At 54.6% G+C, this 259203-nt stretch overlaps 2 protein-coding genes, 1 long non-coding RNA gene, 32 other non-coding genes and 3 pseudogenes across 39 annotated transcripts; 16 read left to right on the plus strand and 22 right to left on the minus strand.

Moving 5' to 3' along the window:
• Nucleotides 1-10472: 10472 nt before the first annotated feature.
• On the plus strand, nucleotides 10473-17240 carry LOC149521335 (uncharacterized). Its single transcript, XM_089773782.1, is given in 3 exon segments — nucleotides 10473-14439; nucleotides 14746-15708; nucleotides 15711-17240. Coding segments are annotated over 3 exon segments (1335 nt in total). The 5' UTR covers nucleotides 10473-14270; the 3' UTR covers nucleotides 15914-17240.
• Nucleotides 17241-37895: 20655 nt separating this feature from the next.
• Nucleotides 37896-37977, minus strand: TRNAS-UGA (transfer RNA serine (anticodon UGA)). Its single transcript has one exon. It is a non-coding gene; the product is annotated as a tRNA-Ser (tRNA).
• Nucleotides 37978-41213: 3236 nt separating this feature from the next.
• Nucleotides 41214-41285, minus strand: TRNAC-GCA (transfer RNA cysteine (anticodon GCA)). The gene has a single exon. It is a non-coding gene; the product is annotated as a tRNA-Cys (tRNA).
• Nucleotides 41286-44492: 3207 nt separating this feature from the next.
• Nucleotides 44493-44574, minus strand: TRNAS-CGA (transfer RNA serine (anticodon CGA)). The gene has a single exon. It is a non-coding gene; the product is annotated as a tRNA-Ser (tRNA).
• A 2236-nt stretch (nucleotides 44575-46810) lies between these two features.
• TRNAG-UCC (transfer RNA glycine (anticodon UCC)) lies at nucleotides 46811-46882 on the plus strand. Its single transcript has one exon. It is a non-coding gene; the product is annotated as a tRNA-Gly (tRNA).
• Nucleotides 46883-49389: 2507 nt separating this feature from the next.
• On the minus strand, nucleotides 49390-49462 carry TRNAR-CCU (transfer RNA arginine (anticodon CCU)). Its single transcript has one exon. It is a non-coding gene; the product is annotated as a tRNA-Arg (tRNA).
• A 2725-nt stretch (nucleotides 49463-52187) lies between these two features.
• Nucleotides 52188-52292, plus strand: TRNAR-UCU (transfer RNA arginine (anticodon UCU)). The gene is made up of 2 exons: nucleotides 52188-52224; nucleotides 52257-52292. It is a non-coding gene; the product is annotated as a tRNA-Arg (tRNA).
• Nucleotides 52293-61890: 9598 nt separating this feature from the next.
• Nucleotides 61891-61972, minus strand: TRNAN-GUU (transfer RNA asparagine (anticodon GUU)). The gene has a single exon. It is a non-coding gene; the product is annotated as a tRNA-Asn (tRNA).
• Nucleotides 61973-79879: 17907 nt separating this feature from the next.
• TRNAT-UGU (transfer RNA threonine (anticodon UGU)) lies at nucleotides 79880-79953 on the minus strand. The gene has a single exon. It is a non-coding gene; the product is annotated as a tRNA-Thr (tRNA).
• Nucleotides 79954-88683: 8730 nt separating this feature from the next.
• TRNAS-AGA (transfer RNA serine (anticodon AGA)) lies at nucleotides 88684-88765 on the plus strand. The gene has a single exon. It is a non-coding gene; the product is annotated as a tRNA-Ser (tRNA).
• Nucleotides 88766-89808: 1043 nt separating this feature from the next.
• TRNAF-GAA (transfer RNA phenylalanine (anticodon GAA)) lies at nucleotides 89809-89881 on the minus strand. Its single transcript has one exon. It is a non-coding gene; the product is annotated as a tRNA-Phe (tRNA).
• A 1331-nt stretch (nucleotides 89882-91212) lies between these two features.
• On the minus strand, nucleotides 91213-91286 carry TRNAM-CAU (transfer RNA methionine (anticodon CAU)). Its single transcript has one exon. It is a non-coding gene; the product is annotated as a tRNA-Met (tRNA).
• An 807-nt stretch (nucleotides 91287-92093) lies between these two features.
• TRNAK-CUU (transfer RNA lysine (anticodon CUU)) lies at nucleotides 92094-92166 on the plus strand. Its single transcript has one exon. It is a non-coding gene; the product is annotated as a tRNA-Lys (tRNA).
• Nucleotides 92167-92599: 433 nt separating this feature from the next.
• TRNAV-AAC (transfer RNA valine (anticodon AAC)) lies at nucleotides 92600-92672 on the plus strand. The gene has a single exon. It is a non-coding gene; the product is annotated as a tRNA-Val (tRNA).
• A 1788-nt stretch (nucleotides 92673-94460) lies between these two features.
• Nucleotides 94461-94533, minus strand: TRNAA-AGC (transfer RNA alanine (anticodon AGC)). Its single transcript has one exon. It is a non-coding gene; the product is annotated as a tRNA-Ala (tRNA).
• Nucleotides 94534-96905: 2372 nt separating this feature from the next.
• Nucleotides 96906-96987, minus strand: TRNAS-AGA (transfer RNA serine (anticodon AGA)). Its single transcript has one exon. It is a non-coding gene; the product is annotated as a tRNA-Ser (tRNA).
• Nucleotides 96988-101419: 4432 nt separating this feature from the next.
• TRNAE-CUC (transfer RNA glutamic acid (anticodon CUC)) lies at nucleotides 101420-101491 on the plus strand. The gene has a single exon. It is a non-coding gene; the product is annotated as a tRNA-Glu (tRNA).
• A 1314-nt stretch (nucleotides 101492-102805) lies between these two features.
• Nucleotides 102806-103019, minus strand: LOC142824079 (small nucleolar RNA U3). The gene has a single exon (XR_012899106.1). It is a non-coding gene; the product is annotated as a small nucleolar RNA U3 (small nucleolar RNA).
• Nucleotides 103020-106544: 3525 nt separating this feature from the next.
• On the minus strand, nucleotides 106545-106627 carry TRNAL-UAA (transfer RNA leucine (anticodon UAA)). Its single transcript has one exon. It is a non-coding gene; the product is annotated as a tRNA-Leu (tRNA).
• A 1110-nt stretch (nucleotides 106628-107737) lies between these two features.
• On the plus strand, nucleotides 107738-107811 carry TRNAT-CGU (transfer RNA threonine (anticodon CGU)). The gene has a single exon. It is a non-coding gene; the product is annotated as a tRNA-Thr (tRNA).
• Nucleotides 107812-112357: 4546 nt separating this feature from the next.
• On the plus strand, nucleotides 112358-112431 carry TRNAM-CAU (transfer RNA methionine (anticodon CAU)). Its single transcript has one exon. It is a non-coding gene; the product is annotated as a tRNA-Met (tRNA).
• Nucleotides 112432-113429: 998 nt separating this feature from the next.
• On the plus strand, nucleotides 113430-113502 carry TRNAV-AAC (transfer RNA valine (anticodon AAC)). Its single transcript has one exon. It is a non-coding gene; the product is annotated as a tRNA-Val (tRNA).
• A 7617-nt stretch (nucleotides 113503-121119) lies between these two features.
• On the plus strand, nucleotides 121120-121193 carry TRNAT-UGU (transfer RNA threonine (anticodon UGU)). Its single transcript has one exon. It is a non-coding gene; the product is annotated as a tRNA-Thr (tRNA).
• A 695-nt stretch (nucleotides 121194-121888) lies between these two features.
• On the minus strand, nucleotides 121889-121970 carry TRNAS-AGA (transfer RNA serine (anticodon AGA)). Its single transcript has one exon. It is a non-coding gene; the product is annotated as a tRNA-Ser (tRNA).
• A 3074-nt stretch (nucleotides 121971-125044) lies between these two features.
• TRNAI-AAU (transfer RNA isoleucine (anticodon AAU)) lies at nucleotides 125045-125118 on the plus strand. The gene has a single exon. It is a non-coding gene; the product is annotated as a tRNA-Ile (tRNA).
• A 910-nt stretch (nucleotides 125119-126028) lies between these two features.
• On the minus strand, nucleotides 126029-126100 carry TRNAE-CUC (transfer RNA glutamic acid (anticodon CUC)). Its single transcript has one exon. It is a non-coding gene; the product is annotated as a tRNA-Glu (tRNA).
• Nucleotides 126101-128692: 2592 nt separating this feature from the next.
• Nucleotides 128693-128764, minus strand: TRNAQ-UUG (transfer RNA glutamine (anticodon UUG)). The gene has a single exon. It is a non-coding gene; the product is annotated as a tRNA-Gln (tRNA).
• An 8784-nt stretch (nucleotides 128765-137548) lies between these two features.
• Nucleotides 137549-150870, minus strand: LOC149521345 (E3 ubiquitin-protein ligase TRIM39-like; annotated as a pseudogene). The gene is made up of 6 exons (XR_016348005.1): nucleotides 150359-150870; nucleotides 149052-149147; nucleotides 147816-148046; nucleotides 145885-145907; nucleotides 145683-145783; nucleotides 137549-138255 (listed from the first exon to the last, which is right to left on the minus strand). The product of XR_016348005.1 is annotated as an E3 ubiquitin-protein ligase TRIM39-like (transcript).
• A 2314-nt stretch (nucleotides 150871-153184) lies between these two features.
• On the plus strand, nucleotides 153185-180945 carry LOC149521346 (E3 ubiquitin-protein ligase TRIM39-like). The gene is given in 7 exon segments (XM_089773759.1): nucleotides 153185-153715; nucleotides 153717-153780; nucleotides 168210-168305; nucleotides 171573-171803; nucleotides 174182-174204; nucleotides 174304-174404; nucleotides 178918-180945. Coding segments are annotated over 7 exon segments (1452 nt in total). The 5' UTR covers nucleotides 153185-153365; the 3' UTR covers nucleotides 179505-180945.
• On the minus strand, nucleotides 174168-186036 carry LOC149521347 (uncharacterized). Of its 2 annotated transcripts, none has more exons than XR_016348000.1 (3): nucleotides 185890-186036; nucleotides 183152-183633; nucleotides 174168-174299 (listed from the first exon to the last, which is right to left on the minus strand). It is a non-coding gene; the product is annotated as an uncharacterized LOC149521347 (long non-coding RNA). The 2 variants fall into 2 exon arrangements; XR_016347998.1 differs by lacking the exon at nucleotides 185890-186036 and adding an exon at nucleotides 185146-185880.
• A 535-nt stretch (nucleotides 186037-186571) lies between these two features.
• LOC149521348 (zinc finger protein RFP-like) lies at nucleotides 186572-202357 on the plus strand (annotated as a pseudogene). Its single transcript, XR_016348006.1, has 8 exons — nucleotides 186572-188419; nucleotides 188704-188799; nucleotides 189837-190064; nucleotides 190414-190436; nucleotides 191145-191257; nucleotides 191964-191984; nucleotides 192264-192290; nucleotides 199342-202357. The product of XR_016348006.1 is annotated as a zinc finger protein RFP-like (transcript).
• Nucleotides 202358-210646: 8289 nt separating this feature from the next.
• On the minus strand, nucleotides 210647-210721 carry TRNAT-AGU (transfer RNA threonine (anticodon AGU)). The gene has a single exon. It is a non-coding gene; the product is annotated as a tRNA-Thr (tRNA).
• Nucleotides 210722-216025: 5304 nt separating this feature from the next.
• Nucleotides 216026-216107, minus strand: TRNAS-UGA (transfer RNA serine (anticodon UGA)). Its single transcript has one exon. It is a non-coding gene; the product is annotated as a tRNA-Ser (tRNA).
• Nucleotides 216108-219085: 2978 nt separating this feature from the next.
• Nucleotides 219086-219301, minus strand: LOC142820572 (small nucleolar RNA U3). Its single transcript, XR_016348025.1, has one exon. It is a non-coding gene; the product is annotated as a small nucleolar RNA U3 (small nucleolar RNA).
• Nucleotides 219302-225005: 5704 nt separating this feature from the next.
• On the plus strand, nucleotides 225006-225079 carry TRNAT-CGU (transfer RNA threonine (anticodon CGU)). Its single transcript has one exon. It is a non-coding gene; the product is annotated as a tRNA-Thr (tRNA).
• Nucleotides 225080-232493: 7414 nt separating this feature from the next.
• On the plus strand, nucleotides 232494-232575 carry TRNAS-CGA (transfer RNA serine (anticodon CGA)). The gene has a single exon. It is a non-coding gene; the product is annotated as a tRNA-Ser (tRNA).
• A 985-nt stretch (nucleotides 232576-233560) lies between these two features.
• TRNAF-AAA (transfer RNA phenylalanine (anticodon AAA)) lies at nucleotides 233561-233633 on the minus strand. The gene has a single exon. It is a non-coding gene; the product is annotated as a tRNA-Phe (tRNA).
• An 11914-nt stretch (nucleotides 233634-245547) lies between these two features.
• Nucleotides 245548-252219, minus strand: LOC142826091 (uncharacterized; annotated as a pseudogene). The gene is made up of 4 exons (XR_016348002.1): nucleotides 252130-252219; nucleotides 250007-250207; nucleotides 248657-248770; nucleotides 245548-246924 (listed from the first exon to the last, which is right to left on the minus strand). The product of XR_016348002.1 is annotated as an uncharacterized LOC142826091 (transcript).
• Nucleotides 252220-259203: the final 6984 nt, after the last annotated feature.

Raw genomic sequence — 259203 nt, forward strand, 5'->3', positions numbered from 1 at the left:
GAAGAGAAGAGTTTTCCCTGCTATTGGGAGAAGCTGGCCAGGACAAGGCCCTTTTAGACTCTGGGTCTGCGCAGGCTGGCGCCTCCTCCTACCAGTTCTCTGGCCTGAGTCCTGCAAACCCCTCAGCCTTTTGCTTGTTTCTGCTTCCCTGTCCATAGCAGGAGGCAAAATCAGGGCAAGTCAACAAAACAAACAACCCCATGGCAGTTATGGGGCTTGAACCCATGACCTTGGCATTATTAGCACCACACTCTAACCAACTGAGCTAGCCAGCCACATGTAAGTGAAAGGTCACAAGTGGCCCTTTCAAGGAAGGCACCTCAGACAGTTGCAGCGACATCTCTGCAGCTGCCAAGGGCTCTTCGCTGACAGGGCCACTGGCGACTCACTGTGACATGCGCTGGCTAGTCCAGCTGGGTTTGAGGGTTGGTCCAGGTGGCTGGCGGCCGGCAGACCCAGAGCAAAGAGGCAGACGGAATCTCTTGCTGCCAGCACCTTGCCTCCCAGCTTCTTCCCTGCCAGCAGCAGCCACAGCCCCTGTCGGCCCCTGGGTCAGCCTGAGAAGGGAGGCAGGAATGGGGCCTCAGATTGTAGGGTTCCGAGTCCTGAGCACTGCCCTTGACACCAACCACCCCTCACTCAACTGGGCCAAACTGGGGTGGGTATTGATTCCAATGCCTTTTGCATGCTAAGCAAGAACTCTACCATTTGAGCTATTTCCCCTACTGTAACAAGAAAGGCCCTCTTGGAGGCTCTGCCCTTCTCCACGGGGACGTCTGCTTTCTAGGTCAGCTAGTCAAGAGAAAGGAGAAGGCTCCAACGAGGCTCCTCCTCACACTTGTGCTTGTGACCCTCATTCTCTCTCTGGCCTCAAGGGCAGATCTCCAGAAAGAGACTCCCTGCAGCAAAGCCATGGGGGGCTCTGAGACTCCTTGCAGCAAAGTCTCTGAGGTTTCTGCTGCCCTGCAGCCTGTCCCACCTGGCCATTGTCATGGACTCTCTGTGAGGTCATCACCTCCCAGCCTCCTTTAGCCAATAAGCTGAGGGGCTGCAAAAGGCCCTTGTGATGTCACTGCCACACCCACCCGTGCCCTCCGGGGCTAATGTCCTGCCCCAGGCAGCCCCTTTGCATGGCTGAGCTGCTCCCAGGGGTGAAAGTGACACATTTCTTACAGGGACTGTTCTATTGGGCACCATCCCTTGGGCCAGGGGGGAAGTTCAAGGCAGGAAGTTGGGGGAGGGTTTGTGATAGGACAGTACCTGTAAGAAATTACAGTGTGGAGATTGGGAGGCTCAAGGCAGGGATTTGGGAAGCGTGTGAGTGGGGTGGGGGAATCAGTGCAGGGGTGAAGATGTGGGAGGATACAGAAGTCAGGACACAGGATTAGGGATGTGGGCGGGGTGCTTGGGGCTGGAATTGAGTGTTGAGGGGATCAATGGACTAGAATCCTTCTCTGGGCTTCCCGAGGCCCTTTAACACACAAGGGCTACGTCTAGACTGGCATGATTTTCGACAAATGCTTTTAACGGAAAAGTTTTCTGTTTAAAGCATTTTCAGAACAGAGCATCTAGATTGGCACGGAGGCTTTTCCGCAAAAGCACTTTTTGCAGAAAAGCTTCTGTGCCAATCTAAAAGCTCTTTTCTGCCAAAAAAGCCCCGATTGCCATTTTCGCAATCGGGGCTTTTTTGCGGAAAACAAATCTGAGCTGTCTACACTGGCCCTTTTGCGCAAAAGGACTTTTGCCTGAATGGGAGCAGCATAGTATTTCCGCAAGAACACAAGAACACTGACAATCTTACATGACATCGTCAGTGCTTTTGCGGAAATTCAAGCGGCCAGTGTAGACAGCTGGCAAGTTTTTCCAGAAAAGTGGCTGATTTTCAGGAAAAATTGGCCAGTCTAGACACAGCCAAGGGCTTTGTCTGCAGCACACTGAGGCGCGGAACCCCTGAGCAAGTGACATGAAATATCCGTAGTGTGGATGCTCCACTGCTGCTATTTCGAACACACTCCTCCCCAGAGCCACTGAAAATCATTACTGCCCTGTGCTTCCTGGGGCTCTAAATCAACACAGAGCACGTCCCCATTAGATCGCTGGCAGAGGGGCCACTGACAGGCAAGAGAACTGAGGGGTTTTCTGATGGCAGCAAACCTCTTTCTACAAGGAAGAAGCCTTTTCTCTAAAGAAGCGTTTTCAGGGAAAGGCGAGTGTGGACACGGAAGAGGGAGTTCTTTGCAAAGAAGAGGCCTTCAGGAAATAACACAGGTGCCCTGGTGGCCACTCCAGCCACAGTAATCACAACTGAAATTCAAGACAGCGCCCATCAACATTGACATTATCTTTCCAAAAAGCAGCTCAGTTTTTCAATGCACTTTTGCTGTGTAGACGTTCTCTTTCAAAATAAGCATTTCCAGAAGATCTCCTCCAGAGGCCGTATGTTTGCTCCGCCCCCATTTTCACTGGCTTACTTATCTGTGAGCACACAGCCCCCTCACACAGAGACTCATAGGCCCTGGTGACCAGCCCTGTGCATCTTTCCTTACTCCCAGACTCAAGGGGTTGCCTGTTCTGTAGGAGCAGATGCTAAAGTGACTTTCGTGCAATTTGAGCCTACAGCCTTTACCTGCCTGGCCTGGCACCCACTGAGCACTGCAGCTTAGAAATCCAACAGACTTTTCCTTCTGCCAAAGAACCCCATGTGCTAGGTGAGCCCACATCTCCTCTCTGTGTCTGACGGGGGAGGGGTCACGAGTCCGTTAGCCTCCTGGCTTGCTCTGCCTGTGAAAAAAGGAAGATGCCCTGGAGATTGAGGTTACCGATCCCACATGCAAAGTGAGCACTCCCCTGCGATTAGACATTTATTCTAGGCCACCCATCTCCCTCCAGAGTCCACAGTGTCCCTGCAGCTGCCTGTGGCTCTCCTCTGATAGGGCCACTAACGACTCCCTTTGCTGTGGGCTGGTCCATTCAGCCACTTAGCAGTTGGGGCTAATAGCATTAAGTTGTTGGGCTCAATCCCTTGGTGAGTGACGGGGCAGAGGGGGAGCAGCTCACACATGCCAAGGGGCTGGCCAGGGGCAGGACATGAGCCTGCAAGGCAGCAGTGACATCACAAGGAATTTTTGCAGCACCTCAGCTCATTGGTTGGGAGGCAGTGACCTCACAGAGGGACCATGGCAACAGCCAGGTGGGACAGGCTGCAGCAATCTCCAAGACCCCCATGGCCTGGCTGCCTGGAATCTCCTTTGTGAGGTTTCCCCTTGAGGGCAGAAGGGATTGAGGGTCCCAGCTGGGAGTGTCTCTGTGGAGATTTCCCCTTTCCCAGGCTGCAGTGGGAGGGGCTGGGGCAGGCAGGGGTACAGGAGAGGCTGGCACTGAACTTCTGGGAGAGGCAAGAGAGAAGGCTTCAAACACCCAATAAGAATGGGATTTGAACCCACGCGTACAGAGCACAATAGATTAGCAGTCCATCGCCTTAACCACTCGGCCACCTCATCTGAGTTATTCAAGGCTCTGTCAAACCACCTGAAGTCAGCTCTTCAGAGAACTTTTGTGACAATTGCTGGCTGGCCGGGGACACCCAGGGCTGGAAGGTTTTGCCTTTTCACAATGTTCCCTGCGCTGTTGTACAAAGCTCAGTGCTGGTAACAAACCCAATCACCCCCAGGCTACATCTATCCTGCAGACTTCTTGTGCAAGAACTGTTTTGTGCAAGAATTCTTGTGCAAAAGGTCTTGCGCAACAATGTGTCCATGCTGCCATGTGCTTTTGCACAAGAGAAATGCTTTTCTGCAAGAGCGTCCCTGGAAGCGTGGACTCTCTCCTGCCTAGAAAGCTCTGATGGCCATTTTAGCTTTAGGGCTTTCTTGAGAAAGAAACCCCTGTTCCCCGTCCACACTGCTTCCTTGTGGACGAGTTCTTGAACAAGAGGGCTTATTCCTCATGGGGAGAGCAATAACTGTTACTCAAGAAGCCCCATTTTCTGATGCAGTGTAGATGCTCTGGAACTTTTTGAACAGCTGCTCTTGCGCAAAAAGCCTGCAGTGTAGACGTAGCCCTGCAGTGTAGACACAGCCTGAGAGAGACAAGGAAAGGAAGTGGCCATGGCCTCCCTGCAGCAGCCTAGTCCTCTTAAAATAAGGGATAAGGGATCTTTCAGAAAGGGCTTTATTTTCCGAAAGATCCACGTCTAGACTGGTGCTTTTTTCCGGCAAAGCTCCGTGCCGAAAAAAAGTGGCAGCCATTTTTATGCTAATGAAGCGGGGGAGATTTAAATCCCCGCTTCATTAGCAATTGCAATACGTCTAATCTGCATCCCTTTTACGAAAAAGGGATGCAATCTAGACATAGCTGCTGAGTGTGGCTCTGGGCTAGGGAACAGGGCTGTGTCATTCCCTATGGGAGTGGGAGGCCCCCGGAGCCCAGAGCGAGTGGACTCCCCAAGGGGCGCCAAAGGGTTAGCAACTGAATATTTGCCCAAGCTTAAGTGCAGCAGCAGAAAACCCTTTCAAGTGTGTTTCTGTGGTGTAGTGGTTATCACATTTTCCTAACACACAAAAGGTCCGTGGTTCAAAGCCAGACAGAAACACAGTGTCTTCCCTTATTGCGGTGCCCACAAGGCAGTTCCAGGGCCTGCCCCCAGCTGCGGGGATGTGTGGCATGTGTGCTGGCTTTCAGGAGCATGTGGGAGACAACTTAGCAGGTTAGGCTGAGATAGGAGGAGGCAGGGCTGGGGCTGAGACTTCTTAGCAGTGCCTTGATTGGGAGCAGGTCATTGTGGCCACACAGTCCAGGGCCTACCCCGGAAGTGCCACTACTGTGGCTGTCGCCTTTGGTGCAAGTGGACACAAAGCCACATAATGTCCCGCCTCATGCCCAGAGCCCAGCCACCCCATTCCCTTCGCTTTCTTCCCACCCAGCACCCACAGCTTCCTTTGACACCCTCCCGTGTCCCTGCTCCCCCACCCTGCTCCTTCATCCACGTTCCTTCTGCACCCTTTCTCCTGGCCACACATGGCTCCTTGGCACTTCTGAAGCGAGGCCCTGCAAGGAGCCACCAGGCAGGAACCAGCCCTTGGAGCTCAGCTTGCACCGGATCTGGTAGTTTCCCAGCACATCTCACCTGGGAAGAGGTGACTTGTTCTCCTTCCTTCTTACCTTACGTCTCCGTTCCCTCCAAAGGTCTCCGCTGCCTCGGGACCCGCCTCCTCAGGGCGCTGCCCCTCTGCCACTGGGCTGGGAGTGGGAGACTCCACAGTCTCTGCACTTGGGCTGAGAAGTCTCACGGGGACTCGTCTGTTGATGGGTTAGTCAACCCGATGGCCAGCCGGATCCATTCCGTAGTGCTGCCCGAGAGGGAGCTTTACAAGTGCCCAGTGTCCATTGGTATTTTCTGGGGCTCTGTGTAGGGGATTGGGCTTGGCCATCTTTTCCACGGGAAATGCCTCTTCTTTGGAACAGCAGCTCCCAGGAGTTCATGGAACTTCTTCTTCTCAGCTTGGGAAAGGGACAACTCACGGGTGATGGGAAAGATATTTGTGCTGTGAAAACAGCAGGGTCCCCAGGAAAACTGGTAAATAATCCTAGTGCCCAGGCCTGATGTTACCTGCCCCCACACAATTCACACGGCAAACCTGGCTTCCAGAGCACAGGGGGAGTTTGGGGGCTTATTGCTGGGCTGTGGGGTGAAGCAGAAAACCAGCCTCCTCCTGTGGGGCCTGTGAGTGTTGCTGAACCTGGGCCCCTGTGTCTGGACAATGGCAAACAAAAGGTCTGGGGGCCACTCAGAGACCCCCGCTGGGCTGAGCAGGAAGTGGCTGGGACTTTGCTTTGTCTTTGCCTGTGGGCTTGTCTGTCTGCAGCCTGGAAACCTCCTGGCTCCTGAGACCACTGGTATGGATGGAGCGTTACAGAAGTCAGAAGAATAGAATTGCTGTGTAGACACTGACATTGTTATTTTAGAATAATGGCCATTATTCCCAAGTAACACTGCTGTGTAGATGCAGCCTAAGAGAAATGCTGAGCAAGGGCTCCTGCAATGTCAGGGGAGATGGGGAAAATGAGGTCACATCTCTAGATATAAAGCACATGATGTGTCAGGAGTGGGATTTGAACCCATACCTCCATTTGGAGACCAGAACACCCAGCTATGGGAAAAACACATCCTTGCGTCTGGTGCTTTAGACCACTCGGCCATCCTTACACAGCTGCAAACCTCTCTAATGGCAGTTTTCTTACATGTGTGAGTTGCTCAGGGAGGCAGCAGGAGCACCTCTCTTTCCCCACCTAATAGCCACTCTACAGCACAGCTGGGTTTATCCCCACTCACCCTCATCTACCGTTGTGGGGTGTTTTTCAAGGAGCTGACAAGAAGCAGAAGAGGGGAAAACCGCTGGCCGGCAGAACTGGGGCTTGGGATTCTCCTGTGCCAGGGAGTCTGTGTCACGGCCCTTGGGGATCCTAAGCTGGGTGGCTCCTGGGCTTGTTGGCTCCATACCAGGGGTGTCTCCTCTGCAGGGCGATGCTTGTTCCCGGGCTAACGCTTATCCCTGGGACACACTTTGTGCAGGGACCGTTGGTCTTTGTGCCACAGTACGTGTCTGGGACGTGGGAGTGAGGAACCTGCCTCAAATAGACACGTATCCGCCCCCCGCAGTGAGACCCTGGAGACCTGGCTTTGACTGGTGCCTGGCACGTGGGGAATTAGATCTAGGGGGAGATTTCTAGAGCCCCACAACAGCTGCTCCTCGCATGCAGATGTGCACATCTGTCTGGGGTTACTGGGCACCCGGCCTGCTTTCTGTCCCTGCCAACCTGGGCAAAGTGGCATCACTGGCTCAGGGGTGCCTCTCCTCAGTGCACTGCAGAGAAAGCCCTTGTGTGTTAAAGAGCCTCAGGGAGCCCAGAGCAGAGGGAGCTGGGATTCTAGTCCCATTGATCCCCTTAACACACACACAGTCCCAGGCTCAAGCCCCCCCACATCCCTAATCCTGTGCCCTGACTTCTCTACCCTTCCACATCCTCACCCCTGTCCTGAGCCCCACCCCCAACACACAATCCCCAGATCCCTGCCTTGAGCCTCTCACACTCCACTCCACACTGTAATTTTTTACAGGTACTGTCCTATCACAGCCCCTCCCCCAACTTCCTGCTTTAACCCTCATCCCCGCCCAAGGGGTAGTGCCCAATAGAACAGGCCCTGTAAGAAATGTGTCACTTTCACCCCTGGGAGCAGCTCAGCCATGCAAAGGGGCTGCCTAGGGCAGGACATTAGCCCTGGAGGGCAGGGGTGGGTGTGGCAGTGACATCACAAGGGCCTTTTGCAGCCCCTCAGCTTATTGGCTAAAGGAGGCTGGGAGGTGATGACCTCACAGAGAGTCCATGACAATGGCCAGGTGGGACAGGCTGCAGGGCAGCGGAAACCTCAGAGACTTTGCTGCAGGGAGTCTCAGAGCCCCCCATGGCTTTGCTGCAGGGAGTCTCCTTCTGGAGATCTGCCCTTGAGGCCAGAGATAGAATGAGGGTCACAAGCACGAGTGTGAGGAGGAGCCTCCTTGGAGCCTTCTCCTTTCCCTCGACTAGCTGACCTAGAAGACAGACATCCCTGTGGAGAAGGGAAGAGCCTCCAAGAGGGACTATATTGATACAGTAGGGGAATTAACTCAAGTGGTAGAGCGCTCGCTTAGCATGCGAGAAGCAGTGGGATCAATACCCACATTCTCCACTAATGGGAAAAACACCCATTTTTCTTCTCACAAAGGTAGAGCCAGCCAGGGGGCTAGGTGTCTCCAGTGGCCCCTCCCTCTTCCTACTTTGTCTCCCCAAAAGCCAGCCATTCCTGGGCAGCAAGCTGCTGGGACTCAGCCTCCCATTGCCTGGCAGTGACAGAAGCAGTGGAGACAGGCCCGAGGGAGCAGAGTTGCCCCACTGGGAAAGTGCCGGCTACACAGGAGAGAGGCAGCGGCTCCCTCCACATGGTCTCCAGCCGGCTCCCTGGGGGTGGGGCCTTGCCTGCCTCCTTGCTGGCCTAACAAGAGAGCTCTTTGCCCCGCCTCCATGCTCCTCCTCACACAGCTGATTGTCTGGCTGAGAATGCCACTCAAGGGCACAATGGCTCAGCTCCCTGGCATGCACTGAGTGATGGAGCAGACTGATGGGAGGTGTCGGTGGAGCAGGTCACCAGCCCAGCCTCGTCTCCTGTCACTGGAGAGATGGCCCTGTGCATCCCAGAGTATCCCAGTGATGCTCCTCACAGCCCAGAAAAGGAAGGGGGCTCTGGGTAGAAGGAAACCAAGTAAAGCAGGTCCCAGTGGGCATGAACTGGGGCCCCAGTTTGGCCCAGTTGATTGAGGGGTGGTTGGTGTCAAGGGCAGCGCTTAGGACTCAGAACCCTGCAAAATGAGGCCCCTTTCCTGCCTCCCTTTCCGGGCTGACCCAGTGGCCGAAAGGGGCTGTGGCTGCTGCTGGCAGGGAAGAAGCTGGGAGGCAAGGTGCTGGCAGCAAGAGATTCCTGCTGCCTCTTTGCCCTGGGTCTGCCGGCCGCCAGCCACCTTGACCAACCCTCAAACCAGCTGGACTAGCCAGTGGACATCACAGTGAGTCGCTAGTGGCCCTGTCAGAGAAGAGCCCTTGGCAGCTGTAGAGACGTCCCTGCAGCTCCCTGAGGTGCCTTTCTTGAAAGGGCCACTGGTGTGATGCTCTTTTGTAGGCCGGCTAGTTCAGTTGGCTGGAGCGTGATGCTAATAACATCAAGGTCAGGGGTTCATGCTGGCCACTGGAGGGTTTGGTTTGGTGACTTCCCTTCCTTTAGCTGCCTGCTATGGACAGGGAAGCAGAAACAAGCAAAAGGCTGAGAGCTTTGCAGGAAGCAGGGCAGAGATCTGGTAGTGGGAGGCTCCAGCCTGCACAGCCCCAGTGGCTGAAAGGGCCTTGGCCTGGCTTCCTGTCCCCAAAAGCAGGGGAACTGATGCCCAAATTCCTGCTGCTGCAGTGGCTACCTCAAGGCACCAGCTGGGGGGCAGGCTCTGGAGCCCAAGCCACACGGGGAGACTCAATATGACCAGGAGGCCTGGAGTGTGTGAGCCCTGCACAGAGGCTGCTGCTGGGGGCCTGCTTCAGTGGCCCAGCAGCTCAAGTTCCCCTGAACCAGCTTCTCCCCCTGGAGCCACCCCCCAGCGCTGCTGAGGCCCCTGACATGAGGCAGTGGGACCACCAGAGGAAGGTGCCAGCCTTAGCCCTTCCTCCCAGCCTCCTCCCCCTCCCAGGGTCTTTCCCCAGCCCCTCCCCAGTTCTACATTCACCACATAAATACCAGAGAAAGAACAGGGAAAAGTCCTGTTTGTGTTACCAGCAGGGGAAGGGGAGAGGAAAGTGGGAAGGGGTGTGTTGTGGGGGGATTGGTGTGTGCTGTGGGAGAAGGCACAGAGGGCAAAAAATGAGGAGTAACGTTGGTTAGAGCCAGGGCCGGCCCGAGGTATTCTGGTGCCCTGGGCACAGGCACGCGGCGCTGCCCCTGGGCACACAGCACATGCGCGGCCCGGACACGGCTGCTGGAGCGCAACCCGGAGTCTGCCTCTAGGGAGCACAGTGCAAGCTCAGCCCAGTCTGGCCCAGTTGTTGCTGCTGGTGTGCGCGCTGGGCCGTGTAAGGCCCCACGGCCATGGGGGGAAGGTTGCTACTGGCCGGCACCGCGGGGCCGGCGCTGCAGGAGCTGGGTGTGCGGTGCCTGATGCGCGCCCCTTACAGCTGCCATCAGGCCTCCTCCGTCGGTTGGTGCCTGGCTCAGCCATGCCTCTGTCTGGCCCTGGTTAGAACCAAGGGGATTGGTTTGAATGTGTCACTTTCACCCCGGGAGCAGCTCAGCCATGCAAAGGGGCTGCCTGGGGCAGGACATTAGCCCTGGAGGGCAGGGGTGGGTGTGGCAGTGACATCACAAGGGCCTTTTGCAGCCCCTCAGCTTATTGGCTAATGGAGATTGGGAGGTGATGACCTCACAGAGAGTCCATGACAATGGCCAGGTGGGACAGGCTGCAGGGCAGGGGCCATCTCAGAGCCCCCCATGGCTTTGCTGCAGGGAGTCTCCTTGAGAGTTGCCCTTGAGGCCTTTTCGGAGCCTTCTCCTTTCCCACGACTAACTGACCTAGAAGACCGACGTCCCTGTGGAGAAGGGAAGAGCCTCCAAGAAGGGTGGCTCTACCATAGCAGGGGAATTAGCTCAAGTGGTAGAGCGCTTGCTTTGCATGTGAGAGGTAGTGGGATCAATACCCACATTCTCCAGTGGTGGGGACAAGCCCCATTCTCCTTTTTACTGGCAGAGCCAGCCAGGGAGCTAAGTGGGTCCAGTAGCCCCACTTCCTACTTACTCTTCCCAAAAGCCAGCCACGCTGGGGCAGAGAGCTGCTGGACACCAGCCCTCCTGGGCCAGGCAGTGGCAGGAGCACTGGAGGCAGGTTGCAGATGGGGCATATCTTCTGATCCCATGAATCTTAAGATCTCATCCTGCAAACACTCAGCGCAAGTGTTTAATAATAAGCACACGTATTTAATAATAACACCACCATTCAGATGCTTACCTTCACTGATTCTCTGTTTTGGAAAGGGATTATAACATCTCTGTGAGATGAGAGCAATGTTTATGCTGCAAATCTGTGAATGAAGACTAAGGCTTTCAAATACAACAGCCTACATTTGGCCTATGTCCATGTTCAGGCAGGTGAATATGTGGCTTGTTATCAGAAACACTGGGTGCTGAGAACTATATCCCATTGTTGCAGATGCAGTAATCTTGTAACTCAAGCCAGGTGCAGAGAGAAATGAATATGGATTTGGGATCTAAATCCCGTGCGCTATTAATGGAATATCTAGACTAAAACTTTTGTCCACAGTGGTAGAATCTAACACGTGTGTCACGTCACTAGGGACAGAGTGTGGGGAGAATGGGGGTGTGGAAAGGATTAAAGCCCCTTCTGAAATGTCTCCAATTTGCCTTCTCCCCCTGCGAGGCTGCAGAACAGCCATGTCTGTCTCTAGCTCAGCCCCCGGTCTTCAGAGCCAGGGACAGGAAATGGCTGTGGCGGAGCTGGTTAGCTTCCAAGAGGTGGCTGTGTATTTCTCTGAGGAGGAATAGGCTTTGCTGGACCCAGGCCAGAGAGCCCTCTACAGGAATGTGATGCAGGAGAATTATGAGGCTGTGAACTGGCTGAGTAAGGATTCCTGTCCCCTCGGGTATCGGAAGCTGGGTGGGCTCTGGAGTAGCTGGGTTGGGTTTGGTTGAATATCATTCATTGTCTTTGCCCCCAATATCATGAGTATCTGCCCCAATAATCCTGGCTCTTCTGTGAAAGACTGTCCCCTCCATACTGCCTCCCAGGGAAAGCAGGTTGAGGGGCGTAACAGTGGAGCTGCTCTTCCCACAGCTAAGGTCTCAGTGCGCTTCCCCCCTATCTTGCCCATCTTATGCCTTGGCTGGAGGTGTGAGTAGAAGGGCTCAGGCAGGAACAGCAGGTACTAGAGGTCTGGGTCTGGCTCTTGGTCTGTCTGATCTTTGTGCCTGCAGGTTCCCCTTGTGGCAGTGGGCTGAGCCAGTGGAAGGTGGGTGCAGTTCCCTAAGTCCTTTCTGCCTGTAGCTAGTCTCTGTGACATGCTGTTCTTGCCAGTGACAGGGGCTGGATGCTGGGGCTGAGGGAGGGTGGATGAGGCAGTTCACGCTCTGTGAGTATTTTGTCCGAGGTAGCTCTGTAGTAGAGAAACGTGAGCAGAGCTCTCCTTGCATTTCAGGCACAGGTTGGGTTTCCTTTCAAGAGTTCAGCTTTATTCTCTCTGGGGTTCACTTGCTTCTGTGTGCAGTGGAGATAAATCACATCATCTGTGTTGTGTTTTTAGAGTGAAATATTTTCGAGTAGGGACTTTTTCTTCCTGTGTGAATGTCTGGCTTCATGCTCAGGAAACCTGTGTTGAGTTCTCTGGCCGTCACAGTCTTCCTGTGTGACCTTAATCAAGTCCCTTAAACTCTATGTCTGTTTCTAGGCTGGCAAGATTTTGCACAAAAGTGGCTGCTTTTGTGCAAAAACTTGCCAGCTGTCTACACTGGCCGTTTGAATTTGCGCAAGAACACTGACGATCTAATGTATGATTGTCAGCTTTCTTGCGCAAATACACTGATGCTCTCGCTCGGGAAAAAGCCCTCTTGCACAAATGCTTTTGCGCAAGAGGGCCAGTGTAGATAGGTAAAAATTGTTTTGCACAAAAAAGCTCCGATGGCGAAAATGGCCACCAGAGCTTTCTTGCGCCAAACCGTGTCTATATTGACACGGATGCTTTTGCGCAAAAGCATCTGTGCCAATCTAGACGCTCTTTTCCACAAATGCTTTTAACGGAAAAACTTTTCTGTTGAAAGCATTTGTGGAAAATCATTCCAATCTAGACGCAGCCTCTGTGTACAGTCACCTCTCTCTTTAATAGCTATTATAGTGTGTCCCTATTTCTCAGAGCTGGGAAAGATACCTACATTAAAGAGTGATAATGCTTAGCTTCATATGTGCACCCCAATAGCACAGTTGGGTCCTGATTTACACCAGAGTTCCACAGTGCTGCTGTGATCGATAATTTTTCTTCCCACAGCGACTGCAATGCCATTAGAATTTCTGCTAATGCCACAGAGCGTTATGGCTGTTCAGTGTGGCTCTTTCTGGAGCTCTGATGCCAGCAGCACTGTCAGAGCCTGTGGCTTATCCATGCAGCACAGTTCAGGGTTGCTGCTAAGAAAGATTCAGGCTCCATTTGGAGGCTAAGGCACTCAGCCAAGTTTATTGTGAAAAGGAGCAGGATGCTAGTGTCCCAGCTCCTTAGGCACAGTATAGTGAGACTTGTCCCAACCCAATAACAGTACCAATAAGTCAGCAGTGAGAATGCTGCCCCTCAGCCAGCATCAACATGCCCCTGTTGTGACTTCTCATACATTGACACAAACAAGATGTATGTTCCATGTGTTCTACCCCCTTAGCCTCCTGCCTGTTTATTTTGAACAAAACATCCGTATGCATTATCCCCTCATCCCGCTCTTGTGCACAAGGGTCAGTGTCTTTCTGAGCCATCTCTTAGGACTGTTTTTCCAGTTACTGTGGAGATGTGTGTTGATTGGCCTCTTCCTGCTCAGGAATGCGTTTTCCTAGTTAGTTGGTCCCCAGTGTTCCACCATTCTGCCAAAGCCCAGCCTGTTCTAGTTCAAAAAGAATGGACATACACAGCTGCAATAAACCTTTTGCGAAGTGTGCTGGGTGCCACGTCAATGGGAATGTTCTGATGTGATGACTATGATTATCTTATTTAACAGCAGTAGCACAATGATCTCCATGGTCATGTCCCAGGTGGATCTTCTGAACAGAAAATGAAGTTCCAAGAAGGGGTGGGCCAAAGCTGAGGGAAACACACTCACAAGGTATAAAGGTGATAGATTCTGTGCAACCCTGGAGGGGCACCAAATCAAAGGCCAGGCTGGCCACAAGAGCCAGACTGGGAAACCACACAAAGGCTGCTGCTGGCAGAGTAGAATGGAGGTTGCAGAGGGGGAGCTGAGCAACAGTCACAAGCACCAGGGAAGCAGCACGGCCCAGCTCCGCCCTGGCTTGCCCCAACAGAAGCCCAGCGCCACCCTGGGCAGCCATGGGAATGGCAACTGTTGTGGGCAGCTGGCAGGGCCCATCCAGACACAGGCAGTTGGGATCAGGAGTGACAACATAGGCAGGGCGTGAAGCAAGCAGCCAAGGATTCACTTAGATGCTCAGGCAACTTCCTCTGCCTCCTCCTGGCCCAATAGAACATCTGAGCCAAAGATCAGGGCAAGCCCAGCCTACCAGCCAGGGGTTTTGTGGACAGAGACTTGGGGAGTTAGACATCTGCTGGGTCCTTCATCTCCAAGTTCTAGTGACCTGCCATGTGGCAGCTGCTGTCTGAGCCCTACCTGGGGACCTTGGTGTCACACCTTCATGCCCTCACTAGAGCTCCCCTTCTGAGCAGTGTGTTCCTGTCCAACTGTGGGATTCCAGGCGGATGGACCGGGCTGTGAGGGGGTCGGAGTTGTACCCTAAAGAGTGCAGCAGAGCACTTAGCTGCCCTGGGGAATGAGCTGGGCCATTCCGAAGGTGCGGGAGTGATACATCTTTACTGCAGGTGAGTGTGTCCTGGGATCTTGTACCAGCCGGAGCCCAGTCTCTGCAAGGTGGGGAAAGGACTCTGGGTCGGTGACTCGGATCCTGGCTCTGAAAGCAGGAATGGCAAAGACCTTAATGAACAAGATCAGCACTTGGTTTTTTGCTCTTCAAACAGCATTTCCAGTCTCCAAAACTGATGTGATCTCCTGGGTGGAGCAAGAGGAGGAGCTACGGGTCCCAGATCCTCCGAGCTGTGAGGAAGGGGAGATCATCAGCAACACCCAGACAGGTGAGCAATCAGTTAAACTGACTCAGAAACCAATTTCTGTCTCCTTATAGCAGATGTAACTTGTGTGTTTTCATGAAGTCTGACTGACTGCTCAGCTTGTCTTCAACTTCACTAAGAGTGTGGTGGGCGAGGAAAGGCTGGGTTCTCTTCTCTGTGGAAGGGTTGTGAAGGAGGACAACCAACTCAGCTCATGATAATTTGACCATTATTTGAGCGTGTGTCCCCTTTTCTATTCCTCTTTTAGAGTTTCCTTGCAGTTCATCGTGGAGAATAACTCCTGTGTGGATCATTCCTCTATTCCAACAGGTGACGGGACACTGACTGAGAACCATGGAAAGAGTCTTCAGCAGGAAGGACTGGAGCAAGTGTCTCCATGTGGACTATTATTGAGACGATCTCATGGACATGTTTTCCAGATATGTGAGCAAGGAGAGAGCTGTGAGAGTCAGCATAGCCCAGAAAAGCAGCAGGGAAACCATCTAGGAGAGGGACAGGGTAGCTCCAGGAGCACACGGGAGAAAAGAAACACAGAAACTGTCCAACAGGAAATCCCCCATCAACAGTCACCCTGCACGTTTAGTGACTGTGAAACTCTTCCTGAACATCAAAGGGTCCATACGGGAGAGAAGCCCTTCAAGTGCTCTGACTCTGGGAAAAGCTTCAGTGAGCACTCACACTTTACAAACCATCAGAAAATACATACAAGAGACACACCCCATAACTGCTCTGACTGTGGGAAAAACTTCAGTACAAACTCACACTTGGTTATCCATAGGATGGCTCACACAGGAGAGAAGCCTTTCAATTGCTCTGACTGTGGGAAAAGCTTCAGTCAGAAGTCAAACCTTGTTACCCATAGGAAGAGCCACACAGGAGAGAAACCCTTCACTTGCTCTGACTGCGGGAAAAATTTCAGTAGTAGCTCAAGCCTTGTTGCCCATAGGAGGAGCCACACAGGGGAGAAACCTTTCAATTGCTCTGACTGTGAGAAAAGCTTCAGTCAGATTTCACACCTTGTTAGACATAGGAGGACCCACACCGGGGAAAAACCCTTCTACTGCTCTGACTGCGGAAAAAGCTTCAGCAGTAACGGAGAACTTATTGCCCATTGGAGGATCCACACAGGAGAGAAACCTTTCAGTTGCTCTGACTGCGGGAAAAGCTTCCGTAGAAGCTCAAACCTTGTTACCCATAGGAGGAGCCACACAGGAGAGAAACCTTTCCATTGCTCTGACTGTGGACAAAGCTTCAGTATCAGCACAAACCTTGTTGTCATAGGATGACCCACACAGGAGAGAAACCCTTCAGTTGCTCTGACTGTGGGAAAAGCTTCAAAAGAAACTCAGACCTTGTTATCCATAGCAGGATCCACACAGGAGAGAAACCTTACAATTGCTCTGACTGCGGGAAAAGCTTCAGTCAGTGCTCCTGCGTTACTAGCCATCAGGATACATACACGAGAGTCGCCTTATAAAAGCTCTGATTACAGAAAAGGCTTCAAACACAGGTCAGACTTTGTTAAAGATTTGACAGTCCACAGAGGGGAGAGAACCATTCATTTATTCTGACTGTGGGGAAAGCTTCAGTAAGAGCTCAAATCTCCTTAGCCTTTGGAGGACCCACAGAGGAGAGAAACATATACCTTGAATTCCCTTTAAGCTGCCTGGCTAGGTGGCTGTGGTCCCAGGAGACCCCTTGGGGAGGGCCTCCGAGGGTACTGATCTGGCCACTGCCACTCACCTTTCTGCTCTCTGGGGCTTCTCACCAGCCAGTCCTGCTGGGGCAACTCCTTAGTCTCTCCTGGCCAAGGCCCCAGTTGAGATTCCCGCCCCCACCCCCGCCTCTGAGTAGCGGTACTGATGCTGAACCTCTTCAGGTCTGAGGAGAGAGCAGTTTAGTGCCCAGCTTCCTGGGATTGCGCTCCCCAAATGGGATCAAACCCCAAAGAATGGGGTAAGCCCCATTTAGTAATGAAAGGGGGATGTGCCCACGGATTGCTCCCATAGGTAGTAATTGTTTACACTAGGCTTGATAGGAAGTAAAAGTGGTTTTATTAAGTACAAGCTGTAGGAGTTAAGTGGTGATAAGTGAGAACAGGCAGAGCAAACAGATTACAAACTCAAAGGTAACAAAAAATGCTTTGTTAATGCTCCACTGAAACTTCAGTACAAACTTTTACAAACTCCCCCTAAAACCTATTTTCCAGCTGCCCCTACAAACCAGGGCTCTTCCCCACCCTGGGGTCTTTGGCTCCTTCCTTCAGACGCAGCCCAGCCAAAAGATCAAGTCCTCCAGGTGGATGTTATTTCCAAATAACTGCTTGCTGTGTAGACATGCACTGTAATTCCGAAATAAGGCTGCTGTGTAGATGCACCCCAAGGGTCACTGACCAGTGGCCTGGGCTCCCCATACACAGGAATCCCAGTGTGGTTTCTTTGGTCCTAAGTCCGGCATCTGAGGACTGCAGGAAAAAGACCTGGTGTGGACAGGGAAATCCCGATGAACCTCCCGGCAGAGTGTGACTGGTCCCATCTCAGAGCCCTGGTTCCGTCTCTGGGTATAGTTCCTGCTGGGGTTTTCTGGACCACTCCAGATCATTTGTTCATGTGAACTTGTGTTTTTGTTTTAGTACAATGACATATAGAACTTTTTAACTAACACAGACGTAATGAGGCAAGAAATAAAGCAGGTTTAGCCACTGCAGAAGAAAAGGAGTCAGTTGATTTATTTCCTATATTCTGAGGCTTAACAGATTTCCTTATGTTTCACTCTTATAAATGTGAACATGTTGAATAACCTACCCTGTGTTGTGGGTTTTCTCTCTCTATGAAAGCCATCGGGTCATGCACTTTGATCTCTGGTTAGTTAGATGTGCAGACAGCACAACACAAATGAGAACTTACCAGTATAAAAGCGGCGAGGAGTCCTGTGGCACCTTATAGGCTAACTGAAGTGTTGGAGCATAAGCTTTTGTGGGAAAAGACCCACTTGGTCAGATGCATCTGAGGAAGTGGGTCTTTCCCCACAAAAGCTTATGCTCCAGCACTTCAGTTAGTCTATAAGGTGCCACAGGACTCCTTGCCGCTTTTGCAGATTCAGACTAACACGGCTACCCCTCTGATAACTTAGCAGAATGTTCATTGTATTTTAACCATATGCTAGCCTTTGCCACAAGCTCTGTGTGCAGTGTAAGCAATGACAATGGTCAGTATATCTCAGTGGTAGGGCTGGAGCAAAGGAAGATGGGGGGCATGACAGTTGCCCTGACATGGTGACATCCCCCCACCCCCCAGAGATGCCCCTGTCTGTAGGTTTCTAATCTCCCAACCAAAACCCTCCAGGCCAGGTACAGCTGAGCTGGGCCAGCTACAGCCTGGCCACCGGGCTGCTATCTCAGTGCAGACATACCCAGAACGATTCCTTTTGAGTTGGTGTCTCAGGGAGTCTCTCCACTTTCCAGCCCCCCATATGTGATTGCTGCTCTCTGGGGGTGCCTGGGAGAGTTGGGCTGGGGGCAGGGCCGGCCCAAGCCATTCTTGCACCCTGGGCAGCGGGCGCGTGCTGCATGCATGCCTCTGCCCCAGGGTGGCAATCTATGGGGGCACCTGATGCGGCGTCCCTTACCACTTCAATCAGGTGCCTTCATAGGTTGGCGCCCCTGCTAGCCCATGTGTTAATCCGGCCCTGGCTGGGGGTGCAAAGTGCCAGGCTGAGCAGGGTGGGGATGGGGACAAGAGTTTTTGTTTCTCCTTTGCAAATAAAGCAGATGGTTAGTTTCTCCCACTCCTGAGCTATGTCTACACTCGTGGCTTCTTGCACAAGAACGTCTTGTGCAAGGGTTCTTGTGCAAGAAAACATCCACACTGCCATCTGCGAGCTGTGCTTTTGCGCAAGAGCGCCCATGGCAGTGTAGGCGCTCTCTTGCGCAAGAAAGCTCTGATGGTCATTTTAGTCATAGGGCTTTCTTGCACAAGAAATCCCTGCCGAGCATCCACACTGCCCTCTTGAGTAGGGGCTCCTGCGCAAGAGGGCTTACACCAGTTAAAAAAGAGCGTCGCTCTTGTGCAAGAAGCTCTCTCTTACCACGCGGTACTGTAAATTTCCTTGAGCAAGAGCAGGCAGGCAGTGTGGGGACACTGCCGATTCTTGCCCAAGAACGGCTGTACTTGTGCAAGAAGCCACGAGTGTAGACTTAGCCCTGGTGTCCTTTGTTCTGCAGTAACTGGCTCCCACCATCCCATGGCTGCTACCGGAGATCCCCAGCTGGGAACCCTTCTTCTGGAGGCTGGTGCTTGTGCCATTCTATGCAGGAAATCCAGGGCCGGATTAAGGCATGGGCTAGCCGGGCAGCTGCCTGGGGCACCTGATATAAGGGGTGCTGTGCAACCCTTACAGCTGATAACTGCCATCAGGCACCACGCGCCCGTATTGCAAGCTGCAGCAGCTCCCACCAGTCACCCTACAGCGGCCACCAGAGACAGGGGCCGTGTTAACCCCCACAGCACTGGCCAGCAGCTACGGCTCTCTGCTCTCTGTGGCACCAGGCTGAGCACCAGCGGCGGCCGGGCAAGGCACATGCCTCCTGCCGCCGCCAGCTCCGTGCGCCCTCTCCCACATTCCGGGCAAGGGCTGGGCCATGCATGCGCCCTTCCCCAACGCAGGGCACAATTAACCTGACTACCCAGGGTGCCAGAATGGCTCTGTCTGGCCCTGAGGAAACCCCCTTCGAGGGGGAAGCAGGGATGTTGCTGTGGTGTCCCTGAGAACAGTCAACCCACTCATCTGTTGACCCAGGGGACAGCAGCCTGTGGCCAGCAGCACCCTTCCCCCCATGGCACAGCCAAGCTCGGCCTGCTCCCGGTGGCACCAGGCTGAGCACCAGCAGCGGTGGCTGGGCAAGGCACATATCTCATGCCACCGCCAGCTCTGTGCACCCTCCCCACGTTCCGGGGCGGGGCTGGGCTGGGCCATTCATGCGCCCTTCCCCTACCCAGGGTGCCAGAATGGCTCAGTCTGGCCCTGAGGAAACCCCCTCCGAGGGGGAAGTAGGGATGTTGCTGTGGTGTCCCTGAGAACAGTCAACCCACTCATCTGTTGACCCAGCGGGCAGCAGCCTGTGGCTCATTTCCCCTTCTTCACCTGGGTGGGGACATGGTTGGGAGTGAGGGTGTCCTGTTTCTCAGGGAGCTCTGACCAGTGGGCTGGGACCGGGCTTGGCAGAAATCTTTCCCAGAGACACACAGGCTGGAGAGATGTTTGTGGGGAAGCATTTTGTAAATGTCGATGGATGTAAACGGTTCCTGCAAGTGGGGGGTTTGAAGCTTTCATTGAAAAATTTCCTCTTCCTTTTGTTTCTGCTCCGTGGTATTATCCCATTTGTCTGCCATGCAAAGGGTCTGTGTCAAACCCAGGCGGAAAGAGCCCCCCTCTTTCTCCATTCAATTCCTTCTCTGCACCCTCAGGCCCACTCCTGTCTCTCACACAGCCCAGCTGCTTTGCCTTCTGCCCCGGTGTGTACCCTTCCCTGGCACTGTAATACCATGGGAAGGGATCCTTTGCCAGCTTCTTAACTAGTAGCTCATTTAGGGCATGTTTACACAGCAAGGCAAAAGTCAAACTAAGATACACAACCTCGGGTACTTGTTTGTGTAGCTGAAGTCAAAATAGCTTAACTTGGCTTTTGGCGCTATTGACAGGAAGAGACCTTTCCCTTTGACTTCCCTTACTCTTCATGATATGGGGGTTACTGGAGTCAGAGTAGGAAGTCTGCTAACTTCTACTTAATTAGAAATAACAGCTTGCTGTGTAGACAGGCACTTTATTTCCAAATAACACTCAAATGTAGACGTGCTCTTATTGTCCCATCACAGAGCTGATGCTGAAGGACAGGAAGCTACAGAGTGCTGAAAGGGAGCAATCAGATACTGAGAGGGGTTTTTTTCCCCCTTCTTTCTTGGTTGGGGGAATTTGTTTCTGCTCTCCTATGAGGCTGGAAATGTCAGTTAGTGTCCTTTCTCCTGGGTTCTATTAGAGAAATCAGAGACTTTTCCCTACCTGAGAGCTCAAGAAAACTAAGACTGAATTGCCTTGTATGCAAAGAATGTAACTGACAGGAGGGTATTGTTTAGCATGGGGCTTGAACATATCACTCTGAAATTAAGAGTCACATACTCTACCAACTGAGCTAGCCACTCTGTGTGCAGTGTCCCTCCCGCAATACCCTGTCACAGAATAGAGGATCAGCGTGTTCTCAAATGCTTGATTCAAGGCTCTGTCCTGTCCCCAGTGGGGTGCTCTGGTCTGTGTGGGGAGGCCTAGGCACACTGGCCTTTTTTACCACAAGAATGGCTCCATTTCAGTCTCTCAGGTAACAGGAGAAGAGTCCGTAGCAGCAAGGGAAGGTCCCCTGAGTGAAACCAGGCAGAAACGCCATGTCTCACGTTCTGCAGCAACCCTTTCTGCCCTGGCAGGCGTTGTCCCTTCTCCCACTGGCCTGGGCCTGGCATCCCTCTCCTCCCAGCACCACAGAAAGCCCCTTGGTGTGAGCCTGGGAAAGCTAGAGGCCTCAGGCCTGTTGCCCCCGAGACGCTTGTGCCTTGGCCTCCTCTGCCCATGGCGGCCGGCTCTCCTGGCTGCCCCGTGTGCGCTACTGGCCAAAGGAGGCAGCAAGGCAGGAGTGGGAAGAAGAAGCAAGTCCCACTGAGGCCGACAGCTCGGGCTTAAGCCTCCAGCCCCAGCACAAAACCTTCAGCCCGGCCTCTGTTGCTCCCTCCTCAGAAGGGAGGAGGAAGCCCTGTTGTCTCAGGCCGGGGGAGGTGACAGGAGGCCTCCTCTCACAGCCTTACGCTTTGCTTCCATGCTGGCTAGGGTTGCCAGGTGTCCAGTTCTGAACCGGACTGTCCAGAATTTGAGCTTTCTGTTCAGGAAACAAACTGAGAAAGTGTAAATGAGGAAATAGAAATGTCGGGTATTTTCTAAATAAGCTGTAATGTAGATTGTGAGGTGGTGTCAAGTGAGTCCAGTATTTCTGTGGAACCCTCTGGCAACCCTAATGCCGTCAATCGCAGGGGCCAGGGAGCTCCCAGGCTGGTCGCAGCCTCAGCCACTTCCTGCTTCTTGGCCCCCGCCCAGGCAGTCTAGGTGGGTCTCTATGGGGCCCCGAGACATTTGTTTTGCTGTTGTCCAGGTGCAGGGGGCCCAGATTCTGCAACACTCACAGGCCCCACAGGAGGGGTCTGGTTTGATGCTTCACCCCACAGCCTGGCAACAAGCCCCCAAACTTCCCCTGTGTTCTGAGAGCCCCGTTTGCTGTGTGAATTCTGTGGGGCAGGTTATGTCAGGCTTAGGCACAAGCAGAGTTCAGAACCAACCCACAAGTAAGTACCCGCTCAAGAGGATTGAGCAGTGTCCTTTGCCAGCAATGTAAATCCAGCCATATAAGTGTCCCACTCATGTGCCCAAACTTTCTCTGAACCTCACTCACAGTTGCTGCCCTTGCTCAGGGCAGATAAGATCTCAGGGGTGGTTTTCAGTCCCGGGAACTCCAACCCAAACCCTGAGACCCAGGAGTTTATAATCGAGAGGATCAATGTTTGCTTCACTTTTCCCTCCCCCCAGCAACACTAAATCTCAAGGTAAATTCTACAGTCCCAGCGGCTGGGGGAGATGTGCATGTTAGAGCCTCTGCCCATTGAGCTGTAGCCTTCTGTGCCCAGGGAGCCAGACACCGCCAGGGCTGGAGGGAAATGGGGAATGGCTGCTCTTTGGGAGTCAAAGGTGTTGTCTGGGACCATAGAGTAAAACAGTTTCACCTGCCTTCCACAGGAGGGCATCATGGCTTAGCTGGCTAAAGCACTTGCCTAGTAAACAGAAGATCTTGGGTTCAACTCCCCCTGGTACTTTGCTGTAGCCTTTGCTCACATTTTCTTATGTCTTCCTGGGACACAGAGGAGTCCTCCCCTGGCCACCCATGGGACTGCTGGTACAGGAAAAGGCTGATTGGGGAGGAACGTTGGGAAGAAGGAAAACCCAAGGCTGGAGCGGGTACCGAGGCTACTGTGACTGGTACTGGCAAGCTGGGACAGAAAAGGCAGCAGCACGTGTCCTTGTGATTCCCTCGGGTGCGTGGGGGTCAGCGCCCAGAGATCCTGCAAGTGCAAAGCTCCTACAGCAATAGCAAGTGCTCCAGTGGTGCAAAAGGCCAGTGCACAGTACTTATAAGGCAGTTCTTGTGGGAGACATGCTGGGGTTGTGAGTTCAAAACTCACCTGGAGGAGTGGCTTTTAATTCTTGCTGCTCTGGCCCCTTCCAGTGAACGCTGGGGGAGCTGAGATTCCAGCTCAGAGGAGGGTCTTTGTTGCCCATTTTCTCCCCTTAGTCCCATCAGCAGCCACCTTCCCTTTCAGCCACTGGAGAAGCTCATGAACAGAGACAAGCTACTTTGTTCCATTTCCCACTTCTTTTCCTGGGCTGACCCAGTGGCTGAAAGGGGCTGCGGCTGCTGAGGGGGGTGGGGAAGATGTGCAACAAAACCCTGGCCACCCAGCATTCACTCTGATGAGGCTATAATGTGTGAAGTGGGAATTTTCACTGATCCCTTCCTTTGGGGTGGAATCCCAGCTCTCCCAGAGTTCACTGCAAGGCATGGGGTCCCAAACTGGGGGGGAGGGATGACCCCCAGAGGGGGCATGAAGAAATTTCAGGGGGGCATGAGGTGACCCAGCCCTCCTCCCATCAAGTTGTTTTTTTTTTTTTTTTTTTGCTCAACAGTTTTACTGCTATTTTGGATAGTTGCTCAGAGCTCTTGAGACAGTTGCTAAAGTAGCTCAGTTGTGAGCACATTAGATTGAAAATCTAAAGGTCCCTGGTTCAATCCCTGGTGTTGGCAGAAGCCTTTGCCAATATAGCTTAGTATGTTTTGGCATCTCTGTTAAGCAAACATCTGCAATCAGAGTTCAAAGGCTGAACCAAGAGGCCCAGAATTACATCATAAAGATGATGATATTTCAGGGTTAGAAACTGGAGAGGGGATTTCATGACACCTCAGAGGTTGTTGACACAGGAGAACAGAGCTCTTGGCTTCAGCTGCTCCCAGCCTTGCATCTCTGTTTTTAATTCCATGCCCCCAGAAAGGAACAGTAACAGAGGCTTCCTCGGACTAATTCTGAGGCTTCCCCATACTGAGGACATGCTATTTCTATTTTCTTAGACTGAAAGTTAGTAAGTCGATTTAAGCAATTTCAAAATAGTTTCCGAGTATAGACATGCCCTTATAGTCCTGGTCTTCACAACATCCTCTGGCAAGGAGTTCCATAGGCTGACTGTGCATTGTGTGAAGAAATACTTCCTTTTGTTTGTTTTCAACCTGCTAATATCATGGTGCACCCTTAGTTCTTCTATTATGGGAACAAGAAAAATACCTTTGCTTATTTACAGTCTCAACAACTGCCATGATGTATAGACCTCTATCTTATCTCCACTTTGTCTCCACTTTTCTAAGGTGAAAAGTCCCAACCTTTCCTCATATGGCAGCTGATCCAAACTTTCATAATTTTTGTTGTGCTTTTCTGGACTGTTTCCAATGCCAATGGCAGCTGCCTGCCTGAAGCCCTCCCCCCTCCACTCAGGCTCTTATTCCTCCAGGCACCTGACACCTGCAGCCTGTGCAGGAAAGGAGCTACCTGGGAAATGTGCTGGGCTGCTGGCCTGGGCTCAGCCAGGTGAGTCTCCCAGTCAGAGCCTGCCTCTGGCACCCCAGCCCCTCCCTTCCCTCAGTCCGTTGCCCCTTCCCATGATGAAAGAGCAAAGACTTGGCAGAATTCATGAATATAGAGGAGGCTATTTTCCTTGACTGGGAGCCCAGCCCCGGCCGCAGCAGTGGAAGTGCTCAATCCTAGCCACTCGACAGACACAAACCTGCAGTGTTGGCTCAGCTACACTAGTCATTCCCAGGCCACTTTCTCTCCCTTTCAGGACGTGGGTCCATTCTCGGAGAAGGAGCGTGATGCCGGCGTATTTTGTAGCTCCAGGCTTTACCAGAAGATGCTCCCCAGCACTTCTCCCCTGGCTGCACCCTCAGGGCCGGAGACGTGGACATGCCCCTCTGCATCGTGGGGGATGCTGCCTGCCCTTTGCTCCTGGGCTGATAAAGCCCTAGACAAGACACATTGCCTAAAGTCAGGAACGTTCCCCAGGCAGGCTCAGCTGGGCCCGCATTGGTGTGGAGGTGCCTTCGGGCCCCTCAAAGGGAGATTCCGCTGTCTGCTCCCCTGGCTGGACCTTGGCAAGTCCAACGTCCCCCAAGTGGTGGTGGCCTGCGGTGCCTCCAGAATAGTTGTGAGCACAAGGGAGAGACGTTCCTGCCAGGGTGGGGGCCAGAGGCTGAGCAGCTCGCAAGAGCCCTTCAGCAGCAGCACACGGCTGCCATCCAGCAGGCCCATCCGGGGGCTTGTGCATCCGAGAGGCCCTGAGGGAGAGTTCCAGACAAGGACACCTGTGAGACTTTCCCCTGGGTGTCCCCACAAGGGGCCTCTGTATTGCCCCTCTGTGCCTCTCCCCCCCGCCCCACACACACACCCTTCCCCTGCCCGCCCTTTCCGCTCCCGCATCCTCTGCTGCTAAAACGAATAGGACTTTACCCTGCTGAAAGAACAAATTCTCTGGTTTTTATGTGGGGAATGTAGAACTGGGGAGGGGCTTTGGAAAGAACCTGGAAAAGAGGAGGAGGCTGGTGGAAAGGGGAAGGTGGGGCTCAGGGATGAGGCTGGGACTAGCACTGACTCGGGTGCTCCTACTGCCTCATACTCAGGGAGCTCAGCAGCCATGGGGTGGCTCCAGGGGGGGAAGCTGGAGGAGGAGGGGCAGGTGAGGGTTCAGGAGGGGACTTGAACAGGAGATAATTTGGGTTTGGGTTGGGGGAGCTGCGGGGCTATTGAAGCAGGTAACCAGGTGGTTGGCACCAGCGCTGTGGGCTGGGCACACGCTCTAACCCTCCTGGACATATTGAGCCTCCCTCTGTGCCTTGTGCTGGGGAGCCTGCCCCCCACAGGGAGCCTTGGGGCAGCCACTGCTACAGCAGGAATTTGGGCATCAGGTCACCCCACTGGGGACAATGGAGGGAAGAGAAGAGTTTTCCCTGCTATTGGGAGAAGCTGGCCAGGACAAGGCCCTTTTAGACTCTGGGTCTGCGCAGGCTGGCGCCTCCTCCTACCAGTTCTCTGGCCTGAGTCCTGCAAACCCCTCAGCCTTTTGCTTGTTTCTGCTTCCCTGTCCATAGCAGGAGGCAAAATCAGGGCAAGTCAACAAAACAAACAACCCCATGGCAGTTATGGGGCTTGAACCCATGACCTTGGCATTATTAGCACCACACTCTAACCAACTGAGCTAGCCAGCCACATGTAAGTGAAAGGTCACAAGTGGCCCTTTCAAGGAAGGCACCTCAGACAGTTGCAGCGACATCTCTGCAGCTGCCAAGGGCTCTTCGCTGACAGGGCCACTGGCGACTCACTGTGACATGCGCTGGCTAGTCCAGCTGGGTTTGAGGGTTGGTCCAGGTGGCTGGCGGCCGGCAGACCCAGAGCAAAGAGGCAGACGGAATCTCTTGCTGCCAGCACCTTGCCTCCCAGCTTCTTCCCTGCCAGCAGCAGCCACAGCCCCTGTCGGCCCCTGGGTCAGCCTGAGAAGGGAGGCAGGAATGGGGCCTCAGATTGTAGGGTTCCGAGTCCTGAGCACTGCCCTTGACACCAACCACCCCTCACTCAACTGGGCCAAACTGGGGTGGGTATTGATTCCAATGCCTTTTGCATGCTAAGCAAGAACTCTACCATTTGAGCTATTTCCCCTACTGTAACAAGAAAGGCCCTCTTGGAGGCTCTGCCCTTCTCCACGGGGACGTCTGCTTTCTAGGTCAGCTAGTCAAGAGAAAGGAGAAGGCTCCAACGAGGCTCCTCCTCACACTTGTGCTTGTGACCCTCATTCTCTCTCTGGCCTCAAGGGCAGATCTCCAGAAAGAGACTCCCTGCAGCAAAGCCATGGGGGGCTCTGAGACTCCTTGCAGCAAAGTCTCTGAGGTTTCTGCTGCCCTGCAGCCTGTCCCACCTGGCCATTGTCATGGACTCTCTGTGAGGTCATCACCTCCCAGCCTCCTTTAGCCAATAAGCTGAGGGGCTGCAAAAGGCCCTTGTGATGTCACTGCCACACCCACCCGTGCCCTCCGGGGCTAATGTCCTGCCCCAGGCAGCCCCTTTGCATGGCTGAGCTGCTCCCAGGGGTGAAAGTGACACATTTCTTACAGGGACTGTTCTATTGGGCACCATCCCTTGGGCCAGGGGGGAAGTTCAAGGCAGGAAGTTGGGGGAGGGTTTGTGATAGGACAGTACCTGTAAGAAATTACAGTGTGGAGATTGGGAGGCTCAAGGCAGGGATTTGGGAAGCGTGTGAGTGGGGTGGGGGAATCAGTGCAGGGGTGAAGATGTGGGAGGATACAGAAGTCAGGACACAGGATTAGGGATGTGGGCGGGGTGCTTGGGGCTGGAATTGAGTGTTGAGGGGATCAATGGACTAGAATCCTTCTCTGGGCTTCCCGAGGCCCTTTAACACACAAGGGCTACGTCTAGACTGGCATGATTTTCGACAAATGCTTTTAACGGAAAAGTTTTCTGTTTAAAGCATTTTCAGAACAGAGCATCTAGATTGGCACGGAGGCTTTTCCGCAAAAGCACTTTTTGCAGAAAAGCTTCTGTGCCAATCTAAAAGCTCTTTTCTGCCAAAAAAGCCCCGATTGCCATTTTCGCAATCGGGGCTTTTTTGCGGAAAACAAATCTGAGCTGTCTACACTGGCCCTTTTGCGCAAAAGGACTTTTGCCTGAATGGGAGCAGCATAGTATTTCCGCAAGAACACAAGAACACTGACAATCTTACATGACATCGTCAGTGCTTTTGCGGAAATTCAAGCGGCCAGTGTAGACAGCTGGCAAGTTTTTCCAGAAAAGTGGCTGATTTTCAGGAAAAATTGGCCAGTCTAGACACAGCCAAGGGCTTTGTCTGCAGCACACTGAGGCGCGGAACCCCTGAGCAAGTGACATGAAATATCCGTAGTGTGGATGCTCCACTGCTGCTATTTCGAACACACTCCTCCCCAGAGCCACTGAAAATCATTACTGCCCTGTGCTTCCTGGGGCTCTAAATCAACACAGAGCACGTCCCCATTAGATCGCTGGCAGAGGGGCCACTGACAGGCAAGAGAACTGAGGGGTTTTCTGATGGCAGCAAACCTCTTTCTACAAGGAAGAAGCCTTTTCTCTAAAGAAGCGTTTTCAGGGAAAGGCGAGTGTGGACACGGAAGAGGGAGTTCTTTGCAAAGAAGAGGCCTTCAGGAAATAGCACAGGTGCCCTGGTGGCCACTCCAGCCACAGTAATCACAACTGAAATTCAAGACAGCGCCCATCAACATTGACATTATCTTTCCAAAAAGCAGCTCAGTTTTTCAATGCACTTTTGCTGTGTAGACGTTCTCTTTCAAAATAAGCATTTCCAGAAGATCTCCTCCAGAGGCCGTATGTTTGCTCCACCCCCATTTTCACTGGCTTGCTTATCTGTGAGCACACAGCCCCCTCACAGAGACTCATAGGCCCTGGTGACCAGCCCTGTGCATCTTTCCTTACTCCCAGACTCAAGGGGTTGCCTGTTCTGTAGGAGCAGATGCTAAAGTGACTTTCGTGCAATTTGAGCCTACAGCCTTTACCTGCCTGGCCTGGCACCCACTGAGCACTGCAGCTTAGAAATCCAACAGACTTTTCCTTCTGCCAAAGAACCCCATGTGCTAGGTGAGCCCACATCTCCTCTCTGTGTCTGACGGGGGAGGGGTCACGAGTCCGTTAGCCTCCTGGCTTGCTCTGCCTGTGAAAAAAGGAAGATGCCCTGGAGATTGAGGTTACCGATCCCACATGCAAAGTGAGCACTCCCCTGCGATTAGACATTTATTCTAGGCCACCCATCTCCCTCCAGAGTCCACAGTGTCCCTGCAGCTGCCTGTGGCTCTCCTCTGATAGGGCCACTAACGACTCCCTTTGCTGTGGGCTGGTCCATTCAGCCACTTAGCAGTTGGGGCTAATAGCATTAAGTTGTTGGGCTCAATCCCTTGGTGAGTGACGGGGCAGAGGGGGAGCAGCTCACACATGCCAAGGGGCTGGCCAGGGGCAGGACATGAGCCTGCAAGGCAGCAGTGACATCACAAGGAATTTTTGCAGCACCTCAGCTCATTGGTTGGGAGGCAGTGACCTCACAGAGGGACCATGGCAACAGCCAGGTGGGACAGGCTGCAGCAATCTCCAAGACCCCCATGGCCTGGCTGCCTGGAATCTCCTTTGTGAGGTTTCCCCTTGAGGGCAGAAGGGATTGAGGGTCCCAGCTGGGAGTGTCTCTGTGGAGATTTCCCCTTTCCCAGGCTGCAGTGGGAGGGGCTGGGGCAGGCAGGGGTACAGGAGAGGCTGGCACTGAACTTCTGGGAGAGGCAAGAGAGAAGGCTTCAAACACCCAATAAGAATGGGATTTGAACCCACGCGTACAGAGCACAATAGATTAGCAGTCCATCGCCTTAACCACTCGGCCACCTCATCTGAGTTATTCAAGGCTCTGTCAAACCACCTGAAGTCAGCTCTTCAGAGAACTTTTGTGACAATTGCTGGCTGGCCGGGGACACCCAGGGCTGGAAGGTTTTGCCTTTTCACAATGTTCCCTGCGCTGTTGTACAAAGCTCAGTGCTGGTAACAAACCCAATCACCCCCAGGCTACATCTATCCTGCAGACTTCTTGTGCAAGAACTGTTTTGTGCAAGAATTCTTGTGCAAAAGGTCTTGCGCAACAATGTGTCCATGCTGCCATGTGCTTTTGCACAAGAGAAATGCTTTTCTGCAAGAGCGTCCCTGGAAGCGTGGACTCTCTCCTGCCTAGAAAGCTCTGATGGCCATTTTAGCTTTAGGGCTTTCTTGAGAAAGAAACCCCTGTTCCCCGTCCACACTGCTTCCTTGTGGACGAGTTCTTGAACAAGAGGGCTTATTCCTCATGGGGAGAGCAATAACTGTTACTCAAGAAGCCCCATTTTCTGATGCAGTGTAGATGCTCTGGAACTTTTTGAACAGCTGCTCTTGCGCAAAAAGCCTGCAGTGTAGACGTAGCCCTGCAGTGTAGACACAGCCTGAGAGAGACAAGGAAAGGAAGTGGCCATGGCCTCCCTGCAGCAGCCTAGTCCTCTTAAAATAAGGGATAAGGGATCTTTCAGAAAGGGCTTTATTTTCCGAAAGATCCACGTCTAGACTGGTGCTTTTTTCCGGCAAAGCTCCGTGCCGAAAAAAAGTGGCAGCCATTTTTATGCTAATGAAGCGGGGGAGATTTAAATCCCCGCTTCATTAGCAATTGCAATACGTCTAATCTGCATCCCTTTTACGAAAAAGGGATGCAATCTAGACATAGCTGCTGAGTGTGGCTCTGGGCTAGGGAACAGGGCTGTGTCATTCCCTATGGGAGTGGGAGGCCCCCGGAGCCCAGAGCGAGTGGACTCCCCAAGGGGCGCCAAAGGGTTAGCAACTGAATATTTGCCCAAGCTTAAGTGCAGCAGCAGAAAACCCTTTCAAGTGTGTTTCTGTGGTGTAGTGGTTATCACATTTTCCTAACACACAAAAGGTCCGTGGTTCAAAGCCAGACAGAAACACAGTGTCTTCCCTTATTGCGGTGCCCACAAGGCAGTTCCAGGGCCTGCCCCCAGCTGCGGGGATGTGTGGCATGTGTGCTGGCTTTCAGGAGCATGTGGGAGACAACTTAGCAGGTTAGGCTGAGATAGGAGGAGGCAGGGCTGGGGCTGAGACTTCTTAGCAGTGCCTTGATTGGGAGCAGGTCATTGTGGCCACACAGTCCAGGGCCTACCCCGGAAGTGCCACTACTGTGGCTGTCGCCTTTGGTGCAAGTGGACACAAAGCCACATAATGTCCCGCCTCATGCCCAGAGCCCAGCCACCCCATTCCCTTCGCTTTCTTCCCACCCAGCACCCACAGCTTCCTTTGACACCCTCCCGTGTCCCTGCTCCCCCACCCTGCTCCTTCATCCACGTTCCTTCTGCACCCTTTCTCCTGGCCACACATGGCTCCTTGGCACTTCTGAAGCGAGGCCCTGCAAGGAGCCACCAGGCAGGAACCAGCCCTTGGAGCTCAGCTTGCACCGGATCTGGTAGTTTCCCAGCACATCTCACCTGGGAAGAGGTGACTTGTTCTCCTTCCTTCTTACCTTACGTCTCCGTTCCCTCCAAAGGTCTCCGCTGCCTCGGGACCCGCCTCCTCAGGGCGCTGCCCCTCTGCCACTGGGCTGGGAGTGGGAGACTCCACAGTCTCTGCACTTGGGCTGAGAAGTCTCACGGGGACTCGTCTGTTGATGGGTTAGTCAACCCGATGGCCAGCCGGATCCATTCCGTAGTGCTGCCCGAGAGGGAGCTTTACAAGTGCCCAGTGTCCATTGGTATTTTCTGGGGCTCTGTGTAGGGGATTGGGCTTGGCCATCTTTTCCACGGGAAATGCCTCTTCTTTGGAACAGCAGCTCCCAGGAGTTCATGGAACTTCTTCTTCTCAGCTTGGGAAAGGGACAACTCACGGGTGATGGGAAAGATATTTGTGCTGTGAAAACAGCAGGGTCCCCAGGAAAACTGGTAAATAATCCTAGTGCCCAGGCCTGATGTTACCTGCCCCCACACAATTCACACGGCAAACCTGGCTTCCAGAGCACAGGGGGAGTTTGGGGGCTTATTGCTGGGCTGTGGGGTGAAGCAGAAAACCAGCCTCCTCCTGTGGGGCCTGTGAGTGTTGCTGAACCTGGGCCCCTGTGTCTGGACAATGGCAAACAAAAGGTCTGGGGGCCACTCAGAGACCCCCGCTGGGCTGAGCAGGAAGTGGCTGGGACTTTGCTTTGTCTTTGCCTGTGGGCTTGTCTGTCTGCAGCCTGGAAACCTCCTGGCTCCTGAGACCACTGGTCTGGATGGAGCGTTACAGAAGTCAGAAGAATAGAATTGCTGTGTAGACACTGACATTGTTATTTTAGAATAATGGCCATTATTCCCAAGTAACACTGCTGTGTAGATGCAGCCTAAGAGAAATGCTGAGCAAGGGCTCCTGCAATGTCAGGGGAGATGGGGAAAATGAGGTCACATCTCTAGATATAAAGCACATGATGTGTCAGGAGTGGGATTTGAACCCATACCTCCATTTGGAGACCAGAACACCCAGCTATGGGAAAAACACATCCTTGCGTCTGGTGCTTTAGACCACTCGGCCATCCTTACACAGCTGCAAACCTCTCTAATGGCAGTTTTCTTACATGTGTGAGTTGCTCAGGGAGGCAGCAGGAGCACCTCTCTTTCCCCACCTAATAGCCACTCTACAGCACAGCTGGGTTTATCCCCACTCACCCTCATCTACCGTTGTGGGGTGTTTTTCAAGGAGCTGACAAGAAGCAGAAGAGGGGAAAACCGCTGGCCGGCAGAACTGGGGCTTGGGATTCTCCTGTGCCAGGGAGTCTGTGTCACGGCCCTTGGGGATCCTAAGCTGGGTGGCTCCTGGGCTTGTTGGCTCCATACCAGGGGTGTCTCCTCTGCAGGGCGATGCTTGTTCCCGGGCTAACGCTTATCCCTGGGACACACTTTGTGCAGGGACCGTTGGTCTTTGTGCCACAGTACGTGTCTGGGACGTGGGAGTGAGGAACCTGCCTCAAATAGACACGTATCCGCCCCCCGCAGTGAGACCCTGGAGACCTGGCTTTGACTGGTGCCTGGCACGTGGGGAATTAGATCTAGGGGGAGATTTCTAGAGCCCCACAACAGCTGCTCCTCGCATGCAGATGTGCACATCTGTCTGGGGTTACTGGGCACCCGGCCTGCTTTCTGTCCCTGCCAACCTGGGCAAAGTGGCATCACTGGCTCAGGGGTGCCTCTCCTCAGTGCACTGCAGAGAAAGCCCTTGTGTGTTAAAGAGCCTCAGGGAGCCCAGAGCAGAGGGAGCTGGGATTCTAGTCCCATTGATCCCCTTAACACACACACAGTCCCAGGCTCAAGCCCCCCCACATCCCTAATCCTGTGCCCTGACTTCTCTACCCTTCCACATCCTCACCCCTGTCCTGAGCCCCACCCCCAACACACAATCCCCAGATCCCTGCCTTGAGCCTCTCACACTCCACTCCACACTGTAATTTTTTACAGGTACTGTCCTATCACAGCCCCTCCCCCAACTTCCTGCTTTAACCCTCATCCCCGCCCAAGGGGTAGTGCCCAATAGAACAGGCCCTGTAAGAAATGTGTCACTTTCACCCCTGGGAGCAGCTCAGCCATGCAAAGGGGCTGCCTAGGGCAGGACATTAGCCCTGGAGGGCAGGGGTGGGTGTGGCAGTGACATCACAAGGGCCTTTTGCAGCCCCTCAGCTTATTGGCTAAAGGAGGCTGGGAGGTGATGACCTCACAGAGAGTCCATGACAATGGCCAGGTGGGACAGGCTGCAGGGCAGCGGAAACCTCAGAGACTTTGCTGCAGGGAGTCTCAGAGCCCCCCATGGCTTTGCTGCAGGGAGTCTCCTTCTGGAGATCTGCCCTTGAGGCCAGAGATAGAATGAGGGTCACAAGCACGAGTGTGAGGAGGAGCCTCCTTGGAGCCTTCTCCTTTCCCTCGACTAGCTGACCTAGAAGACAGACATCCCTGTGGAGAAGGGAAGAGCCTCCAAGAGGGACTATATTGATACAGTAGGGGAATTAACTCAAGTGGTAGAGCGCTCGCTTAGCATGCGAGAAGCAGTGGGATCAATACCCACATTCTCCACTAATGGGAAAAACACCCATTTTTCTTCTCACAAAGGTAGAGCCAGCCAGGGGGCTAGGTGTCTCCAGTGGCCCCTCCCTCTTCCTACTTTGTCTCCCCAAAAGCCAGCCATTCCTGGGCAGCAAGCTGCTGGGACTCAGCCTCCCATTGCCTGGCAGTGACAGAAGCAGTGGAGACAGGCCCGAGGGAGCAGAGTTGCCCCACTGGGAAAGTGCCGGCTACACAGGAGAGAGGCAGCGGCTCCCTCCACATGGTCTCCAGCCGGCTCCCTGGGGGTGGGGCCTTGCCTGCCTCCTTGCTGGCCTAACAAGAGAGCTCTTTGCCCCGCCTCCATGCTCCTCCTCACACAGCTGATTGTCTGGCTGAGAATGCCACTCAAGGGCACAATGGCTCAGCTCCCTGGCATGCACTGAGTGATGGAGCAGACTGATGGGAGGTGTCGGTGGAGCAGGTCACCAGCCCAGCCTCGTCTCCTGTCACTGGAGAGATGGCCCTGTGCATCCCAGAGTATCCCAGTGATGCTCCTCACAGCCCAGAAAAGGAAGGGGGCTCTGGGTAGAAGGAAACCAAGTAAAGCAGGTCCCAGTGGGCATGAACTGGGGCCCCAGTTTGGCCCAGTTGATTGAGGGGTGGTTGGTGTCAAGGGCAGCGCTTAGGACTCAGAACCCTGCAAAATGAGGCCCCTTTCCTGCCTCCCTTTCCGGGCTGACCCAGTGGCCGAAAGGGGCTGTGGCTGCTGCTGGCAGGGAAGAAGCTGGGAGGCAAGGTGCTGGCAGCAAGAGATTCCTGCTGCCTCTTTGCCCTGGGTCTGCCGGCCGCCAGCCACCTTGACCAACCCTCAAACCAGCTGGACTAGCCAGTGGACATCACAGTGAGTCGCTAGTGGCCCTGTCAGAGAAGAGCCCTTGGCAGCTGTAGAGACGTCCCTGCAGCTCCCTGAGGTGCCTTTCTTGAAAGGGCCACTGGTGTGATGCTCTTTTGTAGGCCGGCTAGTTCAGTTGGCTGGAGCGTGATGCTAATAACATCAAGGTCAGGGGTTCATGCTGGCCACTGGAGGGTTTGGTTTGGTGACTTCCCTTCCTTTAGCTGCCTGCTATGGACAGGGAAGCAGAAACAAGCAAAAGGCTGAGAGCTTTGCAGGAAGCAGGGCAGAGATCTGGTAGTGGGAGGCTCCAGCCTGCACAGCCCCAGTGGCTGAAAGGGCCTTGGCCTGGCTTCCTGTCCCCAAAAGCAGGGGAACTGATGCCCAAATTCCTGCTGCTGCAGTGGCTACCTCAAGGCACCAGCTGGGGGGCAGGCTCTGGAGCCCAAGCCACACGGGGAGACTCAATATGACCAGGAGGCCTGGAGTGTGTGAGCCCTGCACAGAGGCTGCTGCTGGGGGCCTGCTTCAGTGGCCCAGCAGCTCAAGTTCCCCTGAACCAGCTTCTCCCCCTGGAGCCACCCCCCAGCGCTGCTGAGGCCCCTGACATGAGGCAGTGGGACCACCAGAGGAAGGTGCCAGCCTTAGCCCTTCCTCCCAGCCTCCTCCCCCTCCCAGGGTCTTTCCCCAGCCCCTCCCCAGTTCTACATTCACCACATAAATACCAGAGAAAGAACAGGGAAAAGTCCTGTTTGTGTTACCAGCAGGGGAAGGGGAGAGGAAAGTGGGAAGGGGTGTGTTGTGGGGGGATTGGTGTGTGCTGTGGGAGAAGGCACAGAGGGCAAAAAATGAGGAGTAACGTTGGTTAGAGCCAGGGCCGGCCCGAGGTATTCTGGTGCCCTGGGCACAGGCACGCGGCGCTGCCCCTGGGCACACAGCACATGCGCGGCCCGGACACGGCTGCTGGAGCGCAACCCGGAGTCTGCCTCTAGGGAGCACAGTGCAAGCTCAGCCCAGTCTGGCCCAGTTGTTGCTGCTGGTGTGCGCGCTGGGCCGTGTAAGGCCCCACGGCCATGGGGGGAAGGTTGCTACTGGCCGGCACCGCGGGGCCGGCGCTGCAGGAGCTGGGTGTGCGGTGCCTGATGCGCGCCCCTTACAGCTGCCATCAGGCCTCCTCCGTCGGTTGGTGCCTGGCTCAGCCATGCCTCTGTCTGGCCCTGGTTAGAACCAAGGGGATTGGTTTGAATGTGTCACTTTCACCCCGGGAGCAGCTCAGCCATGCAAAGGGGCTGCCTGGGGCAGGACATTAGCCCTGGAGGGCAGGGGTGGGTGTGGCAGTGACATCACAAGGGCCTTTTGCAGCCCCTCAGCTTATTGGCTAATGGAGATTGGGAGGTGATGACCTCACAGAGAGTCCATGACAATGGCCAGGTGGGACAGGCTGCAGGGCAGGGGCCATCTCAGAGCCCCCCATGGCTTTGCTGCAGGGAGTCTCCTTGAGAGTTGCCCTTGAGGCCTTTTCGGAGCCTTCTCCTTTCCCACGACTAACTGACCTAGAAGACCGACGTCCCTGTGGAGAAGGGAAGAGCCTCCAAGAAGGGTGGCTCTACCATAGCAGGGGAATTAGCTCAAGTGGTAGAGCGCTTGCTTTGCATGTGAGAGGTAGTGGGATCAATACCCACATTCTCCAGTGGTGGGGACAAGCCCCATTCTCCTTTTTACTGGCAGAGCCAGCCAGGGAGCTAAGTGGGTCCAGTAGCCCCACTTCCTACTTACTCTTCCCAAAAGCCAGCCACGCTGGGGCAGAGAGCTGCTGGACACCAGCCCTCCTGGGCCAGGCAGTGGCAGGAGCACTGGAGGCAGGTTGCAGATGGGGCAGAATTATCTCCACGGGAAAAGTGCTGCTCCTGCGCATGAGAGGAAGCAGGATTCACTCCCACCTGCTTGCGGGGCCGGCCCCTTTCCTGCTGCCCCAACTCTTATTCCCACCATGCATTTGTACAGGGGCCAAGGCACCTGGCTGGGAGCCAGGACTCAGGACCCTTTTCCAAAATATACGAATCCCCCCACCCCCAATCCTCTGTTCTGCTCACACAGGAGCCACAATGATTCCCACAGCACGTGCCAAGGGCCGCAACTTAACTGTGGTTGTGTTATGCTTAAAAAAAGCACCCGGGATTTTTTTCAGAGGGATAAGGCAACACGCCACATTTGTTGAACATACACACATTAATCAATGTTTATCATATGCATATGACACATCACACTCATGCACTCTCACACACACACAAGCACACTCCGTATAGTTCCGTGGTCACCAACAGGTCGATCGTGATCTAGTGGTCGATCGCGAGGCCTCGACCAGTCGCTCGTGAGGCATCCTGTCCGCCCCGCCCCCATTTCCCTCCCACCCCCGAGAAGCCCCACTACTTACCTCAAGTGAAAATGGAGGTAGTGTCGGCTTCCCAGGGATGGACAGAAGTCCCGCAGCTTAGCGCCACTTCAGACAATTCCAGAACTGCATTACAAGGGAATTAGCTCCAGTGCTAAAGTGCTCGTTAGCATGTGAGAGGCAGTGGGATTGATACCCACGTTCTTCAATGATGTGTGGTCCCTGTTTCTCTCACAGAGCCATCCAAAGGGCCAAGAGCCTCCAGTGGCCCCTCTCTCTTCCTACTCACTCACCCCAAAAGCCAGCCACAGCTTAGTTCCAAATCAGTAAATCTCATTGCACGAGGGATAACGCCCCTCCACTGCTGCTATTTCAAAATAGCTCCTGCCCATGGCCATTCAAAGTTAGTATTCCCCAGTGCCTCCTGAGGATCTAAGTGGAGGTAGAGCTTCCTGTGGCGGCTTCTTGTGCAACAACTCTTTTGTGGAATAGTTCTTTTGCAAAAGGTCTTGCACAAGAGAGGGTCCACAGTGCCATGTGCTTTTGTGCAAGAGCATCCATGGCAGTGTGGACGCTCTCTTGTGCAAGAAAGCACTGATGGCCATTTCAGATAGGGGCTTCTTACGCAAGAAATTAATTAATTAATGTTGCCTGTCAACACTGCCCTCTTGTGGAAGAGCTCTTGCAAAAGAGGGTTTATTCCTCATGGGGAGAGGAATAACTCTTCCGGAAGAAGCCCTGTTTTCTGATTCTGTACTGTAAATTTCCTTGCGCAAGAACATGTGTGCCGTATAGACGCTCTGCAAGTTTTTGTGCAAAAAGCCTGCAGTGTAGACGTAATCCCCGAGAGGGATTGCAGCAGAAATCTCCACCTGAGTGAAGACATGGCCTAATGGTGCAATTAGTTAGACGGTGACACTAAGGCTCTGTCTACACTCGTGGCTTCTTGCGCAAGTACAGCCGTTCTTGCGCAGTAATCTGCAGAGCATCCACACTGCCTGCCCGCTCTTGCACGAATAAATTTACAGTACAGCGTGGTAAGAGAGCGCTCCCTGCGCAAGAGCTACGCTCTGTTTTGACTGGTGTAAGCCCTCTTGCGCATGAGAGCAGTGTGGATGCTCAGCAGGGATTTCTTGTGCAAGAAAGTCCTATGGCTAAAATGGCCACCAGAGCTTTCTTGCGCAAGAGAGCGCCTACACTGCCATGGGCGCTCTTGCACAAAAGCACAGCTCGCACATGGCAGTGTGGACGTTTTCTTGTGCAAGAAGCCACAAGCGTACACGTTGCCTAACAGTCCCACAGCTGGTAACTCACAGAGGCCCTTGTTGCCCTAGGAAGGGGTGTGGCCAAAGTACAGGCCTCGCTGTGAGCAGGATTTAAACCTACACAGGGAAACCCTATTGGATTTCAAGTCCAACGCCTTAACCACTCAGCCATCACAGCTGCATATATTGGGGGACCAGGGAAATGGTAAATAATCCCAGTGCGCAGGCCTAACGATATCTGCCATAGAATTCACACAGCAAACTATTTTAACAGCTGTGCAGAGGAGTTCTGGCTGTTCTGGTGTTAGGCTGCCTTGGAGGTGAGTTCTGCTTCAAGGTCTTCTCTCCTCCTTCTTGGTCTTCCTTTCCCTTTTCCTTCCTCTTCTCTTCTCCCCTTTTCCTTCTTCTTGCTGGTCTCCTGGGATCACAGTTTATATAGAGAAACTCAATACCGCTTAGTTCTTCCTTAACCAATTATTTTAGTATAATTTCACTAACCAAACATAACATACTGTAACAGAATGACCTAACCAATCATACCCCACTGCCTTAGTTGATTTACACCCAGCAAAATCAATTATACAACAGACAGAAACAGATCCAAACCGGACTATCACACAGACAAACAATAGGAAAGTGAGGACAAGAATCATAGAACACCAATTGCACAACCACAACTATTGGTAAGCAGTCTTTTGCCAGACAACATGCTGGTAATTAAGTTTTCTCTACTCACCGTGAGATCTGTTTCCTGCCTGGTGACAGTGGGTGCCACTAGGATAAGACACTGCCCCCCCTTGTGTAACATTATTTAAATGTCATATAGCTGGAATGTGAGTATGTGACTCAAGGCTTTACAGCTAATTGCTGCTGCTCTTCCATCTGGCTGCAGAAGAAGGCTTCAGTTTAGACCTACTGAACACCTACAGGCCTTCCAATAGGGTTACAGAAAAACCACAGTGCTACATAGGACCTTTCCAGAGCAAAGATAGCAAGATCCACAATCACAGACAAATGGAGGTAAACACAACTGCACAGGGACTTGAACCCTTAATCTCTTGATAGAGAGTCAGATCCCTCATCCTTTAGGCCACACGCTCTTGTAGGAGCACAAAAAGGAGCTATGTAGACTTGGGCTCTCCCTGCTTCCCTTGCCTCCAGCCTGGGCTTGGCCTCTTTCCTCTCTGTCTCATGGGGTCAGGGGGAAGCAGGGGGCCATTCCAGAGTCTGATTGGGGGCGGCGACCTGTCCATGCCGTGATGGGGGAGGGGAGAGTGTCACAAGGCTTCTACTAGAGCTGGTACTTAACTAAAAACAAAAATAAACAAGCAGCTGGAATGGGGCAATTAGAGGGAGCCGGGAGAGCAGAGGCAGCCTGAGAGCTGAGAGTCACAGGTACCCAGCAAAAACATCAGCTGTTTGTCCCATGCTGCAAGGGGCAGCGCTCAGGGCTTTGAACTTTGCAGCCTGAGTTCAACTGTCAGTGGGATTTTCCTAGAATGGTTGTTGCAAAACCCTCCTGCTTTAGGTTTCTTGTCCTCAGGCTGGTGAGAAGAGATTTTTGTGCCTTCTGCTGGGTCCCAGCAGCTACCAGGCTCTGCCTATTGCCCCCGGGCCTCTGATAACCCATCCATTGGGTGTGGAGCTATTGCCTTGGGATCTGTCTGGGAGAGCGAGCAGCACAAGTGAGAGGCTAGAACAAGATTCACTCAACCGGTTTGTTTTTTTGGATCTGCCCCTTCTGCACCCCTAGAGACATTGAAACAAAAAAAGACCCATGAGAAGAACCCAGCTAGTTTTCTTTTGCTGTGATATAAATGGATCTAGCTCAGGGGTCTTTCTGCTTGTGATGCACTCCTGTGCTCCTGGGTTCTTCTGCCCTGACATTTGTAGATGGGCCAGTACAAATGAGCGTTACTCAGGCAGCCTTTTGTAGCTCAGCTGGTAGAGTTGCAGACTGTAGTGCTTGCTTCGCAAGTGATCCTTAGATTGCCCTGAAACTGACAAAAAGATTGTGGATACCAGCTGCCAATCACATTTCTTGGGCTGCACAGGCCTTGAGACCCCTCCAAAGCCATTTTAGCTTTCTTGTGCAAGAAATCCCTGCCAAGTGTTCACACTGCCCTCTTGCGCAAGAGCTCCTGCACAAGAGGGCTTACACCTGTTAAAAATAAGCATAGTTCTTACTCAAGAAGCCCTCCCTTACCACGCCGTACTGTAAATCTTCTTGTGCAAGAGCAGGCAGGCAGTATGGACGCTTTACAGAAGAACGGCCATTCTTGTACAATAATCTGTCGGTGTAGACATAGCCCAGGTGTCCCTGCAGATGGGACAGGAGGGTCTATTCTGTGCCAGGGGTTGGGTAACTTGTTGCCCTAACAACAGGAGTTGGCAAAAGTGAATTACTGCTGTGAACAGGATTTGAACCTGCAGATGGAAACCCCATTGGATTTCTAGTTCAATGCCTTAACCACTTGGCCATCACAGCTGTGAGCTCAGCAATGCCTCCTGGGCCAGGGAAACTGGTAAATAATCCCAGTGCCCAGGCCTGACGGCACCTGCCCCACAGAATTCACACAGCAAACCTGGCTCCCCGAGCACGGGGGAGTTTGGAGGCTTGTTGCTGGGCTGTGGGGTGAGGCACCAAACCAGGCCCCTCCTGCAGGGCCAGTGAGTGATCCAGAATCTGGGCCTCCTGCACCTGGGGAACAGCAAACAAAAGGTCGGGGGGGGGGACCCAGTCTCTCATTCCGGGGGGGGGGGGGGCTGTTAGTCTGTAGCTGTGACAGGTAAAAAAAACCAATGAATGGCCCTAGAATGAGAGAATCCTGCCTTGTGTCCATGTTTGCTGTCTCAGAGAGCGGCCCCATGGCTAAGCTGGCCCAGGCACCTGCCAGGTCTGGGGGAGGTGAGGGAGGCAGCCCCCAGTGGTGCCTGGCCAATGTGTCTGCTCTTCCCACCATCCCACCTTATGTAGCTGGAGTCGACTTCCTTCATTTGAGCTTGGCCATGTCCCCACAGCAAGACTAAAGGCAGCAAAGAGCAAACTTCTGGCCACTAGTCAGGTGCTCTCTGGTCTTACTTGGACTCACTAAATTGAACTCCAGAAGGTTGACGGCAGCCCGTCCTCCCCAGCTGAGTGTGGTTCTTGTTCTTCTGCACAGCCCAGCCCACGGAGACCAAGGACCTGCCAATGGGTATTCAGATCACACCCTTGTTGAATGGATGGAAACAGAAACCAGACACAGCGGATTTGAGGATCTTCTAGCTGAGAGATCAGTTTGCCTGGTTTATGTGTATTGGTGCCAGAAAACATTAAGGGTTTGTATTCATTTAAAGAGTCCACATACAATGGAAATCCAGGATGCAATAGAACTGGAGAGATAAATGTTTCTATTGAAGGAAAATTTCCTAAGGGGGCACTTGGATTTGAACCAAGGACCACTTGATCTGCAGTCAAACACTCTGCCACTGAGCTACACCCCCACACAAAACAGCTACCTGCAGCCCGTGTTGGGCACTGGACAGGGAACAAGAGGCTTTTGTGTGACACACATCTCAGGTGGGATGGACCCTCACTGACCCCAGGTTGTGATGGACCCTAACGAGGAATTTGTCCTGAACACATCAGAGCTGGGGCAGGACACAGGTTCTGTCCATACAGAAAAGTTATTTTGGAATAATGGCCGTTTAGAATAACAATGCCAAAGTCTGTGCAGCAATTCCGTTAATGTGAAGTAATCTGCAAACCTCACTCTACAAAGAATAACGCCTGTTCCCAATTAGCTATTTCAGAATAATGCGTGTGGAGATGCGCCACTTCCGCTATTTCAAAATGGCCCCTCCCTAGGCCCATTCTAAGTTATTTCTCCCAGGGCTTTAAATCGAGGTAGCTCATCTACATTAGGGGAGCCTGCCTCGGACTATTCTGAGGTTTCCCTGCAGTGTAGACGTGCTAGTTCAAAATAAGCTATTTTGGAATCACTATTCAAGACCAGCTTATTCCAAAATCAATGTGCCGTGTAGACATAGCCAGAGAGTCCTGAGAGATGAAGCTGTTGGTGGGAAGCCAGGAGAGCAGAGGCCAGTCTGAGACCTGAGTGTCCCAGGTCCCCACCAGAAACTGTAGCTGTAGGTCCCGTGGTGTAAGGGGCAGCACTCAGGACTTTGAATCGTGCAATCTGAGTTCAAATGTCAGTGGGACCTGCTGGGGAGGGGCTGGTTGCTGTGAGCTCCTTGTGCTCTGTGGGTTTTACATTCCTTGTCCTGAGGTTCCCCAGGGGCAGTTTTACTCCTGTGCTGGCTGTCTGAGGCCCAATGGAGCTTGGTCCCCAGACTGATCAGACTTGTGCTCAGGTGCCTGATGCTCTCCCAGCTGTAGGGCAGGTCACCTGCTCAGCCCATGCTGGAGGCAGCCAGACAGTGTGAGCTGAACAGAGGATTTGGGTGGGGAGGGGGTTGTATATTTGGGGAAGGGTCCTGAGTCCTGGCTCCTGGGCACGCGCCTTGGCACAAAGACCAATGGCCCCTGCACAAAGTGCATTGTGGGAATAAGAGTTGGGGCAGCAGGGAAGGGGCCGGCCTCTCAGTACCAGGGCACAGGCAGGAGAAGATGGGAGTGAATCCTGCTACCTCTCATGTGCAAAGGGAGCACTAGCCCCTCTCCCACCACTCCACCAGGCCCAGCAGCTCCGTGCCCCACTAGGTGGGTTTTTTCGGAGATCAGGGAGGAAGAGGGAGGGGGTCTCTGGATGCTCAGAGCCCCCGACTCTGCCTGTGAGAAGAAGTAATGAGAACAGCACAGACACTGAGGAATGTGGCTATTGATCCCACTGCCTTTCACGTGCTAAGTGAGGGCTCTGCCACCGGAGCTAATTCCCCCGACTGTGAGCAGTTTTCCTGCCCCACCCACCATGGGTTGGCTACAAGGGGCCAAATATTGGAAAAATCTCTTCCTCAAAAAGGATCAGCAGATTTGCATCTCTTCTCCGGGAAGGGATGCTGGGGGGAGCACATTCTAGATGTAGTCTAGACTCAGGGGCGATGGGACAGAGTTTCATGTAATAATGTCAGGGGTGCAGAAAGGAAGAAGAATTTTTTTTCTCCAACTCAAGATCCTGGGTGAGAGAATGAAACTGGTAAGTAACCAAATTAAAAATAAATTAAAAAGAAGCATTTTTGCACCCAGTGGAACTCCTTGCCACAGGATGTTGTGAAGGTGAAAGGCCAAAGTAGCTCAGTGGGGAGAGCGTTAGGGTACGTCTAGACTACCGCGTTTTGTCGACGGAAGTTTTGTCGACAGATACTGTCGACAAAACTTCCGTCGACAAAGAGCGTCCAGACACATTGAGTTCTGTCGACAAAGCAAGCTGCTTTGTCGACAGAACTCCATAGTCTGGACGCAACGTTACAGGCAATAACACCTTCTGTCGACAGAAGGTGTTTTGCCTCGTAAAATGAGGTTTACCAGCGTCGACAAAACTGCTGAGTTCTGTTGACGTTATGTCGACAGAACTCAGCAGTAGTGTAGATGCTGGTATAGTTTTGTCGACAAAAGTCCACTTTTGTCGACAAAACTAGGTAGTCTAGACACACCCTTAGACTGAAGATCTAAAGGTCCCTGGTTCAATCCCAGGCTTTGGCATGTGCTGATAGGGGCTAATTACTTCAAGTTGATGGGTTTGTTTAAAGCTGTCATCACAAGCTGCCCTGCAGGAGGAAAGTTGAGTTGCAGTGTCACTTGGGGGAAATCTGGTAAGGCCACAAGAAATACTCCCAGTTGGCCTGGCTGGAACATGGCACCACATGAGCATGTTGCTGGCACTAATGTGGTCCCCTGGGCCTGAGGAGTGTAAGAGTTGGGGGGCCCCTCTGAGTGTGGGGTGGGGCTGTCTGTTGGAGGGACACACACTGGCCTGGCCCCTCCCTTGCTTTGTAGGACAGGGCCTCCTGCTGTTCCTTGGCTACTCAGTTGTTGGGCTTATCCAAGCAGCAGGAGCTGTGTGTTTACCTGGGGAGCCACAATAAGATCAGAGCTCCCCCCATTTCTGCTTGGCTTTGAACTAGGAGCCTTTTGCATTGTGCATATTAAGCAAACAGCAAACCCCATAACCACCACACCACAGAAACATAAACATACTTGTCAGTTCTTGTCAGTTTTTTTCTGTACATAAACTTGGACAAATATTCTGTTACTAATTCTTTGGCCAAGGCCTTGGGGAAAGTTGCAGAGCTAGCGCAGGAAACAAGACCCGCGCCTCCCTCCTCCCCACCCCACACCCACACCCACACCCACACCCACACCCACACCCACACCCACACACTACTTCTCTAGACCTTTGCTCCCAACACAGGGCCGGGGGGGGGGGGGGGTGACCCACATCACATCCCCAACATTTCTGCCCTTAATAGATGGACCTTTGTGGGCAGCCCCAGACGCTCCATCCTCTGAACAACTATCACACACTGGAGCAGGGCAGCCCCCAGGGGTAGGGCTGAGCCATGGGGTGCTGGGCAGGGGGCAGAGGCTGCAGGAGCTGAGAGTTTCCCTAGAGCTCAGGGACCCATAATGAGGCACCATGTGCCATGTCTCTCTCGGAAGGCGCAGAAAGGGATTGACTGGGGATGGGGAGAGTGGCTCAGGGGTTGTGCAGCTTGTTGCCCTGGTTAGGGGAGTGGCCAAAACACAGGCCTCGCTGTGAGCAGGATTTGAACCTGCGCAGGGAAACCCTATTGGATTTCGAGTCCAACGCCTTAACCACTCAGCCATCACAGCTCTGAGTGTAGCAGTGCCCCGGGGCCAGGGAAACTGGTAACTAATCCCAGTGCCCAGGCCTGACATCACCTGCCCCACAGAATTCACATGGGAAACCTGGCTCCCCGAGCACAGGGGGAGCTTGGGGACTCCTCGCTGGGCCGTGGGGTGAAGCATCAAACCAGCCCCCTCCTGTGGGCCTGTGAGTGTTCCTGTCCCTGCTGTACAGACAGGGCCATAGAGCCAGGGAGAGATTCACTGAATGGGCCAAGGTCACTCAGCGAGTTTGAGCCCAGCTCTGCCCCCAGCTCCCTGCCCCACCCACCGACGTGCTGACTCCCTTGCTGCCAGGGGGCTGTTTGCATTGGCCTCTTTTGCTGTCTGTTCTGCTGTGAGACATTGGGACAGTTGGCCAGGGCGTCCCGCAGTTGCCATCTCCCTCTGTGCAGGTGCTGTCCAGAGCCCCGACTAGCAAACGCTGACACTGCTGTTAGGTCCAGACCAGAGGGGAGTGTTTAAGGGTTATTTCGGAAGAAGGGTTTTCTCCCCAAATAACTGCATCTAAACGGTGTTTTTTATTTCAAAATAAAGTATTTTGAAACAGCGCTCGGACGCGATTATGCAAATGTAGCGCAGGATATTTAAATCCCGGTTTCATTTACAATTTTGAATGTCTCCATTTGCATCCCTCTCCTGAAGGAGACTGCAAGTGTCGACATGTCCTGGGTGTTGCAACCTCCCAGCACTCACCTGATGTTCCCTCCCCGCTGCCTGAAGACGTTTGGGAGTCCTCCTGCGTCTCCTGGTGCTGCAGGTCATCAGCGTTGTCATCCTGAAGCTGCAGCCGCTGCTGCCCAGGTGTCTCCATCCCAGACTCCACAACTATCCCTGGAGACAGGGGCTCCCCACACCCCAGGATTCGGTCCAGTTCCTCACAGTATGCACAGTGCTGTGGTGCTTCCCCAGAGCGGGATCTGCCCTCACGGGCTCTCACATACCCCTCCCGCAATTCGTTGACCTTGGGTCTGACTTGGTCTAGGATGCAGGAGGGGGGAGGTGGCCTTTCTCTGCAAGGCCATCAGCCATTGGGCCATATGTTAGATAATTTCATGGAGGTTAGGTCCATAAAAGGCTAGTAGCCAGGGGATAAAATGGTGTCCCAGGCCTCTGTTTGTCAGAGGCTGGAGAGGGATGGCAGGAGACAAATCGCTTGATTATTGTCTTCGGTCCACCCCCTCCAGGGCACCTGGTGCTGGCCACTGTCGGCAGACAGGACACTGGGCTAGACGGACCTTTGGTCTGACCCAGTACGGCCGTTCTGATGTTCATATGTTCACAAATGTCCACATTCCTCCTCCTGGACTGCCGGGCCTGCAGAGACTCCCCCTCGGATCACAGCTCCAAGAGGGTCTTTATCTCTGGCCCAGACACTGACAGTGCCCAGCGTTTCCGCCCCTTGCTTGGTCCTGTGACCAGGGCTGGATTAAGGCCTGGGCTAGCCGGGCAGCCGCCCTTTATAGCTGCCATCAGGCACCGCGTGCCCGGCTCCCGGATTGCGGGCTGCAGTAGCTCCCAGCAGCCACCCTGCAGCGGCTGCCCGGGGGGAGGGGACATGCTAACCCCTGCAGCACCGGTCAGCAGCGCCTTTCTCCCCATGGCTGCGGGGCTCTGCATGGCCACTGGTGGTAGCCGGGCTGGGCCAGGCACGTGCATCCTGCCACTGCCAGCTCCGCGCATGCGCCCTCCCCCAACCCGGGGCGCAATTGAACTGTCAGCCCGGGGCACCGGAATGGCTCGGTCCAGCCCTGCCTGTGAAGTGTCCCTGGAGGAGTCTCTGGGGGTTGTGCCTGTGACATAGGTCTCCGGAAGGCAGAAGTGCTTCATCTTAGGCGAAGGACCCAGAAACAACACTTTACAGCAACAAACACAAGGGCGGCTCTTGGTCCTCATCCCTGAGCCACACAGAGTATCCAGAAGTCACTTCCCCACCTCTCCCTTGGCTGCTCTAGAGCTTAGCCCAAAGTCTGATAAACTCTACTCTCCCACCCAACAACCCCTGGGACTCCTCTTCCACCCGGCTCCTCACACCACGGAGAGTGCAGGGCAGCCACTACCCCAGCGTCACCACTTCTGGTCTTTGCCTAGTGGCCAAGAAGTTCTGCTTTACCCAAACCACACAGGCACCCTCTCACCTCTGGCTAGCCTCATGGCAGACGTGGGTTTCCCTAATTTATTTTCCCAGCAGCTTTACAGGCAGGCATTGGTGATATAGTGGTGAGCATAGCTGCCTTCCAAGCAGTTGACCTGGGTTCGATTCCCAGCCAATGCAGTGTAAAGAGAGAGCATCAAAGCTCCTTGCTGAGCCTTTTTACTTGAACCCTGAAAAAACAGGCACAAACAGGTCCTGCAGCTGTGGGCTGCCTCTCACAGCTCTTCATCCTCTCCGAGAGCATGCACAGTAATGCGGTTCCTCCCTCACATACCTCTGCTGCGACTCCTTGACCTTGGCTCTGACTTGGTCTAGGATGTGGGGATAGGAGGGAGGTGGCCTTTCTTTGCTAGACCATTGGCCATTTGGCCAAAAATGTCGGCATTCCTCCGCATGGACTGCAGAGACTCCTCCTGGGACTACAGCTCCAAGAGGGACTTTATCTGTGGCCCAGACAATGACAGTGCCTGGCGTTTGCTGCCCTTTGCTTGATTTGATTCCCAGCCAATGCAAGGTGGGAAGGGAACAGGCAACCTCCTGGGAGAGAACTTATTTAACCCTGAGCAACAGGCACAAGTGGGTCCCACAGCCAAGGGCTCCCTCTCACCGCTTTTCGTGAGGAGCAGCTCAAACAAAACTAATTTGGCTGTTGTGGGGTCTGCATGGGGCTTGTACCTGTGACCTGGGCATTATTAGCATCAAGCGCTAAACAGCTGAGCCAGCAGGCCCAGGAGTAGCCCCACAATAGAGGGAAGAGAAGAGTTTTCCCTGCTATTGGGGAAAGCAGGCCAGGCCAAGGCCCTTTTAGCCACTGGGTCTGTGCAGGCTGGAGCCTCCTCCTACCAGCTCTCTGGCCTGTTTCCTGAAACGCCTCAGCCTCTTGCCTGTTTCTGCTTCCCTGTCCATAGCAGGCAGCTAAAGGGAGGTAAAACAGTCACCACAGCAAACAACTCTGTGGCCAGCATGGGGCTTGAACACATGACTTTACCATTATCAACATTATCAGCTAGCTGAGCAGAATGCAATTCACAAATGGCCCTTTCAGAAAGGTACCGCTGGCAGCTGAAACCTGTCTCTACAGCTGCCAATGGCTCTTCTCTGACAGGGCCACTAGCGACTCACTGTGATGTGGGCTGGCTCATCCAGCTGGTTTGAGGTTTGGTCAAGGTGGCTGGCGGCCGGCATGGTGCACTGAGATCCAGGGCAAAGAGGCAGCCGGAATCTCTTGCTGCCAGCACCTTGCCTCCCAGCTTCTTTCCTGTCAGCAGCAGCCGCAGCCCCTTTCGGCCACTGGGTCAGCCCAGGAAGGGAGGTAGGAATGGGGCCAAGTAGGGAGTCAGGCTGAGGGGGGCAGGCAAAGCTCATCTTGCCTTGCAGGACCACTGGCAACAGCTTCTCTCTTGTGCGCTGCTGAGGAGAAAAACACCCTGAGCAGAACCATAAAGACCAATTTAAAAGAGAATTGAGACGGGGGCACAAAGGGGGCAAGAGTCAGAGCCTGGCAGCTTCTGGGACACAGGAGAGGCCTCCCCTGGCCACCCATGGAACTGCTGGTTCAGGAAAAGGCTGATTGGGGAGGAGTGTTGGGAAGAAGGAAACCACAAGCCTGGAGCAGGTGCAGAGGCTGCTGTGACTGGCACTGGCAAGGCAGGGCTCTGACTGCAATTGCTGGGACAGGAGAGCCAGCGCCACATGCCCTTGTGATTCCTTGGGGGTGTCAGCACCTAGAGAGCCTGAGGGTGCAACCTCTGCAGCTCCTGCAGCCATGGAGAGTCAGGGTATGTGGGCATCAGGTGCTCCTCCCCAATCAGCCTTTTCCTGAAGCAGCAGTTCCATGGGTGGCCAGGGGAGGCCAGGGGAGGCCTCTTCTGTGTCCCAGAAATACATAGGAAAATGTGAGTGAAGGCTGTAATAAGGCATCACTGGGAGTTGAACCCAGGATCTCCTGTTTACAAGGCAGGTGCTTTAGCCAGCTAAGGCATGGTGCTCTATGGGACCAGACAACACCTTTGACTCCCAAAGTGCAGCAATTTCCATCCAGCCCTGGCAGTGTCTGCGGGCTGAGCTGCACAAAGGAAGATACAAGATCCCTGGGGGAGGGGGGGCCTTTGCCAGATGAACATACCTGAGGAAAGATGCTGGAAGCGCAACAGACACAGAAAAGGAGACGTGGGACAGTTTGAGTCACACACACAGCGGGGGGTGCAGTTCAGCCAGGGACCTTATCCACTCACAGAGCTTCACAGCTTCTCCACCCCCCAAACCCACCAGGCAAACTGCCCCATGGGCCTCGCCCGCACCATGCTCAGGCCCTGGGGATTTTCTGTCAATTTGCCAGACCAAGTAATTAGCCCCCCCCCCCCGCTCTTGAGTCTGTGCCTCTCATTGGCCTTCTCATCCTCAGGCTCCACTTTGTCTCCAGACAGACCCTGCTTTGCTACAGCCACCTCCCTCTGTCTGTCACTGCTGGGCCTTCTAGAGCAAAATGTACCCCTTCATTTTGACTACCTGGGCTTTTAGCACTCAGAGCCACACCTGAATAGCTTCTGTAGAGGCCAAGAGCATCCTTACCAAATCTCTCAAAAAGGCAGAGAAAGCTAAGTTGCTTATCAGTGAAAGGAAACTGTCACCCCAGGTGGGACTTGAACCCACAATCCCTGGCTTAGGAGGCCAATACCTTGTCCATTAGGCCACTGGGGCACATAGAAAACACCCCCAGAGACAGAAATTCACCCTCCTAAATGGCCCCTTTTCAACTTTTCACTCCTGATAAAACCCCTTTAAAGAAGCCAGATACACAGCAAGGGCTGATCACATCCCTATGAAAATCAGCTTTCCATGGGTATCAGTAGCTGGCTCCGAGTCATTGGCCTTCACGTCCTGTCTCCCTCCCGAAACCAGGGAAGTGTCTCCCACCGCTGCAGCCTCCTGAGGCTCTATGGCCGTGTCTGTACAGCAGGGCCAGCAACACTCACAGCCCCACAGGAGGGTCCCTGGCCTAGCAATGTGGCCCCCTGAGCAGCCTCTGATGTTCCCTGTTTGTGCCCCAGAACCAGCCCTGAGTGAGAGGCACAGAGGGAGAGCAGCTTACACAGGCCAAGGGCAGGACATGAGCCTGCAAGGCAGCAGTGACATCACAAGGAACTTTTGCAGCACCTCAGCTCATTGGTTGGGAGGCAGTGACCTCACAGAGCAACCATGGCAACAGCCAGGTGGGACAGGCTGCAGGGCTGGGGCATCTCAGAGACCCCCATGGCCTGGCTGCCTGGAATCTCCTTTGTGAGGTTTCCCCTTGAGAGCAGAAGGGATTGAGGGTCCCAGCTGGGAGTGTCTCTGTGGAGATTTCCCCTTTCCCCAGGCTGCAGTGGGAGAGGCTGGAACTGAACCTCTGGGAGAGGCAAAAGCAAAGGTTGCTAATACCCAATGAGGATGGGATTTGAACCCCTGCATGCAGCGCACACTGGATTAGCAGTCTATTGCCTTAACCACTCGGCCACCTCATCTGAGCTTTTGGGGATAGTTTCAAATCACCTGAAGTCAGCACTTCAGGGAATCTTTCTGCCACTTGCTGACTGGCCAGGGACACCCAGGACGGGAAGGTTTTGGCTTTTCACAATGTTCCCTGGGCTGTTGTACAAAGCTCAGTGCTCGTAACAAACCCAAACACCCCCTGGCTACATCTACCCTGCAGACTTCTTGCTCAAGAACTTATTTGTGCAAGAGTTCTTGTGCAAAAGGTCTTGCACAACAGTGTCTCTGCACTGCCATGTGCTTTTGCACAAGAGAAGTGCTTTTCTGCAAGAGTGCCCATGGCAGTGTGCACGTTCTCCTGCGCAGGAAAGCTCTGATGGCCATTTTAGCCATAGGGTTTTCTTGAGCAAGAAACTGCTGTTGCCCATCCACACTGCCTCCTTGTGGACGAGTTCTTGCACAAGAGGGCTTATTCCTCGTGGGGAGAGGAATAACTTCTGTGCAAGAAGCCCTGTTGTCTGATGCTGAACTATAAATTTACTTACACAAGAACGTGCCTGCAATGTAGACGCTCTGCAAGTTTTTACACAAGAGCACTTGCTCTTGTTCTAAAAGATTGCAGTGTAGACACAGCCTGAGAGAGACAAGGAATGGAAGTGGCCAGTGCCTCCCCCCGGCAGGCTGGCCCTCAACAGGACGGGCACGTCTACACGGCACCCTCACCTCGAAGTGAGCTGTGCAGTGTGAGCGGCTGCCCGGGACCCCAGGGGAAGGTCTGTGGGGAGTTTCCAAGGCAACAACAACTACAAAGTTTCATAATCTACACTCATGTGACTGTGATTTAGTGATGAGAAATGCAGGGCCCAGGTGCAGGGAGCCGGGTCACATTCTGCTGCCTGAGCCTCAGTCCTGGCTGCAGCCTGGCGACAGAGAGAAGAGGCCAGTGCAAACAGCCCCCTGGCAGCGAGGGAGTCAGTACGTGGGTGGGTGAAGCAGGGAGCTGGGGGCAGAGTTCAGCTCTAACTCACTAGGGGTGCATCCCATAGCTCAAAATAATCAATGCGCCTATTTTGAAATAGCTTATTTTGCAATTTGGTGCTGGCTACACAGCACTTATTTCGAAATAAATCGCTATTCCCAAACCCCTCCCTCCTCCTGCCATGCAAGTGGCCAAACCAAGTGGGCCAAACCAAGTGTCTCTGAAGGGATGAGAAATGCAGGGCCCAGGTGCAGGGAGCCGGGTCACATTCTCCTGCCTGAGTCTCAGTCCTAGCTGCAGCCTGGCGACAGAGAGAAGAGGCCAATGCAAACAGCCCTATGGCAAGGAGAAGTCAGTAGGTGGGTGGGTGAAGCAGGGAGCTGGGGGCAGAGTTCAGCTCTAACTCACTAGGGGTGCGCCCCATAGTTCAAAATAATCAATGCGCCTATTTTGAAATAGCTTATTTTTTAATTTGGGGCTGGCTACACAGCACTTATTCCAAATAAATCGCTATTGCGAAACATCCCTCCCTCCTCCTGCCATGAAGGGATGTCGGAATAGCGAGCCTGTTATAGCTTGAAACAAGGGGCTTGCTCTTAAGACGCGTCTGTGTGATATGAGCACCACGTCCCCTAAACCTCCGAGCTAGCCGGCCCACGGGTGTCAGTCTCACAAGTGGCCCTTTCAGAAAGGAGCTTTGGGCAGCCGCAGGGATGTTGTGGGCTCTGGAACAAGGTGGGTGAGGCAGTAGGGCCTTTTGCAAGCAGGGGAATTAGCTCAAGTGGTAGAGTGCTCGCTTAGCATGAGAGAGGCAGTGGGATCAATGCCCCCATTCTCAAACCACAGCTCAGTTTTTATCCTTTAATTTCAGTGGCCCCCTCCCTCTTCTTACCTCCTCTCCCAAAAGAGACAGACCCCCAGCAATTGCCATGCTGCAAAGCAGAGAGTGGAGCTATCAACCCCGTCAGTCTGTCAGGCTCTGTGGTGCAATGGAAAGCACATTGGACTTCTAAGCTGTAATGGTTAATGTGAGCCCAGCTAGACATTCAAAGGTTGTGGGTTCAAGTCCCACCAGAGTCACTTTAGCTGCTTCCTCATTTCCAGGATGCAGCTATTACAGACCAGGCAAACCTTAGGCTGACACTGGGGTGGTCTGGCATCCAGGCAATTCCCAGCAGACCCCAGTGAGGGTGGAGGGAAGGGCTGGTTCTTGGTGTTGGGGATGGGGGTTGTTCTGAAAGCCTGCAGGTGCCTTTAGACTATTTTGTCCCTCCCTGTCTCCTACTAGTGCTGAGCAACACTCAGGCTGTGTCTGCCCTGCACTGCTCTTCTGGAAAAACCTACGCACATTTCGAAAACAAATTTGTGTAGCTTTTTCTTCTGCTTTTTTTGGAAGAGGCTTTTCCGACATTTGGCCTGTGGACACTGGGCAAGTCACACAAGGGAGGCAGCAGGCAGAGCCAGCCCAATGCACCAGCCTCCCAGGGCAGGGGAGGCCAAGCCACAAGCCTCCAACAGCTGCCTGGCCTGATTCATCTCCCTTCCCCAGGCTGGCACCAAGGGGCATTCTCAGCTGATGTCACCCCCTCTGTCACATGGGAGTTGGGCTCATCCCAGGCACAGGCTGGTCAGCAGCAGCTGCACTTACCTGGGCACTCAGGGGAGCAGCAATGAGAGACAACCTTGTGTTTCTGCCTGGCTTCAAAGCAGGGATCTTTTGCACATTAGACAAATGGTACAACCACTACACCAGAGAAGCAGATCTTGCTGCTAGAACTTGTCTGACTGTTCTGTTCCTGGCTCTTTCTAACACGCTGCTCTGCAGGGGAGGGGATGCACCTTGTGAACACTCCACCTCTTGTTCTCAGGGAAGCAACTCACCCAAGCTGCCAGCTCCTCATTTCCTCACCAGCCCCTTGAGATTTGGAGCTCAAAGCCCACCTGCCTTCCCCAGTGGGAGCAAAAAATGCTCATGGAAGGGCTCACACATTGTCCCCAATGCACTGGCCTGAGAGACTGAATTCTTGCTGCCTCTGGGTGCACCCAAATACCCCTTCTGCTCCCCAGCTCACACCCCTCATGCCACACTTGGTGCCATGAGAACAAAGCTTCCAAAGCGGTTTGATTTTCCTCCATCTCCCCTTGCTGCGGCGCTAAGAGAAATCTTGAACCCGACCCCTTCTCCTGTCCCTGGAGGGATGGAAATGGGGCCGTTCCTTGTGGGGAAAGAAGTGGGTGTGTCAGGAGGGGGATTTGAGCTTAAACCTCCTCACAGACCAGAACCCCCCATTTGGGGCAAGAAAGAGCCTTGTGTCGGGCAATGGAGAACACTTGGCTCCTGCTATGCTGTGATGGGGTGTCAGAAGCTTTGTTAACTGCATCCTTGTTAGCTCAGTTGGTTGAGCAGGAGACTTTTAACTTCCAGGTTGTGGGTTCAAGCTGCATGCTAGGTGATGCTCTTCTTTAACTCTCAGTCTACAAGAAAATAGATCTCAACTTTCGGCAGGGTTTTAGAAAGAAAAAGTCTAGTCCTGGAGTCCAGCTTTAGTAGAACCAGAGAGAGAACCAACTGCAATTTCCATCTTCTGAGGAGAAGGGAAGAGGATTTTCTTCTCCTTGGTTCTAGCCACATCAGCCCTGGGAGGAGAAAAAATAGCCCTCCGCCCACTGATTGTCCCCTGTCAGCTTCTGTAGCTTCACCTCCTGCCACAGCAGCTCCAGCTTTGAGCTACAAATATCAAGGTGTGGGGGCCTGAAAGTTTTATTCTTTTTATATTTGCATTTTAGGTTTAGTAATGTAGCCATTTAGGTATATATCGCCTCTATTTCCTTGTTTAAAAGTGTAGTGATGAAAATAGTAGAGTTTTGCTATTGTGTCTGTGTTAATGAGACTAGAGGAATAGCAGGTTATTTCGATATTTCGTGCTGTGTAGACACCAAAGCATTTTCAAAATAAGCTCAAAACGACAACTTCTGTAGCTCAAATTGCGTATCATATTGCAACCCTCTGTCTACGCTGCACCCTAAACTTGAAAACAGATGCTACATCAGAGCTCTGTCTACACTACAGAGACAACGCTTTAGTCCAGAAAACACAGCTTCTCTTCCGACGTGCTTTTTGGGCATCCTTTTGTAGCTCATTTTATGAGGAAGAAGGGATGTTCCAAAAAAGGGGTTTTTTTCCCCAACATTTGGCTCAGTGTAGACAGATCAAATGTTGGAAAAGCCTCTTCTGAAAAAAGAAGCAGAAAAAACCACGCAAATTGGGGTTCACAATTTGCGTAACTTTTTCCAGAAGAACAGTGCAGTGTAGATATAGCCTGAGTGTTGCACAATACTGGTACGAGACAGGAACAAAATGGTCCAATGGCACCTGCAGCATTTCAAAACAATCCCCACCTTCATCCCCATGTACCAGCCCCTGCCATCAATGGGGACTGCAGGGAACTGTCTGGACTCAAGCACACCCCCGTGTCAGCCTAAGGATTGCCTGTTCTCTAAAAGCTACCCTGGAAATCAGTGAGCAGCTAAAGTGACTGTAGTGGGATTTGAACCCACAACCTTTGAACAACTGGCCTGTGGGCATCCCAACTTAGATAACCAACACACTTGCTATTGCACCACAGAGCATGATGGGCTGCTAGATTTGCTCTCTCTCCTCTCTTTGCAGCATGGCAATTGCTGCAGGAAAAGAAAGGGGAGCCAGGTCTGTCTTTTTCAGAGGAGCAGGTAGGAAGAGGGAGGAGCCACTGAAAATGAGGGCTAAGGACTGATCTGTAGTTGGAGAATGTGGCCATTGATCCCACTGCCTCTCACATGCTAAGTGAGTGCTCTACCACTTCAGCTAATTCCCCTGCTGGTGAGCAGCTTCCCTGCCTCACCCCCCTCGTTCCAGAGCCCACAACATCCCTGCAGTTCCCCAAGCAAACGACCACTTGTGAGACTGACACCCGTGGGCCCCTTGTGTCAAACCATAACGGGCTCGCTAAGCCATGGTACCCTCCTCACCAGTGGGCTGTAAAACTGTTCTACTCTATGGTCCCAAACAAGACCTGTGACTCCCAAAGAGCGACCATTCCCCATTTCCCTCCTGCTTTCCCACCCTGGCAGTGTCTGGCTCCCTGGGCACAGAAGGCTACAGCTCAGTGGGCAGAGGCTCTGACATGCACATCTCCCCCAGCTGCTGGGGCTGTAGAGTTGGCCTTGAGGTTGGGCAGGGTTGAGGGAAGGAACAAGTGCAGCAAACATTGATCATCTGGATTGTCAACCCCCTTGGTCTCAGGGTTTAGGTTGGAGTCCCCGGGGGGGGCCTGGCCTCCTTTGATTTGGTCCCTTCCTGAGGGCACAGAATTAACAAGAGGGAATTCCTTAACCCCACAGCAATCGGAGTTGGCCAAGGTGTTAGTAACAGAATTTTTCACCACATTTACGTACAGGAAATAAACCTCTCAGCGCTGTGATGGCCGAGTGGTTGAGGCGTTGGAGTAGAAATTCACTGGGGTTTCCCTGTGCAGGTTCAAATCCTGCTCACAGCGAGGGTATGTGTTTTGGTCACACCCCTTCCTAGGGCAACAAGCTACCCAAGTCCTGAGACACCCTCCCCTTCTGCCCCTGTCAGAGAGATGCCTGGGATGGTGCCGTGTGCTGGGTTCCTGAGGTCTCAGGTAAACTCTCAGCTCCTGCCACCACTGCATGGCTCAGCCCTACCCCTGGGGACTGCTCTGCTCTGGAGTGTGAGAGGTCGGGGAGTCTGGGCCTGTCCCCAAAGGTCCATCCCTGCAGGGGGGCAACGCTGGGGATGGGATGTGACGTGGGTCACCCCTCCTGCATCACAAAGCCCCTGCCACCTTCCCAATGTTGGGAGCAAAGGTCTAGAGAAGTAGCGGGATGGAGGGCGGGTGTCTTATTCCCTGCTCTTGCTCGGCCTTTTCCCCCAAGCATTGGCCAAGAGTTAGTAGCAGAACATTTGTCCAAGTTTAAGTCCAGCAGAACTTAAGTCCTTCACAGGTGTTTCTGTGGTGTAGTGGTTAGCACATTTGTCTAACACACAAAAGGTCCCTGGTTTGAAGCACTGGCTCTCCGCTTATTGCACCTCCCCGTGGTGCCCAGGTAAGCGGAGCTCCTTCTGCCAGACCTGTGCCTGGGATGAGCCCAACTCCCACGTGACAGAGGGGGGTGACATCAGCTGAGAATGCCCCTGGGTGCCAGCCTGGGGAAGCAGATGAGTCAGACCAGGCAGCGGTTGGAGGCTTTGCAGGACTCAGGCCACAGATCTGGTAGGAGGAGTCTCCAGCCTGCACAGACCCAGTGGCTAAAAGGGTCTTGTCCTGGCCTTCCTCCCCTGGCCTGTTGGCAGCAGCTCAGTAGCAAGTGTCTTAGGGTAGACGTCTAGACTACCACGTTTTGTCGACGGAAGTTTTGTCGACAGATACTGTCGACAAAACTTCCGTCGACAAAGAGCGTCCAGACACATTGAGTTCTGTCGACAAAGCAAGCTGCTTTGTCGACAGAACTCCATAGTCTGGACGCAGTGTTACAGGCAATAACACCTTCTGTCGACAGAGTTCTGTCGACAGAAGGTGTTTTGCCTCGTAAAATGAGGTTTACCAGCGTCGACAAAACTGCTGAGTTCTGTCGACGTTATGTCGACAGAACTCAGCGGTAGTGTAGGCGCTGGTATAGTTTTGTCGACAAAAGTCCACTTTTGTCGACAAAACTAGGTAGTCTAGACACACCCTTAGATTAAACAGCTGAAAATCCCTGGTTCTATCCAGGCTGTGGCATGTCTGGAAGAGCAGCAGGGCCTCTCTCTACCTCTTGATGTGTTAGTGTCTGTGACGTCCCCTCGTCCATTTCTGCCCAGCCTTGGACACTCATGTTCCTCTGATTAGCCCCCAACCCTTCCTCAGAGTCACCGCTGCCTTGGCTAAAGGCCCCTGTGGCTGCTAGATGGATCTAGTCACATGTAGATTGACTGAACACACACACACCCTCTTGGTTGCTTGGAACCAGAACAGTCCATGTCACTGGCTCAGGGGTTTCTCTCCTCAGTGCAGTGCAGAGAAATCCCTTGTTTGATAACAGGCCTCAGGGAGCCCAGAGCAGAGGGAGCTGGGATTCTAGTCCCCTTGATCCCCTCAATCCTCAGCCTGAATCCTGACTTCTGTATTCTGAGCCCTACCTCACCCATATGCCCCCCAAATCCCTTCCCTGAGCCTCCCACTATCCTCTGTAATTTCTAACAGGTACTGTCCTATCACAACCCCTCCTGCCACTTCCTGCCTTGAGCCTCCCTATACCCAAGGGGTGGTGCCCAATAGAACTGTCCCTGTAAGAAATGTGTCACTTTCACCCCTGGGAGCAGCTCAGCCAGGCAAAGGGGCTGCCTGGGGCAGGACATTAGCCCTGGAGGGCAGGGGTGGGTGTGGCAGAGACATCACAAGTACCTCCTGCAGCCCCTCATATTATTGGCTAATGGAGGTTGGGAGGTGATGACCTCACAGAGAGTCCATGACAATGACCAGGTGGGACAGGCTGCAGGGCAGGGGCTATCTCAGAGCCCCCCCTCCCCTCCCCCCATGGCTTTGCTGCAGGGAGTCTCCTTGAGATCTGTCCTTGAGGCCAGAGAGAGAATGAGGGTCACAAGCACGACTGTGAGGAGTAGCCTTGTTGGAGCCTTCTCGTTTCCCATGACTAACTGACCTAGAAGGCAGACATCCCTGTGAAGAAGGGAAGAGTCACCAAAAGATTTAGTGCTGACAGAGTGGAAGAATTAGCTTGAGTGGTAGAGCGCTCACTTCACATGTGAGAGGCAGTGGGATCAATATCTGCATTCTCCATTGATGGGGGGGTCCCTGTTTTTCTTTTCCTAGGCAGAGCCACCCAGAGGGCCAAGTGACTCCAGTGGCCCCTCCCTCTTCCTACTTGCTCCCCTCAAAAGCCAGTCACGGCTTAGTTCCAAATCTGTAAACCTCATTGCATGAAGAATAACGCCTCTTCCGAAATAGCTATTTCAAAACACCCGGAGTGTGGATGCTCCACTGCTGCTATTTTGAAATAGCTCCTGCCCAGGGACATTCAAAGTAATTACTCCCTGGTGCTTCCTGGGGCTCTAAATCAAGGTAGCGCATCCACCTTAGGGGAACCTTCCTTGGACTAATTTTGAGGCTTCCCCCTAGAGTGGATATGATGTTTCGAAACAAGCTATTTAATTTTTTTCAATATAGCGGTTTGAAATAAGCGTTCTTTGCAGATGTACCCAGAGGCTACGTCTGGACTGCAGGCTTCTTTCGGAAGAAGCTTTTTTCAGAAGGGAGCTTCAAAAAAAAACTTCTTCCAGAAGAGAGCGTCCACACTGCAAAAGTTCATTAAAAAAGTGATCTGCTTTTCCGAAAGAGAGAGTCCAGACTGAATGGACGCTCTCTCGCATGTAAGCTGGGATTGCTATGGATGGAATGGCCACCAGGGCACCTCTGCTTTTCCCCCTTTCCTCTTCTTCCAAAAGAACTTTCTTCTCCAACCACACATGCGTTTTCCCAAAAGAGCTCTTCTGCAAAAAGGCTTCTTCCTTGTAGAATGAGGATCACCAATGCCAGAGAAACCCTCTGTTCTTTCCATTTTCTTGCAGAAGAAGGGAAAACTGTGTAATGTGGACATACCCTGAGAGCTTAGAGAAGGGGAGGGAGGCAGGAGCAGGGGGAGAAGGCTCCATGACTGTGTCAGAGGGAGACTCTGCCCTGGCCAGTGGGGAATCGTTGCCTCTGTCAGGGACTCTAGCCCAGACGGCTCAGTTCATTGTCTGTCTGCAAAGAGACAGGCAACACCAGCAAAGTCCAGTCACAAGCTCTTTACTGAAGAGTGCGCACAGCAATAGAGAGTGGCCCGTCTCCAAAGAGAACAGAGCTGCAGACAGGAGGAGAGTGTTTGTTAAAAGCTGAGGTGTGCACAGTGAGGTCAGATGCAGGCGCTGGCTTCTCTGTATGCACCTTGGCACCTGTTACCCATCAGTACCTGCCACCTCTCACTCCCCTGCCAGCACCCAGACAGAAGGCCAGTGCACATGGAGCCAGCGACCGTAGCGAGGGAGGTGGCTGCAGCACAATTCCAGGCTTGGGGCACATTGAACAACTTTTTGAAATATTTTTAAAACAAAAAATATGAAAAACTTTAGGCTCCATCTGCACTGCAGGCTTCTTGCCCAAGAACTGTTTTGGGCAAGAGTTCTTGTGCAAGAGCACATCCACACATCCATGTGTTTTGGCACAACAGGGAGGGAGAGCTGAGTGGTTTGAGTATTAACTTGCTAAACCCAGGATTCTGAATTCAATCCTTGAGGGGGCCATTTAGAGATCTGGGGCAAATCTGTCAGGGAGGGTTCCTGTGCTTGCTATGAGGGTAGGGGGCTGGACTATCTGACCTCTCAAAGTCCCTTCCAGCTCTATGAGGTGGTTTATCTCCTCCTAAGGAGCATCTACAGCAGCATAGATGCTCTCTTGTGCAAGAAAGCTCTAATGGCTATTTTAGCCATAGGGGTTTCTGGCACAAGAAATCCCTCTTGCCTGTGCACACTGCCTTCTTGTGCAAGAGGGCTTATTCGTTATGGGGAGAGGACTAACTCTTGCACAAGAAGCCCTCTTTTCCAATGGTTTACTGTTTTTGTTGCACATGAATGCACATGCAGGGTAGACACTGTGCTAGTTTTTGCACAAGAACTGCCATTCTTGTGCAAGAAGCCTGCAGCATAGCCAGGCAGTGTGGAAAACCTCACAACAATAAGCCCCAACCCAGGAGGTCCTACTAAGATTTGAACTCAGATTGCAAGATTCAAAGTCCTGCCCCTTACACCATGGGACCAAGACAGGTGACTGTGTGTAGCCATATGGAATACTGAGCTTTCAGCCTGGCCTCTGGACTCCGGGCTTTCCTCTGGCTACGACTACATGGCACATTTATTTTGGAATAAGCTGGTCTGGAATAGTGATTCCAAAATAGCTTATTTCGAACTAGCACGTCTACACTGCAGGGAAACCTCAGAATAGTCCGAGGCAGGCTCCCCAGTGTAGACGAGCTATCTCGATTTAGAGCCCCAGGAAGAATAACTTAGAATGGCCCTGGGGAGGGGCTAGTTCAAATTAGCAGCAGTGGCGCAGCTACAGACACCTTATTTTGAAATAGCTAATTTGGATTACGTGTTATTCTTCGTAGAATGAGGTTTGCAGAAGTCGGAATAAACCGTCTGTTACTTCAGAATTATTTCAAAATAACGGAATTGCTGTGTAGACTCTTGCATTGTTACTGTGGAATAACGGCCATTGTTCCAAAAGAACTTTTGTGTTTGTGGATATAACCTGCACAGCCCAAGAAATGTGATTGGCAGCTCCTCCCCACAATCTTTCTGTCAATTGCAGCGGAGGGCTCTGAAGACACGGACCCAAGGAAACCACCTTGGTTACCTTCTGCGAAGGCCAGGCCGGAGGGAAAACAATCACTCCTTCGAGCCGGAGTTGAACCCGCAACCTAAGGATCACTTGTCAAACACACACTACAGTCCTCTGCTCTGCCAGGTGAGCTATCAAAGGGTGCCTGATTGCTGCTGGCTTGTCTAGGTTCTCATTTCTACAAGTCTCGGGGCACGTGCTCCCCCAAGTAGGTGGCATTGCTGATGAGGGGCAGAGAAGCACAGGGGCTGTCACAGGTACTTCACATGCAGACGGACCCCTTGAGTGAAACCTGAGCTAGATCCATCCATGTCACAGCAAAAGGAAGAAAGTTGGGTTCTTCTCATGTGTCTTCTTTGTTCCAGAGTCTCTAGGGCTGCGGTCGGGGCAGGTCCACAAAAAAACAAACCACTTCTCACGTGTCTCCTCACGTGTCTTCAGCAGGGGAGGCGGGAGCAGAAAGTGGGAAGGGCGGGCAGGGGAAGGGTGTGTGTGGGTGGTGGGGGAGGCACAGAGGGGAAATACAGAAGGCCCTTGTGGGGGCACCCAGGGGAGAGTCTCACAGGTGTCCTTGTCTGGAACTCTCCCTCAGGGCCTCTCAGATGCACAAGCCCCCGGAAGGGCCTGCTGGATGGCAGCCGTGTGCTGCTGCTGAAGGGCCTTTTGCGGAAAAGGGATGCAGATTAGACACAGCGCAATTGCAAATGAAGCGGAGATTTAAATCTCCCCCACTTCCTTTGCATGAACATGGCTGCTACTTTTTTCCGGCTTGGGGCTTTGCCGGCAAAAAGCGCCAGTCTAGACGGGATCTTTTGGAAAATAAAACCTTGTCCAAAAGATCCCTTATTCCTAGCAATGTGGCCCCCTGAGCAGCCTCTGATGTTCCCTGCGTGAGCCCCAGAACCAGCCCTGAGTGACGGGGGCAGAGGGGGAGCAGCTTACACATGCCAAGGGGCTGCCAGGGGCAGGACATGAGCCTGCAAGGCAGCAGTGACATCACAAGGGCCTTGTGCAGCACCTCAGCTCATTGGTTAGGAATCAGTGACCTCACAGAGGGACCATGGCAACAGCCAGGTGGGACAGGCTGCAGGGCTGGGGCATCTCAAAGACCCTCCCCATGGCCTGGCTGGAATCTCCTTTGTGAGGTTTCCCCCTGAGGAGATTTCCCCTGGCTGTAGTGGGAGGGGGGTGGGGCTGCCACTAAACCTCTGGGAGAGGCAGGAGAGAAGACTGCTAACACCTGATGAGAATGGGATTTGAACCCCTGCGTGCAGAGCACAATGGATTAACAGTCCATCGCCTTAACCACTCAGCCACCACATCTGAGCTGTTACAATTTGCTTCAAATCACCTGAAGTCAGCACTTCAGGGAACCTTTCTGCCACTTGCTGACTGGCCAAGGACACCAAGGGCGGGAAGGTTTTGGCTTTTCACAATGTTCCCTGGGCTGTTGTACAAAGCTCAGTGCTGGTAACAAACCCAAACAGCCCCTGGCTACATCTACCCTGCAGGCTTCTTGCGCAAAATCTGTTTTGTGCAAAATGTCTTGCCCAACAGTGTGTCCACACTGCCATGGGCTGTTGCACAAGAGAAGTGCTTTTCTGCAAGAGTGCCCATGGCAGTGTGGACGCTCTCCTGCTCAGGAAAGCTCTGATGGGCATTTTAGATACATGGCTTTCTTGAGCAAGAAACCGCTGTTGCCCATCCACACTGCCACCTTGTTGACGAGTTCTTGCACAAGAGGGCTTATTCCTCGTGGGGAGAGCAATAACTTCTGTGCAAGAAGCCCTGTTGTCTGATGCTGCACTATAAATTTACTTACACAAGAACGTGCCTGCAGTGTAGACGCTCTACAAGTTTTTACACAAGAGCAGTTGCTCTTGTGCAAAAAGCCTGCAGTGTAGACGTAGCCCTGCAGTGTAGACACAGCCTGAGAGAGACAAGGAAAGGAAGTGGCCAGAGCCTCCCCCCAGCAAGCTGGCCCTCAACAGGACGGGCACGTCTACACAGCACCCTCACCTCGAAGTGAGCTGTGCAGTGTGAGCGGCTGCCCGGGACCCCAGGGGAAGGTCTGTGGGGAGTTTCCAAGGCAACAACAACTACAAAGTTTCATAATCTACACTCATGTGACTGTGATTTATTCCTCCACTAACAAGTGTCTCTGAAGGGATGAGAAATGCAGGGCCCAGGTGCAGGGAGCCGGGTCACATTCTCCTGCCTGAGTCTCAGTCCTAGCTGCAGCCTGGCGACAGAGAGAAGAGGCCAATGCAAACAGCCCTATGGCAAGGAGAAGTCAGTAGGTGGGTGGGTGAAGCAGGGAGCTGGGGGCAGAGTTCAGCTCTAACTCACTAGGGGTGCGCCCCATAGTTCAAAATAATCAATGCGCCTATTTTGAAATAGCTTATTTTTTAATTTGGGGCTGGCTACACAGCACTTATTCCAAATAAATCGCTATTGCGAAACATCCCTCCCTCCTCCTGCCATGAAGGGATGTCGGAATAGCGAGCCTGTTATAGCTTGAAACAAGGGGCTTGCTCTTAAGACGCGTCTGTGTGATATGAGCACCACGTCCCCTAAACCTCCGAGCTAGCCGGCCCACGGGTGTCAGTCTCACAAGTGGCCCTTTCAGAAAGGAGCTTTGGGCAGCCGCAGGGATGTTGTGGGCTCTGGAACAAGGTGGGTGAGGCAGCAGCTGTTTTTGCAGGCAGGGGAATTAGCTCAAGTGGTAGAGCGGTTGCTTAGCATGCGAGAGGCAGTGGGATCAATGTCTCCATCTGCAGCTCAGCTCTTATCCTTTAATTTCAGTGGCTGCCTCCCTCTTCCTACCTCCTCTCCCAAAAGCGACAGACCCCCAGCAATTGCCATGCTGCAGAGCAGGGAGTGGAGATATCAAACTCAGTAGTCCATCAGGCTCTGTCATCTAATGGAAAGCACGTTGGACTTCTAAGCTGTAGTGGTTAATGTGAGTCCAGCTAGACATTCAAAGGTTGTGGGTTCAAGTCCCACCAGAGTCACTTTAGCTGCTTCCTCATTTCCAGGATGCAGCTTTTACAGACCAGTCAATCCTTAGGCTGACACTGGGGTGGGCAGGCATCCAGGCAATTCCCAGCAGACCCCAGTGAGGGTGGAGGGAAGGGCTGGTCCTTGGGGTTGGGGCTGGCAGTTGTTCTGAAAGGCTGCAGGTGCTTTTAGACTGTTTTGTCCTTCCCTGTCTCCTACCAGTGATGAGCAACACTCAGGCTGTGTCTACACTGTACTGCTCTTCTGGAAAAACCTACGCAAATTTCAAAACCCAATGGCTGTGTCTACATTGGCACTCTTTTCCGGAAAAGGGATGCTAATGAGACAGTTCGGAATTGCAAATACCATGGGGATTTAAATTTTCCCTGCGGCATTTGCATGAATATGGCTGCCGCTTTTTTCCAGCTTGGGGCTTTGCCCGAAAAAAGCGCCAGTGTAGACAGGGATCTTTCAGAAAATAAACCTTTTCCGGAAGATCCCTTATTCCTTATTCCTCTTAACATCAGGACCTTATTGCTGCTCCCCTGGGTGCCCAGGTATGTGCAGGTGCTGCTGACCAGCCTGTACCTAGGATGAGCCCAACTCCCATGTGACAAAGGGGGTGTGACATCAGCTGATAATGCCCCTGGGTGCCAGCCTGGGGAAGCCATGACTTGGAGCCAGCTACAGATACCCATGGAAAGCTGATTTTCAGAGGGTTATGATCAGCCCTTCCTGTGTATCTGGCTTCTTCAAAGGGACTTCATTAGGAGCTAAAAGACAAGGAAGGGACATTTAGAAGGGTGAATTTCTTTCCCTGGCACTATTTTCTGTGTTCCCCGCTGGCCTAATGGACAAGGTACTGGCCTTATAAGCCAGGGATTGTGGGTTCAAGTCCCACCTAGGGTGACAGTTTCCTCTCATTAACAAATTATTTGCCGCCTTTGGCTCTCTGAGACAGTTGGCAAGAATGATCCATGGTGGCTGTCTCTCTCTCTATAAAAACTGTTCAGACCCCTCCCTAGCAAATAGAGGTGTATTTCCTAAAAGCCCATATATTCACAGGCAGAACAAAGGGGCATTTTTTGCACTTGAAGGCCCATGAGTGACAGCGAGAGAGAGGTGCCTGTAGCAGAGCAGGGTCTGTCTGGAGACAAAGTGGTGCCTGAGGATGAGAAGGCCAATGAGAGGCAGAGACTCCAGAGCAGTGGGGGTGGCTAGTGATCTGGTCTGGCTAACTGACAGAAAATCCCCAGGCCCTGAGCATGGTGCGGGCGAGGCCCATGGGGCAGTTTGCCTGGTGGGGTTTGGGGGGTGGAGAAGCTGGGAAGCTCTGTGAGTGGATAAGGTCCCTGGCTGAGCTGTGCCACCTGCCGTGTGTGCAACTCAAACTGTCCCTCGTCCCCTTTTGTGTGTCTGTTGCGCTTCCAGCTTCTTTCCTCAGGCACGTCCATCCGGCAAAGACCCCCCCAGGGATCTTGTATCTTCCTTTGTGCAGCTCAGCCGCAGACACAGCAGAAGGGTTTTCCTGCAGCCACCGGCCCCAGCCCCTCTCTCCAGGGAACTGCAGCCCCTCGGGCCAGGCAGCTGCTCCCAGCATTCAGAAGGCACCAGGCCAAGAAGAAACCGTCTGACACGGTGCTGCCAGGGAGGGGCCTCACTGCTAGTCACTGTTCCTGTTCCAGGAGCGGAACGAGTTTTTCCCTCGGCACCAATATTGAGGGCATGTGCACCTGTTTGTGTGTGAGCCCCCATGGCGCCCATTGGCTCCTGCTGGGGGGTGGAGGGTCCCCTGTCCCATAGCTCCTCCTGGAGACGGGTGGAGGGACCCCGTCCAGTATTTCCTGCTGTGGAGAAGTAGAGGTAGCCTATTCCCTATAGCTCCTGCTGGGGGGGACCCTGGCCCCTTATCTCCTGATACGGTTTCAGTTTTTCCCTGGCGGATGCTCCAGACATGAGGGATGCCAGCGCACTGGCTCAGCCCGGGCCGGCAGTGATGGTTTTTACACATGCAGGGAAATTCCCCGGCTTCTCCCCCTCACAGAGCTGCCTCCTCTCTGGGAGGCGGATGAACTTCAGGTGCGGGACAGCTCCCTGCCAGCAGGGACAGCAGCCAAGGCACCAAATATCGCTGGGTCTGCAGCCAGTGTTGGGAACTGGGCAGGGAACAGGAGGCTTTTGTGTCACACACGTCTCAGGTAGGACGGACCCTCACTGGCCCCAGACTGTGACTGGTCCTAGCCAGGAATGTGCCCGGGGCTGGTTTGTGACACTCTAAGGCCCTGTCTACACTGGGCGTAAGAGCAACGCTGCCGCGGTCAATGTTCCGGGCTCTAGGGAAGACCAGCTGATTGGAACTGAGCTGTGCAGAGTCTTGTAAAGGGAACAGCAACGTCTCTGGATATTTGCTGAGTTTTATATGAGGGTTTATCAGAAGGGACGTTGTGGGCTCTGGAACAAGGTAGGTGGGACAAGGAACCTGCTCAAAGGCAGGGGAATTAGCTCAAGTGGTAGAGCGTTCGCTTTGCATGTGATGCCCACATTCTCCAGTAGAAGAAGTTGTCTTTTTCCTTTGTTTTATAGGCAGAGACAACAAGGGGGCTAAATGCTTCTAGCGGCCTCTTTGCAAAAGGCAGTGGACTGGTTTCTGCAGTGCAGGGGGTGTCACTTTTGCCCGGCATAGAAAAATTTCCTTGCTAAAAGCCAGACATGCAAAGTCCTGCCTGTAACACCCAGAGGAGGGGATTCACCTGCCTGGGGAGGACAGGAACAGACCAGCACTTGGCTGCCAGCTGTTTGCACATCTGGACACGGAAGCATCCTGAGCCTTGGTTCTACCAGGCAGTTTCTTTTCAGCTCACAGCAAACTGCCTCCCAGCTGTGGGTGAGGCTGATTGTGTGTGAAACCAGCTGCGCTTTAGATGATTTTGTTAATTGTTTAAAAAGCCTCAGGCACCTCTTCTGCCTGGGGAGGTGACTGTAATAGATGCCTAGAGACATCACCCTGGGGTTTTACCCCTTTAACCTCACCCAGAGACTCCTGAAAAGTCTGCTCCTGTGTCCATCTCCGCCTCAGACCAAGTATTCGCATGTTTCATATCTAAGGAAACTCCTCCGTCCTTTTTCCTTCCAATGCTTCCCGAGCAAGCTCTACCCTTCTGTGCCAATATTCCAATAAAGTGTATTATCCCACCAAGTCCCTGTGATACCAACTTCTTCCTCCTTATCACCCATGGTCCCGTGTGTCTATACCAGCATCTAAGGCACAGATTAGATTTTGCTTCCCAGTGGTCCCTTGTCCCTCCTTTATCTCTGCGGTTACAGCCCCTGCTCTCTCCCATTTCTGGCCCATCTCCCAGGTGTCCATGTTGTTCACTTACCTGTGGGCTTTGGGCACCTGCCCCCATCAAACCTAGTTTAAAGCCTCCCCACTAGGTGAGCCAGTCTGCACCCAAATACTCTTCCCTTCCTCCACAGGTGAACCCCGTCCGTGCTGAGCAGCCCTTCCTGCAACAGCATCCCATGGGCAAGGAAGCCAAAGCCCCCTGCCCACAGAGCTGTAGCTTTCTGGGCCCAGGGGGCACGACACTGCCTGGGCTCGATGGCTGGAGGGAAGTGGGGAACGGCTGCACTTTGGGAGTCAAAAGTGTTGCCTGGAAACATAAGGAGCCATTTTAAAAAGTTGTTTGGGGGCAGGCACCATGGCTTAGCTGGCTAAAGCACCTGCCTTATGAACAGAAGTTCCTGGGTTCAAGTCCCAGTGGTGCTTTGCTGTAACCTTGCTCACATTTACTTATGCCCTTCTGGGACACAGGAGAGGCCGCCCCTGCCACCCATGGAACTGCTGGTTCAGGAAAAGGCTGATTGGGGAGGAGCATTGGGAAGAAGGAAACCACAAGCCTGGAGCGGGTGCAGAGGCTGCTGTGACTGGCACTGGCAAGGCAGGGCTCTGACTGCAATTGCTGGGACAGGAGAGCAAACACTACACTCCCTTGAGGGGGTCAGGGCCTAGAGAGCCTGAGAGTTGGGCAGAAGGAAGCTGCAAGCCCTGCAGGTGAGAAGCGCAGTAGAACAGTTTAGAGGTGGGTCTGAGGAGGGCACCGTGGCTTAACTGGTTAAAGCACTTGCCTAATAAAAGGCAGCTCCTGGGTTCAGTAACTGCTGGTGCCTTGTTGCAGCCTTTGCTCCCATTTACTTATGCTCCTTCTGGGACACAGAAGAGGCCTGTCCTGACCACCAATGGCACCTGCTCCAGGCTTGTGGTTTCCTCTTTCCCAAGGCCCCTCCCCAATCAGCCTTTTCCTGAACCAGCAGTTCCATGGGTGGCCAGGGGAGGCCTCTTCTGTGTCCCAGAAGGACCTGGGAAAATGTGAACAAAGGCTGCAATAAGGCACCACTGGGAGTTGAACCCAGGATCTCCTGTTTACGAAGCAGGGGCTTTAGCCAGCTAAGCCATGGCACTCTCCTCGCCTCAGGCTGGGACTGTGGAGTTGCCTTTGAGGTTCTGCAGGGTTGTGGGAGGGAGAAATGGAGCAAACTTTGATTATCTGGCTTGTAAACCCCTTGGTCTCAGGGTTTAGGTTGGAGTCTCCCGCTCCCAGGAAGTGTCTGGCACTTTGCTTTGTCTTTGCCTGTGGACTTGTCTGTCTGCAGCCTGGAAACCTCCTGGCTCCTCAGACCACTGGTCTGGATGGAGCGTTACAGACGTCGGAATAATGGAATTGCTGTGTAGACGCTCCCATTGTTATTGCAGTGTAATGGCCGTTATGCCCAAGTAACACTGCTGTGTAGATGCAGCCTAAGAGAAATGCTGAGGAAGGGCTCCTACAACGTTAGGGGAGATGGGGAAATGAGGTCACCTCTCTAAATACAAAACAGAGGATGTGCCAGGAGTGGGATTGGAACCCACACCTCCATTTGGAAACCAGAACACCCAACAAACAGAAAGACAGGCCCTGGAGTCTGCCATCTTAGACCACTCTGCAATCCTGACACCAATGCAAAGGCCTCAAATGCAGTTTTCTTAAATGTGTGAGTTGCTCGGGGAGGCGGCGGGAGCACCTCTCTTTCCCCACCTAACAGCCACTCTACAGCCCAGCTGGGTTTATCCACAGTCGCCCTTGTGAGGTGTTTTGCAGGGAGCTGACAAGAAGCGGAAGAGGGGAAACCACTGGCCGGCAGAACTGAGGCCTGGGATTCTCCTGTGCCAGGGAGTCTGTGTCAGTGCCCTTGGGGATCCTGAGCTGGGCGGCTCCTGGGCTTGTTGGCTCCATACCAGGGGTGTCTCTTCTGCAGGGCTGTGCTTGTTCCTGGGGCTAATGCTTATCCCTGGGACACACTTTGTGCAGGGACCATTGGTCTTTGTGCCACAGTACGTGTCTGCGACGTGGGAGTGAGGAACTTTCCTCAGATAGACACGTATCTGCCCCCCGCAGTGTTCTGCTTGAGACCCCAGAGCCCTGGCTTTGACTGGTGCCTGGCATGTGGGGAATTAGATCTAGGGGGAGATTTCTAGAGTCCCACAACAGCTGCTGCTCACATGCAGATGTGCACATCTGTCTGGGGTCACTGGGCACCCGGCCTGCCTTCTGTCCCTGCCAACCTGGGCAAAGCGGCATCACTGGCTCAGGGGTGCCTCTCCTCAGTGCACTGCAGAGAAAGCCCTCGTGTGTTAAAGGGCTTCAGGGAGCCCAGAGCAGAGGGAGCTAGGATTCTGGACCCATTGATCCCCTCAACACACACACACACACAATCCCAGCCCCAAACCCCCCACATCCCTAATCCTGTGCCCTGACTTCTCTACCCATCCACATCCTCACCCCTGTCCTGAGCCCCACCCCCAACACACAATCCCCAGATCCCTGCCTTGAGCTTCCCACTCTCCACTCCAAAATGTAATTTCTTACAGGTACTGTCCTATCACAACCCCTCCCCCAACTTCCTGCCTTGAGCCTCCCCCACCCCAAGGGGTGGTGCCCAATAGAACAGTCCCTGTAAGAAATGTGTCACTTTCACCCCTGGGAGCAGCTCAGCCAGGCAAAGGGGCTGCCTGGGGCAGGACATTAGCCCCGGAGGGCACGGGTGGGTGTGGCAGTGACATCACAACGGCCTTTTGCAGCCCCTCAGCTTATTGGCTAAAGGAGGTTGGGAGGTGATGACCTCACAGAGAGTCCATGACAATGGCCAGGTGGGACAGGCTGCAGGGCAGGGGCCATCTCAGAGGCCCCCCCCCCCCCCATGGCTTTGCTGCAGGGAGTCTCCTTCTGGAGATCTGCCCTTCAGGCCTTTTCGGAGCCTTCTCCTTTCCCACGACTCACTGACCTAGATGACAGACGTCGCTGTGGAGATGGGAAGTGCCTCCAAGAAGGCCTCTGTAAATGCAGCAGGGGAATTAGCTCAAGTGATAGAGCGCTTGTTTGGTATGCGAGAGCCAGTGGGATCAATACCCCCGTTATCCACTGATGGGAAAAATCCCTCTCACAAGGAACTTTTGCAGCACCTCAGCTCATTGTGGGTGGGCAGGAAGCTGGGGGCAGAGCTGGGCTCTAACTCACTAGGGTGCATCCCATAGCTCAGAATAAGCGATGCAATTGGGTAGCTTATTTCAAGTCAATTTTGAAATAGCTTATTTTGTAATTTGGCGCTGGCTACACAGGACTTAGTTCCAAATAAATCACAATTCTGATCCCTCACTCCTCACTCCTCGCGCCATGAGGTTTGCAGGGACGTCGGAATAGCGAGCCCGTTATGGTTTGAAATAAGGGTCTTGCTCTTAAGATGTGTCTGTGCGATATGAGCATCACGTCCTAAACCTCCGACCTTGCCGGCCCACAGGTGTCAGTCTCACAAGTGGCCCTTTCAGAAAGAAGCCTTAGGCAGCCGCAGGGACGTTATAGCGGCGAGGAGTCCTGTGGCACCTTATAGACTAACTGAAGTGTAGGAGCATAAGCTTTCGTGGGCAAAGACCCACTTCGTCAGATGCATGCAGTGGAAATATCCAGAGGCAGGTATAAATATGCAGGCCAGGATCAGGCTGGAGATGACGAGGTGGATCCAATCAAGGAGGATGCGGCCACTTCTAGTAGCTGATCTGGAGGTGTGAATTCCAAGAGAGGAGAAGCTGCTTTTGTAGTTAGCGAGCCATTCACAGTCTTTGTTTAATCCAGAGTTGATTGTGTCAAACTTGAAGATGAAGTGTAGCTCAGCAGTTTCTCTTTGAAGTCTGGTCCTGAAGTTTTTTTGCTGCAGGGACATTATGGGCTCTGGAACAAGGTAGGTGAGGTAGTAGAGCTTTTCATGGGCAGGGGAATTAGCTGAAGTGGTAGAGCGCTTGCTTAGCATGCGAGAGGCAGTGGGATCAATGCCCACGTTCTCCAACTGTAGCTTTGTTCTCATCTCTTATTTTCACTGTCAGGGGCTCAGTGGCCCCCTTCCTCTTCCTACCTGCTCTCCCAAAAGAGGCAGACCTGGCTCCCCTTTCTCTTCTCCCAGCAATTACCATGCTGCAAAGCAGAGAGTGGTGATACCTGGCTCTGTGGTGCAATGAAAAGCATGTTGGACTTGTAAGCTGCAGTGATTCAGATGAGCCCAGCTAACCATTCAAAGGTTGAGGGTTCAAGTCCCATGAGTGTCACTTTAGCTGCTTTCTCATTTCCAGGGCGCAGCTTTTACAGACCAGAGAATCCTTAGGGTGAAACCGGGGAAGGTTTGAGTCCAGACAGTTCCCAGCAGACCCCAGTGAGGGTGGAGGAAAGGGCTGGTTTTTGGGGTTGGGTTTGGAGGTTGTTCTGAAAGGCTGCAGGTGCCGTTAGATCATTTTGTCCCTCCCTGTCTCCTACTAGTGCTGAGCAACACTCAGGCTATGTCTACACTGCACTGCTCTTCTGCAAAAAGCTACGCAAATTTCAAAACTTTCTAGCACCCTGCTCTGCACCTTGTGAACACTCCACCTCTTGTTCTCATGGAAGCGACTTACCCGAGCTGCCAGCTCCTCATTTCCTCACCAGCCCCTTGAGATTTGTAGCTCAAAGCTGGAGCTGCTGTGGAAGGAGGTGAAGCTACAGAAGCTGACCGGGGACAATCAGCAGGCGGAGGGTTATTTTTTCTCCTCCCTGGCTGATGTGGCTAGAACGGAGGAGAAGAAAATCCTCTTCCCTTCTCCTCAGAAGATGGAAATTGCAGTTGGTTCTCTCTCTGGTTCTACTAAAGCTGGACCCCAGGACTAGACTTTTTCGTTCTAAAACCCTGATGAAAGCTGAAGGTGAATTGTTTGCAAACTGAGAATGTGAGTTAAAGAAGGGCTTCACCCAGCAAGGGGCTTGAACCCTTCCCACAGACACAGCAGGCCAGGGGGTTGTGCATCTGCAATGGCCCCTTCCTACTTGGCTTCCCACAAAGCTGGGGTGAAAAATTGCTAGACCCCAGCCCTCCCGGGCTAAGCCATGGCAGAGGTAGCTGAATTCACTCCCATCTTCTCCTGCCTGCGCCCTGGTGCTGAGGAGCCGGCCCCTTTCCTGTTGCCCCAACTCTTATTCCCACAACGCACTTTGTGCAGGGGCCGTTGGTCTTTGTGCCAAGGTGCATTGCTGGGAGCCAGGACTCAGGACCCTTCCCCCAATCTGACCCGCTCACACTGTCTGGCTGCCTCCAGCACAGGCTGAGCTCAGGGGCCAGGTGGGTGAGCTGCCCTGCAGCTGTGATGGCATCAGGCCCTTCCCGCCTGCCTGCTCAGTCTGGAGACGGAGCTCCAGTGGCCTCAGACACCCAGCAAGAGGAACAAAACTCTCTTTGTTGAACCTCAGTGCATGGAAGCTGAAGCACCAGGACCTTGTAACAACCAGCTGAGCCCCAGCAGGTCCCACTGAGATTTGAACTCAGCTTGCAGGATTCAGAGTGCTGAGTGCTGCCCCTTACACCATAGGACCTGTGGTGTGAAAGTGCAGTGGGCACCTCTGACTCTCAGCTCTCAGGCTGGCCTCTGCTCTCCTGGCTCCCGCCAGCTGCTTCATCTCCCAGGACTCTCTGTCCTGCCCCAGCTCTGCTGCTTTCAGGGCAAATCCCTTATTAGGACCAGTCACACTCTGGGGTCAGTGAGGGCCCCTCCCACCTGAGCTGTGAGTCACACAAAAGCCTCGTTTCCTGCTCCGTTCCCAACACTGGATGCAAACACATGGTTGCTCTGGGGGTGTAACAAGTGCCCCCTTAGAAAGCTCATCAATCGAAATGAAACTTTTACATCTCCAGCTGTGTCACACTTTGGATTTCTATTGAACAGGGATTCTTCAAATGACCACAAACCCCTCACGTGCTCTAGTGCCAACGCACATAAACCAGACAAACCCGCCCCTCAGCTGGAACCATTTCAAACTGGCTCTGTGTGTGTGTCTGGTTTCTGTTTCCATCCATTCAACAAGGGTGTGATCTGATCTGGATGCCCATTGGCTCGTCCTTACTCTCCTTTGGCCGTGTCCTGCAGAAGAACAAGGACCTGGGGATGAATAGCCACAATCCATCTTACAGCGTTTGATTTAGCAAGTCCAAGTAAGACTCACTAAATCAAACCCAGAGGCCACCCCCACCAGCTTCCAGCACTTCTGCTCTTTGCCCCCTTCGGCTTCCTGCTGTGGGGACATGGCCAACTCCAGCTATGTAGGGAGGGATGGCAGGGAGAGCAGACACATTGGCCAGGCACCACTGGGGGCTGCCTCCCTCACCTCCCCCACACCCAGCAGCTGCTTGGCCAGCTTAGTCATGGGGCTGTTCTCTGGGACTTCTCTCCGAGCTCCTCCACCTGTTGCCATTGCCCATCCCAAGGGAGGGGGGACGAGAGTCACTCTCCACGGTTGCAGGAGCTGCAGAGGTTGCACTTGCAGGGTCTCTGGGCACTGACACCCCCAGGGAATCACAAGGGCACTTGGCGCTGGCTCGCCTGTCCCAGCAATTGGAATCAGAGCCCTGCCTTGCCAGTGCCAGGCACAGCAGCCTCTGCACCTGCTCCAGGCTTGTGGTTTCCTTCTTTCCAATGTTCCTCCCCAATCAGCCTTTTCCTGAACCAGCAGTTCCATGGGTGGCCAGGGGAGGCCTCTTCTGTGTCCCAGAAGGAAATAGAAAAATGTGATCAAAATCTACAAGATGGTACCAGTGGGAGTTGAACCCAAGATTTCTTACTTGCAGCACAGGTGTTGTAGCCAGCTAAGCCAGGAGGACCTAGGGAAATGTGAGCTGCCACCGCACATGAAGCCCTCACAACTGCCGGAGCCACTCCCTGTGCTCAGCATCCAGCTGCTAACATGTGCAGGCTAGGATACTGTGTGCAGGCAGCCTGCACGTGCAGGATATGATGTAGTGCGCTGTGAGTGGAATGGCGTGGCCCCATTCCCTCCTCCCTTCCCGCACTGATCCAGTAGTTGAAAGGGGCTGTGGCTGCTGCTGACTGGGTAGGAGCTGGGAGGCAAGGTGCCGGCTGCCTCTTTGCCCTGGGTCTCAGTGCGCCATGTCAACCACCAGCCACCTTGACCAAACCTCAGACCAGCTGGACTAACCAGCCCACATCACAGCGAGTCGCTAGTGGACCTATCAGAGAAGAGCCATTGGCAGCTGCAGAGATGTTGCTGCAACTGTCTGAGGCGCCTTTCTTGAAAGGGCCACTTGTGACCCACATTTCCATAGGGCTGGCTAGCTCTGTTGGTTAGATCGTGGTGCTAATAACTCCAAAATTGTGGATTCAAGCCCCATGTTGGCCACAGGGGTGCTTGGTTTGGTAACTTCTTTCCCTTATGTCACACAGTCAGCTGTCCCTGTGGAGAAGGGTTGTTTGATTTATTGACTTGCTCTGATTCTTCCTCTTGCTATGGACAGGGAAGCAGAAACAGGGGAAAGGCTGAGAGCTTTGCAGGACTCAGGCCACAGAGCTGAGCTTATGCTCACAACTATTCTGGAGGCCACTGCAGGCCACCACCACTTGGGGGATGTTGGACTTGCCAAGGTCCAGCCAGAGGAGGGGCTGGGGTGCCAGAGGCAGGGTCTGGCTGGGAGACTCACCTGGCTGAGCCCTGGCCAACAGCCCAGCACATTTCCCAGGCAGCTCCTTCCCTGCACAGCCTGCAGATGTCAGGTGCCTGGGGGAATAAGAGCCTGAGTGGAGGGGGGGGGGGGGGAGGCTTCATGCAGGCAGCTCCCATTGGCATTGGAAACAAGCCAGAAAAGCATGACAAAAATGATGAAAGTTTGAATCAGCTGACATATAAAGAGAGATTGGGACTTTTCACCTTAGAAAAGTGGAGACAAGGGGAGATAAGATAGAGGTCTATACATCATGGCTGTTGCTGAGACTGTAAATAAGGAAAGGGATTGTTCTTGTTCCCATAATAGAAGAACTAAGGGTGCGCCATGATATTAGCAGGTTGAAAACAAACAAAAGGAAGAATTTCTTCACACAAGCGCAGTCAACCTGTGGAACTCCTTGCTAGAGGATGTTGTGATGACCAGGACTATAAGGGCATGTCTATACTTGGAAACTATTTTGAAATTGCTTAAATTGACTTAATAACTTCCAGTCTAAGAAAATAGAAACAGCATGGCCTCAGTATGGGGAAGCCTCACAATTAGTCCGAGGCAGGCTCTGTTAATGTTCCTTCCTGGGGGCATGGAATTAAAAACAGAGAAGCAAGGCTGGGAGCAGCTGAAGCCAAGAGCCCTGTTGTACTGTGGCAACAATCTCTGAGGTGGCATGAAATCCCCTCTCCAGGTTCTAACCCTGAAATACCATCAGCTTTATGACGTCATTCCTGGCCTCTTGGTTCAGCCTTTGAACTCTGACTGCAGATGTTTGCTTACCAGAGATGGAGAGATGCCAAAAGAGACTAAGCCATATTGGCAAAGGCTTCTGCCAAAGCCCAGGATTGAACCAGGGACCTTCAGATCTTCAGTCCAATGGTCTCCCAACTGAGCTACTTCAGTAATTGCTGTAAGCATTCTGATGCTGTCTCTTCTCTCAGGCATGTTTTTCTCCACAGCAGTATACAAGAGCGATGCTGCTGCCAGTGGCTCTGCAAGGCAAGATGAGCTTTGCCTGCCCCCCTCAGACTGACTTGCACTTGGCCCCACTCCTACCTCTCTTCCCGGGGTGTTCCAGTGGCTGAAAGGGACTGTAGCTGCCTATGGGGGGGGGGGGGGAGAAGATGGGCAGGGGGCTGTGTTCCCTGTGAGATTTTCCATCCATGGGTGGAGTGAGTTTCATAATGTGCACCACTAGTGAGGTCGTTTGCGCTTGTGCGGATGTGTGCTACTGTGGTACCCCCCAGTTACTCACAAACAGCTCAGCTAAATATAGTTTCATAATTTTATAGAAGAAAAAATACTGAACAAAGGGATAATTAACAAGGTACATGACTTCATGTATTTAGTATGAAATCAACTACAAAGAACATTAACACTGCAACACATTCCGTAGCCATTCGGTATCTTACACGGATCTGTTCCTTTGAGGCATAAAACAAAATTGTCCATTTTCTTGATTTAGCAAACAAGCTATGATGATTCATATCGCTACATGAAATGAAATAGTTGTTACACTTTATGATGGAACTGAAATATTCTGTTATTTAATGGGCTCAGTTTGGAGTGCTGTTTGTGTACGTCTACATTTGCTTCCTACTTCGGACTAGGGATGCAAATGTAGGCGACTGAAATTGCTAATGAGGCAGGGATTTTAATGTCCCATGCTTCATTAGCAAGATCTCGCCTGGCGCACTAGATCGAATCACACCTGATTCGAACCATGAAGTGCGCACCGGGAAGCGGTAGTTCGAACCAAAGCCCTTGGTTCAAACTAACGTTACGCCTAATTTTTGTATAAAAGGTGTTGTCCTGGACCATAAACCGAGTAGCCCTGTCCGGGGAGGGCACCATGGCTCAGCTGGCTAAAGCACCTGCTTTGTGAACAGGAGATCCTGGGGGCAACTCGCAGTGGTCCCTTGTTGTAACCTTTGCTCACATTTTCCTAGGTCCATCTGGGACAAAGAAGAGGCCTCCCCTGGCCATCCATGGAGCTGCTGGTTCAGGAAAAAGCTGATTGGGGAGGAGTCAACCGCAAGCCTGGAGTGGCAGCAGAGGCCACTGTGACTGGCAAGGCTGTGGGAGAGTTTGAACTCCCTGGATTTCCTACTGGAGCTCTGCTTAAAGCTGCAGGATCTGACTCCAGAGGCTGCTCTTAAATGCAACAGAGTTTGAGCTGCTTGCAGCTCTGCCTTTGGGAGAGGGAGTTTGTACTAGAAAGAGGCAGGCTGGGTGACTAAGAATAAGAGGCTGGGCATTCCCATCATTGAAGGGTTGTTAGATCATTGTGAGAACGTTGCCCGGTACGCCACTTAAAAGATGGGGTGGCAGGGAAGAGTAGGAATGAGACTGGCAGGGGGCTGAAGCAGCAGGGTGGTGTGACCAGGCCAGCTGTGCCGGGGGCAGGAATGTCTCCGCCTGGTTCTCACAACTATTCTGGAGGACACTTGGGGGACGTTCGACTCGCCAAGGTCTAGCCAAGGAAGCAGACAGCAGAACCGCCCTTTGAGGGGCCCGAAGGCATCTCCACACCAATGCGGGCCCAGCTGAGCCTGCCTGGGAAATGTTCCTGGCTATAGGGCTGCCCTGTGTAGGGCTTCATCAGCCCAGGTAGCAAAGGGAGGCGCACCACCCACGATGCTCAGGGGCAGGGCCACGTGTCTGGCCCTGAGAATTAGTGTAGCTGAGCATACACATCAGTTACTTATCTCCCTTGTGGTCTAGTGGCTGTGATTCAGCACTTCCAGTGCTCTGGCCTGGGTTCAATTGTGAGTGAGAAAAACCAACCTCATCTGTATTAATGAAATCTGCCAAGTCTTTGCCCTTTTCCATCACAGGGAGGGCCAGTGGGTTGAGGGAAGGGAGGGGCTGGGGTGCCAGAGGCAGGCTCTGACTGGCAGACACTGCCAAGCACATTTCTCAGGCAGCCCCTTCCCTGCGCAGGGGGTACAGGTCACAGGCCTGGGTGAATAAGAGCTTGTGGGGACTGGCCAGGGCTTCAAGCAGGCAGCTCCCATTGGCCACAAACAAGCCTGGAGCAGGGACCAGGCATGAAGCCTTTTCCTCTACAGCTGAGAGACACAAAGGGCCCAGCAGCCCCTTCTCTCAGCTGTGCGTGGGGGCAGGGCGAGCAGGGGATCTGCCTGAGGCTTCTTGCTACCATGTTGGGTGGCTTCATGGGCTGGATCCAGCCCCCTGGCCTGTATTGCCCAGGCCTGGCTTAGGGGGAACCTTGGCTCTGGCTGTGGGGGAGGGGCGCTGTGGAAAGGCCAGTCTGGCCTTCCTGGGCAGGGCATGACGACGTCCACTGTGTGCAGCCCGGCTGCCAAACATCCCAGACAGAGAATTCCAGGCCAGAGAGGTTTATGTCCAACATCCAAAGTAGCTCAGTGGGGAGAGCGTTAGACTGAAGATCTAAAGGTCCCTGGTTCCATGGCAGGTGACAGCATGTGGCAGGACCCTCCCTGGTGTTACTCCTGTGTTTGACCCTTTTTGGCCACAGCTTGGCATTGACAAATCAAGATCATCTCATTAGCCCCGCCCCCGACTTCTTCCTGTGAGTCGCTGCCTCCTTGACCACTGCCCACCCAGTGCTGGCCCTAGATATGGAACAGGGCTGTGGGCTGATGGGGATGTGTTTGGATAATCTCATGTGACCTTACCTGGGGCCAGCCAGCTAAGCAGGAGGGACAGGGCAACGTTTCTCCTTCCTCTGCCGGAGAGGGAGCCAGCTCATTCCCATGAGCCCACATACAGATGGGGCAGGGTCTGGAGAGGTGACGCAGCTGAATGGAAAAAGCAAGGAGAGAAGAGTTTCAGCTACCAGCTGAGAACCTCAAGCACAGAGCTGTGTGATGGTCCCATAGTGTAAGGGGAAGGGGTCAGGAGTTTGAATCTTACAAGCTGAGTTCAAATGTTGGTTTGTCCCTGCTGGGGACTTGTTGGTTTGTGTAAATCCTTGAGAATTGATCTTCTTACCCCTCTGACTCAATTCTACTTTGTGCTTCTTCACTGTCTCAATGTAAGGACTTCGGAGAAAACTCTTAAACGTCTGCTCCAGTGGTGCAATGGGTCAGTGCGCAGTATTTATGAAGCAGTGTGTATAGGAAACATGCTGAGGTTGTGAATTCAAACCACTGGAGCAGTGGTTTTCAGTCCCTACTGGGCTGCCCCTTTCCAGTGGTCACTGTAGGAGCTGGAATTCCAGCTCAGAGGAGGCTGTTAGTAAAAATTCCCCCTTCACATATTATGGTCTTGTCAGACTGAATGGTGGGTGGCCAGGGAAGGTCCTTCTTGCTTCCAGGGTCTTGTTGCCGGTCTTCTCCCAGCACCTCTTACCCATCAGCAGCTGCTGTCCCTTTCAGCCATTCGGTCAGCTCAGGGAGGGAGGCAGGAAATGGGGCAAAGTAGCCAGACAAGCTGAGGGAGGCGGGGAAATTCTGATCTTTGCATCTCCCCTATGTGAGGGTTTGTCTGCACGTCATTCCTCTTTCCAGAGAGCAATGCAAATTCAGCCGAGTGACATTGCAAATGAAGTGGAGATTTGCATAATCATGTCTGGCTGCTATTTCGAAATATGTTATTTTGAACTAACAGGCACTGTCTAGACACAGTTCTTCGAAAAGAAAACCCTTCTTTCAAAATCCCCCTTACTCCTTATGAAATGAGGTTTAAGGGTTAGTCCTGATGAAGGGTGATAGAGATGTAGCCGTGTTAGTCTGGGGTAGCTGAAGCAAAATGCAGGACAATGTAGCACTTTAAAGACTAACAAGATGGTTTTTCTCCCGCAATAAGCGAATCTCAACAGCGTTTTGTATTTCAAAATAAAGTATTTTCAAATAGCACCAGTCTGTGAATATGCAAATGAAGTGCAGGATATTTAAATCCCAGCTTCATTTCCAATGTTGAGTGTCTACATTTGCATCCCTTGCAGAGTCTCTGGGACCTAACACTCCCAGGGAATCACAAGGGCATGTGCTGCTGGCTCTCCTGTCCCAGCAATTGGAGTCAGAGCCCTGCCTTGCCAGTGCCAATAGCCTCTGCACCTGCTCCAGGCTTGTGATTTCTTTCTTCCCAACACTCCTCCCCAATCAGCCTTTTCCTGAACCAGCAGTTCCATAGGTGGCCTCTTCTGTGTCCCAGAAGCACACAGGAAAACATGCAAAGGCTACAACAAGGTACCACTAGGATTTGAACCCATGATCTCCTGCTTACAAGGCAGGCACTTTAGCCAGCTAAGCCATGGCACCCTGTTTGGCTACAAACCCACTATAAAGCTTTTCCAGGGTAGCTTTTGTATCTGTGAAAAACTCTGCTGTGTTTATGGAATGGGTCGACTCTTTTAGATCATTTCCAAAAATGTGGGCGTGTTCTTTTGGAAGGCCTGTATTCCTCATTGTATTAGGAATAAGGCTCTTCCCAAAGAGAAGGTTTTCCCCACATTTGCGCCCATGTAGATGGGCCAAATGTCAGAAAAGCCTCTTCTGAAAAAAGAAAAGTGTCTTAAAACTGTTCGAATTTCTGGTCCCAGACAACATCTTTGAATTCCAAGGTGCAGCCATTCCCCATTTCCCTCCAATGTTGGAGGGGTCTCAAGGCCTGTGCAGCAAAGAAATGTGATTGACAGCTCATACCCACAAACTTTTTGTCAATTGCAGAGCAACCTAAGGATTACTTGCCAAGCAAGCACTACAGGCCAAGGTCAGGCTGGAACCAGGGGAATCAGGAGGCAGGAAGAGCCCCAGTCTACACAGCTCCTCTGCGCAAAAGTCTCTTGTTCAAAAACGGACCCCAATTAATTATGCAAGGAAAATCCCTGGGCTGCAATGCTTAGTTACACACAATAAGAATAATCCACCAGCTCAGCTGTGATTTCTAAACCGCCAAACAAGGAAAATAATAAATTCTGATGGACTAGGTAGTCCCCATGGGCTTTGCCTGCATCATGCTCAGGGCCTGGGGATTTTCTGTCTGTTTGCCAGACGAAAAAACTAGCCCTCCCCTCCCCCCACTGCTCTGGAGTCTCTGCCTCTCATGGGCCTTCTCATCCTCAGGCTCCGCTTTGTCTCCAGACAGACCCTGCTCTGCCATAGCCACCTCCCTCTGTCACTTCTAGAGCAAAATGCATCCCTTCATTCTGACTTTGTACACCTGGGCTTTTAATACTCACACCTGCACCTAACACCAGCATTTTCTAGTGAGGGGTCTAATAACAGTTTCTCTAGAGCCGTGGTCACCAACAGGTCGATCGCGAGCTGCTGGTCTGCCGGCCGGGTGTACTGCGGGAGGGAGCATCGGCTCCCTGCACCTCACAGGAGGGGTGAGTCAGACCCGTGGGAGGCATGCAGGGGGTTTCCCGGCGTGGGGGGAGGTCAGCTCCCTAGGCAGGCGCGCGCACACGGGCCTTCCCTGCACGGAGTGGGGGGCCGGCCCCGGGGCAGGCATGCACGGGTTTCCCTGGGGGGGGGAGAATCTTGGGAGGAGGGAGATGCAGGGGACTCTCTGCCTCCACTGGCACCCCACTCCCCAGCCCCCACTCCCCAGACACAGAACGCTGTCCCCACTCCCCTGTCTCCAGCTACAGAACGCTGTCCCCACTCCCGTCCCCACTCTCCTGTCCTCAACTACAGAATGCTGTCCCCACTCCCCTGGCCCCAGCCCCAGAACTCGGTCCCCATTCCTGTCCCCAGTCCCCGAACTGTCCCCACTCTCCTGTCCCCAGCTACAGAACTCTGTCCCTATTCCCGTCCCCACGCCCCTGGCCCCAGTCCCAGAACTCGGTCCCCACTCCCCGAACTGTCCCCACTCTCCTGTCCCCAGCTACAGAACTCTATCCCCATTCCTGTCCCCACTCCCCGAACTCTGTCCCCACTGGCACCCTGTCCCCAGCTGCAGAAACCTGTCCTCTGCCCTCCCAGCACCCTGTTCCCTCTCCCCTGCCCCCAGCGGCAGAACTCTGTCCCCACAAAATGTATAATTATAAAAGCTTCATTTTAGATTTAAATAGCATGAATAAAAAACAGACCATTTATTTCATAGCTATAAACACCTGATTTTAATTGTATGTATCGCATAATTTAAAAATAAACTGTTTATCAGAGTGTGTAAGTAAGGGCTGGGGATAGCAAGTGATGGACAGGAGGAGAATAGAGAGGGCGGGGCTTCAAGGAAGGGGCGGGGCGGTAGATCTTCGCCTGTTCTGAGATTTAAAAAGTGATCTTGAGTGTAAAAGGGTGGGAGACCACTGTCGTAGAGAGAAAGACAGCCACAGTGGATAAACCTTACCAACTGACTCAGAGGGCAGAAGAAAGTAAGTTCATCACCAGTGAGAGGAAACTGTTGCCCCAGATGGGAATTAAACCCATAACCCCTAGCTGAAGAAATCAGTGCCTTGTCCATCGGGGTACAGGAGAACACGGAAAAGAGCCCCAGAGACATAAATTCACCCTTCTAAATGTCCCTTCTTCAACTTTTAGCAACTGATTAAGTTGGTTTGAAGAAGCCAGATACACAGGAAGGGCTGATCACACCCCTCTGAAAATCAGCTTTCCATGGGTATCTGTAGCTGGCTCCGAGTCATGGGCCTTGACATCTCGTCTCCCTCCCGAAACCAGGGAAGTGTCTCCCACCGCTGCAGCCTCCTGAGGCTCTATGGCCCTGTCTGTACAGCAGGGACAGCAACACTCACAGCCCCACAGGAGGGCCCCTGGCCTAGCAATGTGGCCCCCTGAGCAGCCTCTGATGTTCCCTGCGTGAGCCCCAGAACCAGCCCTGAGTGACGGGGGCAGAGGGGGAGCAGCTCACACATGCCAAGGGGCTGGCCAGGGGCAGGACATGAGCCTGCAAGGCAGCAGTGACATCACAAGGGCCTTGTGCAGCACCTCAGCTCATTGGTTGGGAGGCAGTGACCTCACAGAGGGACCATGGCAACAGCCAGGTGGGACAGGCTGCAGGGCTGGGGCATCTCAGAGACCCCCATGGCCTGGCTGCCTGGAATCTCCTTTGGGAGGTTTCCCCTTGAGGGCAGAAGGGATTGAGGGTCCCAGCTGGGAGTGTCTCTGTGGAGATTTCCCCTTTCCCCAGGCTGCAGTGGGAGGGGCTGGGGCAGGCAGGGGTACAGGAGGGGCTGGCACTGAACTGAAGAGAGATCTGGGAGAAGCAAGAGGAAGGGCTGCAAACACCAGATAAGGATAGGATTCAAACCCATGCATGTAGAGCACAATGGATTAGCAGTCCATCGCCTTAACCACTCGGCCACCTCATCTGAACTGTTGCCAATTACCCAAAGCCAGCACTGCCAGGAACCTTTGTGCCACTCGCAGCCTGGCCAGGGACACCCAGGGCTGGAAGGTTTTGGCTTTTCACAATGTTCCCTGGGCTGTTGTACAAAGCTCAGTGCTCGTAACAAACCCAAACACCCCCTGGCTAAATCTACCCTGCATACTTCTTACACAAGAACTGTTTTGTGAAAGTTCTTGCACAAAATGTCTTGTGCAAGAGCACGTCCACACTGCCATGTGCTTTTGCGCAAGAATGTCCGTGGCAGTGTTCACGCTCTCTTGTGCAAGAAATCTCTGCTGGCCATTTTAGCCATAGGGGTTTCTTGCACAAAAAAACCCTGTTGCCCATTCATACTACCTTCTTGTGCAAGAGCTCTTGCACAAGAGGGTTTATTCCTCATGGGGAGAGGAATAACTCTTGCCCAAGATGCCCTCTTGAGCTGTAAATTTAGTTGCTCAAGAACGCGCGTGCAGTGTAGATGCTTCTCAAGTTTTTCCGCAAGAACGGCCATTCTTGAGCAAGAAGCCTGCAGAGTAGATGTAGCCCCTGGGTGCCCAGAGATGGGCTGTCTAGTCAAAGTCTGGCTCGGCGCGGACTCGGCAATGGGAAGATGTCCACGGAGCAGGCAGATGGCAGCGGCACACGGCTCTGGTGGGCCCAGCATCCAGAGGAGCGTTTCCGATATGAGTGTTTACTGACAGTGTCCGTCTCTGGTCTGATTTCACAGTGTGGTGAGACACTGGCACCCACAGCAGCATGGATGGGGCGGCTGGCGGGCGGCGGGTAGGAGCAGTGGCAAGGGCAGTGGGTGAGCCTCATTTGTATAATAATGAGCCACCATTGTTGTGGAAGAGGCTCTTGCGCCAGATGGTGCAGGGGACAATCAGCAGGCGGAGGGTTATTTTTTCTCCTCCCTGGGCTGATGTGGCTAGAACTGAGGAGAAGAAAATCCTCTTCCCTTCTCCTCAGAAGATGGAAATTGCAGTTGGTTCTTTCTTTGGTTCTACTAAAGCTGGACCCCAGGACTAGACTTTTTCTTTCTAAAACCCTGGTGAAAACTGAGAGCCAATTGCTCACAGGCTGAGAATGTGGGTTAAAGAAGGGCACCGCCCAGCATGGGGCTTGAACCCATGACCCTAAGATCAAGAGTTTCACACTCTACCAACTGAGCTAGCCTGGGTGCATTCAAAAAGATTCCTAATATCCCATCTCAGGGTAACAGGAGCCAAGTGTTCTCCACTGCCTGACTCAAGGCTCTTTCTTGCCCCAATGTGGTGTTCTGGTCTGCGGAGAGGTTTGAACTCGAACCCCACTCCCGACACACCCACTTCTTTCCCCACAAGGAAGGGACCCATTTCCATCTCTCCAGGGGCAGGAGAAGGGCTCTGGCCCGTTTTCTGCAAAATGCTCAGCCTGTTTCATTTTCTGCAGGAACGAGTGGGATCCATGCGCCCTGTTCCCCAGTGAGAGGTATGTGTCCTCTTCCCCCTTTCCACAGACACAGCAGGCCAGGGGGCTATGAGCCTCCAGAGGCCCCTTCCTACTTGGCCTCCCACAAAGCTGGGGCGAAAAGCTGCTAGACCCCAGAGGTAGCAGGATTCACTCCCATCTTCTCCTGCCCGTGCCCTGGTACTGAGGGGCCAGCCCCTTTCCTGCTGCCCCAACTCTTATTCCCACAATGCACCTTGTGCAGGGGCCCTTGGTCTTTCTGCCAAGGTGCGTGGCTGGGAGCCAGGACTCAGGACACTTCCCCCAATCCTCCCTCTGACCTGCTCACACTGTCTGGCTGCCTCCAGCACAGGCTGAACAGGTGACCTGACCAACAGCTGGGAGAGCATCAGGCACCTGACAGCAGCTCTCATCAGTCTCTCATCAGTCTGGGGACCAAGCTCCATTGGGACTTAAACCCATAACCCCTAGCTGAAGAAATCAGTGCCTTGTCCATCGGGGTACAGGAGAACACGGAAAAGAGTCCCAGAGACATAAATTCACCCTTCTAAATGTCCCTTCTTCAACTTTTAGCAACTGATTAAGTTGGTTTGAAGAAGCCAGATACACAGGAAGGGCTGATCACACCCCTCTGAAAATCAGCTTTCCATGGGTATCAGCAGCTGGCTCCGAGTCATGGGCCTTGACGTCTCGTCTCCCTCCCGAAACCAGGGACGCGTCTCCCACCACTGCAGCCTCCTGAGGCTCTATGACCCTGTCTGTACAGCAGGGACAGCAACACTCACAGGGACATTTAGAAGGTGAATTTCTTGCACTGTGCTCTCTGTGTGCCCTAGTGGCCTAATGGACAAGGCCCTGATCTTCTAAGCCAGGGATTGTGGGTTCAAGTCCCACCTGAAATGACAGATTCCTCTCACTGACAAGGAGTTTATGTTCCTCTGCTCTCTGAAAAGATGCTCTGCTAGGCTGTCTTCCTCCCAGCAGAAGCTGTTCAGACCCCTCACTAGCAAATGCTGGTGTTAGGTGCAGGTCTGAGTGCTAAAAGCCCAGGTGTACAAAGTCAGAATAAAGGGATGCATCTTGCTCCAGAAGTGACAGCCAGAGGGAGGTAGCAGTAGAAGAGCAGGGTCTGTCTGGAGACAAAGCAGAACCTGAGGATGAGAAGGCTGGTGAGAAACTCCAGAGCAGTGGGAGGTTAGTTATTTGGTCTGGCAAAGTGACAGAAAATCCCCAGGCCCTGAGCATGGTGTAGGTGAGGCCCATGGGGCAGTTTGGCTGGAGGGGTTTGGGGGGTGGAGAAGCTGTGAAGCTCTGTGAGTGGATAAGGTCCCTGGCTGAGCTGTGCCACCTGCTGTGTGTGTGACTCAAACTGTCCCACATCCCCTTTTGTGTTTCCTCAGGCGCGTTCATCCAGCAAAGACCCACCAGGGATCTTGTATCTTCCTTTGTACCGCTCAGCCTCAGCCGCAGACACTGCCAGGGCTGGAAGGAAATTGCTGCACTTTGGGAGTCAAAGGTGTTGTCTGGGACCATAGAGTAGAGCAATTACACCTATCAGGCCAAGGAGGACCTGCCTTGTAAACAGACAAACCTGGGTTCAACTCCCAGTGGTGCCTTGTTGTAGCCTTTGCTCACATTTTCCTATGTGTTTCTGGGACACAGGAGAGGCCTCCTCTGGCCACCCATGGAACTGCTGGTTCAGGAAAAGGCTGATTGAGGAGGAGTGTTGGGAAGAAGGAAACCACAAGTGAGAAGCACCTGATGCCCACAGACCCTCACTCTCCATGGCTGCAGGAGCTGCAGAGGTTGCACCCTCAGGCTCTCTGAGCACGGACACCCCCAGGGAATCACAAGGGCACTTGGCGCTGGCTCTCCTGTCCCAGCAATTGCAGTCAGAGCCCTGCCTTGCCAGTGCCAGTCATGGCAGCCTCTGCACCCGCTCCAGGCTTGTGGTTTCCTTCTTCCCAACACTCCTCCCCAATCAGCCTTTTCCTGAACCAGCAGTTCCATGGGTGGCCAGGGGAGGCCTCTTCTGTGTCCCAGAAGCTGCCAGGCTCTGACTCTTGCCCGCTTGGTGCCCCCGTCTAAATTCTCTTTTAAATTGGTCTTTATGGTCCTGCTCAGGGCGTTTTTCTCCTCAGCAGCACACAAGAGAGAAGCTGTTGCCAGTGGCCCTGCAAGGCAAGATGAGCTTTGCCTGCCCCCCTCAGCCTGACTCCCTACTTGGCCCCATTCCTGCCTCCCTTCCTGGGCTGACCCAGTGGCCGAAAGGGGATGTGGCTGACAGGGAAGAAGCTGGGAGGCAAGGTGCTGGCAGCAAGAGATTCCGGCTGCCTCTTTGCCCTGGGTCTCAGTGCGCCATGCCGGCCGCCAGCCACCTTGACCAACCCTCAAACCAGCTGGACTAGCCAGCCCACATCACAGTGAGTCGCTAGTGGCCCTGTCAGAGAAGAGCCATTGGCAGCTGCAGAGACAGCCCTTCAGCTGCTTGATGCACCTTTCTGAAAGGGCCATTTGTGAGCCGTGCTCTGGTTGGCTTGCTAGCTCAGTTGGTTAGTGCAGGGAACTAATAATGCCAAGGTCATGGGTTCATGCCCTGTGGTAACTGTTCTACTGCTTCCTCCCCGCCCCCCCCCCCCCCTTTAGCTGCCTGCTATGCACAGGGAAGCAGAAACAGGCAAAAGGCTGAGAGCTTTGCAAGACTCAGGCCAGAAAACTGGTAGGAAGAGGCTCCAGCCTGCACAGACGCAGTGGCTAAAAGGCCCTTGGCCTGGCTGGCTTTCCCCAATAGCAGGGAAAACTCTTCTCTTCCCTCTATTGTGGGGCCACTCATGGGCCTGCTGGCTCAGCTGTTTAGAGCTTGATGCTAATAATGCCCAGGTCACGGGTACAAGCCCCATGCAGACCCCACAATGCTGAAATTAGCTTTGTTTGAGCTGCTCCCCACAAAAAGCAGTGAGAGGGAGCCCTTGGCTGTGGACCCACTTGTGCCTGTTGCTCAGGGTTAAATAAGATCTCCCCCTGGAGGCTGCCTGTTCCCTTCCCACCTTGCATTGGCTGGGAATCAAATCAAGCAAAAGGCAGCAAACACCAATCACTGAAATGGTCTGAGCCACAGATAAAGACCCTCTTGCAGCTGTGGTCTGAGGAGGAGTCTCTGCAGGCCCTGCAGTCCAGGCGGAGGAATGTGGACATTTATGGCCAATGGCCAATGGTCTTGCAAAGAAAGGTCACCTCCCTCCTACCCCCGCATCCTACCAAGTCAGAGCCAAGGTCAAGGAATTGCGGGAGGGGTACGTGAGGACCCGTGAGGGCAGGTCCCGCTCTGGGGAAGCACCACAGCACTGTGCATACTGTGAGGAACTGGACCGAATCCCGGGGTGTGGGGAGCCCCTGTCTCCAGGGATAGTTGTGGAGTCTGGGATGGAGACACCTGGGCAGCAGCGGCTGCAGCTTCAGGATGACAACGCGGATGACCTGCAGCTCCAGGGGAGGCAGGAGGACTCCCAAACGTCTTCAGGCAGCGGGGAGGGAACATCAGGTGAGTACTGGGAGGTTGCAACACCCAGGACATGTGGATACTTGCAGTCTCCTTCAGGAGAGGGATGCAAATTTATGAAACCGGGATTTAAATATCCTGCGCTCTATTTGCATAATCGTGTCCGGGTGCTGTTTCAAAATACTTTATTATGAAATAAAAAACACCGTTTAGATGCAGTTATTTGGGGAGAAAACCCTTCTTCCGAAATAACCCTTAAACACTCCCCTCTGGTCTGGACCTAACAGCAGTGTCAGCGTTTGCTAGTCGGGGCTCTGGACAGCACCTGCACAGACGGAGATGGCAACTGCGGGACGCCCTGGCCAACTGTCCCAATGTCTCCCAGCAGAAAAGAAAACAAAAGATGCTAATGAAAACAGCCCCCTGGCAGCCAGGGAGTCAGCACGTCGGTGGGTGGGGCAGGACGCTGGGGGCAGAGCTGGGCTCTAACTCGCTAGGCGACCTTGGCCCATTCAGTGAATCTCTCCCTGTCTCCATGGCCCTGTCTGTACAGCAGGGACAGCAACACTCACAGGCCCCGCAGGAGGGGGCTAGTTTAATGCTTCATCCCAGGGCCCAGCAATGAGCCCCCAAGTTTGCCCTGTTCTGGAGCCATTTTTGCTGTGTGAATTCTGTGGGGCGGGTGAGGTCAGGCCTGGGCACTGGGATTAGTTACCACTTTCCCTGATCCTGGGACACTATTGACTTCATAGCTGTGGTGGCCGAGTGGTTAAGGTGTTGGACTAGAAATCCAATAGGGTTTCCCTGCGCAGGTTCAAATCCTGCTCACAGCGAGGCCTGTGTTTTGACAACACCCCTAACCAGACAACAAGCTGCACAACCAGTGGGCCACTCTCCCTGTCCCCAGTCAATCCCTTTCTGCGCCTTCCGAGAGAGACATAGAGCATGGTGCCTCCTTATGGGTCCCTGGGCTCTAGGGAAATGCTCAGCTCCTGCAGCTTCTGCCCCTTGCCCAACACCCCATGGCTCAGCCCTACCCCTGGGGGCTGCCCTGCTCCAGTGTGTGATAGGAGTTGAGAGGATGGAGCGTCTGGGCCTGCCCCCAAAGGTCCATCCATGAAGGGCAGAAATGTTGGGGATATGATGTGGGTCACTCCTCCCGAGGCATACAGCCCCCCCCACCCACCCACCCCCCGTGTTGGGAGCAAAGGGTCTAGAGAAGTATTGGGGGGGGGGAGTCTTGTTCCCTGCTCTTGCTCTGCCTTGGGCAAAGAATTAGTAACAGAATATTTGTCCAAGTTTATGTACAGAAAAAAACTGACAAGCATGTTTCTGTGGGGTGGTGGTTATCGTGTTTGCTTAATGTGGAAAAGGCTCCTGGTTCAAAGCCCAGCAGAAAGTGGGAACAAGGGGTTCTGCTGCTATTTGTGGCTCCCCAGGTAAACACAGCCCCTGTTGTTTGGGATAAGCCCAACTCCCAGGCTGAGTAAAGGAAAGAACAACAGGAGCCATGTCCTAGAAAGGGAGGTGCCAGTGTGTGTGAGTGCATGGCCCAGACAGACAGCTCCAGGGTGCAAGGACAGAGCTGCTGGATGCCTCTAGTGGCCCTGAGGGGGGGAGACATGGGTGTTAGCAACATGCTCATGTGATGCCATGTTCCAGCACCACCAACAGGGAGTGTTTTTTGTGGTGTCACCTGATTCCCCCCAAATTTAGCCCTTGTACCTGCCCTGTGGCAGGATAGAAACCCAGGGCCAAGAGAAAGCAGGAAGAGCCCCAGGATGCAGCTCATCTCCCCTTTTCTCCTGCAGTGCAGGTTGTGAGAACAGCTCTAAGCAAAACCATCACATTGAAGTAATTAGCCCCCATTGGAGCATGCCAAAGCCTGGAATTGAAACATGGACCTTTAGATCTTCAGTCTAACGCTCTCCCCACTGAGCTACTTTGGCTGTGATAAGAGCCCTGTCTGGCCTGTAATTCTCTGTCCAGGATGTTTTGCAGCATGTCGTTATGCCCTGCCCAGGAAGGCCAGACTGGCCTGTCCACAGCGCCCCTCCCCCACAGCCCAGAGCCAAGGTTCCCCCTAAGCCAGGCCTGGGCAATACAGGCCAGGGGGCTGGATCCAGCCCATGAAGCCACCCAACATGGCAGCAAGAAGCCTCAGGCAGATTCCCTGCTCGCCCTGCCCCCACGCACGGCTGAGAGAAGGGGCTGCTGGGCCCTTTGTGTCTCTCAGCTGTAGAGGAAAAGGCTTCATGCCTGGTCCCTGCTCCAGGCTTGTTTGTGGCCAATGGGAGCTGCCTGCTTGAAGCCCTGGCCAGTCCCCACAAGCTCTTATTCACCCAGGCCTGTGACCTGTACCCCCTGCGCAGGGAAGGGGCTGCCTGAGAAATGTGCTTGGCAGTGTCTGCCAGTCAGAGCCTGCCTCTGGCACCCCAGCCCCTCCCTTCCCTCAGCCCACTGGCCCTCCCTGTGATGGAAAAGGGCAAAGACTTGGCAGATTTCATGAGTACAGATGAGGCTGGTTTCCCTGACTGGGAATTGAACCAAGGTCTCAGCAGTGAAAGTGCTGAAACCTAACCACTAGACCATCAGCGACACATGAACATGGCTCTCTCCTTAACTACCCTTGCCTTTCACAGGCCACTTTCTGTCCCCTTCAGGACGAGGCTCCATTCTCCCTTGCCCAGAGGGGACAAGAACAGAAACCAAACAGAACATCAGAACAGCCAGACAGGGCCATGCCAGTTGCCCAACTAGCCCAGGATCCTGTCTCACAACAGCAGCCAATTTCATTGTCCCGAGGGAATCCTCAGGACAGACAATGGTTAAGTGACCCCTCCTGTCGCCCATTCCCAGCTTCTAAAATACACCAGCTAGGGACACCTGCCCTGTCCATCCTGGATAAATGCCATTGATTGACCTTCCCTGCATTAAATGATCCAGTTCTGTTTTGGATCAAATGTCTTGGGCTGCGCAGGCCTTGAGTCATGGCAAGAGCTGGAGGGGAATGGGGAACGGCTGCACTTTGGAATGGGAAGGGGGTGTCTGGCACCCTAAATTAGAACAGTTTCAAGGCCCTTGTCATGGAGGGCACCATGGCTTAGCTGGCTGAAGCACCTGTCTTATAAACAGTGGATCTTGGGTTCAAGTCCGAGTGGTGTGTTGTTGTAACCTTTGCCCACATTTACTTATGCCCTTCTGGGACACAGAAGAGACCTCCCCTTGCCACCCATGGAACTGCTGGTTCAGGAAAAGGCTGATTGGGGAGGTTACAATAAGGCACCACTGGGACTTGAACCCAGGATCTCCTGTTTATGAGGCAGGTGCTTTAGCCAGCTAAGCCATGGTGCCCTCCTCCAAAGTATCTTTAAAATGGCTCTTTATGTTTCCAGACAACACTTTTGACTCCCAAAGTGCAGCCGTTCCCCACTTCCCTCCAGCCACCGAGCCCAGGTGGTGTCTGGTCCCCTGGGCACAGAAAACTACAGCTCCGTGGGCAGGGGGCTTTGGCTTCCTTGCCCATGGGATGCTGTTGCAGGAAGGGCTGCTCAGCAGCGCTGGGGTTCACCTGTCGAGGAAGGAAAGAGTATTTGGGTGCAGACTGGCTAACCTAGTGAGGAGGCTTTAAACTAGGTTTGAAGGGGCAGGTGCCCAAAGCCCACAGGTAAGTGAACAACATGGACACCTGAGGGATACCAGGGCACAGGCAGGAGAAGATGGGAGTGAATCCTGCTACCTCTGCCATGGCTTGGCCCAGGAGGGCTGGGGTCTAGCAGCTTTTCACCCCAGCTTTGTGGGAGGCCAAGTAGGAAGGGGCCTCTGGAGGCTCATAGCCCCCTGGCCTGCTGTGTCTGTGGAAAGGGGGGAAGAGGACACATACCTCTCACTGGGGAACAGGACGCATGGATCCCACTCGTTCCTGCAGAAAATGGAAGAGGTTGAGCATTTTGCAGAGAATGGACCAGTCCCTGGAGAGATGGAAATGGGGCCGTTCCTTGTGGGGAAAGAAGTGTGTGTGTCGGGAGTGGGGTTCGAGTTCAAACCTCTCCACAGACCAGAACCCCACATTAGGGGCAAGAAAGAGCCTTGAGTCAGGCAGTGGAGAACACTTGGCTCCTGTTACCCTGAGATGGGATATTAGGAACTTTTTTGCAGGCAGCCTGGCTAGCTCAGTTGGTAGAGCATGAGGCTCTTAATCTCAGGGTTATGGGTTCAAACCCCATGTTGGGTGGTGCCCTTCTTTAACTCTCATTCTCAGTCTGTGAGCAGTTGGCTCTCAGTTTTCGCCAGGGTTTTAGAAAGAAAAAGTCTAGTCCTGGGGTCCAGCTTTAGTAGAACCAGAGAGAGAACCAACTGCAATTTCCATCTTCTGAGGAGAAGGGAAGAGGATTTTCTTCTCCTCAGTTCTAGCCACATCAGCCCAGGGGGGAGAAAAAATAACCCTCCGCCCACTGATTGTCCCCTGTCAGCTTCTGTAGCTTCACCTCCTGCCACAGCAGCTCCAGCTTTGAGCTACAAATCTCAAGGGGCTGGTGAGGAAATTAGGTGCTTCCCTGAGAACAAGAGGTGGAGTGTTCACAAGGAGCATCCCCCTCCCCTGCAGAGCAGGGTGTTAGAAAGAGCTAGAAACAGAACAGTCAGACAAGTTCCATCTCTTGAAATGTGTTTCTGTGGTGTAGTGGTTATCATGTTTGCCTAACACACAAAAGGTCCCTGGTTCAAAGCCAGGCAGAAACACAGGGTCTTCTCTTATTGCGCTGCCCAGGTAACTGCAGCTGCTGCTGACCAGCCTGTTCATGAGCCCAACGCTCATGTGACAGAGGAGGGTGGGGGTAACGTCAGCTGATAATGCCCCTGGGTGCCAACCTGGGGAAGCCAGATAAATTAGGCCAGGCAGCTGCTTGTGCCTTGGCCTCCCCGCCCTGGCAGGCTGGTGCATTGGGCTGGCTCTGCCTGCTGCCTCCCTTGTGTGACTTGCCCAGTGTAACAGGCCAAATGTCGGAAAAGCCTCTTCCAAAAAAAAAAAAAAAAAAGCAGAAGAAAAAGCTGCACAAACTGGGTTTTGAAATTTGCGTAGCTTTTCCCAGAAGAGCAGTGTAGGGCAGACATAGCCTGAGTGTTGCTCAGCACTGGTAGGAGACAGGGAGGGATAAAACGATCTAATGGCACCTGAAGCCTTTCAGAACAACGCCAAGCCCCAGACACAAGAATCAGCCCTTCCCTCCATCCTCACTGGGGTCTGCTGGGAACTGTCTGGACTCAAGCCCACCCCAGTTTCACCCTAAGGATTGCCTGTTCTGTAAAAGCTGCGCCCTGGAAATGAGAAAGCAGCTAAAGTGACACTCATGGGACTTGAACCCACAAACTTTGAGGCTACGTCTACACTGGTCCCTTTTCCAGAAGGGGCATGTTAATTTCAACTATCGTAGTAGGGAAATCCACGGGAGATTTAAATATCCCCCGCGGCATTTAAATAAAAATGTCCGCCGCTTTTTTCCGGCTTTTAGAAAAGCCGGAAAAAAGCGTCTACACTGGCCCCGATCCTCCGGAAAAAGCGCCCTTTTCAAAGTAGGAATAAGAGCCTCCGGAAAAGGGTGCTTTTTCCGGAGGATCGGGGCCAGTGTAGACGCTCTTTTCCGGCTTTTCTAAAAGCCGGAAAAAAGCGGCGGACATTTTTATTTAAATGCCGCGGGGGATATTTAAATCCCCCGCGGATTTCCCTACTACGATAGTTGAAATTAACATGCCCCTTCCGGAAAAGAGGCCAGTGTAGACGAGCACTTAATGTCTAGCTGGGCTCACATGAATCACTGCAGCTTAAAAGAGTGATAGAAAAGTAGCCATGTTAGTCTAGGGTAGCTGAAACAAAATACAGAAAAAAACCAGTTTCTTGCCATTTTAACTCAGAAAGGACATTATCTCAATGACTTAATTGCCTGCCTCCTGCTTCAAAAGCCTTTTAAAACTGCACTTTAAAGGGAATCCTCTGAACTGTTATTCATGCTAAAATTCGACACTTTACGGCGGGGTCCTAACAAAGACTCTAGTTATCTTACCCATTACAAAGATAGCTTCCCCAGTTATCACCTCTGATATCATTAGCTCCCAGACATTTACCTTCCCCCCCGCATCCCCGTTCTGTTCTGAAATTTGATTTGTCCTTTTCATATGTGTTTGGTTTTTTTAATTGTATCCTTTGCTATATATGGTTGTAACAATTTTCTTCCACTATTTGATCTGAGGAAGTGGGTCTAGCCCACGAAAGCTCATCATCTAATAAACCATCTCGTTAGTCAGTCTTTAAAGTGCTACATAGTCCTGTATTTTGTTGCAGCTTAAAAGTCCAACATGCTTTCCATTGCACCACAGAGCCTGATATCTCCACTCTCTGCTTTGCAGCATGGCAATTGCTGGTGGCAAAGAAAGGGAAGCCAGGTCTGTCTCTTTTGGGAGAGCAGGTAGGAAGAGGGAGGGGGCCACTGAGCCCCTGACAGTGAAAATAAGGGTTAAGAGCTGAGCTGCAGTTGGAGAATGTGGGCATTGATCCCACTACCTCTTGCATGCTAAGCAAGCGCTCTACCACTTGAGCTAATTCCCCTGCTGCATTTACAGAGGCCTTCTTGGAGACTCTTCCCTTCTCTACAGGGACGTCTGGCATCTAGGTCCGTTAGTCGTGGGAAAGGAGAAGGCTCCAAAAAGGCCTCAAGGGCAACTCTCAAGGCGACTCCCTGCAGCAAAGCCATGGGGGGGGGGGTCTCTGAGATGGCCCCTGCCCTGCAGCCTGTCCCACCTGGCCACTGTCATGGACTCTCTGTGAGGTCATCACCTTCCAACCTCCTTTAGCCAATAAGCTGAGGGGCTGCAAAAGGCCCTTGTGATGTCACTGCCACACCCACCCCTGCCCTCCAGGGCTAATGTCCTGCCCCAGGCAGCCCCTTTGCCTGGCTGAGCTGCTCCCAGGGGTGAAAGTGACACATTTCTTACAGGGAGTCCTGGGAGATGAAGCAGCTGGAGGGAGCCAGGAGAGCAGAGGCCAGCCTGAGAGCTGAGAGTCAGAGGTGCCCACTGCACTTTCACACCACAGGTCCCATGGTGTAAGGGGCAGCACTCAGGACTCTGAATCCTGCAATCTGAGTTCAAATCTCATAGTGGGACCCACTGAGACTCAGCTGGTTGTTACAAGGTTCAAGTGCTTTGGCTTCCGTGCCCTGAGGTTCAATAAAGAGAGTTTTGTTCCGCTTGCTGGGTGTCTGAGGCCACTGGAGCTCCATCTCCAGACGGAGCAGGCTGGCGGGAAGGGCCTGATGCCATCACAGCTGCAGGGCAGGTCACCCACCTGACCTCTGAGCTCAGACAGTGCTGGAGGCAGCCAGACAGTGTGAGCAGGTCAGAGGGGGGATTGGGGGAAGGGCCCTGAGTCCTGGCTGCCAGCCACGCACCTTGGCACAAAGACCAATGGCCCCTGCACAAAGTGCATTGTGGGAATAAGAGTTGGGGCAGCAGGAAAGGGGCCAGCCCCTCAGTACCAGGGCACAGGCAGGAGAAGATGGGAGTGAATCCAGCTACCTCTGCCATGGCTTGGCCCAGGAGGGCTGGGGTCTAGCAGCTTTTCACCCCAGCTTTGTGGGAGGCCAAGTAGGAAGGGGCCTCTGGAGGCTCATAGCCCCCTGGCCTGCTGTGTCTGTGGAAAGGGGGGAAGAGGACACATACCTCTCACTGGGGAACAGGACGCATGGATCCCACTCGTTCCTGCAGAAAATGAAACAGGCTGAGCCCTTCTCCTGTCCCTGGAGAGATGGTGTGACGGCGCGTTGGGGGTCCCCCGTCTCCTGCACCCCGAAATGGCACAAACAGACTGCACCAGCCGGTGGAATAGAGGAAGTTTATTGCCTCTCCAGGGTACAGCACAGCCCAGATGTAATCTGGTCACAGAGCTGGGCTAGGATGCCTCAGGACCCCTTGAGATGGGGGAGACTGGGCCCCTAAACTCCAGCCCCTTTCCCTAGGCTGTCTCCTCCATGCTCCCAGCCAGCAACTAACTCCCACTCTTCCAGTCCTGCCCCCCAGCCAGCGCAGCATTCCACCTCCCTTTGTTTCTCCCCATGGGGGGTAGACTGGTTCAACGGGTATGGTACCTTTGCATAATAAGATTTTCCCTGCTGGGTCTTGCTCCAGACAGCAGAGGTCACCACAGCCCAGCAAGTACCCCCACTATGTCACAGATGGAAATGGGTCCGTTCCTTGTGGGGAAAGAAGTGGGTGTGTCGGGAGTGGGGTTCGAGTTTAAACCTCTCCACAGACCAGAACCCCAAATTGGGGGCAAGAAAGAGCCTTGAGTCAGGCAGTGGAGAACACTTGGCTCCTGTTACCCTGAGATGGGATATTAGGAAACTTTTCTCATACAGCCTGGCTAGCTCAGTTAGTAAAGCCTCAGACTCTTAATCTTAGGGTCATGGGTTCAAGCCTGATGCTGGTTGGTTCCCTTCCTTGACTCTGGTGCTGATCATGCAATGGAAACACATTATGTTTAAACAGCTGCCATGTGAATGTACCTGAAAGTCACAAGGATCAATGATCTGTGTGAAAGGCAGGTGGCCAGTAATTAGAGCCCCAGGTATGTTGTGTGCACAAAGGAAGGTAGGAATGTGCACTGGGTAGTCTGATAATGGTGTTTAGTGAAAATTAATAGGTGTAATCGCATTGCACAGGAGTCTTTTTCTTGTGCAAGAAGGGGCAGTGTAGACACTCCTTCTTGTGCAAGAGTCTCTTCTGAAAAAAGTGGTGGTGGCTTATTAGCTATGCAAATGAGGCTCAGCAATATTCCTCATTTGCATATTACTCATGCAAGAAGCTACAAGTGTAGACATAGCACAGGTGTCCCTTCTGATGGGACAGGCATGTTCTTCTCCTGGGTCTCAGAGTTTGGGTACCTTGTTGCCCTAGGAAGGGGTGTGACCAAAACACAGACCTCACTGTGAGCAGGATTTGAACCTGCACAGGGAAACCCTATTGGGTTTCTAGCCCAACACCTTAACCACTTGGCCATCACAGCTCTGATTCCTAGTAGCTCAGGGGAACTGGTAAATAATCCCACTGCCCAGGCCTGATGTCACCTGACAGAATTCACACAGCAAACCATTTCAACCGTCATGCAGAGGGGTCCTGGGCGCTCTGGTGTGAGGCTGCCTTGGAGGTGAGTTCTGCTTCCAGGTCTCCCTCCTCCTCCTTGGTCTTCTCCCTTCCTTTCCCTTTTCCTCCTTCTTCCTCTTCTCGTTTCCCCTTTTCCTTCTTCTCCCTGGTCTCCTTCTTGGACCCCTGTTTATATAGTGATAATTTAGTCCTGCTTAACCAATTATTTTAGTTTAATGTTACTAACCAAAGCTAACATACTATTATGATTTACCTAACCAATCATACTTCACCGCCTTTGTTGATTTTCCCCCAGCAACATTAATGATACAGCTGATCAATAGGATCAGACCCCCTGGTGACAGCCTAGTGTGACCCTATTGAAATGCCACTTAGATGGAATGTGAGCCCAGTCTCTACAGTTAATTGCTGCTGCTCTGCAGTCTGCTTTCGTTTAGATCTGCCAAATAGCTAGAGACCTTCCAATGGACACACATTGTTAAAGAACCTTTCCAAGCATAAGACACCCAGACCCACAAGCACAATCAACACAACTGCAAAGGGACTCAAACCCTCAGTCTTCTGACCCAAAGTCAGATGCCTTATCTTTTAGGCTACACAGTCCTGTTTAGGAGTGGACATTTTGAAGTGTGTAAGAAGGGAGCAGTCTAGCTAGCCCCCCCCCCCCCCCGCTTTGTTCTGCCAAAGCCGGTTGGGTGGGGTGGGGCTGGTTATGGGGAGGCAGAGCCCTGTGCCTGTCTCAGGGCATCCCAGGGAGGCTCCTTGCAGCCCAGGAGAAGAAGGGGGCTCTGGGTGGAAGGAAACAAGCAAAGCTGGTCCGAGTGGCCATGAGCCAGAACTCCAGTTCAGCCTAATTGAATCACTGCTGGCTCATGTAGGTCCCATGGGCTGTCTCTCGACGGGCCAGTTTTTCCGGAAAATCAGCTGCTTTACCAGAAAAATTTGCCAGCTGTCTACACTGGCCACTTGAATTTCTGCAAAAGCGCTGACTCCCTACTGTAAGAAATCAGTGCTTCTTGCGGAAATCCTGTGCTGCTCCTATTCGGGCAAAAGTCTTTTTCCAAAAGACTTTTGCGCAAAAGGGCCAGTGTAGACAGCAGAGATTTCTTTTTTGCAAAAAAAGCCCCGATCGAGAAAATGGCGATCGGGGCTTTTTTGCTGAAAAGCGCATCTAGATTGGCCACGGACGCTTTTCCACAAAAAGTGATTTTGCGCAAAAGTGTCCTGCCAATCTAGATGCTCTTTCTGAAAATACTTTTAACGGAAAACTTTTCCGTTAAAAGCAGTTCTGGAAAAACATGCCAGTCTAGATGTAGCCATGGTGTAAGAGGCAGCACTCAGAGCTCTGAATCATGTGATCCAAGTTCAAATCTCTGTGGGACTTGCTGGGGTTGGGCTGGTTGCTGCAAAACCCTCCAACTTTATGAGCTTTGGGCTCCTTATCTGCAGGCTCCCCAGAGAAAGAGTTCTGTGCCTCCTGCTGGGTGTCTGATGCCCCCTGGAGCTCAGTCTGATGCTATGGTCTGCCTGGCTGAGATGGGCTGGGCCCTAAAACTTAACCTGCCTGGAGCTTGCTGCTTACCCTTGTGGTCTCTTTTGTGGTCCCCAGGTGCTGTCAGTCTCTGACTCTTGCCCCCCTGGCGCTAGCAGGTGCCCCCCCCCCCAAACAATCTTTTAAATTGGTCTTTCTGGTCCCTCTCACGGTGTTTTTCTCCTCAGCAGCAGCGCACAAGAGAGAAGCTGTTGCCAGTGGCCCTGCAAGGCAAGATGAGCTTTGCCTGCCCCCTCAGCCTGACTTGTTACTTGGCCCCATTCCTGCCTCTCTTCCCGGTGGCTGAAAGGGGCTGCGGCTGCTGCCGACAGGGAAGAAGCTGGGAGGCAAGAAGCTGGGAGGCAAGGCAGCAAGAGATTCCGGCTGCCTCTTTGCCCTGGGTCTCAGTGCGCCATGTCGGCCACCAGCCAACTTGACCAAACCTCAAAGCATCTGGACTAGTGAGCCCACATCACAGTGAGTTGCTAGTGGCCCTGTCAGAGAAGAGGAGCCTTTCTGAAAGGACCATTTGTGAACTCGGGTTCTGAAGGCCGGCTAGCTCAGTTGGTTAGAGAGTGGTGCTAATAACGCCAAGGTCATGGGTTCAAGCCCCATGTTGGCTGCATGTTTGTTCACTGCAGTGACTACTCTCCTTTCTCCACCCCCAGACACACACTTTAGCTGCCTACTATGGACAGGGAAGCAGAAACAGGCAAAAGGCTGAGAGCTTTGCAGGACTGAGGCCAGAGAACTGGTAGGAGGAGGATCCAGTCTGCACAGACCCAGTGGCTAAAAGGGTCTGGCCAGCTTTCCCCTAATGGCAGGGAAAACTCTTCTCTTCCCTCCATTGTCCCCAGTGGGGTGACCTGATCCCAAATTCCTGCTGCTGCAGTGGCTGGCCCATGGCTCCTCCAGCCCAAGCCACAGAGGGAGGCTCCATATGTCCAGGAGACTGGGACCATGTGCCCAGCCCACAGAGCTGCTGCCAATCACTGGTCACCTGCTTCAGTGGCCCAGCAGCCCCTCCCCCGAACCTGCTCCTGCTCAAGGCCCCCCTGAACCCACCCAGGCTCCTGATCGTCTGACTTCTGCACTAGCCAGCCCACATCTCAGTGAGTCGCCCGTGGCCCCATCAGAGACGAGCTCTGGGCAGCGGCAGAGACGTCCCTGCAGCTGCCTGTGGGGTCTTTCCCAAAGGGCCCCTCGTGGGCTGCTGGCTCAGCTGTTTAGAGCTTGATGCTGATAACGCCCAGGTCGTGGGTGCAAGCCCCATGCTGGCCACAGGGGTGTCTGGTTTGGTGACTTGCCTTTGTGTAGCTGCCTGCTATGGACAGGGAAGGAGAAAGAAGCCCTGGGAGGTGAAGCAGCGGGAGGGAAGCAAGGAGCAGAGTGTCAGCTGCCAGCCGAGAGTCACTGGTGCCCTCTGCCCCCTGGGACTGCCCCTCCCTGAGCCGCCAGCCCCCTGTCTCTCACCGTGCGCCCCTTGGGGAGTCCACTCGCTCTGGGCTCCGGGGGCCTCCCGCTCCCACAGGGAATGACACAGCCCTGTGCCCTAGCCCAGAGCCACTCCCAGCCCGTGTGAAACAGGAGGGTTCATTGAGCGTCTGACACAGCACAGGGACCCAGGCAGGCAGCAGGGGCTGCGGGTGAGGAGTGAGGGCACCAGAGGGGGCAGGGAAACAAGTAGCACCAAGACTCTTGCCACCAGGGTCTGGCCACCTGACTCCCTGCCCAGGCTGCTGGGCCCCCGACCACTTCAGCTGCCGGGTCAACCCGGGAGCTAAGGCAGGAATGGGGGGAAGGAGCAAGTCAAACTGCAGGTGGCAGGAAACACCAGTCGCGCCTTCCTGGGCCGGGCACGACGGCATCATGTTAGTGACACGGCTGCCAGACATCCCGGACAGTTAATAACCAGCTAGAGGGGTTTATGGGGAGCTCAGTGTGGGGAGCCTAAGATGAAACATTTAAAGGTCCCTGGCTCAATCCCAGGCTTTGCCATGTCTCTCGGTGCAGCAGGGCCTCTCTGGTCCCCTTGCTGTGCTAGTGCCCTGTGACATCCCCTCATCCATCTTCGCCACAGCCCAGCATTGGAAACTCCCGTCCATCTGATTAACTCCCTTCACTTCCACCCCTCCCTCAGAGTCCTTGCTTCCTTGGCTAAAGTCCCCTCCCTTGTGCATGTGGCTGGCAGTGGTTACTAGATGGATCCATTTACATGTAGCTTCACTGAAACCCCCCTTGTTGGCCTGCGCCCAGGTCAGTCCGTGTCACTGGCTCAGGGGTTTCTCCCCCCAGCACGCTGCAGAGAAAGCCCTTGTGTGTGAAAGGGCCTCAGGGAGCCCAGAAACCAAGTTAAAAATAAACTAAAGGAAACATTTTTGCACCCAGTGGAACTCCTTGCCAGAGGATGTTGTGAAGGTGAAATCTACAAGAAGGTCCAAAACAGAACTGGATAATTTAATGCAGGAAAGGTCAATCAATGGCATTTCACCAGGATGGACAGGGCAGGTGTCCCTAGCTGGTGTATTCCAGTAGCTGGGAATGAGCGACTGCAGGGATCACTTAATAACTGTCTGTCCTGAGGATTCCCTCCGGACAATGAAATTGGCTGCTGTTGTGAGACAGGATCCTGGGCTAGTTGGACAAGTCACATGACTCAGTCTGGCTGCTTTGATGTTCTGTTTGGTTTCTGCTCTTGTCGCCTCTGAGCAAGGGAGAATGGACCTGCCACCCCATCCTGAAGTGGACAGAAAATGGCCTGTGAAAGGCTAGTGTAGGTGAGCAAAAAGGTAAGTTTCATGTGTCCCTGATGGTCTAGTGGTTAGGATCCAGCACTCTCACTGCTGTGGCCTGGGTTCAATTCCCAGTCAGGGAAACCAGCCTGCAGTTTCATGTGACAGCTGCCTAGTCTCTTTTTCTCACCTATGTGACAGCAGCTGTGACCCAAGAGATTACATCAGACTCCTTTCCACCTCCCTGGCACTGCTAAGACAACATTTGCCATTTTCATTTTCAGAAGGGGCAGAGCTGGGTGACTCAAACTGCCCCTCCCCTCTCCCGTGTGGGCAGCCCTGCAGGAAGCTCTGTGTCACACACAGCACTAGCCCAGCGCAGTGTCAGGTCAGCACAAGATCTATTGGTTCAGTTTGGTTGTTGAAGGAGACAACCCAGAACTGGCTCCAGCCCCCACTCAGTAACCTGGGGAAATGACCCACCAGGCCTGGGCCCCTTGGAGAGGCAACGATTCCCCACTGGCCAGGGCAGAGCCTCCCTCTGACACAGTCATGGAGCCTTCTCCCCCTGGCCCTGCCTCCCCCTTCACTCAGCTCTCACTGCTCGGTGCTGCCAGGGAGGGGCCTCACTGCTAGTCAGTGTTTCTTTTCCAGGAGCAGGTGAGTTTTGTCTTGTGCACCAATATTGAGGTCGTGTGCCTGTTCAGGTGTGAGCCCCCGCGGCGCCTGCCAGTTACTAACAAATATCTTAGCTACACGTTATGGGAGAAAGACACTAACCCAAGGGATAATTAACACTGGGCTGCAGCTAGTCTCTGCCTCCCGCAGGGCCACTAGGGAACAGATGGGAGACAAGGCATGAGGCAGATCCAAGGGGCTGGCTAAATCCAGTGTGAGAAGCACATGAAAAAGACCCAGCAGCAAGTAAGAGAAAAGCATGAAAACATCAGGATCAAGACCAGAGCAGTTCGGCTATGTCTACATTGGCAAGATTTTGCGCAAAATCTTGCCGCCCGTCTACACTGGCCACAAGTATTTGCGCAAGAACACTGAGTTTGTAACGTACAATATCAGTGGTTCTTGCGCAAACACTCTGATGCGCCCACTCACGGATAAGCCCTCTTGTCAAGTATTCTTGCGCAAGAGGGCCAGTGTAGACAGCAACGTTAATTTCTTGCACAACAAAGCCCAGTGGCTAAAATGGCCAGCGAACCATTGGAACTTTCTTAAACAAGAGAGCATCTACATTGGCACGAATGATTTTGCGCAAAAGCACAGGCCAGTGTAGGTGCACTGCAAAAATTCTTGCGTTAAAAGTATTTGCACAAAGTCATACCAGTGTAAATGTAGCCTACAAGTAAATCCAGGAATTAAACAAAAACCAAAACAAAACAATAAAGCGAAATCCCCATTCCTCTCTACTGCAAAACTAATTTTGAACTTTTTGACAGTAGTTAACCATTCAGCCTGTGCTCTCTTCCTCCAGCTTCCCAACAGGAAAGAAAGAACAATCATTAACAAGACAGCAATTACATGAAAGCAACACCATCTGCTTGCTTCATGCTCAAAAAACAACACTATCACTCATTCTCATAGATAGCGAGACCAACCACCTTCAGCTGCATTTCTCTAGTTACCAACTATAGAAATGATCCCTGAAAGTACAGTCTTATTAGCACCTGCTTCTCTACACACCCACACTTGTGTGCATTCACTTTCTCCTCATGAGGAATATTTTCACACAACACTTAGAAAACTAAAAAACAGAAATAATCTCAGCAAAGTGCTTGTCCCATTCAAACATGCTCCACCAGGTTTAGAAATCTGCATATTACAATATGCTCCATGTCCCTGTTTACAGAAACACGCCTTCTGATTAGCATGTGGAGCACCTGGCAGCCAATCAAAATCTCCTGGGCTACATCTACACTGGCACCCTTTTCCAGAAAAGGGATGCAGATGAGCCAAGTCAGAATTGCAAATGCAGCAGGGATTTAAATTTTCCCCGCTGCATGGCTGTGTCTACATTGGCCCCTATTCCGTAATAGGGATGCAAATGTAGCACTTTGGAATAGGAAAATCCATGGGGGATTTAAATATCCCCTGCGGCATTTTCATTAACATGGCTGCCGCTTTTTTCCGGCTTGTAGATAAGCCGGAGAAAAGTGCCAGTCTGGATGCGATCCTCCGGAAAATAAGCTCTTTTCCGGAGAATCTCTTATTCCTACTTATCTACAAGCCGGAAAAAAGCGGCAGCCATGTTAATGCAAATGCCACGGGGGATCTTTTGGAAAATAAAGCCTTTTCCAGAAGATCCTTTATTCCTCTTAAAATCAGGAAAATTTAAATCCCTGCTGCATTTGCAATTCTGACTTGGCTAATCTGCATCCCTTTTCCGGAAAAGGGTGCCAGAGTAGACACAGCCCTGCTGTTTCTTCCTGAAACTGCAGTTCCTGGGGCTCCTCTAAGTCAGTGGTAACAAACGGCCAGTCCGCAGACCAGCAAGGGGCCAAGAACCCCTGCCTGCCGGGCAGAGGTGGAAAGTAATAAAGTAGAAATACTTGCTCACACTACTCAAGACCTTTTTTGGGTATTTGTACTTTACTCAAGTAATTTATTTTTGTTGTACTTTCATTTTTATTCAAGTTATTTTATTTTTTATAGACAATATTGTACTTTTTACTCCACTCCCATGTCCAGAGGCACTGGGTTGCTCACGACTTGCATCGTTCTGATTTGCTAAAGCCCAGCTGCATGTGCAAGCACCAGCCATCCAAGAAACAGCCAATCCAAAAGCACAATGCCCCTGCCAAGGAAGAAGCCTTTTAATAGCTGCTCCAACACCTTGTCATTCAAACCCAGTATCCCTGCAGGCCCTGCCAGCCTGAGACCTGAGCGAGCAGGGCGGTTGCCCAGGGCTCCGTGCTGAGGGGGTGATATGAGCAGTCTCATGTGACCTTACCTGGGGCCAGGCAGCTAAACAGGAGGGAACCCAGCAGCCGGGGTCAGGGGGGACAGAGGCACTTACTTGTGTTGGGTGAATCCTCTGCTCTGGGGGGAGCAGCAGCAGGGTGGGTGGGTGCTGGGGGCAGGGGCTCCCCATTCCCCCTGGGACAGAGGCCCCTGTGGAAGCCCTGGGGGGGGGGCAGGCTGTGCTGGAAGAGGCTGGGGGTGGGCGGCTGAGGGGGGTGGGGATTGAAGAAGCATCTGTGTGGGCAGCTAGCTCGTCAGTGAGCAGCAGAGCACACGGGCCCGTCGCCCCCCAGCCGAGCCCCCCAGCTGCTCTCCCAGGGCTGTGGCCGACCAGCCTGCACTGCTGCCAGCCCGGGCTCAGCTCTGCCACGACCTGCCCAGCCGCCTCCCTGCCAGGGGCTGCAGACGTGTCTGCTGGGGTAGAGAGGAGGGACGTGTCTGCCCAGCCAATGTGAGGAGTGCGCCTTTGGGACAGAGAATTTCTGTCCCATCTCCTTGCTTTTTGTCTGGCCCCAGTGGCCTAATGGACAAGGCACTGGCCTCCGGAGTTGTAGGTTCAAGTCCCAGCTGGGGTATAGATGTGTGACCTTCTGAGGGTTGATTGGGAAGCCTTGGCTTGATTTTTCCCCATGGAACTGAGAGGTGGTTCCCCAAGAAATGCCACATCCCATAGGACAGCAGCTGTCTAGTCCCACCAGCTCCAGGAGTGACTCAGACAGAGGGAGGGGGCTGGAGCAGAGCAGGGTCTGTCTGGTGACAGGGCAGAGCCTGAGGAGGGGCAGCTCTGGCAGAGGCTCAGTAGGAGCAAGGGGGGAGCTACTTTGGCCTGGCCCTTTTACAAAGCCCTTGAGCATGGGGCTGGCATTGGGGGAAAGTTCCCTCAGCGATGGGATGGGGAGGAGGCTGGGCTAGGAAGGCGCCGTTCTCCCTCCTCTTGCTCCCAGACGACATGGCTGCCAGGCCTGGGTGCGGGCAGACTGGCAGTTGCTGCACCAACACGGGCAGGAGGCCCCACTGATGGTGGGGAGGCAGCCCCAGCAGCAGGCACAAGGCTGGGCCAGCATATGGGGGGAGGTGTTCGACTGCGTGTCCCTGCTGACATGGAGCTGGGTTGCCAGGTGTCCGGTTTTGGACCAGACAGTCCAGTATTTGAGCTTTCTGATCAGGAAACAAACTGAGAAAATAGAAATAGAAATGTCCGTTAGTTTCTAAATAACAATAATAACAATAATGTCGATTGTGGTGTCATGTCAAGTGTCTCCAGTATTTTTGTAGAAACCATCTGGCAACCTACATAGAGCCCAGGTGACAGGACACTTCCTAGTACTCACTGCTGCTAGCAACACCCTCACACCACTCCTCACAGCTCCCCCCACCATGGGGCAGGCAGGAGGGGCTTGTTCCCCCCAAGTGACAGAGGGAGGGACAAAGGCTGAGAAAGGCAAAGGGCCTTGTCTGACCTCACACAGCCAGTCTGGGGCAGTGCTGGGCACAGGACCCAGATGCTGAAACTCCCCCTCAGTCTGGAGTTTCACACCCTGACTGATAAGAATAACGTGACCTCCAGTGAAATATAGCCCCACAGCCCGGCCTAGGGATGGCTCAGCCAGTGGGTTAGAAGCACCGGGACACAGAGAGACTCAGGAGCTGGTCAGAGACAAGCACTGGCAAGAAACAGAACAATTCCCCGAGCAGATGAGAAGTTCTGGCTCATTTGCTGGGACTTAAGGAGAACAAGGAAGTCCTGAGTCTCCTCCCTGTGACTGGCCCCTGCTCAGCCAATCAGAACTGGGACTAGAACTGGAAGGATATGTCCACACTGATGGGCTGTGTCTACACTGGCGGGTTATTGTGCAAGAAGGGCCGTTCTTCCGCAGAGCATCCACACTGCCCACTCGCTCTTGTGCAAGAAGTTTTACAGTAAAGCATGGTAAGAAAGGGCTTCTTGCACAAGAGCTATGCTCTTTTCTAACAGGTGTAAGTCCTCTTGTGCAAGAGGGCAGTGTGGATGCAGGACAAGGGTTTCTTGCCCTATAGCTAAACTGCCATCAGAGCTTTCTTGCACAGGAGAGCATCCACACTGCCATGGATCCTCCTGCACAAATGCATATCTCGCACATGGCAAGATGCCACCAGACAGACCTTCAGAGATGAAGTCCAGTCCCCTGCCCTCATAGCAGGGCAAATCACCATTCAGATGGATGTCTGTCCAAAACAGGGAGCTACCAGGAGTGGGGTTTGAACCCACGCAGACAAACATCTATTGGATCTTAAGTCCAACACCTTAACCACTCAGCCATCCTGGTAATAGAGGAAGGCCTAGACGTGTGCAAGTTCTCTCCCCAAATAGCCCAGGGACTCGCTCTCAGAGCATCTTCCCGGCCCATCCCTGTGCCAGGGCTTCCCACTGTTGCCAGTCCCTAACAGATCAGTGTTTGCAGATATCTACACTTAAAAAAATTCACAGAAAAAATTCCCCTCAGGCTGCTGGAGGAGGCAGCTCCCCCCCCCCGGGGGACTGGTGCCTGCAGAGGGAGGGGCGCAGGGAGAGGCACCCACAGAGGCAGGGGGCATTTGGGACGCCCTGGTTATAAACTTTAGAAATTTTGTTGGGGCAGAGAAGTTGGTGCCCCCTAGTGCCACCACCAGTCACCTCTGCCCCCCCTCCTGCCCGATGGGGGTGGGGGAGCTGCCATTGTATCTCCCCCCTCTCCTGTACAAGCCCTGCCCTGTGTCTCCCCCTCCCCCAGCCAGGCTGCTCTTGCTCCCCCAGTCTCCTCCCAACCTCCCCTGCCCCCTGTGACACCTCCCCCAAGTTTCCCTCCATTGCACTCCTGCTCTCAGCCACCCCATGCCTGGCATGGCAGGGACTGGCCAGGCTGGGGGTGCTGCCGTGGGAAAGGTTCCCAGGGAGCAGCGTTCTACATCCCACTGGCCCTGCAGGAGATTCCCCCTCCTGGCTGCAGCCCGGGCTCCGAGGGCCCAAAGTGCTGCACCCAATGCTGGGGCTCAGGGGATCTGCTCGAAGCCAGCCCCCAAAGGCCACCTGGACAAAGCAGCCTGCCCCAGGCACCTTCCATAGCTCAGCTGGCAGAGCAGAGGCCTGTAGCGGGTGCTGGGCAAGTGCCCTTATGTTGCTGATTCAACTCCAGCTGAAAGGGGAGATTCTTCTCCCTCCCCCTGGCTGCAGGCCCGGCCTTAGGACCAGGCGGCTGCCTTGGGTCTGTCCCTTTGGGGCCTGGGGCTACAATTGACAAAAAGGTTTTGGGTTCCAGCTGCCAATCAAATGTCTTGGGCTGCGCAGGCCTTGAGTCATGGCAAGAGCTGGAGGGGAATGGGGAACGGCTGCACTTTGGAATGGGAAGGGGGTGTCTGGAACCATAAAGTAGAACAGTTTGAGAGTTGTTTTCAAGGAGGGCACCATGGCTTAGTTGGCTAAAGCGCCTGCCTCGTAAGCAGGAGATCCTGGGTTCTACTCCCAGTGGTGTCTTGTTGCCAGGTCAATGGGTCTTTTCTTTCCACCATCTTCAACATGTAGCTGGAGTTGGTTTTACCTTCAGTTGAGCTTGGTGGTGCCCTCTCAGTGGGAGTAGGATAGTAGCAAAGAGCAGGAGGTGTCCTAGGGGTTTGATTTAGTGAGGCTTAGCTAGACTTGCTAAATGAAGCTCTGGAAGATGGATTGCAGCAGTGATCTCCACCTGAGTGAAGACATGGCCTAATGATGCAATTAGTTAGATGCCGACACTAACAGCCCCACTGCTGGTAACTCACAGAGGCTACATCTACACTAAGGCTGTGTCTAGACTGCATCCCTTTTCCGTAAAAGGGATGCAAATTAGACACATCGCAATTGCTAATGATGTGGGGATTTAAATCCCCTCTGCTTCATTTGCATAAAAATGGCTTCGGCTTTTTTCCGGCTCGGAGCTTTGCCAGATCTTTCAGAAAATAAACCCTTAAAATAAGGATTAAGGGATCTTTTGGAAAAGGTTTTATTTTCCGAAAGATCTGCGTCTAGACTGGTGCTTTTTTCCAGAAAAGCTCTGAGCCTGCGTGTTGCACAGCACTGGTAGGAGACATGGAGGGTCAATTGACGCCTGCACCCTCTCAGAACAACCCGTCTCGACCCCCAAGTCTTAGACCTTCCCTCTACCCTTACTGGGGTCTGCTGGGAATTGCCTGGATGCCAGCCCTCCCCAGTGATCCTAAGGATTGTCTGGTCTGTAAAAGCTGCATCCTGGAAATGAGGAAGCAGCTAAAGTGACTGTGGTGGGACTTGAATCCACAACCTTTGAATATCTAGCTGGGCTCATATTATCCAGTGCAGCTTAGAAGTCCAACATGCTTTCCATTGCACCACAGAGCCTGACGGACTGCTAGGATTGCTATCTCCACTCTCTGCTTTGCAGCATGGCAATTGCTGGGGGAAAAGAAAGGGAAGCCAGGTCTGTCTCTTTTGGGAGAGGAGGTAGGAAGAGGGAGGGAGACCACTGAGCCCCCAACAGTGAAAAACTAGGAACCAGGACAAAGCTGTAGTTGAAGAACATGGGTATCAATCCCACTACTTTTTGCACACAAAGCAAAGGGTTTCCCATTTGAGCTAACTCCCCTGCATGTGAACACTTCCTCTTCCCACCCACCTTGTTCTAGACCCTACAAGGTCTCTGTGGCAGCCTGAGGCTCCTTTCTGAAAGGGCCACTTGTGGGACTGACACCCGTGGGCCGGCTAGCTCGGAGGTTTAGAACATGGTGCTCATATCACACAGATGCGTCTTAAGAGCAAGCCCCTTATTTCAAACCATAACAGGCTCGCTATTCCGACATCCCTGCAAACCTCATGGTGCGAGGAGTGAGGAATGTTTCAGAACAGCAATTTATTTGGAACTAAGTGCTGTGTAGCCAGTGCCAAATTACAAAATAAGCTATTTCAAAATTGACTTAAAATAAGCTACCCAATTGTATCAGTTATCTTGAGCTATGGGACACGCCCCAGTGAGTAAGAGCCCAGCTCTGCCCCCAGCTCCCTGCTCCACCCACTCACCTACTGACTTCCTCGCTGCCACCGGGCTGTTTGCATTGGCCTCTTCTCTCTGTAGCCAGGCTTCAGCCAGGACTGAGACTCAGGCAGGAGAATGTGACCCGGCTCCCTGCACCTGGGCCCTGCATTTCTCATCCCTTCAGAGACACTTGCTAGTGGAGGAATAAATCACAGTCACATGAGTGTAGATTATGAAACTTTGTAGTTGTTGTTGCCTTGGAAACTCCCCACAGACCTTCCCCTGGGGGCCCTGGGCAGCCGCTCACACTGCACAGCTCACTTCGAGGTGAGGGTGCTGTGTAGACGCACCCAGCCTACTGAGGACCAGCCTGCCGGGGGGAGGCACTGGCCACTTCCATTCCTTGTCTGTCTCAGACTGTGTCTACATTCCAGGGCTCCATCTACACTGCAGGCTTTTTGTGCAAGAGCAGATGTTCTTGCACAAAAACTTGCAGAGCGTCTACAGTGCAGGCACGTTCTTGCACATGTAAATGTATAGTACAGCATCAGAAAACAGGGCTTCTTGCACAAGAGTTATTCCTCTCCCCATGAGAAATAAGGCCCCTTGCCCAATAACTCATCCACTAGGAGGCAGTGTGGACAGGCAACAGGGGTTTCTTGCTCAAGAAAGCCCTATGGCTAAAATGGCCATCAGAGCTTTCCTGCTCAGGAGAACCTCCACACTGCCATGGGCGCTCTTACAGAAAAGCACTTCTCTTGTGCAAAAGCACATGGGAGTGTGGACACACTGTTGTGTAAGACCTTTTGCACAAAACAGTTCTTGAGCAAGAAGTCTGCAGGGTAGATGTAGCCAGCCCCTCTCCCCAGGGAACTGCAGCCCCTCGACCCAGGCAGCTCCTCCCAGCATTCAGGAGGCACCAGGCCGAGAAGAAACCATCTGACACGGTGCTGCCAGGCAGGGGCCTCACTGCTAGTCGCTGTTCCTGTTCCAGGAGCAGAGCGAGTTTTGCCCTGGGCACCATTATTGAGGGCATGTGCACCTGTTTGTGTGTGAGCCCCTATGGCGCCCGTTGGCTCCTGCAGGGTGGGTGGAGGGTCACCTGGTGCCATAGCTCCTCCTGGGGAGGGGTGGAGGGACCCCTGGTCCAGTATTTTCTGCTGGGGAGAAGTAGAGGTAGCCCCTTCCCTATAGCTCCTGCTGGGGGGGACCCTGACCCCTTATCTCCTGATGCGGTTTCAGGTTTCCCTGGCGGGTGCTCCTGACATGAGGTATGCCAGCGCACTGGCCCAGCCCGGGCCGGCAGTGATGGTTTTATACACAGCAGGGAAATTCCCCGGCTTCTCCCCCTCACAGAGCTGCTGCCTCTCCGGGAGGCAGATGAACTGCGGGTGCGGGACAGCTCCCTGCCAGCAGGGACAGCAGCCAAGGCACCAAATATCACTGGGTCTGCAGCCAGTGTTGGGAACTGGGCAGGGAACAGGAGGCTTTTGTGTCACACACGTCTCAGGTAGGACGGACCCTCACTGAGCCCAGACTGTGACTGGTCCTAGCCAGGAATGTGTCCGGGGCTGGTTTGTGACACTCTCAGGCCATGTCTACACTGGGCGTAAGAGCGACGCTGCCATGGTTGATGTTCCGGGCTCTAGGGAAGACCGGCTGATTGGAACTGAGCTGTGCAGAGTCTTGCAAAGGGAACCGCAACTTCTCTGGATATTTGCTGAGTTTTAGATGAGGGTTTATCAGAAGGGACGTTGTGAGCTCTGGAATAAGGTGGGTGGGGCAGGAAAAGCTACTTACAGGCAGGAGGATTAGCTCAAGTAGTAGAGCGCTCGCTTTGCATGCAAGAGGCAGTGGGATTGATACCCACATTCTCCAGTGATAGATGTTTGCTGCTTCCTCTTTTCCACAGGCAGAGCCTTCCAGGGGCTCCTTCCCTCTTCCATAAGGCAAGGGGCTGGTTTCCGCAGGGCAGGGGGTGTCATGTTTGCCTCACAGGGAGCAGTTCCCTGGCTAAAATCAGGCAGGCAAAGTCCAGCCTGTAACACCCAGCGGAGGGGATTCACCTGCCTGGGGAGGGTGGGAACAGACCAGCACTTGGGAGCTTGGCTGCCAGCTGCTTAGCACATCTGGACACAGAAGAATCCCAAGACTTGGTTCTGCCAGGCTCCAGTTTCCCCTCTTCTGTTTCTTTTCAGCTCACTGCAAACTGCCTCCCAGCTGTGGGTGAGGCTGAGTGTGAGAAACCAGCTGCACCTTGAATGATTTTGTTAATTGTTTAAAAAGCCTCAGGCACCTCTTCTGCCTGGGGAGGTGTCTGGAATATACACCTAGTGTGACATCACCCTGGGGTTTTACCCCTTTAACCTCACCCAGAGACTCCTGAGAAGTCTGTCTCCTGTGTCCAACTCTGCCTCAGGCCAAGTGTTCGCATGTTTCATATCGAAGGAAACTCCTCCTCCCTTTTTCCCTGCCAGTCCTTCCCGAGCAAGCTCTACCCTTCTGTGCCAAAATTCCAATAAAGTGTATTATCCCACCAAGTCCCTGTGATACCAACTTCTTCCTGCTCATTACCCATCATTTCCATGTGTCTATATGAGCATCTAAGACACAGATTAGATTTTGCTTCCCAGTGGTCCCTCGTCCCTCATTTATCTCTGCGGTTACAGCCCCTGCTCTCTCCCATTTCTGGCCCATCTCCCAGGTGTCCATGTTGTTCACTTACCTGTGGGCTTTGGGCACCTGCCCCCATCAAACCTAGTTTAAAGCCTCCTCACTAGGTGAGCCAGTCTGCACCCAAATACTCTTCCCTTCCTCCACAGGTGAACCCCAACCCTGTTGAGCAGCCCTTCCTGCAACAGCAGCCCATGGGCAAGGAGGCCAAAGCCCCCTGCCCACTGAGCTGTAGCTTTCTGTGCCCAGGAGGCCAGAAACCGCCTGGACTCCATGGCTGGAGGGAAGTGGGGAATGGCTGCACTTTGGGAGGCAAAAGTGTTATCTGGAAACATAAAGAGCCATTTTAAAGAGACTTTGGAGGAGGGCACCATGGCTTAGCTGGCTAAAGCACCTGCCTCATAAACAGGAGATCCTGGGTTCAATTCCCAGTGGTGCCTTGTTGTAACCTTTGCTCACATTTTCCTAGGTCCTTCTGGGACACAGAAGAGGCCTCCCCTGGAACTTCTGGTTCAGGAAAGGCTGACTGGGGAGGGATGTTGGGAAGAAGGAAACAACAAGCCTGGAGCCAGTGCAGGGGCTGCTGTGACTGGCAATAACAGGGCTCTCACTGCATTTACTGGGACAGGAGAGTGAGCACCACACACACTTGTGAATGTGTGAAGGAGTCAGGGCCTAGAGAGCCTGAGGGTGCAACCTCTGCAGCTCCTGCAGCCATGGAGAGTCAGGGTCTGTGGGCATCAGGAGCTTCTCACTTGAGGGGGAGAAACCTCTTGGGACTTGTGGTTTCCTTCTTCCCAACACATCTCCCCACTCAGCCTTTTCCTGAACCAGCAGTTCCATGGGTGGCCAGAGGAGACCTCTTCTGTGTCCCAGAAGGGCTTAAGTAAATGTGAGCAAAAGCTGCAACAAGGCACCAATGGTAACTGAACTCAGGTGCTGTTGTTTATTCGGCAAGTGCTTTAACCAGCTAAGCCACGGTGCCCTACTCAGACCCACCTCTAACCTGTTCTACTGTATGGTCCCAGACAACACCATTGTCTTGCAAAGTTCAGCCATTCCCCATTTCCCTCCTGCCTTCCCAACCTGGGGGTGTCTGGCTCCCTGGGCACAGAAGGCTACAGCTCAGTGGGCAGAGGCTGTAACATGCACATCTCCTCCGGCCGCTGGGACTGTGGAGTTGCCTTTGAGGTTCTGCAGGGTTGGGGGAGGGCAAAATGAAGCAAACTTTGATTCTCTGGCTTGTAAACCCCTCGGTCTCAGGGTCTAGGTTGGAGTCCCCAGGTGGGAGCCCGGCCTCCTTCAGTTTGGTCCCTTCCTGAGGGCACAAAATTGACATCAAAGAATTCATTTTCCCCGCAGCAATCTCTGCTGGCCAAAGGGTTAGCAACCGAATATTTGCCCAAGTTTAAGTGCAGCAGAAAATACTATTAGGTGTGTTTCTGTGGTGTAGTGGTTATCACATTTGCCTAACACGCAAAAAGTCCCTGGTTCAAAGCCAGGCAGAAGCACAGCATCTTTTTTATGGCACTTCCCCTGGGTGCCCACAAGGCAGTTCTAAGGCCTGCCTCCTGGTGCAGGGATGGGTGGCCTGTGTGCTGGCCTTCAGGAGCATGTGGGAGACTGCTGAGATAGGAGGATGCAGGGCTGGGGCTGAGACTTCTCAGCAGTGCTTTACCTGGGACCAGGTCATTGCAGCCACACAGTCCAGGACCCACCCTGGAAGTGCCAATGCTGTGCACCTTCAGGGCAGTGTGGCTGTGGCCTTTGGTGCAAGTGGACACAAAGCCACATAATGTCCTCCCTCATGCCCAGACCCCAGCCACCCTGTTCCCCTTGCTTTCTTCTCCCCAGCTCACCCAGCACCCTCAGCTTCCTTTGACACCCTCCCTTCTTCCTGCTCCCCCACCCTGATCCTTCATCCACGTTCCTTCTGCACCCTTTCTCCTGGCCCACACACGGCTCCTTGGCACTTCTCAAGCCAGGCCCTGCAAGGAGCCACCAGGGCAGGAACCAGCCCTTGGAGCTCGGCTTGCACCGGGTCTGGTAGTTTCCCACCACATCTCACCTGGGAAGAGGTGACTTGTTCTCTTTCCTTCTGATCTTACGTCTCCGTTCCCTTCAAAGGTCTCTGCTGCTCGGGACCTGCCTCCTCAGGGCGCTGCCCCTCTGCCCCTGGGCTGGGAGCGGGAGACTCCACAGTCTCTGCACTTGGGCTGAGAAGTCTCACGGGGACTCGTCTGTTGATGGGTTAGTCAGCCCGATGGCCAGCCGGATCCATTCCGTAGCGCTGCCCGAGAGGGAGCTTTACAAGTGCCCAGTGTCCATTGGTATTTTCTGGGGCTCTGTGTAGGGATTGGGTTTGGCCATCTTTTCCACGGGAAATGCCTCTTCTTTGGAACAGCAGCTCCCAGGAGTTCATGGAACTTCTTCTTCTCAGCTTGGGAAAGGGACGACTAAGGGGTGATGGGAAAGATATTTGTGCTGTGAAAACAGCAGGGCCCCCAGGGAAACTGGTAAATAATCCCAGTGCCCAGGCCTGTTGTTACCTGCCCCCACACAATTCACACGGCAAACCTGGCTTCCAGAGCACAGAGGGAGTCTGGGGGCTCATTGCTGCGCCGTGGGGTGAAGCAGGAAACCAGCCTCCTCCTGTGGGACCTGTGAGTGTTGCTGAATCTGGGCCCCTGCACCTGGGGAAAGGCAAACAAAAGGTCTGGGGGCCACACAGAGACACCGCTGGGCTGAGCAGGAAGTGGCTGGGACTTTGCTTTGTCTTTGCCTGTGGGCTTGTCTGTCTGCAGCCTGGAAACCTCCTGGCTCTTCAGACCACTAGTATGGATGGAGCGTTACAGACGTCGGAATAATGGAATTGCTGTGTAGACGCTCCCATTGTTATTGCAGTATAATGGCCGTTATTCCCAAGGAATGCTGCTGTGTAGATGCAGCCTAAGAGAAATGCTTTCATGAGCATGTGGGAGGAGCAAGGGCTCCTACAATGTCAGGAGAAATGGGGAAATGAGGTCACCTCTCTAGACATAAAGAGATGATATAAGAAAAGAGGATGTGTCAGGAGTGGGATTGGAACCCACGCCTCCATTTGGAGACCAGAACACCCAACTAAGGGAAAGACAGATCCTTGAGTCTGGCGCCTTAGACCCCACAGCCATCCTGACATCTCTGCAGCCACCTCCAATGGCAGTTTTCTTACATGTGAGAGTTGCTCGGGGAGGCGGCGGGAGCACCTCTCTTTCCTCATCTAACAGCCGCTCTACAGCCCAGCTGGGTTTATCCCCACTCACCCTCATCTAACGTTGTGAGGTGTTTTGCAGGGAGCTGACAAGAAAGAGAAGAGGAGAAAACTCTGGCCGGCAGAACTGAGGCCTGGGATTCTCCTGTGCCAGGGAGTCTGTGTCAGTGCCCTTAAGGATCCTGAGCTGGGTGTCTCCTGGGCTTGTTGGCTCCATACCAGGGGTGTTTCTTCTGCAGGGCGATGCTTGTTCCCAGGGCTAACACTTATCTCTGGGACACACTTTGTGCAGGGACCGTTGGTCTTTGTGCCACAGTACGTGTCTGGGACGTGGGAGTGAGGAACCTGCCTCAAATAGACATGTATCCGCCCCTAGCAGTGTTCTGCTTGAGACACCGGAGCCCTGGCTTTGACTGGTGCCTGGCACGTAGGGAATTAGATCTAGGGGGAGATTTCTAGAGCCCCACAACAGCTGCTGCTCACATGCAGATGTGCACATCTGTCTGGGATTACTGGGCACCTGGCCTGCTTCCTGTCCCCGCCAACCTGGGCAAAGAGGCATCACTGGCTCAGGGGTTCCTCTCCTCAGCGAACTGCAGAGAAAGCCCTTGTGTGTTAAAGGGCCTCAGGGAGCCCAGAGCAGAGGGAGCTGGGATTCTAGTCCCATTGATCCCCTTAACACACACACAGTCCCAGCCCCAAGCACCCCCACATCCCTAATCCTGTGCCCTGATTCCTACTTCGTCACCCCCGCCCTGAGCCCCACCCCCCCACTGACATGCTCCCCAAGTACCTACCTTGAGCCTCCCACACTCCACTCCACACTTTAATTTCTTACAGGTACTGTCCTATCACAACCCCTCCCCCAACTTCCTGCCTTGAGCCTCCCTCTGCCCAAGGGGTGGTGCCCAATAGAACAGGCCCTGTAAGAAATGTGTCACTTTCACCCCTGGGAGCAGCTCAGCCAGGCAAAGGGGCTGCCTGGGGCAGGACATTAGCCCTGGAGGGCAGGGGTGGGTGTGGCAGTGACATCACAAGGGCTTTTCGCAGCCCCTCAGCTTATTGGCTAACGGCGGTTGAGAGCCTGTGCGGGAGCAGGGAAGTAGCTGCCTGAGAAATGTGCTGGGCTGCTGGCCGGGAGTGAGCCAGGTAAGTCTCCCAGCCAGAGCCTGCCTCTGGCACCCCAGCCCCTCCCTTCCCTCAACCCACTGGTACCCCATGTAAACCAAACCCTGTGCCCCCCTCCTGAACCCTCACTCCTCCCAGATCCTGCACCCCAATCCTCTGCCCCTGGTCACAACCCAACCTCCTGCAACTGTTCCTGCACCCCAGTCCTCTGCCCCAAGCTCCTGTCTGCACCAACCTGCATCCCAGACCCCCTCCTCCTCCATTAATAGCATGGAAAAGTGCAGCCCTGGGAGTGGTTCCCCATCACAAGTCATTGCCCAGGCCAGCCCTAACCTGTGCAGCAACCCAGCCCCCCCCCCCCCCCGCCAACTGCTTAATGAGCCCTGCCCTGCCAGGGGCTCAGGACTCTGCCCATGGAGCTGCCATGTCTTCTCCAGAGCCCGGGGAGGACTGAGTCCAGACAGTGCCCAGCAGAGTCCAGCGAGGGCAGAGGGAAGAGCTGGGATGTGGTGGTGGGGCCAGGGGCTGTTCTGAAAGGCTGCAGGCGCCGTTAGACCCTTTTGTCCTTCCCTGTCTCACCCCAGCGCTGAGCAACACTCAGTGTCGGTCTGAGCATCCGTCCTGCTCTGGGACGTGTCTCTGTGGCAGGAACCTGCCCAGGCGGCTCTCGCAGTGAGGCCCCTCCCTGGCAGCACCGAGCAGTGAGAGCTGAGTGAAGGGGAGGCAGGACCAGGGGGAGAAGGCTCCATGCCTGTATGAGAGGGAGGCTTTGCCCTGGCCAGTGGGGAATCGTTGCCTCTCCGAGGGGCCCAGGCCTGGTGGGTCATTTCCCCAGGTTACTGAGTGGGGGCTGGAGCCAGTTCTGGGTTTTCTCCTTCAACAACCAAACTGAACCAATGGATCTTGTGCCCACCTGACACTGCGCTGGGCTAGTGCTGTGTGTGCCACAGAGCTTCCTGCAGGGCTGCCCACATGGGAGAGGGGAGGGGCAGTTTGAGTGACCCAGCTCTGCCCCTTCTGAAGGGCTTGTGAAAATGGCAGGTGCTGTCTTGGCAGTGAGGGAGAGGTGGGAAAGGGGCCCTGAGTGAACCTCTTGGGTCACAGCTGCTGTAACAATGAGGTAAGATGAATGACTGGGCAGATGTCAAGTGAAGCTAGTTTCTCTGACTGGGAATTGGACCCAGGCCTCAGCAGTGAAAGTGCTGAATCCTAGGCACTAGACCACCAGGGACACCTGCACATGGCGTCTTTCCTTACCTGCACTAGCCTTTCACAGGCCACTTTCTGTCCCCTTCAGGACACGGGTCCATTTTCCATTGTCCAGAGGGGACAAGAACAGAAACCAAACAGAACATCAGAACAGCCAGACTGGTCCATGCCAGTTGCCCAACTAGCCCAGGATCCTGTCTCACGACAGTAGCCAATTTCATTGCCCAGTGGGAATCCTCAGATCAGACAATTAAGTGATGCCTCCTGTCGCCCATTACTAGCTTCTAGAATACACCAGCTAGGGACACCTGCCCTGTCCATCCTGGTTAAATGCCATTGATTGACCTTTCCTGCATTAAATTATCCAGTTCTTTTTTGGACCTTCTTGTAGATTTCACCTTCACAACATCCTCTGGCAAGGAGTTCCACCGGGCGCAAAAATGCTCCCTTTTGATTCACTTTTAATTTGGTTACTTACCAGTTTCATTCTGTCACCCAGGATCTTGAGTAGGAGAATAAACATTCTTATTTGCTTTCTGCACCCCTGTCATCATTACATAAAACTGTGTCCCATCGCACCTTAGTCGTCCCTTTCCCAAGCTGAGAAGAAGAAGTTCCATGAACTTCTTCCTTCAAAGTAGGAATAAGAGATCCTCTGGAATAGGGCTTTATTCCAGAGGATCGGGCCAGTCTAGACGCTTTTTTCCGGCTTTTCCCCAAGCCGGAAAAAAAGCGGCGGACATGTTTATTTAAATCCCGCGGGGGATATTTAAATACCCCGTGGATTTCCCTATTCCCACTTTCAAAATTAGCATGCCCCTTCCGAAGAAGGGGTCAGTGTAGACGTAGCCCTAGTGTTTTCCCTGCCTTGCATTTGACCACCTCCCATGGATCAGGCCAGTGATTGCTAACCTTTTTGTAATACCATGGACAGCCAAACCCATTCACAAACTTTTGCCAGACTGGTAACATATTTACATATCTGCATATACATTATGCAAATAACAAATATGCAAATATGGAAATAAACCATTACCAGTCCCTAACAGATCAGTGTTTGCAGTTATCTACACGTAAAAATTCACAGAAGAAATTCCCCTCAGGCTCCTGGGGGGGGGGCAGCTCTTCCCCCGGGGGGACTGGAGCCTGCAGAGGGAGGGGCGCAGGGAGAGGCACCCACAGAGGCAGGGGGCATTTTCGACACCCTGGTTATAAACTTCAGAAATGTTGGGGCACAGAAGTGCCACCACCAGGCACCTCTGCCCCCACTTCTGCCCCACGGTGGTGGGGGAGTTGCCGTTGTATCTTTCCCCATCTCCTTCTGTACAAGCCCTGCCCTGTGTCTCCCCTTCCCCAGCCAGGCTGCTCTTGCTCCCCCTGTCTCCTCCCAACCTCCCCTGCCCCGTTTCCCTTCCTGTGACCCCCCCCCCAAGTTTCCCTCCATTGCACCCCTGCATGACTGGCATGATCCCCCCAACCTCCCTTCAGCGCCTCCTGCCTCCCCTTCCTGCCCCCATCTCACACGTCCCTGTTCCCCTTCACCTCTCTTATCTTCCCCCACCCCACTTGATCCCCCTCCCCACCCTCTCTGGGGTGGCTCCTCCTGCCCCGCACGAGCTGGTAGCAGCTTCCCTGGCCCCAGGCTGGGATCACAGCCCCCTCTGCCACCCTGGGGAGTCTACTCTTCTGGGAAGGGGAGGGGGGCCTCTCCTACCTGTCCCCACAAATGCTGCCCACCCTGGGGTGGGGGCCGGGCTGGGGGCCGGGCCAGGCAGGTACTGTCCAGACTGGGGGTGCTGCCATGGGAAAGGTTCCCAGGGAGCAGCTTTCTACATCCCACCGGCCCTGCAGGAGATTCCTGGGGGCCCAGCAGTGCTGCACCCAATGCTGAGGCTCAGGGATCCGCCCAGAGCCATTTCCAGGGGCCCTGCAAGCAGAGGGCAGGAAAGGAGCCAGGCTGAGGCTTTGCAGGGAGCAGGCCGGGCACCTGGCAGGAGGAGGCTCCAGCGAGCACAGAGCCTGCGCAGGGCCAGCCTGCTGGGAGGGGAGCAGGAGCATCCAGCACCATTCAGGCCAGCGGCAGCCGACACTGGGGAGCTCTGAGACTCCAGGGCAAAGGCCTCCAGCCCCCAGCCCCTGGGATTAGGTGGCCCTGGAACCAGGCCCCCTGGAGTGGCATTGTGGCCGGGGGGCTCTGACCCACAGGGGGGCTGGCCCCAGAGCCCAGGGCCTGGGAGTCTGGTCAGCAAGTGAGACTCGCCCGTCAGTCCAAGCTGCTTTCTCCCCGGCTGCCGTTCCTGCCTGTCCCGCGCCAGCGCCGCACGCAGGCCAGTGGGGCAGGACGGGGGGTGTCAGTGGGGCCCTGCTCTCAGTCCGTCCCTCACAGGCCCTGTGGGCTGCTCGAGGGCTGAGCCCGTCGCCCAGGCCTGGCGCGGGGATGGAACATGGGGCACGTTTCCCCCTGTGAGCGTGTGCGGGGGCAGGAGGGAGCCACACGGGCCCGGCTGAAGGTTTTGTGCTGGGGCTGGAGGCTTGAGCCCGAGCTGTCGGCCTCAGCGGGACTTGCTCCTCCCCCCTCTCCTGCCTGGCTGCCTCCTTTGGCCGCAGCGCTCAGGGGGCAGGGCAGCCAAGAGAGCCAGGACCAAGGCACAAGCCCCTCAGAGGGGACAGGCCTGAGGCCTCTGGCTTCTGCCAAGGGGCTTTCTGTGGTGCCGGGCGGGGGAGGGAGGCCAGGCCCAGGCAGGAGAAGGGGCAGCACGACACTGTGTTTCTGCCTGGTTTCACTCAAGGGTCCTTCTGCAGGTGAAGCGCCCATTAGAGCCCCCTGTGTTGCTGGGTTCTCCTGCCCCAACACTCACCCAAGGGCCACCTGGGCAAAGCAGCCTGCCCCAGCCCCTTCCAAAGCTCAGCTGGCAGAGCAGAGGCCTGTGGCTGGGGATCAGCAAAGGCCCCTTAGGTTGCTTTTTTTAAAAAAAAAAAATAATAATAATGGAGACTGCCTATCTCCTAGAACTGGAAGGGACCTTGAGAGGTCATCAAGTCCAGTCCCCTGACTTCTCAGCAGGACCAAGTACCATCCCTGATGAATTTTTGACCCAAATGGCCTCTGCAAGGATTGAACTCACAACCCTGGGTTTAACAAGCCAATGCTCAAAACACTGAGCTATCCCTCCCCAAACATCTCTGTAGTCAGCATGGGGCTTGAACCCAGGACCTTGGTATTATTAGCACCAGGCTCTAACCAACTGAGCTAGTGGGGCTGCTGATTCAACTCCACCTGAAAGGAGAGATTCTTCTCCCTCCCCCTGGCTGCAGGCCCGGCCTTAGGACCAGGCGGCTGCCTTGTGTCTGTCCCTTTGGGGCCTGGGGCTACAATTGCTAAAAAGGTTTTGGGTTCCAGCTGCCAATCTAACGTCTTAGGCTGCGCAGACCTCAAGACACGGCAGGAGCTAGAGGGGAACGGTAAACGGCTGCACTTTGGAATGGGAACATGTTCTCTGGAACCATAAAGTAGAACAGTTTGAGGGCCACTTTCAAGGAGGGCACCATGGCTTAGTTGGTTAAAGCAGCTGCCTTGTAAGCAGAAGATCCTGGGTTCAACTCCCAGTGGTGCCTTCTGGTGAGGCCAATGTGTCTCTTCTTTCCACCATATCCCAACACATATCTGGAGTTGGTTTTACTGTTTGCTGGTGTCCTAACAGTGGAAGTAGGATGGCAGCAAAGAGCTGGTGCAGGTGCCCTCTGGGTTTGATTTAGCGAGTCTTATCTAGACTTGCTAAATCAAACTCTGGGAGATGGATTGCAGCAGAAATCTCCACCTGAGTGAAGACATGGCCTAATGGTGCAATTAGTTAGATGCTGACCACAGACAGTCTGAGCCATTCTAGTGCTCTGGGCATGTGGCACTGCCCCCCCAGCTCATGGTGCATGTGCAGCTCCACCCTGGGTGCACAGTGCATATACAGCCCCTCCCCCTCCCTGCATGGAGCTTGTGGTGGCAGGATGCTCTTGTGCTGCCCAGCCTGGCCCTGCCACCACCACTGGCGTGCAACCCAGGGTCCCCTGGGGCAGGCCATGCAGAGCCCCACAGCTGCATGGGGAAGGGCACTGCTGACAGGTGCTGGGGAGGTTAATGCAGCCCCAGGGAACTGCTGCAGCCTGCCAGGAGCCAGGCAGGCAGTGCCTGATGGCAGCTGCCCCACTAGCTCAACCCTTAACCCAGTCCTGATGCCAACAGTAACAGCCCCACTGCTGGTAACTCACAGAGGCCCTTGTTGCCCAAGGTAGAGGTGTGGGCAAAACACAGTCCTCGCTGTGAGCAGGATTTGAACCTGCGCAGGGAAACCCTATTGGATTTCTAGTCCAACGCCTTAACCACTCGGCCATCACAGCTTTGGGCAAAATGGATCCAGGGAAACTGGTAAATAATCCCAGTGCACAGCCCTAATGTCACCTGCCACAGAGTTCACACAGCAAACCATTGCAACAGCTGTGCAGAGGAGTCCCGGCCGTTCTGCTCTTAGGCTGCCTTGGAAGTGAGTTCTGCTTCAAGGTCTTCCCTCCTCCTTCTTGGTCTTCCTTTCCCTTTTCCTTCCTCTTCTCTTCTCCCCTTTTCCTTCTTCTTGCTGGTGTCCTTCTTGGACCCCAGTTTATAAAGAGAAATTCAAGTACCGCTTAGTTCTACCTTAACCAATTATTTTAGTATAATTTCGCTATCCAGTCGGCTAAGATGGAGCGCTTCCAGCCTCTTGGAGAGCCATGTCACAGGCACAAGCCCCCAGAGACCCCTCTGGCCCTTCCGGGGATACATCGCAGGAGCAAGCAAGTGGCAGCAAGTGCTGGGCACTCTCATGGTAGGGGCCAGAGATAAAGCTGTGGTCCAAGGAGGAGTCTCTGCAGGCCCTGCAGTCCAGGCGGAGGAATGCAAATATTTATGGCTGAATGGTTGACGGCCTTGCAAAGAAAGGCCACCTCCCCCCACCCCAGACCAAGTCAGAGCCAAAGTCAAGGAATAGCGGCAGGGGTATGTGAGGACCTGTGAGCGCAGTTCCCGCACTGGAGAAGCATCGCAGCACTGTGCAGACTATGAGGAACTGGACCAAGTCCTGGGGGTTGGGGAACCCTGTCTCCAGGGACAGTTGTGGAGTCTGGGATGGAGACACCTGGGCAGCAGCGGCCGCAGCTTCAGGATGACCACCCAGATGACCAGCAGCTCCAGGATGAGGAGAAGGAGGATTCCAGGAACGTCGTGACCCTCACCCTGGAACCGGTCCCCCAGATGCAGGAGGCCTCCCAAATGTCCTCGGGCACCGGGGAGGGAACATCAGGCGAGTGCTGTGAGGTTGCAACACACACAGGGCAGGCGGGAGCACAGGGGGTGATGCGCTATCGTGACGTGTCATGCTGATTGTAGGTGGGGGGACACCACACATGTCTGACCCCATAGAGGGCCGTCCTCCCCCCGCCATGTGTGCAAGGCACCACCTGCTCCTGCAGACACTGCTGCCAGCGGCTAATTTCCTAACACTGGATGCAAAGAAGCAAGCGTAACGGGGGTGTAGCTCAGTGGTAAAGTGTTTGACTATAGGCAAAAGGGTCCCTGTTTCAACTCCAAGTGCCCCCTGAGAGGTTGATCAACTTCTTTGAAACCTTTGCATCTCCAGTTGCATCTCACTCTGCATTTCTGATGTGCAGAGATTACTACAAACCCCTGGGCTGTGTCTAAGCTGGGTCACTTATTCCAGAAAAGCAGCCGCTTTTCCAGAATAACTTGCCAGCTGTCTACATTGGCTGCTTGCTTTTCCAGAAAAGCAGTAACGGTCTACTGTAAAATTGTCAGTGTTTTTCCAGAAAAACTATGCTGCTCCTGTTCGGGCAAAAGTCGTTTTCCGGAAAAACTGTTCCGGAAAAGGGCCAGTGTAGACAGCTCAGTAGTCTTTTCCACAAAAAAGCCACGTTCGCAAAAATGACGTGTCTACATTGGCCACGGACGCTGTTCCGGAAAAAGTGCTTTTCTGGAAACGCATCCTGCCAATGTAGACGCGCTTTTTCCGGAAATACTTATAACGTAAAACGGTTCCATTTTAAGCATTTCTGGAAAAGGGTGCCAGTGTAGACGTAGCCCTAATGTGTTTCTGTGTCAATGCGCATAAACCAGGCAAACCCATCTCAACTGAAACAAGTTAAAATCTGCTGTGTCTGGTTTCTATTCCCATCAGTTCAGCAAGGGTGTGATTTGAAGGTCCTTGGTCTGCCTGGGCTGTGCTGTGCAGAAGAACAAGAATCACACCCAGTGGGGGAGGAATGGCCACTATCTTTCAATCTTCCGGAGTTTGATTTAGCAAGTCCAACTAAGACTCACTAAATCAAATTCAGAGGGCACCCCACCAGTTTCCAGTACTTCTGCTCTTTGCTCCCTTTGGGTCCCTGAAGTAGGGACACAGCCAGGCTCAACTGCTGGAGGCCAACTCTCGCTACTTAGGGTATGTTTACACTTGCACCCTCTTTCCAAAAAGGGATGCAAATGTAAAGACTGAAAACTATAAATGAAGCCACCAGGGACACATATAATGGGCCTGCAAAAAAATGAAACAGCTGAGCACTTTGCAGAGAACAGGCCATCGCCCTGCTGGGAGAGGCGCCATCATGCACAGACTCTGTGCAGGGCCAGACTGCTGGGAGGAGGCTCTGGCCATGGACTTTCCTCCCCTCTCTGTTACCTCCTGCACCTGGGGCTGAAAGGGACGTGGGCTGCAGGCTGGTCCTGCCCAGCTGCCTTCCCCAGTGGGAGCAGAAAATGCTCATGGAAGGGCTCACACATTGTCCCCAATGCACTCGCCTGAGGGACTGAATTCTTGCTGCCCCTGGGTGCACCCAAATGCCCCTTCTGGGGGGGGGGCAGGTTCCCCAGCTCACACCCCTCCTGTCACACAGAGCTTGCAAATGGGGTTGATTTTCCTGCATCTCCTCTTGCTTGCTGCTGCGCTAAAAGAAATCTTGAAACCAGCCCTGTCTCCTGTCACTGGAGAGATGGCCCTGTGCTGGGATATGAGACAGTATCCCAGTGATGCTCCTCGCAGCCCAGGAGAAGAAGGGGGCTCTGGGTGGAAGGAACCCAAGTAAAACAGGTCCCAGTGGGATGAACTGGGCACCAGCTTGGCCCAGTTGAGTGAGGGGAGGTTGGTCCCATGGTATCAAGGGCAGAGCTCAGGACTCTGCTGCTGCTGGCAGGGAAGAAGCTGGGAGGCAAGGTGCTGGCAGCAAGAGATTCCAACTTCTCTTTGCCCTGGGTCTGCCGGCCGCCAGCCACCTTGATCAACCCTCAAACCAGCTGGACTAGCCAGCCCACGTCACAGCGAGTCGCTAGTGGCCCTGTCAGAGAAGAGCCATTGGCAGCTGCAGAGACGTCCCTGCAGCTGCCTGAGGCGCCTTTCTTGAAAGGGCCACTGGTGAGCTGTACTTTTGTTGGCCGGCTAGCTCAGTTGGTTAGAGCGTGGTGCTAATAGTGCCAAGGTCATGGGTTCAAGCCCCATGCTGGCCACAAGGGTGTTTGGTTTGGTGACTTCCCTTCCTTTAGCTGCCTGCTATGGACAGGGAAGCAGAAACAAGCAAAAGGCTGAGAGCTTTGCAGGAAGCAGGGCAGAGATCTGGTAGGGGGAGGATCCAGCCTGCACAGCCCCAGTGGCTAAAAGGGCCTGGGCCTGGCTTCCTATCCCCAAAAGCAGGGGACCTGATGCCCAAATTCCTGCTGTAGCAGTGGCTACCTCAAGGCACCAGCTGGGGGGCAGGCTCTGGAGCCCAAGCCACACGGGGAGACTCAATATGACCAGGAGGCCTGGAGCGTGTGAGCCCTGCACAGAGGCTGCTGCTGGGGGCCTTCTTCAGTGGCCCAGAAGCTCAAGTTCCCCTGAACCAGCTTCTCCCCCTGGAGCCACCCCCCAGCGCTGCTGAGGCCCCTGACATGAGGCAGTGGGACCACCAGAGGAAGGTGCCAGCCTTAGCCCTTCCTCCCAGCCTCCTCCCCCTCCCAGGGTCTTTCCCCAGCCCCTCCCCAGTTCTACATTCCCCACATAAAAACCAGAGAGTTTGTTCTTTCAACAGGGAAAAGTCCTGTTTGTGTTACCAGCGGGGGGAGGGGGAGAGGGAGAGGGAAGGGGATGTGCTGGGGTATGTTGAGGTTGGGAGGGAGGCACAGAGGGCAAAACATGAGGAGTAATGTTAGTTAGTTGGAACCAAGGGGCTGGGTTTGAACTACTGCAGAAAAAAGGACTCTGCCCCTGGAGCTGCCCTGTCCTCTCCAGAGCCCTTAGGCTGGCACTGGGGAGGCTTGAATCCAGGCAGTGCCCAGCCAAGGGGGAGGGGTTAGGGTTAGCCCCATGCTAGGTCTCAGCTGCTGTAACATGTGGCAAGAAGATTGACTAGGGACATGTTTTGGGACAGTTGCAGCTGGTTTCCCTGACTGGGAATTGAACCCAGGCCACAGCAGTGAGAGGGCTGGGTCCTAACCACTAGACCATCAGGGACACATAAAACAAGTCTCTTTGCTCACCTACACTAGCCTTTCGCAGGCCATTTTCTGTCCACTTCAGGATGGGGGGGGTCCATTCTCTCTTGCTCAGAGGGGACAAGAACAGCCAAATAGAACATCAAAGCAGCCAGACTGGGCCATGCCAGTTGTCCAACTATCCAAGGATCCTGTCTCACAACAGCAGCCAATTTCATTGTCCGGAGGGAATCCTCAGCACAGACAGTTATTAAGTGATCCCTCCATTCCCAGCTTCTAGAATACACCAGCTAGGGACACCTGCCCTGTCCATCCTGTTAAATGCCATTGATTGACCTTTCCTGCATTAAATTATCCAGTTCTTTTTTTGGACCTTCTTGTAGATTTCATCTTCACAACATCCTCTGGCAAGGAGTTCCACTGGGTGCAAAAATGCTTCCTTTTTAACTCGGTTACTTACCAGTTTCATTCTGTCACCCTGGTTCTTAAGTAGGTGAAAAAATAATTTCTGATTTGCTTTCTTCACCCCTGTCATCATCACATAAACCCCTGTCCCGTCGCACCTTGCTTGTCCCTTTCCCAAGCTGAGAAGAAGAAGTTCCATGAACTCCTGGGAGCTGCTTTCCAGAGAAGAGGCATTTCCAGCAGAGAAGATGGCCAAGCCCAATCCCCCTACACAAAGCCCCAGGAAATACCAGTGGAGACTGGGAAAGCTCCCTCTCGGGCAGCGCTACGGAATGGATCCGGCTGGCCATCGGGCTGACTAACCCATCAACAGACGAGTCCCCGTGAGACTTCTCAGCCTAAGTGCAGAGACTGTGCGGTCTCCCACTCCCAGCCCAGTGGCAGAGGGGCAGCGCCCTGAGGAGGCAGGTCCTGAGGCAGAGGAGACCTTTGAAGGGAACAGAGACAAGGGAGACGTGAGGTGAGAAGAAGGGGAACAAGTCGCCTCTTCTCAAGCGAGACGTGGTGGGAAACTGCCGGTTCCAGTGCAAGCCGAGCTCCAAGGGCTGGTTCCTGCCCCGGTGGCTCCTTGCAGGGCCTGGCTTGAGACACACCAAGAAGTGCCGTGTGTGGCCAGGAGAGAGGGTGTTTACAATCCAGACAATCAATGTTTGCTGCACTTCTCCCTCCCCTCAGCGATGCTAAAGCTCAAGGCCAACTCCCCAGGCCAAGCAGCTGGTGGAGATGTGCATGTCAGAGCCTCTGCCCACTGAGCTGTAGCCTTCTGTGCCCAGGGAGCCAGACACTGCCAGGGCTGGAGGGAAATGGGGATTGGCTGCACTTTGGGAGGCAAAGGTGTTGTCTGGGACCATAGAGTAGAACAGTTTCACCAAACTTCCTGAGGAGGGCACCATGGCTAAGCTGGATAAAGCCCCTGTCTACTAAGCAAGAGATCCTGGGATCAACTCCCAGTGGTACCTTGTGGTGAGCTTTGTTTACTTTTTCTTATGTCTTTCTGGCCTCTGACACTCCAGCACTGGGGCACTTGAGCCCTTCAGCCAGATTCAGACCAGACCGGTCGGAGTGTCTCGTGCTCATCGAGGGGGATTCTGCACTTGCTGCTTTGGGAGCCAGGGTCACATTGCAGAGCTCCCCCGGGGCCGTCCCACGGTGCCACCAGCCCAGCACCAGCTGCTCTCTCTGCCCTCAGCAATGTGGCTGCGTTTTATCCTTCCCCTTCAGTGACAACTGCCCATTCCCCGCCAGCCCCAGCCCCTGTATCACCCATTCCTTTCCCCAGGAGCAGCGTGAGCACCAGTGCAGTGCCCTGCTGAGGCTGCGGCTGTGGGAGACAAGCCCCTGGCTTTGGGAGGGAGACATGATGTCAAGGTGTTAAGTTTCACCCATGTGTAGTGTGGGGTGACCCACACTTGGGGGGCAGCTGGAGGTGCCTCCTGAGAGCTGATTTTCAGCCCTTCCTGTGTTTCTGGTTCCTTCCAACAGCTCGACTCTGTTATCTAAAAGTTGAGGAATGTGTATTGGGAAGAGGGAATTTCTGTCTTCTCAGTGTCACTAGTGTGGCATAATGAACAAAGCATTGGTTTTGGAATTGTGGGTTCAAGTCCTGTCTGAGGTGATAGTTATGACATTTCCTAGTAAGTGCAATTCTCTTTGGCTTCCTTTTTGCCATATTATCTGTTAGATGTTTGAACACTGGAGAAGTGTCCCCTGGAACTGCCATTCCAGGGTTATGAGTTTAATTCTTGAAGGAGCCATTTAGAGACGTCTGAGGCAAATCTGTCAGGGATGGCTCTTGGCCCTGCCATGAGCATGGGGAGTGGACTAGATGACCTCTCAAAGTTCTCTCCAGCTCTGTGAAATGGTTTATCTCCTAATAAAGAGCATCTGTGGACACTCTCTTGTGCAAGAAAGTTCTAATGGCTGTTTTAGGCACAAGAAATCCCTCTTGCCTGTGCACACTGCCTTCTTGTGCAAGAAGCCCTCTTTTCCAATGGTTTACTGCACATTTTCTTGCGCAAGAATGCACATGCAGGGTAAACACTCCGCTAGTTTTTGCACAAGAATGGCCATCCTTGCGCAAAAGGCCTGCAGCACAGACATAGCTGTGCAGTGTGAGAAAACCTCACAATAACAAGCTCAAACCAGCAGGTCCCACTGAGACTTGAACTCAGATTGCAGGATTCAAAGTCCTGAGTGCTGCCCCTTACACCATGGGACCTACCCAGTAACCTGTGCATGGGCATTGGGGACACTCAGTTTTCTGGCTGGCCTCTGCACTCCTGGCTTTCCTCCTGCTGCTTCATCCCTCTGGCTACGACTACATGGCCCATTTATTTTGGAATAACCTGTCCTTGAATAGTGATTCCAAAATAGTTTATTTTGAACTAGCACATCTACACTGCAGGGAAACCTCAGAACAGTCCGAGGCAGGCTCCCCAGTGTAGACGACCTGTCTTAGTATGTCCACAAGAAGGGGCTAGTTCAAACTAGCAGCAGTGGCGCATCTACACAGGCCTTATTGTGAAATAGCTAATTTGGAATAGGCGTTAGTCTTTGTAGAATGAGGTTTGCAGAAGTCGGAATAAGCCGTCTGATACTTCAGAATTATTTCAAAATAACGGAATTGCTGTGTAGACTCTTGCAGTGTTATTGTGGAATAACGGCCATTGTTCCAAAAGAACTTTTGTGTGTGGACAGAACCTGCACAGCCCAAGAAACGTGATTGGCAGCTCCTCCCCACCATTGTTTTGTCAATTGCAGTGCAGGGTTCTGAAGACATGGACCCAAGGTAACCACCTTGGTTGTCTTCTGCTAAGGCCAGGCTGGAGGGAAAAGAATGGCTCCTTTGAGCCGGAGTTGAACCAGCAACCTAAGGATCACTTGCCAAGCACACGCTACAGACCTCTGCTCTGAGCTATCAAAGGGTGCCTGAGTAGTTCTTCTTTGTCCAGGTTGTCCTTTCTGCAAGTCTCAGAGCAAGAGCTCCCCCAAGTATATGGCATTGCTGATGAGGGGCAGAGGAGCACAGGGGCTGTCACAGGTACTTCACACGCAGACAGACCCCCTGAGTGAAACCTGAGCTAGATCCATCCATGTCACAGCAAAAGGAAGAAAGTTGGGTTCTTCTCATGTGTCTTCTTTGTTCCAGAGTCTCTAGGGGTGCGGAAGGGTCAGGTCTACAAAAAACAAACCAATTGAATGAACCTTGGTCTAGAAACACCCCTGAGGGTTTCCTTCTATCTTTGGCCTGGAAAGGTCATCTGTAACAATGTGGTTTTTCTGTAACCCTATTGGAAGGCCTGTAGCTATTCAGGAGGTCTAAACTAAAGCCTTCTTCTGCAGCCAGACTCAAGAGCAGCAGCAATTAGCTGTAAAGCCTGGAGTCACATACTCACATTCCAGCTAAATGACACTGAAATAGTGTCACACTAGGCTGTGAGAAGGGGATCCTGTCCTAATGGCACCCACTGTTACCAGATAAGAAACAGACCTCAAGATGGGTAGAGAAAACTTAGTTAAACACTGATTTGTCTGGCAAGAAACTGCTTATCAATAGTTGTGGTTGTGCAATGGGCATTCTATGATTCTTGTCCTCCCTTTCCCATTGTTTGTCTGTGTGGTCGCTGTCTGGTTTGGATCTGTTTCTGTCTGCTGTATCATTAATTTTGCTAGGTGTAAATCAACTAAGGTGGTGGAGTATGATTGGTTAGGTAAATCACAATAGTATCTTATGACTGGTTAGCAAAATTATACTAAAATAATTGGTTAAGATATTGCTAAGCAGGACTCAATTTTCACTATATAAACTGGGGTCCAAGAAGGAGACCAGCAAGAAGAACTTGCCTGTGAAAGAGCCTTTGACCAGAGCTTCCAGGACACCTCTGCACAACCCTGAGTAAGGCAACAAGGGACCCAAGCCCTGAGACCCCCAGCTCAGAGTAGAACATGCCTGGCACATCAGAGAGGACACTTCAAGAACCTGTGTTTCTATAGGGCTTTGAACTAAGGAGCTGCTGTATGTTAAACAAACACAGTGATCGCTACACCACAGAGGCTTTTCTTTCCTCAATTTAAACTTGGGGAAATATTCTGTTACTAACTCTTTAGCCAACTCAGATTGCTGCGGGGGAAGGAATTCTCTCTTGTTAATTCTGTGCCCTCAGGAAGGGACCAAACCCCCCTCCCCCATCCCAGGGACTCCAACCCAAACCCTGAGACCCAAACCCTGCCCTGGGGGAGCTCTGCAATGTGACCCTGGCTCCCAAGGCAGCAAGTGCAGAATCCCCCTCGGTGAGCGCAAGAGGCTCCGACCAGCCTGGTCTGAATCCAGCTGAAAGGCTGGACGGCCCCGCTGCTGGAGTGTCAGAGCCCCTGTCAACCGGCCTGTGTTTGTCCCGTCTCTTTCAAGGAAGGGCAGGGCAGGGCCCACACACCCACCAGGAGTCTCAGGCACGTCTCTCGCACCCAGCTGACCATGGAGCAGGTCTCCGTGGCCCGTGTGTGGTACCCAGGGGCTCTCTCCTGTGAGCCCCCCCGAGGGGAGTCTCACACAGAAGTCTTGGGATCACAAGCTTCCTGACACTCTTTTACTGTTCTGTAAAAGCTGCTCTGGAAATCAGAGAGCAGCTAAAGTGAATCCGGTGGGATTTGAACCCACAACCTCCAAATGACTAATCTAGCTCACACTAATGGCTACAGCTTAGAAGTCCAAGACCCTGACTATTGCACCACAGCTCACAGCAACCCTCATTTCTTCACTCTGCTTTGCAGCAGGGCAATTGCTGGGCTAGAATAAAGGGAAAAGCTGAACCAGAGGAACACACGCTCCCCCTCCCACACTCAGACCCCCCATACCTAGCCCCCTGCCCAGAGCCTCAGCTGTGGCTTAAACCTGGTTCCAGAGAGAAGAGGCCAATGCAAACAGCCCCCTGGCAGCGAGGGAGTCAGCACGTCGGTGGGTGGGGCAGGGAGCTGGGGGCAGATCTTGTCTCTAACTCGCTAGGCGACCTTGGCCTGTTCAGTGAATCTCTCCCTGTCTCCATGGCCCTGTCTGTACAGCAGGGACAGCAACACTCACAGCCCCACAGGAGGGGGCTGGTTTAATGCTTCACCCCATGGCCCAGCAATGAGCCCCCAACTCCCCCTGTGCTCTGGGAGCCAGGTTTGCTGTGTGAATTCTGTGGGGCAGGTGACGTCAGGCCTGGGAACTGGGGTTAGTTACCAGTTTCCCCGGCCCTCTGGCACTGCTCAGATCAGAGCTGAGGCAGCTGAGTGGTTCAGGTTTTCGAGTAGAAGCCAATGGACTAAGCAGGTCCACAAAATCCACTAGTTCTGCAGCCCTAGAAAAGTAAATGTGAACCACAGTCCTGCCTGTCCCTTCCCCTCATGCCATGGGGCTGGAACACCAGAGGAGGGAGGTGTCTGAGTTGGGGGCCACATCACAGAGGGCTGGGGGCCTTAGGAGGAGTTTTTTTGTGTCTCACTTTTGTGGTTCCCGATTTTTCTGTGGGTCAGTGGCCCCTGACCCAGAAAAGGTTCCCCGCCCCTGCCATAAATAAAGCAACATTGAAACCGTGTGTGCTGGCCGCAATGTTTTCCTTTATTTCAAATGAAGTTTGATCAACTAACATGAGACAGTTCAAATGCTTAATCTGTTTATTTAAATTAAACTGTTCTCCCCAGCTGCAGCCCTAGCAACATGGCTGGGGTGTGATTATGTCATTAGTGGCGAGTGTCCATTAGTAACCAAGAGTCCATGGAAAGGTTTGGGGAGGGCAGGGGCTCAGCAAAGGGGTGGGGTCTTGGGGAAGGGACGGGATAGATCCTGGCTTGCCCTGACATTTAAAAGGTGACCTTGGGGGCATGTGGCCCCCTGAGCAGCCTCTGATGTTCCCTGTGTGAGCCCCAGAACCAGCCCTGAGTGACGGGGGCAGAGGGGGAGCAGCTCACACATGCCAAGGGGCTGGCCAGGGGCAGGACATGAGCCCTGGGAGGTAGCAGTGACATCACAAGGGCCTTGTGCAGCACCTCAGCTCATTGGTTAGGAATCAGTGACCTCACAGAGGGACCATGGCAACAGCCAGGTGGGACAGGCTGCAGGGCTGGGGCATCTCAGAGACCCCCATGGCCTGGCTGCCTGGAATCTCCTTTGGGAGGTTTCCCCTTGAGGGCAGAAGGGATTGAGGGTCCCAGCTGGGAGTGTCTCTGTGGAGATTTCCCCTTTCCCCAGGCTGCAGTGGGAGGGGCTGGGGCAGGCAGGGATACAGGAGGGGCTGGCACTGAACTGAAGAGAGATCTGGGAGAAGCAAGAGGAAGGGCTGCAAACACTCGATGAAGATGGGATTTGAACCCATGTGTGCACAGCACAATAGATTAGCAGTCCATCGCCTTAACCACTCGGCCACCTCATGCGAGCTGCTAGGATTTGTTACCAATTACCCAAAGCCAGCATTGCCAGGAACCTTTGTGCCAGTCAGTGACTGGCCAGGGACACCCAGGGCAGGAAGGTTTTGGCTTTTCACAATGTTCCCTGGGCTGTTGTAAAAAGCTCAGTGCTAGTAACAAACCCAAATACCCCTTGGCTACATCTACCCTGCAGGCTATTACACAAGAACTATTTTGTGTAGGAGTTCTTGTGCAAAACGTCTTGCGCAAGAGCACATCCACATTGCCATGTGCTTTTGCACAAGAATGTCCGTGGCAGTGTGCACGCTCTCTTGTGCAAGGAAGCTCTGATGGCCATTTTAACCATAGGGGTTTTTTGCACAAAAAACCCCTGTTGCCCATTCATACTACCTTCTTGTGCAAGAGCTCTTGCACAAGAGATTATTCCTCATGGGGAGAGGAATAACTTTTGCACAAGAAGCCCTCTTTTCCTACGTTTTTCCGTAAATTTACTTGCACAAGAACGTGCATTCAGTGTAGATGCTCCTCAAGTTTTTGTGCAAGAACGGCCATTCTTGAGCAAGAAGCCTGCAGAGTAGATGTAGCCCCTGGGTGCCCAGAGAGGGGCTGTCTAGTCAAAGTCTGGCTTGGCGCAATCTCTGCAATGGGAAGATGTCCACGGAGCAGGCAGATGGCAGCGGCACACGGCTCTGGTGCTCCCAGCATCCAGAGGAGCGTTTCCGATATGAGTGTTTACTGACAGTGTCCGTCTCTGGTCTGATTTCACAGTGTGGTGAGACACTGGTACCCACAGCAGCATAGATGGGGTGGCTGGAGGGAGTGGCTGGCGGGCGGCCGGTAGGAACAGTGGCAAGTGGGCAACGGAACGGGTGAACCTCATTTGCATATCTAATGAGCCACCATTGTTGTGGAAGAGGCTCTTGTGCCAGGGTACGTCTAGACTACATGCCTCTGTCATCAGAGGCATGTAGGTTAGGCTACCCGACATAGGAAAATGAAGCGGCGATTTAAATAATACTTGCGCAAGAGGGCCAGTGTAGACAGGGAAGGAATTTTTTGCGTAAGAAAGCCCCAATTCGCAAAATGGTGATCGTGGATTTCTTGCGCAAAATCGCGTCTAGACTGGCCACAGGTGCCTTTGCGCAAAATCTAGACGCTCTTTTGCGGAAATACTTTTAAAGGAAAAACTTTTCCGTTAAAAGCATTTCCGCAAAATCATGCCAGTCTAGACGCAGCCACCGTGTTTAAAGGCAGAGCTGACTAGAATCAATTGAGAGTCCTTGTCTTGTCTCAGTGATTGCTTGAGCAAAAATCATTGATAAAATCTTGTGTAGACTGACCTTGGACTCTACATGCAGGCAATATGTGTTAAAGGGCAGTGCAAAGGAGGCAGTGGCGGTGAGGTACCATATTACCTAGTGAAATCATTGGTGCTGAAATCACTAAGGGCTGGAATTTGACCACAGAACTGACACTTTCTTAACAGACTCCATTTTTGCTATTTAAAAAGTAAATCAATGTAACAGAAAACTGCAACGCTCTCGGTAACTTTTTAAAAATCAAACTTTAAACTTTATGGAAAAGATTGGATAGTTTGCAATTGAAAATATTTGACCTACACTTAAGGCAACTGATTTAATTTTGTGTAAAATTTTGCATCATAAAGGATGGCATTTTTTTTTGAAAATGTTCAACTATATTGATATACATTTAGATCACATCTACTTCTGATGTGATATTTGGGTGTGGTTGTGTCCTTTTTTTTTGCTCTACAAAAAATTCTGGGTTGTGGGGCCCTGCCAAAACTATTCGAATTGGGCCCCGCACTTCCTAAAGCCGGCCCTGTGCCCCAAAACCTGTGGCCTCAGCACAGGCCTCCAGCCACTGGACCAGGGCCCTGGCTGCCAGAGTGGGCCCTGGCTCCCCCCCCCCTTCCCCTCACTATGTGGCCTCAGCAGGCTCTGGCTCCCCCGCCCCCCAGAGTAGCCCTCACCACACACCAGGCCCTGGCTCCCCACCTGAGTAGCTCCCCCGCCCTGTGGCAGACCCTGGTTTCCCCAGCCCCATCCCAGAGTAGCCCCCTCACCATGCAGCATGTCCTGGCTCCCTGCCTGAGAAACACCTCCCACCCCCACCATGTGGTATGCCCTGGGCCCCCATCAGAGCAGGCCCCAGCCCCCCGCCATGCGGCAGCCCTTGGCTCCTCACTGGAGCAGCACCCCCCCACACCTCCATGCAGCAGCCCCTGGCTCCCCACCAGAGCAAACCTCCCCACCACGCAGCAGGCACTAGCCCCCCAGCAAGCCCCAGCTGGGCCCTGGCCCCTCACCACATGGCCGGAGCAGGTTGCCACCATGTGACCTCAATGCAGACCTCAGTCTCTGGACCAGGCCCTCCATTTCCCCCTACCCCCCACCACGAGGGCCACAGCAGCCCCCGCCCGCGAGAGCATGCGCCACTCACCTCTGTGGAGGAGGGAAGGAGGTGGGTGGAGAATTTTTTGTGCGCGGCTGTGCAGGTGCACACCTTAGAGGGAACGCTGCCCGGCACTTTTCAGTGCTGTCCCTCAGCCAGGGTAGAGAATCCCTTCGAGTGCAGGATACGTGTTCCGAGGACACGTAAATCTCTTTGTGGCCTTCGCAATAACCAGCTCTGCCACATCTACCCTGGCCCATGATTGCACAGATTATAGGATCCCACCCCTTTAACGCCCGGGGTGTCCACACTGGCCTAGCAAACCACCGCCACAAGAGACACGGCCCCCCCGCTCGACATTACTTCGAAGTAACGGCTCGCTGTTGCAATGCGCATGTTGTTCTTTCGAAATAAAGTCAGTTATTCTGAAATAACGCTGCTGTGCAGACATCCCCTAAATGTATGACAAACAAAACTGTGATCTTTTCCATTGATTTGTGGCTGGGAAGAAAGCAAACTTCACCACACTCCATGTTAGGAGTCATTATGTGCCAGCATCTTTAATACAATTAAGCTAATTTGTTGTGACTCGGTAAAAGAATCCCTTCTCTATTTCTTTACCAAACTGCATTTGTTGTGTCTTTATAACCATGGACATGAAGAGCCCAACACTGCACTGAAATCAATGCACACTGGCTGCGAATATTTCTATAGAAAAATAAACTAAAGACGACGTTGCAGCAGAGATTTCTATGGAGAGGAAGGCAGGATGTCAGGTTGAGGACAGAGCGGTGTTAATTGATGCAAGAGCAGGCAGGGAGGGGCCATATCTTGATTACCAGAGATCTGTAGCTAGACAGTTGAAAATCGCAGGAGTTAATGCAGCCAGAAATTCAAAGAATATTATAAAATCACGTGAATCTAATGAGATTGGTTAATTCATTCTATGTTTTTTTTCACCTATGAATGTTCAAAGGTGCAGCGCAGTATGGGGTGTATGAGCCCTGCTTTCGAGAGAGAGCTGGTCAGGGCAAGAGAGTGAGGGAGCAGCTGCACATGTGTGTGGCTGCACTGGTTATGACACATGGACATTGTCACTGAACAGTCTGTGTGACGGGGTGAAGCAACCCCGCCACTCACCAGCGGCGCAAGGTACGGGCCAGGGCGAAGGGTCCGCGGGTGCTGGACGCCGGGGAAGAGGCGCGTCATCAGCGTGCGCCCGGGAGTGACGCTGATGTCACGGGCGCGCGCGGACAGTGCCGGGAGGAAAACCCGGAAGTGGGGGGAGCCTGGGAACGACAGGGGAGGGAGGACGGTATAAAGGGGGAGACGGGACATCAAGGAAGGGGGAAGACACGAACGAGGACTGCGGGAGGAGAGGGAGTACGGAGCATGGGACAGTAGGAGGGGAGGAGAAGAGAGACGCCGGGTCGTAACGCTGGCGGAGTGGAAGCGGCCCAGGGCGGGCCGTGAATCCCGGGAGCAGGTGTGTTTGGGGTACACTCACCCCTGCTACCGCCAAGAGCCACACTCTTGGTGTTAGGGCCCTGGGTCGGGGTCCGGAGAGAGGGTGGGCCTGGACCCCCCACTCCGCCCCACAAAGGGCTGTGAACTCGAGCCGGTCCGGCTCCCACCTCAAGGAGCCAGGGGTGTAGAGGGGAGACGGTGGGTCGATTCATGACAGTCTGACAATGCCATAACGAATTGTGTTCACAGAAATGTTTCGGATTGCTTGAAGTGCTGCAGCTGACATACACACAATGCCCTGTAAATAAGTCAAACATAGATATAGCTGTAAGGGAAGAAAAAGGTCAAAAATTCCATTTCTAAAAATAGATTTTTAATAAAAAGCTGGTGAACTGTAAAAGAAAAGGTTCTTGTGCTGACACCTTGTTACAATAACACGTTTCTAAATTAGAAAACGTTTTTTCTTTCATATTTGACACTGAGATTTCACAGCAGTAGAAAACTCTGACAGGAGTGAAAGTCCCCTCCCCCCTCATCTGGGGCAGGGGACGGGGCAAGGTTAGGGCAGCAAACCCCACCCGCTGTCTGGCCACGTTTCTTACCAGCCTCACCCTGTGCTGGGGTGGAGCAAACCTGGGTCAGGGGGGAAAAGCAGCCTGGGCTCCTTCCAACCAGGGGGTCCCATTCACCAGCCTGGGCTGGGCTGCCAGGTGTCCGGTTTTCCACTGGAGGCTCCAGTTGCAAAGGGAAAGGGGCAGTGACCGCTTGGCACAAAACATCCAGGGACCTGCAGTAACCGGCCCTGCCCTGGGGGAAGAGCCGCAGCGCTGGGAGGGGCCGGTCGGTGCTGCGGGGTCACTGTCAGGGGCAGGGATCCCCTCCCGCCTGGGCTGGCACCGGGCAGATGGTCAGGGGAGCCGCGTTGGTGCCCCCGGCGTTGGTACAGGGATTGAAATATGGGCAGAGCGTCCCGGAGAAGGTGCCGGTGAAGGTGAAGAGATGGGACCCGTCAGTCACATTGTAAAACGAGACCTCGCCCGCCTCGTAGTCCAGGAAAATCCCCACCCGGCTGGGCCTGGTGCTCATGGGGAGGGGGGTCGGGGGGGAGGTGGAGACTGTGTATTTATCCCCATTCCTCAGACTCATAGCCCAGTATCCTTGTTTGGTTGAGTGCGACTGTCCCCTTCCTGCTCACAGATTCCCTGCAGACCCCCAGGTCCCAGTCAGTCTTGTCTCCCACCCCCACCTCCCAGTAACGCCGCCCACCCGCGAACCCCTCGGCGCCCAGCACACAGATACAAGGGTCAAATCTCTCGGGTGTGTCGGGCAGATCCTGGCGCGTGTCTCCGAGTCTCACACGTTTCCGATCCTCAGACAGGACGAGGTTGGGATGAGCCGTGTCTGGATCCAGCGTCATGTCCACTGGGGAGAGAGTCACAGAGTCAGGGCCGGGGGCAGGGGCGGGTCCCTGGGTTCAGGGGGAAATTAACCTGCCCCCCCGTTAATCGCTGTGCGGGGGGGGGGCTTATTACCTGGGGGGAGTCAGGGCCCCTCTGCCACTGAGGAGACAAAGGGGGAAAAGGGCAGGAGGAGCGGGGGTTGGGCGGCAAGCTGGCAGTGGGGGGAGGGGCAGGGTATTGCTGGGAGAGGAAGGGGGAGGGGCAGATGATGGGGCAGAGGGGGAGGGATGGAGCAGAGGGAGCAACCGTAGGGCCAATGTGGGGCAAGAGGAACAGGCACAAGGGGACAGAGGGGTGAGGGAAGGGGCAGGCCCCAAGGAGACTGGGTGGAGGGGCAGATGCAAGGAGGGCAGAGAGGGAGGGGTGGACACCAGGGGGCAGAGGGGGAGGAAGGGAGCAGTGGGGCACAGGGGCAGACAGAGGGGTGTGGGGAAGGGCAGGCCCTAGGGAGGCAGAGGGGGGAGGAGATGTGGGCACCAGGGGGCAGAGATGGGGTGGGGCCTACACCACAGGACCCAAAGGGGGGCCCAGGGAGGAGACCCCAGGCAGGCCAAGGGGCAAAGGGAAGAGCAGGCCCCAGGGAGGCAGATTCCCAGGAGCGCTGTGAGCGAGACACGAGGAGTCGTCCTTCCACTCTGCCCTGCGCTGATCAGGCCTCAGCTGGAGTCTTGTGTCCAGTTCTGGGCCCCACATTTCAGGGGAGAGGCGGAGAAATTGGAGGGTCCAGAGAAGAGCAACAAGAACGATGAAAGGTCGAGAGAACATGAGCTAGGAGGGGAGGCTGGAGGAATTGGGCTTGTTTGGTTTGGAAAGGAGCAGACTGAGAGGGGACATGAGAGTGATTTTCAGGTACCTAAAAGGGTGTCACAAGGAGGAGGGAGACAAATTGTTCTCCTTGGCCTCTGAGGACAGGACAAGCAGCAAGGGGCTCAAACTGCAGCAAGGGAGGTTGAGGTTGGACATTAGGAAAAACTTTCTGCCTGTCAGGGGGGTGAGACACTGGAATAAATTGCCTGGGGAGGTGTGGAGTCTCCATCCCTGGAGATATTGAAGAGCGGGTTGGACACACACCTGTCAGGGATGGTCTGGATGGTGCTTGGTCCTGCCGTGAGGGCAGGGGACTGGACTCGATGACTCTCGAGGTCCCTGCCAGTTCTGTGATTTTGACGGAGGTGAAGGCAGAGAGGGGCCTCAGGGAGGCAGAGGAGCAGTGACCAGAGGGGCTGGGACCAGAGGCTGGAGGGGGATGAGGGATGCAGGGTCATGGGGGCAGAGGAAGAGGAGCAGGGAGAACTAAGGGGAAGGTGGAGGAAATGTGAGAGGAGGGGGAGGTAGCAGGGTGGGTTGGGGTGGGGGAGAGGAAAGGGGCTTGTGCTGAGGGGAGGGGGCAGGGCAGGAGGAGAAAGGGGAAGCAAGAAGGGCAGAGTGGGGGAGAGACAAATGCCAGGGGACAGGGATGGGGAAGGCACCAGGGCAGATGGGGGGAAAGAAGGTTTTATTCGCAGTGGGTGGGAAGGGTGGGTGCCAGGGGGCTAGAGAGGCACTTGGGGAGGGATTAAAGGCAGGGGGCAGAGGTAAGCAGGTGGGATGGCAGCAATGGGGCAGGGGAGGGGCAGGCCCTAGGGCTAACGGGGGTCAAGAGGGAGACAGTGAAGGGAACGGGAAGGAGGAGTGGGAGGGATGGGAATGTGTCAGTGGGGCGGGGCTGAGGTGAGGGGACAGGCTGATGCTGGGAGAGGGAAGGGGAGGGGCAGACGAGAGGAGCAGAAGGGGGTAATGGCGTCAAGAGAAACAGGTACCATGAGGACAGAGGGAGGGGGGTGAAGGGAGAGGGAGGTTCCAGCCGGGATTTCCCTAGGACCTCTGGGGGGGGGTGTACAGCAGTGCTCCCTCCAGTTGTTCCTAGCCGTGTGCAGAATACATTTTATGATGTGCACTGAGGCGCGCCCAGGAGACACACGGGCTGTGGCCATGTGAACGCTCTGCTGGTCCACTGGGCAGCTCCTGACTCTCCCCTGAGCGCGCAGGGCAAGTGTGACAGCAGGGCCCGGACAAGCTCTCCCGGCTGCTGTCTGTGCCGGTGTCAATGGGGCTGATGCGGCTGCCCTGGCTGAACCACTAGGCTACGTCTAGACTGGCCACAAATTCCAGAAAAGGGATGCAAATCAGGTAAGTCAGCATAGGGAAATCCGCGGGGGATTTAAATATTCCCCGCGGATTTAAATAAACATGATTACCGCTTTTTTTCCGGCTTGGGGAAAAGCCGGAAAAAAAGCATCTAGACTGGCGCAATCCTTCGTAATAAAGCCCTTTTCCGGAGGATCTCTTATACTCAGGTAGGAATAAGAGATCCTCCGGAAAAGGGCCTTATTCCGGAGGATAGTGCCAGTCTAGACGCTTTTTTTCTGGCTTTTCCCCAAGCTGGAAAAAAAAGCGGTGGACATGTTTATTTAAATCCACGGGGGATATTTAAATCCCTCGCGGATTCCCCTATGCTGACTTACCTGATTTGCATCCCTTTTCCGGAATTTGTGGCTAGTCTAGACGTAGCCTTAGTGTGTAATCAGGGTCTGAGGGAGCCCCTCCCCCGGGACAGCTCATGAGGAGCCAGATTGGGATGATGCCAGGTCCAACCTGTATTGCCAGGGGTACGCCTACCCTGTCTGGGGCCCGGCCCACAGAGCTGGGCTGCCCGGGATCCGTTCTGCCTGGGGCTGGGCACAAACCACTGAGGTGCCATGTGGAGTCAGGAAATGTTGGGACCCTTTGAGTGTCTGAGTGACGGGCAGCAGCAGAGCTGGGCTGGGCCTGCCTGGTGGAGGGACCCTCAGCACTGAATCTGTGCTGGGGTTTGCCAGGGCTGAGCCCCAGCCCCTCTGGGCTCATCAGTTCCCAGCCCCGGCACCTCTGGGCTTACAGTCCTGCAGCGCCCACAGACTGACAGAGAGACGACTGATAGAAATGTAGCCGTGTTAGTCTGGTGTAGCTGACACAAAATTAGTATCAGAGATCCTAATTCAAGCTACCTATTCCGTGCCACGTGTAGCCACGGGCCGGAATTCGCACCAAGGGGGGATTTAAACATGGCGGCGTCCGGGAAGATGCAAATGAAGCCCAGGATAGCCTAGGGGGCTAGTGTAGACATACGCAGAGAGATGACTAGATTTATTGTTGGTTTCTCAGGTGCTACAGGAGCATGCGTTGGTTTTTGAGGGTTTTTTAAGATACAGACTCAATTGGCCCCTCTGAGACCTCTGGGCCTGGCAGTTCCCGGCCCCGGCACCTCTGGGCTTGGCCCATCAGTTGGGAAAATAACAAACGTGCTGGAGCCCGGCCCCTCTCTGGTGACAGGTTAAGCCCTGGCCGCCCCCACACGCCCTGCGCTGGGGAGCAGGGTGTGGCTGCCGGGGGCTGGTGAGAAGAGGGTGGGTGGCCCAGGGGTTTGCCGGCCCCTCTCTCCCATGCAGACAGAGCTGCCTGGGCCAGACGGAGCCTTTGGCTTGGTTCAGTGACAGCTGGAGCTGCAGTCACAGAGCTCTCAGGGCCGAGCCCTGCTGGGGACAGTGTGCGGGTGAGGGGGAGCCCGGCCTGCACTAGCCATGAGGTTCTGCGCTCAGAGCTGCCATCGCCCAGAGCTGGTGGGACCTGGAGGGACTGGCTGAAGGCACGTGGAGGGGGGCAGCAGAAGGCGCCGGTGACAGGCCATTGGGGACGGAGCAGTAGAGGGAACAGTGGTGCAGCAAACAGCAGCAGCCAAAACATGGGTCTGTGGGACTGTTTCAGAGACGTCACTCCAGCGCCCTGCTTAGTGCCTGGGAACCGGATAGAAAAACACGTTTCCTAGGAGGCCAAGACTTTTCAAATCCATTCATTGCCAAGGTCGTTGTGTCACGACATCACTAACGCGACAGGCCAGTGTGTGGGGGAGTTTCTGTATTAATGGTGTTGTTATTATAATTAATATTTATGCAAAATCAGCCATATTGGGCCAGAGCCCTGGTCCCTCTGCCCAGTGTCCTGCCTCCTGCCATGGCAGCGCCTGGAGCAGCCAGAGGGAATGAGCAGAGGAGGGAATCGTCTCGTGATCCCTCCCCTGTCACCCACTCCCAGTGTCCAGCCCACAGAGACTAGGGACACTCAGAGCAGGCTGGCGCATCCCTGCCCACCCTGGCTCAGAGCCACTGGCGGAGCGACCCTCCGTGAACGGATCTTGCCCTTTCTGAGCCATGTTGTCACTTTGGCCTTCACCCCACCCCCGGCAGAGCCCCGCCGGCCGACTGCGCTGCCTGAGGAAACGCTGCCTTTGTGTGGGTCAGTCTCGCTGCCTGGTCACGTCACTGGGTGCCCCTGGCTCCTGTGTGCAGTGAAGAGGAAATGACACTTCCTGACTCACGTTCTCCACACTTGCCAGCATCCTCCAGGCCTCACGTGGCCCCAGGGGCAAGGAGGGGGTGGGAGACTGGCCGGCCAGGTGATGAGGGGAAATAGAGAAGTGGGACATGGGGGGCAGACCCCAGGGGGCAAAAGGGCAGCATGGGGAGGGTGGTTATCAAGGGGGAGGGGCATGCAGGGCTGGTGCCAGGAGAACAGAGATAGGCAAAGGAAGGAGCAGTACCAGGGGTGGGGGGGGCAGAGACAAGCAGGGCAGAGAGGAGCCGGGCAGGCACCAGGGGGCAGAGTGGGGACAAGGAAACAGGGGAGCAGAGGAGGGTGGAGAGTTGGGTGAGGAGAAGGGAGGGCACAAGGGGGCAGAGGAAAGCTGAGTGGAGGGGCAGGACCCAGAGGGGAGGGGAGGGCACCAATGGGCTAGAGGAGGAGGGAGGGGAAGGCGTAAACATCAGGGGGCCCAAAGGGGGCCAAAGGCAGGGACTTGTGCTGGGAAAGCAGCGAGGAGAGATGGGCCCAGGGGGCCGGGGGAGGGGAGCACAAAGGGGCTGGCACCAGTGGTTTGGGGAGTGGGAGGGTGCAGGTATCGGGAGGCAGAGGGGGTGAGGGAGGGGCTCATGCTGAGGCCTACGTGGGGCAGATGCCAGGGGCTAGAGGGCACAAAGTGTGGGAGGAGGGGCAGGTGCCAGGGGGTGGGAGGGCAAGGGAATGGGGGGGATGTCAGGGGCTACAAGGTACAAGCAGCAGGTGCTGGGGCACAGCGGTGCAGCCTGGAGTGGGACAGGCACCAGGGCCAAGAAGGGGCCAGGTGTGAAGCAGCTATTGGAGGCTGAAGGGGGCGAGGGAAGGGAGGGCACCAGAGGGCAGGGGGAGGGGCAGGTGCCAGGGGAGAGAAGGGGGAAGGGAGGGGCAGACAAAAGGAAGGGGGAGGGGAGGGAGCAGTGGGTGCCGGGGCAGAGGGGGTGAAAGGAGGGGGCATGAGGAAGATGGGGGATGGGGCAAGTCACATGTGAGGGTGCAGAGGGGCGTGAGGAGAACCGGGGGCTGAGGGCAGTGAGGGGCTGGGCACAGAGAAGAAGGAGGCAGGGGGCAGGTGTTGGGAGGGCAGTGAGGGAAGGAGGCGGAACCAGGAGGCTGTGGGGAGGGGAAGGGGAAGGGCAGGTGCCAGGGGAGAGAAGGGGGAAAGGAGGGGCAGACAAAAGGAAGGGGGAGGGGAGGGAGCAGTGGGTGCCGGGGCAGAGGGGGTGAAAGGAGGGGGCATGAGGAAGATGGGGGATGGGGCAAGTCACATGTGAGGGTGCAGAGGGGCGTGAGGAGAACCGGGGGCTGAGGGCAGTGAGGGGCTGGGCACAGAGAAGAAGGAGGCAGGGGGCAGGTGTTGGGAGGGCAGTGAGGGAAGGAGGCGGAACCAGGAGGCTGTGGGGAGGGGAAGGGGAAGGGCAGGTGCCAGGGGGATCGAGGGGTGGAGCGTAAGGACGGACATAGGAAGGGGAGGGGACAGGCCTCCACCACCCCAGCCCAGCCCCCCCCCCCAGGGCTCCTAGGAGGGGCAGGGCAGTGGAGGATGGGAGGGGGGTGCAACTGCAAACCAATGGGCTGTTGCTAATGAGGGCAGTGGGGAGGGGGAGGGGCAATTCCCCACTTCCTGCCCCTCCACCTGGGAGAAGCTGCACTGGGGCCAGTCCCAGTTCACACCCACGTGGCTGCACTGGGGGTTTGCACGGGGGCAGATGCATCAGTGCAAGGGAACCCGGCTCCCACGGCCTCAGACACTGCTGTGCCGGGGCTGCACCCCTCCCCTCACTGAGTTATGGGTCAGTAACTGCAGGTCACTGGGGCTGGGGGCTGGACTCTGGGTTCCCAGGTGGGGCTGCCCCACTGTGCTGCAGAGCCAGTCTCACCCCCACGCTCTGCCCAGGGCCGTGTTTAGACCCGGGGAGCATCTACAGCAGCAAAGACTGAGGGACCCTACGTCAGACCCCTGGACCCCAGTGGTTCCAGCCCCCACCTGAGGGGGGACCCACATTCCCATCCCTGCCCCGCCTCACACAGGGATGGGACCTGCAGCTCCCCACTGGGTCCTAGCCCCTGGGCTACAGGCTGGAAGGGAAGCGGCGGCACCTGGCTCTGTCCATGGACACTCGCCAGCAAACTCAGCCTGGGGCAGGGAACAGTTTCGCTGGACCCCAAATCGAATTGTTCTGCCAATAAACTATTAGCACCCGATTCCCCAGCCCCTCTGCAAACCTGCCTGAGCAGCTGAGGTGCCCAGGCCCCAGTGACTGGCAGGGATGGACTGTCCCCATCCCCAGCCCCGTGTGGTGACGGGCAGGCTGGGCTCAGGGCACCAGCTGGGACACTCCAGAGCGACTGTGAAATGTGCCCTGGCCAGGAAAATCCCCCCAGCCCTGATCTCAGCCCACAGATCCGGCTCCACCCTGAACTCTCTGCCCAGAGCGACGTGTCCCCTGGCTCCTGCGAGCGGCACAGACCCTCTGCCGCTGCCCCGGCGTCCCCCAGCGCCGGCACTGGCCACAGAGCCCCCCTCAGAGTCCCAGGGGCGCAGGTGACATCAGCTAGTGACTGCCCCAGCCACCCCCCGGCTCCCTTCACCCAGCCCTGGGGCAGCCACACTGGAGACTCTCACACCAGGCGCTGCAGACATGGCAGGTTCAGCTACACCCCCAGGCAGCACCTCCCATGTGCCTGGAGAGAGGCACAGACAAGCCCCAGGACCCGTCTGTGCAGCCCCCAGCACATGGGCCCAGGCCAGGCCTCCCAGCACCTGCTCAGTGGCCCCATTGACCCGGTCAGGGAGGCAGGGTGAGCAGCAGGCAAGTGCCAGCAGGTGGGTGTGAGCAGCAGGCAAACTCCCCAGCACTGAGCCCATCAGCCTCCAGCTACCACCCAGCTCCCAGCCGGGTCCACGTCTGTCCTGGGGCCCCAGGCTCTGCCCAGATACCCCGGCACCAAACAGCTTGATGTCCCAGGGGCTCCACTCACCTGCAAATCTGTTCAGAGCTTCCCTCAAATCAAGACAAATTTTATACCCGCGCTGCAGATCGGTGCAAACGGCTTCTGGTTCCTGGAGTTTCACGTTTTCACTGCAAGGAAGCAAACGTCCCAGCATCATCAGCTGCCCTGCACTGGCATTGCCGCAGGGCCCCCACCAGGAATATGAGGGAGGCAAAACTGGGACACGCACCTGCTCAACGTGCTTTTCATGTCCTGAAAGCAGAAAGAGAATCGATGCTCTGTGTGAACACCAGGGGCATAAATCAGAGCGATCCCCCACCCAGGCAGCAGCATTTCATACAGAGAACAGATGAACCCCCCACCCTGTCCCAGGTTTCACTGTTCTGTGGCAAAACCTCCTCCGTCGTTTTGCATTTACACTCGATTCATTGTCTGTAGGTCGGACGGGAATTTAGTTAAATGGTTCTTCAATAAGAACAACCCAGGAAATTATAGACCGGTCAGTTTAACGTCTGTCCCAGGGAAGATAATGGAGCAGGTAATTAAGGAAATAGTATGCAAACACTTGGAAAGTAATAAAGTGATAGGGAATAGCCAGCATGGGTTTGTGAAGAACAAGTCATGCCAAACTAATCTGATAGCTTTCTTTGAAAAGATAACGAGCCTTGTGGATAAGGGAGAAGCGGTGGATGTCATATACCTAGACTTTAGTAAGGCATTTGATACGGTCTCGCATGATATTCTTATTGATAAACTAGGCAAATATAACTTAGATAGGGCCACGATAAGGTGGGTGCATAATTGGCTGGATAACCGTAGTCAGAGAGTTGTTGTTAACGGTTCTAAATCCTGCTGGAAAGGGATAACAAGTGGAGTTCCTCAAGGGTCTGTTTTGGGACCCGTACTATTCAATATCTTCATCAATGATGTAGATATTGGGATAGAGAGTACTCTTATTAAGTTTGCAGATGATACCAAACTGGGTGGGGTTGCGACTTCTTTGGAGGATAGAGACATAATTCAAAATGACCTTAGCAAGTTAGAGAAATGGTCAGAGGTAAACAGGATGAGGTTTAATAAAGAGAAATGCAAAGTGCTCCACTTAGGAAGGAACAATCAGTTCCATACATACAAGATGGGAAGCGACTGTCTAGGAAGGAGCATGGCGGAAAGGGATCTAGGGGTCATAGTGGACCACAAGTTGAATATGAGTCAACAGTGTGATGCTGTTGCAAAAAAAGCAAATATGATTCTAGGTTGTATCAACAGGTGTGTTGTAAGCAAAACTCGTGAAGTCATTCTGCCGCTCTATTCTGCACTAGTTAGGCCTCAGCTGGAGTACTGTGTCCAGTTCTGGGCGCCACATTTCAAGAAAGATGTGGAGAAATTGGAAAGGGTGCAGAGAAGAGCGACAAGAATGATTAAAGGTTTAGAGAACATGACCTATGAAGCCAGGCTTCATGAACTGGGCTTGTTTAGTTTGGAAAAAAGAAGATTAAGGGGGGACATGATAGCGGTTTTCAAATATCTAAAAGGGTGTCACAAGGAGGAAGGCGAAAATTTGTTCCTCTTGGTTTCTGAGGACAGGACAAGGAGTAATGGGCTTAAAGTGCAGCAGGGGAAGTTTAGATTGGACATTAGGAAAAAATTCCTAACTGTCAGGGTGGTCAAATATTGGAATAAATTGCCAAGGGAGGTGGTGGAATCTCCCTGTCTGGAGATATTTAAGAACAGGTTAGATAGACATCTGTCAGGGATGGTGTAGACAGAGCTTGATCCTGCCTTGAGGGCGGGGGGCTGGACTCGATGACCTCTCGAGGTCCCTTCCAGTCCTATTATTCTATGATTCTATGATTCTTCCTAGGGACCCAGCCCCTGTATCCGTGTTTAGCGACTGGTTGAGTCCAATGCTCTGGAGTCACAGCTGGGATGGGCTTAGCTCAGTATCATTTTTACACCAAACATTTAATCTCCCAGGGCCTTCCTGGATCTCCATGATTCCCCTCCCACCCAAGCTGCACCGTTTGGAACCGAGGGAGCCCTTGGCTGGATATTGTCTGTGAGCACCACACGTAGCACATTTATTCCCATTCTTGGGATCCAGGCCCATGGATCCGAGCTGTGATTCTGGCTGGAGGCCGAGTTTCGATGCGATCTCACCTTCAGCAACTCGACAATCGGCTGCTGACACTTCCCCTCCATCTCTGTGATCAGCTGCTGCAGGGAGACACTTTGCTGGGAGAGTTTGGTGACATTTTCCTGTAGCCTCTGCAGAGTCTCCCGCTCCTCCTCCACCAGCCTCTGCAGAAGCAGCTGCTCCTCCTCCCTCAGCAGCGTGTGCAGCTTGTTAAATTCACCCTCAATCGTCTCCCGCTTCGCCTGCACTTTCCTCTGGAGAAAGGAAAATAAGAAAGACACAGAGAAAACACCAGTCAGATGTTGAGTTACAGGCTGGGCCTCTGTCTGTGAAGCAGGGAGAATCAGATCTGAGTGAGGTTGTAAGGACAGTGACTTCTTTGGTAAATGCACCAGAAAGTTTCAGCGAGGTAGCTGTGTCAATCTGCTTCAGCAAACATACCTAGGAGTCCAGACTCCTTGTTGTTTATACCATAAAGGGTTGGTTTTAGCTAAGAGTAAACAGGGCCAGTCCCATGGTGAGGTTGTCCAGGGTGCTACATAAAGCTGCAGTCTGCTATTGCAGGTGGCATGGGATGGATACGGGAGAGGGACAAAGTCGAGGGAACAGGAGAGATGTACGGTGACAGGGGGGAGCAGCACAAGGTGTCCGTGGGGAAGGAGAGTTGGGTGCGCAGGGCTGGGCACTCCCACACCAAAAGGACCCGTCAAAGCAGGGTGTGGGTTATGCTCATTCTTGACAAGAGGCTCCCAGCGCTGCATGTTCAGCATTGAGGGCTGGTGCCAATAGCCCTGTGGGTGTCGTCCTGGGGCTCATGTGGGTGTTGGGCCCTCAGGGCATTGCCAAGGCCGGCTTTGGCCTCACCCAGCCTGGCCATGTGCCCCATGCCCATGTGCCCAGAGAACAGCCAGTGTACTCATCACACCCCTTCACCCTCAGCTGTAACAGGCCGGGGAACCAGAACGGACGTTCATGCCCCAGCTATAGACAAGACCAGGGAAGGTCACAGGAGCAGCAGCAGGTGACTGGGATGAGGGGGCCACATGATGGCAGCACAGGCTGGGACCCGTCCTGGCTCTGGACGTTCAGGGGGTGTCCCTGCTGCAGTGGGGGTGCTGATGGCACCATGGGCAGACACATCCACAACTAGCCTTGATCTGCCAGAGCAGGTTCATAGTCTTGTCCTGGAGCTTTCTGACTCTTTCACCCTGGGAGCGCTGACGGGGGAAGGACTCGGGGAGAGAAATCAAGACACCCACCTGCCACTCTGTGGTTTTATTCTCCTCTTTAGACGTCAGTGCCTGGGCCTCCTCCAGCTGCTTCCTGAGTGGGCCCAGGGCCCCCTGGAGTTTCTCCTGCAGGGCATCGTGGGAGACAAACAGCCGTTATCTGCCTGTCCGAGGGGCGGCGAGCGCCGTACACACCGGCCTTCCACGCACGCAGGGACCTGGCCTGGAAGGAGGCAGCTGCTCGGCTCTGCCAGCCCCAAAGGCTCCATGGGAGCAGAGATGCCCAGCTCCGAGCAGGGGCTCTGCCTCCCTCAGCCACTCAGGGCAACTCCACCCTCGTGTGTTAGCTCAGGTGCCACGTCCCTCCAGCCGGTGGGTGCGAGGAGCTGGGGTGGGAACATCGCTGCTCTGCACCCCTGACCTGGACCTCAGCCAGGAACCAGATCCACACTCTGCTCTCCCCAGGCTCCCATGGGGCCCCCTCACAGCAAAGGTCTCTCACCAGTGCAGCCTCATTAACTGGGCAGGGCGGCTGTGACGTGGCTGGAGGCCGGCGAGGGACAAGGGAGCCCTGGGTCTGGGGGAGCAGACACCTGTAATTGTGATAGCTCGTGGCCTGTGGTAATCTGGCATTCTCAACCCCCTTTGCAGCCCGTGATTCATTCGCCCAGAGCAGCACCGTGCCGTGCGAGGGCTGCAAAATCCCCACTTGTCAAACGTCCAGGTAACCGAACGCGTTGCCAGATAGCCAGACTATGTGGGACCTCACTGCTGGCTCCCGGCCCCTGCGTTTCTGGGCCCACCCGGGACAGAGGCTGCTCCAGCCGGGATGCTGAGGACGTCCTTGCCTGCGGTAGCCCTGGTATCACAGTCCAAGCAGCCCTTGCCTGCAGGACGCCCTGCAAAGCTGGAGCAGCCTGCGCCGCTCCAAGGCACCATGGTCTTCCGGGTGGCTGTGCTGAGCTTCCCACGGCAGCAAGAAGCAGAGCGACCCAGGCCCAGCTGACTGGGAGAGGGCGGTGGGGCAGAGCAGGCTGCTGGGCCACTTCAGATAGGGGCCGACCTCTGCTGTTCCCCCCTCTTCAGGCCACGCAGTGATACCTGGTTCACATGAGGGGACAATGGGGCGGAGCAGGAGTTGGGACTGGGGAGAGGGGTGGAGCAGAGACAGGGTGGTTTGGGGGGAGGGGTTGCTCTAGGCCCCATGCTCACCTAGGGACGGCCCTCGCTGGAGAGTCAGCACCAATATAATTAGGTTGACGTGAGCTGCCCATGTCACCATAACACCACAGTGTGAGCCAAGCCCCAGAACCCGCCCTGCAGAGCCTGGTCCCTACCTTGTACTCCTGGGCAGCCTCCTCGATGGGCAGCACCTTGTGCGCTTGGTGCACCCGGGACTCTCTGCAGATCACACAGATGGGGGCTTGATCCTCCTCACAGAAGAGCTTCAGGGCCTCCTGGTGCCTCTCGCACCCTGGCTGCCCCTCAGGCGCTGGCCCCACCGGGAGCCGCAGGCGTTTCACCAGCTCCACCAGGTTCCCCAGCTGGTCGTTGGGCCGCAGGTGTCTCTGTGTGGGATGGTCTCTCTGCACTGGGGGCAGGAGAAGTTGGGGTCTGACTCCCCCCAGCACTGGCTGAGGCAGGCCCGGCAGAAGTTGTGCCCACACTCAATAGACACCGGGTCTGTGAAATACTCCAGGCAGATGGGACACATTGCCTCGTCCTGGAAGCTCCCGGTAAGATCCCCAGCAGCCATGGCTCCTCTGCACATAGGCACCAGCCCCGCAAGTTAGTTTCGTTTCCCGAGCAGAGGGAGCAGCACAGCCTGTTCAAGCTGCTTTTTTTTTTTTTTTTTTTTTTGTAAAGGAAATTGTACAACCCAGAGCCAATCACACTCAGCGGAGGGAAATTCAAATAAACAGCAACACAGGAGTCACAGCCCCGGGAAAGCCCCCAGACAAGCACCCAGCGACCTAATGAAAGGCCTTGGCACTTACAGACACCCAGAAGCCAGTGCTGCTCTCCTCTTTATTCACCTAGGCAGGATCTGAAGGACTTTGACCCTTCCAGTGAGCTAGGAGGGACCCTGGATCTGTCCATGGAAATAAATACAGTTTGCTCCTGCTTTGCTTGGTGTGTTACCTGTTCAGCTGATGTAGCGGGGCTTTGCTCATTGTCATCAACCTGCCTGATGTTAAATCACAAATCGTGTTAACACGAATTGCAATGTCGGTGATTATTGTGGGAATGCAGAAATGAAAGTCTGTGCTCAACCTGGCTGAAAAGATATCGCTGCACTGGGGGCAGGGCTGCCCTGGGCCCCGTGCACCCACCCTCTTTGAAGGGACAGCCCTGGCTGTAGGCTCAGCACTGACATAATTAGGGTGATGTGAGTTGTGGTATATCACACAAATTCAGCAGTGTGAACCAAGCCCCCAGAACCCACCCTACATAGCTCTGTTCCCTGCCCTGCCCCCCTTATGGTCAGAGGGTTACAGCCAGGGCTCCCTCTAATTGTTTCCAACTCTGCGTGGAATAAAAGTTATGTGCATTGAGGAATATACAAATGTGCATCACTAGTATAAAAATATGCTTCCCAGCGGTGGACAGCTGTGGGCACTCTGCTCATCAGCTGGGCAGCATTTGAATCTCTCCGGGGGGCTGCCCAAGCACACAGCTTACGCTGCCAGCCCCCCCACCCCCACCCCAGTAATGCAGTGTTGTCCTGGGCTCCCTGCTGCCCCCATTACTGACAGGACCGGGGACCCACCACACCCCATCTAGTGACTGGGGGTGGGTGAAAGATTCCCTTGGACTTTGCGCTTTTCTCTCTGATAACCCAATATGAACCAAACCCCACTGACTCCCCCCTTTCCCGCTGAATATCTAAATTAGATGTAAACCCCCTTCAGCTCCGTCCCTTCTCTCTGGGTGCTGGAGACTGATAGAAAATCTCCTTGGATTGTCAAACCGGAGACGTGACCTCACAGTCAACGGTGAAGAAGCGGTAAAGGGGGAACAGATCTGTTCCCAGCCGGGGGGGAGTTGGTCCTTTGGGGGTTTAGCTCCTCTCCCCCGCATTGGGCCATTACTCAGGGCAAGAGTTTCCCCCCAGAACAAGAGGTGGCTGCAGACAGGGACTGGGGAACCCACAGCCGGGGTGGATTTTCCACCAGTATCTGGGGATGAGACAGGAAGTGTCACAATCGAAGGAGATTTTCTATCAGTCCCCAGCATCCAGAGAGAAGGGACGCAGCTGAAGGGGGTTTTACATCCAATTTGGCCTTTCAGGGGGAAAGGGGGGAGTCAGTGGGGTTTGGTCCAAGGGAATTTTTCACCCACCCCCAGTCACTAGATGGGGTGTGGTGGGTCCCTGGCCCTGCTAGTAATGGGGGCAGCAGGGAGCCCAGGACAACGGTGAATTACAGTAATGGGGGCTGGCAGTGCAAGCTGTGTGCTTGGGCAGCCCCCCAGGAGAGATTCAAATGCTGCCCAGCTGATGAGCAGAGTGCCCACAGCTGTCCACCGCTGGGAAGCATATTTTTATACTAGTGGTGCGCATCTGTGTATTCCTCCATGCACATAACAAAATGTATTCCACGCAGAGATGGAAACAATTAGAGGGTGCACTGGCTGTAACCCCCTGACCATAAGGGGGGCAGCGCAGGGAACAGAGCTCTGCAGGGTGGGTTCTCGGGGCTTGGTTCACACTGCTGAATTTGGGTGACATAAGACAACTCACATCAACCTAATTATGTCAGTGCTGAGCCTACAGCCAGGGCTGTCCCCTGGAAGAGGGTGGGTGTACGGGGCCTAGGACAACCCTGCCCCCAGTGCAGCGATATCTTTTGAGCCAGGTTGAGCATGGATTTTCTTTTCTGTAGTCTCACAATAATTGCCGACACCTCAATTAGTGTTAACATGATTTGTGACCCAACACCAGGCAGGTTGATGACAGGGAGCAAAGCCCCCCTCCATCCGCTGATCAGGTAACATACCAAGCAAAGCAGGAGCAAACTGTATTTACATGGACACACCCAGGGTCTCTCCCAGCTGACTGGGAGGGTCAAAGTCCTTTAGCGACTGCCTCCGTATATAACGAGGGAAGCAGCGCTGGCTTCTGGGTGTCTGTAACAGACCAGGTCTTTCATTAGGTCTCTTGGTGCTTGTCTGGGGCTGTGATTTCCTTGTTATTGTTTATTTTAAATTCCCTCTGGTGAGTGTGGTTGGCTCCGGGTTGTGCAATTTCCTTTTCTAAAAAAGCAGCTTGAACCGGCTGTGCTGTTTCCTTTATTTGGGGAATGAAACTAACCTGCAGGGCCAGTGCCTGTGTGCAGAGGGGCCATGGCTGCTGGGGACCTGGCTGGGAGCTTCCAGGATGAGGTGACGTGTCCCATCTGCCTGGAGTATTTCACGGATCCAGTGATTACAGACTATGGGCACAACTTCTGCCGGGCCTGCCTCAGCTGGTGCTGGAGGGAGTTAGAGCCCAAGTTCTCCTGCCCCCAGTGCAGAGAGACCATCCTGCGGAGACATCTACGGCCCAACCGCCAGCTGGGGAACCTGGTGGAGCTGGTGAAACGCCTGCGGCTCCCAGCAGGGCCAGGGCCTGAGGGGCAGCCAGGGTGCGAGAGGCACCAGGAGGCCCTGAAGCTCTTCTGCCAGGAGAATCAAGCTCCCATCTGCGTGGTCTGCAGAGTCCCGGGAGCACCGCGCACACACAGCAGTGCCCATCGAGGAGGCTGCCCAGGAGTACAAGGTAGGGACCAGGCTCTGCAGGGCGGGTCCTGGGGCTTGGCTCACACTGTGGTGTTATGGTGACATGGGCAGCTCACGTCAACCTAATTATATCGGTGCTGACTCTACAGCCAGGGCTGTCCCCAAGGGGGCATGGGATCTAGGGCAACCCCCGCCCCCCAGCTGCACCCTGCCTCTGCTCCCCCCCTTCCCACTCCTGCTCCGCTCCATTGTCCCCTGACATGAACCAGGTCTCTCTGGGTGGTCTGATGTGGGACAACAGCAGGGGTCGGCCCCCATTCCTGCACTCACTGTGGTGGTGGGATCTTCAGTGACCCAGCAGTCTGCTCTGCCCTGCCACCCTCTCCCAGCCAGGTCTCCCCACCCCCCTTCCATGGTACGGGGAAGTGAAGTAACCTGGGCCCAGGTTGCTCTGCTGCTGCGGTGAAGCTGGTAACTGCCATCCAGAAATCCATGGCGCGGCAGAGTTGGAGCAGGGATTTCCTCAGCATCCCGGCTGGAGCAGCCTCTGTCCCTGGCGGGGCTGGGAGCGTAGGGGCTGGGAGCCAGCAGTGACGTCCCACGTAGTCCAGTTAACTGGCCAAGCGTTAGGTTAACTGGATGTTAGATGGGTTAGCCGGGATTTTGCAGCCCTCGCACAGCACGGTGCTGTGCTGGGTGAATGAATCACGGGCGCACAGGGGGACGAGAATGTCGGGTTATCACAGCCCAGGAGCAGTTACAGTTACAGGTGTCTGCTCCTCCACATGCAGGGCTCCCTTGTCCCTTGCTAGTCTCCAGCCTCTTTTAGGGTTACCAGGTGGCTTAAAAAAAATACCAGACACACTTGAACTCAGATGGGAGAGGGGGAACCGGCTGGGTGGGGAATGGGGCTGACTGGGAGAAATGGGGGGGGGACACCGGCCAGCAGGAAGCTGGGCTGGTGGGGGGGAGCATCAGGGGCAGTGGGGCTGGCCAGGGGGAACAGGACTGACCACAAGGGGAGTGGGGGGAACAGAGCTGGCCAGGGGAGATCAGGAGGAGGAGGGGAGGAGAACCAGCTGGCAGGAAGCAGGGCTGGCTGGAGGGGTGGGGGGGAGCGGGGCTGGCTGTCGGAAATGGGAGGGGGAACTGGCTGGCGGGGAGTGGGGCTGGCTGTCGGAGATGGGAGGGGGAACTGGCTGGCGGGGAGTGGGGCTGGCTGGCGGAGATGGGAGGGGGAACTGGCTGGCGGGGAGTGGGGCTGGCTGGCAGAGATGGGAGGGGGAACTGGCAGGCGGGGAGTGGGGCTGGCTGGCAGAGATGTGAGGGGGAACTGGCTGGCAGGGAGTGGGGCTGGCTGTCGGAGATGGGAGGGGGAACTGGCTGGCGGGGAGTGGGGCTGGCTGTCGGAGATGGGAGGGGGAACTGGCTGGCGGGGAGTGGGGCTGGCTGTCGGAGATGGGAGGGGGAACTGGCTGGCGGGGAGTGGGGCTGGCTGGCTGAGATAGGACGGGGAACTGGCTGGCGGGGAGTGGGGCTGGCTGTCGGAGATGGGAGGGGGAACTGGCTGGCGGGGAGTGGGGCTGGCTGGCGGAGATGGGAGGGGGAACTGGCTGGCGGGGAGTGGGGCTGGCTGGTGGAGATGGAGGGGGGGAACCTTCTGGCGGGGAGTGGGGCTGGCTGGTGGAGATGGGAGGGGGAACTGGCTGGCGGGGAGTGGGGCTGGCTGGTGGAGATGGAGGGGGGAACCTTCTGGCGGGGAGTGGGGCTGGCTGGTGGAGATGGGAGGGGGAACTGGCTGGCGGGGAGTGGGGCTGGCTGGCGGAGATGGGAGGGGGAACTGGCTGGCGGGGAGTGGGGCTGGCTGGCAGAGATGGGAGGGGGAACTGGCTGGCGGGGAGTGGGGCTGGCTGGCGGAGATGGGAGGGGGAACTGGCTGGCGGGGAGTGGGGCTGGCTGGCGGAGATGGAGGGGGGGAACTGGCTGGTGGGGAGTGGGGCTGGCTGGCGGAGATGGGAGGGGGAACTGGCTGTCGGGGAGTGGGGCTGGCTGGCGGAGATGGGAGGGGGAACTGGCTGGCGGGGAGTGGGGCTGGCTGGCGGAGATGGAGGGGGGGAACTGGCTGGCGGGGAGTGGGGCTGGCTGGTGGAGATGGAGGGGGGGGAACTGGCTGGCGGGGAGCGGGGCTGGCTGGCGGAGATGGGAGGGGGAACTGGCTGGCGGGGAGTGGGGCTGGCTGGCAGAGATGGGAGGGGGAACTGGCTGGCGGGGAGCGGGGCTGGCTGGCAGAGATGGGAGGGGGAACTGGCTGGCGGGGAGCGGGGCTGGCTGGCAGAGATGGGAGGGGGAACTGGCTGGCGGGGAGTGGGGCTGGCTGGCAGAGATGGGAGGGGGAACTGGCTGGCGGGGAGCGGGGCTGGCTGTCGGAGATGGGAGGGGGAACTGGCTGGCGGGGAGTGGGGCTGGCTGGCAGAGATGGGAGGGGGAACTGGCTGGCGGGGAGTGGGGCTGGCTGGCAGAGATGGGAGGGGGAACTGGCTGGCGGGGAGTGGGGCTGGCTGGCAGAGATGGGAGGGGGAACTGGCTGGCGGGGAGCGGGGCTGGCTGGCAGAGATGGGAGGGGGAACTGGCTGGCGGGGAGTGGGGCTGGCTGGCGGAGATGGGAGGGGGAACTGGCTGGCGGGGAGTGGGGCTGGCTGGCAGAGATGGGAGGGGGAACTGGCTGGCAGGGAGTGGGGCTGGCTGGCAGAGATGGGAGGGGGAACTGGCTGGCGGGGAGTGGGGCTGGCTGGCGGAGATGGGAGGGGGAACTGGCTGGCGGGGAGTGGGGCTGGCTGGCAGAGATGGGAGGGGGAACTGGCTGGCGGGGAGTGGGGCTGGCTGGCAGAGATGGGAGGGGGAACTGGCTGGCGGGGAGCGGGGCTGGCTGGCAGAGATGGGAGGGGGAACTGGCTGGCGGGGAGTGGGGCTGGCTGGCGGAGATGGAGGGGGGGGAACTGGCTGGCGGGGAGTGGGGCTGGCTGGCGGAGATGGAGGGGGGGAACTGGCTGGTGGGGAGCGGGTCTGGCTGGCGGAGATGGGAGGGGGAACTGGCTGGCGGGGAGTGGGGCTGGCTGGCAGAGATGGGAGAGGGAACTGGCTGGCGGGGAGTGGGGCTGGCTGGCAGAGATGGGAGGGGGAACTGGCTGGCGGGGAGCGGGGCTGGCTGGCAGAGATGGGAGGGGGAACTGGCTGGCGGGGAGTGGGGCTGGCTGGCGGAGATGGGAGGGGGAACTGGCTGGCGGGGAGCGGGGCTGGCTGGCGGAGATGGAGGAGGGGGAACTGGCTGGCGGGGAGTGGGGCTGGCTGGTGGAGACGGAGGGGGGTGAACCTTCTGGCGGGGAGTGGGGCTGGCTGGTGGAGATGGGAGGGGGAACTGGCTGGTGGGGAGTGGGGCTGGCTGGTGGAGATGGGAGGGGGAACTGGCTGGCGGGGAGTGGGGCTGCTGGCTGGTGGAGATGGGAGGGGGAACTGGCTGGCGGGGAGTGGGGCTGGCTGGCGGAGATGGAGGAGGGGGAACTGGCTGGCGGGGAGTGGGGCTGGCTGGTGGAGATGGGAGGGGGAACTGGCTGGCGGGGAGTGGGGCTGGCTGGCGGAGATGGGAGGGGGAACTGGCTGGCGGGGAGCGGGGCTGGCTGGCAGAGATGGGAGGGGGAACTGGCTGGCGGGGAGTGGGGCTGGCTGGCAGAGATGGGAGGGGGAACTGGCTGGCGGGGAGTGGGGCTGGCTGGCGGAGATGGGAGGGGGAACTGGCTGGCAGGGAGTGGGGCTGGCTGGCAGAGATGGGAGGGGGAACTGGCTGGCGGGGAGTGGGGCTGGCTGGCAGAGATGGGAGGGGGAACTGGCTGGCGGGGAGCGGGGCTGGCTGGCAGAGATGGGAGGGGGAACTGGCTGGCGGGGAGTGGGGCTGGCTGGCAGAGATGGGAGGGGGAACTGGCTGGCGGGGAGCGGGGCTGGCTGTCGGAGATGGGAGGGGGAACTGGCTGGCGGGGAGTGGGGCTGGCTGGCTGAGATGGGAGGGGGAACTGGCTGGCGGGGAGTGGGGCTGGCTGGCAGAGATGGGAGGGGGAACTGGCTGGCGGGGAGCGGGGCTGGCTGGCAGAGATGGGAGGGGGAACTGGCTGGCGGGGAGTGGGGCTGGCTGGCAGAGATGGGAGGGGGAACTGGCTGGCCGGGAGTGGGGCTGGCTGGCGGAGATGGGAGGGGGAACTGGCTGGCGGGGAGTGGGGCTGGCTGGCAGAGATGGGAGGGGGAACTGGCTGGCGGGGAGTGGGGCTGGCTGGCAGAGATGGGAGGGGGAACTGGCTGGCGGGGAGCGGGGCTGGCTGTCGGAGATGGGAGGGGGAACTGGCTGGCGGGGAGTGGGGCTGGCTGGCAGAGATGGGAGGGGGAACTGGCTGGCGGGGAGTGGGGCTGGCTGGCAGAGATGGGAGGGGGAACTGGCTGGCGGGGAGTGGGGCTGGCTGGCAGAGATGGGAGGGGGAACTGGCTGGCGGGGAGCGGGGCTGGCTGGCAGAGATGGGAGGGGGAACTGGCTGGCGGGGAGTGGGGCTGGCTGGCAGAGATGGGAGGGGGAACTGGCTGGCGGGGAGTGGGGCTGGCTGGCAGAGATGGGAGGGGGAACTGGCTGGCGGGGAGTGGGGCTGGCTGGCAGAGATGGGAGGGGGAACTGGCTGGCGGGGAGCGGGGCTGGCTGGCAGAGATGGGAGGGGGAACTGGCTGGCGGGGAGTGGGGCTGGCTGGCGGAGATGGAGGGGGGGAACTGGCTGGCGGGGAGTGGGGCTGGCTGGCGGAGATGGAGGGGGGGAACTGGCTGGTGGGGAGCGGGGCTGGCTGGCGGAGATGGGAGGGGGAACTGGCTGGCGGGGAGTGGGGCTGGCTGGCAGAGATGGGAGGGGGAACTGGCTGGCGGGGAGTGGGGCTGGCTGGCGGAGATGGAGGGGGGGACCTTCTGGCGGGGAGTGGGGCTGGCTGGCAGAGATGGGAGGGGGAACTGGCTGGCGGGGAGTGGGGCTGGCTGGCAGAGATGGGAGGGGGAACTGGCTGGCGGGGAGCGGGGCTGGCTGGCAGAGATGGGAGGGGGAACTGGCTGGCGGGGAGTGGGGCTGGCTGGCGGAGATGGAGGGGGGGAACTGGCTGGCGGGGAGTGGGGCTGGCTGGCGGAGATGGAGGGGGGGACCTGGCTGGTGGGGAGCGGGGCTGGCTGGCGGAGATGGGTGGGGGAACTGGCTGGCGGGGAGCGGGGCTGGCTGGCAGAGATGGGAGGGGGAACTGGCTGGCGGGGAGCGGGGCTGGCTGGCAGAGATGGGAGGGGGAACTGGCTGGCGGGGAGTGGGGCTGGCTGGCAGAGATGGGAGGGGGAACTGGCTGGCGGGGAGTGGGGCTGGCTGGCAGAGATGGGAGGGGGAACTGGCTGGCGGGGAGCGGGGCTGGCTGGCAGAGATGGGAGGGGGAACTGGCTGGCGGGGAGTGGGGCTGGCTGGCAGAGATGGGAGGGGGAACTGGCTGGCGGGGAGTGGGGCTGGCTGGCGGAGATGGGAGGGGGAACTGGCTGGCGGGGAGTGGGGCTGGCTGGCAGAGATGGGAGGGGGAACTGGCTGGCGGGGAGTGGGGCTGGCTGGTGGAGATGGGAGGGGGAACTGGCTGGCGGGGAGCGGGGCTGGCTGTCGGAGATGGGAGGGGGAACTGGCTGGCGGGGAGTGGGGCTGGCTGGCAGAGATGGGAGGGGGAACTGGCTGGCGGGGAGTGGGGCTGGCTGGCAGAGATGGGAGGGGGAACTGGCTGGCGGGGAGTGGGGCTGGCTGGCAGAGATGGGAGGGGGAACTGGCTGGCGGGGAGCGGGGCTGGCTGGCAGAGATGGGAGGGGGAACTGGCTGGCGGGGAGTGGGGCTGGCTGGCAGAGATGGGAGGGGGAACTGGCTGGCGGGGAGTGGGGCTGGCTGGCAGAGATGGGAGGGGGAACTGGCTGGCGGGGAGCGGGGCTGGCTGGCAGAGATGGGAGGGGGAACTGGCTGGCGGGGAGTGGGGCTGGCTGGCGGAGATGGAGGGGGGGAACTGGCTGGCGGGGAGTGGGGCTGGCTGGCGGAGATGGAGGGGGGGAACTGGCTGGTGGGGAGCGGGGCTGGCTGGCGGAGATGGGAGGGGGAACTGGCTGGCGGGGAGTGGGGCTGGCTGGCAGAGATGGGAGGGGGAACTGGCTGGCGGGGAGTGGGGCTGGCTGGCGGAGATGGAGGGGGGGGACCTTCTGGCGGGGAGTGGGGCTGGCTGGCAGAGATGGGAGGGGGAACTGGCTGGCGGGGAGTGGGGCTGGCTGGCAGAGATGGGAGGGGGAACTGGCTGGCGGGGAGCGGGGCTGGCTGGCAGAGATGGGAGGGGGAACTGGCTGGCGGGGAGTGGGGCTGGCTGGCGGAGATGGAGGGGGAGGAACTGGCTGGCGGGGAGTGGGGCTGGCTGGCGGAGATGGAGGGGGGGACCTGGCTGGTGGGGAGCGGGGCTGGCTGGCGGAGATGGGAGGGGGAACTGGCTGGTGGGGAGCGGGGCTGGCTGGCAGAGATGGGAGGGGGAACTGGCTGGCGGGGAGCGGGGCTGGCTGGCAGAGATGGGAGGGGGAACTGGCTGGCGGGGAGTGGGGCTGGCTGGCAGAGATGGGAGGGGGAACTGGCTGGCGGGGAGTGGGGCTGGCTGGCAGAGATGGGAGGGGGAACTGGCTGGCGGGGAGCGGGGCTGGCTGGCAGAGATGGGAGGGGGAACTGGCTGGCGGGGAGTGGGGCTGGCTGGCAGAGATGGGAGGGGGAACTGGCTGGCGGGGAGTGGGGCTGGCTGGCAGAGATGGGAGGGGGAACTGGCTGGCGGGGAGCGGGGCTGGCTGGCAGAGATGGGAGGGGGAACTGGCTGGCGGGGAGTGGGGCTGGCTGGCAGAGATGGGAGGGGGAACTGGCTGGCGGGGAGTGGGGCTGGCTGGCAGAGATGGGAGGGGGAACTGGCTGGCGGGGAGTGGGGCTGGCTGGCGGAGATGGGAGGGGGAACTGGCTGGCGGGGAGTGGGGCTGGCTGGTGGAGATGGAGGGGGGGAACCTTCTGGCGGGGAGTGGGGCTGGCTGGTGGAGATGGGAGGGGGAACTGGCTGGCGGGGAGTGGGGCTGGCTGGTGGAGATGGAGGGGGGAACCTTCTGGCGGGGAGTGGGGCTGGCTGGTGGAGATGGGAGGGGGAACTGGCTGGCGGGGAGTGGGGCTGGCTGGCGGAGATGGGAGGGGGAACTGGCTGGCGGGGAGTGGGGCTGGCTGGCAGAGATGGGAGGGGGAACTGGCTGGCGGGGAGTGGGGCTGGCTGGCGGAGATGGGAGGGGGAACTGGCTGGCGGGGAGTGGGGCTGGCTGGCGGAGATGGAGGGGGGGAACTGGCTGGTGGGGAGTGGGGCTGGCTGGCGGAGATGGGAGGGGGAACTGGCTGTCGGGGAGTGGGGCTGGCTGGCGGAGATGGGAGGGGGAACTGGCTGGCGGGGAGTGGGGCTGGCTGGCGGAGATGGAGGGGGGGAACTGGCTGGCGGGGAGTGGGGCTGGCTGGTGGAGATGGAGGGGGGGAACTGGCTGGCGGGGAGCGGGGCTGGCTGGCGGAGATGGGAGGGGGAACTGGCTGGCGGGGAGTGGGGCTGGCTGGCAGAGATGGGAGGGGGAACTGGCTGGCGGGGAGCGGGGCTGGCTGGCAGAGATGGGAGGGGGAACTGGCTGGCGGGGAGCGGGGCTGGCTGGCAGAGATGGGAGGGGGAACTGGCTGGCGGGGAGTGGGGCTGGCTGGCAGAGATGGGAGGGGGAACTGGCTGGCGGGGAGCGGGGCTGGCTGTCGGAGATGGGAGGGGGAACTGGCTGGCGGGGAGTGGGGCTGGCTGGCAGAGATGGGAGGGGGAACTGGCTGGCGGGGAGTGGGGCTGGCTGGCAGAGATGGGAGGGGGAACTGGCTGGCGGGGAGTGGGGCTGGCTGGCAGAGATGGGAGGGGGAACTGGCTGGCGGGGAGCGGGGCTGGCTGGCAGAGATGGGAGGGGGAACTGGCTGGCGGGGAGTGGGGCTGGCTGGCGGAGATGGGAGGGGGAACTGGCTGGCGGGGAGTGGGGCTGGCTGGCAGAGATGGGAGGGGGAACTGGCTGGCAGGGAGTGGGGCTGGCTGGCAGAGATGGGAGGGGGAACTGGCTGGCGGGGAGTGGGGCTGGCTGGCGGAGATGGGAGGGGGAACTGGCTGGCGGGGAGTGGGGCTGGCTGGCAGAGATGGGAGGGGGAACTGGCTGGCGGGGAGTGGGGCTGGCTGGCAGAGATGGGAGGGGGAACTGGCTGGCGGGGAGCGGGGCTGGCTGGCAGAGATGGGAGGGGGAACTGGCTGGCGGGGAGTGGGGCTGGCTGGCGGAGATGGAGGGGGGGAACTGGCTGGCGGGGAGTGGGGCTGGCTGGCGGAGATGGAGGGGGGGAACTGGCTGGTGGGGAGCGGGTCTGGCTGGCGGAGATGGGAGGGGGAACTGGCTGGCGGGGAGTGGGGCTGGCTGGCAGAGATGGGAGAGGGAACTGGCTGGCGGGGAGTGGGGCTGGCTGGCAGAGATGGGAGGGGGAACTGGCTGGCGGGGAGCGGGGCTGGCTGGCAGAGATGGGAGGGGGAACTGGCTGGCGGGGAGTGGGGCTGGCTGGCGGAGATGGGAGGGGGAACTGGCTGGCGGGGAGCGGGGCTGGCTGGCGGAGATGGAGGAGGGGGAACTGGCTGGCGGGGAGTGGGGCTGGCTGGTGGAGACGGAGGGGGGTGAACCTTCTGGCGGGGAGTGGGGCTGGCTGGTGGAGATGGGAGGGGGAACTGGCTGGTGGGGAGTGGGGCTGGCTGGTGGAGATGGGAGGGGGAACTGGCTGGCGGGGAGTGGGGCTGCTGGCTGGTGGAGATGGGAGGGGGAACTGGCTGGCGGGGAGTGGGGCTGGCTGGCGGAGATGGAGGAGGGGGAACTGGCTGGCGGGGAGTGGGGCTGGCTGGTGGAGATGGGAGGGGGAACTGGCTGGCGGGGAGTGGGGCTGGCTGGCGGAGATGGGAGGGGGAACTGGCTGGCGGGGAGCGGGGCTGGCTGGCAGAGATGGGAGGGGGAACTGGCTGGCGGGGAGTGGGGCTGGCTGGCAGAGATGGGAGGGGGAACTGGCTGGCGGGGAGTGGGGCTGGCTGGCGGAGATGGGAGGGGGAACTGGCTGGCAGGGAGTGGGGCTGGCTGGCAGAGATGGGAGGGGGAACTGGCTGGCGGGGAGTGGGGCTGGCTGGCAGAGATGGGAGGGGGAACTGGCTGGCGGGGAGCGGGGCTGGCTGGCAGAGATGGGAGGGGGAACTGGCTGGCGGGGAGTGGGGCTGGCTGGCAGAGATGGGAGGGGGAACTGGCTGGCGGGGAGCGGGGCTGGCTGTCGGAGATGGGAGGGGGAACTGGCTGGCGGGGAGTGGGGCTGGCTGGCTGAGATGGGAGGGGGAACTGGCTGGCGGGGAGTGGGGCTGGCTGGCAGAGATGGGAGGGGGAACTGGCTGGCGGGGAGCGGGGCTGGCTGGCAGAGATGGGAGGGGGAACTGGCTGGCGGGGAGTGGGGCTGGCTGGCAGAGATGGGAGGGGGAACTGGCTGGCCGGGAGTGGGGCTGGCTGGCGGAGATGGGAGGGGGAACTGGCTGGCGGGGAGTGGGGCTGGCTGGCAGAGATGGGAGGGGGAACTGGCTGGCGGGGAGTGGGGCTGGCTGGCAGAGATGGGAGGGGGAACTGGCTGGCGGGGAGCGGGGCTGGCTGTCGGAGATGGGAGGGGGAACTGGCTGGCGGGGAGTGGGGCTGGCTGGCAGAGATGGGAGGGGGAACTGGCTGGCGGGGAGTGGGGCTGGCTGGCAGAGATGGGAGGGGGAACTGGCTGGCGGGGAGTGGGGCTGGCTGGCAGAGATGGGAGGGGGAACTGGCTGGCGGGGAGCGGGGCTGGCTGGCAGAGATGGGAGGGGGAACTGGCTGGCGGGGAGTGGGGCTGGCTGGCAGAGATGGGAGGGGGAACTGGCTGGCGGGGAGTGGGGCTGGCTGGCAGAGATGGGAGGGGGAACTGGCTGGCGGGGAGTGGGGCTGGCTGGCAGAGATGGGAGGGGGAACTGGCTGGCGGGGAGCGGGGCTGGCTGGCAGAGATGGGAGGGGGAACTGGCTGGCGGGGAGTGGGGCTGGCTGGCGGAGATGGAGGGGGGGAACTGGCTGGCGGGGAGTGGGGCTGGCTGGCGGAGATGGAGGGGGGGAACTGGCTGGTGGGGAGCGGGGCTGGCTGGCGGAGATGGGAGGGGGAACTGGCTGGCGGGGAGTGGGGCTGGCTGGCAGAGATGGGAGGGGGAACTGGCTGGCGGGGAGTGGGGCTGGCTGGCGGAGATGGAGGGGGGGACCTTCTGGCGGGGAGTGGGGCTGGCTGGCAGAGATGGGAGGGGGAACTGGCTGGCGGGGAGTGGGGCTGGCTGGCAGAGATGGGAGGGGGAACTGGCTGGCGGGGAGCGGGGCTGGCTGGCAGAGATGGGAGGGGGAACTGGCTGGCGGGGAGTGGGGCTGGCTGGCGGAGATGGAGGGGGGGGAACTGGCTGGCGGGGAGTGGGGCTGGCTGGCGGAGATGGAGGGGGGGACCTGGCTGGTGGGGAGCGGGGCTGGCTGGCGGAGATGGGTGGGGGAACTGGCTGGCGGGGAGCGGGGCTGGCTGGCAGAGATGGGAGGGGGAACTGGCTGGCGGGGAGCGGGGCTGGCTGGCAGAGATGGGAGGGGGAACTGGCTGGCGGGGAGTGGGGCTGGCTGGCAGAGATGGGAGGGGGAACTGGCTGGCGGGGAGTGGGGCTGGCTGGCAGAGATGGGAGGGGGAACTGGCTGGCGGGGAGCGGGGCTGGCTGGCAGAGATGGGAGGGGGAACTGGCTGGCGGGGAGTGGGGCTGGCTGGCAGAGATGGGAGGGGGAACTGGCTGGCGGGGAGTGGGGCTGGCTGGCGGAGATGGGAGGGGGAACTGGCTGGCGGGGAGTGGGGCTGGCTGGCAGAGATGGGAGGGGGAACTGGCTGGCGGGGAGTGGGGCTGGCTGGTGGAGATGGGAGGGGGAACTGGCTGGCGGGGAGCGGGGCTGGCTGTCGGAGATGGGAGGGGGAACTGGCTGGCGGGGAGTGGGGCTGGCTGGCAGAGATGGGAGGGGGAACTGGCTGGCGGGGAGTGGGGCTGGCTGGCAGAGATGGGAGGGGGAACTGGCTGGCGGGGAGTGGGGCTGGCTGGCAGAGATGGGAGGGGGAACTGGCTGGCGGGGAGCGGGGCTGGCTGGCAGAGATGGGAGGGGGAACTGGCTGGCGGGGAGTGGGGCTGGCTGGCAGAGATGGGAGGGGGAACTGGCTGGCGGGGAGTGGGGCTGGCTGGCAGAGATGGGAGGGGGAACTGGCTGGCGGGGAGCGGGGCTGGCTGGCAGAGATGGGAGGGGGAACTGGCTGGCGGGGAGTGGGGCTGGCTGGCGGAGATGGAGGGGGGGAACTGGCTGGCGGGGAGTGGGGCTGGCTGGCGGAGATGGAGGGGGGGAACTGGCTGGTGGGGAGCGGGGCTGGCTGGCGGAGATGGGAGGGGGAACTGGCTGGCGGGGAGTGGGGCTGGCTGGCAGAGATGGGAGGGGGAACTGGCTGGCGGGGAGTGGGGCTGGCTGGCGGAGATGGAGGGGGGGGACCTTCTGGCGGGGAGTGGGGCTGGCTGGCAGAGATGGGAGGGGGAACTGGCTGGCGGGGAGTGGGGCTGGCTGGCAGAGATGGGAGGGGGAACTGGCTGGCGGGGAGCGGGGCTGGCTGGCAGAGATGGGAGGGGGAACTGGCTGGCGGGGAGTGGGGCTGGCTGGCGGAGATGGAGGGGGAGGAACTGGCTGGCGGGGAGTGGGGCTGGCTGGCGGAGATGGAGGGGGGGACCTGGCTGGTGGGGAGCGGGGCTGGCTGGCGGAGATGGGAGGGGGAACTGGCTGGTGGGGAGCGGGGCTGGCTGGCAGAGATGGGAGGGGGAACTGGCTGGCGGGGAGCGGGGCTGGCTGGCAGAGATGGGAGGGGGAACTGGCTGGCGGGGAGTGGGGCTGGCTGGCAGAGATGGGAGGGGGAACTGGCTGGCGGGGAGTGGGGCTGGCTGGCAGAGATGGGAGGGGGAACTGGCTGGCGGGGAGCGGGGCTGGCTGGCAGAGATGGGAGGGGGAACTGGCTGGCGGGGAGTGGGGCTGGCTGGCAGAGATGGGAGGGGGAACTGGCTGGCGGGGAGTGGGGCTGGCTGGCAGAGATGGGAGGGGGAACTGGCTGGCGGGGAGCGGGGCTGGCTGGCAGAGATGGGAGGGGGAACTGGCTGGCGGGGAGTGGGGCTGGCTGGCAGAGATGGGAGGGGGAACTGGCTGGCGGGGAGTGGGGCTGGCTGGCAGAGATGGGAGGGGGAACTGGCTGGCGGGGAGTGGGGCTGGCTGGCAGAGATGGGAGGGGGAACTGGCTGGCGGGGAGCGGGGCTGGCTGGCAGAGATGGGAGGGGGAACTGGCTGGCGGGGAGCGGGGCTGGCTGGCGGAGATGGAGGAGGGGGAACTGGCTGGCGGGGAGTGGGGCTGGCTGGTGGAGATGGGAGGGGGAACTGGCTGGTGGGGAGTGGGGCTGGCTGGTGGAGATGGGAGGGGGAACTGGCTGGCGGGGAGTGGGGCTGCTGGCTGGTGGAGATGGGAGGGGGAACTGGCTGGCGGGGAGTGGGGCTGGCTGGCGGAGATGGAGGAGGGGGAACTGGCTGGCGGGGAGTGGGGCTGGCTGGCGGAGATGGGAGGGGGGACTGGCTGGCGGGGAGTGGGGCTGGCTGGCGGAGATGGGAGGGGGAACTGGCTGGCGGGGAGCGGGGCTGGCTGGCAGAGATGGGAGGGGGAACTGGCTGGCGGGGAGTGGGGCTGGCTGGCAGAGATGGGAGGGGGAACTGGCTGGCGGGGAGTGGGGCTGGCTGGCGGAGATGGGAGGGGGAACTGGCTGGCGGGGAGCGGGGCTGGCTGGCAGAGATGGGAGGGGGAACTGGCTGGCGGGGAGTGGGGCTGGCTGGCAGAGATGGGAGGGGGAACTGGCTGGCGGGGAGTGGGGCTGGCTGGCGGAGATGGAGGAGGGGGAACTGGCTGGTGGGGAGTGGGGCTGGCTGGCAGAGATGGGAGGGGGAACTGGCTGGTGGGGAGTGGGGCTGGCTGGCAGAGATGGGAGGGGGAACTGGCTGGCGAGGAGCGGGGCTGGCTGGCGGAGATGGGAGGGGGAACTGGCTGGCGGGGAGCGGGGCTCGCTGGCAGAGATGGGAGGGGGAACTGGCTGGCGGGGAGCGGGGCTGGCTGGTGGAGATGGGAGGGGGAACTGGCTGGCGGGGAGTGGGGCTGGCTGGCAGAGATGGGAGGGGGAACTGGCTGGCGGGGAGCGGGGCTGGTTGGCAGAGATGGGAGGGGGAACTGGCTGGCGGGGAGCGGGGCTGGCTGGCAGAGATGGGAGGGGGAACTGGCTGGCGGGAAGCGGGGCTGGCTGGCAGAGATGGGAGGGGGAACTGGCTGGCGGGGAGCGGGGCTGGCTGGCGGAGATGGAGGGGGGGGAACCTTCTGGCGGGGAGCGGGGCTGCCCTGGGCACATGCAGATCCTGGGGTGCTTGCCGCCTGTCCCGCGCGTGGTCCTGGCAGAGCACAAGCGAGTCTGGCCCTGGGGATTCCATCCCCACTCCTACTCCCACTGCGTAGTTGTGTGCTGCCTGGCTGGTAGACACTCATGCAGTGTGAGCGTGTCTAGCAGCCAGGCTATTCACAACTACATACTGATGCTCATGATAATAATAAAACTTACCTAATTAGAAAACACTGCACATTTTACATGTCCGGTATTTTCTCAAGTTGTTTCCTGGACAGAACCCTCAAATACCAGACTGTCCAGTTCAAAACCGGACACCTGGCAACCCCAGCCCCATCACAGCTCCATCCTGTACCCTTAATGAGGCCGCACTGGTGTGAGACCTTTGCTGTGAGGGAGGCCCCATGGGAGCTTGGGCACACAGGGGAGAGCAGAGTGTGGATCTGGTTCCTGGCCTGGATCTGGGGCTGGGCGCGGTGCAGCGATGTTGCTGCCCCAGCTCCTCACTCTCACTGGCTGGAGAGACTGTTCAAGGGCTTCCCAGCCATTTCCCCTCTGGCCCGTGCGCAGGGATGTGACACCTGAGCTAACACATGGGGGCAGAGTTGCCTTGAGTGGCTGCAGGAAGCAGAGCCCCTGCTCGGAGCTGGGAATCTCTGCTCCCTTGGTGCCTTTGGGGCTGGCAGAGCCGAGCGGCTGCCTCCTTGCAGGCGGGTCCCTGCATGTGTGTGTGGAAGGCCGGTGTGTACGGCGCTTGCTGCCCATTAGACAAGCAGATAACGGCTGTTTGTCTCCCATGATGCTCTGCAGGAGAAACTTCAGAGGGCCCTGGGCCCACTCAGGGAGCAGCTGGAGGAGGCCCTGGTGCTGAGAATTGATGAGGAGGAGAAAACCACAGAGTGGCAGGTGGGTGTCTGGGTTTATCTCCCTGAGCCCTTCCCCCGGCAGCGCTCCCAGGGGTGAAGTAGCTGAAAGCTCCAGGACAAGGATATGAACCTGCTCTGGCAAATCAAAACTAGTTGGGGTGTGTCTGCACATGGTACACTCAGCACCCCACTGGAGCGGGGACACCTCCTGAGCGAACAGAGCTGGGGGCAGGTCAGTGTAAAGCGAGGCGGAGTCTACCCACTTCACAGCCTCTGCTGCCATCGCATGGCCACCTCATCCCAGTCACCTGCTGCTGCTCCTGCGACCGTCCCAATAAGCCATATGGGCTACATCCTCACTGCAAGTTCTTCCAGCAGAAAATATGCTAATGAGAGGCTCATTTGCATAAGTCACTATCTCATTAGAATATTTTCTGCCATTTCTTTTTGCGCAAAAAGAAGCAGTATGGACTTTTTTTCAAAAAACCCATTTTGCACAAGAGCCTTATGTCTCTTGGAGACAGGCATAACGATCTTGCACAAAACAGGGTTTTTGAGCACCCCCCCATCCACACTGCTTCTTTTTGTGCAAAAAGAAACATCAGAATATATGCTAATGAGATAGCAACTTATGGTAACGAGTCTCTCAGCATATTTTCTGTTGGAAGAACTCGCAGTGAAGATGAAGCCATAGAGACAATTAGACAAAGAATATCTTGTCGCCTCTGTATAAAACCATTGTACATCCACAGCTTGAATACTGTGTATAGATGTGGTCGCCTCATCTCAAAAAAGATATATTGGCACTGGAAAAGGCTCAGAAAAGAGCAACAAAAGTGATGAGGGGTTTGGAATGGATCCCATATGAAGACAGATTTAAAAGCCTGGAATTTTTCAGCTTAGAAAAGAGGAGATTAAGTGGAGATATGATAGAGGTCTATAAGATCATGACCGGTGTGAAAAAAGTGAATAAGGAAAAGTTATTTTCTTGTTCCCATAACATAGGAACTTGGGGTCACAAAACGAAATGAATAGGTAGCAGGTTAAAATGAATAAAAGGAAGTTTTTCTTTATTCAGTGCATAATCAACTTGTGGAACTCCTTGCCAGAGGATGTTGTGAAGATCAGGACTTTAATAAGGTTTAAAAAAGAACTAGATAAATTCATGGGGGACAGGTCCATCAATGGCTATTAGCCAGGTTGGGTAGGAAAGGTGTCCCTAGCCTGTCGGAGGCTGGGAATGAGTGACAGGGGAGGGATGATGTGAAGATTAGCTGTTGTGCTCCCTCCCTCTTTCGACAGTGGCCAATGCCAGGTGCCCCAGAGAGGATACTGGGCTAGATGGACTTTTGGTCTGGCCCACTCTGGCCGTTCTTATGTTCCTGGGATTGTCTGTAGCTGGGGCATGAACCCAGTGGGCACCATGTCCATTCTGGTCCCCCTGCCTGTTAAAGCAAGATCCCTGCTGAAGGTGTAGGGGTCTGGCTCGACGCTGGGCACATGACGAGCCTGGGTGAGGCCAAAGCCAGTCCTGGCAATGCTGCGAGGGTCCAACACCAACGTGAGCCCCAGGATGACACTCACAGGGCTACTGGCACCAGCCCTGTGACCTGAACATGATAGTCCTGGGAACAGGTTGTCAAGAACGAGCATCGTCAACACCTTGCTGTGATGGTTTCTGTGGGGGGGGGGGGGGAAGCGCCCAATCCTGGGCACCCAAATAACTCCAGACACCCTCTGCTGCCCCCTATACATCTCTCCTGTTCCCTCGATTTCTTTCCACTCCCCGTGTCCATCCCATGCTACCTGCAATAACAGACTGCAGCTTTACCTAGCACGTAATCTACGCCATCAAATGCCAGCAATGCCCCACTGCAATATATATTGGACAAACTGGATAGTCCCTATAGAAAAAAAATAATGGACACAAATCAGATACCCGTAAACAGAACATACAAAAGCCCAAGGGGCACACTTTAATCTCTCTGAGCATGCATTAACAGATCTTCAAGTAGCTGTTTTGTTACAATCCAATTACAGGAGCCAAATACACAGGGAAGGACTGGAACTTCAGCTTATTCCCAAATTCAATTCTCACACCTCTGGATTAAACAAAGATACTGGATAGTTAGGTCATTACCTACCTGTCAAACAACAAAGACAACAATGGTTCTTTGTCTTTAAAGAATCTTAGATGTTTCATCAGTCTTTAAGTGTTTCCTAACTCTTTGTTGTTTGCTAATTAATGGTACTTATCTGCCCCCTTTGACTATCTAGTCTTTAGGTGCTTATAGACCAGTGGTGCCTGCGGATGCCATGGCGCCTGCCGGGGCATTTATGTTCACCCGCTGACTGATCAGGGCTGGCCCAAGTCATTCTTGCCACCCCCAGGCATGCAGCACATGAGTTGCCCCACCTCCGGGTGCCCAGCAGCCCCAAAAGATTGGGGACCACTGTTAGAGACTATTTGTTTTCCCTGTTGCTTTCCAGCTTGGCTTTCCCTTGATATATTTTAACCCACTGCCTTTTCTTGTTCCCCTCTCCCAATTTTCCCTTCTTTCATCCCAGCTCCCCTATTTATTTTGGTCCTAGACATCCAACACTCCAGTCATCTGAAGAAGTGGGCTGTGCCCATGAAAGCTCATGATCCCATCTACAAGTTTTGTTAGTCTATAAAGTGCTACCAGACCATTTGTTGTTTTTTCAGTTTACCTGTAGAGACTAACTCAGCTACCCCCTAAACCTTTATGGTACATTTCCCAAACTTCACATTGATCTAACATTCTGGCTATGTCTAGATTGCATCCCTTTTTTGTAAACGGGATGCAAATTAGATGTATCACAATTGCTAATGAAGCAGGGATTTAAATCACCCCCGCTTCATTAGCATAAAAATGGCTGCCGCTTTTTTCCGGCACGGAGCTTTGCTGGAAAAAAGCGCCAGTCTAGATGCGGATCTTTCGGAAAATAAAGCCTTTTCCAAAAGATCCCTTATCCCTTATTTTAAGAGATAAATATAAAATAAGGGATCTTTCGGAAAAGGCTTTATTTTCCAAAAGATCTGTGTCTAGACTGGCGCTTTTTTCCGGCAAAGCTCTGTGCCGAAAAAAAGCGGCAGCCATTTTTATGCTAATGAAGTGGGGAGATTTAAATCCCCGCTTCATTAGCAATTGCAATATGTCTAATTTGTATCCCTTTTACAAAAAAGGGATGCAATATAGATGTAGCCTCACTGTTTTGTGGGCAGCAGCTCTGTCTGTAACTCGGTATCTGGCCTGTAGTTTCCTTTCTCTTTTCCTTTCTCCAGAGGAAAGTGCAAGCTAAGCGGGAGACGATTGCTGGTGAATTTAACAAGCTGCACGCGCTGCTGAGGGAGGAGGAGCAGCTGCTTCTGCAGAGGCTGGCGGAGGAGGAGAGGGAGACTCTGCAGAGGCTACAGGAAAATGTCTCCAAACTCTCCCAGCAAAGCTCCTCTCTGCAGCGGCTCATCTCAGAGATCGAGGGGAAGTGTCAGCAGCCAGTTGCTCAGCTCTTGAAGGTGAGACAGCATTGAAACTCTGCACCCAGCCAGAATCACAACTCAGATCCAGGGGCCTGGATCCCAAGGATGAGAGTAAACGGGCATCAGTTCCAAACAGTACAGTTTGGGTGGGGGATGGGGAAATCATGGAGATCCAGGGAGGCCCTAGGAGATTAAATGTTTGGTGCAAAAATGATGCTGAGCTAAACCCATCCCAGCTGTGACTCCAGAGCACTGGACTCAACTCAGTTGCTAAACACAGATGGGGGGCTGGGTCTCTAGGAGGAAGAACCATTTAACTAAATTCCCATCCAATGTACAAACAATGAATTGAGTGTAAATGCAAAACAGCACTGGAGGGTTTGCCACAGAACAGTGAAGCCCGGGAGGGGGGGGGGGGGGGGCGCGGCAGGGTTGAATCTATTCTCTAGATGAACGGCTGCTGTCCAAATGCGGAATCGCTCCGGGTTATGCCCCTGGTGTTCACACAGAGCTTTGATTCTCTTTGGGTATGTCTACACTAGAAAGTTAGTTCGAACTAACGGACGTTAGTTCGAACTAACTTTCCTATGCGCTACACTAGCGCTCCGCTAGTTCGAATTTGAATCGAACTAGCGGAGCGCTTAGTTCGAACTAGGTAAACCTCATTTTACGAGGACTAACGCCTAGTTCGAACTAGCTAGTTCGAACTAAGGGCTGTGTAGCCCTTTAGTTCGAACTAGTGGGAGGCTAGCCCTCCCCAGGTTTCCCTGGTGGCCACTCTGGCCAACACCAGGGAAACTCTATGCCCCCCTCCCGGCCCCGGACCCCTTAAAGGGGCACGGGCTGGCTACGGTGCCCGTGCCAGGTGCAAGCCTGCCAGCACCCAGCTAGCAGACCCTGCACCTGGCACGGCACAGAGCCACCCACCCGATGCCCCCCAGCCCACCCCCTCTTGCCGGGACCAGGCTGGCGGCTCCCGGGAGCTTGCCCTGGACCGCAAGAGGCGGGCACCTTCCTGGGCTAGTGCGGACATCGTGGACCTCGTCCACGATCTCCGCACTAGGCACAGGAAAGTGGCCGGCTAGGGCAGGAGAGCTGCCAGCCTGGCCACCCAGGACCAGGTGTGCATGAAAATCAAGGGGGTCCACTGAGACCCCCGACCCTGAGCCCTGAGCTTACAATGGCCGTACTGGGTCAGACCAAAGGTCCATCTAGCCCAGTAGCCTGTCTGCCGACAGCGGCCAACCCTAGGGACCCTGGAGGGGATGGACCGAAGACAATGACCAAGCCATTTGTCTCGTGCCATCCCTCTCCAGCCTTCCACAAACTTTGGGCAGGGACACCACTCCTACCCTCTGGCTAATAGGACTCCATGGACCCAACCTCCATCACTTGATCTCACTTCCCTTTAAACTCTGTTCTAGTTCTAGCCTTCACAGCCTCCTGCAGCAAGGAGTTCCACAGGTTAACTATTTGCTTTGTCAAGAAGAAGAACAACTTTCTCTTACTAGTTTGAAGCCTGCTACCCATTCCTTTCCTTTGGTGTCCTCTAGTCCTTCTTTATGGGAACTCATGAAGAACTTTTCTGAATGCACCCTCTCCACCCAACCCCTGCTTTTATAGACCTCTATCCTGTCCCCCCTCCGTCTCCTCTTTTCTAAGCTGAACAGTCCCAGTCTCTGTAGCCTCTCTTCATCTGGGACCTGTTCCCAACCCCTGATCATGTTAGTTGCCCTCCCCTCTCCCAGCCTTTCTCTTCCCCTCTCCCACCTCCTTTTCCCAGTGTCCCCCAGTTTTTTTCAATAAAGACAGAGTCAATGTTGGAAGAAACGTTATCTTTATTTTGTACATCAATAAGAAGGGGGGCTAGGGAAGGGCAAGTGGAAGGAGGTGAGGGAGGAATGGGGTACGAGCCCCCGATGGGGAGGACTGGGCTGGCTCTGCGGGCTTCTGGGGGTGGAAGCTCTCCTGCAGCCCCCCAATTACTCCCTCTCCCCAGATGGCAGCCTGCGGCAAGTGCAGCCGGGCTGATGGCCGAGTGGTGTGATGTGCCCAGTGTGGGCACTCAGGGCACTCCAAGCCAGAACTTCTTTGCAAGCGGGGCACCCCTTAGAACTGTGTGTCCGGGGTGGGGGTCGGGACCCTTTAAGCGCAGCCCTCGGCTAGCCTGAGACAGTATCTCCATGCTCTAAGTCCTCCTTTTATGCCCTGCCGGCACTGCTTCCGGCCATCATTAAGCCCTGTTCAGAGTCCACTCAATGTGGACTTACTAGTTCGAACTAGCAAAACGCTAGTTCGAACTAGTTTTTAGTTCTAGATGCGTTAGTTCGAACTAGCTTAGTTCGAATTAACTAATTCGAACTAAGTTAGTTCGAACTAGCGCTGTAGTGTAGACGTACCCTTTCTCCTTTCAGGATGCGAAAAGCACATTGAGCAGGTGCGTGTCCCATTTTTTGCTGCCCTCATATTCCTGGTGGGGGCCTGGTGGCAATGCTGGTGCAGAGTAGCTGCTGATGCTGGGACATTTGCTTCCTAGGAGTGAAAACATGAAACTCCAGGAACCCGAAGCCGTTTGCACCGACCTGCAGTGCGGGTATAAAATTTGTCTTGATTTGAGGGAAGCTCTGAACAGATTTGCAGATGAGTGGAGCCCCTGGGACATCAAGCTGTTTGGTGCCGGGGGCTCTGGGCACCAGGACATGTGTGGACCCAGCTGGCAGGCTGGGAGCTGGGCGGTAGCTGAAGGAGGATGGGCTCAGAGCTGGGGAGTTTGCCTGCTGCTCATACCCACCTGCTGGCTCTTGCCAGGGATCTGATTCAGCCCCATCACCTGCCTGGGTCAATGGGGCCACTGAGCAGGTGCTGGAAGGCCTGGCTTGGACCCATGTGCTGGGGGCTGCACAGACAGGTAATGGGAGGTGGGTCTGTGTCTCTCTCCCTCCGGGCACATGGTATGGACTGTGCTTGGTGGCCCCCACTCAGCATTGTCACAGCCCTGTTAGCCCAGGTTGGCTGAGCTCTCTGAGCTGGGGAGGGTTGATCTGGCTGCTGTGCCCTGGCTTGGGCCGTGTGTTACTGGGGAGTAAATTGAGTCCTACGGGCCCCTTGATTGTCCAGCGTGAGGCTGGTCAGTGATTTGCTGCTCGGTGGGTGAGACTCCCTCTCCAGAGTGTGACCCTGTCACTGTCTGAGCATGAGCTACCCCCATTCAACCCCCCCCCAGCCTAGCATGGAGCACAGATGTGGTTTAAAGGGACAGCTGCTGACCAGCTGATCCTGGTGGCTATCCCTTTGAACCACACATCTGCATGATTCAAAGGGGCAGCTACAGGGAGCCCAGGGTCAGCTGGGGTTTCCCCTCACTGATCCTGGGCTCCATTGCTTTGAAATTCACAAGAGCCCCATTGAGACTCTTGTGCATTTCAAAGAAGGCATCCAGTGGAATTCCACATGCCTCCTTTGAAATGTACAGGAACCCCAGCAGGGGCTCTTGTACATTGCAGTGGAGGAATGTGGAAGAGCCTATCGACTAGTCTTTAAGGGTACGTCTACACTACAGCGCTAGTTCGAACTAACTTAGTTCGAATTAGTTAATTCGAACTAAGCTAGTTCGAACTAACGCATCTAGAACTAAAAACTAGTTCGAACTAGCGTTTTGCTAGTTCGAACTAGTAAGTCCACATTGAGTGGACTCTGAACAGGGCTTAATGATGGCCGGAAGCAGTGCCGGCAGGGCATAAAAGGAGGACTTAGAGCATGGAGATACTGTCTCAGGCTAGCCGAGGGCTGCGCTTAAAGGGTCCCGACCCCCACCCCGGACACACAGTTCTAAGGGGTGCCCCGCTTGCAAAGAAGTTCTGGCTTGGAGTGCCCTGAGTGCCCACACTGGGCACATCACACCACTCGGCCATCAGCCCGGCTGCACTTGCCGCAGGCTGCCATCTGGGGAGAGGGAGTAATTGGGGGGCTGCAGGAGAGCTTCCACCCCCAGAAGCCCGCAGAGCCAGCCCAGTCCTCCCCATCGGGGGCTCGTACCCCATTCCTCCCTCACCTCCTTCCACTTGCCCTTCCCTAGCCCCCCTTCTTATTGATGTACAAAATAAAGATAACGTTTCTTCCAACATTGACTCTGTCTTTATTGAAAAAACTGGGGGACACTGGGAAAAGGAGGTGGGAGAGGGGAAGAGAAAGGCTGGGAGAGGGGAGGGCAACTAACATGATCAGGGGTTGGGAACAGGTCCCAGATGAAGAGAGGCTACAGAGACTGGGACTGTTCAGCTTAGAAAAGAGGAGACGGAGGGGGGACAGGATAGAGGTCTATAAAAGCAGGGGTTGGGTGGAGAGGGTGCATTCAGAAAAGTTCTTCATGAGTTCCCATAAAGAAGGACTAGAGGACACCAAAGGAAAGGAATGGGTAGCAGGCTTCAAACTAGTAAGAGAAAGTTGTTCTTCTTCTTGACAAAGCAAATAGTTAACCTGTGGAACTCCTTGCTGCAGGAGGCTGTGAAGGCTAGAACTAGAACAGAGTTTAAAGGGAAGTGAGATCAAGTGATGGAGGTTGGGTCCATGGAGTCCTATTAGCCAGAGGGTAGGAGTGGTGTCCCTGCCCAAAGTTTGTGGAAGGCTGGAGAGGGATGGCACGAGACAAATGGCTTGGTCATTGTCTTCGGTCCATCCCCTCCAGGGTCCCTAGGGTTGGCCGCTGTCGGCAGACAGGCTACTGGGCTAGATGGACCTTTGGTCTGACCCAGTACGGCCATTGTAAGCTCAGGGCTCAGGGTCGGGGGTCTCAGTGGACCCCCTTGATTTTCATGCACACCTGGTCCTGGGTGGCCAGGCTGGCAGCTCTCCTGCCCTAGCCGGCCACTTTCCTGTGCCTAGTGCGGAGATCGTGGACGAGGTCCACGATGTCCGCACTAGCCCAGGAAGGTGCCCGCCTCTTGCGGTCCAGGGCAAGCTCCCGGGAGCCGCCAGCCTGGTCCCGGCAAGAGGGGGTGGGCTGGGGGGCATCGGGTGGGTGGCTCTGTGCCGTGCCAGGTGCAGGGTCTGCTAGCTGGGTGCTGGCAGGCTTGCACCTGGCACGGGCACCGTAGCCAGCCCGTGCCCCTTTAAGGGGTCCGGGGCCGGGAGGGGGGCATAGAGTTTCCCTGGTGTTGGCCAGAGTGGCCACCAGGGAAACCTGGGGAGGGCTAGCCTCCCACTAGTTCGAACTAAAGGGCTACACAGCCCTTAGTTCGAACTAGCTAGTTCGAACTAGGCGTTAGTCCTCGTAAAATGAGGTTTACCTAGTTCGAACTAAGCGCTCCGCTAGTTCGATTCAAATTCGAACTAGCGGAGCGCTAGTGTAGCGCATAGGAAAGTTAGTTCGAACTAACGTCCGTTAGTTCGAACTAACTTTCTAGTGTAGACATACCCTAACATCCTTAACCCCAAATCCCTGCACCTCCTCCTGAACCCCATTCCCCTGCCCCAAATCACAACCCCCTCCTGCCCTAGGTCCCAGCCCAAACCCCTCCACCCTGTCCTGCACCCTAGTCCCATTCCCCAGATCACAACCCAAACCCCTGCACCCTAGTCCCCTAACCCAAGTCACAACTGCCTCCTTCACCCAAACTCCCTGCCAGACCCCACAACCTCTCCTGCACCCCAGTCCCTTACCTCAAGCTCCCTTCTGCACCCAGCCTCCATCCCAGACCCCCACCTCCTCCATTGATATGGGAGAGTGCGGCCCTCGACCACTTTCTAAATTCTTGGAGTGCCCCCCCCCATCAGAAATTATTGCCCACCTCTGTCTTGGAAGCTGGGCAGTGAGCGTTATTACAGCTCTAGTGCCCATGTGGGAGCCAGGTGCTGCAAGGACAGAACAAGAGAATAAGGGAGTGCCTCAGCCTGGCCTGGGTGCCAGCTGGCTTTATAGCTCAAGCTGTAGCGGCTCCTTCACTAAGCTTAAGAGGTCCCAGGTTTAAATCTGCCTGGTGGGAGTTACATCACCACTTTGATTTTTTTTGGTGGGGCAGGAGAGGGATAGCTCAGTGATTTGAGCACTGACCTGCTAAGTGCAAGGCTGTGAGTTCAATCCTGGGGGCGCAAATCTGTCAGGGATGTACTTGGCCCTGTCATGAGGGTAGGGGACTGGAGTAGATGATCTCTCAAGATTCCTTCCAGCTCTATGAGATGGTATATCTTCATTTATTTTAAGAGGTTGCTGGCCCCGAAGGGCTCCCAGGCCAAGTGCAGACCAGGTCCCACACAGGGAGCAGCAAACACCGAGGTGGTGCGAGGATCCCAGAGCACCCTTAGGCCTCCCTGGCTGGGTCTGTCAGTTCTGTGGTGATCCTGCTCGGTCTGAGCTGGTCTCGGCGCCGGAGCAGCATTTCTTCTGCTGAACCCCCCGGGGCCTTTGTCAGTGTCTTGGCCTGATTGCTCTCCAAAGCCACACACTGGTGGCTTCTGTCCTGCTCTGCCAAAGGCTCCCATGGACTGTCACCAGGTCACTCCTCTTGCTTGGGCAGGTCCAGTAAGAAACCTGGGACTGAGCCTGCATGTGGCAGAGCTGTTCACTAGCACCCTCCCGTCGCCGTCTGAGTACCTGTCACACCCCGCTCCTGGGACCTCCAGAAATGCTGAATCCCATTTAGCTTTTGCCCCAGCACCCTGGCTTACAGAGCCAGCTGTGCCCTAGCACTGCTGGCTGCATCATTTCCCAGTGGAGTCCTTTCAGCACCCCAGACTGTCCCTTGCTCCTGTGGGCAGCCACATCTCACGTACCCGTCCTGCCCATGGTCAGTGCACAGCATTGGCCCAGTCCTCCACTGTCTTCTCTGACACTGTTTGGATGAGAATCAAGTCACTGTCCCTCTTAAAATAAGGGATCTTTCAGAAAAGGCTTTATTTTCCAAAAGATCTGCATCTAGACTGGCACTTTTTTCTGGCAAAACTCCGAGCCGGAAAAAAGTGGCAGCCATTTTTATGCAAATGAAATGGGGGGGATTTAAATCCCTGCTTCATTTGCAATTTGTCTAATTTGCATCCCTTTTCCAGAAAAGGGATGCAGTCTAGACACAGCCAGAGTGATTAACAGGGGGGCAGGTTAATTTCCCGCTCCCAGAGACTAGCCCCTTCCCCAGCTCTGACTCTGTGACTCTCTCCCCAGTGAACGTGACACTGGATCCAAGCACGGCAAATTCCTGGCTCGTCCTGTCTGCAGATTGGAAACGTGTGAGATGTGGAGACACGTACCAGGCTCTGCCCAGCACCCCTGAGAGATTTAAGAACTATCCCACTGTCCTGGGCGCTGAGGGGTTCGCGGGCGGGAGGTGTTACTGGGAGGTGGAGGTGGGGGACAAGCCTGAGTGGAACCTGGGGGTTTGCAGGGAATCAGTGAGCAGGAAGGAGGAGAACACACTCTCACCTGAGGATGGATACTGGGTTGTATGTCAGAGTGAGGGGGAATACCTGGCTTGCACCTCCCCCTCAACTCCCCTCCCCATGAGTTCCAGGCCCAGCCGGGTGGGGATTTTCCTAGACTACGAGGCGGGCGAGGTCTCGTTTTACAATGTGACTGACAGGTCCCATCTCTTCACCTTCACTGACACCTTCTCCGGGACGCTCCGCCCGTATTTCTATCCTGGCCTCTACGCTGGGGGCACGAACACAGATCCCCTGACAATCTGCCTGGTGCCAGCCCAGGACGGAGGGAATCCCAGCTCAGTCAGTGGAGGCAGCAGGGAGGAATGAGCTAGTGGAGAGAGAAGAGTGGTTAGCCCAGCTGGGCTGTGGCAGCAAGGAGAGATGAGGAGTGTTATCTCCACCCCTGTAGGGCTGGAAACACCCACATCGCTCCTGCTGCTAGTGCTCGCCCTGCTTTGCGAACACTGCCTGCCTGCTGAGCTCAGGCCTTGTCTTCACTTCCAGAAAGACCAATGCTGCGGAAGTCAATCTTCCGGCATTTGATAGAGCTGGTCTAGTGAGGACCTGCTAAATCAAATGCTGAGGGCACCCTTGTTGACAGCTGCATTGGGTGGGAGGGAATTCTCCTAGATGGAGTCGCATGTCCAGCATCAATTTTGTCCTTCAATGCAGAACTGGTCTGAGTAACTCCAGGCTACTGGGTCCCTCAGGGGCACTTCCTTGGCCTGAGCAGCATTAGCCATGGGCAGTGGGTGATGGCCCAGTTTGGGAAGGCAGCTAAAGCCCTGCCCCTTCCACCCAGGCCACACCCCTTCTACAAACCCCCCCTTCCCAGCCAAGCCCTGCCCTACCTTAGCTGAGGGCCAGGGCTGGAGCCTTTCCCCACGCAGCATGGCCCCAACCTTCCCTGGCTGCTGGGGAGCTGCATGGCCCAAGCCCTCATGAGTGGCTGGGCAACATAGGCCATTTGGGGCAGGCAATGCCTCCCCTTGCCTGCATTATGCACAGTTCATGGTACCAGCTTCTGGCTCCAGTTGCTGCAGCTGGCAGAGGGCTGGGAAAGCAAATCCTGTGCCTGCAGGCAGAAAGCAGCTGGGCTCCTGAGATTCCTCCTTTTAGCTAGAAAAGGAGACAGAGGATGCTACTTGCACAGAGCTGAGGAAGGACCGGGTTTGGGGGTGGGGGAATTGGTGGGCAGGTGCCCAGTCATTGGAGAGGACTTTCTCCATCTCCCAGTCCTAACTAGATGTGGGAGTGGGGGAAAGATTTCTGCTGCAGAAAATGCAGTTACTGCTCACTGGAGTTATGGTTTATTTGGATTCTTTTTAAAAAACTCTCGTCTCCTCCCCAAAAGTGTAATTGAAAATCACTTTTTAACACATTAGAATCACAAAAATGACAATATATTGTTTATGCCTAATGTCTCATTGGATGGCAGTTGAGAATTGTTTAACTGGCACAGAGATTGATTCACTGAATGCCACCCCCACCAGAAGTGTAAATTGTTTGGATTTAATTTTGCCTGGGAACATGTATTACAGCCAGGAGTGAAAGTAACTCACATTTCTTACAGGTACTGTTCTGTCACAACACATCCCATCCCTTGGGCGGGTGGGTTGTGATAGGACAGTACTGCTACGTCACATCAGACCAGACATGAATCTATTCCACCCGACAAGAAGTGAAAGCTGAATCCTGAAGAGGATTTGTAATGTCAGATACTGTGAATGTGAAACATTGTAATTAAAGCAGTTTCGTTCCCACTGGAGTGTGAGCAGATGGGAGGAGATATAGGGCAGGGGTTGGGGAGGGTAGGAGTCAAGATGTGAGGTACGGGCAGAAGTCAGGGCAGGGGGTTGTGGGATGGAGGGGCTCAGAGCAGGAGGTTGTGGGTGAGGCGCTCAGGGCTGGGGCCACCAGCACTGCCCAGCTGCTGTTCATCCCCATGGTTGGGTCATCTTAGTGGGATTATAACTGATGGGGGCAGGGAGAAGCCCTGGGAATGGTGGGCAGGTCTGGGCATTAACTCAGGGATCTTGGTAACTTTTCCCAGTAATTTTTAAATGCAATTTTTCTCTCTCACTCTCACCAGACTGAGCCTATTTTCTGGGGAAAAGAATAACGTGGCCACATGGAAGAGCTGATAAAAATCACATTGTTCGTTTCTCTCAGCTCCTTTCACTTCAGGAAGATGAGGTTTGCAACATTCCAGCTGAAAGCTGCAGCTGGAGTCTTATCTGGCACCTGAGCTGTGCTGGGCTGGGCACATCAGCCTTTGGAGCAACAGAACTTACCATGTCCCTGCAGCCTTACTTGGAGCGACCCCAGGGCTGTGGTTACTTTCCAACAGTTTCATGTTCAGGGCAGGATGGCAGAAACCCAGACAAGACAGAGTTTTCTTAGCTCGGTGTCTGCCTGTGACAACACAAGGGTCTGCTAGGCCCCCTAAGCACACACAGTGCAATACACATGGGGATGAGCTGTGTGCCCAGCCCGAGCCCATGGCAGAAGGAATCTGACCAACAGTTGCTGTGGTGGTCAGGTCATGTGAGAAGGTTCACAGGGTCTCAGACAGGCCAGAGCTCATTGATAGGAATTTCAGGCTGGGCAGGTCTTCAAGAAGACCCCACATCCTGCCCCTGTACTGTGGCAAGAGCCCAGTAAACCTGGCTGCACATGGCTTTATCCATAGAAAAAGACAGGAGGAGACTGCGCATGCAGCAGATGTCTGTCAGGGTGGGGGATGGATCGGTGGTGGCACCTTCATAAAGGATGATGCAGGTGGGGATATGGGAAGTAAAACAAGTCAGAAATATTAATTACGTAACCGGTTACAATTTTGTCAGTGACAGTATTTTTAACCTGCTGACAGGCAAGGCCAGTAGCAGACCTGGTCTCTCCTGGGGGCAGGGCTCTCTCGTGGGAACTGCCAGGGCTGGCCACAAGGATTTCCGGCAGGTGGGGATTCCCAGCAGCTGCAGACTGATGTTAGCTGCCAGGGGAATTGGGCACTGCTGGGGACAGTGGGGAGTTGAACTGGTAACTGGCACCGATAAGCATTTAGCTCATCAATTAACCAGTTTGAACTCTGGCTACAACCCAGTTGAATCCCAGTGGTGCCTGGCATGGCCCTGCGCTGCCTGGAGTGATGCTGTGGATGGACTCAATGCACTCGGGGCCCCACACAGTGTCCAGGCCAATTATCTCATCTAGTGCTGGCTGTAGCATCTGAGTTTAACCCCTCATGGAGCAGCCCAGAAGTTCAGCATCTCAGTGGGAAACCTCCTCTCCCTGCTGGGCCTGGGGCCTGTAACAAAGCATCTTTCCCTCCAAGGGCCACACTTCATCACTGTTCAGTGATGCTGGGGGGCGGGGGGGGGAAAATGCGGCCTAGTGGTTAGTGTAGCCTTGGACTGAGCCTGGAGACAGCAGGGCTCAGGGCTAAACTCTGTCACTGATTTGCTTGGTGACCATGAGGGAACTTGCTGCCTCACTTTCCCTTTTCATCATTTGTCTAACTAGACTGTGACCTGCTCAGGGCAGGGATTGTCCCTTGCTGGGTGCTGTGCAGGGCTCTGATTCCATTGTGGGTCTATGAGACAAATGACAGATTACTGACTGGCTGAGAAGCAGTAGTAACAGCTTGTAACCTCCTTTTCTCCAGTCCTGAGACAGCTCACTCCCATAGACTGGCCTGTAGCTCCTATGAGCTAAACCTCTCTGATTACACAAGGGAAGGTGTTAACAAACACCCCTCCTGTCACCAGATTCAGAGAGACATTTCCCACATCAGGTATCTGTAAAGCCTTGATGTACATTGCCACAAAGCCAGAGCATTTACTTTTTATAGCATCTCTTGTACCATGAAGGCTTTAAAGAGCCATGTCACACCTATGCCAGGGAACAGTCAGTGAAATTAGCCTGTAAGTAAAACCCAACTTTATTTCCCATTACACTGGACAGCAACTCTGTACCTTGTACTCCTGGGCAGCTTCCTGTATAGGCGCCACCATTTGATCCCAGGATCTGTCACACCCCACACAGATGGGAGTTTCATCCTCTTCACAGAACAGCTTCAGAGCCTCCTGGTGCTCCCCTTCAGAGCCTCCCTGGTGCTGTCCCATGTTGCTCTCTTTGCTGCCTGGAAACTCAGCAGCTTGGCTAGTTCTACCATGGTTGTCAGCTGCCGGTTGTGCCAGCGGGGTCTCTGCTGCCCAGTGTTTCTGCACCAACAGCTGAGGGGGGCCTGGCAGGAACTGTGCCCACACTCTAGAGGGACAAGGACTGCGAAATCCTCCAGACAGACGGGACGTGGCGCTTCCTCCCAGAGACTTTCCACGGGACCCTCTGCAGCCATGGCTGCTTCTGGGCTGGGGAACAGAGGTAGTTTCAATTTCCTGAGTTCAGCAATGGGGGCAGGTCCAGAGGGCGGGTGCGTGATGCACCAGCACTGAGGCTAAAAAAAATCAAAAATTAAAAAAAAAAATCTTCCCCCTGTCTGTGCCCCTCATGCCAGGGACCCTCCTCATCCTGTGTTCAAATCCCTCCCCTGCACACTCTGCAGTCCCCCTCTCAGCCCCTCTGTGCACCTTCAGCCTGCACCCAGCCCTCCCCTCCCTCCGCCCAAGCCTGCCAGGGAGAGCATCAGGAAGCACCAACAGCCAGAGAGGGGGCACGCCATGCACTGAGATGAATTTTTATAATTCAACAACAGAGGAAAAAAGCAGCACCGAGCCAGCCTGAGACAAGGCCATTGCACAGCTAGAGCAGAGCCCCCAGACCCTGCTCCCAGAAGGTGCATCCTGATACCCAAAGCCTGACCAACAAGCAGCACAGGATGGTGGGTCACAACCACTCCTCCTTCCTCAGCCCAGCTGTGCCAATCTCCTCAACTCCCAAAAGCTGAGCTGCAGCCCCCCAGCCTTGCCACACCTTGTCCCCTCCCCCACAGCCTGTGTGCGCCCATCAGACAGACCCCACACACAGGGATGCCCTGCAAGTGCCAGATGGGTGCTGCTGCCATCTCTCCTCAAAACCCAACCCCCCCACTCTCCTGCCTCACCAAACCACTCCCCTGCCATGAGCCAGGCACAGCCACTCACCCAGCAGCTGCCACCCCACAAACAAGGCTGCCCCAGTACTGAGCCTGGTCCCGCAGCTACATGGGGGTGAAGCAGGAGTGAGGAGCGGGGTCCCCAGCAGGCCTAAGGCCCAAAAGTCAAATCCGCACAGGCACAGCACAGGGCTGTCCCAGCTGTTTGGAGCAGTGGGCCTACCTGGAAGCCAATCATGCACTGTGGAGGGAAACGAACCCATCCCCCATCTAAGCGAAGGGTAAAGCAGAAACCCCATCCCGGGCACAGCCCTAGCTGGGGCCAGGCAGTAGCTGCATGAAACAGCAGGGTCAGGCTGGCAGGCTCTGCCTGGGCAGCCCTGGGCTGCAGCAGCAGCACATCTCTCTCCCAGGCCTGGCCTGGGCTTCAGATGGAGCTGGGAGCAGCCCCCAGGAATATTCCAGCCTATAGGATGTTGGGTCCATGTGCCTGTGGGGCGCTTTTGCAGGTGTGTCCTTCCCCTCTTCACTCCACCCTGATCAGGAGGAACCCTCGGGGCATTATCTGTGGTGATGCAAGGACAGCCAGGCCAGGCAAGATTCACTGAAGTATATAAGTACAGGTAGCAGCACTGATGGACCGGAACATTTTTGTCAGTAACCCTTGAGTTAACTTTTCACAATGGCGTGAAAATAAGCATTTCTGTGCCCTTGCTACCAGTCTGAGTTTTCACAGGTGCAGGGAGCGAGGGGGGAATAGGTCACTAGTGAGTGAGACCACAATGCCTGGCAGCAGGCACTGGGATTCCAAATGTTAACACTTTATTGCCAGATTGGCAGCATCACCTCTCAAAAAATGCAAACAAATAAGGTCTTAAACTGAACAACTAAGTTCTCAGGCAGCATTATTCTTACCTGGCATCGGGGTTGCTCTCGTTATGAGCTGAAGAATTTTCCACTGGTTTGTGTGTGTAGAGTAGGGCAGGGATGTTACACTGAGATTCATTTGCTGTTACTACTCTTCAAACCTTAAAGGGCTGCGGGGAGCATGGGGCCCCCCAGGAGAACTCTCCAGCTGGCCCCGGCTGCACATGGTGTTTCAAAGAGGCAGCCCAGGGGCTGGCCCCAGCCTCCAGGCAGCGCTGCCCCTTTTAAAGCCCCCCCCCCTCTTCCCCTGCAAGTGCCAGGGGAGCAGTGCAAGGGCAAGTACGCGAATGCTGCAGTTATTGCCCCCCCTCCGCCCCCTTGCTGTGAGCCAGGCTCAGAGTCTCCATACAGAAGGCGGAGGGGGGGGGCCTTGGGGACACTCTGACTCGTCTATTGACACCCCATCAGCGTTTGCTCCCCGTGCAGGGCACCGACCCGTCACATCGCTACACAGGGCCGGGGGGGGGAGTAACTAGCCCCCCTCTGGCGGAGCCAGCGCTGGTGCTGGGGGAGGGGCTGTAGCGTGGGGGGGGTGGGATTCCATCGGCCCGTCAGTCACGTGCCTGCCCCGCCCCGCCCCCGGCCCTTGTCCCCAACGCACCAGCACGGGCCGCGCCGCGCGCAACGAGCCGCCCCCCAGAGATTTGGGTCCAAGAGGGACCTCCCGCTACTCCCGCAGCGATTGAACCCCCGGACCAGCGACAGCCCCGCGGCGTCCCGCCCCCGCCTCACCCCGCCCGACGTCTCCTCTCGTCCCGGCCCCGCCCGCAGCAGCGCGGCGAGTAACGGCCCCAACGGCTCCCCCAGAACTCGCCCCGGGCAGCGCGCGGCGCATGCGCAGTGGCGACCGCCTCCCTACCCGCGCGCGGAGTCGGACGCTGCTGCGGGCTCCGCCCAGGGACCAATCGCAGCGGGGCCTGGGCAGGGGCCGGGAGCGACGGGCGGGGGAGACGCGTTGAAAACCCGGCCGGGGCGCTGAGGAAGGGGGTGGGCGGGGTCAGACCGCGCGTGCGCAGCGCATCCGTGACTCCGCTCCCGGATCAGCGCCGGGGCTTAGCTCAGACCGGGAGCTGCCTGGCCGCGCCCCCGCCCCGCGGGGTTGGACGCCCCAAGCCCGGCAGCTGCAGCAGCTGCTGGGGGCGGGGCCGGGCACCGCGTGTCACAACACGGGGGGGGTGGAGCCAGAGGGGCTGCCGGGGGCGGGGCTTGTGCTGCTTTTCCCTGCGCTGAGCCCCGGGGTGTTTCTGCCCTTAGTAATGGGGGGGGGGAGCAGCCCCCCACAACAGGCAGCAGCTGCCCTTGGTCTGACGTGGGGGGCACCCAAAGCGGGTCACAGCCCGTGTCAGAAGCGGCAGCTGGGGGGGCACAGACCGACTCTGAGGATGGTCGGGCAGAAAAGGGCGAACGGGGGGGGGAGTCGGATGAAAACGGAGTGAATCCCTGGGCAGCCTGTGCACACAGACACACACACCCACACCTGGCCCGGCCTCTGACCCAGGCAGCAGGGCGCCCTGGGGGGACATAGACACACGGGCGGGGGATGGAGCCAGAAGTCTCCAGGGCAGTGGGGGGAACCGCAGCGGGGGAGGGGCAGCAGCTGGTCTGGGCAAAGTGGGGCTGAGTCTCGCGGGGTGGGGGGGTGGCTCTGCCCTCAAGCCCGGTGACCTAGTTCTGCCCTGTTGCTGGACAGAACAGCCACGTCCCTGCCCAGGCCCAGATTGTGTCTGAGCTCTGGGGCCAGCTACCCCCCCTGGAGCCATTGGGCCTGAGCTTGTGGGGCCTGAGGGGAGGAGAACACAAGGGGCTGGAGCTGGGGTCTGTGGCCGCTCTGCTCAGGGAAATGGGGCAATGAAGCAGAGAGCATTATCACCCCTATTCTCCACTCCATCTGGGGCAGTAAAACAGCCTGTTGGGGGGGGCAACCCTGCCTTAGCAGCTGGGAGACACTGGTCCCCAAATGGGTCTTGGCTCTGATGATCATTAATGAGGGGTGAGTCACATGCCTCAGCAGCACCCCAGTATTATTGGGTGCAAAAGGGAACCATTTGATTGTGAAACATAAGGGATAAATGGGGGGAGGGGTTTAATCCTTCTACCCTTTAGTCTCCCTCCACAACTAGGAGCATGACTCAGGGCAACAGCTCCCCTTCCAGAAAGGAGATGATGCTGCAATTAAAAGCTGTGAGGAAAAGCCCCAGACCTGAGAGGATTTTCGCTCAGTAACTGACAATGGCCATTGGACCAGCCTGTTGATACGGCTGAGCAAAACCACACTGCATCTGCCAGACAATTAATACACCCAAGCAAAGCAGGAGCAGACTATCCAGGGTCCCGCCCCAGTCCTCGCTCCCAGCTCACTCTACCGGACACAGTCCTTCAGCTCCTGCCTACGCCTATAAACGGGACTAGCACCAGCTTCTGGGTGCCTTAGGAAACCCCTGACCCTGTAGCATCTGAGAGACTAGCAAAAAATCTAGAAAGTGTCATGAGCTTCCGTGGCACAACCCACTGCCTCAGACGGCAAACATGGAGCAGGGGGCGGTGCCCATGAAAACTCATTTTTGTTTCTTTTAGGTACAGACTAACACGGCTCCCCCTGAGCCTTTTAACCAGGCAAGGTTCTGTGTCTGTACCTGCCTGGGAGTTTTCTTAGGTAGCTTGGTGCTCGTTTGGGGGCATGTCTGGGGCTCCGATTTCTGTGGGCCTTTTTTTCTTTTTTCATTTCTGTCTGGCAAGTGTGATTGGCTCCCAGTTGTGCAACCTACTTAGGGGGAAAAAAAAGCAGCTTGAATAGGCTGCGCTGCTTCCTCCGATCCAGAAACGAAACCAACCCACAGGAAGGGCCATGGCTGCCAGCAATCTGGCCGGGAGCTTCCAGGACGAGGCAATGTGTCCCATCTGCCTGGAGTATTTCACAGACCCGGTGACCATCGAGTGTGGGCACAACTTCTGCCGGGCCTGCCTCAGCCAGTGCTGGGGGGAGTCGGAGCCCAACTTCTCCTGCCCCCAGTGCAGAGAGACCATCCTGCAGAGACACCTGCGGCCCAACTACCAGCTGGGGAACCTGGTGGAGCTGGTGAAACGCCTGCGGCTCCCGGCGGGGCCAGCGCTCGAGGGGCAGCCAAGATGTGAGAGACACCAAGAAGCCCTGAAGCTCTTCTGCCAGGAGGATCAAGCCCCCATCTGTGTGGTGTGCGACAGGTCCCAGGAGCACCGCACACACACAGTGGTGCCCATCGAGGAGGCTGCCCAGGAGTACAAGGTAGGGACCAGGCTCTGCAGGGCGGGGAGTTACAGGAGCAGTTTCTCTGCAGCGACAGAGCCCCCTGCGTGTGTCTGCCCTGCCCTGGGTAGAGCCAGGGGCCTGCCTGGGAACTGCATCCAGCCACATGGGGCTGGGCCATGCCCAGCAGTGCTGCTGGGCAGTTACCGTGGGCTGGAGAGGGGGGACCTGCTCCCCCAGCCTCACTGCTCCGTGGCGCTGTTCTCACTGGGCACGAGCCAATGGCCCCAAGCAGCCCCCAGAGCCGCTGTCTGTGTTTGCAGGAGCAAATCCTGAGCCGCCTGCAGCGTCTGCGGGAGGAGAGAGACGCGCTCCGGGGCCTGGAATCCGACTGGGCCAAGGAGAGCGAGAGGCTCCTGGTAGGTGCCTGGCCCTGCCCAGCCGCTTTGCATGGGGGAGGGGCAGCGACAGCATCGGGGTGGGGGAGGGGGTATGTCTCTGTGCTAGCCGGTGTCTGGGTCATTCAGAAGGTTAAAGGGTTTCAGGGTCGTGCAGGGACACAGCTCAGAGTCACCTGAACCCATGGGGGGCAGCCTCCGCTAGGGTTGCCAGATGGTTTAACAAAAAATACCAAACAGCCCCCCTTCTCCCTCCAAAAAAAAAAACACTGTGAAAAAATTCTGTTGAGGAAAAAAAAAGGGGGAGACCAAAGTTATTTAGCAAAAAAAAAAAAGGGGGAAGGCGCTGCACCTTTAAATGGCCCCGTACTGCTCACTCCCCCACCTGCGCCAGACACAGCAGGGGAAAATTGTCCCTGCCTGGCTTCCGTCCGTGGGAAATAGGAAATACCGGACATTTCACATGTCTGGTATTTTAGGAGTTTTTTTTACCAGACAGGAGACCCGAATAACAGACAGGTCAGGCAAAAACCGGACACGTGGCAACCCTAGCCTCCACTCGCAGCTACCTGGTGTAAATCTGGAGAGTGACCCCACTGGGGTTTGGGTCAGGCTCCTCTGTTACCCTGGTGTTAGTTCCCACTGGGGTCGGTGGGTTCACCCCCGGGTAGCTGGGAGCAGCCTCTGGCTCTGCTTCTCTCCCGCGGGGGGCAGGGGTGAGGCCTGTCAAACTGCTGCATGTGCCCAGCTGTGGCAGGGTCAGGCTGAGGGGAGATCTGTGCTGACCCCCGGGTGTGAGTGTCAGACACCCCAGGGATGCCAGCGGCTGGTTTGGGCCCCATTTCCCATGCCCTGGGCTGCACCTCAGTCTGTTGGTGCCGTGACGGGGGTTGGGGTGATTTTTGGTGACACTTTTGCCCTGGGACAAGCCCTGGGCCAGACCCAGCCAGCCTGGCAAAGACACAGAGTGAAACACTCTGCACAGCCCGGACAAGGCCCTGCCACTTCCCACGGCCCCACTCACCCGCGTCCCTGCCCCGCCCGCTCTGCACCCCCAGAGGCAGACGGACATGGAGCGGCAGCTGGTGTGCTGGGAGTGCGAGCGGCTGCGGCAGTTCCTGGCGGAGCGAGAGCGCCTCCTGCTGGCCCGGCTGGGGGAGCTGGACAAGGAGATTGGGAGGAGCAGGGAGGAACACGCCGCCCGCCTGGGCGAGATTTCCCAGCTCAGCGCCCTGATCTCGGAGCTGGAGGAGACGTGTCGGCAGCCAGCGCTGGAATTGCTGCAGGTGAGACGGGGTCAGACCGCCTGGAGCCCAGTGTGGGGAGGGGACCCCCTGAGTCACTGGGGGCTCACAGGGTAACTCAGCGCAGAGAGCAAGGCCCAGTGTGGCTGCAGGGCCGGGGCCCCAGGGCTGCAGAGATGCAGGAGTTTGGCCCATTGGGAAGGCTGGTGAAAAAGTGTACCTGGCCCCCCTGCAAAGCAGCTGATGTAAAAGGGGCTCGACTCCCCCTAGCACAGCCCTTCAGTGGGTCTGCCACCTGGGGGAGCAACCTGTGGGGTAGGGGAGCCATTTGGGGTAGGGGCTGGGCTGGGCCATGGGCAGTGACTCTCTGCTCTGTCTCCTTCCACTCTAGGGTGTGAGAAGCGCCGTGAGCAGGTAGGTCCAGGCTCCATCTGCCCCTCACCCCCTTTCATGCTGGGAGAAGGCTCAGAGCCCAGGCAGTGAATCCAGCCCCAGCCGCCAACCATGGGCCTGTCTCACCCTCTGAACCCTGCCTCCTCTGTACCCACCGCCCTGGGGCCACTGCCGTTATGGTTGTATGAGGCACCTTGGGAGGGGACTGCCCCACAGCTCTGGGCTGGGGAACCCTCCCCGGGGGCCGGGCTGGCTCAGGGGAATATTAATAGGGCTGAGGCCTGTCACCCCAAGGGTCCATCTGGGACCCGGCCCCAGCTTTGGCCTGGCCCATGGGGGGGCCTCTGGGGAAAGAGCCGAGTGTCCCAGGCCAGGCCTTGGGGGGAGTGTCCCCATCCCACAGCCCCCACTCCATGGGGAGTGACCAGGCCCCTGAGGGCTGAGCGGAGAAGCTGAGGAGCGGCTGGGCCCAGAGAACAGGCCCCTCTCTCAGCCCTGGGAGCCGCCCAGCCAGGTTCTAGGGGGCACATGGGCTGGGCCTGGTGCTGCCTGGGCTGTTTCCCTCTGGCTGGAGAGAGGCCCCCCAGGCTGTGCCAGCAGGAAAAACTCCCTGGGCAGCCGAGGTCCAGGCCCTGTGAGCTCTGCCTGTGGCCCAGCCCCCACCTGCTCCCCTGTGTGGCTGGGGGGGGGGGGAGGCAGGAGACCAATGACACCCTCGTGTCTCTGCAGGGGCGAGGAGGCGACGTCGCCGCATCCTGCGCCCAAGTGCCCGGAGCTGGAGCGGAGAATCCGGGACTTCCCAGGAGAGAACAGTCTCCAGGGGGCCGTGACGGGATTCCTGGGTACGGGGCGGCGCTGCTGGGGGCTCCTCTCTCACTTTCTGGGGGTATAGGGAGGGGGGTGGAAAGGCCCAGCTGGGTCTCTGAGACCCCAGGGTCTGCTCCTGGGGGGCTGGCGGGTTCCTGAGCCCTAGAGGGGCAGGGAGCTACTCTGAGCAGAACAGCAGGATCCCAGCGGGATGCGAATGGCAGAGAACAGGCGTGGGGAGTGCAGGTACCTCCCCTGCTGTCCCTGCGGCCGCCCCCTCCTGCTCCCAAGCAGAGAGTCCCCCAGCCCAGCCTGCGTGGGCCGAGGGGCAGGGGAAGGTTTCTGGGGACGCTGGGAGCTGGTTGCCGTGGGAGACGTTGTCACAGACTCAGGGCCCGAGTCCCAGCTCCCTGGACATTCACGGAGCCTCCCTAACTGACACCAGCCGCGCGCCTGGGCCCGGTGTCTGAACCCCTTGGGCCAGACGCTCAGAGCTGGGCAGGTGCCCGGTGAGTCACACAGGGGCCTGGCGGGAGTTTCAGAAGCCCCAGAGCAGCTGGGCCCCTAACTCCCTCTGATGTCCATAGGAGTTGGGCACCTCCCCTGTTCCAGCGCGTGTGAAATCCCAGGGACCTCTCTGCATGGCTGGAGGTGCAAACACCTGAGAGAAGCTGGCTCTGGGGCCTTACTCCCCAGGGCCCGTCTGCCCCCCCACTGACGGGTTTTTCTCTTCCCTTCCAGGGGTGCTGGCTGCGGAGAGAGGTGAGGAACCCGGGCGCTGCCCTAGGGCCGGGCACCGCAGCTGCTGGGAGCCTGTTCCCCTGCCTGGAGCAGCCCTGGGGCTGGGCGGGCGCAAGGGGATCGACGCAGGGGGGAGTCCAGCCGGGGAGCATGGGTCAGAGCAGCTGAGGGGAGACAGAGGCTGTGGGGAGCCAGGGCAGAGCCAGGGGCGGTGGAAGGAGCCAGGACATTCCTGCTCCCTATCCGGGGGCTCTGCGGTGGGAATTCTCACCTCTCTCTCTCTCTCTCTGCTTGTTCCAGGACTCAGGCGAGCCCGAGAATTCGCAGGTAACTGGCCTTGCTCTGGTGTCGGTGACGCCATCTCCCGCCCTCGGGAGCCCGGGGAGGGGCTGGGGGTGTTGTGGAGCCGGGTTGTGACTCCAGAGCTAAGGCCGGGAGACACTTCTCACCTGAACCCTGATCATCCCCCCTCGGCCTGGGGTGGGAAACCGCTTCCTGGCAGGGTGCCCTCGGCGCTTTGCAGCCTGGGGAGAAAACTCCGGGCATGTCCAGCCAGTGGGGCTGGGCCCTGGGCAAACCCAGGGTCTGGCTTTGGGCCCCGTCTCCTGTTTAACCAAACGGTCTATGTCTATACTGAACTGTTTTGTGCAAGAAATATGAAAATGAGACAAAGCATGGAATATTGCTATGCCTCATTTGCATAATTAATTCAGCTTTATTTTTGCACATGAGGTTTTTGCAAAAAAAGGCACCGTCTACACCGCTCCTTTTTTTGCAACAGTCTCTTGTGCAAAAAGCGGTCGCTCGTTAATTATGCAAATTAGGTGTGGCAGTATTCCACGCTTTGCCTCATTTGCATATTTCTTGCGCAAAACAGCACAGTGTAGACGTATCCAAGGGGTCTGTCTGCTCGGCCCAGGGCAGCAAGTCTCCAAGCCGGGGAGAGCACACAGAAGGGGCTTGGCTGTGTCAGCGCAGGCCGGGTGAAGGCCCCGATATCTGAGGGGGGCTCGGCAGAGAAGATCGTGTGAGATCGGAGGTGACAGCCCCCCAAGTTCTTCAGGGCTATTTAGTGCTGGGGCACGAACCCCATAACCAGAGTCTGCTCCTCCCGGCTCTGGAACGTACTGCCCATCTGGGTAGCCAAACCTGCCGTGTCTGCAGAGCCCAGTGTGAGACCTCAGCGTGTCTGCCCCAGGGCTGGGTGAGGGGAGCCGGGGGGTGGGAGCTGGGACAGTCACTAGCTGCAGACACCTGCGCCCCTGGGGCTCTGGGCGGGGCTCTGTGGCCAGTGCCGGTGCTGGGAGACGCCGGGGAAGTGGCAGAGGGTCTGTGCCGCTCGCAGGGCCCAGGGGACACGTCGCTCTGGGCAGAGAGTTCAGGCTGGAGCCGAGTCTCCACTGGCAGCCGGGTCTGTGGGCTGAGATCAGGGCTGGGAGGATTTTCCTGGCCAGGGCACATTTCACAGCCGCTCTGGAGTGTCCCAGCTGGTGCCCTGAGCCCAGCCTGTCCGGCACCGTGTGGGGCTGGGGTTGGGGACAGTCCCTCCCTGCCAGTCACTGGGGCCTGGGCGCCTCAGCTGCTCAGGCAGGTTTGCAGAGGGGCTGGGCAATCGGGTGCTAATGGTTCATCGGCAGAACAATTTGATTTGGGGTCCAGTGAAACCCTTCCCGGCCCCAGGCTGAGTTTGCTGGCGAGTGTCCATGGACAGAGCCAGGTGCCGCCGCTTCCCTTCCAGCCTGTAGCCCAGGGGCTAGGACCCAGTGGGGAGCTGCAGGTCCCATCCCTGTGTGGGGCAGGGCAGGGATGGGAATGTGGGTCCCCCCTCAGGTGGGGGCTGGAACCGCTGGGGTCCAGGGGTCTGACGTAGGGTCCCTCAGTCTCTGCTGCTGCGGATGCTCCCTGGGTCTAAACACGGCCCTGGGCAGAGTGTGGGGGTGAGACTGGCTCTGCAGCACAGTGGGGCAGCCCCGCCTGGGAGTCCAGCCCTCAGCCCCAGTGACCTGCAGTTACTGACCCATAACTCAGTGAGGGGAGGGGCACGGCCCCGGCACAGCAGTGTCTGAGGCCGTGGGAGCCGGGTTCCCTTGCACTGATGCATCTGCCCCCGTGCAAACCCCCAGTGCAGCCACGTGGGTGTGAACTGGGACTGGCCCCAGTGCAGCTTCTCCCAGGTGGAAGGGACAGGAGATGGGAAATTACCCCCTCTCCTCCCCACTGCCCTCATTAGCAACAGCCCATTGGCTTGTGTTTACTCCCCCTTCCCATCCTCCACTGCCCTGCCCCTCCTAAAAGCCCGGGAGGAGGGGCTGGTCCAGGGAAATAGAGGCCTGTCCCTCTGCTCCCTCCCTCTGTCTGTCCTGATGCTTCACCCCTCAATCCCCCTGGCACCTGCCCTTCCCTCACTGCCCTCTATTGCCTGTCCCCTGCCACCTTCTTCTCTGTGCCCACCCCTCACTGCCCTCTGCCCCAGTTCTCCTCACGTTCCTCTGCGCCCTCACATGTGACTTGCATCATTCCCCTCCTTCAGCCCCTCTGCCCCAGCATCCACCCCTCTCTCCCCTCCCTCTCCCTTTTGTCTGCCCCTCCCTTCCCCCTTCTGTCCCCTGGCACCTGCCCCTCCCCCTGCCCTCTGGTGCCCTCCCTTCCCTTGCCCCCTTCAGCCTCCAATAGCTGCTTCACACCTGGCCCCTTGTTGGCCCTGGTACCTGTCCTACTCCAGGCTGCACCCCTGAGTCCCTGGTACCTCCTGCTTGTACCCTGTAGCCCCCGGCATCCACCCCTTCGTCCTCCCACCCCCTGGCACCTGCCACTCCTCCCACCCATTGTGCCCTCTAGTCCCTGGCATCTGCCCCACCTAGGCCTGAGCATGAGCCTTTCCCTCGCCCACCTGTGCCTGCCCTTTACCTCACATCCCCAGCCCCTTCTACCGTCCCCTTGGTTCTGCCCTTGCCCTCCCCTCTGCCTCCCGACACCTGCACCATCCCCCTCCCCAAAGCACTCATGCCAGCCCCTTTGTACTCCCCTCCCCTAGCCCCCTGGGCCCATCTCTCTCCGCTGCTTGCCCCATGCAAGTCCCTGCCCTTGGCCCCTTTGAGCCCCCTAATGTTTGCCCCTTCTCCTCCCTCCTCCTCTAGCCCATTGGCGCCCTCCCCTCCGGATCCTGCCCCTCCCCTCCCCTTCTCCTAACCTCTGGATCCTGCCCCTCCCCTCCCCTTCTCCTAACCTCTGGGTCCTGCCCCTCCACTCACCTTTCCTCTGCTCCCCTTGTGTCCTCCCTTCTCCACACCCAACTCTCTGGCCCCCCTGTGCTCCCCTGTTCCCTTGTCCCCCCTGGTGCCTGCCCCTCTGCTCACTGCCCTGCTTGCCTCTGCTGCTCTGCTCAGCCCTTCCCCCGGGACTGCTCCTTCCCTTGCCCATCTCTGGCACCCACTCCCATGCCCCTCCCCCCTTGATAACCACCCTCCTCTTGCTGCCCTTTTGCCCCCTGGGTTCTGCCCCCCATACTCCTGTCACCTTTCCCCTTGTCACCTGCCCCATCTCCCACCCCCTCCTTGCCCCTGGGGCCACGTGAGGCCTGGAGAATGTGGGCAGATGTGGAGAACGTGAGTCAGGAAGTGTCATTTCCCCTTCACTGCACACAGGAGCCAGGGGCACCCAGTGACGTGACCAGGCAGCGAGACTGACCCACACAAAGGCAGCGTTTCCTCAGGCAGCGCAGTCGGCCGGTGGGACTCTGCCGGGGGTGGGGTGAAGGCCAAAGTGACAACATGGCTCAGAAAGGGCAAGATCCGTTCACGGAGGGTCGCTCCATCAGTGGCTCTGAGCCAGGGTGGGCAGGGATGCGCCAGCCTGATCTGAGTGTCCCTAGTCTCTGTGTGCTGGACACTGGGAGTGGGTGACAGGGGAGGGATCACGAGACGATTCCCTCCTCTGCTCATTCCCTCTGGCTGCTCCAGGCGCTGCCGTGGCAGGAGGCAGGACACTGGGCAGAGGGACCAGGGGTCTGGCCCAATATGGCTGTTTTTGCATAAATATTAATTAAAATAATAACACTGTCAACACAAACTCCCCCGGCTACTGGCCTGTCACGCTAGCGATGTCATGACACAACAACTTTGCCAAATAATGAATTTTTAAAAGTCTTGGCCTCCTAGGAAACGTGTTTTTCTATCTGGTTCCCAGACACAAAGCAGGGTGCTGGAGTAAAGTCACTGACACAGTCCCACAGACCCATGTTCTGGCTGCTGCTGTTTCTGCGCCACCGTTCCCGCTACTGCTCCGTCCCCAATGGCCCGGCCCCGGCACCTTCTGCTTCCCGCCCCCCCCGTGCCCTCGGCCTGTCCCTCCAGTCCCACCAGCTCTGAGTGATGGCAACTCTGAGTAGGCAACCTTGCGGCTAGAGCAGGCTGGGCTGTGCCCCCACACCCGGCCGCCCTGCACACTGTCCCCAGCAGGGCTCGGCCCTGAGAGCTCTGTAACTGCAGCTCCAGCCGTCACTGAACCAAGCCAAAGGCTCCGTCTGGCCCAGGCAACTCTGTCTGCATGGGAGAGAGGGGCCGGCAAACCCCTGGGCCACCCACCCTCTTCTCACCAGCCCCCGGCAGCCACACCCTGCTCCCCACCGCAGGGCGTGTGGGGGTGGCCAGGGCTTAACCTGTCACCAGAGAGGGGCCGGGCTCCAGCACATTTGTTATTTTCCCAACTAATGGGCTGAGCCCAGAGGTGCCGGGGCTGGGAACCGCCAGGCCCAGAGGTCTCAGAGGGGCCAATTGATTCTGTATCTTAAAAAACCTTCAAAAACCAAGGAGTGGTTCTGTAGCACCTGAGAAACCAACAACCAATCCAGTCGTCTCTCTGTCAGTCTGTGGGCGCTGCAGGACTGTGTGAGTCCAGAGGTGCCGGGGCTGGGAACGGACGAGCCCAGAGGGGTCGGAGCTGAGCCCTGGGAAGCCCCATCACAGATTCGGTGCTGAGGGCCCCCCCCCAGGCAGGCCCAGCCCAGCTCTGCTGCTGCCCGTCACTCAGACACTAAAAGGGTCCCGGCATTTCCTGACCCCACATGGCACCTCAGTGGTTTGTGCCCAGCCCCAGGCAGAACGGATCCCGGGCAGCCCAGCTCTGTGGGCCAGGCCCCCAGGCAGGGCAGGCGTGTCCCTGGCAATACAGGCTGGGCCTGGCGCCTCCCCCACCCGGCTCCTCACGAGCTGTCAGGAGTGGGGGGGGGGGACTGCCTCGGACCCTGTTTACACACTAGTGGGTCCGCCAGGGCAGCACAGACAGCAGCCAGAAGAGCTCGTCCGGGTCCTGCTGTCACACCCGCCCTGCGCTCTCAGGGGAGAGTCAGGAGCCGCCCAGCGGATCAGCAGAGCGTTCACATGGCCACAGCCCGTGTGTCTCCTGGGCGCGCCTCAGTGCACATCATAAAATGTATTCTGCACACGGCTAGGCACAGTTGGAGGGAGCACTGGTGTACACTCCCCTGCACACCCAGGATCCTAGGGAAATGTTGGCTGGAACCTGCCCCTCTCTTCACCCCCCTCTGTGCTCATGGTGCCTGTTCCTCTTGCCTCCATTGCCCCCCTTCTACCCCTCTCATCTGTGCCTCCCCTTCCCTCTCCCAATATCAGCCTGTCCCCTTCCCCCAGCCCCACTGACACCTTCCCACCCCTCCCCCGCTCCTCCTGCCCTTTCCCTTCACTGTCTCCCCCTTGGCCCCTGTTAGCCCTGGTGCCTGCTCCTCCCCTGCCCCATTGCTGCCAACCTGCCTGCTCCTCCTCTGCCCCCTGCCTTTAACCCCTCGCCTGGTACCTTTCTAGCCCCCTGACACCCACCCTTCCCTCACCTTCCCACCCACTGAGGATCAAACCTTCCCTCTCCCCCCATCTGCCCTGGTGCCTTCCTCATCCCTGTCCCCCGGCATTTCTCTCTCCCCTGCTCTGCCCCTTCTTGCTTCCCCTTTCTCCTCCTGCCCTGCCCCCTTCCCTCAGCACAAGCCCCTTTCCTCTCCCCCACCCCACCCTGGTACCTGCCCCCTCCCCTCACATTTCCTCCACCTTCCCCTTAATTCTCCTCTGCCCCCCTGACCCTGCATCCCTCATCCCCCTCTAGCCCCTGGGACCAGCCCCTCTGGTCACTGCTCCTCTGCCTCCCTTAGGCCCCTCTCTGCCTCCACTTCAGTCAGAGTCACAAAACTGGCAGGGACTTCGAGAGTCATCGAGTCCAGTCCCCTGCCCTCACGGCAGGACCAAGCACCATCCAGACCATCCCTGACAGGTGTGTGTCCAACCCGCTCTTCAATATCTCCAGGGATGGAGACTCCACAACCCCCCAGGCAGCTTATTCCAGTGTCTCACCACCTGGACAGGCAGGAAGTTTTTTCTAATGTCCAACCTCAACCTCCCTGGCTGCAGTTTAAGCCCATTGCTGCTTGTCCTGCACTCAGAGGCCAGGGAGAAGCATTTCCCCCTCCTCCTTGTGATGCCCTTTTAGGTACCTGAAAACCGCTCTCATGTCCCCTCTCAGTCTTCTCCTTTCCAAACTAAACAAGCCCAATTCCTCCAGCCTCCCCTCCTAGCTCATGTTCTCTCGACCTTTCATCGTTCTTGTTGCTCTTCTCTGGACCCTCCAATTTCTCCGCCTCTCTCCTGAAATGTGGGGCCCAGAACTGGACACACGACTCCAGCTGAGGCCTGATCAGCGCAGGGCAGAGCGGAAGGACGACTCCTCGTGTCTCGCTCACAGCGCTCCTGGGAATCTGCCTCCCTGGGGCCTGCTCTTCCCTTTGCCCCTCGGCCTGCCAGGGGTCTCCTCCCTGGGCCCCCCTTTGGGTCCTGTGGTGTAGGCCCCACCCCATCTCTGCCCCCTGGTGCCCACATCTCCTCCCCCCTCTGCCTCCCTAGGGCCTGCCTTTCCCCACACCCCTCTGTCTGTGCCCCTATGCTCCCTTCCTCCCCCTCTGCCCCCTGGTGTCCACCCCTCCCTCTGCCCTCCTTGCATCTGCCCCTCCACTCAGCCCTCCTGGGGACTGCCCCTTCCCTCACCCCTCTGTCCCCTTGTGCCTGCTCATCTTGCCCCACATTGGCCCTACGGTTGCTCCCTCTGCTCCATCCCTCCCCCTCTGCCCCATCATCTGCCCCTCCCCCTTCCTCTCCCAGCAATACCCTGCCCCTCCCCCCACTGCCAGCTTGCCGCCCGACCCCCGCTCCTCCTGCCCTTTTCCCCCTTTGTCTCCTCAGTGGCAGAGGGGCCCTGACTCCCCTCAGGTAATAAGCCCCCCCCCCCCCGCACAGCGATTAACGGGGGGGCAGGTTAATTTCCCCCTGAACCCAGGGACCCGCCCCTGCCCCTGGCCCTGACTCTGTGACTCTCTCCCCAGTGGACGTGACGCTGGATCCAGACACGGCTCATCCCAACCTCGTCCTGTCTGAGGATCGGAAACGTGTGAGACACAGAGACACGCGCCAGGATCTGCCCGACACCCCGGAGAGATTTGACCCTTGTATCTGTGTGCTGGGCGCCGAGGGGTTCGCGGGTGGGCGGCGTTACTGGGAGGTGGGGGTGGGAGACAAGACAGGCTGGGACCTGGGGGTCTGCAGGGAATCTGTGAGCAGGAAGGGGACAGTCGCACTCAACCAAACAAGGATACTGGGCTATGAGTCTGAGGAATGGGGATAAATACACAGTCTCCACCTCCCCCCCGACCCCCCTCCCCATGAGCACCAGGCCCAGCCGGGTGGGGATTTTCCTGGACTACGAGGCGGGCGAGGTCTCGTTTTACAATGTGACTGACGGGTCCCATCTCTTCACCTTTACTGGTACCTTCTCCGGGACGCTCTGCCCATATTTCAATCCCTGTACCAACGCCGGGGGCACCAACGCGGCTCCCCTGACCATCTGCCCGGTGCCAGCCCAGGCGGGAGGGGATCCCTGCCCCTGACAGTGACCCCGCAGCACCGACCGGCCCCTCCCAGCGCTGCGGCTCTTCCCCCAGGGCAGGGCCGGTTACTGCAGGTCCCTGGATGTTTTGTGCCAAGCGGTCACTGCCCCTTTCCCTTTGCAACTGGAGCCTCCAGTGGAAAACCGGACACCTGGCAGCCCAGCCCAGGCTGGTGAATGGGACCCCCTGGTTGGAAGGAGCCCAGGCTGCTTTTCCCCCCTGACCCAGGTTTGCTCCACCCCAGCACAGGGTGAGGCTGGTAAGAAACGTGGCCAGACAGCGGGTGGGGTTTGCTGCCCTAACCTTGCCCCGTCCCCTGCCCCAGATGAGGGGGGAGGGGACTTTCACTCCTGTCAGAGTTTTCTACTGCTGTGAAATCTCAGTGTCAAATATGAAAGAAAAAACGTTTTCTAATTTAGAAACGTGTTATTGTAACAAGGTGTCAGCACAAGAACCTTTTCTTTTACAGTTCACCAGCTTTTTATTAAAAATCTATTTTTAGAAATGGAATTTTTGACCTTTTTCTTCCCTTACAGCTATATCTATGTTTGACTTATTTACAGGGCATTGTGTGTATGTCAGCTGCAGCACTTCAAGCAATCCGAAACATTTCTGTGAACACAATTCGTTATGGCATTGTCAGACTGTCATGAATCGACCCACCGTCTCCCCTCTACACCCCTGGCTCCTTGAGGTGGGAGCCGGACCGGCTCGAGTTCACAGCCCTTTGTGGGGCGGAGTGGGGGGTCCAGGCCCACCCTCTCTCCGGACCCCGACCCAGGGCCCTAACACCAAGAGTGTGGCTCTTGGCGGTAGCAGGGGTGAGTGTACCCCAAACACACCTGCTCCCGGGATTCACGGCCCGCCCTGGGCCGCTTCCACTCCGCCAGCGTTACGACCCGGCGTCTCTCTTCTCCTCCCCTCCTACTGTCCCATGCTCCGTACTCCCTCTCCTCCCGCAGTCCTCGTTCGTGTCTTCCCCCTTCCTTGATGTCCCGTCTCCCCCTTTATACCGTCCTCCCTCCCCTGTCGTTCCCAGGCTCCCCCCACTTCCGGGTTTTCCTCCCGGCACTGTCCGCGCGCGCCCGTGACATCAGCGTCACTCCCGGGCGCACGCTGATGACGCGCCTCTTCCCCGGCGTCCAGCACCCGCGGACCCTTCGCCCTGGCCCGTACCTTGCGCCGCTGGTGAGTGGCGGGGTTGCTTCACCCCGTCACACAGACTGTTCAGTGACAATGTCCATGTGTCATAACCAGTGCAGCCACACACATGTGCAGCTGCTCCCTCACTCTCTTGCCCTGACCAGCTCTCTCTCGAAAGCAGGGCTCATACACCCCATACTGCGCTGCACCTTTGAACATTCATAGGTGAAAAAAAACATAGAATGAATTAACCAATCTCATTAGATTCACGTGATTTTATAATATTCTTTGAATTTCTGGCTGCATTAACTCCTGCGATTTTCAACTGTCTAGCTACAGATCTCTGGTAATCAAGATATGGCCCCTCCCTGCCTGCTCTTGCATCAATTAACACCGCTCTGTCCTCAACCTGACATCCTGCCTTCCTCTCCATAGAAATCTCTGCTGCAACGTCGTCTTTAGTTTATTTTTCTATAGAAATATTCGCAGCCAGTGTGCATTGATTTCAGTGCAGTGTTGGGCTCTTCATGTCCTTGGTTATAAAGACACAACAAATGCAGTTTGGTAAAGAAATAGAGAAGGGATTCTTTTACCGAGTCACAACAAATTAGCTTAATTGTATTAAAGATGCTGGCACATAATGACTCCTAACATGGAGTGTGGTGAAGTTTGCTTTCTTCCCAGCCACAAATCAATGGAAAAGATCACAGTTTTGTTTGTCATACATTTAGGGGATGTCTGCACAGCAGCGTTATTTCAGAATAACTGACTTTATTTCGAAAGAACAACATGCGCATTGCAACAGCGAGCCGTTACTTCGAAGTAATGTCGAGCGGGGGGGCCGTGTCTCTTGTGGCGGTGGTTTGCTAGGCCAGTGTGGACACCCCGGGCGTTAAAGGGGTGGGATCCTATAATCTGTGCAATCATGGGCCAGGGTAGATGTGGCAGAGCTGGTTATTGCGAAGGCCACAAAGAGATTTACGTGTCCTCGGAACACGTGTCCTGCACTCGAAGGGATTCTCTACCCTGGCTGAGGGACAGCACTGAAAAGTGCCGGGCAGCGTTCCCTCTAAGGTGTGCACCTGCACAGCCGCGCACAAAAAATTCTCCACCCACCTCCTTCCCTCCTCCACAGAGGTGAGTGGCGCATGCTCTCGCGGGCGGGGGCTGCTGTGGCCCTCGTGGTGGGGGGTAGGGGGAAATGGAGGGCCTGGTCCAGAGACTGAGGTCTGCATTGAGGTCACATGGTGGCAACCTGCTCCGGCCATGTGGTGAGGGGCCAGGGCCCAGCTGGGGCTTGCTGGGGGGCTAGTGCCTGCTGCGTGGTGGGGAGGTTTGCTCTGGTGGGGAGCCAGGGGCTGCTGCATGGAGGTGTGGGGGGTGCTGCTCCAGTGAGGAGCCAAGGGCTGCCGCATGGCGGGGGGCTGGGGCCTGCTCTGATGGGGGCCCAGGGCATACCACATGGTGGGGGTGGGAGGTGTTTCTCAGGCAGGGAGCCAGGACATGCTGCATGGTGAGGGGGCTACTCTGGGGTGGGGCTGGGGAAACCAGGGTCTGCCACAGGGCGGGGGAGCTACTCAGGTGGGGAGCCAGGGCCTGGTGTGTGGTGAGGGCTACTCTAGGGGGCGGGGGAGCCAGAGCCTGCTGTGGCCACATAGTGAGGGGAAGGGGGGGGGGGGGAGCCAGGGCCCACTCTGGCAGCCAGGGCCCTGGTCCAGTGGCTGGAGGCCTGTGCTGAGGCCACAGGTTTTGGGGCACAGGGCCGGCTTTAGGAAGTGCGGGGCCCAATTCGAATAGTTTTGGCAGGGCCCCACAACCCAGAATTTTTTGTAGAGCAAAAAAAAAGGACACAACCACACCCAAATATCACATCAGAAGTAGATGTGATCTAAATGTATATCAATATAGTTGAACACTTTCAAAAAAAAATGCCATCCTTTATGATGCAAAATTTTACACAAAATTAAATCAGTTGCCTTAAGTGTAGGTCAAATATTTTCAATTGCAAACTATCCAATCTTTTCAATAAAGTTTAAAGTTTGATTTTTAAAAAGTTACCGAGAGCGTTGCAGTTTTCTGTTACATTGATTTACTTTTTAAATAGCAAAAATGGAGTCTGTTAAGAAAGTGTCAGTTCTGTGGTCAAATTCCAGCCCTTAGTGATTTCAGCACCAATGATTTCACTAGGTAATATGGTACCTCACCACCACTGCCTCCTTTGCACTGCCCTTTAACACATATTGCCTGCATGTAGAGTCCAAGGTCAGTCTACACAAGATTTTATCAATGATTTTTGCTCAAGCAATCACTGAGACAAGACAAGGACTCTCAATTGATTCTAGTCAGCTCTGCCTTTAAACACGGTGGCTGCGTCTAGACTGGCATGATTTTGCGGAAATGCTTTTAACGGAAAAGTTTTTCCTTTAAAAGTATTTCCGCAAAAGAGCGTCTAGATTTTGCGCAAAGGCACCTGTGGCCAGTCTAGATGCAATTTTCCGCAAGAAATCCCCGATCACCATTTTGCGAATTGGGGCTTTCTTACGCAAAAAATTCCTTCCCTGTCTACACTGGCCCTCTTGCGCAAGTATTATTTAAATCGCCGCTTCATTTTCCTATGTCGGGTAGCCTAACCTACATGCCTCTGATGACAGAGGCATGTAGTCTAGACGTACCCTGGCACAAGAGCCTCTTCCACAACAATGGTGGCTCATTAGATATGCAAATGAGGTTCACCCGTTCCGTTGCCCACTTGCCACTGTTCCTACCGGCCGCCCGCCAGCCACTCCCTCCAGCCACCCCATCTATGCTGCTGTGGGTACCAGTGTCTCACCACACTGTGAAATCAGACCAGAGACGGACACTGTCAGGAAACACTCATATCGGAAACGCTCCTCTGGATGCTGGGAGCACCAGAGCCGTGTGCCGCTGCCATCTGCCTGCTCCGTGGACATCTTCCCATTGCAGAGATTGCGCCAAGCCAGACTTTGACTAGACAGCCCCTCTCTGGGCACCCAGGGGCTACATCTACTCTGCAGGCTTCTTGCTCAAGAATGGCCGTTCTTGCACAAAAACTTGAGGAGCATCTACACTGAATGCACGTTCTTGTGCAAGTAAATGTACGGAAAAACGTAGGAAAAGAGGGCTTCTTGTGCAAAAGTTATTCCTCTCCCCATGAGGAATAATCTCTTGTGCAAGAGCTCTTGCACAAGAAGGTAGTATGAATGGGCAACAGGGGTTTTTTGTGCAAGAAACCCCTATGGTTTAAATGGCCATCAGAGCTTTCTTGCACAAGAGAGCGTGCACACTGCCACGGACATTCTTGTGCAAAAGCACATGGCAATGTGGATGTGCTCTTGCGCAAGACGTTTTGCACAAGAACTCCTACACAAAACAGTTCTTGTGTAATAGTCTGCAGGGTAGATGTAGCCAGGGGGTATTTGGGTTTGTTACTAGCACTGAGCTTTTTACAACAGCCCAGGGAACATTGTGAAAAGCCAAAACCATCCCGCCCTGAGTGTCCCTGGCCAGTCACTGACTGGCACAAAGGTTCCTGGCAATGCTGGCTTTGGGTAATTGGTAACAAATCCTAGCAGCTCACATGAGGTGGCAGAGTGGTTAAGGCGATGGACTGCTAATCTATTGTGCTGTGCACACATGGGTTCAAATCCCATCTTCATCGAGTGTTTGCAGCCCTTCCTCTTGCTTCTCCCAGATCTCTCTTCAGTTCAGTGCCAGCCCCTCCTGTATCCCTGCCTGCCCCAGCCCCTCCCACTGCAGCCTGGGGAAAGGGGAAATCTCCACAGAGACACTCCCAGATGGGACCTTCAATCCCTTCTGCCCTCAAGGGGAAACCTCCCAAAGGAGATTCCAGGCAGCCAGGCCATGGGGGTCTCTGAGATGCCCCATCCCTGCAGCCTGTCCCACCTGGCTGTTGCCATGGTCCCTCTGTGAGGTCACTGCCTCCCAGCCAATGAGCTGAGGTGCTGCACAAGGCCCTTGTGATGTCACTGCTACCTCCCAGGGCTCATGTCCTGCCCCCAGCCAGCCCCTTGGCATGTGTGAGCTGCTCCCCCTCTGCCCCCGTCACTCAGGGCTGGTTCTGGGGCTCACGCAGGGAACATCAGAGGCTGCTCAGGGGGCCACATGCCCCCAAGGTCACCTTTTAAATGTCAGGGCAAGCCAGGATCTACCCCGTCCCTTCCCCAAGACCCCACCCCTTTGCTGAGCCCCTGCCCTCCCCAAACCTTTCCATGGACTCTTGGTTACTAATGGACACTCGCCACTAATGACATAATCACACCCCAGCCATTTTGCTAGGGCTGCAGCTGGGGAGAACAGTTTAATTTAAATAAACAGATTAAGCATTTGAACTGTCTCATGTTAGTTGATCAAACTTCATTTGAAATAAAGGAAAACATTACAGCCAGCACACAAAGTTTCAATGTTGCTTTATTTATGGCAGGGGCGGGGAACCTTTTCTGGGTCGGGGGCCACTGACCCACAGAAAAATCAGGAACCACAAAAGTGAGACACAAAAAAACTCCTCCTAAGGCCCCCAGCCCTCTGTGATGTGGCCCCCAACTCAGACACCTCCCTCCTCTGGTGTTCCAGCCCCCATGGCATGAGGGGAAGGGACAGGGCTGGACTGTGGTTCACATTTACTCTTCTGGGGCTGCAGAACTAGTGGATTTTGTGGACCTGCTTAGTCTATTGGCTTCTACTCGAAAACCTGAACCACTCAGCCGCCTCAGCCCTCATCTGAGCAGTGCCAGAGGGCCGGGGAAACTGGGAAATAGTCCCAGTGCCCAGGCCTGATGGCACCTGCCCCACAGAATTCACACAGCAAACCTGGCTCCCCGAGCACAGGGGGAGTTTGGAGGCTCATTGCTGGGCCGTGGGGTGAAGCATCAAACCAGCCCCCTCCTGTGGGGCTGTGAGTGTTGCTGTCCCTGCTGTACAGACAGGGCCATGGAGACAGGGAGAGATTCACTGAACAGGCCAAGGTCGCCTAGCGAGTTAGAGCCAAGATCTGCCCCCAGCTCCCTGCCCCACCCACCGACGTGCTGACTCCCTCGCTGCCATGGGGCTGTTTGCATTGGCCTCTTCTCTCTGGAACCAGGTTTAAGCCACAGCTGAGGCTCTGGTCAGGGGGCTGGGTATGGGGGGTCTGAGTGTGGCAGAGGGAGCGTGTGTTCCTCTGGTTAAGCTATTCCCTTTATTCTATCCCAGCAATTACCCTGCTGCAAAGCAGAGTGAAGAAATGAGGGTTGCTGTGAGCTGTGGTGTAATAATCAGGGTCTTGGACTTCTTAACTGTAGCCGTTAGTGTGAGCTAGACTTGCCCCTGTTGCATGATGAGAGTGTCAGGAAGCTTGTGATCCCAAGACCTCTGTGTGAGACTCCCCTGGGGAGAGGGGGCTCACAGGAGAGAGCCCCTGGTTACCACACATGGGCCATGGAGACCTGCTCCATGGTCAGCTGGGTGCGAGAGACGTGCCTGAGACTCCTGGTGGGTGTGTGGGCCCTGCCCTGCCCTTCCTTGAAAGAGACGGGACAAACACAGGCCGGTTGACAGGGGCTCTGACACTCCAGCAGCGGGGCCGTCCAGCCTTTCAGCTGGATTCAGACCAGGCTGGTCGGAGCCTCTTGCGCTCACCGAGGGGGATTCTGCACTTGCTGCCTTGGGAGCCAGGGTCACATTGCAGAGTTCCCACAGGGCAGGGTTTGGGTCTCAGGGTTTGGGTTGGAGTCCCTGGGACGGGGAAGGGGGTTTGGTCCCTTCCTGAGGGCACAGAATTAACAAGAGAGAATTCCTTCCCCCGCAGCAATCTGAGTTGGCTAAAGAGTTAGTAACAGAATATTTTCCCAAGTTTAAATTGAGAAAAGAAAAGCCTCTGTGGTGTAGCGATCACTGTGTTTGTTTAACATACAGCAGCTCCTTAGTTCAAAGCCCTATAGAAACACAGGTTCTTGAAGTGCCCTCTCTGATGTGCCAGGCATGTTCTACTCTGAGCTGGGGGTCTCAGGGCTTGGGTCCCTTGTTGCCCTACTCAGGGTTGTGCAGAGGTGTCCTGGAAGCTCTGGTCAAAGGCTCTTTCACAGGCAAGTTCTTCTTGCTGGTCTCCTTCTTGGACCCCAGTTTATATAGTGAAAATTGAGTCCTGCTTAGCAATATCTTAACCAATTATTTTAGTATAATTTTGCTAACCAGTCATAAGATACTATTGTGATTTACCTAACCAATCATACTCCACCACCTTAGTTGATTTACATCTAGCAAAATTAATTATACAGCAGACAGAAACAGATCCAAACCAGACAGCGACCACACAGACAAACAATAGGAAAGGGAGGACAAGAATCATAGAATGCCCATTGCACAACCACAACTATTGATAAGCAGTTTCTTGCCAGACAAATCGGTGTTTAACTAAGTTTTCTCTACCCATCTTGAGGTCTGTTTCTTATCTGGTAACAGTGGGTGCCATTAGGACAGGATCCCCTTCTCACAGCCTAGTCTGACACTATTTCAGTGTCATTTAGCTGGAATGTGAGTATGTGACTCCAGGCTTTACAGCTAATTGCTGCTGCTCTTGAGTCTGGCTGCAGAAGAAGGCTTTAGTTTAGACCTCCTGAATAGCTACAGGCCTTCCAATAGGGTTACAGAAAAACCACATTGTTACAGATGACCTTTCCAGGCCAAAGATAGAAGGAAACCCTCAGGGGTGTTTCTAGACCAAGGTTCATTCAATTGGTTTGTTTTTTGTAGACCTGACCCTTCCGCACCCCTAGAGACTCTGGAACAAAGAAGACACATGAGAAGAACCCAACTTTCTTCCTTTTGCTGTGACATGGATGGATCTAGCTCAGGTTTCACTCAGGGGGTCTGTCTGCATGTGAAGTACCTGTGACAGCCTCTGTGCTCCTCTGCCCCTCATCAGCAATGCCATCTACTTAGGGGAGCAGTTGCCCTGAGACTTGCAGTAGGGATAACCTGGACAAACCAGCATTTATCAAGCACCCTTCGATAGCTCAGCTGGCAGAGCAGAGGACTGTAGCGTGTGCTTGGCAAGTGATCCTTAAGTCGCTGATTCAACTCCAGCTCGAAGGAGTGAGTCTTTTCCCTCCAGCCTGGCCTTAGCAGAAGGCAACCAAGGTGTTTACCTTGGGTCCATGTCTTCAGAACCCTACACTGCAATTGACAAAACAATGGTGGGGATGAGCTGCCAATCACGTTTCTTGGGCTGTGCAGGTTCTGTCCACACACAAAAGTTCTTTTGGAACAATGGCCGTTATTCCACAGTAACAATGCAAGAGTCTACACAGCAATTCCGTTAGTTTGAAATAATTCTGAAGTATCAGACGGCTTATTCCAACTTCTGCAAGCCTCATTCTACGAAGAGTAACACCTGTTCCAAATTAGCTATTTCAAAATAAGGCCTGTGTAGATGGGCCACTGCTGCTAGTTTGAACTAGCCCCTTCCTGTGGACATTCTAACTTATTCTCGGACTATTCTGAGGTTTCCCTGCAGTGTAGACGTGCTAGTTCGAAATAAACTATTTTGGAATCACTATTCGAGACCAGCTTATTCCAAAATAAATGTGCCGTGTAGTCATAGCCAGAGGGATGAAGCAGCAGGAGGAAAGCCAGGAGTGCAGAGGCCAGCCTGAAATCTGAGTGCCCCAATGCCCATGCACAGGTCACCGGGTAGGGCCCATGGTGTAAGGGGCAGCATGCAGGACTTTGAGTCCTGCAGTTTGAGTTCAAATCTCAGTGGGACCTGCTGGTTTGAGCTTGTTATTGTGAGGTTTTTTCACACTGCACAGCTCTGTCTATGCTGCAGGCTTTTTGCACAAGAATGGGCATTCTTGTGCAAAAACTAGCAGAGTGTTTACGCTGCATGTGCATTTTTGCGCAAGAAAATGTACAGTAAACCATTGGAAAAGAGGGCTTCTTGCACAAGAAGGCAGTGTGCACAGGCAAGAGGGATTTCTTGTGCCTAAAACAGCCATTAGAGCTTTCTTGCACAAGAGAGTGTCCACAGATGCTCTTTATAAGGAGATACACCATCTCATAGAGCTGGAAGGAACTTTTAGAGGTCATCCAATCCAGTCCAGTCCCCTGCTCATGACAGAACCAAGAACCATCCTTGACAGATTTGCCTCAGATGTCTCTAAATGGCTCCTTCAAAGATTAAACTCACAACCCTAGGTTTAGCAGGCCAAAGCTCAAACCACTGAGCTATTCCTCCCTCCTAGACCACACTGCATGGCAGTGTGGATGTGCTCTTGAGCAAGAACTCGTGCTGAGAACAGTGCTCCATGTGCACTGGCCTTTCGTCTGGGGGCTGGCGGATACTGATGGGTAATAGGTGCTCACGGGCATACAGAGAAGCCAGCGCCTGCATCTCTGAAAGTGACCTCACTGTGCACACCTCAGCTTTTCAGAAACACTCTCCTCCTGTCTGTGCCTAACACCAGTGTTAGTGTTTGCTACTGAGAAGTCCTGTCTGGGGGGAAATGGCGGTTCCAGGGGACTCTTGTCCAATATTCAAACAGGTAACATGGTGAAAAAGAAGCTGAAGAGACTTGCACCTATTAGGAAACATCACAACTACCACCACAGATGGGACTTGAACTCACAACACCTGGATTAGGAGACTGATGCCTTGTACATTAGGCCACTGGGGCACAAAAGTGACAATGAAAAGACAGAAATTCCCTCTTCCCAATGCACATTCCTCAACTTTTAGATGACAGATTCGAGCGGTTGGAAGGAGCCAGAAACACAGGGAGGGCTGATCACACCCCTCTGAAAACCAGCTCTCAGGAGGCACCTCTAGCTGCCCCCAGAGTGTGGGTCACCCCACACTAGCCATGGGTGAAACTCAACACCTTGACATCTCATCTCCCTCCCAAAACCAGGGGCTTGTTCCCACAACCGTAGCCTCAGCAGGGAGCCACATTGGCACTCACGCTGCTCCTGGGGAAGGGAGCGGGTCCCACAGGGGCTGAGGCTGGGTGGGGAATGGCCGGTTGTTACTGAAGGGGAAGGATAAAACACAGCCACTTTGCCGAGGGCTGGGGCTGGGGCTGGGCTGGTGGTGCCATGGGACGTCCCTGGGGAAGCTCTGCAATGTGACCCTGGCTCCCAAGGCAGCAAGTGCAGAATCCCCCTCCGTGAGCACAAGAGGCTCCGACCAGCCTTGTCTGAATCCGGCTGAAAGGCTCAAATGCCCCAGTGCTGGAGTGTCAGAGCCCCTGTCAACCGGGACCATGTTTTTCCCCTCCCCCAGCAGGCAGGGCAAAGCCCATGCTTCCACTAGGAGTCCCAGGAGGGAGTTACAGGCCCGTCGCTTGCACCCAGAGCACTGGGACGACCATGGAGCAGGACTGAGTGGCCAGTGTGTGGTATCCAGGGGCTCACAGTGGGAGTCAGAGCCCTGCCTGGCCAGTGCCAGTCACCTCTGCACCTGATCCAGGCTTCTGGTTTCCTTCTTCCCAAAACTCCTCCCCAATCAGCCTTTTCCTGAACCAGCAGTTCCATGGGTGGCCAGGGGAGGCCAGAAAGACACAAGAAAAAGTAAATGAAACCCACAGCAAGGCACCACTGGGAGTTGAACCCACGATCACCTGTTTACTAAACAGGTGCTTTAAGCCAGCTAAGCCATGGTGCCCTCCACAGGGAGTTTGGTGAAACTGCTCTATGGTCCCAGACAACACCTTTAACTCCCAAAGTGCTGCCATTCCCCATTTCCCTCCCACCCTGGTGGTGTCTGGCTCCCTGGGCACAGAAGGCTACAGCTCAGTGGGCAGAGGCTCTGACATGCACATCTCCCCCAGCCGCTGGGACTGCAGAGTTGGCCTTGAGATTTAGCATTCCAGGAGGAGGGAGAAGTGCAGCAAACATCGATCATCTGGATTGTAAACCCCTGGCTCTCAGGGTTTGGGTTGGAGACCCAGATGGGGGCCCGGCCTCCTTTGGTTTGGTCCCTTCCTGAGGGCACAGAATTAAGAGAGAATTCCTTTGCCTTGTAGTCATCTGAGTTGGCCAAAGAGCAAGTAGCACATTTTTTGTTCACATACAAGTAGAAGAGATCAGTCTCCCACAGTAGTGATGGCCAAGCGATTAAGGAGTTGGATTAAAAACCCTTTGTTGCCTCACCCAGAGACCCCCAACAAGTCTGTCTCCTGTGTCCCTCTCCACCTCAGTCCCAGTGAGTGCATTATTTTGTATCTGAGGAAACTCCTCCTCCCTTTTTCCCTGCCAATCCTTCCCGAGCAAGCTGTACCCTTCTGTGCCAATATTCCAGTCGTGTATTATCCCACCAAGTCCCTGTGATACCAACTTCTTCCAGGGCTGGGTTCAATGTCTGGGGGTTCCTTTTCATCCCTCTCACACACAACTGGCTCTAGCACAAAGCCGCTAGGCCTGGGGGAGGTAAGAGCACCAGAGATGTGTTGCAAGTGGGTTAGTGCTCCCTTCGCACACGAGATGGGGGAGGATTCCCTCCCACCTGCTCGCTGGTGCTGAGGGGCCGGCCCCTTTCCTGCTGCCCCAACTCTCATTCCCACAATGCACTTTGTGCAGGGGCCCTTGGTCTTTGTGCTAAGGTGCATGGATGGGAGCCAGGACTCAGGACCCTTCTCCAAATACACAAATCCCCTCTCCTGACCCTCTGTGCTGCTCACAGTCCGGCTGCCTACAGCACGGGCTGAGCTGCCCTGCAGCTGTGATGGATTCAGGCACCTGACCACACGTCTGATCAGTCTGGAGCCCAAGCTCCATTGGGCCTCAGACAAGCAAAACTGCCCTTGGTGAACCTCAGGACAAGGAAGCCAAAACCCCTGGGCTATGGCTACACTCGCGGCTTCTTGTGTGAGTAATATGCAAATGAGGCTAAGCGTGAAATATCTCTGAGCCTCATTTGCATAGCTAATGAGCTGCCATATGTACAGAAGAGGCTCTTGCGCCAGAAGGAGCTGTCTACACGGCCCCTTCTTGTGCAATGCCGTTACACCCATTATTTTCAGGAAGAACGGCAGTGCGCACAAGGGTTTTTGAGGCTCCTTTTGAGGCAAGAGCCTGTTCCGCAAATATGGTGGCTCATTAGCTATGCAAATAAGGCTCAGCAATAGTCCACGCTTAGCCTCATTTGCATATTACTCACACAAGAAGCCACAAGTGTAGACATAATCATGGAGGCTACGTCTACACTGGCATGATTTTCCAAAAATGCTTTTAACGGAAAAGTTTTCCGTTAAAAGCATTTTCGGAAAAGCGTGTCTAGATTGGCAGGATGCTTTTCCACAAAAGCACTTTTTGTGGAAAAGCGTCCGTGGCCAATCTAGACGTGGTTTTCCGCAAAAAAGCCCAGATCGCCATTTTCACAATCGGGGCTTTTTTGCAGAAAACACTACTGTGCTGTCTACACTGGCCCTTTTGTGCAAAAGTCTTTCAGAAAAAGACTTTTCCCCGAACGAGAGCAGCATAGTATTTCCGGAAAAACACTGACGATCTTACATGAGATCGTCAGTGCTTTTCCGGAAATTCAAGTGGCCAGTGTAGACAGCTGGCAAGTTTTTCCGCAAAATCATCTGCTTTTGAGGAAAAACTTGCCAGTCTAGACACAGCCGGAGTGTGAGGACCTCACACCAATCCAGCCTGTCCCAGCAAGTCCTACTGAGATTTCATCTCAGATTGCAGGATTCAGAGTCCTGAGCGCTGCCCCTTACGCCATGGGACCTAGACAGGGAACCTGTGTTGGGTACCTGGGGCCCTCAGGTCTCAGACTGGCCTCTGCTGTCCTGGCTTCCCTTCAGCTGCTTCATCTCTCTGGCTACTTCTACATGGCACATTTACTTCGGAATAGGCTATTCTGGAATAGTTATTCCAAGATCGTGTCTTTCGAAATAGCACATCTGCTCTGCAGGGAAACCTCAGAATAGTCTGAGGAAGGCTCCTCTAATGTAGAAGAGTTATCTCAAGTAAGAGCTGCAGGAGGAATAACTTGCAATAGCCCTAGAGAGGGGTTATTTTAAAATAGCAGCAGTGAAGCATCTACAGATGCCTTATTTTGAAATAGCTAATTTGGAACAGGCTTTATTCTTCATAGAATAAGGTTTGCAGAAGTCGGAATAAGCCTTCTGTTACTTCAGAATTATTTCAAAATAACGGAATTGCTGTGTAGACTCTGGGGGCTTGTGCCTGTGACATGGCTCGCCAAGAGGCAGGAAGCGCTCGATCTTAACCAAATGGCCAAGGAGCAACGCTTTACGGCAAAAAACATGAGAACAGCTCTTGGGCCGGATCCCCAGGTCACTCTGCGCACCCAGTAGCCACTTCCCTGCCTCTCCCTTCGCTGCTCTTGAACTTAGCCCAAGAGTCGAGAAGCTGCACTCGCCCACCCAGAAACCTCTGGGACTTCTCTCCCGCCCAGCTCTTCACGTCATAGAGAGCGCAAGGCAGCCACTACCCGCCATCACCACTTCCGATCTTGTCCAAATGGCCAAGAAGTTATGCTTTACCCCAAACCACGCAGGCACCCTCTCACCTAGCGCGCAAAGCTGCAGGCATGGGTGGTATAGTGGTGAGCATTGCTCCCTTCCAAGCAGTTGACCTGCATTCAATTGCCAAGCAGTGCACTCTGAGGAGGAAGCAGATGAGCTCCTCAGGGACGTTTCCCTTTAACCCCCGCAAAACGGGCCTGAGTGGGTGCTGCAGCTGCAGGCTGCCTTGCACTGCTTCCCATCCTCTCCTGGAGGCAGGAAGCCCTCGATCTTAGCCAAACTGCCCAGAAGCAAAGCTTTATGGCAGAAAACATGAGCACAGCTCTTCGTCCGGATCCCTGGGCCACGCAGAGCATCCGGCAGCCGCTTCTCTGACTCTCCCTTCACCTCTCTCATCCTTCGGAACTGAGCTTCCAGCCCCACTTGTTCAATTCCACTTTGTGCTTCTTGACTTTCTCAATCTAAGGACTTTGAAAAAGCATTTTGAAGACCTGCTCCAGTGGCGCAATGGGTCAACGCACAGTACTTATAAGACAGTACTTGTAGGAGACAAGCTGAGGTTGTGAGTTCAAGCCTCACCTGGAGCAGTGGCTCTTAGTCCCTGCTGGGCTGGCCCCTTCCAGTGAACACTGGGTGAGCTGGCATTCCAGCTCAGAGGAGGGTCTCTGTTGCCCATTTTCTTCCCCCCGCCCCCATCAGCAGCCACCGTCCCTTTCAGCCATTGGAGAGGCTCATGAACAGAGACGGGCGACTTTGTCCCATTTCCCACTTCTTTTCCTGGGTTGACCCAGTGGCTGAAAGGGGCTGCAGCTGCTGACGGGGGTGGGGAAGATGGGCAACAAGACCCTGGCAGAAAGCGGGTCAAGGGTCCAACCCTCTCTGTGCCCCTTGGCCTCAGATCCTGCCCACCCAGCATTCACTCTGATGAAGCCATAATATGTGAAGTGGGAATTTTCACTGATCCCATCCTCTGGGGTGGAATCCCAGCTCCCCCAGCATTCACTGCAAGGCATGGGGTCCCAAGCTGGGGATCCTGAAGAAATTCTAGGGGGGGCATTAGGTGATTCAGCCCTTCCCCCCATCACGTTCTTTTTTTTTTTTTTGTGCTATTTTGGAGGTGGGGCGTGAGGGTTTTTTAAAAATCAAAAAGGAGGGGACAGGATGCCAAAGACTCTGGGAACCAATGCAAGGGTGCAACACAGCAGGGACTAACAACCACTGCTCCAGGTGAGGTTTGAACTCACAGGACTCAATTTTCACTATATAAACTGGGGTCCAAGAAGGAGACCAGCAAGAAGAAGGAAAAGGGGAAAAGAGAAGTGGAAGAAGAACTCCCCTCCAACCAGAACTCCTCTGCACAACTCTGAGTACAGAAACAAGCTACCCAAGCCCCCTGGCTCAGAGTAGAACATGCCTGGCCCATCTGGAAGGGCACTTCCAGAGCCTGTGTCTCTACCTGCCTTTGAACTAAGGACTTGCTGCATGTTAAGAAAACACAATGACCACAACACCACAGAGGGTTTTTTTGATTTTTTTTTTTTGTCTGATCTTAAACTTGGGAAACTATTCTGTTACTAACCCTTTGGCCAACTCAGATTGCTGTGGGGTTAAGGAATTCTCTCTTGTTAATTCTGTGCCCTCAGGAAAAGACGCACAAACCAAGGGAAGCCGGCCTCCCCGGGGTCTCTGTTGAAGCAAAAGCTCCTCTCTGGTTTGGCGGCTAATAAACAGCTTTATTGCTCAATAAGGCACAAAGTGCCAAACGTGTTCCCAGCAGAGCAGGGCCCAGTAAGGCTGCTAATACAATCCACCCTAGTATCTTTATACCCCTAACCAAACAGTCTGACGTCAAGTCATCCAATTACAGAAATCATCAATGAAACTTAAAAAAGTGAACCCGTTCTCAGCAAGATAGAGGGCAGGTGCGAGGGAGGGAAGCGTCTCTCTCAACCAGCTCAATTAACACATTCCAGTAGCCCATCCTGTAGGCCTCTCACTCCGCGTGACAGAAAGTTCACTCTGGTCTACGTGCAGAAGCAAGAAGCTGAAATGGTTTCTGTTATACAAGATGGCTTCTAGCTAAATATGAAATGGTTTCCACAACTCCAACCCAAACCCTGAGACACAGGGGTTTACAAGCCAGATGATCAATGTTTGCTGTATTTCTCCCTCTCCCAACTGTGCCAAACCTCAAGGCCAACTCTACAGTCCCAGCGGCTGGGGGAGATGTGCACGTTAGAACCTCTGACCACTGACCTGTAGCTTTCTGTGCCCAGGGAGTCAGACACAGCCAGGGTGGGAGGGAAATGGGGAATGGCTGCACTTTGGGAGTCAAAGGTGTTGTCTGGGACCATAGAATAAAACAGTTTTACCAAGGAAAGGTGCATAAAGGGATTGACTGGGGATGGGGAGAGTAGCTCAGGGTTGTGCAGCTTGTTGTCTGCTTAGGGGTGTGGCCAAAACACAGGGCTCGCTGTGAGCAGGATTTGAACCTGCACAGGGAAACCCTATTGGATTTCAAGTCCAACCCCTTAACCACTCGGCCATCACAGCTGTGAAGTCAGCACTCCCCCAGAGCCAGGGAAACTGGTAACTAATCCCAGTGCCCAGACCTGACGTCACCTCCCCCACCGAATTCACACAGCAAACCTGGCTCCCCGAGCACAGGGGGAGCTTGGGGGCTCATTGCTGGGCCATGGAGTGACGCATCAAACCAGCCCCCTCCTGTGGGCCTGTGAGTGTTGCTGTCCCTGCTGTACAGACAGGGCCATAGATTCACTGGTCTCATTAGCATCCCTTTTCCAGAAAAGGGTGCCAACGTAGACACAGCCAGCCTGTGTGTGTGTGAGTGCAGGAGTGACATATATATATATATATATATATATATATATATATATATATATCATATGCATATGATAAGTATTGATTATTCTATGTGCGTTCAGTAAATGTGGCGTGTTGCCTTATCCCTCTGAAAAAGATCCCTAGTACAGGCAGTCCCCAGGTTACATGGATCCGACTTACATCGGATCCCTACTTACAAATGGGGTGAGGCAACCCCGCACTAGCTGCTTCCCCCCAGTAGACCAGGGAGACGCGAAGCTAGCGCCCCCCCCAGCAGACCAGGGAGACGCGGAGCGGCTTTTCTCAGCAGACATCTCAGCTTGAGAATAAAGGACTGAGGGAAGTGAGGTGTGGGAGAATAAAACTGAGCTCTGGAGAAATGTTTGGCTAGAGTTTCCCCTACAATATGTACCAGTTCCGACTTACATACAAATTCAACTTAAGAACAAACCTACAGTCCCTATCTTGTACGTAATCCGGGGACTGCCTGTACTTCTTTTAAGTACAACACTTGCTGCCTGTCTACACTGGTGGGGAGTTCTTGCGCAAGAACACTGACATTCTAATGTGTGAAATCAGGGCTTCTTGAGCAAGAACTATGATGCTCCCACTCAGAAATAAGCCCTCTTGTGCAACTGTTCTTGTGCAAGAGGCCAGTATAGACAAGGACCATGAATTTCTTGTGCAAGAAAGCCCTATGATTTAAATGGCCATCAGAGCTTTCTTGCACAAGAGAGTGTCTACACTGGCATGGATGCTCTTGTGCAAAAACACATCTCTTGCGCAAAGGTACATGCCAGTGTAGATGGTCTTGTCTGGAAGAGTTTTTGCAGAAGAACTCTTCCACAAAAGAGTTCTTGCGGAAAATCATGCCAGTGTAGACGTAGCCACAGGGGAGAGAACGCTCATGCAGTGTAGATGCTCTGCAAGTTTTGGGGCAAGAACAGGTGTTCTTGTTCAAAAAGCCTGCAGTGTAGACATGGCCTTGGAGCATCTGCACTATGGCTGTGTCTAGACTGGCCACTTTTCCGGAAAAACTTGCCAGCTGTCTACACTGGCCGCTTGAATTTCCGCAAAAGCACTGACTTCCTACTGTAAGAAATCAGTGCTTTTTGCGGAAATACTATGATGCTCCCATTCAGGCAAAAGTCCCTTTTCCGCAAAACTTTTGTGCAAAAGGGCCAGTGTAGACAGCTGAGATTTATTTTCTGCAAAAAAGCCCCGATCGCGAAAATGGTGATCGGGGCTTTTTTGCGCAAAAGCGAGTCTAGATTGGCTAGGGACGCTTTTTCGCAAAAAGTGCTTTTGCGCAAAAGCGTCCATGCCAATCTAGATGCTCTGTTCCGAAAATGGTTTTAATGGAAACCTTTTCCATTAAAAGCATTTCCGGAAAATCATGCCAGTCTAGACACAGCCTATGAGCGTGTTTTTGCACAAGTAAATTTACAGCTCATCAGAAGAGAGGGCTTTTTGTGCAAGAGTTATTCCTCTTTCTATGAGGAATAAGCCTTTTTGCGCAAGAGCTCTGACTTTTTCCAGGAAAACGACCAAGTATTGCTCTGTCATGTTATGGCAGCTGTGACCCAACAGGTTACTTAGAGTTCCCCTCCCAGCCTCTCTCTCCCCACCTGCAGGAAGCTCTGTGGCGCACTCAGCACTAGCCCAGCTAGTTGTTGAAGGAGACAACCCAGAACTGGCTCCAGCCTCCACTCAGTAACCTGGGGAAATGACCCACCAGGCCTGGGCCCTCGGAGAGGCAACGATTCCCCACTGGCCAGGGCAGAGCCTCCCTCTGACATAGTCATGGAGCCTTCTCCCCCTGGACCTGCCTCCCCCTTCACTCAGGGTACGTCTAGATTACCGCGTTTTGTCGACGGAAGTTTTGTCGACAGATACTGTCGACAAAACTTCCGTCGACAAAGAGCGTCCAGACACATTGAGTTCTGTTGACAAAGCAAGCTGCTTTGTCGACAGAACTCCGTAGTCTGGACGCAATGTTACAGGCAATAACGCCTTCTGTCGACAGAGTTCTGTCAACAGAAGGTGTTATGCCTCGTGAAATGAGTTTTACCAGCGTCGACAAAACTGCTGAGTTCTGTCGACGTTATGTCGACTGAACTCAGCGGTAGTGTAGACGCTGGTATAGTTTTGTCGACAAAAGTCCACTTTTGTCGACAAAACTAGGTAGTCTAGACACACCCTCAGCTCTCACTGCTCGGTGCTGCCAGGGAGGGGCCTCACTGCTCATCAGTGTTCCCGTTCCAGGAGCAGGGTGAGTTTCGTCTTGTGCACCAATATTGAGTTTGTGGGCGCCTGTTTGGGAGTGAGCCCCCCGCAGCATCTGCCAGTTACTAACAAATATCTTAGCTACATGTTATGGGAGAAAGACACTACCCCAAGGGATAATTAACTCCTGGCTGTGGTTAGTATCTCTCTCCCACAGGGCCACTAGGGAACAGACGAGGGACAAGGCATGAAGCAGATCCAATGGGCTGGCTAAACCCAGTGTAAGAAGCACATGGAAAAAGACCCAAAAGCAGGTGAGAGAACAGCATGAAAACATCAGGATCAGGACCATAGTAGCACATGTAAAACCAGGAACTCAAGAAAAGCCAGGACAGGATGATAAAGTGAAATCGCTGCTCCTTTCAACTTCAAAACTAATTTCGAACTTTTTGACAGTACCAACCATTCACCCTCTGTTCTCTTCCTCCAGCTTCCCAACAGGAAAAAAGGAACAATCATCACCAGCAGACAGTAATTACATTAAAACAACACTGTCTGCTTGCTTCATGCTCAGAAGAGAACATTGTGACTCATTCTCATAGCTAGCGAGACCAACCACTTTCAACTACATTTTTCTAGTTACCAACTTTAAAAACAATTTCTGAAAATACAGTCTTAGTAGGTCCCTGTTCACTGCACACCCACACTCATGTGCATTCACTTTCTCCTCATGAGGAATGTTTTCACACAACACTTAGAAAACTAAAGAACAGAAATAATCTCAGCAAAGTGCTTGTCCCATTCAAACACACTCCACCAGGTTTAGAAATCTGCATATTAGAATATGCTCTGTGTCCCTGTTTACAGAAATATGCCTCCTGATTAGCATGTGGAGCACCTGGCAGCCAATCAAAATCTCCTGCTGTTTCTTCCTGAAACTGCAGATCCTGGGGCTCCTCTAAGTCAGTGGTAATAAACTGCCAGTCTGCAGACGATCAAGGGGCCAGGAACCCCTGCATGCCGGGCAGAGGTGGAAAATAACTAAGTAGAAATACTTGCTCACACTGCTCAAGACCTTTTTTGGGTGTTTGTACTTTACTCAAGTAATTTATTTTTGTCACACTTTGATTTTTATTCAAGTTATTTTATTTTTATAGACAATATTGTACTTTTTACTCCACTCCCATTTCCAGAGGCTCTGGGTTGCTCACGACTCGCATCGTTCTGATTTGCTAAAGCCCAGCTGCATATGCAAGCACCAGCCATCCAAGAAACAGCCAATCCACAAGCACAATGCCCCTGCCAAGGAAGAAGCCTTTTAATAGCTGCTCCAACACCTTGTCATTCAAACCCAGTATCCCTGCAGGCCCTGCCAGCCTGAGACCTGAGCGAGCAGGGCGGCTGCCCAGGGCTCCGTGCTGAGGGGGTGATATGAGCAGTCTCATGTGACCTTACCTGGGGCCAGGCAGCTAAACAGGAGGGAACCCAGCAGCCGGGGTCAGGGGGGACAGAGGCACTTACTTGTGTTGGGTGAATCCTCTGCTCTTGGGAGTAGCAGGAGGATGGGTGGGTTCCTGGGGCGGGGACTTCCCATTCTCCCTGGACAGAGGCCCCTGTCGAAGCCCTGTGGGGGGCGGGGGCAGGCTGTGCTGGAAGATGCTGGGGGTGGGTGGCTGAGGGGGGTGGGGATTGAAGAAGCGTCTGTGTGGGCACTTGGGCAGCCAGCTCGTCAGTGAGCAGCAGAGCACACGGGCCCGTCACCCCACAGCTGAACCCCCCAGCTGCTCTCCCAGGGCTGTGCCCGACCAGCCTGCACTGCTGCCAGCCCGGGCTCAGCTCTGCCACGACCTGCCCAGCCGCCTCCCTGCCAGGGGCTGCAGACGTGTCTGCTGGGGTAGAGAGGAGGGTCGTGTCTGCCCAGCCAATGTGAGGGGTGCGCCTTTGGGACAGAGAATTTCTGTCCCTTCTCCTTGTTTCTTGTCTGGCCCCAGTGACCTAATGGACAAGGCACTGGTCTCTACAGCCAGGGGTTGTGGGTTCAAGTCCCACCTGCGGTATAGAACTGTGATCTTCTAAGGGTTGATTGGAAGCTTTGGCTTGATTTTTCCCCATCAGAAATGGTTCCCCAAGAAATGCCACATCCCATAGGACAGCAGCTGTCTAGTCCCACCAGCTCCCGGAGTGACTCAGAGCGAGGGGGCTGGAGCAGAGCAGGGTCTGTCTGGTGACAGGGCAGAGCCTGAGGAGGGGCAGCTCTGGCAAAGGCTCAGTAGGAGCAAGGGGGGAGCTACTTTGGCCTGGCCCTTTTAAAAAGCCCTTGCGCATGGGGCTGGCACTGCGGGGAAAGTTCCCTCAGCGATGGGATGGGGAGGAGGCTGGGCTAGGAAGGCGCCGTTCTCCCTGCTCTTGCCCCCAGAAGACATGGCTGCCAGGCCTCTGTGTGGGCAGACTGGCAGTTGCTGCAGCAGCACAGGGGCAGGAGGCCCCACTGATGTGGGGGGAGGCAGCCCCACCAGCAGGCAGAAGGCTGGGCCAGCATATGGGGGGAGGTGTTGGACTGCATTTCCCTGCTGACATGGAGCTGGGTTGCCAGGTGTCCAGTTTTGAACTAGACAGTCCAGTATTTGAGCTTTCTGTTCAGGAAACAAACTGAGAAAATGGAAATAGAAATGTCCGGTATTTTCTAAATAACAATAATGTCGATTGTGGTGTCATTTCAAGTGTGTCCGGTATTTTTGTAGAAACCATCTGGCAGCCCTACATGGAGCCCAGGTGACGGGACACCTCCCAGTACTCACTGCTGCTAGCAACACCCTCACACCACTCCTCACCGCTCTTTTCTAAGAGGTGTAAGTCCTCTTGCGCAAGAGGGCAGCGTGGATGCAGGACAAGGGTTTCTTGCCCTATAGCTAAAATGGCCATCGGAGCTTTCTTGCACAGGAGAGCATCCACACTGCCATGGATCCTCTTGCACAAAAGCACATCTCCCACATGGCAAGATGCCACCAAACATAGCCAAAGGGACCTTCAGAAACGAAGTCCTGTCCTCTGCCCTCATAGCAGGGCAAATCACCATCCAGATGGATGTCTGTCCAAAACAGGAAGCTACCAGCAGTGGGGTTTGAACCCACGCAGACAAACATCGATTAGATCTTAAGACCAACACCTTAACCACTCAGCCATCCTGGTGACAGAGGAAAGGCTAGACGTGTGCAAGTTCTCTCCCCAAATAGCCCAGGGACTCGCTCTCAGAGCATCTTCCCGGCCCATCCCTGTGCCAGGGCTTCCCACTGAAAGGGTGAGAGAGCCGCCCCCTCCCCCCCAGTGAGGAGGGAAGCAGGGAAAAGGGAAACCAAACAAGAGAAAACATAACGTCCCCAGGGATTCCGAGGGACAAAGGCCTGGTGGGGAAAATACCCCCCCACATTCACCGGGCTATGTCTACACTCCCAGCTTCTTGCACGAGAAATATGCAAATAAGCCTAAGTGTGGAATATCATGGAGCTTCATTTACATACTTAATGAGCCACCATTTTTGCAGAAGAGGCTCTTGTGCTAGAAGGAGCTATCTACACTGCCCCTTCTTGCACAAGAAAACCCCTCTTGTGCAATGTCACTATTCCTGAAAATAATCGTCATAGCGGCATTGCACAAGAGGGAGTTTTCCTTGTGCAAGAAGGGGCAGTGTAGACAGCTCCTTCTGGAGCAAGAGCCTCTTTTGCAAAAATGGCAGCTCATTAGGTATGCAAATGAGGCGCAGCGATATTCCATGCTTAGCCTCATTTGCACATTTCTCATGCAAGAGTCTGTGTCTAGACAGAGCCCTAGTGTTTTCCCTGCCTTGCATTTGGCCAGCCCCCATAGATCAGGCCAGTGATTACTAACCTTTTTTTTTATACCATGGACAGCCAAACCCATTCACAAACTTTTCCCAGACCGGTAACATGACATTTACATATCTGCATATACATTATGCAAATAACAAATCTGCAAAAGGAAATAAACTGTTGCCAGTCCCTACAGATCAGTGTTTGCAGGTATCTACACTTAAAAAAATTCACAGAAGAAATTCCCCTCAGGCTGCTGGAGGGGGCAGCTCCTCCCCCCGGGGGACTGGAGCCTGCAGAGGGAGGGGCGCAGGGAGAGGCACCCACAGAGGCAGGGGGCATTTGGGATGCCCTGGTTATAAACTTTAGAAATTCTGTTTGGGGCAAAGGAGTTGGTGCCCCCAAGTGCCACCACCAGGCACCTCTGCCCCCCCTCCTGCCCCATGGGGGTGGGGGAGCTGCCATTGTATCTCCCCCCTCTCCTGTACAAGCCCTGCCCTGTGTCTCCTCCTCCCCCAGCCAGGCTGCTCTTGCTCCCCCAGTCTCCTCCCAACCTCCCCTGCCCCCTTTCCTTTCCTGTGACCCCCCCCATGAGTTTCCCTCCATTGCACCCCTGCTCCCAGCCACCCCATGCCTGGCATGATCCCCCCAACCTCCCTTCAGCACCTCCTGCCTCCTCTTCCTGCCCCCTCCTCACACGTCCCTGTTCCCCTTCACCTCTCCTATCTGCCCCCCCCTTGATACCCCTCCCCACCCTCTCTGGGATGGCTCCCCCCACCCCGCACGAGCTGGTAGCAGCTTCCCTGGCCCCAGGCTGGGATCAGCAGCCCTGGGCCAGATCCTCCCACTGCAGCCCTGGGGGATCGGCTCTCTGGGAAGGGGAGGGGGCCTCTCCTACCTGCCTCCCCAAATGCTGCCCACCCTGGGGCGAGGGCTGGGCCGGGCAGGGGCTGTCCAGGCTGGGGGTGCTGCCATGGGAAAGGTTCCCAGGGAGCAGCTTTCTACATCCCACCAGCCCTGCAGGAGATTCCCCCTCCTGGCTGCAGCCCGGGCTCCGGGGGCCCAGCAGTGCTGCACCCAATGCTGGGCCTCAGGGGATCTGCTCGGAGCCAGCCCCCAAAGGCCCGCAAGCAGAGGGCAGGAAAGGAGCCAGGCTGAGGCTTTGCAGGGAGCAGGCCGGGGACCTGGCAGGAGGAGGCTCCAGCGAGCACAGAGCCTGCGCAGGGCCAGCCTGCTGGGAGGGGAGCAGGAGCATCCAGCACCATTCAGGCCAGCGGCAGCCGACACTGGGGAGCTCTGAGACTACAGGGCAAAGGCCTCCAGCCCCCCAGGCCCTGGGATTAGGTGGACTCCAGCCCCGGGATTAGGTGGCCCTGGAACCAGGCCCCCTGGAGTAGCATTGTGGCCAGGGGGCTCTGACCCACAGGGGGGCTGGCCCCAGAGCCCAGGGCCTGGGAGTCTGGTCAGCAAGTGAGACTCGCCCGTCAGTCCAAGCTGCTTTCTCCCTGGCTGCCGTTCCTGCCTGTCCCGTGCCAGCGCCGCACGCAGGCCAGTGGGGCAGGACGGGGGGTGTCAGTGGGGCCCTGCTCTCAGTCCGTCCCTCACAGGCCCTGTGGGCTGCTCGAGGGCTGAGCCCGTCGCCCAGGCCTGGCGCAGGGATGGAACATGGGGCACGTTTCCCCCTGTGAGCGTGTGCGGGGGCAGGAGGGAGCCACATGGGCCCGGCTGGAGGTTTTGTGCTGGGGCTGGAGGCTTGAGCCCGAGCTGTCGGCCTCAGCGGGACTTGCTCCTCCCCCCTCTCCTGCCTTGCTGCCTCCTTTGGCCAGCAGCGCTCAGGGGCAGCCGGGAGAGCCGGCACCAAGGGCAGAGGAGGCCGAGGCACAAGCCCCTCAGAGGGGACAGGCCTGAGGCCTCTGGCTGGCCCAGGCTCACGCCAAGGGGCTTTCTGTGGTGCCGGGCGGGGCAGGGAGGCCAGGCCCAGGCCGGTGGGAGAAGGGGCAGCGCCTGCCAGGGCAGCAAGGGGAGCTGCAGGGAGCGAGACGCGGCGTTTCTGCCGGGATCACTCAAGGGTCCTTCTGCGGGTGAAGCGCCTGTGACACCCCTGTGCTGCTGGGTTCTCCTGCCCCTCCCCTGGGAGGCCGGCCCCATAGGGGGCTCTTGCCCTGGCACTCGTCCAAGGGCCACCTGGGCAAAGCAGCCTGCCCCAGGCACCTTCCATAGCTCAGCTGGCAGAGCAGAGGCCTGTAGCGGGTGCTGGGCAAGTGCCCTTATGTTGCTGATTCAACTCCAGCTGAAAGGGGAGATTCTTCTCCCTCCCCCTGGCTGCAGGCCCGGCCTTAGGACCAGGCGGCTGCCTTGGGTCTGTCCCTTTGGGGCCTGGTGCTACAATTGACAAAAAGGTTTTGGGTTCCAGCTGCCAATCAAATGTCTTGGGCTGCGCAGGCCTTGAGTCATGGCAAGAGCTGGAGGGGAATGGGGAACGGCTACACTTTGGAATGGGAAGGGGGTGTCTGGCACCATAAAGTAGAACAGTTTGAGAGTTGGTTTGAAGGGTGGCACCATGGCTTAGTTGGCTAAAGCACCTGCCTCGTAAGCAGGGGATCCTAGGTTCAACTCCCAGTGGTGCCTTGTTGCCAGGTCAATGGGTCTTTTCTTCCCACAATTCTTCAACATGTATCTGGAGTTGGTTTTACCTTCAGTTAAGTTTGGTGGTTCCCTCACAGTGGGAGTAGGATAGTAGCAAAGAGCAGGAGGTGCCCTAGGGGTTTGATTTTGTGAGGCTTAGCTAGTTTTGCTAAATCAAACTCTGGAAGATGGATTGCAACAGAGATCTCCACCTGAGTGAAGACATGGCCTAATTATGCAATTAGTTAGATACCAACACTAACAGCCTCACTGCTGGTGACTCACAGAGGCTACATCAACACTAGAAGTTTTCTCCTTAAAAAAATATGTTAATGAGGGATTTAATTGCATGAGTCACCATCTCATTTGCATATTTTCTGCCAATGGGATTGTTGTGCAAAAACAAGCCATGTGAATTTTTTTTTGCACAAAACCCCCTTTTTTCACAAGATTCTTATGCCCCCCCAGAAGAGGTATCCTGATCTTGCAGAAAATGGGGGTTTTGCACAAAAAGAAAACTTCCACACTGCTTGTTTTTGCACAGCAACTCCAGCACAAAATCAGTTTGCCAGAAAATATGCAAATAAGATCATGACTCATGCAAATGAGACCCTTATTAGCACCTTTTTTGCTGAGAAAATTCGTAGTGTAGACATAGCCAGAGATTCTGGTGCTGATCATGCAATAGAAGCACATTATGTTTAAACAGCTGCCGTATGAATGTACCGGAAAGTCACAAGGATCAATGATCTGTGTGAAAGGCAGGTGGCCAGTAATCAGAGCCCCAGGTATGTTGTGTGCACAAGGGAAGGTAGGAATGTGCACCAGGCAGTCTGATAACGGTGTTTAGTGTGTGTTTGTAACAGGCTCCTGCCCATCTCCGGTAGATTTGGGCAACTCCTCCACCAATTGCAATACACACTAGGCCGTTCCTCCCCAGCTGGGTGTGGTTCTTGTTCTTCTGCACAGCACAGCCCATGGAGACCAAGGACCTGCCATTGGGCTTCCAAATCCCACCCTTGTTGAATGGATGGAAACAGAAACCAGACACACAGCGGGTTTGAGCTGGCTCCAGCTGAGGGACGGGTTTGCCTGGTTTATGTGCATTGGCACAGGACAGCAGTAAGGGGTCGTATTCATTTATAGAATCCAAAAAATAGAAACCTAGAATGTAATGGAATTGGAGAGAGAAATGTTTCCATTGAATGGTCAGTTGGATTTGAAGTAACGCTCATATAATTTGTAGTCCATCACTGAGCTGCTCTCCCTGATGTTTGCACTGTTAGGAGTTGAGAAGGGAACAAGAGGCTTTTGCAGCCCACACACCCCTGGCCTGTCTCCATCACTTCTGCCTCTGCCAGATGAAGGGAGGCTGCTGGGCCCAGCATCTTTCTCCCCAACCAGGGCTGGCTTTTGGGGAGGTGGAGGGGCCACTGGAGGCGCTCGGTTCCCTGGCTGTGTCCATGGGGAGGTGGCTCTGCTGAAAGCCAGACTGGTTTTCCTGTTGTTAGGCAGGACCCCGCACTCCATGTTCTCTCCTGCTTTTGTAGCCTCTGTTGCCTTCTGCAGGTGTCCCTTCTGACGGGACAGGCATGTTCTTCTCAGGGTCTGGGTTCCATGTTGCCCTAGGAAGGGGTGTGGCCAAACCACAGGCCTCGCTGTGAGCAGAATTCAAACCTACGCAGGGAGCCCCTATTGGATTTCTAGTCTAACACATTAACCACTCGGCCATCACAGCTCTAAGCAACAGCAGACCAGGGAAACTGGTAAATAATCTCAGTGCCCAGACCTGATGTCACCTGACATAATTCACACAGCAAACCATTTCAACAGTCATGCAGACGAGTCCTGGGTGCTCTGGTCTGAGCCTGGTCAAGGGGAAACCTCACAAAGGAGATTCCAGGCAGCCAGGCCATGGGGGTCTCTGAGATTGTCCCTGTCCCTGTTGCCATGGTCCCTTTGTGAGGTCACTGCCTGTGACGGACCGGGCCGGTCTGGGCACAGCTGAGGGCGTCCCCTCAGGGCGAATTGCTCGAATCCGGGGCTCCTTACAGCTCTCAGACTGGTGACCTTTCCAAACCGGCCACAAACCAGTCCCACAGAGCGCTTCAGCAGCCTGCCCGAAGCCTCACGAGCAAAACCCCTCCGACACCCCAGCAATATCCGTGCCCCAGATGGCTCCAGGCCTCATACACAGGTGGGGGGTCCTAGCACCCAATCCCACCTACCCCGAACAAGTCCTGTCCGGTTCCAAGAAACCAGCCACAGATCTCTGGTCAATTTACCCTTTGGATCTTACCCACAAATCACGCTGGGCCAATCCTTTAGAATCTATATCTAAAGGTTTATTATCACAAGAAAGAAAAGCATGAGAGTAAGGTTATTAAAGTACAGTACGTTACATGCACCGAATCTCCCAGTCCTCGATGCAGGCTCTAGCAGAGATGTTACAGCTGCTGGTTTAAAAGTTCTTGTTGCACATCCTAGCATCAGGATGGGTTCACAGGTCTTCCGGGCTCTTCGATCCCTGCAATGCTGCCTCTGGGATGAAGTGCTGAGCTGAGAAACAAAATGGCATCGACCACATGGCCTCTTTATACCTCCTTCCTGGCCTCTTCTAGTATGTAGCAGGTCACCTGGTCAGAGGCCAATCTCTGTGTTCCCTGCTGGCTGCTCTCAGGTGACAGCCCCCATTCTTTAGGTGTGTCCTTGGCCCATTGAGAGCCATTGTCCCACAGGGCCTCGGTAATTAGCATGTCCACAGGCCCAGCCCTGCCCAATGCTTAACCACATGCAAGGAAATCTTCAGTGTCCATACAAGTACATGCTAATAATTGCACACACAGACATTATACAAACACATGAACAGCGTACATAGGATTATCAGATAATAAGCTTCTATTCAATACCTCACATGGCCCCCTCCTATACCATTTTTGGGGCCAACACCCCCACCTATGGGTGCATCAGTGATCTGGCTGCTCCCCTCAAGATCCAGCAACGTGACACTGCCTCCCAGCCACTGAGGTGCTGAAAAAGTTCCTTGTGATGTCACTGCTGCCTTGCAGGCTCATGTCCTGCCCATGGCCAGCCCCTTGGCATGTGTGAGCTGCTCTACCTCCCGCCATTCACTCAGGGCTGGTTCTGGGGCTCAAGCAGGGAACATCAGAGGCTGCTCAGGGGGCCACATTGCTAGGCCAGGGGCCCTCCTGTGGGGCTGTGAGTGTTGCTGTCCCTGCTGTACAGACACGACCATAGAGCCTCAGGAGGCTGCAGCAGTGGGAGACACTTCCCAGGTTTCGGGAGGGAGACGAGACGTCAAGGCCCATGACTTGGAGCCAGCTTCAGACACCCATGGAAAGCTGATTTTCAGAGGGGTGTGATCAGCCCTTCCTGTGCATCTGGCTTCTTCAAAGGGGCTTCATTAGGTGCTAAAAGTTGAAGAAGGGCCATTTAGAGGGGTGAATTTCTTTCCCTGGAAGACTTTTCTGTGTGTCCCAGTGGCCTAATGGAAAAGGTACTGGCTTTCTAAGCCAGGGATTGTGGGTTCAAGTCCCACCTGTGGTGACAGTTTCTCTCACTAACAAAGAGTTTACCTTCTGCTCTCTGAAACAGTTGGCAAGTATGCTTGAGTGTCTTTCTCCTCAGCAGTGCACAAGAGAGAAGCTGTTGCCACTGGGCCTGCAGGGCAAGACAAGCTTTGCCTGACTCCCTACTTGCCCCCATTCCTGCCTCCCTTCCTGGGCTGACCCAGGGTCCAAAAGGGGCTGCTGCTGATGATGATGGAAGAATCTGCAAGGCAAGGTGCTGTCAGCAAGAGATCCTGGCTGCCTCTTTTCCCTGGGTCTCAGTGCACCATGCTGGCCACCAGCCACCTTGACCAAACCTCAAACCAGCTGGATGAGCCAGCCCACATCACAGTGAGTCGCTAATGGCCCTGTCAGAGAAGAGCCATTGGCAGCTGCAGAGACAGCCCTTCAGCTGCCGGACATGCCTTTCTGAAAGGGCTATTTGTGAGTCAGGTTCTGTTTGGTTGGCTAGCTCAGTTGGTTAGTACCTGGAATTAGTAATACCAAGATTATGCGTTCAAGCCCTGTATGTGTCAAAGTTATGTTTGCTGTGGTGACTGTTCCACCTCACTTTATCTGCCTGCTATGGACAGGTAAGCAGAAACAGGCAAAAGACTGAGAGTTTTGCAGGACTCAGGCCAGAGAGCTGGTAGGAGGAGGCTCCAGCTTGCACAGACCCAGTGGCTAAAAGGCCCTTGGCCTGGCCGGCTTTCCCTAATGGCAGGGAAAACTCTTCTCTTCCCTCTATTATGGGGCTGCTTATGGGCCTGCTGGCTCAGCTGTTTAGCGCTTGATGCTAATAATGCCCAGGTCACGGGTACAAGCCCCATGCAGACCCCACAACAGCCAAATTAGTTTTGTTTCAGCTGCTCCCCACGAAAAGCGGTGAGAGGGAGCCCTTGGCTGTGGGACCCACTTGTGCCTGTTGCTCAGGGTTAAATAAGATCTCCCCCAGGAGGCTGCCTGTTCCCTTCCCACCTTGCATTGGCTGGGAATCAAATCAAGCAAGGGGCAGCAAACGCCAGGCACTGTCATTGTCTGGGCCACAGATAAAGTCCCTCTTGGAGCTGTAGTCCCAGGAGGAGTCTCTGCAGGCCCTGCAGTCCATGCAGAGGAATGTGGACATTTATGGCCGAATGGCCAATGGTCTTGCAAAGAAAGGCCACCTCCCTCCTACCCCCGCATCCTAGACCAAGTCAGAGCCAAGGTCAGAGCCAAAGTCAGAGCCAAGGAATCACAGGAGGGGTATGTGAGGGAGGAACTGCATTACTGTGCATGCTCTCAGAGAGGATGAAAAGTGGCGAGAGGCAGCCGGAAGCTGCAGGAGCCTTTTGTGCCTGTTTTTTCAGGGTTCAAGTAAAACCTCAGCAAGGAGCTTTGATGCTCCCTCTTTATATTGCATTAGCTAGGAATTTAACCCAGGTTCACTGCTTGGAAGGCAGCTATGCTCACCACTATACCACCAATGCCTGCTTGCAAAACTTCTGGGAAAATTAGTGAGAGAAGCCCACGTCTGCCATGAGGCTGGCCAGAGGCGAGAGGGTGCCTGTGTGGTTTGGGTAAAGCAGAACTTCTTGGCCATTAGGCACAGACCAGAAGTGGTGACGCTGGGGTAGTGGCTGCCCTGCGCTCTCCGTGGTGTGAGGAGCCGGGTGGGAGAGGAGTCCCAGAGGTTGTTGGGTGGGAGAGTAGAGTTTATCAGACTTTGGGCTAAGCTCTAGAGCAGCCAAGGGAGAGGTGGGGAAGTGACTTCTGGATACTCTGTGTGGCTCAGGGATGAGGACCAAGAGCCGCCCTTGTGTTTGTTGCTGTAAAGTGTTGTTTCTCGGTCCTTTGCCTAAGATCGAGCACGTCTGCCTTCCGGAGACCTATGTCACAGGCACAAGCCCCCAGAGACCCATTCAGGGACACATCACAGGCAGGGCTGGACCGTGTCATTCCGGTGCCCCAGGCTGATAGTTCAATTGCGCCCTGGATTGGGAGAGGGCGCATGGGTGGAGCTGGTGGCAACAGGATGAACGTGCCTGACCCAGCCCAGCTACCACTGCTGGTGCGCAGCCCGAGGCCGCCCAGGGTGGGTCGAGCCTGGCTGTGCAAGGCCCCGCAGCCATGGGGGGAAGGACGCTGCTGGTCAGTGCTGCAGGGGTTAACGTGGCCCCCGCCCCGGGCAGCCGCTGCAGGGTGGCCGCTGGGAGCTACTGCAGCCCGCAATCCAGGAGCCGGGCACGCGGCACCTGATGGCAGCTATAAAGAGCGGCTGCCCGGCTAGCCAAGAGCCGTCCGTGTGTTTTTTGCTGTAAAGTGTTGTTTCTGGGTCCTTTGTCTATGATCGTGCACTTCTGCCTTCCGGAGAGCCATGTCACAGGCACAAGCCCCCAGAGACCCCTTCAGGGACACATCACAGGACCAAGCAAGGGGCAGAAACACTGGGCACTGTCAGTGTCTGGGCCAGAGGTAAAGACCCTCTTGGAGCTGTGATCCGAGGGGGAGTCTCTGCAGGCCCGGCAGTCCAGGTGGACGAATGCAACATTTATAAACATAAAAACATAAGAACGGCCTTACTGGGTCAGATCAAAGGTCCATCTAGCCCAGTGCCCTGTCTGCCGACAGTGGCCAGCACCTGGTGCCCCAGAGGGGGAGGACCGAAGACAATGATCAAGCGATTTGTCTCCTGCCATCCCTCTCCAGCCTCTGACAAACAGAGGCCTGGGACACCATTTTATCCCCTGGCTAATAGCCTTTTATGGACCTAACCTCCATGAAATTATCTAACATGTGGCCCAATGGCTGATGGCCTTGCAGAGAAAGGCCACCTCCCCCCTCCTGCATCCTAGACCAAGTCAGACCCAAGGTCAACGAATTGCAGGAGGGGTATGTGAGAGCCCGTGAGGGCAGGTCCCGCTCTGGGGAAGCACCACAGCACTGTGCATACTGTGAGGAACTGGACCGAATCCTGGGGCGTGGGGAGCCCCTGTCTCCAGGGATAGTTGTGGAGTCTGGGATGGAGACACCTGGGAAGCAGCGGCGGCAGCTTCAGGATGACAACGCTGATGACCTGCAGCTCCAGGGGATGCAGGAGGACTCCCAAACGTCTTCAGGCAGCGGGGAGGGAACATCAGGTGAGTGCTGGGAGGTTGCAACACCCAGGACATGTTGACACTTGCAGTCTCCTTCAGGAGAGGGATGCAAATGGAGACATTCAAAATTGTAAATGAAATTGGGATTTAAATATCCTGCGCTACATTTGCATAATCGCGTCCGAGCGCTGTTTCAAAATACTTTATTATGAAATAAAAAACACCATTTAGATGCAGTTATTTGGGGAGAAAACCCTTCTTCCGAAATAACCCTTAAACACTCCCCTCTGGTCTGGACCTAACAGCAGTGTTAGTGTTTGCTAGTCGGGGCTCTGGACAACACCTGCGCAGAGGGAGATGGCAATAGCAGGACGCCCTGGCCAACTGTCCCAATGTCTCACAGCAGAAAAGAAAACAATAGAGGCCAATGCAAACAGCCCCCTGGCAGCAAGGGAGTCAGCACGTCGGTGGGTGGGGCAGGGAGCTGGGGGCAGAGCTGGGCTCTAACTCACTGAGTGACCTTGGCCTGTTCAGTGAACCTCTCCCTGGCTCTATGGCCCTGTCTGTACAGCAGGGACAGCAACACTCACAGGCCCACAGGAGGGGGCTGGTTTGATGCTTCACTCCATGGCCCAGCAATGAGCCCCCAAGCTCTCCCTGTTCTCGGGGAGCCAGGTTTGCTGTGTGAATTCAGTGGGGGAGGTGACGTCAGGTCTGGGCACTGGGATTAGTTACCAGTTTCCCTGGCCCTGGGGCATTGCTGACTTCATAGCTGTGATGGCCGAGTGGTTAAGGCGTTGGACTCGAAATCCAATAGGGTTTCCCTGTGCAGGTTCAAATCCTGCTCACAGCGAGGCCTGTGTTTTGACAACACCCCTAACCAGACAACAAGCTGCACAACCCCTGAGCCACTCTCCCCATCCCCAGTCAATCCATTTCCGAGAGAGACACAGGGCATGGGGCCTCATTATGGGTCCCTGGGCTCTAGGGAAACTCTCAGCTCCTGCAGCCTCTGCCCCTTGCCCAGCACCCCATGGCTCAGCCCTACCCTTGCGGGCTGCCCTGCTCTAGTGTGTGATAGTTGTTCAGAGGATGGAGCATCTGGGCCTCCCCCAAAGGTCCATCTATTAAGGGCAGAAATGTTGGGGATAGGATGTGGGTCACCCCTCCCCCAGCACACAGTATTCCCCCTCCCCCGCCCCTTGGCCCTGTGTTGGGAGCAAAGGTCTAGAGAAGTATTGGGGGGGGGGGTCTTGTTCCCTGTGTTAGCTCTGCCACTTCCCCCAAGGCCTTGGCCAAAGAATTAGTAACAGAATATTTGTCCATGTTTATGTACAGAAAAAAACTGACAAGCATGTTTCTGTGGGGTGGTGGTTACCATGTTTGCTTAATATGCAAAAGGCTCCTGCTTCAAAGCCAAGCAAAACCAGGGGTGAGGGGGTTCTGCTTTTATTGTGGCTCCCCCCAGGTAAACACAACACAGCTCCTGCTGCTTGGGATAAGCCCACCACTTGAGCAGCCAAGAAACAGCAGGAGCCAGCTCCTAGAAAGGGAGGGAGGGAGGGGCCAGTGTGTGTGAGTGCATCACCCTAACAGACAGCACCAGGCTCAGAGCGCAAAACTGCCAGACATCTCTAAGGCTCCAGGAGGGCACACTGGTGCTAGCAACATGCTCATGTGGTGCCATGTTCCAGCCAGGCCAACAGGGAGCATTTCTTGTGGTGTCACCTGCTTTCCCCCAACTGTAGCTGCAGCTCAATTTTCTTTCTGCAGGGCAGCTTGTAATGGCAGTTCTAAGCAAACCCATCAACTTGAAGTTATTTGCCCCTATTAGCACATGCCAAAGCCTGGGATTGAGCCAGGGACCTTTAGAGCTTTAGTCTAACGCTCTCCCCACTGAGCTACTTTGGCTGTTGCAAAAGATCTGTCTGGCCTGTAATTCTCTGTCCAGGATGTTTGGCAGCCGGGCTGCATGTCGTCATGCCCTGCCCAGGAAGGCCAGAGTGACCTTTCCACAGCGCCCCTCCCCCACAGCCCAGAGCCAAGGTTCCCCCTAAGCCAGGCCTGGGCAATACAGGCCAGCGGGCTGGATCCAGCCCATGAAGCCACCCAACATGGCAGCAAGAAGCCTCAGGCAGATTCCCTGCTCGCCCTGCCCCCACGCACAGCTGAGAGAAGGGGCTGCTGGGCCCTTTGTGTCTCTCAGCTGCAGAGGAAAAGGCTTCAGGCCTGGTCCCTGCTCCCAGCTTGTGTGTGGCCAATGGGAGCTGCCTGCTTGAAGCCCTGGCCAGTCCCCACAAGCTCTTATTCACCCAGGCGTATGACCTGTACCCCCTGCGCAGGGAAGGGGCTGCCTGAGAAATGTGCTTGGCTGCTGGGAGTGTCTCCCAGTCAGAGCCTGCCTCTGGCACCCCAGCCCCTCCCTTCCCTAAACCCACTGGTACCCCACGTAAACCAAACCCTCTGCCCCCCTGAACCCTCACCCCTCCCAGATCCTGCACCCCAGTCCTCTGCCCAAGGTCCTGTCTGCACCCAACCTGCATCCCAGACCCCCACCTCCTCCGTTAATAGCATGGAAAAGTGCAGCCCTGGGAGCGGTTCCCCATCAAAAGTCATTGCCCACGACAGCCCTAAACTGTGCAGCAGCCCAGCTCCACAGCTGCCATGTCTCCCCAGAGCCCGGGGAGGCCTGAGTCCAGACAGTGCCCAGCAGAGGGTCCAGACAGTGCCCGGTACCCCACAGCTGCTTAATGAGCCCTTCCCAGCCAGGAGCTCAGGACTTTGCCCACGGAGCTGCCGTGTCTTCTCCAGAAACCGGGGAGGCCTGAGTCAAGATAGTGCCCAGCAGAGTCCAGCGAGGGCAGAGGGAAGGGCTGGTACATGGGGGTGGGGCCGGGGCTGTTCTGAAAGGCTGCAGGTGCCGTTAGACCCTTTTGTCCTTCCCTGTCTCACCCCAGTGCTGAGCAACACTCAGTGTCGGTCTGAGCATCCGTCCTGCTCTGGGACGTGTCTCTGTGGCAGGAACCTGCCCAGGCGGCTCTCGCAGTGAGGCCCCTCCCTGGCAGCACCGAGCAGTGAGAGCTGAGTGAAGGGGAGGGAGGCAGGCCCAGGGGGAGAAGGCTCCATGACTGTGTCAGAGGGAGGCTCTGCCCTGGCCAGTGAGGAATCGTTGCCTCTCTGAGGGGCCGAGACCCGGTGGGTCATTTCCCCAGGTTACTGAGTGGGGGCTGGAGTCAGTTCTGTGATGTCTCCAACAATGAAACTGAACCAATGGATCTTGTGCCGACCTGACACTGCACTGGGATAGTGCTGTGTGTGCCACAGAGCTTCCTGCAGGGCTGCACATGGAGGCAGGGGGCAGTTTGAGTCACCAGCTCTGCCTCTTCTGAAAATGGCAAGTGTTGCCTTAGCAGTGAGGGAGAGGTGAGAAGGAGCCTGAAGTCACCTCTTGGGTCTCAGCTGCTGTAACATGTGACAGTGAGATGGGATGGGTAGATGCTCTGAGAGTGAGGCCCTGGTCTGTTTGTGGAGAGAACTTTCACCCTTCCAGTTTCCTAAATCCCACCAGGATGGCCGAGTGGTTAAAGTGTTGAACCTAAGCTCTAATGGATGTATGTCTGTGTGGGTTCAAACCCCACTCCTGGTAGCTTTGTATTTTGGAGAGACATCAGTCTGAATGGTGTTTTGTCCTGCTGTGAGGCAGGGAGCTGGACTTCATCTCTGAAGGTCCCTTTGGCTGTGTCTGCACTGGTGGTATCTTGCGCAAGGGTTCTTATACAAGATCACGTCCACCCTGCCATGTGCGAGATGTGCTTTTGGGCAACAGCATCCATGGCAGTGTGGACACTCTCTTGTGCAAGAAAGCTCTGGTGGCCATTTTAGCCATAGGGCTTTCTTGCACAAGAAACACCTGTCCCGTGTCCACACGGCCCTCTTAAGCAAGAGCTCTTGAGCAAGAGGACTTACACCTGTTAGAAAAGAGCGTAGCTCTTGTGCAAGAAGCCCTTTCTTACCACGCTTTGCTGTAAAACTTCTTGGCTATGTCTAGACTGTCATGGCTCCTTCCCCACTCTGGCATGATAAATGCAGAAGTGGGGGCCAGCAAGTGTACCCCAAAGCCTTATCTACCAGGCTTTGGTATAAAACTTCCCCCAAGATCTTAAAAACCTAGATCTTGGGAATAAAACTTCCGCTGCCACCACCCAAATGTTGCTAAAGAAACCAGGGGAAAGACCATTTGGGAAATCTTCCCCCTAAAACAAAAATCAGGGCACACCATTAACCACTGCCAGGTTAAGAAAAGAAAAGAAAGAACTTTTATTATTACAACAATATTCTGGTTGCAAGTATAATGACTGGAGAGGAAGGTAACAAAATATACTCATGGAGAAACTCCATGGGCCTAGAACTTAGTTACAAAGAAAAGCCAAAACATCTTTTAAGCAGTGCCAGATCTCAGATCCCATACCCAATCCATAACACAATAAAACCTAACGAAACTACCTAAACTTTACCCTACTTACAGAAAAAGAATGATGTCTTGGAGAGAGAGAGAGACATGCTTGTCCCTCTCTGTAGCTGCAGAGAACTCACTCAGAGACAAAAGGGAGAAAAGAAAAAAAAACCCAAATTCCTTTGTCCCAGTTTGAAAAGTCCCACCTACATTCCTATTGGTCACTCCACCTGGCTAGGTGTAGTTAACCCCTTAATCCCCAGGCTGCTGGCTAACCCTCATAATCATGACATAGACTACATCCCTTTTTCAGAAAAGGGATGTAAATTAGATGTATCACAATTGCTAATGAAGCGGGGATTTAAATCTCCCGCGCTTCATTAGCATAAAAATGGCTGCCACTCTTTTTGTCGGAGAAAAGCGCCAGTCTAGATGCTGATCTTTCATAAAATAAAGCCTTTCCCAAAAGTGCCTGCTCTGCAGCTCCTGCAACCGTGGAGAGTGACTCTCGTCCCCCCTCCCTTGGGATGGGCAATGGAAATAGGTGGAGGAGCTGGGAGAGAAGTCCCAGAGAGCAGCCCCATGACTAAGCTGGCCAAGCACCTGCTGGGTATGGGGGAGGTGAGGGAGGCAGCCCCCAGTGGTGCCTGGCCAATGTGTCTGCTTTCCCTGCCATCCCTACGTAGCTGGAGTTGGCCATGTCCCCACAGCGGGAAGCCGAAGGGGGCAAAGAGCAGAAGTGCTGGAAGCTGCTGGGGGTGGCCTCTGGGTTTGATTTAGTGAGTCTTAGATGGACTTCCTAAATCAAACGCTGTAAGATCGATTGTGGCCATTCATCCCCAGCTGGACGTGGTCCTTGTTCTTCTGCAGGACATGGCCAAAGGAGAGTAAGGACGAGCCAATGGGCATCCAGATCAGATCACACCCTTGTTGAATGGATGGAAACAGAAACCAGACACACACACAGAGCCGGTTTGAATTGGTTCCAGCTGAGGGGCGGGTTTGTCTGGTTTATGTGCGTTGGCACTAGAGCACGTGAGGGGTTTGTGGTCATTTGAAGAATCCCTGTTCAATAGAAATCCAAAGTGTGACACAGCTGGAGATGTAAAAGTTTCATTTCGATTGATGAGCTTTTTAAGGGGGCACTTGTTACACCCCCATAGCAACCATGTGTTTGCATCCAGTGTTGGGAACGGAGCAGGAAACAAGGCTTTTGTGTGACTCACATCTCAGGTGGGAGGGACCCTCACTGACCCCAGATTGTGACTGGTCCTAACAAGGGATTTGCCCTGAAAGCAGCAGAGCTGGGGCAGGACAGAGAGTCCTGGGAGATGAAGCAGCTGGAGGGAGCCAGGAGAGCAGAGGCCAGCCTGAGAGCTGAGAGTCGGAGGTGCCCACTGCACTTTCACACCACAGGTCCCATGGTGTAAGGGGCAGCCCTCAGGACTCTCAATCCTGCAGTCTGAGTTCAAATCTCAGTGGGACCTGCTGGTTGTTACAAGGTTCAGGTGCTTCAGCTTCCATACACTGAGGTTCAACAACAAGCATTGTGTTCCTCTGGCTGGGTGTCTGAGGCCCCCTGGAGCTCCATCTCCAGACTGAGCAGGCCGGCAGGAAGGGCCTGATGCCATCACAGCTGCAGGGCAGGTCACCCACCTGGCCCCTGAGCTCAGCCTGTGCTGGAGGTAGCCAGACAGTGTGAGCAGGTCAGATTGGGGGAAGGGTCCTGAGTCCTGGCTCCCAGCCACGCACCTTGGCACAAAGACCAGCGGCCCCTGCACAAAGTGCATTATGGGAATAAGAGTTGGGGCAGCAGGAAAGGGGCCGGCCTGTGGAAGTGTGTGTGTCTGTGGAAAGGGGGAAGAGGACACACACTTGTCACTGGGGAACAGAGCGTATGGATCCCACTCGTTCCTGCAGAAAATGAAACAGGCTGAGCATTTTGCAGAGAACAGGTCAGAGCCCTTCTCCTGTCCCTGGAGAGATGGAAATGGGTCCGTTCCTTGTGGGGAAAGAAGTGGGTGTGTCGGGAGTGCGGTTTGAGCTCGAACCTCTCCACAGACCAGAACTCCACATTAGGGGCAAGAAAGAGCCTTGAGTCAGGCAGTGGAGAACACTTGGCTCCTGTTATGCTGTGATGGGATATTAGGAAACTTTTTGCATGCAACCTGGCTAGCTCAGTTAGTACAACATGAGCCTCTTAATCTCAGGGTCATGGGGTCAAGCCCTATGCCTGGTGATGTCCTTCTTTAACTCTCAGTCTCAGCCAGCAAGCAATTCACTCTCAGTTTTCACCACAGTTTTAGAAAGAAGAAGTCTAGTCATAGAATCATAGAACTGGAAGAGACCTCAGAAGGTCATCAAGTCCAGCCCCCTGCTCTAGGCAAGACCAATTCCAACTAAATCAACCCGGCCAGGGCTTTGTCAAGCCGAGACTTAAACACCTCTAGGGATGGAGACTCCACTACTTCCCTAGGTAACCCATTCCAGTGCTTTACCACCCTCCTAGTGAAATAGTTTTCCCTAATATCCAACCTGGACCTCTCCCACCACTACTTGAGACCATTGCTTCTTGTTCTGCCATCTGTCACTACTGAGAACAGCCTTTCTCTTGGTAGCTCCCTTCAGGAAGTTGAAGGCTGCTATCAAATCCCCCCTCACTCTTCGCTTCTGCAGACTAAACAGACCCAAGTCCCTCAGCCTCTCCTCATAAGTCATATGCTCCAGCCCCCTAATCATTTTGGTTGCCCTCCGCTGGACCCTCTCCAATGCGTCCACATCCTTTTTGTAGTGGGGGGCCCAGAACTGGACACAATGCTCCAGATGCGGCCTCACCAAAGCCGAATAAAGGGGAATAATGACATCTCTGGATCTGCTGGCAATGCTCCTCTTAATGCAACCTAATATGCCATTAGCCTTCTTGGCTACAAGGGCACACTGTTGACTCATATCTAGCTTCTCATCCACTGTAACCCCCAGGTCCTTTTCTGCAGAACTACTACTTAACCGGTTGGTCCCCAGCTTGTAACTATGCTTGGGATTCTTCCGTCCCAAGTGCAGGACTCTACACTTGTCCTTGTTGAACCTCATCAGATTTCTTGTGGCCCAATCCTCCAATTTGTCTAAGTCATTCTGTACCCTATCTCTGCCCTTAAGCGTATCTACCTCTCCCCCCAGCTTAGTATCATCCGCAAACTTGCTGAGGGTGCAATCCATCCCCTCATCCAGATCATTAATAAAGATATTGAACAAAACTGGTCCTAGAACCGAACCTTGGGGCACTCCACTAGAAACTGACCGCCATCCTGACATCGAGCCATTGATCACTACCCACTGGGCCCGGCCTTCTAGCCATATTTCTATCCATCTTACCATCCATTTATCCAATACACAATCCCTTAACTTGCTGGCAAGAATATTGTGGGAGACCGTATCAAAAGCCTTGCTAAAGTCAAGGTATATAACATCCACTGACTTTCCCACGTCCACCGAGCCAGTTACCTCATCATAGAAGCTAATCAGATTGGTCAGGCACGACTTGCCCTTTGTGATTCCATGCTGACTATTCCTAATCACTTTCCTCTCATCCAAAATGCAGGACAATGTAGCACTTCAGCTACCCCAGACTAACACGGCTACATTTCTATTACTCTCATCCAAGTGTCTCAAAATGGATTCCTTAAGAATCCCTTCCATGATTTTTCCAGGAACTGAGGTAAGACTGACCGGCCTATAGTTCCCTGGATCATCCTTCTTCCCTTTTTTGAAGATGGGCACTACATTTGCCTTTTTCCAATCATCCGGGATTTCTCCCGATCTCCACGACTTTTCAAATATAATAGCCAAAGGCTCCTCAATGACATTTGCCAACTCCCTCAGTACCCTTGGATGCATTAAGTCCGGACCCATGGATTTGTGTACGTTTAGCTTTTCTAAATAGTTCCTAACCTGTTCTTTACCCACCAAGGGCTGTCCATCTTCATCCCATCTTGCGTCACTTAGCACAGAAGTCCTGGAGCCGACTTTGTCCGTGAATACAGAGGCAAAGAAAGCATTGAGTACTTCAGCTTTTCCTACATCATCTGTCACCAGGTTACCTCCTTCATCCATTAGGGGCTGCACACCCTCTCTAATCACCTTCTTCTTGTTAACATGCCTGTAGAAACCTCTCTTGTTATCCTTCACATCCTTAGCCAGTCGCAATTCCATTTGCGCTTTCGCCTTCCTGATAACCCCCCGGCATTCTCAAGCTATACATTTAAACCCCTCCCTAGTCATTTGTCCAAGTTTCCACTTTTTGTAAGCTTCCTTTTTGTGCTTAAGTTCACCAATGTGGGGCAGCTCTGTCCTCCCAGCCCGGGGCTGCCTGTCTGGGCAATGCCCTCACACACAATTCCCCTCCCTCCCTGCCCTAGACAGGGCTCCTGCTGTCCCTTAGCCAGTCAGCCTGGCCTGATGCGCATTCCCTTGAGCACCACGGGGGCAAGAGGCAGAGCCTGGCACCTACTGGGACCAAACAAGAGGCCATCAGGGGCAGCAGCAAGAAACATGAAACCTCAGCATCCTGCAAGCCCAGGGTCCCAGTCCCAGCACATCCCAGCCACCCACTGAGCATCAGACACCCAGCTTGAGGTAAGAAATGGTCTCTCATGAACCTAAGTGGAAAGAAGGCAAAGCAGTGGGAGGGTTTTGCAGCTAAACTGTGGCGGGTCCCACTGGGATGTGAACTCAGCTTGCAAGACTCCTGGGCCTAAGGCCCAAGTGCTGCTTCTTATACCATGGGACCTACACCCAACACCACTTCCTCAGCTGGAGCCCCAGCTCATGCCTGCTGGGACCAGCTTTGCTTGTTTTCCTTCCACCCAGAGCCCTCTTCTTCTCCTGGGCTGCAAGGAGCATCCCTGGGATGCCCTGAGACAGGCACAGGACTCTGCCTCCCCACAGCCAGCCCCACCCCACAGGATTTGGCAAGAACAAGGAGTACAGGGCTTTCCTCAACCACTGAGTCCCAGGCCTGCCTCCCATTCTCTGTCCCATTCCTGCCTTGGGCCAGTTATGCAAAAGGAGGCAGCAGGAAGAGCAGGCCCCATACCTAGCCTCCTAGGCACAGACTGGACAGCAGGAGACACACATTCCTGGGCACCCAGGGGAGCTGCAATGAAAGCAGATCCTCTGCTTTTGCCTGGCTGTGAACCAGGGACCCTTTGCATGTTAGGCAAACATCATAACCACTACACTACAGAAAGCCACGAAAGTGCTTAAACTTGGATAACTATTCTGTTACTAACTCTTTTTCCAACACCATGGTGGGGAGGGGAAAACACCTTTTCATGGAAAATTGCTGTGAGCTCTGAGTCTGGCAATTAATCCCTATAATTAGTATAAACAATTAGTAACACACATACTAAATGGAAACAAATCTGCCTACAACAAGTCACAGCTGGAGAGATCTCTGAAAACATCCACTCCACGTATAGCCACAAATGGGATGTTAGAAATTATTTTAAAAGGCCTTGACAATAAGACAGTGACTATCAAATGACATCTCTATAAATCCACGCTGTGCCCACAACTTGATCACTGGCTGGAAATGTGGTTGCCTTATCCCCCACCTCCCCACCCCCGCCCCTGAAAAAAAACACCATACCTTGGCATTGGAAACTTCAGAAAAGCACAACAAAAATGATGAAAAGTTTGGATCAGCTGCCACATGAGGAGAGATTGGGACTTTTCATCTTAGAAAGATGGAGACAAAGTGGAGATAAGATAGAGGTCTATAAATCATGGCTGTTGTTGAGAATGTAAATAAGCAAAGGTATTTTTCTTGTTCCCATAATAGAAGAACTAAGGGTGCACCATGATATTAGCAGGTTGAAAACAAACAAAAGGAAGTATTTCTTCACACAACGCACAGTCAACCTGAGGAACTCCTTTCCAGAGGATGTTGAGAAGACCGGGACTATAAGGGCACGTGTATGTATACTTGGAAACTATTTTGAAATTGCTTAAATCAACTTAATAACTTCCAGTCTAAGAAAATAGAAATAGTGTGTCCTCACTATGGGGAAGCCTCAGATTTAGTCCAAGGCAGGCTCTGTTAATGTTCCTTCCTGGGAACTTGGAAATAGAAACAGAAGCCCTCTACTGATTCTCAAAGTAGGGATTTAAAAGGCCCCTCACCTTGCTTGTGGTGCCTGGAGTTAGGCAGGGAGTGGCCCATGGTTTTTCCCGAACGAAAAGCAGGATGTGTGGATCTGAGTCACGGCACCAGAATTGTTGTGAAATAAACACATGCTAGGTTTAGGGTTCAAGTTAGACAAAACCATTTTAATATCCCAGTTGGGGGGAGGGGGATACAAGCCCCTCCTCACACTCAAATGCCTGAGATATTTATACCTTCTTACAAAGTCACAGTGGAAATTTACAGAGAAAAGAGGAAGTAAGGCACTTTACTCTTAGATGGTAACATCTGCTTGACCCGATAACAAAATGCAAGCAGTGCGATTTTTTGTTTGTTTAACAGCATTGTGGTTTCTTGCTCAACTTGCTTAGGAAGCTCGCTTCTGACACAGGATACACTGTGTATGGTTCAGTCTGTGGCCAGGCTAGTGAGGCCTACCTCCACAGTGTGTACTGGACATAAATTTTACTTAATTTAAAATAAAGTTTGATCAACTAACATGAGAAAGTTAAAAGGTTTAATCTCTTTTATAATTCAAATGCAACTGCCCAGATGTAGCCCCAGCAAAATGGCTTGACTAATTATGTAATTAACAGTGAGTTTCCATTAGCAACAGTAATCTACAGAAGGTTTGGAGAGGGCAGAGCTGTGATTGGCTTCGCCGGGCCAGGGCGGGCCTGAACACTGCTGAAGGAATCCACTCAGGGCAAATTGCTCAAAACCAGGACTGCTGACAGCGCTTGACTGGAGACCTTTCCAAAATAGCTACAAACCAGTCACAGTGAGCCCTTCAGCTGCCAATCCAGCCTGCAGGAAGCCTCATGAGCAAAACACCTCAGATACCCCAGCTCTTTCTATGCCACAATCAGCCCTGGGCTTACAGAGAGGTGAGGGGCTATAGAGCCCAATCTTTCCAACCCAGAACAGACGCACCCAGTTCCAAAGAACCAGCCATGAATTCCTGGTCAATTTATACTTTAGATCTTATCCACCAGATCACAGTAGACCAATCCTTTAGAATCTAAATGTTTATTAATAAAAGACAGAAAAGGTTGAGAATAAGGCTGTTAAGGAGAATATATTATATACATCAATCAGCAAGTTCTTGATGCAGGATCTTAGTGGAGATGTTACAAACTACTAGCATAAGTCTTTCAGGTACATCGTATGTCAGGATGGGTCAGCAATCCTTCCCGTGTCTCTGTCCTTAGCAAGGCTGCTTCTCGGATAAGTAGCAAGACTGAAGACAAGATGGAGCCCCCCTCATGGCATTTGATATTCATTTCTGGTGTCTCCCAAGCTGCAGCTAATCACATGGTCAAGTGACCTGTTTCATATTCCAGCAGCCATTGTGCTCTGGCTGCTTTCCAGCTTTCCACATGCATTCTTCAGGTGTGTATTGGACACCCTGAGAACCATTGTCCTTGGAGCTATACTGATTAGCATAGTCACTCATTGGACATTCTGTCCCCATGACAGGCAGTCCATACACAGCTTCAGCAGAGCCCATATTCATAACTCCCCATACAAACTCCAAACAAGTACACAAATACCATACACAGAATCAGCACAATATCAGCTTTCGTTTGACACCTCACACGGCCCACTTTGTACCAAATTTGGGGCAAACAGTTCCTCGTGATCACAGCAGTTACCTGTACGCTCACCTTAAAATCCAATAATGTGACAGAGGCCTCAAGAAAGGGTTGGGGTTTTGAGGATTTGGGATGCAGAAACAGGCAAGTGTCTGGCCAGGGAGAAGATGCAATGTGTGGCCAGGAGAGAGGGTGCAAGAAAAAAGAAGCTTGTCAGTGCAAGCTGGTGGTGCTGGCTGCTGGAAGAAAGGGAATTGAGGTGATTGGAAGGGAGTGTCTGGGAAGAACAGCAAATATTACCTGGCTTTGGGCCCCCTTGCAGCAGCATCTCCAGTCACACTGTCCTGGTCACCCTGGAGGGAGGCTCTGCTGCTGCAGCAGCAGCCACACAGACTAGGACCAGCCCCGGACACCAGAGGCACCACTACTGCACCCATTCAGTCCAGGGCTGGAGGTGTTGCTGCTGCAGCCATACAGCCCAGGACCAGCCCCAGAGGCACCCCTGACATGTCCATGTGGCCCTTGAGGCCAGCAATGCAGTGGCAGCAGTGCCTCTAGTGCCGGCCTCAGGTTGTATAGCAAAGACTCAGCCTAGCGCTGCCTCCTCCATAGTGGTTACAAAGCATGAAGAAGGGGTTGGGCCGAGCTCCTTCCCCCTCAGTACATCTTAATTTGGAGGTGGGGCCTGGCACTGCCTTGTGGACAGGATCAAAGCCTTAGGCAGGCTGCATTCTGTCAACAGAGAAAAATTTTGCTCACCACCACTATACGGTTTTTCACCTATGTGGGTTCATCTATATGCAATAAGACTTGAACTCTCGCTATAACATTTCCCAAAGTCAGAGCAGTTAAAGGATTTCTCTTCTGTGAGAGTTATCATGGATAACAAGGTGTGACTTATGACTGCAGCATTTCCTACAGTGAGAGGAGATGAATAGCTTCTTCCGTATCGGTTTTCCTATGTCTAACAAGGGTTGAGATCTGACTGAAGATTTTCCCACGGTCAGAGCAGCTGAACGGTTTATCCCGCGTGTGACTCCTCCTATGGATGACAAGGTGTGAACACCGACTGAAACTTTTCCCACAATCAGAGCAGCTGAAGAGTTTCTCTTGTGTGGACTCTCCTATGGCTAATAAGCTGTGATCATCAAATGAAGCTTTTCCCAGTCAGAGCAGCTGAAAGGTTTCTCTCCTGTGTGGACTCTCCTAGGGTATGTCTACACTACCCTCCTAATTCGAAATAGGAGGGTAATGTAGTCATACCGCAATTGCAAATGAAGCCCGGGATTTGAATTTCCCGGGCTTCATTTGCATAAAGCCGGCCGGCGCCATTTTTAAATGCCGGCAGTTCGAAACCCGTGCCGCGCGGCTACACGCGGCACGGAGTAGCTAGTTCGGATTAGGCTTCCTAATCCGAACTAGCTGTACTCCTCATTCCACGAGGAGTACAGCTAGTTCGGATTAGGAATCCAAACTAGCTACTCCGTGCCGCATGTAGCCGCACGGCACGGGGTTCGAACTGCCGGCATTTAAAAATGGCGCCGGCCGGCTTTATGCAAATGAAGCCCGGGAAATTCAAATCCCAGGCTTCATTTGCAATTGCGGTATGACTACATTACCCTCCTATTTCGAATTAGGAGGGTAGTGTAGACATACCCCTATGGATAACAAGGGTTGAGCTCTGACTGAAGCTTTTCCCACAGTCAGAGCAGCTGAAGGGTTTCTCTCCTGTGTGGACTCTCCTATGGCTAATAAGCTGTGACCATCAAATGAAGCTTTTCCCACAGTCAGAGCAGCTGAAGGGTTTCTCTTCCGTGTGGACTCTCCTATGTCTAACAAGGTGTGAACTGTGACTGAAGCTTTTCCCACAGTCAGAGCAGCTGAAGGGTTTCTCTCCTGTGTGGACTCTCCTATGGATAACAAGGGTTGAGCTCTGACTGAAGCTTTTCCCACAGTCAGAGCAACTGAAGGGTTTCTCTCCTGTGTGGACTCTCCTATGGCTAATAAGCTGTGACCATCGAATGAAGCTTTTCCCACAGTCAGAGCAGCTAAAAGGTTTCTCTCCTGTGTGGGTTCTCCTATGTCTAACAAGGTGTGAACTGTGCCTGAAGCTTTTCCCACAGTCAGAGCAGCTGAAGGGTTTCTCCCCTGTGTGGACTCTCCTATGGATAACAAGGGTTGAGTTCTGACTGAAGCTTTTCCCACAGTCAGAGCAGCTGAAGTGTTTCTCACTTGTGTGGGCTCTCCTATGGAAAACAAGGGCTGAGCTCTGACTGAATCTTTTCCCACAGTCAGAGCAGCTGAAGGGTTTTTCTCCTGTGTGGGCTCTCCTATGGCTAATAAGCTGAGACCATCGAATGAAGCTTTTCCCACAGTCAGAGCAGCTGAAAGGTTTCTCTCCTGTGTGGGTTCTCCTATGTCTAACAAGGTGTGGCCTGTGCCTGAAGCTTTTCCCACAGTCAGAGCAGCTGAAGGGTTTCTCTCCTGTGTGGACTTTCCTATGGATAACAAGGTTTGAGGTCTGACTGAAGCTTTTCCCACAATCAGAGCAGCTGAAGGGTTTCTCTCCCGTGTGAACTCTCCTATGTCTAACAAGGTGTGATCTCCGACTGAAGCTTTTCCCACAGTCAGAGCAGCAGAAGGGTTTCTCTTCTGTGTGGGGTCTTTCATGTTTAATAAGAGTTGCACGGTCACTGCAAGAAGAAGATGAATGTTGATGGGGGATTTTCTTTTGAACAGGTGTGTTTGTTTTCAAACTTCTGCTCCTGTGACTGGATTTATCCTGTCCTGCTCCTGGATGGTTTCCCTGCTGCCTTTCTAGAGTACGCTGACTGTCACAAGTTTCTCCTTGCTCAGGACTCTGAGAAACATGCCCTTCAGATCTTTCCACTAACACCCCACATGGAGCCATTTGCTCAGGTCCTTCCTCCTGAAGACTGCTCTCACTGTTCTCATTCAGCATCTCATCACCTGCTGGGATGGAGAGAGGAACCACACATGAGTCATTCTATGTACGGAGCTGAAATAAAAATTTTCAATGGTGAATAGAAAATGGGGGAGAAACCCAAAGAATGGCTGGAAAGATTCAATAATCATGAGCTGAGTTCACCCTGCTCCCCCATAACTATTTCCCCATCTGGCACTCTCAGACTGGAGTTGATGACAGGCTGAAGGGCCAGTCAGACTTGATGAAAACACACAACCAACATCTGCTATGAGAACACATAAATTCCAGAAGACTGGAAAAGGGCAAATATTGTGCCCATCTATAAAAAGGGGAATAAGAACAACCCAGGAAACTACAGACCGGTCAGTTTAACGTCTGTCCCAGGGAAGATAATGGAGCAGGTAATTAAGGAAATCATATGCAAACACTTGGAAGGTAATAAAGTGATAGGGAATAGCCAGCATGGGTTTGTGAAGAACAAGTCATGCCAAACTAATCTGATAGCTTTCTTTGATAAGATAACAAGCCTTGTGGATAAGGGAGAAGCGGTGGATGTCATATACCTAGACTTTAGTAAGGCATTTGATACGGTCTCGCATGATATCCTTATTGATAAACTAGGCAAATATAACTTAGATAGGGCCACGATAAGGTGGGTGCATAATTGGCTGGATAACCGTAGTCAGAGAGTTGTTGTTAACGGTTCTAAATCCTGCTGGAAAGGGATAACAAGTGGAGTTCCTCAAGGGTCTGTTTTGGGACCCGTACTGTTCAATATCTTCATCAATGATGTAGATATTGGGATAGAGAGTACGCTTATTAAGTTTGCAGATGATACCAAACTGGGTGGGGTTGCAACTTCTTTGGAGGATAGGGACATAATTCAAAATGACCTTAGCAAGTTAGAGAAATGGTCAGAGGTAAACAGGATGAGGTTTAATAAGGAGAAATGCAAAGTGCTCCACTTAGGAAGGAACAATCAGTTCCATACATACAAGATGGGAAGCGACTGTCTAGGAAGGAGCATGGCGGAAAGGGATCTAGGGGTCATAGTGGACCACAAGTTGAATATGAGCCAACAGTGTGATGCTGTTGCAAAAAAAGCAAATATGATTCTAGGTTGTATCAACAGGTGTGTTGTAAGCAAAACTCATGAAGTCATTCTGCCGCTCTACTCTGCACTAGTTAGGCCTCAGCTGGAGTACTGTGTCCAGTTCTGGGTGCCACATTTCAAGAAAGATGTGGAGAAATTGGAAAGGGTACAGAGAAGAGCGACAAGAATGATTAAAGGTTTAGAGAACATGACCTATGAAGCCAGGCTTCATGAACTGGGCTTGTTTAGTTTGGAAAAAAGAAGATTAAGGGGGGACATGATAGCGGTTTTCAAATATCTAAAAGGGTGTCACAAGGAGGAAGGAGAAAATTTGTTCCTCTTGGTTTCTGAGGACAGGACAAGGAGTAATGGGCTTAAAGTGCAGCAGGGGAGGTTTAGATTGGACATTAGGAAAAAATTCCTAACTGTCAGGGTGGTCAAATATTGGAATAAATTGCCAAGGGAGGTGGTGGAATCTCCCTCTCTGGAGATATTTAAGAACAGGTTAGATAGACATCTGTCAGGGATGGTGTAGACGGAGCTTGATCCTGCCTTGAGGGCGGGGGGCTGGACTCGATGACCTCTCGAGGTCCCTTCCAGTCCTATTATTCTATGATTCTATGATTCTATGAAATTGGTTTGAGTCAATTTAGCTGATTTCTCACCTGTGTGGGTGTCATTGATTATCTCCCCTTCCTCACAGCCTTGGAGATCCAGGATCTGGAGCTCTTCCCTTTGCTCCATCCAGGAGAGCACATGAGCTTTGGAGACTGGAAATCCTATTTCGGGAGCAATTAACCAAGTGCTGATCTTGTTCATTAAGGTCTGTGCCATTCCTGCTTCCAAAGCCAGGTTCTGAGTCTCCTACCCAGAGAGGCTCCTTCCCCACCTTCCAGAGACTGGTCTCTGGCTGGTACAAGATCCCAGGATACACTAATTCCATCCTCCCCCTGCCCCACTACCATGTTGGGAATAGCCCAGCTGACTCCCATGGGGAACTGAGCGCCCTGCTGCACTCTCCTGGATACAATTCAGTCTCCCTTAGGGCCTGGTTCCATACTTGGGCAGGGCAGGAACACACTGCTCATAAGGGGAGAGCTCTAAGACTTTCAGGACTGACAGACATTCCTAGCCAGGACTCATATTTGAGCTGACACATGTCAGGTCTCTAGGGCTGAGAGGGAAAGGATCCGGAAGAGCTCTAGAGCCCTATGGGCTCTGCCCACAAAGCTCTTGGCTGGGGGCTGGACTTTCCCTGCTCTTGGACTCAGATGTTCTACTTGAGCCAGAAGGAGACAGGAGAATTGTCTGATCAAGAAAATGAATCCTTGGCTGGCCACTTCAGGCCCTGCCTATGGTCCACACTCCTGATCGTGACTGACTGTGCCATGGTGGGCCCTGTCAGCTGCCCACAACAGCTGTCAGTCCTGCAGACAGCCCGGGCAGTGCCGGCCTGTTCCTGTGGCCAGCCAAGGTGGAGACAGGATGGGCTGCTTCTCTGCTGCTTGTAGATGCTCCTGCAGCTCAACTCCCCTTCTGCAGCTTTGATTCTACTCTGCCAGTAGCAGCAGCCCTCCTCTTGTGGCCAATGGGGCCTGCCATTTGGTGACTCTCTGGCTTGCATAGAATCTACCAGAGGCAAGGAAGGACTATGAGTTGGCACCTTTCTTCCAGGGGCTCAGCACAATAGCACAAGGGGACCCTACAGATGCTAAGAGCAGCTGCACCCAGCCCCACAATTCTGGTCCCTGCCGTTCCTGCCTGGGCCCTTCCACTGACACTCCGGCCAAGGCACAACATGGGCAAGATGGTGGGAACCACAATGAGACCTTGGCTGTGGGAAGAGCAGCACCGCTATTATGTCACTGAACCTCCTCTCACACAGGAACCAGGATTACTGGGGCAAATACTGCTAATATTGGGGGTTCGGGCAATGAAGGACCCTGAACCAAACCCAACCCAGCTGCTCCAGAGCCCACCCAGCTTCTGTTATGCAAGGGGACAGGAATCCTCACCCAGCCAACTCACAGCTTCGTAATTCTCCTGCATCACATCGCTGTAGAGGGCTCTCTGGCCCGGGTCCAGCAGAGCCCATTCCTCCTCAGAGAAATACACAGCCACCTCCTCGAAGCTCACAGGCTCCGCCACAGCCATTTCCTGTCCCTGGCTCTGCAGGCCAGGGGCTGAGCTGGAGACAGACATGGGTGTTCTGCAGCCTGGCAGGGGGAAAAGGGGAATTAGAGACATTTCAAAAAGGGCTTTAATCCTTTCCACACCCCAATTCTGCCCAGACTCTGTCCCCGGTGAAAAACATGCTGGGCTCTCCCGTTTCGGGCAAACGCTGAGTCTAGATATTCCATAAACATCACACACAAGTTAGATCCGAAAGCCGTATTTATTTCTCTCAATACCTGGCTTGAGTTATATTACTTTGCCTGCAACAATGGAGATTCAGTTCTCAGCACCCAGTGTTTCTGCTAACAAGTCACATATTCATCTGCCTGAACATGGACATAGGTTTAATTTAATTTGGGCTGCAGTATTTATAATCCTTAGTCTTCATGAATTGATTTGCAGCCCAAACTTTGGTTCTCTCATCTGACACAGACTTTATAAACTCTCTCCACAACAGAGAGGAAGTGAAGTTAATATGAGTATTCAGATGCATATTATTAAACACGTGTGCTGAGTGTTTGCAAGATAAGACCTTAAAATTCATGGATTCACAGCATGAGAAAATATCCCGAGCCATGCAGTCTGTCCCCTCTGTGGCACAAGCCATTATACATAGCCCAGCTACGCAGGCACAAAGCTCCGTTCCCCCACAGCATGTTTTCTAGAAAGTTGCCCAGTGCTGATTGGAAGACATCAAGAGATGGGAGAACCCACCAGTTCTTTGCTGATTGGTTTCAGCAGCGAATCCTCTTACCCATCAAATATTTGTGCCTCCTCTCTAGCCTGAAATTCTCTGGCTGCATCTTTCAGTTATTGACTCTCACTGAACTGTATCCACTAGACCAGGGGTGGGCAATTCATTTTGATGTGGGGGGGGCACGCCAAGATTTTGGAAAGTGGTTGAGAGCTGCACTCTTCCAAGACATTAAGCAGGAAATACAGCGAATGCGATGGACACTGGGAGAAGAAGGGAGTTTTGGGTGAGGGTTTGGGATGAGGAGGGAAAGAGGGGTCTGGGAAGGAGTTTGGGTGAAAAAAGCAGGTGTGATCTGGGGCACTGGATTAACCAACTACTCATGAGATATTTAAAGTAAGGTTAATTTAGAGAAGTGGCTGAGTGGACAAATAAGGGGCTGAGGGTTTCTGACCATGAAGAGCTCCTTGAATATTTGGATGCAGGAAGAGAACAAAGAGTTTGGGTACGTGGAGTTGGGGGCAGGAGTGTGGGGCAGAGAATTAGGAGGGGAAGAGAGAGGTTGGAGTGCCAGAGGCAGGCTTTGCCTAGGAGACTTACCTGAGTGACTCCCGACCAGCAGCCTAGCACCTCTCTGAAGCAGACAGGAAGCCTGCCCAACCCTCACACAGGCTGTGGGGCCGTGTGGGTGTTTGAATAACTATGAGCCAGAGGGGAGAGGGCACAGTGCTTCCTTTCTGGCCTGGGAGTGGATGCCTTCCTGCTTTATCTCTGGGCTCACCTTCACTTTCTGAGTGGCTTGCAGGTGGGAAGTGGCAACCACGGAACTAGCCCATAGCTCGCCAAGCATCAGAGGGCCGGATGTGATGGCCTGGCGAGCTAGATCCGGCCCATGGGCTGTATTTTGCCCAGGCCTGCACTAAACTGAAGAGCCCTTGCATATCCAGCAGTTTCTCACCATGAACAAACTGATACCATGGAAGCCAGTCAGCTCTCAGCCTTTCAGTCTATTTATTGTTTGAAACCAACCCCATATTGAAACTGACCAGTGAAATCTGAGCCTGAAGATGCCGTCCATTGTGTGCTTTAACATCACCCCTTTAAGCATCACACCTTGTAGATCAGTGTCCCTGGGGCTCCTCACTGATCTCAATTTAGGGTTGTGTGCACCGTGGTCACTGGGTTTGGTTGGTAACTTCAATGACAATCCTATGAAGATGATTTTGCTGGAATTTTCTCATTTTTAGAATCGCCACATGAAAGACTCACCTTGTCTGAAATCTCCCAGGGATTCTCCTCTTGCTCTCTCCAGTGCAGAGGGCAGAGTGTCTAGTGGGGGAAGGGATAAGAGAGGTGAGATTCCAGGCTCTCCTCTTTATAACAATGTCCCCACGCTGAACTCTGCGTTTCTCTTGTATCAGAGACCAGACAGAAACACACTCAAGTGTTTAGTATGAAACGGTTTGAAACCTTCCGTGTCCTCTCTTGCTTGGGCTCCTACCAGCAATGGAGCGAACATCTCTGCAGCCTCATCCCTGCCCCAGGAGACAAACTGAAAGTGGGATTTACTTTTCCCTTCTCATCCCCTCCCACCTGGTTTCTCTCAGTCACTAACCACCTCTTGTCATAACCTAGAGCTGCACTGGCGGAAGACATTGCCATGACATTAACATTACCTATTTTGATCCATTTACACCAACGGGAGGTTCAGAATTTGCAAACCCCTGGCTCTATTTGCAAGCAGATGACTCTGTTTCCTCAGTGCCTCTAAGGACAGCAGCATGATGGGGCCGTCATTCTCCACGTGGGAATTGAGGCAGGGGAGGGTTGGCTTCAGAGGCCAGATTCAATAGTTTCTAAAACTTTCCCCTACTCCATCCCTTCTAGGTACCTTTGAATTCCCTCAGAGTCTCCAACGGTGCAGTCATTATCTAGGAGAAAGAATTTACTTGTTCTTCCAGTTTAGGGGAAATCTCCTCTGGCAGGTGGACCTTTCCCTGAAAGGTCCCACTGCTGTTCACCTCTGGCCTGGATGAGGGACAGGATGTTCCTACGTGAAGGGCTGAAGGAATCTGCCCACTAGGAACCAGACTGAGACACCAGCTTCTCCCTCCCGTGCTCCTTCCACACAGGTCTCTAAACAGCCCTCAGGTAGGACAGACTCCGGGTCCCTGCTGCCCTGGTCTAAGTGTGCCCAGCAGTGACAGACCCATATTCCAGTCCCACAGTCCTGAGGCAGCCAGTCCCCAGGTAGGTGAAAGCTCCAGGAAATATCTGAAGTCAGACTGTGCCCCTGAATGGGGAATTTCAGAGTCTGCTGTGCAAGGGTGAGACCCTCAGAATTAAGTGAGCCAGAGACATTTCTATCCAACATCTGGCTGTAGAGCCCTGGGGAGATGTGGTGCCAACATCAGCTCCAAGCTCTTTCCCTGCGCTGTGCAGTATGACAGGAGTGCGAGCCACCTACCTGCTCAAGGTGTTTCTTACGTCCTAGAGAAAAGAGACAGAAAAGACTCTCAGCTGCACTGGACATACACAGGGAAGGCATTTTGCAAATATGGAGAAGAGACGCCCTGACCTGACCCCAGAGCCATAGATTCCATGAGCTAATGGGGCTTTGCCATCTCTAATAGCTCTGTGCCTGTGACTCTGCAAAGCACAACAGTCACTCGCATGGCAGCAATGCACACGCCGAGTTACACCCAGATCGGATGGCTGGACCCCAGCACTTGTGCCTGCATAGTGGGTCTCCCTAGCTAAGGGGCAGAAGTTATGAGGTGTGGGAGAGGGGAGATGTGAGGGGATGGGGGCAGGGCGAGAGGGGGAGGGATGAAGGAAGCAGGTGTCCAGTTTGGGACTGGAAGCCCCTGGCCCAACAGGCTCCTGGAGATGCCAGGCAGCCTCACTGGCCCAGGCTGTCAAACACCCAATTTGCAGCTCCACAGGCTCCCTACCAGCCCCTGTGCAGCCCGTGTGGAAGTCCCTGGGTCGGCATGTCCGGCTCTTAGCATTGGAACAAATGGAGGGGGGGAGGAGATCAGCTGGGCATGGGCATGGGCAGGGCAAGAACCACTCTTGGGCAGCACGGTGAACAGGGTTGGCCACTGACCAGGCTCTCTAACTTTAATCCAAGCCCCTTCCCTTCTGCCTCCCCTCGCACCCAGTTCCTCCAGTGCCTGGCTGGAACGGCTGCCCCACTGCCAGCCCTGCTGGTGCAGTCATGGGGCCAAGGGCAGGGGAATCCTTAGGTTTGGAGAGCAGATGGGGGCTGGATGCGGGGGCCTGAGTGCAGGGGGCAGGAGAGAGGGATGGACCAGAGGATGTCTGTCTCGGGGGTGGAGTTACAGCTTCCCCTAGGATCCCCTCAATGTATTGTTCCCAGCATGGTATATCAATTGTGGGACATATTAAGGTGGCTTGGGGTTTTTTTTGGGGGGGGGGGGGAGGAGGTGTCTTTCAACTGTGTTTTCAATTACAGGGTTTCATGTCGATAAGCTGAATTTCACAAAACTGAAGACGTCCCTGACAGCGATAACAACCGTGAATAAATTGTACCAAAACACCAACATTGAGCCTGCCACTTGCAGAACCTAGTTTCATTTATAGATGTGGCACAAGAAGAATCAAATGACACCTAAGAAAAGATGGCCAGGCCCACTTTTGCTAAGCACTATAAATTAAAATTGAACACTCAGCAATTGGAGCAAAAATGGTGGAAGCAGAATGCAAGCCACAGTTCATTCGGCAATGCCAGAAAGGATGGAACTCTGTGTTCATGGCTGTGGAGAGAATTCGGTGCATACTGAATGAACAAAGAGAAGGGTCCATAAGAAATGTGTTCCCAGAACTCCAAATTAGTATGTAAGGCGCAGTTCTTCACTTTATGCTTTTCTTTTCGTTAAAAAAAACAAACAAACACTGATCATTCAGGAAGGATGGGCTCCACCTAAACCAGGGTGGAACCAGACTGCTGGCACTAAACTTTAAAAAGGCCGTAGAGCAGTTTTTAAACTAAAAAATGGGGGAAAGCCGATTGGTGCGGAGATGCACGTAAATCGGAGAGAGTCTTCTCTTAGAGGAGAATCCATCGATAGAGATTCTCTAAGCTGTAGTCAGAAAGAGAGGAGGGGAGAGGGCAAACCAAGTGCCAGAGCAGATAAACAACCGAATACAAAGGAATCCAATGCATCAGGGAAGGGCAGACAAATAAGCAGTGGAAAATTTTTAAAGTGTTTGTACACAAATGCTAGGAGTCTGACTAATAAGATGGGTGAACTGGAGTACTTCATATTAAATGAGGAGATTGACATAATAGGCATCACTGAAACCTGGTGGAATGAGGAAAATCTGTGGGACATAATCATACCGGGATATAAAATATATCGAAAGGATAGAGCAGGCCGGGTGGGTGGCGGAGTGGCACTGTATGTGAAAGACAATGTAGAATCAAATGAAATAAAAATATTAAGTGAATCAACATGTTCCATAGAATCGCTATGGATAGTAATTCCATGCTCCAATAATAAGAAATTAGCAGTAGGATATATTATCGACCACCTGACCAGGACAGCGATATGGACATGGAAATGCTGAGGGAGATTAGAGAGGCTACCAAAATAGAGAACTCTATAATAATGGGGGATTTAAATTACCCCCATATTGACTGGATACATGTCACCTCAGAAAGAGAACCAGAGATAAAATTTCTCAATGGCTTAAATGACTGCTTCTTGGAGCAGCTGGTACAGGAACCCACAAGGGGAGAGGCAATTCTCGATTTAGTCCTGAGCGGAGCGCAGGATCAGATCCAGGAAATAACCGTTACAGGACTGCTTGGGAATAGTGACCATAATATAATAACATTCAACATTCCTGTGGTGGGAAGAATGCCTCAGCAGTCCAGCACCCTGGCATTTAATTTCAAAAAGGGGAATTACACAAAAATGAGGAGGTTAGTTAAACAGAAATTAAAAGGCACAGTGACTAGAGCCAAATCCCTGAAAGCTGCATGGAAACTTTTTAAAGACACCATAATAGAGGCCCAACTTAAATGTATACCCCAAATTAAAAAACATAGCAAGAGACCTAAAACAGTGTCACCGTGGCTTAACCACCATGTAAAAGAAGCAGTGAGGGACAAAAAGGTATTTTTTAAGAAGTGGAAGTCCAATCCTAGTGAGATAAATAGAAATGAACATAAACACTGTCAAATCAAGGGTAAAAATGTAATAAGAAAAGCAAAAAAAGATTTTGAGGAACAGCTAGCCAAAAACTCAAAAAGAAATAACAAAATGTTTTTTAAGTACATTAGAAGCAGGAAGCCTGCTAAAAAACCTGTGGGTCCCTGTAGATGATAGAGCTATAAAAGGAGCAATCAAAGACGATAAAGCCATTGCGGAGAAACTAAATTATTTCTTTGCTTCAGTCTTCACAGCTGAGGACGTTGGGGAGATTCCCGAATCTGCACCGTCCTTTGTGGGTGATGATTCTGAGGAACTGTCCTAGATTGAAGTGACATTAGAGGAGGTTTTGGAACAAATAGAAAAACTTAATGTTAACAAATCTCCGGGACCGGATGGCATTCATCCAAGGGTTCTAAAAGAACTCAAATGGGAAATTGCTGAGCTATTATCTGTGGTTTGTAACCTATCCTTTAAATCGGCTTCCGTACCTAATGACTGGAAGGTAGCCAACATGACACCAATATTTAAAAAGGGCTCTAGATGTGATCCTGGCAATTACAGACCAGTAAGTCTAACTTCAGTAAGGGGCAAATTAGTTGAAACAATAGTAAAGAATAAAATTGTGAAGCATGTAGAAGAACATAATTTGTTGGACAAAAGTCAACATGGTTTCTGTAAAGGGAAATCCTGTCTTACTAATCTATTAGAGTTCTTTGAAGGGGTTAACAAGCATGCGGATAAGGGGGATCCAGTAGATATAGTATACTTGGATTTTCAGAAAGCCTTTGACAAGGTCCCTCACCAAAGGCTCTTGTGTAAATTACATGGCCATGGGACAAGAGGGAAGGTCCTTTCTTGGACTGAGAACTGGTTAAAAGACAGGAAACAAAGGGTAGGAATAAATGGTAAATTTTCAGATTGGAGAGGGGTAACTAGTGGTGTCCCCCAAGGGTGAGTCCTCAGACCAATCCTTTTCAACTTATTCATAAATGATCTGGAGAAAGGGGTAAGCAGTGAGGTAGTAAAGTTTGTGGATGATACCAAACTGTTTAGGATAGTCAAGACAGAAACAGACTGTGAGGGACTCCAAGAAGATCTCACCAAACTGAGTGATTGGGCAGCAAAATGGCAAATGAAATTTAATATGGATAAGTGTAAAGTAATGCACACTGGGAAAAATAACCCCAACTATACATACAGTATGATGGGGGCTAATTTGGCTACGACAAATCAGGAAAGGGATCTTGGAGTTATTGTGGACAGTTCTCTGAAAACTTCCACGCAGTGTGCAGTGGCGGTCAAAAAGGCAAATAGGATGCTAGGAATTATTAGGAAAGGGATAGAAAATAAGACCCAGAATATCTTACTGCCCGGCTGTGTCTACACTGGCATGAATTTCCGCAATTGCTTAAAACGGAATACTATTCTGTTTTCAGTTTTTCCGGAAAGGAGCGTCTACATTGGCAGGCTGCTTTTCCGGAAAAGCCCTTTTTCCGGAAAAGCGTCTGTGGCCAATGTAGAAGCGCTTTTCCGGAAAAGACTACTGGGCTGTCTACACTGGCCCTTTTCCGGAACAGTGTTCCAGAATAAGGACTTATGCCCGAGCGGGAGCAGAATAGTTTTTCTGGAATAGCGGCTGATTTTGTACAGTAGAGCATCATTGCTTTTCCAGAAATTCAAGGGCCAGTGTAGACAGCTCGCAGCTTATTCCGGAAAAGCAGCTGATTTTCCGGAATAAGTGGCCCAGTGTAGACACAGCCCCCCTGTATAAAACTATGGTACGCCCACATCTTGAATACTGTGTACAGATGTGGTCTCCTCACCTCAAAAAAGATATTTTGGCCTTGGAAAGGGTTCAGAAAAGGACAACTAAAATTATTAGGGGTTTGGAACGGGTCCCATATGAGGAGAGGTTAAAGCGACTGGGACTTTTCAGTTTAGAAAAGAGGAGACTGAGGGGGATATGATAAAGGTCTATAAAATCATGAGTGGTGTGGAGAGGGCCAATAAAGAAAAGTTATTTATTAGTTCCCTAATTAGAAGAACAAGAGGACACCAAATGAAATTAATGGGTAGCAGGTTTAAAACTAATAAAAGAAAGTTCTTCTTCACACAGCATGTAGTCAACCTGTGGAACGCCTTGCCAGAGGAGGCTGTGAAGGCTAGGACTATAATAGAGTTTAAAGAGAAGCTAGATAATTTCATGGAGGTTAGGTCCATAAAAGGCTATTAGCCAGGGGATAAAATGGTGTCCTTGGCCTCTGTTTGTCAGAGGCTGGAGAGAGATGGCAGGAGACAAATGGCTTGATCATTGTCTTCGGTCCACCCTCTCTGGGGCACCTGGTGCTGGCCACTGTCAGTAGACAGGATATTGGGCTAGAAGGACCTTTGGTCTGACCCAGTACGGCCGTTCTTATGTTATGTTATTCTGTATTTTTATTAACATTACTATTGGCTGTTCAATAGGCTGAATCTAGCAGAGCTGGTTTTATTGGCAGAATATGCCATGGTTATGGGCCCATTGGTGAAAACACTACATATTATCCAAGCACAGATAAGCACACTAATAGAATGGATGCTGCGTAAATTATACCCACTTCAGGGGGTAGCAGTTTGTTTTTTTCACTTTATGCAATAAAGACTAACAGTCTGGTAGCACTTTATAGATTAACAAAGCATATATGTGGTATCACGAGGTTTCGTGAGCACAGCCCACTTCTTCAGATGACTGGAGTTTTGAATTTAGGCTGTGCAGAGCCAAAATAAATAGGTCTGTACAGCCTAAACTCACAACTCTGGTCATCTGAAGTAATGGGCTGTGCCCACGAAAGCTCATAATCCCATCTATATGTTTTGTTGTCTATAAAGTGCTACCAGACCATTTGTTGCTTTTTAAGTTTAAATTATACTTGATGGTTTCAAAACTGCAAAGGAACAAGATGCCCTCTTGAGGCCACTGGTAGATGGACTTCAGTGCACCAGTCAGAAATGTTTTGGTGAAATAATTGAAGACCTGGAGCTAATAGCAACTGACATCTTGATGCCAAATATTAGGACCACTTGGAACACGCATGAAACTGGGATTAGAAAAGGTAAGACTGTCATTTTAGACAAATGAAACTACAAAGAAGCTTGATGGGTATTTGGCGTCTTCAGGAGA

Source organism: Pelodiscus sinensis, chromosome 28 (assembly GCF_052426305.1).
Source record: "Pelodiscus sinensis isolate ZL-2025 chromosome 28, ASM5242630v1, whole genome shotgun sequence".
Taxonomy (NCBI): domain Eukaryota; kingdom Metazoa; phylum Chordata; order Testudines; family Trionychidae; genus Pelodiscus; species Pelodiscus sinensis.